The 287,500-nt window shown below is 38.4% G+C and overlaps 18 protein-coding genes, 2 non-coding genes and 1 pseudogene across 36 annotated transcripts in view; 6 read left to right on the top strand and 15 right to left on the bottom strand.

Moving 5' to 3' along the window:
• LOC127629588 (metabotropic glutamate receptor 5-like) overlaps positions 1-13,490 on the bottom strand; it is a 79,065-nt gene extending 65,575 nt beyond the window's left edge. The window contains 1 exon segment of the mRNA XM_052106695.1: positions 12,836-13,490. Coding sequence (XP_051962655.1) covers positions 12,836-13,460 — 625 coding nt within the window. The 5' untranslated portion in view covers positions 13,461-13,490.
• A 13,709-nt stretch (positions 13,491-27,199) lies between these two features.
• LOC127629593 (tyrosinase-like) lies at positions 27,200-38,092 on the top strand. Its single transcript, XM_052106705.1, has 5 exons — positions 27,200-28,030; positions 35,233-35,449; positions 36,603-36,750; positions 36,967-37,148; positions 37,854-38,092. The coding sequence occupies exons 1-5, from the start codon at positions 27,200-27,202 to the stop codon at positions 38,090-38,092; spliced, it is 1,617 nt and encodes a 538-aa protein (XP_051962665.1).
• A 4,155-nt stretch (positions 38,093-42,247) lies between these two features.
• LOC127629612 (NADPH oxidase 4) lies at positions 42,248-72,774 on the bottom strand. Its single transcript, XM_052106734.1, has 18 exons — positions 72,460-72,774; positions 72,235-72,330; positions 68,720-68,830; positions 68,491-68,590; positions 66,498-66,580; positions 65,284-65,311; positions 63,927-63,999; positions 63,039-63,119; positions 62,480-62,657; positions 60,994-61,161; positions 59,715-59,777; positions 57,491-57,551; positions 55,260-55,338; positions 53,728-53,847; positions 43,700-43,808; positions 43,354-43,422; positions 43,134-43,234; positions 42,248-43,017 (listed from the first exon to the last, which is right to left on the bottom strand). Exons 1-18 carry the CDS (start codon positions 72,514-72,516, stop codon positions 42,897-42,899), a joined length of 1,698 nt encoding a protein of 565 aa, XP_051962694.1. The 5' UTR covers positions 72,517-72,774; the 3' UTR covers positions 42,248-42,896.
• Positions 72,775-75,892: 3,118 nt separating this feature from the next.
• LOC127629591 (NLR family CARD domain-containing protein 3-like) lies at positions 75,893-89,909 on the bottom strand. Of its 2 annotated transcripts, XM_052106702.1 has the most exons (7): positions 89,796-89,909; positions 89,542-89,646; positions 84,450-84,572; positions 82,010-82,153; positions 81,569-81,899; positions 80,252-80,498; positions 75,893-78,958 (listed from the first exon to the last, which is right to left on the bottom strand). In XM_052106702.1, exons 2-7 carry the CDS (start codon positions 89,580-89,582, stop codon positions 77,379-77,381), a joined length of 2,466 nt encoding a protein of 821 aa, XP_051962662.1. In that variant the 5' UTR covers positions 89,583-89,646; positions 89,796-89,909; the 3' UTR covers positions 75,893-77,378. The 2 variants fall into 2 exon arrangements, with proteins under 2 accessions (XP_051962662.1, XP_051962663.1); XM_052106703.1 differs by lacking the exon at positions 89,796-89,909 and having other exon boundaries at positions 89,542-89,781.
• A 21,539-nt stretch (positions 89,910-111,448) lies between these two features.
• On the bottom strand, positions 111,449-111,577 carry LOC127630304 (small Cajal body-specific RNA 14). Its single transcript, XR_007968846.1, has one exon. It is a non-coding gene; the product is annotated as a small Cajal body-specific RNA 14 (non-coding RNA).
• Positions 111,578-115,011: 3,434 nt separating this feature from the next.
• numa1 (nuclear mitotic apparatus protein 1) lies at positions 115,012-130,428 on the bottom strand. Its single transcript, XM_052106690.1, is given in 24 exon segments — positions 115,012-115,256; positions 115,784-116,023; positions 116,423-116,509; positions 116,726-117,067; positions 117,306-117,442; positions 117,602-117,809; positions 118,072-118,351; positions 118,444-118,607; positions 118,796-119,005; positions 119,166-124,301; positions 124,473-124,586; positions 124,729-124,869; positions 124,957-125,074; positions 125,175-125,286; positions 125,395-125,457; positions 125,460-125,530; positions 126,284-126,431; positions 126,611-126,701; positions 127,520-127,588; positions 127,861-127,946; positions 128,417-128,496; positions 129,890-129,975; positions 130,065-130,114; positions 130,406-130,428. Coding segments are annotated over 23 exon segments (8,049 nt in total). The 5' UTR covers positions 130,107-130,114; positions 130,406-130,428; the 3' UTR covers positions 115,012-115,232.
• Positions 128,221-128,316, bottom strand: LOC127630305 (small Cajal body-specific RNA 14). Its single transcript, XR_007968847.1, has one exon. It is a non-coding gene; the product is annotated as a small Cajal body-specific RNA 14 (non-coding RNA).
• A 419-nt stretch (positions 130,429-130,847) lies between the features above and the next one.
• lrrc51 (leucine rich repeat containing 51) lies at positions 130,848-136,858 on the top strand. Its single transcript, XM_052106732.1, has 4 exons — positions 130,848-131,145; positions 132,079-132,284; positions 132,436-132,584; positions 136,714-136,858. The coding sequence occupies exons 1-4, from the start codon at positions 131,094-131,096 to the stop codon at positions 136,856-136,858; spliced, it is 552 nt and encodes a 183-aa protein (XP_051962692.1). The 5' UTR covers positions 130,848-131,093.
• A 3,936-nt stretch (positions 136,859-140,794) lies between these two features.
• Positions 140,795-145,849, bottom strand: LOC127629609 (ragulator complex protein LAMTOR1-like; annotated as a pseudogene).
• Positions 145,850-149,181: 3,332 nt separating this feature from the next.
• On the bottom strand, positions 149,182-150,728 carry LOC127629462 (gastrula zinc finger protein XlCGF26.1-like). The gene has a single exon (XM_052106566.1). It carries the CDS (start codon positions 150,726-150,728, stop codon positions 149,286-149,288), a length of 1,443 nt encoding a protein of 480 aa, XP_051962526.1. The 3' UTR covers positions 149,182-149,285.
• Positions 150,729-157,962: 7,234 nt separating this feature from the next.
• LOC127629598 (gastrula zinc finger protein XlCGF7.1-like) lies at positions 157,963-192,052 on the bottom strand. 8 transcript variants are annotated; one of them, XM_052106718.1, is made up of 3 exons: positions 191,868-191,923; positions 160,668-160,903; positions 157,963-160,398 (listed from the first exon to the last, which is right to left on the bottom strand). In XM_052106718.1, exons 2-3 carry the CDS (start codon positions 160,759-160,761, stop codon positions 159,491-159,493), a joined length of 1,002 nt encoding a protein of 333 aa, XP_051962678.1. In that variant the 5' UTR covers positions 160,762-160,903; positions 191,868-191,923; the 3' UTR covers positions 157,963-159,490. The 8 variants fall into 8 exon arrangements, with proteins under 8 accessions (XP_051962678.1, XP_051962675.1, XP_051962677.1 ...); XM_052106715.1 differs by lacking the exon at positions 191,868-191,923 and adding an exon at positions 191,598-191,735; XM_052106717.1 differs by lacking the exon at positions 191,868-191,923 and adding an exon at positions 165,137-165,196.
• On the bottom strand, positions 170,723-175,772 carry LOC127629602 (gastrula zinc finger protein XlCGF8.2DB-like). Its single transcript, XM_052106723.1, has 3 exons — positions 175,434-175,772; positions 172,105-172,315; positions 170,723-171,804 (listed from the first exon to the last, which is right to left on the bottom strand). Exons 2-3 carry the CDS (start codon positions 172,196-172,198, stop codon positions 170,723-170,725), a joined length of 1,176 nt encoding a protein of 391 aa, XP_051962683.1. The 5' UTR covers positions 172,199-172,315; positions 175,434-175,772.
• LOC127629604 (gastrula zinc finger protein XlCGF8.2DB-like) lies at positions 176,964-182,177 on the bottom strand. The gene is made up of 4 exons (XM_052106725.1): positions 182,123-182,177; positions 180,080-180,397; positions 178,752-178,994; positions 176,964-178,474 (listed from the first exon to the last, which is right to left on the bottom strand). Exons 3-4 carry the CDS (start codon positions 178,843-178,845, stop codon positions 177,480-177,482), a joined length of 1,089 nt encoding a protein of 362 aa, XP_051962685.1. The 5' UTR covers positions 178,846-178,994; positions 180,080-180,397; positions 182,123-182,177; the 3' UTR covers positions 176,964-177,479.
• Positions 192,053-195,085: 3,033 nt separating the features above from the next.
• LOC127629607 (oocyte zinc finger protein XlCOF15-like) lies at positions 195,086-203,735 on the bottom strand. Its single transcript, XM_052106731.1, has 3 exons — positions 203,674-203,735; positions 199,010-199,094; positions 195,086-198,745 (listed from the first exon to the last, which is right to left on the bottom strand). The coding sequence occupies exons 2-3, from the start codon at positions 199,092-199,094 to the stop codon at positions 198,252-198,254; spliced, it is 579 nt and encodes a 192-aa protein (XP_051962691.1). The 5' UTR covers positions 203,674-203,735; the 3' UTR covers positions 195,086-198,251.
• A 3,391-nt stretch (positions 203,736-207,126) lies between these two features.
• Positions 207,127-208,090, bottom strand: LOC127629461 (oocyte zinc finger protein XlCOF19-like). Its single transcript, XM_052106564.1, has one exon. It carries the CDS (start codon positions 208,088-208,090, stop codon positions 207,158-207,160), a length of 933 nt encoding a protein of 310 aa, XP_051962524.1. The 3' UTR covers positions 207,127-207,157.
• Positions 208,091-214,183: 6,093 nt separating this feature from the next.
• On the bottom strand, positions 214,184-218,957 carry LOC127629603 (gastrula zinc finger protein XlCGF52.1-like). The gene is made up of 3 exons (XM_052106724.1): positions 218,853-218,957; positions 216,789-217,031; positions 214,184-216,518 (listed from the first exon to the last, which is right to left on the bottom strand). The coding sequence occupies exons 2-3, from the start codon at positions 216,880-216,882 to the stop codon at positions 215,512-215,514; spliced, it is 1,101 nt and encodes a 366-aa protein (XP_051962684.1). The 5' UTR covers positions 216,883-217,031; positions 218,853-218,957; the 3' UTR covers positions 214,184-215,511.
• An 805-nt stretch (positions 218,958-219,762) lies between these two features.
• On the bottom strand, positions 219,763-224,745 carry LOC127629600 (gastrula zinc finger protein XlCGF8.2DB-like). 2 transcript variants are annotated; one of them, XM_052106722.1, is made up of 3 exons: positions 224,709-224,745; positions 222,554-222,882; positions 219,763-222,455 (listed from the first exon to the last, which is right to left on the bottom strand). In XM_052106722.1, the coding sequence occupies exon 3, from the start codon at positions 222,448-222,450 to the stop codon at positions 221,368-221,370; it is 1,083 nt and encodes a 360-aa protein (XP_051962682.1). In that variant the 5' UTR covers positions 222,451-222,455; positions 222,554-222,882; positions 224,709-224,745; the 3' UTR covers positions 219,763-221,367. The 2 variants fall into 2 exon arrangements, with proteins under 2 accessions (XP_051962682.1, XP_051962681.1); XM_052106721.1 differs by having other exon boundaries at positions 219,765-222,455; positions 222,609-222,882.
• A 4,413-nt stretch (positions 224,746-229,158) lies between these two features.
• Positions 229,159-238,511, top strand: LOC127629606 (gastrula zinc finger protein XlCGF7.1-like). The gene is made up of 3 exons (XM_052106730.1): positions 229,159-229,299; positions 236,314-236,562; positions 236,665-238,511. Exons 2-3 carry the CDS (start codon positions 236,478-236,480, stop codon positions 237,519-237,521), a joined length of 942 nt encoding a protein of 313 aa, XP_051962690.1. The 5' UTR covers positions 229,159-229,299; positions 236,314-236,477; the 3' UTR covers positions 237,522-238,511.
• Positions 238,512-240,762: 2,251 nt separating this feature from the next.
• Positions 240,763-247,347, top strand: LOC127629594 (gastrula zinc finger protein XlCGF57.1-like). Its single transcript, XM_052106706.1, has 2 exons — positions 240,763-240,975; positions 245,183-247,347. Exons 1-2 carry the CDS (start codon positions 240,888-240,890, stop codon positions 246,553-246,555), a joined length of 1,461 nt encoding a protein of 486 aa, XP_051962666.1. The 5' UTR covers positions 240,763-240,887; the 3' UTR covers positions 246,556-247,347.
• Positions 247,348-251,433: 4,086 nt separating this feature from the next.
• Positions 251,434-257,673, top strand: LOC127629460 (gastrula zinc finger protein XlCGF7.1-like). The gene is made up of 2 exons (XM_052106563.1): positions 251,434-251,762; positions 257,163-257,673. Exons 1-2 carry the CDS (start codon positions 251,434-251,436, stop codon positions 257,671-257,673), a joined length of 840 nt encoding a protein of 279 aa, XP_051962523.1.
• Positions 257,674-264,499: 6,826 nt separating this feature from the next.
• The window catches only part of LOC127629587 (zinc finger protein 721-like), a 108,098-nt gene continuing 85,097 nt past the window's right edge, over positions 264,500-287,500 (top strand). For 6 of the 8 annotated variants that reach the window (XR_007968780.1, XR_007968781.1, XR_007968783.1 and 3 more), the window contains exons 1-6: positions 264,500-264,607; positions 265,433-265,668; positions 267,450-268,223; positions 269,335-270,108; positions 277,765-278,538; positions 282,272-282,984. Coding sequence is in view for 3 of the 8 variants with exons in the window: in XM_052106694.1 (XP_051962654.1) it covers positions 265,563-265,668; positions 267,450-268,223; positions 269,335-270,108; positions 277,765-278,538; positions 282,272-282,981 (3,138 nt within the window). In the remaining 5 variants the exon portion in view is untranslated. Of the gene's footprint in view, positions 264,608-265,432; positions 265,669-267,449; positions 268,224-269,334; positions 270,109-277,764; positions 278,539-282,271; positions 282,985-287,333; positions 287,481-287,500 lie in introns of those variants that run through there. The other 2 variants (XM_052106692.1, XM_052106693.1) reach the window with 2 other exon arrangements.

Here is a 287,500-nt window from a genome sequence, read left to right as displayed (position 1 = left end):
AGCTTCCCTGAGTCTTTTTTCTACCATTCCCTCAGTGAAATCTGCTGGTGGTGAAATATTTACCATTGATAATGCTTTTAAAGAATTCTATCTTGATATTTATAGTTCCACATCTTCGTCTACTGATGAAGATATTAGACACTTTGTGGAACCATTAGAGCTTCCTAACTGACGACTGAGCAAAAAAACTGAGATAACATTGGAGGAGCTTGGTGAGGTAATTAAGACCTTCCCTACAGGCAAGGCTCCGGGGCCAGATGGCTTTGCCGCTGAATGTTTTAGATCTTATGCTACAAAACTTGTAGTTTATATGGAATCATTAAAGAATGGAAAGCTTCCGCCAACCATGACACAAGCCAAGATCAGTCAAGAGTTAACGTCCAATTTCCCTGATCCCTGATATTTTCAAGAATTCTGGCTAACTGATTAAACAAAGTTATGACATCTCTTATACATATAGATCAGGTGGGATTTATTCGGATATACTTCTGATAGCATTAGGCGTTTCATCAATATCATGTGGTCAGTGGAATGATCAGACTCCGGTCGCTGCAATCTCACTTGATGCCGATAATTGGGATGATCTTTTTAAGATTTTGGAAATTAACAGGTTCGGGAATATTTTTATTGGACGAAAGTTACTTTATAGACACCCGGTAGCAGTGGTACAAACAAATGGATTAATTTCAGATTATTTTACTCTGTATAGGGGCACCTGGCAGGGTTGCCCTCTTTCTCCATTATTGTTCTGTCTCGAAAGGAAGATGATTTTCGTGGGAGGTATGGCGCACAAGCTTTTGCTTTATGCAGATGATATTTTATTATTCATCTCCGACCCTGTTAGATCTATGCCTTGCCTCCACAGAATTATTAATTATTTTTCTAAGTTTATAGGATACTCAGTAAATTGGTCTGAACCGAAGCTTTGGCTCTGACAGTGTACTGCCCAGTAATGACTTTTCAGCCTGGCGCATTCCAGTGGCCCAAACAGGGCATTAAGTATTAAGTAGTTGGGCATTTTATTCCCAGAAAATGTGTCTGATTTAGTTAGAGTTAATGTTGACCCCTTAATAAAAAGGTTTGAGCGATGTGGGCAGGTGGGCTTCATTACGTTTATCTATTATTGGGAAGGTTAATGTTATTAAAATGAATTGTATTCCAAAATGTAACTACCTGCTACAATCTCTCCATGTAGATGTCCCCCTCTCTAATTTCAAGCAATTTGATAGCATAGTGAAGTCCTACATTTGGAAAGCATCCCAGATTACATTTCAATAAGTTACATAGGCCGATTGACAAAGGTGGGCTAGGCCTACCCAAGATTTTGTTTTATTATTATGCATTACTACACTCATTGACCTGTATGAGAGTGGAGTGTTGAGATCTTTTGAAAATTTGGTTCAACATTTTGAGATTCCCAGATCTCAGTTTTATAGGTACTTACTATTTTTGGGAGTAGCATACACCCCCTAGAGCGGCAGATGCTCTGGGAGAGGTGATTACTGCTTTTGGAAAAGGTCATGAGGTATCCGTGTATTACTACCTGCTAATTCAGAGTCTGTGGGATGGAGCTTTAAATTCTATCAAGAGATTATGGGAGAAAGATTTAAACTTGGTTTTGGAGGAGGGAGTGTGGGCTAAGATTCTTAAAAATGTCAAGTCTGCATCTAGAGATGCAAGGGTGCACCTTATGCAATTCAAGATTTGACATAGATTTTATTGGTCCCCCTCTTGATTGTATAGGCTGTGTCTTAAAGACACACCCACCTGCTAACAATGCCAATTGGAGGATGAAGACACAGCCCAAGGTTTTTGGTGGTGTGTTGAGATCCAGGAATTCTGGTTGAAGGTTCAGAGTTTTGTGTGAGACTCGCTGGGCACTCGAGTTTCATTTTGCCCCAGACTCTGTGTTTTGGGCGATGGGGCGGTCACCGATGTGGGGAATAGACTCATAGAGAGTTGGGTTCTGACCAGTGTGATGATCGCCAGGCAGATTATCTTGGGGGTTGGAGGTCGGCTGGGGCGCCCCCATTTCGGGAGTGGTGCACAGAGATGGGGAGGGTGGTGGCTTTTGCGGAGGTGTCATTTGGAAGACGGGGTAACTTGGATTTGTTTGTTGGGAAACGGAGCAAATATTTTGCGTTTTTGGAGGGCTCTCGGGGGGTGGCTGGTTCATTGTTATATATATACACACTCACCTAAAGGATTATTAGGAACACCATACTAATACTGTGTTTGACCCCCTTTCGCCTTCAGAACTGCCTTAATTCTACGTGGCATTGATTCAACAAAGGTGCTTTAGAAATGTTGGCCCATATTGATAGGATAGCATCTTGCAGTTGATGGAGATTTGTGGGATGTACATCCAGGGCACGAAGCTCCCGTTCCACCACATCCCAAAGATGCTCTATTGGGTTGAGATCTGGTGACTGTGGTGGCCATTTTAGTACAGTGAACTCATTGTCATGTTCAAGAAACCAATTTGAAATGATTCGAGCTTTGTGACATGGTGCATTATCCTGCTGGAAGTAGCCATCAGAGGATGGGTACATGGTGGCCATAAAGGGATGGACATGGTCAGAAACAATGCTCAGGTAGGCCGTGGCATTTAAGCGATGCCCAATTGGCACTAAGGGGCCTAAAGTGTGCCAAGAAAACATCCCCCACACCATTACACCACCACCACCAGCCTGCACAGTGGTAACAAGGCATGATGGATCCATGTTCTCATTCTGTTTACGCCAAATTCTGACTCTACCATCTGAATGTCCCAACAGAAATCGAGACTCATCAGACCAGGCAACATTTTTCCAGTCTTCAACTGTCCAATTTTGGTGAGCTCTTGCAAATTGTAGCCTCTTTTTCCTATTTGTAGTGGAGATGAGTGGTACCCGGTGGGGTCTTCTGCTGTTGTAGCCCATCCGCCTCAAGGTTGTGCGTGTTGTGGCTTCACAAATGCTTTGCTGCATACCTCGGTTGTAACAAGTGGTTATTTCAGGCAAAGTTGCTCTTCTATCAGCTTGAATCAGTCGGCCCATTCTCCTCTGACCTCTAGCATCAACAAGGCATTTTCAGCCCACAGGACTGCCGCATACTGGATGTTTTTCCTTTTCACACCATTCTTTGTAAACCCTAGAAATGGTTGTGCGTGAAAATCCCAGTAACTGAGCAGATTGTGAAATACTCAGACCGGCCCGTCTGGCACCAACAACCATGCCACGCTCAAAATTGCTTAAATCACCTTTCTTTCCCATTCTGACATTCAGTTTGGAGTTCAGGAGATTGTCTTGACCAGGACCACACCCCTAAATGCATTGAAGCAACTGCCATGTGATTGGTTGATTAGATAATTGCATTAATGAGAAATTGAACAGGTGTTCCTAATAATCCTTTAGGTGAGTGTATATATATATATATATTGTGTATATACTCATGTGTGAGCACAGGGATGTTTGTTGGGTGTCAGCCTGGGGTTGGGGATTTGGAGGGGGAGTCGAGGTTGTGGGTTTTAATGTTGATTCTATGTATATATGTTTTGCTTTTCATTATTTATCGTAAGAATCAATAAAAAAAAGCAATTGAGAAACAGCCCATATCTCATAGACTAGTTCAGACTACAACTAAATCCAAAACAACATCTTACACATAACAGACTGTGGATTCCAGCTCTCACCTCTCTGTTTATTAAACAGGAAGTGTATGCTGCAAGGAAAGCAAAATCTACACACAAGCCACAATTACACTAGAAAGGTTTTTACTGTAAAACTTGAATGAATCCGCCCTCTGTTTGCAAAAACTAAAATCTATGGTTTAAATCACATGGGAAGAGGTCTATGACACCTTACAGATGAATTTGAATGTCTCCACTCCTTCGTATAAAACTCACACACAAACAAACACTGAAAAAAAAACAGCCCAGAGGCACAATCTCTAACATAAGACTACTGTATCTTTAGAACAAAAACATATCCAGGTCACATTTCACCCAAATTCAAAAAGGAAAATCAAAAGATATTATATTTTACATAAAGAAAATGAAGCCTATTTATAGGACCATACAAGTTTTTTCACTTTGACATTATTTAAAAAAAGATTAAGCACATTTCCCCCAAAACCATTAGAAGGTAATATATCTGGATGTTTACTTTTGCTCAATTTATATATACAATGGCAAGAAAAAGTATGTAAACCATTTGAAATTAGCTGGTTTTCTGCATAATAAAATCACAAGACATACAAACACAATGTGCTTAAGCTAACAACACACAAACAAAAGCATTTGTGCCTTTTAAATGGTAAATGGTAAATGGTCTGCACTTATATAGCGCCTTTTTAACCTTAACGGTATTCAAAGCGCATTCACCCATTCATACACACATTCATTCACCGAACTTAATGAAACCAGCCCTGTGAAAATAGACCAAAGCCACTAAAAGTTATAAGCTCACAAATTTTGAAAAAGATTTAAATTTCCATCACTAGGTGGCGCCGGACCCAAACTTCTCAGGCACTTTCAAGGCATGGTCCTGATGACACATAAAAAGTTTCGTAAAGATACGCCAATGCGTTAATAAAATACAGAATTTTGCATCACAATTTTGAATCTAAAGAGACCCTTTTTTATCATTTTTGGCCAACGCGTTCAAGACCTATAAGCCAAATTAGCCATTTTTTGCTATCTCCTGACCAGTAGGGGGAAGTGTGGCGAAACACTGCAGGTGACCTCAAGGCATGATGGCGATGACATATACCAAGTTGTCACAATCCGTCAAAGTGTTGCAGATATGGCTGGGATAAACGATTATTTTTTAAACGATTAATCTAGCGATTTATTTTTTCGATGCATCGATTAATCTAACGTTTCATTTTTTCCCAGTCCGATTCGATTTCGATTCGATTAATCGACTTGTGACAACACCGGTAATACCGGTTTCATCGGGGGTGGGGGTGTATAAAATGTAAAAAAAAAAACATTTGCCGGGAGTTTGATTGACTGGCGATCTGATCAATCAATCATAATACGCCATTTTTGTCCGACAAAGTAGTCAGGAGAGAGAAGATTAACGTCGGTGGATTTGAATTTGAATAATGGATTGTAGGCTACTGTACTGACATCTTTCCGCGGTTAAAACAACAGTCCTTCTGATGTTGGCTACATTCATGTTTAGCCTATTTGATGCTATAAATGAACCAAGGAAAAGATGATCGGTTCACGAGCAGCTTTAACTGAGGCAATCTGTCACGACACATTAAAGAGCCACAAAATAGTAGCCTAGGCCTATTTATGGTTTAATTTTCTTTGAATGACCAAATTTGAAAGTTGAGACTTTATTAAATGTTACCTGCTTGGTCCTGTCTGTCAGCGCGTTGTCAGTGTCACGACATTCATAGCTATAAGCGCATTATTAATAGCTATAATAATAATAAACTTTAGGTGTCGACAACGTATTATATATAGCCTACTCCAACATCGAGTGCAAAGTGGGGAGTTGAAAAAAAACTTACGGTGCTCGGTCATCTGCGGCTGCTCCCGGGTGGCGCCTCTTCAGATGCTGGTGCATTGCCGTGGTGCTAGAATGGAAGGCCATCTCCATTTTGCAAAGACGACATATCACGGAATTGTTTCCTTTTAAATTAAAGAATTCCCATACTTTAGAGGAACGAGTGCATGCCGCCTTGCACTTCGGCGGCGCCATCTTTGTTTTGGGTCCGGCGAATCGACGCGCATATTTTGCGTCGACGTATTTTTTGCGTCGACGTCATCGATGACCCTAGTTCAAAACCTATAAGCCAAATTAGCCATTTTTTGCTATCTCCTGACCAGTTGGGGGAAGTGTGGCGAAACACTGCAGGTGACCTCAAGGTATGATGGCGATGACATATACCAAGTTTTGTCACAATCCGTCAAACTGTTGCAGAAATACAGCTTGAAGTCCATTTTGGCGTGCTCACCGTCAACTTCGTGAAGCCATATCTCAGAAACGATTTCAAACATCAAAAAAGCCTTCCGCTTTAAAATAATTTTGGTTGAAATTGGGCACAAATTGTAGGAGAAATGAAGAAACGTGTTTCCTAAAAATTCTATATGGTGGAAAATCTTGTCGGGTAGAAATCAAAGCCATTGCATCAGCATTCAACTCGGCGTGAGCTCAGGAATCTGGACTTTTTCTAGAGGACTTACAGTTCAAAAGTTATTAGTGTAAACACGAGTGAAAATTTGACCTGTTGGTGGCGCAAAAGAGTTTGAGTTACAGACTCCAGATTTGATGTGTTACCAGTTCAGACTGTCCTCTAGCTGTGTGCATAATTTCATAACTTTCCTGTGAGCGGTTCTATGGGCTGCCATAGACTCCCATGGCAGAAAAAAATTTATAAGAACACTAACGATTACCATAGGGGTCTTCGCCCTTTCAGGACTTGACTCCTAATAATGTCATTTGTCAAAGGCATTCTGTGCATCGTTAAGGTAGTTGTGTTCCTGCATCATCAATGCGCTGGCTGATAGAAGAGACGCGTACAAAACTTGCATAAAAAACTCGCTTTTATTCATGTTTGTCTCTCTCCGTCCACTCACGCAGCTCTTACTTTACAATTCAAATGAAAAGGACAAGAGAGACTGAAAGAAGGTAGAGAGGTTGCCATGGACAACATATTGTTTTTTCATTAACAATTATTCAAAATATTCTCATTCACCCTAAAATCTGAGAAACAAAGAGACGCAGCTCGTCTACAGGAGATGCAATATCAAGTGCGTAAGCAAGTGTTTGCAGGTGTGTGTGTGGATCAGATTTTATCATTAGGTCCCCATAAACAGGGTTTGAGTTGAGCAAGAAATACCAAAAAGTATCGCCCTTGTAAAACCACCATCCCCCTTACCATCCCCTTTAGATCAATTGTGTCATGTATTACTCAGAACTAATCATGAAAGTAAAATATTTTATTTTCTGCATTTGATAAATAAATTATTTTAAATAAGGCCGATTAGCCGGTCAGAATTAGATTTTGGCTTGTGTGGGTTGTATTAGACAGAAGACCTGACAGAGGGTTAGGTTTAGGGGTAGGGTTAGAGTTAGGGTATATAATCTATAGTTCACACAGTATAAAAATCAGTTAAGTTTTACACCGTATACCATCTTAATTAAGTCTGGGACAAATTCCATGTCCACAGCTTTGGGGATCAGGCAGTAAAAGTGCTTACACCCAGAACCACCAGCATCTGACTCACACACACACACACACACACACACACACACACACATACATCCAAAATCCTCTCGAGGCTTCGAGATCAGACATGGAGTGGGGGTGTTTCTAGAGTCGTAGAATAGAGTGGGATGAAAGGAGATCGAGTGGAGTGGGCGGCGTGTGTGCATGTGTGTGTGTGTGTGTGTGTGTGTGAGTGTGTTTGATCTCAGAGGATAAGAAACATGTTAAGGTGTAAGAACTGAGACATAAGGCTGGAGTGTTAACAGGGCTATTATCGTACACCAAAAACAAAAATGAAAGGGCGAAAAAGGCGAAAACTCTGGATTTGAAAACATCTTCGTGACATCAAATGCAATTAGTGAAATTAAACGAAAAAAAAAAAAAAATTAGACTCCAATAACATAAAACAAAAATAAATACTCATTTTCATAATTATCGAACTATATGGCAATGCCGTCATCCTGCAGATGGCAATAAAGCATGTGGCACAGGTAAATTCGATGTTGGTGAAACTGATGAAAAGTGTCAAATCTATTTCAGTAAAAGTAAGTATAGTATATCAATTAGGGCTGTCAATCGATTAAAAGTTTTGGTATGCCGATAAATTCTTCTAATTAATCGCATGCATAAATATTCGCTGAGAGCCCCTCAAATATAAATTATTAAATATATAATAGTTAAAAAAAAATTATTCCGTATTATGGTCCGGCGACATGATTAATTGCGTAGAAGAAATGTACGCGTTATTTTTTATATAATTAAATCGCACTGAAGTAACGTGTTAAATCGACAGCCCTAATATCAATATATAAAACTTACATTTAAATGAGTCCATTAAATGAGCAAAAAACTGAAACAATATATTGCAGAAAATAAACCTTTTAGATGCCTTTAGAAAAAAAAGATTATATTCACAATATAAATGTTTTCATTTTTGCTCTTTACACACACACTCACACACACACACACACACACACACACACACACACACACACTGCAGACATCTTAACACACAATTCCCATCTGATACTAAGAGAGACCACACTGACAGAATTTATATGAAGCTTATGAAACAGACACCATGCACATCACACCTCTGAGCTGTCATGTGTGCGTATGTGTGTGCTTCATCACAACTGAATCTCCAGAACCACGGCAAAACAAATTATATTTGACCCGAGTTGTGAATCTGCATTTTGAATAAAATGTGATGAGAGAGAAAGACTGGGTGTCACGAATGATACGAAGACATTAAATGGACAAAACATCTTTCTATTGCGTTCACTGGCTACACACAAATACAAACATACAAGGGGGAATTCACTAATTTGCACGTGCTGCACCTGATTAATTAAAGCCAAAACTTTTTTACCATAAGTGCCCCTCCAGCACCATTAGTAAGGCTTAAGTATATATATATATAGAGTTTATATATAAATATAATTTATGATGTTTATCAACAACAACGTGCATCTGGACATATTGCTAGGTTATAACATTATTTTCCATCATTTGATAATTATTTGATTAATTCAATTTGATGTGATCGATCTGGTAATCAGTTTTAATCCAATTCTGAAGTAATCAGTTACTGTAATCGAATTACTTTTATTTTTAAAAGAAGTGTAATGCATTACATTTTAAATCATTGTAATCTGATTACAGTTCCTGACTTCCATATAATTTTATGACTTTTAAAAACATTATAGGGTTATACATATTTCTAATATATTATTTATGTCGAATGCATTAATTATTGCCCCATAATGAGTCATCGTGAAGGAGAAGTGTACGAGTTCTGTGTAATTGCAATGACTGGTGGAAATAGGAGAAGGTAGACGGGGGTGTGGATCCAAGTGCGGCTTTATTATTGTCTTGATAAAATAAACAAACACAGGAACAAATAAAAGGTCCACGGTGGGAAAAACTAAACTCAAAGACAAACTAAAACTGGTTAAAGGAAACGTCTACGAAGAACAGGAACACCTAGAACAGACACGAAGGGAGAGAACAGGGAAACCACGAACAAACTCGGAGAGAGCGCACAAACGTTGGGCGAACACATGAAACGTCAACGATCGACAGGGGAAGGGGAAAACAGCGGGGTTTAAATGGACAGACACGGTGATAAAATGACGAACAGGTGCGGACAATAAAGCTGTGACAGCACCGGGAAAGACGGGAAGTGAAGTTTACACACGGACAGTGAGACTCAGGGCGGACAACAGGGAAAACGTGACATAGAACGGGATCGGTGGCGGGTGAAACGGAAAACACGGAGCAGACAACAAGGAACCGTGACTAGTGAGACAGAGAACACAGGGCAGACAACAGGGGATCGTAACAGTAATGATGAACAAGAAAGAAATATAGACATATTTAGAAAGTAACTTAAAAGTATAGTAATTAGTAATGTGATTACTTTTAAACAAAGTAATTAGTAAAGTAATATGATTACAATTTTAGATAAAAAATTTGTAGTTTGTAGTGGATTACTATTTTTAAGTAACTTACCCAACACTGATTACCCAGCAGGCAATTTTTGTGAATGAAGCGCAATCTATAATAAGCCTAATTTACATAGAAAGAAGGCATGATTGTGCGGAAAGGAATGACAATGTCTTCATTTAAATACTCGAGACGCAGCGCAATTTCATTCGTTTAAAATTCGTTTATTCGTTAATGCGAGTGGTTAGTGAACAAGACGCTGAAATACCACGTGCAAAAGTGCCGAAACTGTTTAGTGAATTCGCTCCACAATGTGATCACACTGCAATCCGATTCACAAACGAATGACTGTTATGAGCAGGTCAGAATGACTTAAGGCCATTGCACACTGAGTCCGAAATTTTCGTATGCGTTTTTTCGTGTTCATCAGCCTAAAAATTCGTCACGCACAGAAACCTTGCACACTGAGTCCGATGCGTATTTATTAAACCTTTGCGGAAAAAAACCCAAAAAATACAAAATGGATTCGTCAAGCAGTGAGGATGATTTTGTTGCCCTCTCTCTTCTTTAAAAGAGAAAAAGAAAGAGGAAATATTGGGTCCATCCAATCCTGAGATTGCGCCGAGAGGAAGGAGAGTTTCAGCTCCTTATCAAGGAGTTGCGAAATTATCCCGAGCGATTCAAAATTTACCTCAGAATCAGAATGTCTGTGGAAAAGTTTGATGCTTTGCTAGCGATACTGGAGCCACACATTAAAAAGAAGACTACAAATTTCCGTGAGCCAATCGATCCTGAACAGAGACTGGCAGTATGTCTAAGGTAGCTATCACACACACACACACACACACACACACACACACACACAGCCGGCGGAAGCGCTGGGCAGACAGATCAGCTGTATACAGGTTATATTTTGTACCCTAATAATACAATAGTAATCGAATTGGCTGCTCAATCACACCTAAATCGATCCGAAATTTCGATCTGATTGAAAGGGGAGGTTTATTCCTTTTCTATTCCGATCGAGAGAACATACACTTGATCGAATTGAAAACCGAAACTGAAAGGTCTGCGCATATTCAGTGTTTTTGTAATCCGCATTTTGTTTTTCATACAGTACTTTGTGCTGCGAGACGAAGTGTATCAACTTGTCAGACGCCATTCTGGATTTTGCCGGTCACTTGTACGGTGGCTCCGATTTGTCAAAAACCTCTCAAAATGCTGGCTGTGGATGCGAAAACGCAGAAAATCGAACCCGATCCGAATTTTTTTATTACGGACGAAAGTTTCGGAGGCAGTGTGCAAGCGTGATTGAAATAACGTGAGGTCGAATTTTTTTTTTAACGTGCGAAAATTTCGGATGCGAATTTCGGACTCAGTGTGCAATGGCCTTTAGACTTCAGAGTTATTGGTTTGAATACTCACTAAATTCATTAGAGCGGTTACTGAATTAAAAACGGACTTACTGACTGGACGGTTAAATAACAGCATGTAGTTGAAGTGTGCAATGTTGCTCACGTTGAAATACATAAATCTATCGCGGCTTTATATGCAGAGACAACTGTAAGTAAACCCTTCGAAGGTGGATTTACATGAAAAGTGTAAACACTGTGACTCTGTGGTGCTAGCATAACATACCTGTTTTTGTTTGAGAATCACATGGACACAACAACTCTTACTCAACCAATGGGACCGGACTATCTGCTTGTTTGACCAATGGCAGACGGGGATGTGGTTCAGGAAATGTGTTTACAAAAATACAATTATTTTTACAATTCTGTTTGGTGACACTAGCAGCACGGAAATTAAACACTTAAACTTTAAAAGGAACACATTCATACCTGCTGCAAAAGCAGAACTTGAGCCTGATCTCAACAGAATTATGTGACTGGGGCAATATTTTAGCAAAATAATATTACATAGGCCTAGTTCCTTACCCGAGCGTGACTGCTGTGTGCATTTTTCCATTACTCTTTTTGATCTGTAACTAATAGCACTTAATAAACATGCATTATGTTTCCAGGAGTGTTGGTTATTCATGTTTAGAGATGTTACAGACATTAAATCAGAAATTAGCATAATTAATTCTGATTCAAAGTAATGACCAGCATCATCCAATCACTGCCAACCATGATGAAATTAAATGATACATTATAAATTCTGAATCTATGTGCTGATTATCATTGTCCCATGTCTGCTAAACATATTGAGTGTCCAAACTGCAGCCTGAAACAGAACTTTTGGTTGGATTTTAGGAGTGAATGCACTTAGCTTCATAGAGAGCTAGAGGATGCTCCCTTGCTCCCTATTTAGTGAATGACTTAACCTCCAGTGTGCTGTCTGTCTGCACTGGTCTCAGAACAGTTTGAAATGCTCCTTATTTTCATCCTAACTCCATATAAAGCCTCTTAAAGCAAACTGTTTTAGCTGGATACACAGTAAATATAGGATTTTTAAGGGGAATAATGTATTTATCGCGTTTCGCGATAAATCACTCAAATGTAAAAAAATGGCATATCAGATGAAACTAGAGACTCTAATCTTTTGACTCAAATAGGTTTAAATTTAAAAACGTAATTAGGTTTCTTAATAGATGTAGTTTTGTTGGCATTCTCCCAAAGACAAACTCCGCTGTGGTCGGCGCCATGTTGTTTTGTCACATGACAAACCCTTAACCCTTTACTGACAGCAAAGAGTCTCCTGAACTGAGATCAATCAGTTTAAATGCATTTAAATTATGCGTTGCGTACAGCGAAGCCAAAATACAAGGTCAATGCATCCCTAAATCTAAACCTAACCAATAGAGTCAAAGCAAATGTGAGATGAAAAACAAAACCATGTAATTTAAAGGTGCTTCTATGACACTGTCAGCTCATGTGTCGACTTGTGTGTTCTTCAGGACTCATACCCCGGTCCTTTACATCACAAGTGTAACGCTCTATCAGTTGAGCTACCACGCAATTGGATGGCACTTGAACAAGCTTGTAAATGTAATTGGTCATGTACTGCAAACGTTCAAACAACTCATGCGCTTTAGTAAATGTATTTAGATGTCATAAGATCGCATTGTGTGAGGAACAGTGCAAAAAGTAAGTGTTTATGAACTGACAATCTTCCCTTTTATTTGTGATGTGTGTGAAAGTGAATAAAAGTCATTGTTTCTATGAGAAGATGTACTCACCCTCTGTGTGGATGGCAGATACGTAGGTCCAGTTGTACCACTTTACTATGTCCACCATCGCTCTGGCCTGCTGGGCATCTGATGGCACAACCCTCATGAAGTATTTAAAAAGTGATTTATCACTGAGGTCCATGCTGGTGGCTGAATACGCGATCTGAGGAATATTAAACAGCTGCAGCAAATTCTGCACTTGAATTGCCACTGAGCTCGAGCCTGGACCAATCAGCCCCACGATTGGCTTCTTCCCTTTCATGGGCGTGGCTCCTGGGTCCGCACACTTGGTCCCACCCCCACCTCCAGCCTCCTCGCTCTCATCGGCAGTGACGAGCGAGTCCCGTATGAATTCGATGCTCTGCTCCAGAGCAACTGCAGAATGCCAGCAGGAGTCTCGAATCTCACAACCGAGCGTGACGTTGGGAAGGATTTTTGGGTCTGCGTTGATTCGGTCCAGAGTGTGCATCATGGCCTCGACACGCTGGATGCCATACTGCTCCCGAACGGCCCCGCATTTCCGCTCATGCACTTTGTCGGCCGGAGGCTGGTGGTGCACTGAAAAGAGGGCGCCGATGATGACGTCACCAGGGATGTGGGCCACGACGCGCCGCTCGTTGGATTGGGCCGCCATCGCCAGGGATGTCAGTCGTAATAGCAGCACAGCAAGACTGAGAGGGTACAAGGTGGTCATTCTGGAGTAACGAAGAGCACAAGGAGCTTTCTCTTTGTCTTGCTTTTCTCCTTTCCCGACACTCACGTCAACTCACATTTGTTCCAAAGTTACATTCAAGTGACAGTGATTATAAGACGAAGTTCCAGCACCAGTTGCTTCCACCTGATAAAGTCAATGATGCTCAACATCTGCAGTTCTTCTAGCTCCTTTTCCAAACTTGTCGTACCTGATAACACAAATGGGAATTTCTGGAATCCTACAGCTTTGAACTGTTCTTTCATTTGTCCGAGAGCTTCTGCGATGACCCTGAGCAGGTTGCTGGGTCGTTGCCGTGGCAACCTCAGGCTGGGGACAGCATGAGATGAGAGGCCTCATAACCTTGAATGAGAGAGAAGATGGACACCGTAATATTATTATATACACACAAACACGTAAAATCTGGGAAATGTTGAGCCCTAAATCTGCCATTCATACGAGACGAATGAGCACTGTTGGACGATTCTAATAAAACCTGTCATGAAGATGTTCTGGTCCTATTTTACTCTAAAATCTAAAGAAACAAATGAGTTTATATTGTGACATTATTTTTATAACAGCTATGCACATTTTACCCTCAAATTTGGTGTATTACTGATCTTCCAAAGATGTGTTATGGCTTCTGTGAGGAACGGATACAAATTTAAAAGTACAGTTCAGCCAAAAATGAAAATTCTCTCATCATTTACTCATCCTCATGCCATCCCAGATGTGCATGACTTTCTGTCTTCTGCTGAACACATGTAAAGCGTGTTTAGAAGATAATCCCAGCAACTGTAGTCAAAATGCAGTTCATGATGATATTTAGTTGTTAAAGAATATGTTGGTTTCATACATTTTGACTACTAAAATGTATTGATTAGTTATGAGTAACAGGAAATATATTCAAATTACTAGTAATTCTCACATTAGATGTTAATATAAATTACATATTATGCAATATTTAGATCAAATTTCCCAGAGATGTTGATAAAAAATATGTCTTCACATGTATCACACTGGTTCTGCTGTAGTTAATGTATATTTTGAAATGTCAAAGAATTTCTACATTTTATTATTTAAAAAAAACAAAATGCATATTAATTAATAACTTTTATATTTGTCAGTTAACACGCCAACAATCTCAATATTTTTAAATATATAAACAATTAAGAACTTAATAATGACATATGATATAGTTTTAGATGAAAACCATCAGGTCATAAATTATTTATAAGCTTGAATTCCACCGGGTCAAAACTGACCCGCGAATGCAAAAGGTGTATGCAGATTCTGAACGCAATAGGAGGGTTCTTATACACATACGCTTAGCACTGTGTTGGCTCGCCACATGGCGTAAAATGGAAAATCTGCGATCTGTAGCGAGCCCAGCTGAAAATGACAGCATTGATGTCCTTTATGAGTGTGCACTAGGTCAGAAAGTGCCATTGATGTGACAATGTTGTTACAAGGCTGTCAACAGAGGTTCAAGATTGAACGAAGGATGTTTCAACACCCCTAACACAAACAAACCCACACAAACCAGTTATATCACCTGTCAGACTCATCCATTGCAGGTGCAGACCAAAGATGAGGCGACAATTACAAAAGGACTCTCTCTGTCTATCTCTGAACATTTACAGGATGAATAGACTAACATCGAGTGGTTTTTAAGGAGCAACTCATTTGTTTGTTTTTTAGAGCGATATCATCAGTATAAATAAACACCAGTCCCTTATTTAGCTGAATCTAAGGGACAGTTTTAAATGCCAAACTGCAGATTGGAGCCCGGATCCTTGTTTAAATGTGTTCTGTGGGGTCCATTAGAGAGACGGCACTCTGTCATGATGAAGCTGTTTCGCATTCGAATGAAAGATAGGGACAAGAGCAATGGATGGAGGGGAAAATAACTAATGCATCATGGTGACCCATGCATAATAGAAACAGTATGGGGGGAAACAAAAACCTTGCCAATTTCAAGCAAACATGGAAAGCACGTTGAAAATCAAGCTGGTATTTAAGGAGCACTTCACTGAAATTAATCTAAATATCAGCCTGAAAGGGCAGAGAGAGCACCACTCAAACCCTCGAAGATAAACGGGACGACCTTGTTGATTAACGGCAGCGCGAGCTGGAGATTTGCGCTGTCCGCGGTCCTGAAACTCATCTGACACTGCATTGGCCGAAGAACTCCATGTGCTACAATGCATCTAATAAATTAGCTATTTGACCCCCTCAATCTAATGCAAAGCGATTTTCCGACAGTCATTGCAAATGCAAGGCATAAAACACAAGCAACATTTCTAATAACTCATGTGCCATTGCATATTATTGCAATGCACTACATATTGTGCATTTGCAAATTATCATATAACATGCTCAATACGTTACATGGCATTGCACATTTTTCAATGCAATACGTACATAAAATCCTCAATAAGCCATATTGGTGCGCATGCAAACGAGATGCTCGCGCACTCGAAGTCTTGTTTGTAGTGGTCGATAAGCTGCAGCGCGAGCTAAGAACTCTCGATCAGTCCCTCATTCCAGAACATCACAAACTCAAGCGGAGAGAGTGTGCTACCCTTTTCCATTCACAGGATTTCTGTGGTGATGTGCGGGTGATGGTCCTTACCTGCCCGGTCCCCGCGCCACAATTCACTAAGGTCACGGATGGCGCGTGCCTCCCACAGGTGTAGTCTCGGAGATTTTGGGGTCGGTCTAGCTCGGTAAACGGTGGGACAGCTGCTGACACCGGAGAGCAACGGATCTAGTGTCGTCTCGTTGTCTTCTCACGCACTACACTGCTGATGCGTGATCGTGCACACACACATCCCGGCGCCAGTCCGCGACTCACTCCCCCTCCCACCCGAGAACCCCGAGACTGGCTGCATCCAACCCGCCGTGGCATCTCCAAGCGTGCGCCTCTCCTCTAAATGTAAAACACATTACTAGTGATGATTTTACTGATTATTATCTTATTGCATTTTATAAGTGCGATTTAAATGAGAAAGTGACTGACCGGTCATGCGCGCGCATTTAGAGTTTTTGGACGCTGTTCTGTTGTTGTGAATGAATCGATCAAGTTTGAGCGCCATACAGCGCAGGTTACGGCCCGCGTGGGGTGCCCGTTAGAGAGTACGTGATTTAAGGACAAAAGTACCAATTTTCAATACAAACCCCTGCTGTACCCCACCTAGAGAGCTACAACCTACATAAACTATCCAGGAGAAGACCACCACCTTGTGGCACTTTTAATCGGAACTGAAATTAAACTAATCCAAGTTAAGATCAATCGACAGCATTTGTGGCATAATGTTGATCATCACCAAAATAGTTTCGATCTGTACCTCCTTTTAAAAAAAAGAAGCAAAAATCGTGGTTACAGCGAGGTACTTACGCAGTGGCGTAGCCAAGGGGTGGTAGACCCATGCAGGCCCACCAAGAATTTTAGAGATTATTCTTGGACTTGGACAAAAAATGCATAAATTCTGATTTCAGAAAGTGTGAAATAAGCGATTGCACCGCTTCTCTATTGTTAAGGAAAATTTGGTAAATTACAAAAAAAAAACCACACACAAAAGTTATTTCCTGGCTACTCCTTTGTTTACAATGGATGTGAATGGGGCCAATTTTTTGAGATTTTAAAGGAATATTCCAGTTTCAATACAAGTTAATCTAGCATTTATGACAATATTGATTACCACAAAAATTATTTTGACTCATCCCTCCTTCTCTTAAAAAAACCCAAACTCAAATCTGGGTTACAGTGTAGGCACTTACAATGGAAGTGAATGGGGGCCAATCGGTAAATGTTACAATACTCACGGTTTCAAACATATAGCCACAATTCATAAACAATATACACGTTAATATGATTTTAGTGTGATTTAATCACTTACTAACCTTTCCTCTGTAAAGTTATATCCAATATTACAACTGCGTTGCCATGACAATGTAATGTCAACAAACCCTAAAACCCAATAGGCCAATAACAAAAAATTACGATTTAAACAACTTTAAAGTTCAAATAATACATGAGTTTTAACAGGATAATTAATGCAAGTGCTTTTGTAAAATTATAAGCTTCACATTTCTGTCTTTAAACCCTCCAACAGTTGGCCCCATTCACTTCCATTGTAAGTGCCTCACTGAAACTTCCATTTTTGCATTTTTTTAAAGAAAAGGAGGGACGAATCGAAATAAAAAAAATTATTTGGTAGTCAACATTATGTAACAAATGTTGTTGATTGAGTTTAACTTGGATTGATCCCGAAATGCTCCTTTAAAAGGCTTATAATGTTTATAATTGGCAGAACAGATGCTTATAATTTTATAAAAAGCCATTTTTCTTTTAGTCCTTGTGTATTATTTGAGCTGTAAATCGTCGTTTTAATGGTCGTTTTAGGGTTAACAGCGTTAATCTTCATGGCAACGAAGTTGTAAAATTGGATATAACTTTACACAGAAAAGGTAAGTAAGTGATTTTATCACAATAAAATCATGTTAACATGCATATTGTTTATGTCTTGTGGCTATACTTTTGAAACTGTAATTATTTTTAACGTTTATGGATTGGCCCCCATTGACTTCCATTGTAAGTGCCTCACTGGAACCTCAATGTTTCTTTTTTAAAAGGAGGGATGAGTCAAAATTATTTTATGTATAACCAACATGAGCTTAACCTTTATCGAACTCGGAATTTTCCTTCAAATTTTCCTGCTGTCAAAATGGTTGGATAATATGTGTTTCTGATTTGTTTAATTAATTCAGTTTGCAAAACTTTGCAAAACTATTGCTGTTTTTGTTAGACCAATAAAAATGAGTATACTGACCGGAAACATCTGTAACCAATAAAATAAAGTGCAACTATATATATATATATCAAAATACAATCTATTTTAACTATATAAACTTATTTAGTATATTTATACAAAGTATAAATAAATACTAAACTGTAAAAATAAAAATCTATATTTAGTTAGCCTATCTCTGGAAGAAAACAACTTCGGAAGGAGTGCACAGAGCCAAATGAAGGCTTTAATATCTTTGGCAATTTCACCATGAAGCTAACAAAGACAACAATACATACATGTAAACGTGTTGTCTGGGTTGCGTATGTAGCTATACTATGACATATAGATACTATATATCGGCTATATCAAAAGAAAAGGTTTTGCAATGTTCTTTCACCCACCTCACTGACAAAGTTTCTTTTCTGGTGATATTTCAGGCCAGCATGACGTTTTTGAAGCATTCCGTCAGGATTAATCCACATTTTACCATTGCAAGCGGAGTCAGTCACGTAACACCGCCCTCGCGAAGCGCGCCAAAATGGTACTTCATTTTCCCGCTCTTTTTCACGTCACAGGTTAAAACACCAAACGACGCAAGTACCGCGACTCGCTCAACGATATATCGTGTTTAAACACTTCTAGCCGTATGGTGAATCATATATGCGGTCACGGGTGGATATAGCGTTAGCCGATTTACAGGATTGGGATTTTTAGCCAAGGTAGCTTTGGGCTTCGCTGGGATTAAGTGCCCGCCAACTGCCCGCGGGATTAACGGCCATTAAAAGGGTGAAGCCAGTCCAGCAGCTTCATGTGATGTTTACCAGAGCACTGAAAGCCTTTCTCATTAATCTATATCTTTGGCTTTCACATACACACTCAAAAGACATTATGTATAACCTCAGTTTCTTACATATTAAAGATACACACACATTTATCCCTCAACCAGTGGAAAATACCATATTAGACAAGCATACATTTTGGTGCTCATCTAGCCCATGAAAAAACTTGACAAAAGACTTTAGTCAAAGACTTTCCTATGGACAAAAATATCATGAATTTTGAATATTGGAATTGCATCCAAAACACAACATATGCGACAAGCAGTGCTGGTTTTTAAGCAAAACACAAAATCCCTAATTCAGCCAAGACAGAAATATGCTACTTTATCACATATATTCTATAATCTCACATTTATACCCAGCATTTTTCCAAAACACATATTCATGTCTGACTACAGAGGGGTTAGAGCCCTGTATGAGATGGATTAAAGCAGAAAATCTGGCCCCATATTCGAATACGTAAACATCTAAAAGCAATAAACAATATGCAAAACATTAAGCCCATGCTAAACCCAACCAGCTTTCAAATACCCACCAAAAACAAACAGTGAAGCCATGTGACGTAAAGAGGGGTTAAGGAAGTGCAATTTAAGATGGATAACAACGATTGGGATACATTTAGACAAGGGACATCTATATAATCAAAGTAGATGTTCAAGTGTAATATTGAATTGTGTACTTAGGACAAAGGTATGTCAGGTTGGGACAAAAAGTGAAATGTTTGTATGATACCTTTGATATTTTTGCTGTTAAATGAATTGATTGGTTACAGTGAGGCACTTACAATGGAAGTGAATGGGGCCTATTTTTGGAGGGTATAAAGGCAAAAATGTGAAGTTTAGAATATTAAAAAAGCGCTTACATTAAGTCTTCTGTTTAAACTTGTGTATTATTTGAGCTGTGAGGTAGAAGTAACTACTGTGTTATTTTATAGTCTATATACAGTATACGTTTCAGCTGCATTTTCAAATGTTTCCGTAACCATAACCAAGACATATTAATGCATATTTTAACTTTATGGCTGAAAAAAGTATGCAACAGTACACCAATAGAGCGCAACAGTGCACGCCCAATTTTTCCGCCATTTTGGTTCGAATGTGTTTTTCCCATTTATTTATTTCATAGGTATTTCTTCTAATCTTTCATGAAAACGTTTTGTAAACCATGAAACAAACCAACCAGCTCTGATGTGAATCACATTAAAAACTCAGATTTGAAGCATAAAAGTATATTGACAAAAAGACAAAAGGACTAGACTGTGTATTTAACGTCTTCAACGAGGGAACGAACTACAATCCCATGAAGGATTGCTAATTATTATCAAATTATAAAATGATGGAAATATAAATCAACAACTTTGATTGTTTATAATTTAATATACACAAATACTGTATATAAGTGGTTTGAGAGTGTAGGCACACATTCACAGTGCATCATGAGAGTGGGCGGAGCTGCAGAGCTCTTCTGTGATTGGTCTATTTCTCGTCAGGATTATGGGTTGTGTAGTTATTCACTGGGAATTCTGTTATTGAACATGTTTTGCTTTGTTGTTTAATGAAGAAAACATTACTTGAACTGATGGCTTCAACAGATGCATATACTATTGATTAACCACCTCTCAGCTCAACGTTAGGTCTGTCTTTAAAGATTTAAAAGTTATCAATGATAACTTTTAAAAAGTAAAAAAAAAAAAAATCACAGATTTCTATGAAGTAAATGTATTTTACCGCTGGAACCCAACTGTTGCACTCTACTAACAAGGATGTAACCTCATATTCTAGATTGGGAGGGACCAAATTAAAAAATTTAAGAGTCACACAATCTTTGATAAAAAAATTAAAGAAAGAAAAATGAAAGAACAAAAGAAAAAAGAAAGAAAGGAAGGAAGAAAAAGAAGGATAGACAGAAAAAGAAAGAAAGGAAAGAAACAAAAAGAAAAATAAATAAATAAAATAAGAAATATATACAGAAAAAGAAATAAAGAATGAAAAAGAAAGGAAAGAAAGAAACAAAAAGTGAAGAAATAAATAAAATAAAAAAAAGAAAAGAAAAGGAAAAAGAAAGAAAGAAAGAAAAGAAAGGAACAAAAAGGGAAGAAATAAAATAAGAAAGACAGAAGACAAGAAAAATAAATAAATAAAATAAGAAATATATACAGAAAAAGAAAGAAAGAATTAAATAAAAAGTGAAGAAATAAAGAAAAGAAAAAAGAAGAAAATAAATAAAATAAGAAAGTGACAGAAAGAGTAAATAAGAATAAAGAAAAGAAAAAAGAAGAAAATAAATAAAATAAGAAAGGTAGACAGAAAAAGAAAGAAAGAAGGAAAAAGAAAGAAATAAGGAAAGAAATAAAGAAAATAAGAAAGACAGAAAAGAAAGAAAGAATGAAATAAAAGGTGAAGAAATAAATAAAATAAAAAGAAAGAAAGAAAGAAAAAGAAAAGAGAAAGAAATAAAGAAAGAAGAAAAGAAAGAAAATTAGAAAGGTAGACAGAAAAAGAAAGGAAAGAAACAAAAAGTGAAGAAATAAATAAAATAAAAAAGAAAGAAAGAAACTAAAAAGAATGAAAGAAAAAAGGAAAGACAGAAGAAAAGAAAGAAAAAAGGAAAGAAATAAAGAAAATAAGAAAGACAGAAGAAAAGAAATAAGGAAACAAGAAAGGAAAAACAAAAAGGGAATAAATAAATTTAAAAAAGAAAGAAAATAGCAAAAAAAAGTATTAAAAATACAAAAACATTTAAAATATAAAGAAAAAAGGAAATAAAGGGAAAAAGAAAGAAAGAAAGAATGAAAGAAAGATGAAGTAGTGTGCACGTGCTGAGAGAGATTATCTTTCAACAAATACACACGACGAAACCCATAAAAATGATTATAAATCAACATATTCGATGACGTTTTAAAATAACATTGACATAACCTCTGTTGCCATAGAAACACTGATGATATGTGAAACGCTGTTACCAATTAATGATGGCGATAAGGGACACAGTGATCTCACTCCCACTATTTCTCGCCTGGCTCTGCCTGCAACACTTTTATTTCATTTTAATTATGTCATTTCTTCCTCTTAAATAGTGGTGGCGGGCGCTAGTTAATATCAGGTCTGGGGCAAGCTGTCACATGTGTTAAACATGTTTTCATTCTATGTGAATTTCCCTAAAAAGCCTCTTTAGGCTATTTTCACGACAGGAGGTCTGTAGTAAGCTCTGGTGACCTTCTGTGTTTATTCTCTATGAGTTAGGGCTGTAGATGGAAGAGAAAGAGAGGGAGGAAATCATTCAAAGGAAATGAATGAAAGTTAACTCTATTCAGTGAGTATCTTGGCTTTTGTCCAGATAGCTAAAGTTAATCTCACACTGCCCTCTGTAGGATACTTAATGTATGAATTAAACTCAAATTTTGGTGTTATTCTTCGACCACTTGTTATTTGAGTGTATCTTTTTTCATGGGTGGAACACAAAAGGAGATATCAGGCAGATTGACAGCCTCAGTCACCATTCACTTTCAATGCAGGGAATAAAGATGCAATGAAAGTGAATGGTGACTGAGGCTAACATACACTGAAAAGGTTACTTGTGATCTACACAACAAAATTCAATTTCTCCTCTAAACTTTTTTCTTTGCTTTTAATCAATACAACTCTCTAAAATGTGCTTTGCATACAAACATTTGACATTAAGTGTGAATTTAAATTTTTGAGCAAGATAAGAAAAGGGGGGAGACTTACTAGTGTTTAATGATGTTATTTTGGGATGAAGAACTGATTCTGTTACACTGGGCTACCATTGTGCTGAAGAGTACATCTTTGCTTGTGATGAGGATGGGTACACAAATGCTAAGCTGTGTGATGCTTTGCTTAGCATTTAGCATGCTAATGTGTGCTATTGCTAGCTAAAAGATACCTAACTAGCATAACTTTAAAACATGAATCAGTAACATGATACAAACATAATAATACAATAAAATAAAAATATATATATATATTTTCTCCCCAATTTGGAATGCCCAATTCTCAATGTGTTCCATGTCCTCGTGGTGGTGTAGTGACTCTCAGTTGCCTCCGTGTCTGAGATCATCAATCCATGCATCTTATCACGTGATTTGTTGTGCACGTTACCGCGGAGACCTAGCGCGTGTGGAGGTTTCACGCTATTCTCTGCGGCATCCACGCACAACTCACCCCACCGAGATCATAACTACTAAATATTCATTCATTTTCAGGATTTTAACCCTTTAAATGCCCGTTTGTTTATATAATGGAGTGGTGGTGGCGTAGTGGACTAAAGCACATAACTGGTAATCAGAAGGTCGCTGGTTCGATCCCCACAGCCACCATCATTGTGTCCTTGAGTAAGGCACTTAACTCCAGGTTGCTCCGGGGGGATTGTCCCTGTAATAAGTGCACTGTAAGTCACTTTGGATAAAAGTGTCTGCCAAATGCATAAATGTAAATGTAAATAATGCCACTGTTTTTTAAACACACACATACACACAAATTTCTCAATACACACATACAAAACACACTCTGACATTCACACCAACACACTCACACAATTTTAACTGCATCATTTATTCAACTGGCCTGCAGCGCTCTATAATACAGCAAACAGAAAATAGGAAAAAAGTATGTATTTGCTCCATAGGCTAAACATGAGAAAAATGGCGCCATCTGGTGGAAAATATAAAACATTCAAATTTGAAGCCAGGGGTCCAGAATAAAGGCATAATATCATAGAATTCATGATTTTATGATTTAATGGCACTGGGATCAAATATTGCAGTTTTAATGGGGACATTTTTGTCCTGAAGTGTAACTATTTTGTGTACACAGTGTATTATAGATGTGTTTTTGGAACTGAGGTTGAAATATCAAAATTCCCCCAAAAATAAGGCCTTAAAACATCCACGTCGCAAATAAGCCCCACCTAGTGGTTACATGGTAGAAACATTAATATGACTATAAATGTCTATAAAATAGCACTTAAATAGACCAATCATATATCAAATGAAAGCTCTCATTCTCCAAAATGGGACTGTACAGTTTATTTTGTTTCACTAATAACACAGTTTAAAAGACTTTCAAAAGAATCACAAAGTGAAATATGATATTTGTAAGGCATCAAATACAAACATCTCATTTATGCCCCAATAACTGCAGCTATAAGCCCCAAATAGCTACAAACTTTATATATGATTTTACCTTAGGCAGTTCTCTAATAAAATGAGCCATTGTTTACTTGGCTGTGAGCTTGCTTGTGTGAATAATCCAGTGTAATGTCTTAAATGTCCAGAACAAAATGTGCATACTGGACAAATCATCAGAAATATATGTTATTGACTATTAATAATAGAATGTTTTACATCATCGTAAAGGGGAGGAGCTCGGCTTTCTAATGACACCTAGATTGAGCCACCTAGTCAATGAACCAGCACATCTTTTAAGGCTAAAATGCATTATAGCGCCATCTACATTTCAGATTGGCATTTTGTGATGGATGGAGGAAGACACACAGGAAGAAGTCATTTTTCCAGCTCTTGATGCCATATAGTGGAATAAAATAAGACTATTTGGAGGGAGATGGGGTGAACAGAACCAGAATTACATGCTTACAAAGTTAAGGACAACAACAAATTATATGCAAATAAATATGAATATTATTATTTTGAATATTTATAAATAATATTATTCTGTAAACAATTAGACCAATTTTTGGCGGTCCACAGTATGTGTAAATGGTGAGCTTTTAAATTTGAGTGTGAAAAAATATGTTGATGTAACTTACTTGACACTTAAGTCACGCTTAAAATGTATTTATGTCTTTACAAAAAAGGGGGCCTGGGTAGCTCAGCGATTATTGACGCTGACTAGCACCCCTGGAGTCATGAGTTCAAATCCAGGGCGTGCTGAGTGACTCCAGCCAGGTCTCCTTAGCAACCAAATCGGCCTGGTTGCTAGGGAGGGTAGAGTCACATGGGGTAACCTCCTCGTGGTCCCTATAATGCGGTTCTCGCTCTCGGTGGGGCGTGTGGCGAGTTGTGCATGGATGCCGCGGAGAATAGCGTGAAGCCTCCACATGCTACGTCTCCACGGTAACGCACTCGACAAGCCACGTGATAAGATGCGCGGATTGACGGTCTCAGACGTGGAGGAAACTGAGATTCGTCCTCCGCCACCCGGATTGAGGCGAGTCATCTAACCATTAACTGTCATCATATGGAAAAAAGATACAATTAAAGTGAATAGTGACTGAGACTGTCAGTCCCTAACATTCTACCAAGCATCTTCTTGTCATGTGGGTTTGGAATGATATGACTGAGTAACCAATGACTGAATTTTCATTTTTGGTTGCTTGAAAAATGTGCATGTGCCATATTATTTTTAAATAAATGCCATTTGCTTTGATTTTATGATTTTACAATGATCATAATTTTTTTAAGTGAAATGCACAAAATATTTGATTTTGTAATAAACCCTGGTGTAGAGAGTGAGAGAGACCCCACAGCTGTAGTAATCCTGTGACGCCCATTCAAGTGCTGTGGAATGGATTTTCGGGACCTTGTGCCCACTATGCCAACATGTGATGAGCTTATGATTCCCAAACAGCACATGACACCCACATATGACACACATATAAGCCAATAGGGCATATCACTCAAAGTACCAAAGTAATATCATAGTAGTACCATGTAAATGGTGATTATTCAGTCCATCTGATACCATCATCTTACCATGAGATCTTTTACAAAATAGAAATCTTGAATTCTATGAATCTCAATCTGCATTTATATAAAAGTACTGAATGGACGTGATCATTTTAAGGTTTTGCCTTGAAGAAAATGAGAATAAATAAACAAATAAATAATAGCCCACTTTTCAATGTTTTGGTGTCAATACATATCTTAAAAAAAATGCAGAATTCGTGCAAAGCATTACAGAGCGATGTTTCATCTGTCAGTTCAAAGGTCAACGTTACTAACTCTGTTGACTTGGCTGATTTGTGTTGGTTAAAATGATCAATTGGAAGAAAATAGTTTCTTTCTGCTTTCTCTCCAAACTGTAAATGAAATTATCTCACGCTTCACTCAAGCGCATGCATTCAACAGAGTCTCGAGACAGAACTCGAGCGGGATTCAGCGATAAGATCCCAAGCATGTGATACAACTGAGTGTGTCTGTTTGTGTGTGTGAGTGTGTGTGTGTCTGTGTTATTGTGTGTGTGTGTGAGATTGTGTGAGAGTGTTTGTGTGTGAGTGTATGTGTGTGAGTGTCTGTGTTATTGTGTGTGTGTCTGTGTGTGTGTGTGTGTGAGTGTCTGTGTTATTGTGTGTGTGTGTGTGTGTGTGTGTGTGTGTGTGTGTGTGTGTGTGTGTCTGTGCCTGTGTGATGTGTGTGTGTGTCTGTGCCTGTGTGATTGTGTGTGTGTGTGTGTGAGTGTGTCAGTGTGTGTGTCTGTGTGTGTGTGTCTGTGTGAGTGAGTGTGTGTGTGTGTGTGTGATTATGTGTGTGTGCGTGCGTGTGTGGGGGGGTGCGTGTGTATGAGTGAGTGTGTGTGCGTGTGTGTGTGTGTGAGTGAGTGCGTGTGTGTGTGAGCGTGTATTTATCACTTTGTGGGGACCAAATGTCCCCATAAGGATAGTAAAACCCGAAATTTTTGACCTTGGGACATTTTTTCGGTCCCCATGAGGAAAACAGCTTATAAATCATACTAAATTATGTTTTTGGAAAATGTAAAAATGCAGAAAGTTTTCTGTGAGGGTTAGGTTTAGGGGTAGGGTTAGGTTTAGGGGATAGAATATAAAGTTTGTACAGTATAAAAACCATTATGTCTATGGAAAGTCCCCATAAAACATGGAAACACTACATGTGTGTGTGAGTGCGTGTGTATGAGTGAGTGTGTGTGTCTGTGTGTGCGTAAGTGTGTAAGTGTGTGTGTAAGGGATGGAGAAAGGGTAGGTCGCAGTTCGTAAAGAGAGAGAGGGAGTGCTGGATAAAGTTGTCCCAACTCTTCATAAAGTGAAGAGTTCCCAAATCTTTAGATAGCTCATCATGAGGCCGCTGTCTGTCTCTCTGCTCTTTTTCGTCATTCAGTTTTTGAGTCTGTCTCTCCAGCAGTTTCCTCGGCCATGCACCACTCCAGAGGTCCTGCAGAGCAAGCAGTGCTGTCCGGTGTGGCCTCGTGACGGATCGGTGTGCGGGGTGAGCTCGGGTCGAGGCTTCTGCCAGGATGTCACGGTGTCCGACCTTCCCCACGGGCCGCAGTACCCCCACACCGGCGCGGACGACCGGGAACGGTGGCCTCTGGTGTTTTACAACCGAACCTGCCAGTGCGCCGGTAACTACATGGGCTTCCACTGTGGCGAGTGCAAGTTCGGTTACTTCGGAGACAACTGCGGGGAACGGCGAGAATCCGTGCGCAGGAACATCTTCCAGCTGTCGGTAACAGAGAGGCAGCGGTTCATCTCGTACCTGAACCTCGCCAAGACCAGCATCAGCCCCGACTACGTCATCTCGACGGGCACGTACGCGCAGATGAACAACGGCACGAGCCCCATGTTCGCGGACATCAGCGTGTACGACCTGTTCGTGTGGATGCACTACTACGTGTCCCGTAACGCGCTGCTCGGGGGTCCCGGTAACGTGTGGGTTGACATCGACTTTGCGCACAAATCGGCGGCTTTTCTGCCCTGGCATCGCGTGTACCTGCTGTTCTGGGAGCATGAGATCCGCAAACTGACCGGAGACTTTAACTTCGCCATCCCGTACTGGGACTGGCGTGACGCGCAGGACTGTCAGGTGTGCACTGATGATCTGATGGGCGCGCGCAGCCCCCTGAACATGCGTCTCATCAGCCCATCCTCGGTCTTCTCCTCGTGGAAGGTAAATAACTTGGATTTCAAGTAGCTATGTCTTGTGGAACAAACTTTAAACAAATATCCCGGGTCCAATACAAGTTAAGCTCAATCAAACGTAATTGTACATAATGTTTATTACCTAAAAAATAAAATTGCGCTTATGTATAAAAGCAGTTACAGTGAGGCACTTACAATGGAAGTCTATGGGGCCAGTCCATTAAGACTCAAATATATACTGTTTCAAATATCTAACCACAAGATGTAAACATTATACATGTTAGCACGATTTTATTGTGATAAAATGGCTTACAAACCTTCATTGTGTAAAGTTATATTTAATAATTAAATTATTATATTTAATTACAACAAAGTTGTAATATTGTATTTAACTTTACTAAGCATATAGCACACTAAAATAATGTTAACACGTATAATGTTTACATCTTGTAGCTATACTTTTAAAACAGTGTGTATGCTAATGTTTACTGGACTTCAAATGACATTAAGTGATTAATGAAAACTATTTATGCATTATTTTTGAAAATGTATCAAGTCCCTAAAACATTTGCACACTACTCTATATACAGTGAGGAAAATAAGTATTTGAACACCCTGCTATTTTGCAAGTTCTCCCACTTAGAAATCATGGAGGGGTCTGAAATTGTCATCGTAGGTGCATGTCCACTGTGAGAGACATAATCTAAAAAAAAAAATCCAGAAATCACAATGTATGATTTTTTAACTATTTATTTGTATGATACAGCTGCAAATAAGTATTTGAACACCTGAGAAAATCAATGTTAATATTTGGTACAGTAGCCTTTGTTTGCAATTACAGAGGTCAAACGTTTCCTGTAGTTTTTCACCAGGTTTGCACACACTGCAGGAGGGATTTTGGCCCACTCCTCCACACAGATCTTCTCTAGATCAGTCAGGTTTCTGGGCTGTCGCTGAGAAACACGGAGTTTGAGCTCCCTCCAAAGATTCTCTATTGGGTTTAGGTCTGGAGACTGGCTAGGCCACGCCAGAACCTTGATATGCTTCTTACAGAGCCACTCCTTGGTTATCCTGGCTGTGTGCTTCGGGTCATTGTCATGTTGGAAGACCCAGCCTCGACCCATCTTCAATGCTCTAACTGAGGGAAGGAGGTTGTTCCCCAAAATCTCGCAATACATGGCCCCGGTCATCCTCTCCTTAATACAGTGCAGTCGCCCTGTCCCATGTGCAGAAAAACACCCCCAAAGCATGATGCTACCACCCCCATGCTTCACAGTAGGGATGGTGTTCTTGGGATGGTACTCATCATTCTTCTTCCTCCAAACACGGTTAGTGGAATTATGACCGAAAAGTTCTATTTTGGTCTCATCTGACCACATGACTTTCTCCCATGACTCCTCTGGATCATCCAAATGGTCATTGGCAAACTTAAGACGGGCCTTGACATGTGCTGGTTTAAGCAGGGGAACCTTCCGTGCCATGCATGATTTCAAACCATGGCGTCTTAGTGTATTACCAACAGTAACCTTGGAAGCGGTGGTCCCAGCTCTTTTCAGTTCATTGACCAGCTCCTCCCCTGTAGTTCTGGGCTGATTTCTCACCTTTCTTAGGATCATTGAGACCCCACGAGGTGAGATCTTGCATGGAGCCCCAGTCCGAGGGAGATTGACAGTCATGTTTAGCTTCTTCCATTTTCTAATGTTTGCTCCAACAGTGGACCTTTTTTCACCAAGCTGCTTGGCAATTTCCCCGTAGCCCTTTCCAGCCTTGTGGAGGTGTACAATTTTGTCTCTAGTGTCTTTGGACAGCTCTTTGGTCTTGGCCATGTTAGTAGTTGGATTCTTACTGATTGTATGGGGTGGACAGGTGTCTTTATGCAGCTAACGGCCTCAAACAGGTGCATCTAATTTAGGATAATAAATGGAGTGGAGGTGGACATTTTAAAGGCAGACTAACAGGTCTTTGAGGGTCAGAATTCTAGCTGATAGACAGGTGTTCAAATACTTATTTGCAGCTGTATCATACAAATAAATAGTTAAAAAATCATACATTGTGATTTCTGGATTTTTTTTTTTAGATTATGTCTCTCACAGTGGACATGCACCTACGATGACAATTTCAGACCCCTCCATGATTTCCAAGTGGGAGAACTTGCAAAATAGCAGGGTGTTCAAATACTTATTTTCCTCACTGTATATATACCTTGGTGGCCAAAAGTTTGGACTAATATACAGATTCTGCTCTTATGGAAAGAAATTGGTGGCCTTCAACTGATCACAACGTATAGTCGGGACATTAATAACGTGAAAAATTACTATTACAATTTGAAAACAATGTTCAGAACTTCTTAAAGTACTTCAAAGAGTTCTCTTCCTCCACGTGCAGCAATGACGGCTTTGCAGATCCTTGCCATTCTAGCTGTCAGTTTGTCCTGAGGTGACCTTTCACCCCACACTTCCTGTAGCACTTACTGTAGAAGTGACTATCTTGTCTGGCACTTACATTTACATTTATGCATTTGGCAGATGCTTTTATCCAAAGCGACTTACAGAGCCCTTATTACAGGGACAATCCACCCCGGAGCAACCTGGAGTTAAGTGCCTTGCTCAAGGACACAATGGTGGTGGCTGTGGGGATCGAACCAGCAACCTTCTGATGACCACTTCTCATGCACCTTATGGCTCTTAAACACTACACGACTTTCAAAGATGTCGTATCGTGGTACTGTTCATATTCCACATCTGTCTGTCTTGTCATTGAAGTCGTAGCGTTTTCAAATTACACGACGAATCCGCAATAGGGGTGAACATACTATAAGACTTTTCACTCTTGACGAATCCCCGACAACTCTGCCTGGACTCCAAATTACGTTTCACAACAGATTACACACGAGAAGCGATACGAGATATGAAAACAAATCCATGATCATATGTTATGCATTTCAGAATTTGATGTGTATGATTTTAATCGCCTCAAGGCATCAGATATTTTATTGGTTACAAATGAAAAAGTACCTGCTAATGTAAAATCGACCTATTTGCTTACCTGACTGTCCAAGAGAATAGGCAATTTCTCTCCAACTCTTCTCTTTCTCCACCCGGTCGTGGGACAGTTCAGATGAAACATCAAATAGGTGCTGGTGCTCGTGCCAATGTTCCTCTAATTTTTCCTCCATTTCTTCGGTCCAACGAGACTTTCTTGATACCGTAGCCATGCCATGAAGGACTCCTCCCACTGAAACTTCCCGTGCCCCGTTTCTTGCTCTCTCATTGGCTGTAGGTCAACGCTGCAGTTGTATTCAGTCAAAACACATTTCACATTGCGTGATTTTGAATCGCAGACAGGTCCAGATATTTAACATTCTAGATATCTCGCTGACATCGGTGACACGTCGGCGATTCTCTCAAATCGTGTCTTTGATAATTCATACATTGCGATCGTCGCTCACGGTAGGGAGCTCTGTTTTGCCCTCAATTTCAGGCTTTTATCGGCAATCTCCACAAAACTGTAGGCGAGTGAAAATTGGGCCTAAAATCGTGTAGTGTAAACTCGGCATTACAGTCTAGCTGATCCCACAAAATCTCAATGGGGTTTAGATCCGTAACACTCTTTTCCAATTATCTGTTGTCCAATGTCTGTGTTTCTTTGCCCACTTTAACCTTTTCTCTTTGTTTTTCCGTTTCAAAAGTGGCTTTTTCTTTACAATTCTTCCCATAAGGCCTGAATGATCCAAGATGGCGGCGCGGTAGCACGCAGCGGCCACTCCGGATCCAAAATGGTGCTATTTTTGTCACTTAGCCCGACTTATACGGCACATGGACATTGGAGCAACCGGTGTTCGTGTCTACCACTGCCAGACACTGTTAAAATATAAGATTCATGCAACAACCAAGCTGCATGATGATCTGCAGGAGTTGATACGCGTACTCGGCTTGCTACGGAGAACAGGCCTCCAGTTCTCGGCATCGCCTGATGACGGTGCCCGGGGGATTGGACGTTGTAAGCGATGTGCGAGGAAGCGAAAGTGCGGCAAGGGGGCGGGGGGTCCATGCTAGGCTAAAAACAAACCCTAGCCGGCCGACACTCCCATCTATCCTGCTCTCAAATGTTTGCTCCACAAAGCCCTGCAGAGGATAGTGAGGACAGCTGAGAAGATCATCGGGGTCTCTCTCCATCAAAGACATTTACAAAAAACACTGCATCTGCAAAGCAACAAGCATACACCCCTCACACAAACTCTTCACCCTCCTCCCGTCTGGCAAGAGGTACCGAAGCATTCGGGCCCTCACGGCCAGACTGTGTAACAGCTTCTTCCCCCAAGCCATCAGACTCCTCAATACTCAGAGACTGGACTGACACACACACACAAACACACACACACACACAAACACACGTGTCCTGAGTTGCACTTTAATTATTGTAGCTTTATAACTGGCTGCTACCTCAATAACTGCTATGTGCATAGAACACTATCTCATAGTATGTTTACATTTGGCATTTTTAGAAACTGTCATCTACTGTGTACTGGTTGGCGCTGCACTGTCTCTCACTGTGCCTATTGTCCTGTTAATTTTTAGTAATTTATTGTACTGCCCCGTATGTTTTGCACACGTTTGCACGTGCACTTTATATAGGTATGTTATTTAGTCTGTGTAGTCTCATGTGGTTCTGTGTTTGCACTATGTTGTTTTATGTAGCACCATGGTCCTGGAGGAACGTTGTCTCTTTTCACCGTGTATGTACTAACTGTATATGGTTGAATGACAATAAAAACCACTTGACTTGATTTGACTTGACCCCCGAGTCTTCTCTTTACTGTTGTACATGAAACTGTGTTGAGCGGGTAGAATTCAATGAAGCTGTCAGCGGAGGACATGTGAGGCATCGATTTCTCAAACTAGAGACTCTGATGTACTTCTCCTCTTGTTTAGTTGCACATCTGGTCTTCCACATCTCTTTCTGTCCTTGTTAGAGCCAGATGTCCTTTGTCTTTGAAGACTGTAGTGTACTGTAGTGTAAGCCTTCATTCCTCAAAGCAATGATTGTCTGATGAGTTTCTAGCGAAAGCTGATTCTTTTTTGACATTTATGTCCTAATATTGACCTTAAGACATGCCAGTCTATTGCATACTGTGGCAACTCAAAAACAAACACAAAGACAATGTTAAGCTTCGTTAAATGAACCAAATAGCTTTCAGAAGTGTTTGATATAATGGCAAGTGATTTTCTAGTACCACATTAGCATGATTACTCAAGGATAAGGTGTTGGAGTGATGGCTGCTGGACATGGGGCCTGTCTAGATTTGATCAAAAATGACATTTTTCAAATGGTGATGGAGATGTTTTTTACATTAGCAATGTCCTGACTGTATTTTGTGATCAGTTTAATGCCACTTTAGTGAATTAAAGTGCCAATTTTCTTCAGAAACAGCTAAATCTGTGCATTATTCCAAATTTCTGGCCCCCAGTGTAAATATATGTATATCTTTAAAATGTAACTACAAATTTCCACCAACTTCTTTAAATGGTAAATGGTCTGCACTTATATAGTGCCTTTTCTTAACCTTAGAGGTTCAAAACAAATTGTGAACATATTATAAATTGAAAATAAATGGGAAGCATTTTGTTAAAATGAGTGAGTATGTTCTTTTAAAACTTAGTAAACAAAATGTGTAAGTATTTTTTATTTTGACATTAAACTAATTTGATACTTTTGCAAAGTTACGCGTATTTAAGTAAATCTAATGCAGAATCGATACATAAATAATACAAATCCTAAATCCTCTCTCTACATTTCAATGTTTGGTGACTTTTGAAAGTTTCTCTCAATTAAAAGAGCTCATTAGCAGTCTTGTTTTGGGCATGTGACTGGGATTTGGTCTAGAGTATTTCATTAGCTTAATCCAGGATCACACATCTAGTGCACTGAGCTCATAGCCGGGGGAAGTAGGGGTGCTGAGGGTGCTGAGGGTACCCCCTGTTGGCGTTCCAACCCACCCTGCGAAGTGCTGTCAAGAGTACCAAATCTTTACCAAAATGTGAGGAGAAAAAATAATACTGAAAGAAATTAACAGTGCACTAACAATGTTTTCAAATACTCGCCGCATGAGCTGATCACCAATCACCTGTCTAAAATGATTAACACCACCATATCTTCTAAAACGATAATGCAAGCTAATGCTATATAGCCTTTAAATGCTATTTCAGGAGCGCAGGTTTTCACAAGGACAGTTTTCATAGCCTATATTATATATTTTATTATCATTAATCTAAATCTGTTCGTTGAAATGTTTCAGTGAATTTGTATACATTTTTTTACATTTATTTATAACTGGTTAAAGTTTTTTATATTTAACGGACACATTTTTTTTTATAGTGGTTTAAGAGCTCTATTGGTATTATAGTGCAAGTTTGAGTTTACAGTATGTCTCCAACACAGCCCCGCCCCGACCTCCCTTAAGCAGTTCTGATGTCACACATTCCTTTAAGAATGGAGCAGTGACTTGACACACCCATGCACTCATAAAGCTGTGATTGTTTGATGTAGCCTTGAGCAAATAACACTACTGACCTGAAGTGAGATCTCGGTCTCCTAAACCCCCATTAACTTCAGCACTGACATGCATCTCTGAGCCACAAGGCATGCTTTTGATTTCGTAAACCCCTCTCTGAAAGGCATTTTGAGACACTAGTGTCTTGGATTTGGCTTCTTTTTTCTTTTAATTTGACATGCCCAATTCCTAATGCGCTCTAAGTCCTAGTGGTGGCGTAGTGACTCGCCTCAATCCGTGTGGCGGAGGATGAATTTCAAGTTGCCTCCGCGTCTGAGACCGTCAATCTGCACATCTTATCACGTGGCTTGTTGAGAGCATTACCGTGGAGACGTAGTGTGTGTCGAGGCTTCACGCTATTCTCCGCGGCATCCACGCACAACTTACCACTTGCCCCCACTGAGAGCGAGAACCACGAGGAGGTTACCCCATGTGACTCTACCCATCCTAGCACACGGGCCAATTTGATTGCTTATGAGACCTGGCTGGAGTCACTCATCACGCCCTGGATTCGAACTCAAGAACCTCAACTCAAGGTGTGGTAGTCAACATCAATAATCGCTGAGCTTCCCAGACCCCCCTTGGATTTGGGTTTTAACACAATCCGTGCATTGGGCTATGTATCGATGCGTTTTCCAACCATACTGTATGTACTGATGAATTCTCACACACCTGTGCAGGTGATCTGTTCACAGCCCGATGACTACAACAATCGTGAGGTGCTGTGTGACGGATCGCCAGAGGGGCCGTTATTGCGAAACCCCGGTAACCATGACCACAACCGCCTCCAACGGCTACCCACCTCCACAGACATGGAGTCAGTGCTGAGCCTAACACAGTATGAGACAGGGTCGATGGACCAACGGGCCAACCTGAGCTTCCGGAATGCTCTGGAAGGTAACCCAACATAGCGTTTACATTGGTTAGGTTTGAAACAGCTCAAATATGTAAGAATGTTCATTTCGTAAGAATTATTGTATGAATGCAGTACCATCATTTCAGATTACTGGTTGACCAATATGGGTTTTTCAATGGCTGATTAATATTACATTGACATTTATATATGTATCATACAATTATTATATCAGAAAAAACTATATCTTTGGCTATAAAGAATTGTTCACCCAAGAATTAAAATTATGTGATTGTGACACTCTTTAACCCTGTTTTTAAAGATTTTCTGGTCTTCTGTAATTAAAGGCTTATGACATTATATACCTCAGGGTCTAAATCAAACTGCATTTGTTTTGTTCCCAATCATGTCACCTGTAACTGAGTAAAATCTTGTGTTGAAACAACAAAGCAATAAAAAGTTATACCATAGTAATTAGTTTCATTCTGTGCCATTTGAGTCATCATTGAGTCTGTGCCATGTACTTGGTGCCATCTCCTGGTGGCCATATGCAATTAGAGTGATGGATCACATGACTCTGCACAAATATGGAGGACTATCACCACTGGTTGGAGCAATCTGAACAGAAATTAGTTTTAGCGTTCCATGACACCACGGCATTTCCGATGACGTCACCTGATCCAGGAAAGCTAACGTGTTTGTTGCCAGCTAGCCAGATGCTGTGTGCACATTGTATGGGTTATCTAATGATCTCTGCATCCAATTACTTTGTGTGTGGGCTCATTTTAAAGATAATCACCAAGCAATGGTGTGTGAATTTTTATGTTGATGTTATTGTTGTTTTTTCTTCCTGAAGTTATAAGTGAAAACGCAGCATATAAGCCTTACCTTACCGTCAAAGACACATTCTTAGCTATTACGCGCTAAAAAATAGGCTGGTTGTATTCTACTCTTTAAAGGCTTTCCAACAACATATGACACATGGTTATTTGATGAGTTGGCTGTTTTTACCTATTACAATAACATGAAAAATCTCCTTTTGTGTTACGTCATACCAGTTTGTAATGACAATGACTGGATATAATGACTTCATTTTTATTTTTTTTGGCAAATTATTCAGCAACACTTTCAAAGAAGCCCATATATATAATGCATTGTAAAGTTATTACAAAGTCACCTGTGTGTTTGTGGTTGCAGGTTTTGCGGATCCAGAGACGGGATTGGCGTTAATGGGTCAAAGCAGGATGCACAACTCCTTACATGTCTTTATGAACGGATCCATGTCTTCAGTGCAGGGATCCGCCAACGACCCCATTTTCCTACTACATCACACATTTATCGACAGGTAGGTAATTCATCCACATTTCTTTTCACATCATTAAGGTAGAAACACTTGAAGAAGGCGCACATCTCTTATTGTTATTAACATCTTTTGCAGTTTTTTCCTTGCCAAGTGAACTGACTTGACTTTAGGGACTCAATGTTGAAGTCATGTTTGTTGTAAGAGATGAGTTATCATTTCTTGATTGCGTTGTGTCTCAGTTGTATTTGTTTGTTTCAGTATTTTTGAGCAGTGGCTGAGGAGACATCAGCCTCCCCGGACACATTACCCAACAGCCAATGCTCCAATCGGACACAACGACGGATATTTTATGGTCCCCTTCCTCCCTCTGTACAGAAACGGAGATTATTTTCTGTCCTCCAAAGCTCTGGGATATGAATATGTATATTTACTAGATCCGAGTGAGTTGTTTTATTTGACATTTTTAATATAGTGTTTATTTATGTTTTATTAGTTTATAGTTTTAGTATGCCACTTTATGTCTGACCGTGAAATTGTTCAGGGCCATTTAGTATTTTCAAGCAGGGTTCGAAAGTGTACAATTTTCAAAATATTCAAATTATGTTAATTTATGCTCATTTTCTTCTCTTTTGGAAAATGTCATGAAAGTGTATTTAAGTTTAGCTTTTTTTCCTATGCCGTTTCACAAATATAGCCAAAAGACGTAAACAACATGCATGGTAACATGGGGCGTTTTCCAAACTGCATTTTTGCACCCTTCAAGGCACTTTAAGAAAGGGACGCCACTCGAAGGGTCGTTCCAAACAAAAGTAAGAAAGTTAATTTTGTTATAAAGGGCACTGTGAAAAGACTTTTAGTGATGGCTACATTCAAACCGTAAAGTCATGCTCCCTTCAGAGTGCCCAGATCAAGAGCTCTGTCCTTCTTAGTGAGTAGGGTATAGTGATGATCACTTTCCATTGGAATTCACCCATGATTTTAGTGTTATAAAACTGCTTGCAGGGTTTACGGCTGTTAGGTGTCATGACAGCAAAGCCACAAATGCGGTCTCTTGAGCTTAACCCGTTTTGACCACAGAACCTTTCTTTAACATAAATCTCTCATCTTGATCTGTGTGATCTCATCGTGCACGTTCTCTCTCTCAGGTCAGCGGTTTGTGCAGGAGTTTTTGACTCCCTATCTAGAGCATGTGCAGCAGATCTGGCATTGGCTGTTGGGAGCAGGAATTCTGGGAGCGCTCGTGGCAGGAATTATTGCAACAATTATCACAGTGGCCTGTCGTAAAAGCCAGAGGAGGCAAAAGGTGTCAGCATATGGAGAGAGACAACCACTACTGAACAGCAGTGAAGAAGAAGGCTCAGCTTCATATCAAACAACACTTTGAACCAAACACACACACATATCTCACACACACACCCACCCCCAACAGACACACACACACACACACACACACACCCAACAGACAGACACACACACACACACCCCCAACAGACACACGCACACACACACCCAACAGACACACCCCCAACAGACACACACACACACACACACACACCCCACACACACACCACACATCTCACACACATCGACATTGTCATGACAATTAAAGGTACAGTTCAACCAAAAATGAAAATCCTCTCATCATTTACTCACTCTCATGCCATCCCAGAGGTGTATGACTTTCTTTAATCTGCTGAACACAAATTAAGCTTTTTAGAATATTTCAGTTCTGCAGGTGATGGTGACCAGAACTTTGAAGCTCCAAAAAGCACATAAAGGCAGCATTAAAGTATCCATTCAACTCCAGTGGTTTGATGTCTTCTGAATCCATCCATCCATCGTCAACCGCTTATCCTGTGTACAGGGTCGCGGGGGGCTGGAGCCTATCCCAGCTAACATTGGGCGAAAGGCGGGAGACACCCTGGACAGGTCGCCAGTCCATCGCAGGGCCACACATAGACAGACATACACTCACACTCACCTCATGTCTTCTGAATGATAAGAGAATTTTCATTTTTGGGTAAACAATTCCTTTAAGCAACCCTCCTGTAAAACAGTTATGAAACTAATATATTTAATTAAATACAGTTTTTATTTTTTTACATTACAGCAGAGAACATGTAGGGATATATATATATATATATATATATACACACACACACACACACCCGCATACAAACAGTACTGGGCAAGTATTTTAGGCACTTTGCATAGTGAGAATGTCTTCAAAAATAATGAAACAAAGTCCAGTAAACATAAAAAAAAGTTTTTCTTGTTTGTTGGCAGACATCTGTTGCAGCAGGGCTCCCTGTTCTTCTATTCTAATCTTTTCTTATTTGCAAAATTAATGTTTGGGAGTCTAACTTTTATATTTCCTATTGACACACTAAAGCTGAAGATATAAATAATCATATTAAGACAAATGCTTTTGTGAAACATCTTATGCGCCAAAGACTTTTGCACAGTACTGTATATATATATATATATAAATAATTTCATTTAATGGACTGAAGTATCCCAAAATCAAATATTTAATTAAATTCAGTACAATGAATACGTTGTTTATAGCAAATGTATTGTACTATTCAAATATTTTTATTTTTTTGTATTACACCAGTAAACATTGGAAGACATTTTTGTTTTTACAAAACTTTAAATTTTTACAAAAGTGTCACAAAAATAATGGCACAATGTAAAACATCTTCATATATCTTCTGTAATACATTTATTTTATAATATATATTCTTATATATGGATCCTGATATATATATATATATATATATATGTATATATATATATATACATATACACTCACCTAAAGGATTATTAGGAACACCTGTTCAATTTCTCATTAATGCAATTATCTAATCAACCAATCACATGGCAGTTGCTTCAATGCATTTAGGGGTGTGGTCCTGGTCAAGACAATCTCCTGAACTCCAAACTGAACGTCAGAATGGGAAAGAAAGGTGATTTAAGCAATTTTGAGTGTGGCATGGTTGTTGGTGCCAGGCGGGCGGTCTGAGTATTTCACAATCTGCTCAGTTACTGGGATTTTCACGCACAACCATTTCTAGGGTTTACAAAGAATGGTGTGAAAAGGGAAAAACATCCAGTATCGCGGCAGTCCTGTGGGCGAAAATGCCTTGTTGATGCTAGAGGTCAGAGGAGAATGGGCCGACTGATTCAAGCTGATAGAAGAGCAACTTTGCCTGAAATAACCACTCGTTACAACCGAGGTATGCAGCAAAGCATTTGTGAAGCCACAACACGCACAACCTTGAGGCAGGATGGGCTACAACAGCAGAAGACCCCACCGGGTACCACTCATCTCCACTACAAATAGGAAAAAGAGGCTACAATTTGCAAGAGCTCACCAAAATTGGACAGTTGAAGACTGGAAAAATGTTGCCTGGTCTGATGAGTCTCGATTTCTGTTGAGACATTCAGATGGTAGAGTCAGAATTTGGCGTAAACAGAATGAGAACATGGATCCATCATGCCTTGTTACCACTGTGCAGGCTGGTGGTGGTGGTGTAATGGTGTGGGGGATGTTTTCTTGGCACACTTTAGGCCCCTTAGTGCCAATTGGGCATCGTTTAAATGCCACGGCCTACCTGAGCATTGTTTCTGACCATGTCCATCCCTTTATGGCCACCATGTACCCATCCTCTGATGGCTACTTCCAGCAGGATAATGCACCATGTCACAAAGCTCGAATCATTTCAAATTGGTTTCTTGAACATGACAATGAGTTCACTGTACTAAAATGGCCCCCACAGTCACCAGATCTCAGCCCAATAGAGCATCTTTGGGATGTGGTGGAGCAGGAGCCGTGCCCTGGATGTGCATCCCACAAATCTCCATCAACTGCAAGATGCTATCCTATCAATATGGGCCAACATTTCTAAAGAATGCTTTCAGCACCTTGTTGAATCAATGCCACGTAGAATTAAGGCAGTTCTGAAGGCGAAAGGGGGTCAAACACAGTATTAGTATGGTGTTCCTAATAATCCTTTAGGTGTGTGTATATATTATATATATACACACACATTTTATGTTGCAGCCTTATGATATAATGCTTTAAATTATTTTTCGTATCAATCTACACTCCATACCCCATCATGACAAAGAAAAAAAATTATTATTGATACATTTTGCACATTGACATAAGTATTCAGGTGCATCCCATTTCTCTGGATCATCTTTGAGATGTTTCTGCACTTTGATTGGAGTCCACCGGTGGCAAATTCAATTTGATTGGTCATGATTTGGAAAGGCACACCTGTACAGCATAAGATGTATAGCTGTGAATGCATATCAGAGCAAAAACCAAAACCATGAGGTCACAGGAACGGCCAGCAGAGCTCAGAGACAGGATTGTGTCGATGTACAAATTTGGGGAAGGCTACAAAAAAATGTCGGCTTCATTGAGGGAAGTTTGGAGCAACCAGTCCTCTTCCTAGAGCTGGCCGCCCGGCCAAACTGAGCGATCATGGGAGAAGAGCCTTGGTAAGAGAGGTGAACAAGAACCAGATGATCACTCTGGTTGAGCTCCAGAGATCATGTGTGGAGATGGGAGAAACTTGCAGAAGGGCGACCATCACTGCAACACTCCACCCGATCTGAGCTTTATGGCAGAGTGGCCAGGCGGAAACCTCTCCTCAGTGCAAGACACACAAAAAAAAGCAACACCTAAAGGATTCTCAGACTGTGAGAAACAAGATTCTCTGGTCTGATGAAACGAAGATTGAACTGTTTGGCCTCAATTCCAAGCGTCATGTCTGGAGGAAACCAGGCCCTGCTCATCTCCAAAACAATAACATCCCAACAGTGAAGAAAAATACAGAGATATGCTTAATGAATACCTGATCCAGAGCACTCAGGACCTCAGACTGGGTGGAAGGTTCACCTTCCAACAGCACCTTCCTTACAGACAATGTAAGGGTGGCTTCGGGACAACTCTGTGAATGTTCTTGAGTGGCCCAGCCAGAGCCCGGAATCGAACCCAATCGAACATCTCTGGAGAGATCTAAAAATGTCTGTGCACCGACGCTCCCCATCCAACCTGACAGAGCTTGAGAGGATCTGCAGAGAAGAATGGCAGAAAATCCCCAAATCCAGCAGTGCAAAACTTGTCGCATCACTCCCAAAAAGACTTGAGGCTGCGATTCCTGCCAAAAGGTGCCTCAACTAGGGTCTGAATACTTACGTCAATATTGTATGTGATATTTCAGTTCTTTATTTGTAATAAACTGCAAAGTTATCAAAAATCAGGTTTTTGCTTTGACATTATGGGGTATGGAGTGTAGATACAATTTTATCTTTTAAAAGGCTTTAAATCACACAAATTAAGGGGTCTGAATACTTTCTGAATGCACTGTATATATGTATAGTATACAATATGTGTGTATGCATTATATATATATATATAGAGAGAGAGAGAGAGAGAGAGAGAGAGAGAGAAAACACAACACACACATATACTGCTTGTGTATATATATATATATATATATATATATATATATATATAACAAACTAATATTTAAAATTGTGTTTATAGACTTTGATTAAGTATGAAAATAACTATAGATCCAATGAAATCTTTGCCAGTTGAAATACAATAACAGTGCAGTACATTTTGGACATTCGCAAATACTTTGTTCATAATAAAATACGTCCAAAGTAAACAGAAACCATTATTGTGCTACTTCACAAAATACAAAAGAAATAAATATTGGAAATAAATGTGAAACTTGTAACAATGCTTTAAATATGGTTGATGTACCCTTTATGTGTTGGGTGGATTTGTGTGTTACATATGAAAAAAACTCAATGGAATAGCCAATGAAACAGGTTAGGAACAACATGAGGGTGAGTAAATGATGACTGCGGGTGAACTATCCCTGTCAGAGAGGATGACAGGTTATGAATAATTAAGTGTTATTAAGGTCTTTTCAAGTATTTGGTTTATATAGACAAACTCTCAGAGGCACAAATGTTCCCTGAATAAGACGGTGCAAGATTTCCTCTCTTGTTACACAGTTTACCAGCTTTCTGCCCCCTTTTTTCAGGATTTATTTTAAGATGTTGCCATCCATAAAATTCAGACGTTTATCTCTGGTTCTACAGTGTAACTGTCCTTTCATTTCTTCAGCCCTCTTCTAGCATTATTCATTTGCAATACCTCAGCTGAACGATTCCTTGTTGTACTCGAAGGCAGTTCCTGAGTGTGAGTTTGAATTGCACAGAGTGTGTAATGATTTAGAAATTCCTTTAGGTCCACAGCAGAACACTCCCACTCTTGCACTGCAGGACACACACACACACACACACACACACACACACACACACACACACACGAGTATTACAATCATTCCATTCAAACAACCAGCCAATAACGGCAATGTATCCCCCACACTCACATCCGATTGGCTCTCCCGATCTCCTGGAAAAGGAGTTTCCACTTCGGTCGACCGATCTGAAGCCTGGAGCTCAAGAAACGGTAACGTTCCTCACTGATGTTCTTCAAAAGACAAGAAATACTTTCAGATAAAAAAATTAAGTGATGAATGCACTGAAGTTTGTTAATGTTTGTTCCAATCCCTAAACTTAAGTATAAGGAACACTACTTTAAAAAGTCACCTGTAATCCCTGAGTGTTACTGAAGTAGAGCTGAACATTCAAGTAGTCTGGACGATTGTCCTGCCACAGCTACAGAGAGATTAAGAGTGGGATATTCATTATTAAATGTAAATATTTGGGCTTGTAAAAGGATTAGAGTAACAGATGGCATTATGCAGTAATATGTCTGCTGGGTTAAATCAGCCAGTAGGTGGCGATACAGACTTGAGTAACATCCATACACACTGCAACGCAAACCTAACCATTTTAATTATTCAGTAGAGGTGTGTGTGTGTGTGTGTGTGTGTGTGTGTGTGTGTGTGTGTGTGTGTGTGTGTGTGTGTGTGTGTGTGTGTGTGTATTTTACCTTCTCATGAAGGCTGCACAGTAGATCAGCAAACCAATAGAAGGACTGAAGTTCTCTGCACACCCAAACAAAATACAGCCTCCTCAACTTATACTGGCGCCAGTTTTCGCTGTAACACACACACACAAATCTATGCACATTAAAGAGAGCTGATTGTGTTTAAGACTCAGGGAATTGTATTTATCACTTACACCTATATGAAGTCTGTGTTCTGAAAAGCAATTCTTGCATACTGCATTCTGTGCAGCACAAATAAATACTGCCAGCTATTAAATAACAGTATATACTAAATACTGTATATGTCTACTATTAAACTACAGATTATTCTGTATACTTCCTTAAATTAATCTACAGTATATACTAAATACTGTCTACTATTAATCTACAGTATATACTAAATACTGTCATACTACTAAACTACAGTATATACTAAATACTGTCTACTATTACTGTAAATGATAGTATATACTGCATACTACTAAACTACAGTATATACTAAATAATGTGTACTATTAATCTACAGTATATACTAAATACTGTCTACTATTACTGTAAATGATAGTATATACTGCATACTACTAAACTACAGTATATACTAAATACTCTCTACTATTACTGTAAATGATAGTATATACTGTATACTACTAAACTACAGTATATACTAAATACTCTCTACTATTACTGTAAATGATAGTATATACTGCATACTACTAAACTACAGTATATACTAAATAATGTGTACTATTAATCTACAGTATATACTAAATACTGTCTACTACTAAACTACAGTATATACTAAATACTGTCTACTATTACTGTAAATGATAGTATATACTGCATACTACTAAACTACAGTATATACTAAATAATGTGTACTATTAATCTACAGTATATACTAAATACTGTCTACTATTACTGTAAATGATAGTATATACTGCATACTACTAAACTACAGTATATACTAAATACTCTCTACTATTACTGTAAATGATAGTATATACTGTATACTACTAAACTACAGTATATACTAAATACTCTCTACTATTACTGTAAATGATAGTATATACTGCATACTACTAAACTACAGTATATACTAAATAATGTGTACTATTAATCTACAGTATATACTAAATACTGTCTACTACTAAACTACAGTATATACTAAATACTGTCTACTATTACTGTAAATGATAGTATATACTGCATACTACTAAACTACAGTATATACTAAATAATGTGTACTATTAATCTACAGTATATACTAAATACTGTCTACTATTACTGTAAATGATAGTATATACTGCATACTACTAAACTACAGTATATACTAAATACTCTCTACTATTACTGTAAATGATAGTATATACTGTATACTACTAAACTACAGTATATACTAAATACTCTCTACTATTACTGTAAATGATAGTATATACTGCATACTACTAAACTACAGTATATACTAAATAATGTGTACTATTAATCTACAGTATATACTAAATACTGTATACTACTAAACTACAGTATATACTAAATAATGTGTACTATTAATCTACAGTATATACTAAATACTGTCTACTATTACTGTAAATGATAGTATATACTGCATACTACTAAACTACAGTATATACTAAATACTCTCTACTATTACTGTAAATGATAGTATATACTGTATACTACTAAACTACAGTATATACTAAATACTCTCTACTATTACTGTAAATGATAGTATATACTGCATACTACTAAACTACAGTATATACTAAATAATGTGTACTATTAATCTACAGTATATACTAAATACTGTCTACTACTAAACTACAGTATATACTAAATACTGTCTACTATTACTGTAAATGATAGTATATACTGCATACTACTAAACTACAGTATATACTAAATACTGTATACTATTAATCTACAGTATATACTAAATACTGTATACTATAACTGCAGTATATACTAAATACTGTTACTACTAATCTACAGTATATACTAAATACTGTCTACTATTACTGTAATATAGATATGCTACTATAACTACAGTATATACTAAATACTGTATACTACTAAACTACAGTATATACTAAATAATGTGTACTATTAATCTACAGTATATACTAAATACTGTCTACTATTACTGTAAATGATAGTATATACTGCATACTACTAAACTACAGTATATACTAAATACTCTCTACTATTACTGTAAATGATAGTATATACTGTATACTACTAAACTACAGTATATACTAAATACTCTCTACTATTACTGTAAATGATAGTATATACTGCATACTACTAAACTACAGTATATACTAAATAATGTGTACTATTAATCTACAGTATATACTAAATACTGTCTACTACTAAACTACAGTATATACTAAATACTGTCTACTATTACTGTAAATGATAGTATATACTGCATACTACTAAACTACAGTATATACTAAATAATGTGTACTATTAATCTACAGTATATACTAAATACTGTCTACTATTACTGTAAATGATAGTATATACTGCATACTACTAAACTACAGTATATACTAAATACTCTCTACTATTACTGTAAATGATAGTATATACTGTATACTACTAAACTACAGTATATACTAAATACTCTCTACTATTACTGTAAATGATAGTATATACTGCATACTACTAAACTACAGTATATACTAAATAATGTGTACTATTAATCTACAGTATATACTAAATACTGTCTACTACTAAACTACAGTATATACTAAATACTGTCTACTATTACTGTAAATGATAGTATATACTGCATACTACTAAACTACAGTATATACTAAATAATGTGTACTATTAATCTACAGTATATACTAAATACTGTCTACTATTACTGTAAATGATAGTATATACTGCATACTACTAAACTACAGTATATACTAAATACTCTCTACTATTACTGTAAATGATAGTATATACTGTATACTACTAAACTACAGTATATACTAAATACTCTCTACTATTACTGTAAATGATAGTATATACTGCATACTACTAAACTACAGTATATACTAAATAATGTGTACTATTAATCTACAGTATATACTAAATACTGTCTACTACTAAACTACAGTATATACTAAATACTGTCTACTATTACTGTAATGATAGTATATACTGCATACTACTAAACTACAGTATATACTAAATAATGTGTACTATTAATCTACAGTATATACTAAATACTGCTACTACTACTAAACTACAGTATATACTAAATACTGTCTACTATTACTGTAAATGATAGTATATACTGCATACTACTAAACTACAGTATATACTAAATACTCTCTACTATTACTGTAAATGATAGTATATACTGTATACTACTAAACTACAGTATATACTAAATACTGTCTACTATTAATCTACAGTATATACTAAATACTGCTACTACTAACTACAGTATATACTAATGTACTATACAGTATATATACTGCTACTAAACTACAGTATATACTAAATACTGTTACTACTAATGTATAGTATATACTGCATACTACTAAACTACAGTATATACTAAATACTCTCTACTATTACTGTAAATGATAGTATATACTGTATACTACTAAACTACAGTATATACTAAATACTCTCTACTATTACTGTAAATGATAGTATATACTGCATACTACTAAACTACAGTATATACTAAATAATGTGTACTATTAATCTACAGTATATACTAAATACTGTCTACTACTAAACTACAGTATATACTAAATACTTCTACTATTAATGATAGTATATACTGTATACAGTATATACTAAATACTCTACTATTATTAAATGATAGTATATACTGCATACAACTAAAATACAGTATATACTAAATAATGTGTACTATTAATCTACAGTATATACTAAATACTGTCTACTACTAAACTACAGTATATACTAAATACTGTCTACAATTAATCTAGAGTATATATATGAAATACTTCTACTATTACTGTAAATGATAGTATATACACTGCATACTACTAAACTACAGTATATACTAAATACTGTATACTATTAATCTACAGTATATACTAAATACTGTATACTACTAAACTACAGTATATACTAAATACTGTCTATTAATCTACAGAATATACTAAATACTGTATACTACTAAACTATAGTATATACTAAATACTGTCTATTAATCTACAGTATATACTAAATACTGTATACTACTAAACTACAGTATATACTAAATACTGTCTATTAATCTACAGAATATACTAAATACTGTATACTACTCAACTACAGTATATACTAAATACTGTCTACAATTAATCTACAGTATATATGAAATACTCTCTACTATTACTGTAAATGATAGTATATACTGCATACTACTAAACTACAGTATATACTAAATAATGTGTACTATTAATCTACAGTATATACTAAATACTGTATACTACTAAACTACAGTATATACTAAATACTGTCTACTATTAATCTACAGAATATACTAAATACTGTATACTACTAAACTACAGTATATACTAAATACTGTCTACTATTAATCTACAGTATATATTAAATACTCTACTATTACTGTAAATGATAGTATATACTGCATACTACTAAACTACAGTATATACTAAATACTGTCTACTATTAATCTACAGTATATACTAAATACTGTCTACAATTAATCTACAGTATATATGAAATACTCTCTACTATTACTGTAAATGATAGTATATACTGCATACTACTAAACTACAGTATATACTAAATAATGTGTACTATTAATCTACAGTATATACTAAATACTGTCTACTACTAAACTACAGTATATACTAAATACTGTCTACTATTAATCTACAGTATATATTAAATACTCTACTATTACTGTAAATGATAGTATATACTGCATACTACTAAACTACAGTATATACTAAATAATGTGTACTATTAATCTACAGTATATACTAAATACTGTCTACTACTAAACTACAGTATATACTAAATACTCTCTACTATTACTGTAAATGATAGTATATACTGTATACTACAGTATATACTAAATACTCTCTACTATTACTGTAAATGATAGTATATACTGCATACAACTAAAATACAGTATATACTAAATAATGTGTACTATTAATCTACAGTATATACTAAATACTGTCTACTACTAAACTACAGTATATACTAAATACTGTCTACTATTACTGTAAATGATAGTATATACTGCATACTACTAAACTACAGTATATACTAAATAATGTGTACTATTAATCTACAGTATATACTAAATACTGTCTACTATTACTGTAAATGATAGTATATACTGCATACTACTAAACTACAGTATATACTAAATACTCTCTACTATTACTGTAAATGATAGTATATACTGTATACTACTAAACTACAGTATATACTAAATACTCTCTACTATTACTGTAAATGATAGTATATACTGCATACTACTAAACTACAGTATATACTAAATAATGTGTACTATTAATCTACAGTATATACTAAATACTGTCTACTACTAAACTACAGTATATACTAAATACTGTCTACTATTACTGTAAATGATAGTATATACTGCATACTACTAAACTACAGTATATACTAAATAATGTGTACTATTAATCTACAGTATATACTAAATACTGTCTACTATTACTGTAAATGATAGTATATACTGCATACTACTAAACTACAGTATATACTAAATACTCTCTACTATTACTGTAAATGATAGTATATACTGTATACTACTAAACTACAGTATATACTAAATACTCTCTACTATTACTGTAAATGATAGTATATACTGCATACTACTAAACTACAGTATATACTAAATAATGTGTACTATTAATCTACAGTATATACTAAATACTGTCTACTACTAAACTACAGTATATACTAAATACTGTCTACTATTACTGTAAATGATAGTATATACTGCATACTACTAAACTACAGTATATACTAAATAATGTGTACTATTAATCTACAGTATATACTAAATACTGTCTACTATTACTGTAAATGATAGTATATACTGCATACTACTAAACTACAGTATATACTAAATACTCTCTACTATTACTGTAAATGATAGTATATACTGTATACTACTAAACTACAGTATATACTAAATACTCTCTACTATTACTGTAAATGATAGTATATACTGCATACTACTAAACTACAGTATATACTAAATAATGTGTACTATTAATCTACAGTATATACTAAATACTGCATACTACTAAACTACAGTATATACTAAATAATGTGTACTATTAATCTACAGTATATACTAAATACTGTCTACTATTACTGTAAATGATAGTATATACTGCATACTACTAAACTACAGTATATACTAAATACTCTCTACTATTACTGTAAATGATAGTATATACTGTATACTACTAAACTACAGTATATACTAAATACTCTCTACTATTACTGTAAATGATAGTATATACTGCATACTACTAAACTACAGTATATACTAAATAATGTGTACTATTAATCTACAGTATATACTAAATACTGTCTACTACTAAACTACAGTATATACTAAATACTGTCTACTATTACTGTAAATGATAGTATATACTGCATACTACTAAACTACAGTATATACTAAATAATGTGTACTATTAATCTACAGTATATACTAAATACTGTCTACTATTACTGTAAATGATAGTATATACTGCATACTACTAAACTACAGTATATACTAAATACTCTCTACTATTACTGTAAATGATAGTATATACTGTATACTACTAAACTACAGTATATACTAAATACTCTCTACTATTACTGTAAATGATAGTATATACTGCATACTACTAAACTACAGTATATACTAAATAATGTGTACTATTAATCTACAGTATATACTAAATACTGTCTACTACTAAACTACAGTATATACTAAATACTGTCTACTATTACTGTAAATGATAGTATATACTGCATACTACTAAACTACAGTATATACTAAATAATGTGTACTATTAATCTACAGTATATACTAAATACTGTCTACTATTACTGTAAATGATAGTATATACTGCATACTACTAAACTACAGTATATACTAAATACTCTCTACTATTACTGTAAATGATAGTATATACTGTATACTACTAAACTACAGTATATACTAAATACTCTCTACTATTACTGTAAATGATAGTATATACTGCATACTACTAAACTACAGTATATACTAAATAATGTGTACTATTAATCTACAGTATATACTAAATACTGTCTACTACTAAACTACAGTATATACTAAATACTCTCTACTATTACTGTAAATGATAGTATATACTGTATACTACAGTATATACTAAATACTCTCTACTATTACTGTAAATGATAGTATATACTGCATACAACTAAAATACAGTATATACTAAATAATGTGTACTATTAATCTACAGTATATACTAAATACTGTCTACTACTAAACTACAGTATATACTAAATACTGTCTACAATTAATCTAGAGTATATATATGAAATACTCTCTACTATTACTGTAAATGATAGTATATACACTGCATACTACTAAACTACAGTATATACTAAATACTGTATACTATTAATCTACAGTATATACTAAATACTGTATACTACTAAACTACAGTATATACTAAATACTGTCTATTAATCTACAGAATATACTAAATACTGTATACTACTAAACTATAGTATATACTAAATACTGTCTATTAATCTACAGTATATACTAAATACTGTATACTACTAAACTACAGTATATACTAAATACTGTCTATTAATCTACAGAATATACTAAATACTGTATACTACTCAACTACAGTATATACTAAATACTGTCTACAATTAATCTACAGTATATATGAAATACTCTCTACTATTACTGTAAATGATAGTATATACTGCATACTACTAAACTACAGTATATACTAAATAATGTGTACTATTAATCTACAGTATATACTAAATACTGTATACTACTAAACTACAGTATATACTAAATACTGTCTACTATTAATCTACAGAATATACTAAATACTGTATACTACTAAACTACAGTATATACTAAATACTGTCTACTATTAATCTACAGTATATATTAAATACTCTACTATTACTGTAAATGATAGTATATACTGCATACTACTAAACTACAGTATATACTAAATACTGTCTACTATTAATCTACAGTATATACTAAATACTGTCTACAATTAATCTACAGTATATATGAAATACTCTCTACTATTACTGTAAATGATAGTATATACTGCATACTACTAAACTACAGTATATACTAAATAATGTGTACTATTAATCTACAGTATATACTAAATACTGTCTACTACTAAACTACAGTATATACTAAATACTGTCTACTATTAATCTACAGTATATATTAAATACTCTACTATTACTGTAAATGATAGTATATACTGCATACTACTAAACTACAGTATATACTAAATACTGTATCCTACTAATCTACAGTATATACTAAATACTGTATACTACTAAACTACAGTATATACTACATACGGTCTACTATTAATCTACAGTATATATTAAATACTCTACTATTACTGTAAATGATAGTATATACTGCATACTACTAAACTACAGTATATACTAAATACTGTCTACTATTACTGTAAATGATAGTATATACTGCATACTATTCATCTACAGTATATACTAAATACTGTCTACTATTACTGTAAATGATAGTATATACTGCATACTATTAATCTACAGTATATACTAAATACTGTCTACTATTAATCTACAGCATATACTAAATACTGTCTACTATTACTGTAAATGATAGTATATACTGCATACTACTAAACTACAGTATATACTAAATACTGTATACTACTAATCTACAGTATATACTAAATACTGTCTACAATTAATCTACAGAATATACTAAATACTCTCTACTATTACTGTAAATGATAGTATATACTGCATACTACTAAACTACAGTATATACTAAATACTGTATACTACTAAACTACAGTATATACTAAATACTGTCTACTATTAATCTACAGTATATATTAAATACTCTACTATTACTGTAAATGATAGTATATACTGCATACTACTAAACTACAGTATATACTAAATACTGTATACTACTAATCTACAGTATATACTAAATACTGTCTACTACTAAACTACAGTATATACTAAATACTGTATACTACTAATCTACAGTATATACTAAATACTGTATACTACTAAACTACAGTATATACTAAATACTGTCTACTATTAATCTACAGTATATATTAAATACTCTACTATTACTGTAAATGATAGTATATACTGCATACTACTAAACTACAGTATATACTAAATACTGTATACTACTAAACTACAGTATATACTAAATACTGTCTACTATTAATCTACAGTATATATTAAATACTCTACTATTACTGTAAATGATAGTATATACTGCATACTACTAAACTACAGTATATACTAAATACTGTATACTACTAATCTACAGTATATACTAAATACTGTATACTACTAAACTACAGTATATACTAAATACTGTCTACTATTAATCTACAGTATATATTAAATACTCTACTATTACTGTAAATGATAGTATATACTGCATACTACTAAACTACAGTATATACTAAATACTGTCTACTATTAATCTACAGTATATACTAAATACTGTCTACTACTAAACTACAGTATATACTAAATACTGTATACTACTAATCTACAGTATATACTAAATACTGTCTACTACTAAACTACAGTATATACTGAATACTGTCTACTACTAATCTACAGTATATACTAAATACTGTCTACTACTAATCTACAGAATATACTAAATACTGTCTACTATTACTGTAAATGATAGTATATACTGCATATGCCATTCCGAGCATACCTGAAGTCTATTATAGTTAATGGGACTGACCGGTTAGTTGATCACTCACAAGAGAGCTTGCAGAACACAAGCAAATGGCGTGACTCCAATCCCTCCCGCCACACACAGGCTGACCTCATAATTAAACACGTCCTCTGACGGACTGCCAAACGGACCATCCACATGCACTCTGGGGCGAGACAAGAAAGAAGTGAGAACCAATTAGATGAGACACTGTGTGTGTTCAGAATTGCACACTTATTGCATTGCAAACTGTTTATTTTGTAAAAAAAAAAAACATCAACTATTAATTAAAAATATATACATAAATATATATACAGAATGTACATTTTTGGGTGAACTATCCCTTTAAGAAGTATTTATGTGAAATGGTATGCAGTTTGCAATGATAAAATGTTTTGAAGAGTACTATGCTCCATTTTTGTCACATGACCTCACCACGTTGCATTTTTGATTCAGTGGCATACAGTTATCATCTCAGAAAAAAATATAATTTTTCCATTTAATTCCAATTTTGTGTAAAAAATAAATAAATAGAGCTGTCAGAAAAAAAACGCTTTTCATGGTGCGTTCAAAGCGGCGCTGACGCCCTGATATGAATCACGAAAGCAGCTTCATGACTGCTGTAACAGTGCAGACAGGGCTGTACTGGTAATCTGGCATACAGGGCATTTTCCCGGTAGGCCGACGCACTTTGGGGGCCGATCATGAGCGGACTGGCCGTCGGGAGAACCGAGCGGGCCGGCCGCGAAATGTGCCGAATGGGCCGCGGTAAACTAAAATGAACCGCCGCGTTATGCAGAACGGATCACAAAACGGCACCGCGATATGCAGAAAAGGACAGCGAACCCCCAACCCCCATCAAAACAACTTTTGGGCCAGTTGCCGTGTCAAATCCCGGGCCGATTTCTCTTCCCAGTCCAGCCCTGAGTGCAGATACCCACAGTCTATCTGTGAGGATCCTGTTACATTGTCAATCATGTTTATAGTGGTGACAGGATACGGACACTCATTTTCTGTGTTGTTTTCATGTTCGGAGTGTGATGTCTGGGTCCTGACTCAGCCTAGTTTGGTTTATGTTCTGGGTCGGGATTCAGACACTCATGCTCCATGTCTCATCTTTGAGAGTGCATGGCTTCGGTTTACTGACACATTGTATCAGAAAACACAACTAGCTGCAAAAGCCACTTAAGGCGGTCAAATGTTCCACCCAAACAGATGCAAACTCGTATAGGAAACAAGCAAAAACACACTTGCGCAGAAAATAGCCACTCATGTACAGTAGATACACACATGCACACAGGATGAGGATGTGCCGTCATTTCCCACTGTAAAGACGAACATAAAAGAGCAGCTGCAAAACTGTGAGGAAAGGATGTTTTAAATCTGATTGGACACAGAATGATGTAAAAGACACCTGACACCCCAACCACATGTGCACATTTGAAAAAAACTGTTGTTATTACACGGTCAGAAGGTCGTGACATTTCACCTTAGTATATTGTGTGCCGTATACTGGGGGATCACAGCCTAAAAAAGCGCTGACATTTTTTTTTCTTCACAAACACACAGCAGACTTACATGGGATATCTCCTCTGTGGCATCATGGGAAGGATTTCAGAGCTGTTTGCCTGTTGAAGAAGCAGCTGAGAAAATCTTGCTGATACAGAACAGAGAAGAAAAAAAAAACATACTAGAAACAGCTAGATATTGTGGTTTGTTCAAATCCATAATCCTGAGTATGAGCAACAGTACTAGCGAAGCATGAAAAGTCTCTAAAGAAAAAAAAAGAAGACAGTGTGTGTGTGTGTGTGTGAGTGTGTCTCTGTGTGTGTGTCTGTCTGTGTGTATGTCTCTCTGTGTGTGTCTCAATGTGTGTGTGTGTGTCTCACTGTGTGTGTGTGTCTCACTGTGTGTGTGTGTCTCTCTGTGTGTGTGTGTGTGTGTGTGTGTGTGTGTCTGTCTCTTTGTGTGTCTGTGTGTGTGTGTGTGTGTGTGTGTGTGTCTGTCTCGGTGTGTGTCTCTGTGTGTGTGTGTGTCTGTGTGTCTCGGTGTGTGTGTGTGTGTCTATGTGTCTCTCTGTGTGTGTGTGTGTGTGTGTCTCTGCGTGTGTGTCTCTCTGTGTGTGTGTGTGTGTCTCTCTGTGTGTGTGTGTGTCTCTGTGTGTGTGTGTGTCTGTTTGTGTGTGTGTGTGTGTGTTTGTGTGTCTCTGTGTGTGTGTGTCTGTGTGTGTATGTCTCTGCGTGTGTCTCTGCGTGTGTGTCTCTCTGTGTGTGTGTGTGTGTCTCTCTCTGTGTGTGTGTGTATGTGTGTGTGTGTCTCTTTGTGTGTGTGTCTGTGTGTGTGTGTGTGTGTGTGTGTGTCTGTCTCGGTGTGTGTCTCTGTGTGTGTGTGTGTCTGTGTGTGTGTGTGTCTGTTTGTGTGTGTGTGTGTGTTTGTGTGTCTCTGTGTGTGTGTGTCTCTGCGTGTGTCTCTGCGTGTGTGTCTCTCTGTGTGTGTGTGTCTGTCTGTGTGTGTGTGTCTGTCTGTCTGTGTGTGTCTCTCTGTGTGTGTGTGTCTCTCTGTGTGTGTGTGTCTCTCTGTGTGTGTGTGTCTCTCTGTGTGTGTGTGTCTGTGTCTCTCTGTGTGTGTGTCTGTGTGTGTGTGTCTCTCTGTGTGTGTGTCTGTGTGTCTATGTGTCTCTCTGTGTGTCTCTCTCTGTGTGTGTGTGTGTCTCACTGTGTGTGTCTCAATGTGTGTGTGTGTCTCACTGTGTGTGTGTGTGTCTCTCTCTGTGTGTCTGTGTGTGTGTCTCTCTCTGTGTGTGTGTGTGTGTGTGTGTCTGTCTCTGTGTGTCTGTGTGTGTCTGTCTCTTTGTGTGTCTCTGTGTGTGTGTGTCTATGTGTCTCTCTGTGTGTGTGTGTCTCTCTGTGTGTGTCTCTCTGTGTGTGTGTGTGTCTCTCTGTCTGTGTGTGTGTGTGTCTCTCTGTGTGTGTGTGTGTGTCTCTCTGTTTGTGTGTGTGTGTGTTTGTGTGTCTCTGTGTGTGTATGTCTCTGCGTGTGTCTCTGCGTGTGTGTGTCTGTCTGTTTGTGTGTGTCTATGTGTCTCTCTCTGTGTGTGTGTGTGTGTCTCTCTGTGTGTGTGTGAGTCTCTGTGTGTGTGTGTGTCTCTCTCTGTGTGTGTGTGTCTCTTTGTGTGTGTGTGTGTGTCTCTCTCTGTGTGAGCGTGTATTTCTCACTTTGTGGGTACCAAATGTCCCCATAAGGATAGTAAAACCCGAAATTTTTGACCTTGTGGGGACATTTTGTCGGTCCCCATGAGGAAAACAGCTTATAAATCATACTAAATTATGTTTTTTGAAAATGTAAAAATGCAGAATGTTTTCTGTGAGGGTTAGGTTTAGGGGTAGGGTTAGGTTTAGGGGATAGAATATAAAGTTTGTACAGTATAAAAACCATTATGTCTATGGAAAGTCCCCATAAAACATGGAAACACAACATGTGTGTGTGTGTGTGTGTGTGTGTGTGTGTGTGTGTGTGTGTGTGTGTGTGTGTGTGTGTGTGTGTGTTGGATGAGTATTTATTTTGTAAAGTGTGTTTTCTTTCCAGGAACAGATCATGCCTGTAAAGCATGACATCATGGAAAGTGTCTCACAGGACTCATACAAGACTGAACTGAGCCAACAAAAATGTGTGTGTCAGCAGGACAGCCTTGGAAGTATGCAAACAGTGTACACATTTTAACACAAGCCTTTGAATTTAAATCTGGAACAAAGTATTTAATTTACTGTGAGTGTGTGTGCGTGTGCGTGTGCGTGTGTGCGTGTGCTCACATGTCCAGTCTCCAAGAACTCTGAGATGAATACCAAATGTTTCATTCTTCTCTGTTGGACACTGCGGAATAAAAGTTTAAAACAATATACAATGTAAGGAAACAACAAACTGTAGATGCTTAAAGGGACGGTTTACCCAAAAATGAAAATTCAGTCAATGTTTATTCACCCCTGTGTTGTTATAGCCCTATATGACTTACTTTCTTTTTCTTAACACAAAGGGAGAAATTGTGAAAACAAATGTTGTGCTCAGTGATGTCATACAATGGCAGTTTATGGTGACCACCTCTTCAAGCTTTAGAAGAATTTGGCTGGTCATGTGATTCTAACATGGCTGCCCCCATGTGCGGTCCCACTCCATGTAGATTAAAACAGCTTTTAAAAGGTTACCGATATGACTCGACTCTTCATTTTAATGTGACAGTATCAAATGTTCATATCACAGTAGTTTCAGAAGATTTTATCACGGTATTGAATTACTTTACAAAAATGGGTAAACAATCTTTATTGTTGTTCTCTTCATAGCAAGTTTAAAAACGTTCTTCAATACCAAACTGGCCTTTTAAATGAACAGATAACAAAGAACTTTGAACAAAACTAATTGAACATTTAATTACACCAAAAAAAAAAAATGTTATGCCGCATATATGCAGTGTGGTGAATCTTTATTTGTTGGAAAAAAACTACTGTGCGATCAGAAAAATCTAAACACTTTGGCTAAAAGGTTATCTGAACTCCTTCACTTGGGGCAATACCTCCTTCCCTACCTGGAGTGCGCACTCTAGGAAACCGATGGAGTGTGTACTCCAGGTAGGGGAGGAGGTATTGCCCCAAGTGAAGGAGTTCAAGTACCTCGGGGTCTTGTTCATGAGTGAGGGGACAATGGAGCGGGAGGTTGGCCGAAGAATCGGGGCAGGTATTGCACTCGCTCTATCGCACCGTTGTCACGAAAAGAGAGCTGAGCCGGAAGGCAAAGCTCTCGATCTACCGGTCAATTTTTGTTCCTACCCTCACCTATGGTCATGAAGGCTGGGTCATGACCGAAAGAACTAGGTCATGAGTACAAGCGGCCGAAATGGGCTTCCTCAGAAGGGTGGCGGGCTTCTCCCTTAGAGATAGGGTGAGGAGCTCAGTCATCCGTGAGGAGCTCGGAGTAGAGCCGCTGCTCCTTTGCATCGAAAGGAGCCAGTTGAAGTTGTTTGGGCATCTGGTAAGGATGCCCCCCGGGCGCCTCCCTAGGGAGGTGTTTCAGGCACGTCCAGCTGGGAGGAGGCCTCGGGAAAGACCCAGGATTAGGTGGAGAGATTACATCTCCACACTGGCCTGGGAATGCCTCGGGGTCCCCCAGTCAGAGCTGGTTAATGTGGCTCGGGATAGGGAAGTTTGGGGCCCCCTGCTGGAGCTGCTGCCCCCGCGACCCGACTTCGGATAAGCGATTGAAGATGGATGGATGCTCTTCATCAGACAGCCGTATATAACTAAAATATTCCCAAATGGATTAAATTGAAAATTGAATCATGATGTATCGCAATATATCGAATCGTGACATGTGTATTGCAATACTTAGGTGTCAGGCGATACCCAGCCCAAATAAATATAAACATAACAATAATAATAACTGAAATGATTATGAACCCTTATTTTCAGAAAGTAAAGCACAATTATCATACATTTTTAGTTTGACGTAACGATTGCAACACTTGTAATTGCAGGTTAGTTAGGACAAATCTAAAAATGAACACAGAATTATTGCCTTTCGCTTCACCACATTTTGTCTGGTTAGGACACATTGTAGGCTAACCCAGAAAAGAAGTGAAACTTTTGTCAGATTTTGCTAACTGTTCTAAAACTAAAGCGAAGTAAAACACACACACAGCACGGATTGTGAGAGGATTAGGTGCAGTCATGCATTTCACATAAACAGACCCCTGGGGGCAGATGTACTATGAGCACATGCGGCGTCTGTGTAAAAAAAAAAGAGTTCCAATAAAAAGGACTTGGCAAGAAATGCAAACTTTGTAAGTCTAAATGTGTTTTGCGGTGGAGAGGTCTTTTGTTAAAATTCAAAATCAAAACATTTCTCTGGGCAGTTCTGAAATGACTTTGTAAAAGAGTGCAAGTTGATACTACAACGACATTCATCACATTACATCAGCAAAATTCCTTCAACCCTGTGTGTTATGCTAAACAAATGACAGCACATGTTCAAAAAACACATACACACCGTGGTGAGAGTGAAGGGATGGTTTTCGAATGAGGACACACTTGGGCAGTTCAGCAGGATGTACTAGAGGAGAACAACACACAAACAATAAATACACAAAAATCCCACAAATCCACATTAACACTCCAAAAAACATTCCAGTTGCATCTTCATTTGTAAAATTAATTCAGGGGGCATATTCATCTCTTTTGTAGCATTTCATTTTTTCCCCTCAAGGTGAGTCAAGGTGTCTTGCATCATGAATGGTCATAATAAAATTTTTCGAAATCATTTTACACATGTGCTGTCAGTCGATTCAAATTTTCAGCCACGATTAATCGCATCATTTTTTGTAGTTAATCGCGATTAATCGCATATTTTAAAAGTGATGACATTTGAAACTATATAGATACTTCTTTTCTTGTCAAAATGTATTTATTTCCATCTTAGGGAAAAAACTAAACAATATGTAGCAATATAATGATTTAATAACATTTTCCAAACAAAGCCTTCCACAGTATAAAGATAGAAAGTTAAGGTTGGGTGTGCATCTGTGGTTATTAAAACATGCCTTACATAGAAATCAGGCTATTTCGCTACTGTTCCTTTAAGACTTAAATATGTAGATGAGCTCTGTTCTAACTGGCTAAGCTCTTTGCACTTTGCTGAAAACTGAATAGTAAATGTGGTCGGTCATATGCTTATAAGTTCATGGTTGTGATGTCATAATTATGATGATTTCTGATTTAGTCATTTTTGCAGTTTTGAGTTGTGAATGTTGCAGTAAGTCTCCATAATACATCTAAGTTTTTAATAAAAGAGAAGCAGCTATATGTAGCTGTTCCCCAGCTGTGGTGTCTATGGTAATGATGTGAAGGTGAAACCAAAGTCCCTTTCAAGGCAAGTCAGTCCACTCAGCAGCCATCATGAGAACGCTCCCGGGCAGCATTTTTTTTTTATAGATACAATCGGTATAAAAGTACAGCTCTCATCTGCTTGAACTGGGAAAAAACGAAATCTCCAAAACGGTTGGTCAAGATTATGATTAAATAATATTTTAAATCAGCAGCTAAATCTGACAATGTTGGTATCATAAATTGTGCTTCTTCATCTTAGATCACACTACAAAATTATATTTTTCAAGGTCCAGCTAATGCCCATGTGCATTCTCGAGATGGCTCTTTTACCTGTAAGGCGGAACTTCCTTTTCTACACCCGTCATATTGGGTGTTCCAATTTCTCCCATTCATTTTAATACAAGGGCTCTGTCTCAGGCTAAATAGTCTCTGGTGGAGCTCACCTGTCCAGGGCGGGGCTTAAAGCTGCTCTTCAGCATGCGCACTTCTATGACATCACATGGATGGCTAATGACTGAAACTATGGTAACAGGAGCTGCGCTGCTTCTGATGTAACGATACAACCGCTCTGCACAGTACAGACAGAGAGGGGCAGAGACCCACAGCCACGTCTAAAAAAATAAAATACACAATCAAAGATACAGATGTCATGTTATAATCATGTACATACAAGACATACAAAAGCATGCACAGAATAAACAAACAAATGAATGATCGACCAATCAACAAATAGAATAAAAGGCTAGAACACTACGAATGAAGAACAAACAAATTAATGTTAGACAATGACAGAACGAACGATAGAAAGATTGCTAGATAGTATGCTAGATAGCTAGATAGAACACTAGAACGAATGCTAGATAGATAGATAGATAGAACACTAGAACGAATGCTAGATAGAACACTAGAAGGAATGCTAGATAGAACACTAGAACGAATGCTAGATAGATAGATAGAACACTAGAAGGAATGCTAGATAGAACACTAGAACGAATGCTAGATAGATAGAACACTAGAACGAACGCTAGATAGATAGAACACTAGAACGAACGCTAGATAGATATAACACTAGAACGAACGCTAGATAGATAGAACACTAGAACGAATGCTAGATAGAACACTAGAACGAACGCTAGATAGATAGAACACTAGAACGAACGCTAGATAGATAGAACACTAGAACGAACGCTAGATAGATAGAACACTAGAACGAACGCTAGATAGATAGAACGAACGCTAGATAGATCACTAGAACGAATGCTAGATAGATAGATAGAACACTAGAACGAATGCTAGATAGATAGAACACTAGAACGAATGCTAGATATATAGAACACTAGAACGAATGCTAGATAGATAGAACACTAGAACGAACGCTAGATAGAACACTAGAACGAACGCTAGATAGATCACTAGAACGAATGCTAGATAGATAGATAGATCACTAGAACGAATGCTAGATAGATAGAACACTAGAACGAATGCTAGAACGAATGCTAGATAGATAGAACACTAAAACGAATGCTAGAACGAATGCTAGATAGATAGAACACTAGAACGAATGCTAGAACGAATGCTAGATAGATAGAACACTAGAACGAATGCTAGAACGAATGCTAGATAGATAGAACACTAAAACGAATGCTAGAACGAATGCTAGATAGAACACTAGAACAAATGCTAGATAGAACACTAGAACAAAAGCTAGATAGAACACTAGAACAAATGCTAGATAGAACACTAGAACAAATGCTAGATAGAACACTAGAACAAATGCTAGATAGAACACTAGAACAAATGCTAGATAGAACACTAGAACGAATGCTAGATAGATAGACAGATAGATAGACAGACAGACCTTATGAACGATAGATAGTATGTGCAAAGATCTAATGATCGAACAGATGAACGAAAGACAGGAAGACCAACCTGAGGGAAATGAGGTTGAAATCGGGCCTCTTCTTGGCAAACTGTCAGCGGTCCTCCTAAATTCTCCACCCCCTTCTCTCCAGCTGCTCTGTGATTGGTCAAAGTGTCTGAACTGATATTTGTGTACATACAGCCAGGTGGGTGGGCCTCCACGTTCGACTGATATTTTAAAGCTCCCCTATTGGATAGAGAGGTGTCAATCGTACTGAATCAAGCATACAGATTTATTTATTTTTATATCGCTGCATCCCAATTCTCATACTACGTATTTCAAGTATTTACTTTGTGGTGATTGGAACATACTTTTGAGAACGTAGCAAGAGAGTACAACCACATAACAAAAATCGCATCTTGATTCTACAGACCCCCATTCTTGCAAACTGTTTACATTAGCATCTGGCTAAATGGGGTAGGCTACATTAAAAGTATTTTCATTTACATTTGGGGCCGCAAGTAGCTCCGAAATTATACACTCCAACTTTAAACAACATATCATGCCAACTCAGAAATGTTTTTTCACGCAATATTGAGTGTGTGTATGGGTTTGTGATGTACTCACCCTAACACATGGACCATCAGAATAATGTAGAACACAATGAAGAGGTTGTGAGTGTACCAGAATATCTCATAACTGGAGACTCTACAGAAAAACACAAACACAATTTAAGCACCTGCTACTCACAAAAAGACTGTGAGGCTGTCGGGTGTGTTTTCTGTCTCTTAAATGAGATGCTCTTGAAGAGAACTCACTAAAAGAGCCACTAAAACACCCAATTACAACACACAAACACAAAGGACGGCCTAGCCCAGATTAGTCAGTGTCTCTGTAATTAAAGTGAAGTGTGTTTGTCTATGTGTTTGTGTAATTCAGCCTAGGGGGTGAGGCCAGGGTCAGAATAAGGTCAAATAGCAGTTAAAGAACTAGTTCACCCAAAAAGGTGAAGATGTATCAGGTGTGATGTCAGTGATAATAAACACTTATTTATTTTTGCACGTCTCAGTTGACACTACAGCCATAAAATCCAAATAAAATCACATTTTGCACTCCAGTATATCGATACTTAAACTATATATAAGGCTGGGCATAGAAATGCATCAATTCTACAAACTCTTCAGACATGTGTGCAGCTTTGTCGGTGTGGAGGACCTGTTTTTAGATAAACAAAATGAGCTTTTTGCATGATTACCATGATTGTAAAACTGCATTGCAAAATTAAAAGTTAAAACCCTGTGACACTTTCACAGTGCTGTCAGCTTATTCTAGGAGCATGCCATCATCGTCACTATTTACTTTCACTGTACTGTAAAGAGCAGCATGATCTTTCTGCTAATTATCTTCTTTTTGAAAGAAAGAATGTCATACGGGTTTGGAATAACATGAGGGCAACAGGATGACAGAATTTTAACTTTTGGGTAAACTAATAATTTAAAGACCAGCGTGACTTACCTAATACTGTAAGATGATGCTGTAAACATCAGAAACAACACCAAAACCAACAGGACACCAGTAACTCCAGGAACTAAGAGAATTAGCCAAAATCATGAGTCCTCAACATGACATCAGAGACACATCTACCAATCAATCAGTCTGTCTGTCTGTATCATTATATAGTTCTATCTATCTATCTATCCATCTATCATTATATCAATCTATCTGCTGTCTGTCTGTCTGTGTATCTATCTACTGTCTGTCTATCTATCTGCTGTCTGTCTGTCTGTCTGTCTGTGTGTGTATCTATCTACTGTCTGTCTATCTATCTATCTGCTGTCTGTCTGTCTGTCTGTGTATCTATCTATCTATCTATCTATCTATCGGTCTGTCTGTCTATCATTATATCAATCTATCTGCTGTCTGTCTATGTATCTATATATCTATCGATCTATCTGCTGTCTGTCTGTCTATATCCTATCAATCTATTTGTCTGTCTGTGTATCTATCTATCTGTCTGTCTGTCTATCTATCTGCTGTCTGTCTGTCTGTGTATCTATCTATCTACTGTCTGTCTATCTATCTATCTATCTATCAGTCTGTCTGTCTATCATTATATCAATCTATCTGCTGTCTGTCTATGTATCTATTTATCTATCGATCTATCTGCTGTCTGTCTGTCTGTCTATCTATCTGTCTATCATTATATCTATCTATCTGCTGTCTGTCTGTGTATCATTCTATCTATCTGTCTGTCGATCTATCTGCTGTCTGTCTGTCTGTCTATCATTATATCAATCTTTCTGCTGTCTGTCTATCTATATATCCTATCAATCTATTTGTCTGTCTGTGTATCTATCTATCTGTCTGTCTATCATTATATCTATCTATCTGCTGTCTGTCTGTCTGTGTATCATTCTATCTATCTATCTTTATAAATATCAATCTGCTGTCTGTGTATCATTCTATCTATCTTTCATTATATCAATCTATCTGCTGTCTGACTATGTATAATTCTATCTATCTATTTGTCTGTCTGTGTATCTATCTATCTGTCTATCATTATATCAATCTATCTGCTGTCTGTCTGTCTATGTATCATTCTATCCATCTATCTATCTGTCTGTCTATCTTTATAAATATCTATCTGCTGTCTGTCTATGTATCAGTCTATCTATCTGTCTGTCTATCTATTTGTCTGTCTGTGTAGCCATCTATCTATCTGTCTGTCTATCATTATATCTATCTATCTATCTATCTATCTGCTGTCTGTCTGTCTGTGTATCATTCTATCTATCTGTCTATCTATCTAGTCATTATGACTGTGTAGAGCTGATGTGGAAATGATGGAGAAAGAATTAGTAATGTGAAGCACCTGTGCTTACGATGAGAATTCTGGGATCCTGAGGACACAAAACATCATACCGTTTCAGATAAAACACACTGCACATTTAATGAAACCAGATAAATGTATCTTATAATTTAGAAATACATTGTGTATTTTCTTTCCCCTCTCTAAACATGTTTTTAGGTAGCCACATATTATAGAAATCTTGATTTTTGAGCATATTGTGTTTGTGAGCGAGTTTTGTGTAACTTCAGAAAACAATAGCAGTCTATGGGGAAAATTTTACTTTTAAGTAAATTTTGCTTTAAAGTGACTATTGTGTGACTTTAGCAAGCTGTCACATTCAAAATGCATTTTTCCAACTAGAGCTACAGTTCAGAGAGTCAGCTACTATTGTGTGCAGTTTTTACTATTTTTAATTAAAAAAATAGGTGTTGTTAAATTGCTGTAAACAAACTTTTCAGTTTTGCTACACTGGATCTCTGATGGTCCAGAATTCAAGTAAATATTTAAAGGGACAGTTCAACCATAAATGAAAATTCACTCATTGTTTACTCACCCCTGTGTTGTTATAACCCTATATGACTTTGTGACAACAGAACACAACACAGCTGCAAACAAAACAAAGATCAGTACTTACTAAACATGTCTGAAGAGTTTACAGTTGAAGAATTGATGCATTTCTATGCCCAGCCTTTTTTTGTTGTTGAAAAAACTCCAGTTCCCGGTGGACGGAGTTACCCGTGCAATGCCAAAAATAGAAAACAAGCGATCAATAGATTGTACCGTCAGGTTAGGACTCGGTGTGACTCCTCTATGTTTCTTTGAGTACTCCGTTCAAAAACATAAGGCTGGGCATAGAAATGCATCAATTCTACAAACTCTTCAGACATGTTTAGCTAGTTCTGTTCTCTGTTTTGTGTGCAGCTTTGTTGTGTTCTGTTGTCACTATCGCCGCGGAGGACCTCTTTTTAGATAAACAAAATGAGCTTTTGCTTTAACGCCACAATGTCGCGACGGGCACTCCTTTGTGTTAATAAAAAGAAAAAGTCATATAGGGTTATAATAACACAGGGGTGAACAATGACAGGATTTACATTTTTGGGTAAACTAATCCTTTAAGATTAAAGACCCCAGTCATAATTTGTATGGAGCTAATGGTATTTTATAAACTAGTAGCATGTAAACAGTTAAATCCAGAAATGCTTGATATAAGATGTGTGCTGCCATGCGTGTGTTACCTGTCCTCTGTACTGAGCGACATTAAGTGCAGGGAAATCCTCTGAATATCTAACAGAGAAACTGAACATGTTCATGAGGTGAGCTCACATGGACCACTGCAGGAATAAACATTAACAAACAAAGACATGACATAAACAAACACGTAATATAACAAACATACACACTAACACATGTATTCATGTTCTGTGACTGCATACTTCAAGCATGTGTGGAAGATAATTCTCTATTCAACAATTTTGTTACTTTGTATGCGTGTGTGTGTGTGTGTGTGTGTGTGTGTGTGTGTGCGTTGTTGCATGTGGGTGTGTTCTAGCTTTTGTTGCACAGTTGTTGTGGTAACGGGATGCCTCAGAGCTCTGTAATTAGAACAAGACCACAATGCCATGAGACAGGAAATGCGAGGGGGCTTGCAGGCGGAGGTCTCAGACAACAAGGTAAAACTAGCCGGGAGTCCCTCCGGATATTCCTCTGTTCCTACCACACACACACACCTGGCAGTCGGCAAAGCCCAGCTGGTACCTTGATACTGCAACACTAGACAGAGTTATTTAGCCACGAGAAACTCAGAAACTCTGACTACATACTGTACACACACACACACACACACACACACACACACACACACACACACACACACACACACTTGAGTTCTTTCAGTGAGGCTAGTGACTCTTCCTAAATTATCTGTCGTCTCCCCCCTGAATTGGGTAGAATCAGCTGTCTGTTTGCTTTGAAGTAGACTCCGACAACATTTCCACAAACCGTTCACTGACTATCTCATGCATACTGCACTGAAAAATGGCAATAGCTTTCTTAAATCTGATTAACTGTGTATATGCCATATCTGAAAGTCAGGGTGCACAGGTTTTTTGGTTTTATTTTACTGAGAGCTTCAGAGAAAGAACTAGTCTCTGGATTTTGAAAGAGTTTTGTTTGAGACACTTAGAAGCAAGTAGCAGGTAATAGTGTTATTTCTCATCTGATTATCCCGCTTTGTTTACAGAGGTGTATCCCATTTCATATTGACCTAAACGTCGAGTGAAACCCAGACTTTCAATATTAAACAAATACAAATTATTACATGTTTAAAACTATGATAATCTAAACAAATAGTCAAATAAACATAAATGTTTCAATATTTATTGCGTGAAAAATGATCTCTGGGTCACTGACAAATAAGGAGGTGATAAAAATGTGAAATATTTTTAAAAAAATCTAGTTTAATACACGTATCAAGTTTGTAGACATGTTATCTTTAACTTCATGCTGTTTTTACTCATTTTTGAAAAACAAAACCTTTATAGCATTTACTACCAAAAAAAAATTATAATATATACAGTATATATATATTTAATGAATTTATATATTGAATTTGATGAATTGAATTTGCATGAATTTTTACCACCAAATTAGCTTTTTCATAAACATGTCTAAATATTGATATTTAATGATATGACAATATAATGATTTGTCTTGGGGTCTATAGACATTTACATTTATGCTTTTATCCAAAGCGACTTACAGTGCACTTATTACAGGGACAACCCGGAGCAACCTGGAGTTATGTGCCTTGCTCAAGGATACAATGGTGGTGGCTGTGGGGATTGAACCAGCAACCTTCTGATTACAAGTTATGTGCTTTAGCCCACTACACCACCACCACTCCACAAAGAGATCTTCTCTGTTTCAATTGTTAGTGTACTTGTTGACCAAGTGGGCAAAAGTGTCAGTTATGAGCATGCTTGAGTTGAAGTATGAAACAAGTGAAGTCAAAGAATAATCAATATGAATAAAAAAAATGTATTTATTTAAAAAAATGTGTTTTAATTCTATTAAACACAATACCGAATTTGAGACGTGAATGAAATGATACTAGGCTGTGAATTTGACATGTCAGTCAGATGGTCTCTTCCTAAGTGGGCGGTTCTTGGCCAGACCAATCTGCGGTGTCAAAAGACTATGTTCTCTGTTAATGTAAGTGTTTCTGATCACAGATCAGTTCCTCACCTGAGAAGACACATATAGTGATTCCACAGGTCACGTGAAACATCTTACTCTTATCCAGCAAACGCCGAACTCGTCTACCCGTCACCTGAGAGAAAAAGAGACTGGTATTCAAAACAACATTTATTCCTATAAACTCTCATTTATCAAGGCAGTAAAACCCTTTTGAATCTTTGAACGAGAGAGATGGAAAAATGTTTCAATCTCTGTGTCTCACCCGCTGGGATCCTCTGATGAAGGTTAGTAGAGATCTGCACATTGGCAGAAGCACCAAACTACAGTTGAAGTTTAACACAGATGCAGACGCTCGACTGATGCAAAGACCCAGCTGAAGAAACACACACAGGGAAAACCCAATATAGCATACAACACCATCAACATCAGATGTTATTCAGTCGAACAGAAAATCACCAAACACTAACAGAGTTCTTCAGTATCAGTACTAGTCATTTCTTGAGTTACAGCTGTCGGGGTCCCCACTCCAATGAATCTCCATAACTTCTCCAGTTGTTTCTGATGTTTAAGGATACATTTATATTTTTTTGTTAATTTATAGAGATTGAATTGAGTTATGGCATAACCAGATACATTTATAGGGTAGATCAGGGCTAGTTGTCACACTGTTTTACTATAGATGCACCGATATGTCAGATCGATGCCGATATTTATCAGCCAATTACCGACCAAATTAAAACCATTGGCACATCGGTTATAAGCATGAAAACACTGATATGAATAATGGATGGGTTTTTATAACTAATTAGTAACACATGTTGTAAAAACTGTCAATTCAAATGAACAAATTCATTTATTCAATAAAAATTGTAATAGGGAAGATTCCTGAGAAATGCAAGCTTGCAGTACCACCTGTTTACTCCAGAGGGCAGTAATGGGAACTCCAGATGTGTGGCAATACGCAGTTAATACAGTGAAGAAAACAGCCAGACAACACAACACAAACATGCGTTACGTTCTTGCGTTCAAAACACTTGGAGCGCAAATTCGAACTAAGAGATCTCAAGATGTGTTCTAAGTATTAAACTATATTTAACTTGACACAGTGACCTAAAAACTTTATGTTTATGATGCAACGCACCCGATACGATACACAAGCATGTCTGATGCAGGTGTTCATTGACGGGTCCTTAAACAAGCCCTCATAATATATATATATATTTAAAGATAACCATGTATAATTATTTCATCATTATATATTGAATTATTGAGGAGCTTTCTCAGCAAATATTTGTATACGCGATTAATTAATCGGGACATCATGTAATTAATTCGATTAAACAATTTAATCGATTGACAGCCCAGATATCATTATCAGTGATATCCATTAATGATGCATGACTGATTGAATTAAGTTTGAAGTTGCAATTTGGCTTTGCACGATTAGAAAACTTTAAAAGGCTGCGTTTCTGCATTCAGTACTGTGTGAGCAAGTGGCACCCTCTAGCGGTCTGGATGGTATTATCTTTTGGCCATTATCCCACTATAATTTCAAAGGGGTTTTGTTCCTTTGGTTAAAACTTTTTAGCTTTCATTATGTGGCTGACATTTCCATGGAATTACCCAACATATGCATAGGATGAATTTGTAATGTTCTATTTCTGTTGTGTTAAACTGCAAAAACAGCAGTGCTAAAACATTTAAGAAATACAAAATAACTTATTTTCATTTCAATCATCATTTACATTTATGCATTTGGCAGACGCTTTTATCCAAAGCGACTTAAAGAGCCCTTATTACAGGGACAATCCCCCCGGAGCAACTTGGAGTTAAGTGCCTTGCTCAAGGACACAATGGTGGTGGCTGTTGGGATAAAACCAGCAACCTTCTGATTACCAGTTATGTGCTTTAGCCCACTACGCCACCACCAATCCACCACATCATGTTATCATAATTAGTTATTTTTGTATCTTCCATGTTCAATGGAAATTATTTATTATTAGAACAGTAAAAAAAAAAAAAAGGTTTTGTTCATCTTTATACATTTTAAAGCATAATTTCAAAGTAAAATCTGATGACAAATTAAGGTAAGTGGCAAACAAAATCGGTATCGACCTACAGTTTTTGTTAAAGTCGATATCGGTCAAAAATGTTCATATCGGTGCACCCTTTCTGTTCATGAGTCAGTTGTTGGTTAAAAACAACAAAAAATGAACATTTAATTATATGTTATTCAAGTCTCTCTCGGTAACATGCGTTCATATACAGACGCTGTTTACAGAAATGCCAGTTGTCTTAAAGAGACAGTACCGGTTTTATAGCACATGTTCAACAAATCAATCCAAATACTTGTAAATAGTACATATTATGCAATTAAACAATAAAGATGTAACAAAATATAATATTTGCAATATAATATCTTATTTATTGATTGAATACATGGATTTGTTCAGCTCAAATGAGACCAAAATTATGTAAAACTAATAAAATATTGTTAGTAAAATGTATATTTTCGTAATGTACCTAGTTAGAAGGTCCACTGTATAATTAACAGCATTAGCTGGGAGATCATTTCTTATTAGTAAGCGAAAGGGACATTATAACTTAAATATATGCATATGAATCGATATCGAATTGAAATAGGCATCGAAAGCTTATTAATCAGAATTTAATCAAATAGGGAAATATATACCGAGCACTATTGAACACACATTGATTGACCTTTTGTGACAACTTACCCCAACTTGCCCATTAAACCAGTGGCGTAGGTTTCATGTGAACATTGGAGGTAACGTGTCCCCTCATCACCCCCAATCACAACCACAAAACAAAATCTACGCCTGAATTAAAAGCTTTTAGGCTAAATTTTTTAAAGTATGAAACAAACAAACAAAGAAGGAAAAAGTACTGTTGAAAAATATCAAAATATTGTTTTGGCCAACAAATATTACAATACATTTTCTTTAATAAACGTATGATATTTAAGACACACGTCACTACAGATAATGGTTTTAAAGATGGTATTAATGTCTATGGCTTTCCATGATATTTCAAAGTATTCCCAAACTAGTTTTAAAAACGTCACACCTCTTGTGCTCACCTCTCTTTCATTGTGCTATTTGATCCTGTGCAGAGGTTTGGCATGCTGTTACACGTCCGTACAGCTCCATACAGACACACAACATATTACTGTATGTAAATGCTCTATTTACTGCCAGTTATTAAGTAAGGAGATCTCTGTCCCTCTCTCTTTTAACAAACACAAGCGGTCTGTTTTCAGAAAGTATGTGACCCTGTGTAGCATCTTTCCAGGACATTACACAATGGCTTGTGACAACAATTACCCTTATTCACACTAGTGTGTTGTGTTTTAACACTACTAACAACAATGACAAGAAACGGTTTAAATCTTCACTACACACTAGCAAGGCCGTAGCCAGGAAATTACTTTTGGGGGTGGGCCTCAATAAAAATGTATGGGGCAAGTTTTTGCCTAAATATATTTTACCAAATTTTCCTTAACAACAGAGAAGCAGCGCAATCAAACAGTTCTTTATTTGCATTTTTTTTTACCATTTTATAAATGTACATTTGAAGTCAAAGAGTAATCTCTAATATTATGGGTTGCCCAGTCCCACCCCGGCCCACCCATAGCTACGCCACTGCACACAATAAACCTTCCAAACTGCACCCACTCTCTAATCTTTACACATAAACAAACTTAAACTATATAAACTTTTCTTGTGTTCATGTGGTGTTCGTGTGGTTTTGACTTACCCCCAGCATCTTGTGTAGATAATAATATTGTACTCCACTGCAGTACAACATGAATGTTCTCCAGAAGAGCCAGATATTCACTCCAACCCAAACCATCTGTCCAAAACATACACACAAAGTTCAGTCATAATTATCTCACCGGCTGCCAAACATAAACATCTCAGTGGACATTTCCACTATATAGATCGTGTCAACTGTATCTTAACTGGAAGTCCATCATCTCACCATGACGAAGTGTTTGGCTCCTTCATTGGCGCTCCAGCTCCTCAAAGCTACAGCCATGACGGATTGTGCACCGGTTCTCTCGCTCACACTCGCTCTTTACATGCGAATGTGACTCGCACGTTTCCACTGACCGCAAATCACCGTCAAACATCACCGGTGGAACGGCAGTCCTTCACGATGCTGCTCAAATGCAACAGAGGAAGACTCATTCATATTCATGAGGAAAGCCATTCCTGATTGGACGAATTTGTCATATTAATCAGAAAAGCGCTACCTGATTGGTCGGAGACACTATAACCCCACCCCTAAAGCTAACTCCAGCCAACCAGGTAGCGCTTTCCTCATAAATATGAATTAATCTTCGGAACTCCGCTGCTTTATTTGCAATAAGTAAAAAAAAACTAATTACAAAGCTTTAAATACTATAAATGAGAGAGAATAAATAATACTAGTATATATTATTATTAATGTATCATACTTGTACGCAAGTTGTTCAAACGGATATACAGAAATAGTATTTAATAAACAAATAAATAAATGTATGAATGCATACAAAAATAAAAAATTAAATTGAAAAATTATAAAAGACACAGAAAACTAATACTTTCTTACAAGTTCCTTTGCAGTGTACAATAAAAATAAAAATATTAGGCTAATACTTAGAGTCCTGTCTTAAAATATAATGAAATTAAAATAAAGAAATAAATGTAATGGGCCTTTAATTGTTTTTATACCCTGTAAATAGCCATTCAATGGACAATGTATTGTAATGTATTGTATTCAGGTTTAAGAAATATAGTTACATATAACAATAATAATAAAAAAAAATAAATGCAAATTTTATTTTGTATTTCAAACAGCATTTAGCTTCCCCCCCATTACATTTACAAACCGAATAAAAAAGGCTATTGAACGGTTACAATTTTGACTGAATTTTAACCCTAAAAAGAGTAAGAACATAACGACACCACGGATATTAATATTAGGGTCAAATTAATACATTTCCAAGTTTTTTAGGAGTAGAAGCTTTTTTTCTTCGTCTTCAGATTTACTGCTTGTAGAAATATGAAAATAACACTGAAACGATCATTTGCTTTGAGGTCAGCTGCCTTCTCAAAAAATATTATAATAATGATAATAAAATGAAAAGAAAAAAAAAAAATATAGAGATAGATAGATAGAGAGAGAGAGAGAGAGAGAGAGAGAGAGAGAGAGATGTGGTCAAATAAATAATAATAATAATTTATATATTGCTGTTATTTATATATTACTAATAATTATATACTGTCCAAGTTATTGGACAAAATGTATTTTGCCTTTATTCTATTTTATTTATTCTATATGATGCTTTGGCAACATCGTTTTTGAAACTTTCATGCCAATAAAGCCCATTGAATTGAATTGAGAGAGCACGAGAGAGCATCAAGGGCCAAAGGCCACATTTTTATAATAATATACACTTACCTAAAGGATTATTAGGAACACCTGTTCAATTTCTCATTAATGCAATTATCTAATCAACCAATCACATGGCAGTTGCTTCAATGCATTTAGGGGTGTGGTCCTGGTCAAGACAATCTCCTGAACTCCAAACTGAATGTCAGAATGGGAAAGAAAGGTGATTTAAGCAATTTTGAGTGTGGCATGGTTGTTGGTGCCAGACGGGCGGTCTGAGTATTTCACAATCTGCTCAGTTACTGGGATTTTCACGCACAACCATTTCTAGGGTTTACAAAGAATGGTGTGAAAATGGAAAAACATCCAGTATGCGGCAGTCCTGTGGGCTGAAAATGCCTTGTTGATGCTAGAGGTCAGAGGAGAATGGGCCGACTGATTCAAGCTGATAGAAGAGCAACTTTGCCTGAAATAACCACTCGTTACAACCGAGGTATGCAGCAAAGCATTTGTGAAGCCACAACACGCACAACCTTGAGGCGGATGGGCTACAACAGCAGAAGACCCCACCGGGTACCCTTCATCTCCACTGCAAATAGGAAAAAGAGGCTACAATTTGCAAGAGCTCACCAAAATTGGACAGTTGAAGACTGGAAAAATGTTGCCTGGTCTGATGAGTCTCGATTTCTGTTGAGACATTCAGATGGTAGAGTCAGAATTTGGCGTAAACAGAATGAGAACATGGATCCATCATGCCTTGTTACCACTGTGCAGGCTGGTGGTGGTGGTGTAATGGTGTGGGGGATGTTTTCTTGGCACACTTTAGGCCCCTTAGTGCCAATTGGGAATCGTTTAAATGCCACGGCCTACCTGAGCATTGTTTCTGACCATGTCCAACCCTTTATGGCCACCATGGGTTCCATCCTCTGATGGCTACTTCCAGCAGGATAATGCACCATGTCACAAAGCTCGAATCATTTCAAATTGGTTTCTTGAACATGACAATGAGTTCACTGTACTAAAATGGCCCCCACAGTCACCAGATCTCAACCCAATAGAGCATCTTTGGGATGTGGTGGAACGGGAGCGTCGTGCCCTGGATGTGCATCCCACAAATCTCCATCAACTGCAAGATGCTATCCTATCAATATGGGCCAACATTTCTAAAGAATGCTTTCAGCACCTTGTTGAATCAATGCCACGTAGAATTAAGGCAGTTCTGAAGGTGAAAGGGGGTCAAACACAGTATTAGTATGGTGTTCCTAATAATCCTTTAGGTGAGTGTATATAGATGTTTTATTTGGCCCTGGACTCTTAAAAAACAAACCAACAAAAAAGGTAAAGGTAAAAAAAAAATATAATAATAATAATAATATATATATATATATATATATATATATATATATATATATATAAAGGGAAAGACACATTTTGGTGAACTAACAATATCAGGCAGGTTTTGGAAGTGTGAAAGAGAGCCTAGTTCAAGCCTGGGTCAACAGCGCCATCTAAAGCAGAGAATTAAAAGTTTTGCATTATTATTTTTTTTATCTTTTATTTTACACTGTATATACGCAGCCAGGCTGTAAATACATTTGCTAAACAAACGTACCGTTACCTGTCCTGCCAATAAAGCACAATAAATAAAAAAACTGATACAACAATCACCCCACCCCCACACATACCTCCCTCCGTATCACCCGCTTCTCTCGGTCTCAATAATCTCCTACTAATAAAACATCCGTCGCATTCCTCAACTCCCCGTGCAGCTGCATCCGGAGCGAACCAGCTCTTCATGACTCTTAAAGGAATATTCCAGATTTAATACAAGTCAAGCTCAATCGACAGCATTTGTGAAAATTCATTTTTACTTGTCCCTACTTTTCTTAAAAAAGAAGAACAAGAAGAAAATAGAACTTTACAGCTAAAATAATACACACATTTTAACAGATTAATTTTAAAGTACAATATTATAAATAAATAAAATAAAGTTTATTATTCAAGTACTTTGAATATTATAAGCGTCACATTTCTGCCTTTAAAACCCTCAAAAATGGGCCCCAATCACGTCCATTGTACATTGTAACCTAACCTAAACAAAAAAAACAAGGAACGGTTGGAAATAATTTTTTGTGGTAATCAACATTATGCCACAAATGCTGTCGATTGGGCTTAAAAAGCTCACTTGTGTTGAACCCGGAATATTCCTTTAGAATCAGAATGAGCTTTATTGACAATTATTTGCGAACACATACAAGGAATTTGTCTTGGTGACAGAAGCTTCCAGTGCACAAACAATACAACAACAAGACAGAGATAATAAAATAATAGAATAAATCTAATAAGCGAATAGAAATATGAGTACGTATATAAATACTAGGGCTGTCAATCAAATTAATTATATGGTGTCCCGATTAATTAATCGCGATTAATCGCATATACAAATATTTGCTTAGAAAGCCCCTCATATAACAATAATTCAATATATAATGAAATAATTATACGTAGTTATCTTTAAATATTAAAAAATTATATATATATATATATAATACAAGATATTCAGATAATTAAAATGCATTACATTCTTGTGCAGAAGAGTTCATCATTGATAAGATACAAAAAGCGGCTTTAGAATACAATGTATTGTTTACTACCATATTATTGATCATAAGTCAATCATTGACATACAGTTCACAGCAATCAATTACACAAGTGAATTTGTCAGTCAGTTCGAGATTTATTATGAGGGCTTGTTTAAGGACCCGTCAATCTACACCTGTTTTAGGTCACTGTGTCAAGTTAAATAAGCACATAACTGGTAATCAGAAGGTTGCTGGTTCGAGCCCCACAGCCACCACCATTGTGTCCTTGAGCAAGGCACTTAACTCCAGGTTGCTCCTTTGGATTGTCCCTGTAATAAGGGCTCTGTAAATCGCTTTGGATAAAAGCGTCTGCCAAATGCATAAATGTAAATATAATCTAAATGTTATGATAGCCAACCGCTGCACAAAATGAGCGTGAAATAAATGTTTACTCCAAATAACACTTAAACGGTTGTTGTTCTCCTTCTGGATCGCTCATTTTGGTTAGTTTTACATTGCGTCTCTAGACCAGAAAAACATAACAGGCAATACGAATCATCATGGCGGTGCCCAGTGGTTGCTCAGGAAAACTGTGGATACATGCGGCTCGATCTGAAAGAAGCTTTCTCCACAGCAACATAATTTCCCTGTGACACTTGTGTAAATAACAAACATGGCAGCAGAGTAAGACTTCACTATTTTATTCCTCGTTTCATCTCTTTATTTCCAGATATTCCAGAGTTGTTGCTGTGTTTGTTTCCTTAACTTACTATCGCAACGTAAAAATGGAAAAGATGACCGAAGTTTAATTTCTGAGGGAACTACCCCATTTCATTGTTTGTTTAGTTTATTGTTTCACAGTCCCACAGTGTCAAATGTATCCACTACGCCTATACGCAAGGTGCAGCTCAAGAGATTGAACACTTTGCCGCCTTTTTCTTCTCATCTGTCATTTTTACCGTCTTCCAGCTCCACCAGACACAATTCCAGGTTCCTGCACCTTTCAGGATGGATGTTTTCCTTGATCTTTTTGTAGATGTATTTGACCACTTCCTCTGTCCTTTTGGGTTTTGGATGGCAGTGATGGAGCAGGTAACCATGTAGATGTTCCTCAGTTCCTGGCGTCATTAATCCGACCAGGAACCGCAGAAAAATGTCCAGGTGACCATTCTGGGAGCTCAGTGCACGGTTGATTGTTGGACGGTACAGCTCGATCAGGGGACGATCCTTGCCTAACATCTTGGTTAACGGATTTTTTTCAAACACATTTTTCCCGTGTTTCCTGAACGCCACATATACATACATCGCCGCCATGAACTCCTGGATGGTATAGTGCACAAACTTGAAGAGCCACGTCCGCTGGTCTTCACTCGTACGTTTGACCTCTGTGGTTATTTCATCTCGAGAGTGCAAATCTTCATATTTCAGACCCACGCCATGCAAATCCTCCACGCTGAATGTGTCCCGTCCCTCTTGAAGCATCCGAAATGCCATCTTCGCCATCTTCTCCACAAACATCTTATCTTCATCCTTCCATTCATGTGCCTCTACACTTGATCCTCGGTACCTCTCAAACGATCTGCTCATCTGGATGAGGACGTACTGCAGATAGAAATTTGTGATGCCTGGTGGGTGTTTGCCAAATTCTGGGTCGCGGAGCGATCGTTCGAAGATGTACGCCACCATCCAACAGAAGAGAGGAAGGTGGCAGATGATTTTAAGAGCTCTGGAACGCGTCATGTGGTTTAAAACATTCCTACCAAGTTGGGGCTCGCTGGTTCTCTTGGTGAAGTAGATCTCCTTCTGTTCATCCGTAAATCCTCTCAACTCTACAAACCTGTCAATAAACTGCGAGGGAATTTTGTGGGCGGCAGTTCTGTGACTGGTGATCCAAACTCGAGCTTGAGGAAGGATTGAGCCCTTGATCAAGCTAGTAATCAGGGTGTCTACAGATGCTTTAGTCTGGACGCTTGTAATGTTTTCATTGTTTTGGAAGTCTAGCGGATAATGACAAAGATCTAGAGCATCAATGATGAAGAGACTCAAGCAATCGGCCTTCTCTATGAATCTGATGTCTTTGGCCTCTACGAAAAAGTTGGCAACCATCTCTAGAAAAGTCTTGTCGCCCTTTTTCCCAAGGTGTAGCTCCTTACCTGGGAGTGGGAATAAAAGCTGAAAGTCCTGATTGGTGTTCCCCTCCATCCAATCGATAATAAACTTATTCACAGCAACCGTTAGTCCAGAAGCAGGAACGCCGGACATCATGACAGTACGGATTGTTTTCTCCTCATTGGGGAGGGGCCGAAAGATGTCAGCGGCCCTGATCCCAGTTTCTTGGACCGTACATGGTACCTTTCTGAACTCATGTTCAGTGTTGACAAGGTCCGTGTTGCCTCTGATGACTGTTAGAGGTTCAGTGTAGACGTCGCTGATGTACCGCTGCTGACCCGGCCAACAACAGCCTTCATAAAGAGTGTAATATTGCCTCTCATGGGTCAGTCTCAGTTCATACCTTAACAAGGCTAGAGGAATAGAAAAACAGAAAATGAGACTCAAGACAAGGAATTAATTGCTTTTACAAGTTTACTTTACACCACATTCTGTACCAAGCTCTATTTACTAATATACGAACATGAAAAGAAATAGTTCACCCAAAAATTTTTATTAAACAACATCATTATATCATAAACAGTTGTGATACTCTCAGGGCAGTTAAATTATGAAGTGGGAACCAGCATACACACTTCAGGATAATTTATTTGTTCTGCTTTCACACAAAAACTCAACATAAAGTCCTTATTCCAATATTTCACATAAACGTAAACACACTCCGCCATCCACAGCATTTTCAGCATGTTCTCCACCTTTCACTGTTAACACAACACAGCTGACAGAGATAATTTTCCTCAGTTGTCAATCCTTAACATTATCTCACTCTCCTGGCCTCACTCTCCACAGACATTGTACGGCCTCACCCATCTATCCACAACAGTGTTGTGTAAGTTACTTAATATAGTAATCCACTACAAATTACTAATTATTTCTCCAAAAGTCTGATAAAAAATTCTGAAAAAGCAATCAAATTACTAATTACTTTAATGTTACTTTCTAAAACACTTCAAAAGAGAAAATCCAGTATACAGGATAATATAACAAAATACCAGATACAATACAGTTTTATATAATTTGCAATGACTCATTAGGTTTATAGGTAGACTAACGTTATTGTTGCACTTTGTTAAACTCACAAATTAAGCTAACGGATTAAAGTAGTTATATGCAACATTACGATGGGCCAACTGTTTATGTAATTATTTGCTTAAGTGCAGCGCAACAGTAGGCCTAAAATGTGTTTACAACTAATAATAATAACAACAACATGTTTTAAATTACTCAATAGGGTATACAATGTGATTTAGGCAAACAGGAAATGGACAGTGATACTATATTAGTGGAAAACACACCAATAAATAAACTGCAAATATTGTAATTTATTTTTCAGTAGGTATTGATCCGAATTACACTAAATTACAAAAGCAACCGATTCCTAAATCAAATTTATTTCTGGACTGTTAACCTGGGCAGTAATCATTACAAATTATAATTTTTTTGTTTTGCTAAATTCAATTTTGTGAATCTTAAAATAATAATCAAAATGTTTGACAGTATGGAATACAACTATTAATATAAAACTGAAATTAATATTAGCAATATTGCTCCTTAATAATGAGATACTTTGGTATTTTTGTGACTGTTATCATACCGTTAAAATCTCATTTCGTTACACCCCTAGTTGTATGTAAATGCATCTGTACCTCTTTTACAGGTCTTCCTTAGAGTATTGGACAGATCGACTTTATGGATGTTTGCGAGTGATCGTATAGTGACATATAGAGTTTCTCCCATTCCACAGAGCTCAATCAATTTATCAGCAAGATCCAGAGCATCAGAAATTTCAGCAATCGTTGAATAGTCATGCTTGAATCTACCGTGGCTGCACAGACTACGCTTAAAATAAGTAAACTCTCCTTGTTTGAGTGGAGTAAGACTCTTCACCATAGCCTGCATAAGAAAAATACAGACACACAAACATGAACAAAAGAGACCTTAGACCTGACTTAGGATGGGCATATTTGTCATTTTGTCTGCTCAAGTACTCCGATAAATCAGAGTGCTCAGAGGCCTATAATAAAATGCATTATTATATCTCTAGTAGAGCTGTCAATTGAGAACACATTATTATCTAATGAAAAACATGATATGATGATTAATCGAATTAATCTAAATATACACATAAATAATTGCTTTAAAAAGCACCTTTAAATAACAATAATTCCACATATAATGATTAAATAATTATAAAAATATATTTATTTATGACTTAAGTCAAATAATTACAATGCATTACATTATTGTGGCAGACAAGAAAATCATTGATAAGACAAAACAAAAAGTGGCATTAGAAGGCAATATATTGTTTATTTTCACATTATTGAACATAAGCCTACCATTGGCCTATAGTCCACAGCAGTCCAATTTGCAATTTAATTCTTCAAACTATCAGAGATAGATTTAATATAAGGGCTTTTCTAAAGATGCGTCAATGTACTTGGGTCAGATGGATGCTTTAGGAGCATAATAATGCATTTTTAGGCTGCTTTGTCAGGTTTCATGTAGTTTGAAACTTAGAAATAAACGTCTCGAGATCCCAGCATTCGTAAATATGCTCCGTCTGGCTGTGTTACATTTACATTTATGCATTTGGCAGACGCTTTTATCCAAAGTGACTTACGGTGCACTTATTACAGGGACAATCCCCCCGGAGCAACCTGGAGTTAAGTGCCTTGCTCAAGGACACAATGGTGGTGGCTGTGGGGGTCGAACCACCAACCTTTTGCTTTACAGTTATGTGCTTTAGTCCACCACACCACCACCACTCCATCTTGCGTGTTTGAACGCAAGAACGTGTTCTCATCTTGTGCTGTCACTAGTGCCAAGCAAGCCTGAGTGTGGTTTGTTGTCTATCCAGCTGGAATGTTACTTACTGCCCCCTGCTGAAAACAGGTGATCCTTCGCAGCAATTAAAGCTTGAAGTAAGGATGATGTACTGTATATATTTTACGGATACTCACCGTGAATACATGACGCAGGGTGAGGGAGCGATGCGGGTGTTGAAACTGCAAACCGACACCCTCTGGAGGAGGAGGGGGAGGCTCCAATTCTGAGAAGCCCAAATCTACAACAATTTCATCCAAATCATCCATCTCTCTTTGACTGCTCTTCTCCTGCACATCTGCTTTATTCTGCACCTCTTGCATGTCTCCCTCATTAACCTCCTCTATTTCACGCTCATGTAACTCTGTTTGTCTGTCATTGTTCTCATCCTCCGTTTCCCTCTCTCTTCTTATTATGTCAGTTCTCACATCACACTGGTGCTCAGATGGCTCCAGCATTGTAGGCTCTCTATCAATGGTGAAGGATGTGAAATGTGAAAGAGAACACCATGACACCATCCAAGTAAAAACGGGTGCTTTTCAATACTCTAACCGATTCAAATCTGGCACAATATGTACCTTTGTTGGCGCGCAAGCGCCTCCACTCTGTGTATGCTGGTATGTTGGTTCAGAAACACTCCCTCTTTGTGTACACTAGACTGATTTGTGTGTGTACGCTCAGTAATCGCTGTCTCTGGTGATTCTGAGCGATACAGTCTGACCCTATTAACACACATAAACACATTAAATAAATGCACAAACTACACAAAATTCATTTCATGAAATAAGTACATGTCCACTAACAAAAATCTGGTATTAAATGTTTGCAAATAAAGAATTAAACACATTTTTCATGTCTGCAAAGCTACTCATATTAATCCTATGTAAAATATTATTAGAAAGTGTATTAACACCAAAACCATTATTAAACCCGGTAATTTATCTGCTTCAATTTATTTTTTGTATTTCGATTCTCAAATTACACCACTTATTTACATCAGTAGTGAATATTCATTTTAAATTACAAAATTAAAACACAGTGTCATCATTTTAGTTTAAAAGTTGGCAGGTTCTACTCATTTAACCCTTTAAGCTCCCATGAAAAACAAAAATGGTCACAATATTAATAACTACAGCCCTCACCAATGCAAAATAGGTATCGTTTGAAAGCTTAGAAGCTGTACTTTACAATGCCTGTAGACATTATGACCAAAACTGAACAAGTGCTTTGAAATTTGAAGTGTTCTGTTTTAATTATTTATATGAAACTAAAAAACTAATTTGCACTGTACATATTATTGCAATCAGTAAAAACATCAAACTCATCAAATAGCCATGTGTCATATGTTGTTGGAAAGCTCTTAAAGAGTAGAATACAACCAGCCTATTTTCTGTTTTACTCGCAGACATAAAATATAGTGAGTAACAGCCAAGTATTTGTCTTTGACAATTATGTTGGTGTTGCTTATGTGTCACGTTTTTGCTTATAACTTCACAAAAAATAAACGGAACATAAAATATCACATACCATTTCTTATCTTACTAAAGGGCCCACAAGCAATGAAATCAGATAGGAATTCCATAGGATAAGCACAGGATATACTATGCAAACCTTTAGTCATTGTTGTGTTTGCATGTGTGATTAGTTCTTATGCTCAATTATTATTTTTGTAATGCTATAACATTTGATTGCTTTGTCGTATCAACACAAAACCTCTCTCAGATGCAGTTGACATGATTGGGAACATATCAAAATCAGTTTTTTGGAACCACCTTATTTACACCCTGAGATATAGTGTGTCAGAAAAATTGTAAACTTTTGGCTGCATTTTTTTTTAGCCAGTTTCTTAGGCTGAGAGTCTCAGAATTTATCAATTTTTATTTTTGAGAAGTTTTCTCAATTATACAAAACACGTGACTCTTGTTTGTTTTGTCCAAGTGTGCCGCACAAGCCCTCAAAAGTGAAGCCAAAACGTCTCGATCGCCCCCCGGTGACTGGTCCTAGTATAGGTCATAAACCCCGCCTCCCCATGTTATTCAACGGGACGTGAGACCAACTAAACAATTAAATTACACTTCACATATCTTTTTTCCAAAGACAGTTTCTGTCATTTACTGTAGTTTCTATCACGTTGATGTAATTTCAAGTGTTTGTTTTCAAAATAAGTTTGTTTTAGTTAGTTATTTGATGCTATAAAAACAGTGCTGTGACATCATGATTGATAGCTGTGATTGACAGGTTCTCTGAGCGAAGTAGTCACTGAAGCACCAACTGACTTATTTTCGGGATCTTCGGAGGACTGAGGAGATTGGAGCTTTAAATTTAATATCTAAATTTCAATAATTAATTATTTCACAACGTCATAAGTCAAAAGTGCAGGGGCGTGTGCATGCGATTGATTCAGCGAGAGTGAGGGCGGAGCCTTGATTTCGTGGCTTTACTTCCTGCTCACTACTGTGCAGGTCTGGTCCCAAGATCGCAACTGCGCAGACTCAAGTCCCAAGATGTCAGCGCCATATCGGGACACTGGCGGCTTCAGTTCTCAACAATGGAAAAGAGCGAAGGGGCGTCGTCCATCTTTTTTTACAGTCTATGGTTTTGTCAAGTAATAAGCCTTTAATTTGGGGTATGACACTGAAATAGGAAATCTTTAAAAACACCTTCAGAGTTTATGGGTTAAAAAATAATAATGGGGGGGTCATGCTTGACAAGATTCATCAAGCATAACATATCCACCCTGTCACATAAAATAGTCAGAAAAATACTGTTTTCCTATTTTCCATCTATTTATAAAAAATTCTAATAAAACATTGTTAACTCTTGAATGCTAATAATAGGAGGCAAAAACCTTGATAAGGAGAGTCACAAGTTAACATATTCTTAGGAATATAGCTGGGCACTAAAATAACATTTTGCATAATAGAATATTAAAAATCACATAGAAATGTACTTTTCAAAACAGTAAAGGCACCGGTTTCATTTACTCTAAAATGCTTGTGTTTGTGTGAATCAGCATACCCTGTTGGTGCTTCCAGACTGACTTTGGGCATTTGTTCTGGAGGCTCATCAGAGTCATCTGAATCTTCGTGATCTTCACTCATCATGGAGCCATAACTGCTGGGGGGCCGGTCTGTCATGATCCTTAAAACAGCAAAACATCAACATGAACATATATAATGACAGCACCTGAAACATATATTCCCATGACATTAAAACTTCCCTTTTTTGGCGGGCATTAATCAAGTTTCACAAGTAGCCATGAATTCTAACGACAAATTCTAATGAGAGTTTCGAGCAATAAAAAGATATATATTTACCATATTAACCTCTTACTAACATCATATTATCATCCGACCTCTTTTTGTGCATGACCTTATAAACCTTTGGTTTACAAATACAAACTTGGGCTCGTTTGAAAGTAGACACTTTAAAAAAATGTATCATTGTAGTATAAGATATTAGAGCTATTCAAATATTTTCAATAGTGACCGCAAATATTATTTATAAAATACTCTTTTTCTTTATATATATATATATATATATATATATATATATATATATATATATATATATATATGCCAATCTGATGAAGGTCTGACACAAGTTTGAGGTCGATATGACTAAAACTTTTTGATCCATAATGATTTATTGTAATGTACTTGCAAAAAAAGGCCACTTGGAGGCTCCAATAGACCACAATAGTAACTACATAAACCAATTACCAAAGTGGTTCAAAACACATCATTTGTTTATATTTCAATGTAAAAAAAAATACCACTCAAACCAAAGTATACATGAAGATATAATTTTTTATTATTATTGGGAATATATTATAATGCATTCCATAAATATGTATGCATTTTATAAACAACGTGAAAAGAACATTGCAATTACAAATGTTGCAATGGAAATAAACCTTTAATTACAATAAAGATGCTTCTGTTAATTTTTTCCCAATACAAATGCAAACTGACAAAAAGCTTTTGCTCTGCCGTTCACCCAGGGTCTTTAGCCACTGCCTCAAGCCAGGGAGCCTCGTTCTCCCCGGCTTCGATCACTGTCAGTGAAGGCTGGAGCACACTGGGAGCGCGTGTGCTTCGGGGTCTAACTCACGGTGAGCGAAGCGGGGAGTGTGTCTCGTCTTGGCTTGAATGACATGCAAGAGCCCCCTGGAAAGCAGTTGAACAGGGGAATTGATGGAAGAAAAACAAACACAGTCGGGAGGAGCGGTTCCTCCAGGCCCTCGGTGATGGTGACTGAAGCCAAGGAGGGTGGCTCATCTCGGCTTTAATGACATGTCTGAGAATGCTGGATGTGCAGTTGAACAGGGGGTTTTAAGAAATGCAGTCGGGAGCATTTATCTTTGTTGATAAATGCAGTAACACACTATGAATGCACACCATGCGTAAAAGCGCAAACACAAACAAACACAGTCCACGGTTTTCCACTCCGAACCTTTGTGAAACAGCATCAGGGATATATACAACCCTTGTGTGGTTGTTTTCATGTTTTCATTAGCTACACGGCCAAAAATGATTTAGCTTTTCATTAGCCAGCTTTATCCAGAGACAAACACGGATGACGCAAATCTTTACGTCACTAGTGTCGTAAATATATAAAAATGAAAAAAATATTCAGATTAAAATGCATTACATTCTTGTGGCAGAAGAGTTCATCATTGATAAGATACAAAAAGCGGCTTTAGAATACAATGTATTGTTTACTACCATATTATTGATCATAACACAATCATTGACACACAGTTCACAGCAATGTGAATTTGTCAATCAGTTGGAGATTAATTATGAGGGCTTGTTTAAGGACCCGTCAATGTACACCTGCATCAGACATTTTTTATTAATTTTTTTATAAACAAGCCAAAGGTATACATAGTACACAATACTACAGATATATTTTACAATAATGCCAAGACATTATATTCATTACATAGTGCAATGGTTTTCAATGCTTTGGAGTTGTTGGAAGTACAAAGAGTATTTAAATAATATTTCAAGTCTTCACAAAAAAGTGCAAATAGGGGCTTTATAGACATACATTTACACTTGTGTATAAAAAACTTGGCAAGAAAAATAAACAAATTAATCAGAAAATATTAACTTAAGTTATCAAAACTGTGAAAACCAAATAAAACGTCTTTATAACGCAAAGAAAAACTAGTTAAAATAGAGGTACGTACAAACAACATTTCCTCCAAAATACTACAGCGTGGACACATTCCCAAAAAAGGTGAGGGGTACATTCATCTACAGCATTACAGAAGGAGCAAAGTGGATCTATTTCAGGAAGCACGTTTCTTAAATAAAGATTGACTGGGTAAAAACGGTGTAACAGTTTAAAGGACACCTCCTTAACCTCGTTGGTAATATTTGTGAGGTAAAGACCATACGACCTGCGTCAGACATGCTTGTGTCACGTCTCGGGTGTGTTGCGTCATAAAAGCAAAATGTTTAGGTCACTAAACATATCTTGAGATCACTTAGTTCGCATTTGCGCTCCTTCAAGTGTTTTGAACGCAAAGAACGTAACGCACGTTTGTGTTGTGTGTCCGCTGAAGTGTTGTTAATGTTTTGTTCACTGTAATAAACTGTGTGTTCTCTCACACAGCTGAAGTTTCACTTACTGCCCTCTGGAGTAAACAGGTGGTACTACATGCTTGTATTTCTCAGGAAAGCATTGCGATTAATTGCGTAAATTTTTTACGTACATTTTGTAAATTAATCGCACGTTATTAACGTGTTAAATCGACAGCCCTAATAAAATATATATATATATATATATATATATATATATATATATATATATATATATATATATACATATATATATATGTGGCAGGGCGGGCGGGCCAGGTCGTGATCCTACACACCCGGTCCCGTATTAGGCTAATTAAGCCTCCGATGGATAAAGGTCGACTGCAGAGGAGAGATGCGTTAGCGGACATGTCAGATCGTGTGTGACGTGTGTGTGTGTGTGTGTGTTTTGTCTTTTACGTTTATCATCAAACTATTATTTATATTGAAAAGCCTGTTCTCGCCTCCTCCTTTCAATTGATCCCTTTATACCTTGGAGGCTTAATTAGCCTAATACGGGACTGGGTGTGTAGGATCACGACCCGGCACCGCCATCCGCCCTGCCAATACAATATATTATTATTATTATTATTATTTATTTAACAGGGACAATACACTAGGCATTGTTACACACAGACAACTGATGCCGTGTACATAGGACATATAGCATAAAGCTAATTTGCATCCCTCGTACCTGGTTAGGCTTTTACATAAAATCTAAAAACAAAAACACATACACTTATGTATATACAGATGACTAGGTGTGTATATGTTGTACCTAAACATTTCAAACAATGGCATATTGACATACCCAAGTACATATGTAACTTTATACAAAGTCACAAAACATAAAATATAAATTATCCTAAATACAGAAAGAAAACGTAAACTTAACCATCCTGAATAAACCTAAGGTACTCAATGTTCACATCGCTGAAAAGATTTCAGCCATTGTTTCAGCTTTGTAGCGAAAACGGAGTTCTGTTTGTACCTTCAAATCTACAGGCATAGTGTTCCATAGATGTGAACCTTTCACTGAAAATGGATGAGCCCAGAGTGATTTTTCCAGCCCTTTTCCTCACTCTGGAAGTGTACAGTTCTTGAAGGGACTCTCCTTTGTAGTCTTCTGATGTCCGATTTCGTAGCTGAACCAAACCAGACAGTTATTGAAGTGCAGAGGACAGACTCAATGACTGCCGAGTGGAACTGTATAAGCAGCCGTTCCCACTGGAGCTTTTCTCCTAGTATTGTGTACTTATTTTTAATTTAATCATCTTTGTGCACAGAAATGTTATGTTTTTTTGTATTGTGGCTAATTCCATGACTGCCGTCTTTTATTTTAAACGTTGTGAAAAAGCAACTAAAATAAATGGATGGCTACCACAATTAATTTAATCACAAAGAGTGGCCATTAATTGGTTCTCTGTGCACTTGTCGATGACAGGTGCATGATATGACATTTGTGTTGGCACGCCTGGAATTGTCATGATGCAGATGTGTATGCGGCATTAGATCTGTGCAGGTATGCTGTTAAGACCAATCCATAACAGTGCGAGTAATGCTTCACGTACAATACATTGGCCTTCAAGGATGTATACAAATCATTAACACAGGCTAATGATTGGGGTCATGTGACACTACTTTTTTGCACGAATGCCAATTTTCTCGACAAAAAGTGTCTCCAAACTAGTGCCATTTGATGCATCGACATCGAGTTTATGCGCTAGAGTTAAACGGAAATATATTATGTTGGCACTTGTGAAATTTTAGCGATAATTCAAGTTTCTATCTACTAGATCGGTAAATTTTTGATGCGCTACACCAAGTGCATAGATCTGGCTTGAACATTGGAGGGGATGCAGCGTGAAGCAGTTGCATGTTTCCATTGTTCATGGTATAAATAATGTGGGGGTAGTACTCGCTTGTCTTGATTTCGGGGGGAACGCACCTGCGCTACACATTTAGTCGCAAAAAAAAACCTTGGATGGAAACATAGCTATAGAAGCAAGCCACACCAATATACCCTTTATTTTTGCAGCTAATTCTGCACAATTGTGCAGTAAATTTGCTCTACTTGAATCATTAAAATCAATGGAATTGGTGCTTTTAGCCAATTCTTATTAATAATAATAATAATAATAATAATAATAATAATAATAATAAATCCCCAGAAAAAATGGCCAGTGGACCAGTGTTTCGCCCTTCATGAGTTTGCATTCCTGTAATTTGCTGTGGCATTGCAATAATTAATTGGCAAGAACCAAATCAACAAATTTGTGGTTTCTCCATTAGTACCCAATAAGAGCTCTTACCACCTGTGAGCACATTACACTGCATACCAACAGTGCCAAGGTATTTTTTATTTGTAAAAAGTGTAACGTGGCAGAACAAAGGATGGGAAACACTGTTCTAATATGTGGTTTGAATGACAGCAACTGGTTTGGCAGGATTTACTAGGAAGAACAGGCCTGTAGCACCAGAATTAAGTGAGAAAACCTGCATATTCTTCACACACTTACCTGTCCACTTCAGAATCACCGTCTCCCCCAAAATTACTCATGATGAAGCTCCTATGATCCTCATAGACTGCTTAGAAATTGTTCAGAACAATTACAGGTCAGTTCCTGCCTCAGAAATAACACAAATGTCGATTATAATCAGCATTCACAACAACAGTCCAGTGAGGAAATTATTCTTCGCCATATTCTGCATATTCGCAATATTCTGCATATTTCAATATCTCAGAATGAAACTAAAGTGACAGAAAACATACCCACAATATTAACAATAGTGTCAAGCGTTAAATTGACATTATCCAACGTCTTAAAACGAGTTTTTAAACTAGTCCCGTCAGATCGCGATCCAGTCACTTGTATGCTGCCTTGATGATTCCGGTGTAGTGAGTGACGTCAATCTACTTTCATTTTCGCGCGAACTGACGTGACGTGACACGAACCGATATTTTATCTTTTATTATTAATACCATAAACGGTTAACATGACAGATCATTGCACGAATCAAATAACAGAAAGAAAAAAAAAGCTTAAGCTAGAAAAAACAATTACATTTAATTATTTGTGCCCAACATATATGTAATATACGAATCATAATCTACTTTAGAAAAAAAACTAATTTGTATCTAATAAACAATTTGTATTTATGTACACTGGCGCCCAAAAGTTTGGACTAATATACAGATTTTGCTCTTATGGAAAGAAATTGGTACTTTTATTCACCAAAGTGGCCTTCAACTGATCACAATATATAGTCAAGACATTAATAACATCACAAATTACTATTACAATTTAAAAACTAGGTTCAGATCTTCTTAAACTACTTCAAATCGTGTTCTCATCAAAACAAAAAATCCTCCCCGTGCAGCAATGATGGCTTTGCAGATCCTTGCCATTCTAGCGGTCAGTTTGTCCAGATACTCAGGTGACCTTTCACCCCACACTTCCTATAGCACTTACCATAGATGTGTCTGTAAGGTGAGTGAGAAGTGCCCGACAAGACAGTCTATCTGATCCCACAAAAGCTCAATGGGGTTAAGATCCATAACACTATTTTCCAATTATCTGTTGTCCGATGTCTGTGTTTCTTTGCCCACTTTAAGCTTTACTTTTTGTTTTCTGGTATTATTCAAAAAGCTAGGATACTCATTGAAACAACAAGGGTGGTGCTTGAACTGAATTTTGTTAACCCAACAAAACAAGCAAATACAAGGATTTTTTCATCTCCCTTCTAAATAAATGCAGTTTTTTTTTTATTTTGGGATGATTTGGCAGGAATAACGAACTCCCAATAAAACCGATGCATTAATGCAAAAATCTCCTTTATTACAAATCACCTTTATTTAAAAATATTATTTTAAAAACATTTATTTTTGGAAAATAGAAAAGGATTACTATAAATAGAAAAATATAATACATTTTTTGTGGTGGAATCCCAATTGTGAGGTCCCAAATTAATTTGTAATGTCATCTGTAGAGAGAGAGAGAAAGAGAAAGAGAAAGAGAGAGAGAGAGAGAGAGAGAGAGAGCAGAGAGAGGTCAGAAAGTATCTTCAATCCATTAAAATGAATTAAAACTCAAACTTTGAGTGTGATTACAGAAATTGCACTATATAAAGAAAGTGAAATGCTCTAGACATTCTTCTAGATCTAGTGCGGTTGAGTAACAATCATTTGCAGGTGAGATGATCAGAGATGCCGTGAGAACTGACCCCACATCAGTGTGAATCCACCACCAGACATATACAGAAATCAAAGCCACAGTTTAAACCAGTGAACTCAACCCAGAGAGGAGAGTTAAATCAGCCCATTTACAGGTGGGACACCTCCAGAGAAACAGAACTGCCCCATAAACCAGCAGATACATACAGTTTAAAACTTCAGCGTTGATGGTCGTCACAGTGGGTCAACTTTTCTCCCTAAACACACACAGCAAATACTTTACTAACGCCATCAGTCGATTACAATATTTAAATCACCATTAGTCACATTTAGTTCCTTCTTAGAAAAGAAAGCGATAAGTAACAATGTTTTATTAACATTTTCCAAACAAAGCCTTCTACAGTATAAAGACAGAAATGCACTAAAATTGCAAAACTTTGCTGGCAGCCATATCACCCTGCAGCTCTTGCCTAGTTGCCCACTAAAGCTAAGCAGGGTTGAGCCTGGCCAGTACCTGGATGGGAGACCTCCTGGGGAAAACCAAGGTTGCTGCTGGAAGTGGTATTAGGGAGGCCAGCAGGGGGTGCTCACCCTACGGTCTGTGTGGGTCCTAATGCCCCAGTATAGTGATGGGGACACCATACTGTAAAAAGGCACCGTCCTTCGGATGAGATGTTAAACCGAGGTCCTGACTCTCTGTGGTCGTTAAAAATCCCAGGACACTTCTCATAAAGAGTAGGGGTGGAACCCCCGGTGTCCTGGCCAAATTCCCCCCATTGGCCCCTATCTATCATGGCCTTGTATTAATCTCCATCCCTGAATTGGCTACATCACTCTACTCTCTCCTCCCCACCAATAGCTGGTGGGCGTTCTGGCGCACAATGGCTGCCGTTGAATCATCCATATGCTATGTAAAGCGCTTTGAGTGCCTAGATACATATATTATATTATATTATTATTATGCGCTACATAAATGTAAGGAATTATTATTATAAAACACTTAATGTTACTTAAAAGTCTAAGTGGGAGTTTTACCAATTATCAATATCTAGTCCCATTAAGTTTTGTTTTAATTGCAATGGGCATTAAATCACTTAAACCCTCATCCTCCACAATATTAACAGTGGCTATCTACTTTGCAACAGCAATCTTGAAGTCGCAAGATTTCACAAGATTTGTTGCTTTGAACTCCGCTTGAAAACCGCTTCCAGATAACATCTCACTTTGGTTTTAGCGCTGAGAATGCACACGTAATGATGCTTCATACCAATTGTCTCGAACAAGACACGAGGAAAATGCATCACTTAATCACTGTTGTGCGTGCGTGTTTGTGGTCAGTGTAAAAATGCAAAGGCACATTTTTCTGACAGCAAAAACAGAGCTTTTTGAAAACACTCTCCCAAGTGGATACATCTGAAAAAGCTGTTTTTGCATTGCAGTGTGGATGGGGATGTAGTAGATAACGATGACGTATTTGTTTTGGGTTAGGTTGAATGGATGAATAACGATGAATAAACTGCAGCGTTTCCCACACTCTATGATTAACTACATTTCCATTCAAGGATTTTTTGTGGAAAAAGTTAGCGCATCAAAATAAAGCTGATGGAAATGCAAATTATTGGTAAAATTTCACAAGTGTCAACATAATATTTCTAGTGCATAAACTCTACGTCGATACTTCACATGTCGCGAAAAACTGGTTTGGAAACACTTTGTCGAGATAATGGGCATTAACGCCAAAATGTGGTGTCACATGACTTTACCCCAATCGTTAGCCGAATTAGCGATAAACACACATTTCTGTATGGAAACGGCTTCAGGGCAGATGTCTTTTGCGATAAACCAAAACCTATGCAACAAAGTATTTTTTTAGGCATGACGTCATCAAGCACACCATTTTTATAAATAAAAGACCAGTTGAAAAGGCAGAAGACGTCAAATTTTGCAAAAAACGTTAACACATTTTCACTTTGTCGTTAACAAAATAGCGCGAAAAGTGGATGGAAACTAGGCTATTGAAATCTGCTGATCATGAGAACCCAGACACATACCTTTATGGTATAGGAGGATTTAGGAGACTTGTTGCAGTGCGACTTTCTCGGAGTTGAGTCCAGAACTGGAGATTTGGGGGTGCCATTATGCAGATTTTTGAGACCTCGCTGCAGTCTTCGGTCACCACGAGTGCTGGTCTTTGGAGTATTTAGAACAGTGAACATAACAGATGTCCTTCGCTCAGACTAGAGATTAAAAAGGAGAGAGAAATATATTTATGACATACACATTTACTTAAGCTAAAAGTTTAATGTTCTTTAGATAATGTTTGAAGCCCTTTTGATTTTGAGCAAATCCCAAGATTTGGGATCCGATTTAGCCAACTCCAGGAGACATCCATCCATCCATCCTCAACCGCTTATCCGAAGTTGGGTCGCGGGGGCAGCAACTCCAGCAGGGGGCCCCAAACTTCCCTATCCCGAGCCACATTAACCAGCTCTGACTGGGGGACCCCGAGGCGTTCCCAGGCCAGTGTGGAGATGTAATCTCTCCACCTAGTTCTGGGTCTTCCCCGAGGCCTCCTCCCAGCTGGACGTGCCTGAAACACCTCCCTAGGGAGGTGCCCCGGGGGCATCCTTACCAGATACCCAAACAACTTCAACTGGCTCCTTTCGACGCAAAGGAGCAGCGGCTCTACTCCAATCTACTCACGGATGACTGAGCTCCTCACCCTATCTCTAAGGGAGAAGCCCGCCACCCTTCTGAGGAAGCCCATTTCGGCCGCTTGTACTCGCGACCTTGTTCTTTCAGTCATGACCCAGCCTTCATGACCATAGGTGAGGGTACGAACAAAAATTGACCTGTAGATCGAGAGCTTTGCCTTCCGGCTCAGCTCTCTTTTCGTGACAATGTTGCAATAGAGCGAGTGCAATACCGCCCCCGCCCCCGTTGCCCAAATTCTCCGGCCAACTTCCCGCTCCATTGTCCCCTCACTCATGAATAACACCCGAGGTACTTGAACTCCTTTACTTGGGGCAATACCTCCTTCCTTATCCAGAGTACTCCTGGAGACACTGTATGGTTATTTCGATTTCATTGGTACGTAACAAATTTGCACAAAAATAGTATCTTACCGGAGAGTTTGGAAGTCTGTTTTGAGTGTTGGTGTGTCTGCCTTTAGATGTCATTGACCGAGAGAAGCAGCTTCCCAACTTCTTCCACTGTGGAAACGACATAACCAAGCAGCTACTGAAAAATCTCAACGAAAAAGTCAAAATCGAATCAAGTGAATCAAATAACCATCGGAGAATGGAATCAATAGGGGGTTAGTATCCCATTCTTGTTTTCTCGTACCTCAGGTGTGTCAGGGCCTTGCAGCTGTGATTGAGGGCGTTTGGAAGCAAAAGGGCTGTTTGCATTTTCTGATGCACGTATGTTTGAGGTATTTTTTATGCTGGATCGGAACCGACCACGTAACATGCCGGAGCGCTGGGGCTGGGAAAGACCCTGGCTTGAACATGCTTCAGGCGCCAAATAGCAATTTTGGGAGGTCAAAGATTCCAAGCACTGATCCGGAATCTTGGATGCACGTTGAATAGTCTCATCCGGGTCACCCATCCGAAGGACTTCATCCGTTATTGTGAACGAGGGACGTCCCAGACGGGGCTAGAGTAGGCACAGGTGAAGAGTTTCATTACAGTTTTAGGCAAACAAGGTAAAAAGCAAGATAGGAAACAATGGGTAGAGAGAAGGGAGAACTGGACTTGACATGATACAGGCCTGACTCGAACCTGCATCCCTACAAGACCATGTAGGCATGGTTTGTGCACTTTACTAGGTGATGGATCACTTCACAAAGAGCAGCAGAAAGAAAACAGATAAATGAATATGCCAGCTAACTTTTCCAAACATACCGTGGACTCCAGTGGGTAACTGCTCTTCATGTGAGGCAGACAAGCTTTGTTTCGAGCCTGGAGTTCAGCAATGCGCATCCAGTCGTGGTCATCATGCTCGAGCACATTCTCCGCACCACTACAGTACATACTGGTGGCTACACAACACAAACATACAATTCATTCTACACCACTGCACAATGCCACAATTGTTTTAAACAAAGTCGTAGAGTGTAACAGAGGTCTAGTGATGTTCTGCAGATGATCCTGCTTAATGTTCTCTACATACAAAATGTCTTCTATAAAACAGAAGGCCAGTTGGACGGGGCCAACGATGTGCACAGCACTATCACAACATCCAGGCTGACCTTGAAGTTTGTCTGTTTTAGGTAAAGTTGTGGCAGTTTTTTCCTTGGAGACGTTCATGGAGACGGGCCTTGAGCGGTGGGTAACTAGTTTGTGATGAGGCTGGGCAGAAGTTGAAGTGAATGACTCCTTTACTTCACATCGTCTCATCTAAAAGAAACTAAGCATTAAATTAATCATATCGTGCAAAAAAAAAAAAAAATATATATATATATATTTTTGATTTTATATGGATTTCAAACCACCTGAAAATGTGGTTTGGATCTGGCTTGTAAACACTGAACATGACAAACTCACAATCCAGACTACAAAACCCAAGATGAATTTAAGTCAGATTTTCTGCCGACGAAGGAGTCATAAAAGAAGCCAACATACTGTTATTATAACTTTGTTTAGGATTTTTTGTAATCGTTTCAGTCAATGGAAGTCTATGGGATTTTTCAAATTTGATCACGAATTGGAAAAATCCCATATAAAATCCACTGAAAATTTTCAAATGAACCAACAGAAGGCTCATTAAACTCCAATGTAAAATGTAAACAAGAGCACAAAAGGCCTTTTATCTGCTTTAAATTGGTCTCTATCTCACAGTAGATTTAGCTAGCTAGCGGTTTGTCTTACAGTAATGCATGTATAACCATCAAACATCAAAAGTTTGATGGTTAAGGGGGGGCCTGGGTAGCTCAGCGAGTACTGACACCGACTTCCACCCCTGGGAGTCGCGAGCTCAAATCCAGGGCGTGCTGAGTGACTCCAACCAGGTCTCATAAGCAACCAAATTGGCCCGGTTGCTAGGGAGGGTAGAGTCACATGGGGTAACCTCCTCGTGGTAGCCACATGAGGTAGGCAAATTGAGCAAATCATTTACTTATTTGCTCATTTATTGTTGTCCATCATTTTAAAATGTCCCATAACCTATTTGGCAATATTTCGGTTTTTAAACCAGACGCAAAAGGCGAGCCCATGTATATCACACAGGCAATTTGCAAACTTAGCGTAATAGTTGTGCCGGTGAAGGAGTCGCAACCCTATATGTACATTCGCGTGCCCACCACCATGCTGATGCTGCTAAGCTAGTACCAAGAGAAGCTGTGGTCGGCAAAGATCGACGTCAGCCATCTATCATTGGAGCTTTTGCAAAAAGTCGCAAAAGCAGATGGTCTCCTATCATACAGTTGAGAAGGCAAGTTTTAGAGAACTACCCCAAACCTTTGACAAACAGTATGAGCTGCCGGGTGCAAGTACTTCAACACTGCCATCCCCGATCTGTACAATGAAACGAAGGAACTAAATATTTGAATGCGGCTGACATTGTCGCTTTGACCACAGACCCCCTACATGTCTGTGACAGTCCATTATATTTCGGAGGATTGGAAACTGGAGGCAAAATGTCTCGAGAACCACACTGCAGAGGAATGGATGGTTATATCATTTTAATCATATAATAATAACAACAGCAACTTTTTATTGCAGTGTTATTAGTATTATCATTAAAATTTTATGTTAATGTGCTATGCAAAGAAAACAAAATGCAGACGAATGACAATGCATTTTTACAACTGTATTAGAAGAATGTGTGTCTTTTATAACAAGCACTCTTGACCTAATTTGTGAATATAGGTCTAACACCTTGCAATTTAATTATGATGTGGGATGTAGTTTTGTAATCTGTTTTTAAATCATTTTCAATGTTTCATTTTTATAATCCTCAGATGCGTGTGTCGGTGTCGCAAGGTGTCGGTTATATGCGGTGATGTCATGTGAAAATATGACAGGGCAAATTAATTGTAATATTAATTTGATGATGATGATAATAATAATAATAATAGTAATACATTAAATGGAAAAACGAGCCAAATATCGTCTTGATATCGTTAAAGTCGTCAGCTATTGGCGATATCTTGGACTATCGTCGATCCCTGAGATCATCGTCTATCGGCACAACTCTATTTTACATACAAACCGGTTTGTCTTGACAAACTTTACCAAAATATTTTGCTCTAATGTCTCCAAACAAATAAAGCTGATGTAGACACCCGTCAGTATGTGTAGGTCTCATGTTTCAAACACTCCGAAACTACTTTAGTCTAGCTAAAACTAGCTTGTTGGTACTCAACATTATGCCACAAATGCTGTAGATTAAACTGAACTGGTACTGAACTCGGAATATACATTCAACTAACCTCAGTCTTCAATCTTTTCACTTTAGCTGAAAGCTTCTTCTCATTGGTCTTCACCTGGTCTGATTTCACACACGCCACTGTCAGCTCTGTCCTCAGATCCTTGACTTCTCTCTTGCTGACCTCAAGGGACTGCTCAAGAGACTTGTTCTTCTCCTGAGCCTCCACCAGCTTCAGTTTTCGAATGTTCTCTTGACTTAATTTTTCCGACACCTTCTTCAGCTTCTCCAAAAGTTCATTACTTTTCCGCTCCCATGTTTGGGAAACCGTTTTAAGAGCAAGGATGGAGTCACTTTGTTTCTCCACCTTTAACTCCAGATCAGCAATCAGCTTCTGGAATCTCAATTCTTGCTCTTTCATCTCATCTTGAAGAGAACTTATTTTAGATTTTCTTCCAGAGGCAATAGTGGAGAACTCCAGGATTTTGGCCTGAAGCTCACTCACCTTTAATTCAAACTCTTCACGCCTGGATCTCTCGAGATCCTGAGCCTTTTCTCTCAGGGTTTCTTGATGGCAAAGCTCCTGCTGAAGCGAGATAAGCTTGGACTCCTTCTGTGAAGCTGTAGTGGTGACCTCAACCAACTGGTTCTGAAGAGAAGCCAAGTTTTCTTTCAGCACATTGTGTTCTGCCTCCAAAACAGATAACTCCTTTTGTTTCAGCCGTTCATTATTATTGTAACGGCAGATCTGCTCTTTAAGAGATGTTACCTCAACTAACAGATCCATTTTTTCCTTCCGTTTTACTGATGCAGTCACAGAAGCAGAGTGAAGCTCTTGCTGAAGTTTCTTAACAGTGCTCTCGTGCTCTTTGCGATTGGACTGGATGAATTCATTTCTTTCAATGTTTTGCTCCTTCACAAGCTTCAGCTCGGTGTCTAGGAAGAGGTTCTCATCCCTCAGATTTCTGACTTCCTCCGACAGTTCCTCAATTTTGGTCATTGCCTGACTAACTTTGTCCTCTTCCTCCGTTTTCTCCTGTCTGAGGGTACTAATTTGCCCCTGAAGGTCTCCGATGGTCTGCAGATTCTCATCAATTTCCTGCTGCTTTGTATAGGCCTTTTTTTTCAGGGATTCATTCGCTATCACTTTCTGATGGTCTTCCAGCTTCTCATATTTCTGAAGGGTGGTCTGGGAACGCTGCAAGTCAAGCATGAGTGCCTTCAGGGCATCCTGTTGAGACGCCCTCTCAGTTTCCAAGCCCTGGATCTCAGCACGCACACATTTAACTATATTGTCGAAAAAGGCAATCTTCCCCTCTAGCTCCCCTCTCTGTTGGCAGAGGTCCGCAGAGAATTTGATCTTTGCGGTCAACTGAACTTCCACCTGTTGCAGCTGAGAAATGCCACTTTCCAGAGCAGCTATCTGTGCCTCTTTCTCCATACGGATACAGCTGATGGATTGTTCCAGATCAGACACGACCATCTGAAGTCGTGTGGTTTCCTTTTCAAAAGAGCCTTTCTCCTCACCCAGCAATGCCTCAATCTCTGCCTTCTCTTTCTGAAGGTGGGAAATGGCGTCTTGAAGCTGAGCAAGTGTAAGAGTCAGCCGAAAAAATACAAAGTTTCAAAGTAATAAAAATTTGTGCAGAAACTGTTTTTTTTAGCTTTAAAAAAAGGGTAAGAGTCATTTACAATCCAATAAAAAAATTGGCAATTTCACAAACAGATGCAGGCAATTTCACAGACTCAAAAGTGTCAATTGTGTCAGGAGCCAGTACAAACTTGCCACTTCCTTCTCAAGCTTTTTTGCCAGCTGAACAAAGGTGTTCGGCACCCGATGGGACCAGAGACAGAGGAATTTGAATGACTTAATAGTAGAAGTCGAGTTACAGTGGGTTTTGCCAATATGATAACCAAGGTGAGAAAACAGTCCTATTAAATATTAATCGCCTGATCCTTTTCAAAATCCATAAACAATTTTCCGATTGCCGGTAGTTAAAAAAACCCAAAAAAAACAGAAGCTATCTGCGCCGATAAATCTGTAAAACTGATATATCGGTCGACCGCTACTTAGCGAATCAGGATTAGAGAGAATGGAAAGAGAAAACAGTATCTCACCTGAGCAACAAGAGTACCATTCTCATCTGTCAATACATCAATCTTTTTCCCTTTTTGGGAGTAGTCGATTTGCAAGTCTTGGCAATGCTTCAGAACCTCTTGAACTCTGGAGAAAGTTTAGCCATATGTCAGAAATCATCATTAGAAACCGGTTGAACCCATAGACTGAGGTTCAGCGTCTCTCCAAGCTTCACATAGACCATTTATACACCCTCTGGCAATTTACCATTTCTCAGGAAAATAGTATATTGCACTTTGTGGCACTTCATTAACATTCAATACACCCACAGAGTGCAAACACTCCCACCCATGCCCACCTGCGTTTTGTTCGTGCACAAAAATTGCGCTTCGAATTAGCGCTCTCGCAAAAATTGGATAAATGCTGCACACGGTCGCAGCACTTAGCGCTGCACTTTGCAAACTAACAAAAAGAGCCTTCCGAGTGTATTCCAACTGAATTCATAGTATACCGTTTATTAAACTGGGTGACAAGATGCGAGACAAGTGTCTTGTGTTCTTCACATTGCAATAGCTGAATAGAAAAAGCCAAGAATCCACAACACAATACAACGAATGGTTGTAGCGAAACCTCATCACATAATTAATCACTTCCACAGTTGTATGAATTAAAAAACCTAATTTGAAAATGCCCCATCTAAATGTCCTTAATGCACCTCACCTTTCATTCTTCACCTGGAGCTGCAGAACTTCGGCTTTATGGTCATTCTTTAACTCTCCCTGATCCTGCAGCAGACACTCCACCCTGTGCTGCAGCTGGGAGATCAGACTCTCTGTGTGCGAGAGAGACATTAAACCAAACTGAACTATACAGCTCAGATCACCAATAACCCGATTTATTCCAGAAGCATGAAAAATTAAATATAACGTAAGATAGCATGGGTGGGAGCATGGGTATATGACCTTTCTGCAAGATGGTGTCGACTTGATGGGCCAGTTTCCTCTCCATTTTGTCCCATACTTCTTTCGCAAGAGCTATATTTCTTCCAAGATTCTTCAATGGAAACTGCGGCATACTTGTCGTGTCCTGCACTGGAGAGCTGGAGAGTGTGGATGTAAGGGTGTCAACAAGTGTCCAGCATACATGGGAACTATGGAATTCATTTTGTGCCATTGGGATTTGAACCTGAATTTTAGGACTTGAATTTGAACATGTTTCAGACCTGAAATTCAAATGTACAGGGCATGAATTCAGATCAAATTGTTTAATGCACCGATTCAGGTTTTATATTCAGATAAATTAAACGAAGACTTCTGGGGTACTCAGAAAGAGCAATCGAGCCTGTATGCAATCAAAGCTCACAGTTAGAAAAGGATGCCCGTTGTGAAAGTGCCAACGTGGGATCATGGCTGAACGAGAGACACCACCTCTCTCTAGGGTAAGTTACTTGTTCTGCTCTGATGCAAATCCAGAAGTAATTAGTGTGATGGGTAAACAGGCTGTTTGATGCATTAAATTAATGTTTATCAGATAAATGTTTGCCACAGATTCCAAAAGGCAGATAGCTAAAACGTGCTGTGTTTTGCGAGCCAATGGCCTTCTGTAATGTCAAGTTTGCTAGATAGTAAACTCTCATTTTTCGATTTTAGATGGTATGTTGGAAGTGCCTCGAGTGTAGATGTCCAAATCTTGGCAACTGTGAAGCTAAAGTTAACTTAACATTAGTCAGGTCTGGATTGGTAGGTCGGTCAGCAAAAACACAGACTAAGTGTTTTTTCACCAGAACGTTTGTTGCACGATTTTGATGACACCCATAACTCTTTTGGCATAAAGTACCACCTTGTGGCGTCACGTTATGCACCTGCCAAATGCATAAATGTAAATAAAGTATACTAAATCTGTGTACGCTACTAGTGAAAGGGAGTTAGGCGTTAGATATCTAATATTTCCACACATCTAGACCTTACTTCTCCTTACTTGGCAATCTAGTGTTAACTTAAATGGTAGCGGTTTGGCTCGTGAAACGGCGGCAGAGATTAATGTATCCCATGTTTGCATCAGGGCAGAACAAGTAACTTACACAAGAGGGAGGTGGTGGCTCTCATTCAGCCATGATCCCACATTGGCACCATTTCACAGCAGACCCTTCCTTTTCTAAATGTGAACTGAACTACATTGTGATTGGTCAAGGAGTTTGAGTTTTCGTAGACCTGCTGGACAGAGCACGATACGTTCAAAAGATAGAGCGCATGCTATTTGCATTGCTTGTCCAGAGGCTTTTTATTATAATTTTGTCCAAAATTATTTACCATTTTAATGTAAATGTGACCTTAATCATGAAATCTGATTTACTTGGAAGTTAATAATAGTTCACAATGCCCTACTTCCTATTTCCATGGCCCGTTTTTCCATATTGGAGTTCTAACCTGAAATGGGTAGATCGCATTTAACTACTTAATGAAAAAGTCAGGAACAAAAAAGTAGATTAGCCGATGTGTCAGCAGGAATTTTATATTATAGATCCACATTGGGTCTCTGCTGGCTTTTGATTGTTTGCACAATCATTTTGTTTGTAGACATCATTCAAACGTAGAGTACAATCAAAACATAGGCTAATGATGCTTTTAAGCCAAACATGACTTGACCTGAACAACAATATGTAATATTACTAAATGTTAAAGGAGACCTATTATGCCCCTTTTTACAAGATGTAATACAAGTCTCAGGTGTCCCCAGATTGTGTCTGAAGTTTCAGCTCAAACTACCCCACAGATAATTTATTATACCATGTTGTAAATGCCTCTATTTGGGTGGAATCAAAAACACGCTGTTTTGTGTGTGTGTCTCTTTAAATGCAAATGAGCTGTAGCTCCCCGCCCCGACATAGCTCTGGTCTCTGTGAATACAATGCAAACTTTAGCTGCATTAGCCGTGGAATCAGCTAACAAGCACATTCGGAAATGCGCTTTGCAAACATTCACAAAATATAAAAAGTACGATACTTACATCTTCAGGATATGAAGATGGAACACGATCTGTTGATACTGATCCATGCTTGAGAATCAAATTTTTTGAAAATCCTGCTTTATATTGACACTCAAAGCAGTCCGGTGTTAAATGATTTGCACAAACATACACGCATATCGTTTTAGTTTTGGGGCATAAAACATGTCCACTGCGTCTTCAGTGGCTCTGATGCCAGGAGTACGTGAAGACTCTTGAACACATGAACACTTATGTCGCTTACAAAGCCGAGACATTAGCAGAGACATTATTCTTCTCACTGTATCTGCTGTAAACAATGGCGGTCTGTGTGTCGATCACTCAGGGGAGGATCTATGATAATAGGGTGGAGTCCGTCACCAGTTGTGGGTGTGGCCTTCTCTAACGTGACGTCACTTTAGAGCAGAAATGAAAATGGTTCAGTTTGACACACTGTTTTTGATGAATAGAAATAAGAAAGAGGAGTGGGTGGACTTAACATTGTAGGGTGGGTGTGTAAACACACTGCCGACTCACATTTATGTACAAACACCATGTAAAAGTGAATTTTGCATAATAGGTCCCCTTTAAATCAGCAATGTTATTAATTAAATTACTAAAATGTATCCGATTACTCTTAATCATCAGAATATTTGTCAGATTACTCTTACAAAAAATAGGGACAGCGCTACTAAATAAGATTGTGCCTTAATTTTTGTACAGTGCATATAGTCCATACTTCCATTTGTGTTATTTCTTAGTTTTAGGGGGCTTTCACACTTGGTTCGATTGCCTGTTCCGAACCTGAGTTCGATTGCTCCCCCCTCCGGACCGCGTTCACATTATATATTTGTATCCGAACCGCGGTACGCTTGCGTCATCAAGCTGCAGCTGGTGCGTAATCGTGTTGCTTGATAACCGCGAAATGAAAAAGCGTCAAATTTCAATGAATAGACTTGCTCGGTTTACATTTGTTCTTTTTTTTAGCCTTTGGTTTTGTTTTCAACATCAAGATACAGAAACACACTTGCGTCTGTCTGCCGCAAAAATACTGAAATCGTTCAAAAGACAGCGGGCTGTCCGCCGAAGACAATTTTTGCGAAGGCAAGCAGAAATCATCTCTCTGCTTGCAGTGCGTGTGCGTCAATCCCGCTTTTCGTCAAGGTAAGTGTATACACACACACGCACGCACACACACACACGCACGCACACACACACGCGCACGCACACACGAAAGTAAACCCTTTCAGCTCATTTTGAAAGTGACGCGTGTGAGACTGACGACCACATTATACGTCATCGATAGCGGTTTGGTTCGATTGCGTTCATATCAGCAGCGAACCGTACTGGAGTTCACATGAACCGTACCCCAGACCACCTTTTTAAGCGGACTCGAGTACGGTTCGCGGGTGCGCACCCGAGTTCGGAAGACAGTGTTCACATCATCCAAACGAACCGAACTCTGACGTAATTCGAACCGGGGTGCGCACCAAAAGTGCTAGTGTGAAAGCCCCCTTAATGACATTTAAATTATTCTACAATGAGGTTAAAGTATGATTAGAATGAGCTACCAAGTTTAATATGAATATTAGGAATAAAAAGTGACTGTCACATGGTCAAATAGCCAGAAGTCATTAAAAGTACCCACATCCGATGGTAGTCAAAAACGCATGTGAGGTGTCTGAAGCTTCTAGGTCAGTAGAGAAGCACTTTAGGGCTAAAATGATTACTTGACGCCATCAACAACTTCGACAGTAAAACAAATGTAATAGTCATTCTTCAACTAGAGTGCATGATAGAGTCAGACGCAATCCAAACAGCTTAAGGTGATGTAGATGCAAAGTATGAAGGAATTATAAGTAAAAACAGAAGCAGGGTCGTCGTGAAATAAAGCGAAGCTGGCGTTCCTTTAGAGCCAGCATCTAAAAAGTAAACATCACATCTACAGCATTTCTTTAATGCATCCTTTCAGTTCAAATAATAAGGAAGTGGGCGATGTAAATAAGCAACAACTCAGAAACTGGCTTCTTTCGGCAGTCAGAAACTATCAGTTTGCCACAGTTTCAGATGGTAATGTGACGGCTCACAGATGAGCCAAAACATTATGACCGCTCACAGGTGAAGCAAATAACGTTGATCATCTCTTAACAAGGCCACATGTCAATATCTGGGTCGATTAGATGGTAAGCGAACAATCAGTTCTCGTAGTCAACGTGTTGAATGCTGGAGAAAAGGGCTGGAGTAAAGACCGGAGTGACTTTAGCCTCTTTTCCACCATCGGGCCAAACTCTTCTTGTTGCAAAACAATTCTAGTGCTGAAAACAGACTTCTAATGTACACAAGAAATATGTCAGTCATTACCTTGGTAACACAAGGTAGTTTACTTTGCCCAAATAGTGCACTCGGACAGCTACATAGAAACAAATAGTAACCTTGGCAACTGACACTTGCCCAGGTTGAAAAGCTACTTTAATCATTCCTCTCCGTACTCGGAACCATTCGGCCCGATAGTGGAAGACAGACTTTTGACAAGGGCCAAATTGTTATGGCCAGACGACTGAGTCAGAGCATCAGAGCAAACTACGAGGCTTGTGGGGTGCTCCCGGTCAGCATAGGCGAGTACCTACTGACATTGGCCGGAGGAGGGACAAACCAGCGACAGGAAGTGGGGCGCTCGAGGCTTATCAATGCGCGAAGGGTAACGCGGCCTATCCTTGTCTTGCTTTATTGTGTAGGCTTAACCCTAACCCTGCTTAATGAAAATGACCCCATAGTACCACCTAGCGTCCAACTAGCGGTAATACCGGTGTTCGTTGGTTTTATGTGGAGTTTCTTCTGTGACCAACCAACCAATCAATACTTGGTCGACCAAGACTCTTCTCATCGACTAACGTTTGGTCGACTATCAGGGGGCAGCCCTAATTTGTTCTCTGTAATTCAGAGGTATTTTTAAAAGATGCTTTAGCCCTCTTTATTTATTTTTATAACAAGTAAGCACATTTAATACAACCTCTTAACTCGAGGCACAAGTTAAACTGTTGGTTAAGAATTAATGATTAATCATTCCAATAATCGATCTAATAATCGTTTGATTAGTCAATTAAAATAATGGTTAGTTGAGGCCCTACACCCTTTACCTGTCAATCAACCACTGCGCAAAAACTACGTTTAAACTGCCGGTTAAAAAATAAACAAATAAAATGCATTCATATTAATCTCAACATGTAGCGACACGGATGAGCACACACACCTGAAGCTCCGTTAAGACATGCACTCCACTAAAATAACTGATCGTCATGTTTGCACTTACAATTAAATGCAAGTATAATTGGGAGGAACAATGCATCATTTTTCATGCTTGGTCTTTAAATGACTTTTTGTGGTGTTTTTCAATCATTCACCAACACAGTGATTGAGGCATTAAATCTGAAACCCTCCCTGAACACATGTGGTTACAGGAGACACATTCTAAACGGTAAATTATCTTGCCTGACCACATGTGATCCGCTCACCAGAGACGCCGGTGTAAACAGGGTCTACAAGACCTACCCAAGTGAGCTGAAAGCCAGAGAGAAGCACCTTTGAGACCGGCCGAAGATTGGAGACTCATCATGAGTACAGTCTGGCGAGCAGCAACCGCTCTCAGAGCTGGAGGTGGAGAAATGTATGACAGCTACAGAGCAAGAGAAAAATGGTTAATAGACCAGCAAAGAATTAATTCATTACATTCTTTAAACATAATTCAGTTCACTCTTGGAAATACAGTCAATTATATGAAGTTCTTAATTGCACAATGAATAGACTTTGGTTAACAAATGTCGTAATGTTGCAACTTACACTCTTTGCTCAGAAACGTATCTAGTCCTTCTTCTATAAGCAGTCCATCAGTGTCAGCTTTTACAAAATTAAACATGGATACCATCATCATCTGATGTGGAGAAAGAGAGAGAAACCTCAGATCAGATGATCTGCTACATTAAAACAAAGTCAGCCAGTAGTAAATGCTCACCTTTGTCTTTGTGTCCAAATCAGGTACCAAGGCGTCATTTTTAAAACCCAAGTAGCACAGAACAAGCACTACCTGAGGAAACACACGGCACTTCAAATACACAACACCTTACTTGCACACCATTGAATTAGCACAGTAAAACAAAAATCTTAAAATGACCAAAGGATAGCCATAAGTTTAAAATGCATGTGCCTTCATAGACCTGCATTTGGACATACACTCACCTAAAGGATTATTAGGAACACCTGTTCAATTTCTCATTAATGCAATTATCTAATCAACCAATCACATGGCAGTTGCTTCAATGCATTTAGGGGTGTGGTCCTGGTCAAGACAATCTCCTGAACTCCAAACTGAATGTCAGAATGGGAAAGAAAGGTGATTTAAGCAATTTTGAGCGTGGCATGGTTGTTGGTGCCAGACGGGCCGGTCTGAGTATTTCACAATCTGCTCAGTTACTGGGATTTTCACGCACAACCATTTCTAGGGTTTACAAAGAATGGTGTGAAAAGGAAAAACATCCAGTATGCGGCAGTCCTGTGGGCTGAAAATGCCTTGTTGATGCTAGAGGTCAGAGGAGAATGGGCCGACTGATTCAAGCTGATAGAAGAGCAACTTTGACAGAAATAACCACTCGTTACAACCGAGGTATGCAGCAAAGCATTTGTGAAGCCACAACACACACAACCTTGAGGCGGATGGGCTACAACAGCAGAAGACCCCACCGGTACCACTCATCTCCACTACAAATAGGAAAAAGAGGCTACAATTTGCAAGAGCTCACCAAAATTGGACAGTTGAAGACTGGAAAAATGTTGCCTGGTCTGATGAGTCTCGATTTCTGTTGAGACATTCAGATGGTAGAGTCAGAATTTGGCGTAAACAGAATGAGAACATGGCTCCATCATGCCTTGTTACCACTGTGCAGGCTGGTGGTGGTGGTGTAATGGTGTGGGGGATGTTTTCTTGGCACACTTTAGGCCCCTTAGTGCCAATTGGGCATCGTTTAAATGCCACGGCCTACCTGAGCATTGTTTCTGACCATGTCCAACCCTTTATGGCCACCATGTACCCATCCTCTGATGGCTACTTCCAGCAGGATAATGCACCATGTCACAAAGCTCGAATCATTTCAAATTGGTTTCTTGAACATGACAATGAGTTCACTGTACTAAAATGGCCCCCACAGTCACCAGATCTCAACCCAATAGAGCATCTTTGGGATGTGGTGGAACGGGAGCTTCATGCCCTGGATGTGCATCCCACAAATCTCCATCAACTGCAAGATGCTATCCTATCAATATGGGCCAACATTTCTAAAGAATGCTTTCAGCACCTTGTTGAACCAATGCCACGTAGAATTAAGGCAGTTCTGAAGGCGAAAGGGGGTCAAACACAGTATTAGTATGGTGTTCCTAATAATCCTAATAATGGTAGGATTTATGGTAGCATTTAGTATGGTGGTCAACAGGGCGGAGAAACAATTTTAAATTGTATTCAGTTGAATTATATTCAAATTTTACAAAAAGACATTATTTCAGGTAGAGGGGAAATCTAAAAGATGTGATTTTTTTAAAAACATCATCTTGTACATCCACAAGAGGGCGCAAAAACATACATATTAGTTTAGATGGGTGTCTTTGACCATTGCAATGTGTCTCTTTTGGGGTTTTTTCAGTGTCTTGTGCAGTAATTATGCATTTTTAGACGGTGTGTTAATTTAAAAAGGATATTTTACCCAAAAATGAAGATTCGCTCACATTTACTCAACCTCACAACCATCCCTGATGTGAATGACTTTCTTCAGCATAACACAAAGATGTTAAGAACATTTCAGCTCTGTAGGTCCATACTGTTACGTCAGAGTACGTATCCTTGTCAGTGTTGTGAGTGTTTGTCTTTTGTTTTGTTTCTGATCTCCCATAGGTTAAGTGGCGGCACCTGTGGGTAATCAGCGCTCCTGTGTAGCTCCAAATGCTGATTCGCTCATGCCGGCGTGTGCTCGGTATAAAGAGCTGACCAGTTTTGCAGTGTGAGAGAGACCGGAGGTTTTTCCCTCCGTCTCTCTTCTGAAGAGATCCTTTCTCCTGGTCCAGTCCTGTGTTTTAGATCTCCCTATGTTGTGTTTGTGTCCTAAGAAAACCGTACTACTGTGTAGGGAAAAGAACAGTGCAATGTTGTTTGGACTGTTATAGTTTTTCTTTTTGTTTACTCCGTGAGTGCAGGGTGAGTTATTTTCTTTAAGTTTTCGCTGTATTGTTTAGTTATCATTTTTCAGTTCAGGAAGCTGTAGAGAGGTAGGCGCCATTTAATTTGACTTTTTTTTCTCCTGTTTATACTTAGAGAGGAAGTTAGGATTAGTACTGTCTTTTGTTTACATCATTAATTTTGGTGTTTAGGTTATTTAGCGGTTAAAATAGTTAGACTTGTTTTGTTTGTTATTTTGGCATTAGCCTCCTCTTGAAGTACATTACTTCCTTTGTAAAGTCTTGAGTTTCTTGGTCATTTACATGTTCTCTTAATAAATTCTTTTTTTTTGGAAAATGGTTCTCGTGTTGGATCAGTACTGGGACGGGAGACAGGGGCTCTGAAGACGACTGTTTATATTTAAATATTTCTGTTCGTTCTCCTCTACCCTAGACAGGGGAGGTCGTAACAATACAATGCAAGTGAATTGTGAACTGCACTTTGAATGTCCAAAAAGCACATAAAGGCAGCACACAAGTAATCCATATGACTCCAGTGGTTAAATTAATGTCTTCTAAAGCGATACAATCACTTAGGGTGAGAAACAGATCAGTATTAAGTCGTTTTCACTATAATAGTTTACATTTACGCATTTGGCAGACGCTTTTATCCAAAGTGACTTACAGTGCACTTATTACAGGGACAATCCCCCCGGAGCAACCTGGAGTTAAGTGCCTTGCTCAAGGACTCAATGATGGTGGCTGTGGGGATCGAACCAGCAACATTTTGATTACCAGTTATGTTAAACTGGAGAGTTTACCAGGACTCTGTTCCCTCTACCTCTCGCGTGATGCAAGGGTTGTCACACGAGAGGTGGAAATATTCTTCTAAAAATCTGTGTGTTGAGCAGAAGATAGTAAGTCACATACCTCTGGGATAGTATGAGGGTGAGTAAATGATGCAAATTTTCCTTTTTAGGTGAACTATCCCTTTAAAAGTAAATTCAACCTTTAAAATGAGCCTTAAGACACCTGCGTTCTGTTTTATTAATTGCACTGCGTCTGTTTTAGCTAGGGTTGCCAACCGACCCAAATAATATGGAATCATCGAGAAGGATACAGCTGCAGGCCGAGACCCAAAAAGGGGTGGGAGCCCCAAACCTGACCCTTTCTCTAACCTTAACAGTGTGTAAGTGACGCCCCGTTTTGAGTTGGTGCAACCCTCTTTTGGAGTAACCCTGCCTTCTTTTGGAGATCTCTGGCTTGCAGCTATATGGACTTTGAATCATCTTGTATTTGAAAAAGCTTTATGTAATTTTCTTACATTTCCCCATGTAATAAACACCATTTACTGCCAAAACAACCAAACTTCATTCAAAGGAGAAATACACCCAACATAAAAATCCATTATAATGCATGATTATTTAAAACCGTACTAAGACTTGTATTGAGACAGTAGCCCTGGAAGGCCAAATTATTCTTTAGTGATATTTATTATTTTTAACATATTAGTCATACGGACTACAAACTGATGAGTCCAATTTTAAAATGGAAAGCCGGTTGGTTGAGCTTTAAAATCGGAAAAGGCTTCAGATTAATTTTGTGGATGAAAATGCTTATCTCCATTGATTTTGTTCATTTGGCAAAAAAGTATTTTATTAAAAGTGAAGATTGGTAGAAATTTGGTTCTTCCTGGTGGCTGTATTAACACCGTTTTCATTTGAATCTTATTCAGGGGTGTTCACACCTGTCCGTGCCGTTTATTGTTCTCTCTGTAAACAAGCTGTAGGTGGACCTTTATAACAGTCCGTTGCACAGCATCTCACACTGGAGCTCCACTGAGAAAAAGTCCCGTATTTAAAGGGGCACTCAGTCGTTTTTTTTCCTCAAAAGATGTTTTACTTCTAAAAGAAATGAATAGTCATTTTGAAACAAATTAATACAATCATGAGACTTCACATGAGATGAAGTCTCAAGTCTGGAGTCGTCTTCTCGTGTGAATGCATCAATCGGTTTCAAAATTACTTTCTATTCTTAAAATGTATTTGTATTCTACACGGAGAGGTCTCCTCATTGGGACGCCATGTTAAGATCACATGACCAGCCAGATACTACTCTTAATCCCTGTAACTGCCCTGTTGTTAGACACTTTCAATCAGGGATTCAATTCATTCTGGTTTACTGTGACTGTGGCATCAGTAACGGAGGACAAATGTGTTTGAATGATGCTGCATCAAGGACACTAGGTAGAAGTCCGGTATAAGACGACATGGTAAAATAAAATACTGAACGCACCTTTAAAGCTGGAATGTCCCATATTTGGCTGTTATACAATCATTGTCAGCAAAAAAAAATAAAAATGAAATGCATTTTAAAAATCACCCAAATAAAATACCAAAAATCTTAAAAAAAATTGAAATATCAGCTTTGATCAGCCTCTATTTTTGGATAAAATAGGTGATAAACAACCACAAACCTTGGCAAGTTGAAGCTCCAGCTCAGTTCCCACACTCATTTTTTGATAGAGGAGAGAAGCTTGTCGTCTGTTAAATTTAAAATCATCTACACATGGAGAAGAAAAAATGTAAAGTTGTTTAGTATGGTCTCAAATCGTAATCTTCTCTAAATATTTGTGTGAAACCATCGCACAGGAAGCCCGACCACTCGACAGGCCCTGTCGGCAGGAACCAGCATCACTCTGTGTGGTGTCCAGGACTGCAGCACTGCTCAGCTCAACAGTCATGTTGGAACAAACCACACTTTCAAAGTCTCTCACCAACTCAAGTTTGACATGGTGTTCTGACCTGGGATCGAACCGGCAACCTTCAAGTTAGGAGCTCAACTCCTTAACCACTGGACCATCAGACAAACACACAGAAACACACTGGAACTTACCCTCCAAAATGCTAAAGATCCTTTTCATCATCTTTAAAAATGGTGAAAGCAGCAAGTCATTAGAGAACTCTTTCCCCTGCCTAAAAATAAAAATGACAAACTTAGGGAGACATTTGTACCATTACAGTCAGCATTGTTTTAGTTGTAGAAAATCTGCACCAGCATTTCAGTTTCCTTTTTGTTCTCGTTTGCACCTAATCTGTGATATCTTGAATAATTAATTGCCATTTAACTTCATGCATACTAAATATTTTGGGAATATTGTTTAACAAATTTATATAATAAATTTATATAATAAATAATATATTTATATTTTTTATTATTTTTATAAATTTGTTAAACAATATTCCAAAAATAAATAAATACATATATATATATATATATATATATATATATATATTTATGTATGTATTTTTGGAATATTGTTTAACAAATGTATAAAAAATATATATTTATTTATATTATTTATAATTTTATTTTTATAAATTTCTTAATATTCCAAAAATAAATACAAATAATATAATATAATATATATATATATATTTTTTTTTTTTTTTTTTTTGGGGTATATTGTTAAACAAATGTATAAAAAGAATATATATATTTATTTTTTTAAATAATTTGTTAAATAATATTTCAAAAAATAAATAAATAAATTTATTTTTAACAAACGTATATTTATGTTTAACAAATGTATTTAAAAAATAAATAAATACACACATACATATATTATTATTATTATTTGTTAAACAATATTCAAAAAAAATAATAATAATAATAATAATAATAATATATAAATATAAATATAAATATATATATATATTTATATTTTTATTTTTCTTTAAATACATTTGTTAAACAATAAATTTTTTTATTAAAAAATATATATATACAATTTTGGTCCCTGAACAATTAGTCTTTTGCCAGTGGTGGCTCAGCGGTTAAGGCTCTGGGTTACTGACCGAAAGGTCGGGGTTCAAGCCCCAGCACTGCCAAGATACCACTGTTGGGCCCTTGACCCTATCTGCTCCAGAGGTGCTGTTTCATGGCTGACCCTGCGCTCTGACCCCAGCTTATTTGGTTTAAAACAACTGCATTTCATTGGCTCTGTACCTGTACTCTGCACAATGACAATAAAGTTGAATCTTGAATCTAATCTGTCATTAACTCAATCACAACTCACACTTTGTAGGCAAACTTCAGGAGTTGATGCCCTTCCGTCATTTGGTTGATTTTCCTAATGGACTCCTCTGGGCACACACTGTTGATCTATCAGAAGGATGAAAGTCACTTTTAACTCATTACTGAGGTGAAACATTAATTACAAGATGAAACCTGACTTACCCACGACAACAGTGCAGCCTCCTTCACCTCATGCAACTTCATACTGGACAATCAAAACTGATAACAATAACACAGAGGGTGGGAGCATATTGAGTGTTTGTGTATACAGAGTATATGACAAGAGTATAGCACACATTTATCTTAAGATGTATGTGTGTGTGTGTGTGTGTGTGTGTGTGTGTGTGTGTGTGTGTGTGTAATATATAGCTTTGCTTACCTCAGTGATATTGCTATAAATATCCACGACAGAAATAATTCCCCTGGTAAAGTGCCATTAAACGTTGACACAATTTTTCAATGATGCGCGATTTTTTAATATTATTATTATCTGATGAATTTAGGGTTAGAAGACAAAATCAAGCAAACGCTCACCTTCACCTGGCGTATCAGAAACGCTCGTTAGAAGTATATATATGATGACGTAATACGCTCTCCTCCTCTATCATTGGCTATCGTAAGTGAAGTAGCCAATGAAAACACGCCACTTCTCCGAGCGGTCTTTTAAGGCAACGCATCCACAAGAGGTCGCAGTGTTAGTAATTAGCCACATGCATTAAATTCATAGCTTGAAATGTAAACTAATAAATAAAAGTCTAACACATATTTATTGAACACAGAATCCCATAACTTGTGCTTTAAAATTTAACAAACAAGATGGTATTTTCTTTATAATCTAATTATATGTTTTTGTAATATAATCTTTCAAAAGGTTTGAAACCTTTAAACGGAAATCAATTGAAAATGTTCCCCTTTTGAAACAGAAAAAAGGTATTTTCTCACTTACAGGATAATTTTTTTATTTTATTTTAAATTTTAAATTACAAGTCAAAATCATTTAAAATAGTCAAATTAGGAATCAGTTTGTGGGGTAGTTCGCTACTAGAAATACATTTCTGTACATCAATATATTTTGATCTCCTAGTTTCACATCTACAGAAATGATTCAATTCATTCTGGTTTACTGTGACTAGTGAATTTCTACAATGGCATCAGTAACGGAGAACATATGTGTTTGAATGATGCTGCATCAAGGACACTAGGTAGAAGTCCGGTATAAGACGACATGGTAAAATAAAATACTGAACGCACCTTTAAAGCTGGAACGTCCCATATTTGGCTGTTAGCAAGTTAGCAACCCTAGTTTTAGCACAAGAATGCAATTCATATTCAGTGCTTATCACACATAAAACATTTGAATGCTCATTTAAGCATTTAAATGTGCATTTTTATCTAAAATTGACAAATATTTACTATTTTAATTTGACAGCCTTATCATCTGGTAAATTTTATTTGTACACATCATTATTTTACAATATCATAAATGTTTTATTTTTAGCATCTGACAACATGAACAAACCATTCAGTGTCATAAAAGGTCAAATATTATTATTTAAAAATGTATTATTTACTTTATACCCCAATGAAAAATATAGTTAATTATAAGTGGTGTATACAATCATTACCTAGTACAGAAATGTAATACAATTAGATCATCCATATACCTTTTAATCACAGTTTTCTTTTGGAAATGTTCAGCTTTAATTTTCCAGATAAAATGAAATAGCACGGCGACGATAGGCCTGAGCTGCATATCAATACCAAAATAAAAAGTTACATCTGAATGGTGCACAGAGAGGACCTCACTTTCTTGTCACTCGCTGCTAAACCAGAAGGCATTGTGAAATGATTAAATTTTTTTCTTTTAAACCAAGAACTGCATCACAGGCCAGTTGACTAATCATCAAGGTTTTTATCTACAACTTGTGATTTACAAGCAACGGTGTTCAAGAACTGCCAGAACCACAAAAAGTCAACTTTTAATACTATTGTTCATGATGCATTTCATGTTTTTGAAAGTATTGCCAAAAGTGATGTAATTTCTGCACTGCTAGCAGCATGTTTAATTTGTTCTTATTAAGCAATGGCTGAGAAAGCGGCAAAAGGTTTGGTGTATAAAAATCTTTATTTTGATTAAACAAAGAATACATGTAGATATAATATACAGTATATGTACAAACAAATAAATGAAACAAACAGTCATTAAGCCCCCTACATCCCATAATTAAAAATAAAACACCATTTAGATTAAATAGAATCAAATCAAAAAGTAAAGAGCAATGGTTGGTTTTAAAACAGAAAAAGAAAAAGGCAGGTTTTCGGGTGAAATCCTCAGTTCAGACCTTAATCCTGAACTTCATCTGTGGAGAGAGAAAGAGGTATCAGACAAGATTCTTCAATCGATTAAGAACATTAATTTCACTCACATGCACATAGAGTAAAATTACACTCGAAATGTTAAACTCTGTGAGGTGAGGCACTCTAGAGTACGGTCGAACCATGTGAGGTGAGATGATCAGAGATGAGATTGAAAACTGAACCCACATCAGTGTGATTCCACCACCAGACATATACAGAACTCACAAGCCCATATTAAGGTGAGAGACATTCAGTGAAGCATAACTGCCCCATAAACCAGCAGATACATACAGTTTAAAACTTCAGCATAGATGGTCTTCTCAATTGGTCACTGTGCTACCTAAACAAACATACAGCAAATACTTCTTACACCCCTGAAATTTCTTACCCTTAATCCCTAAACATAAATATTTGCAAGTGGAATTAAATGAATAAAACCTACTTTCCTAAGCGTTTTATGTATTTACCATATGCTAGTGTCTGGATATTATGCTCAAGTGAGGCCTGAGTTCATCAGTTCATTTTGTACCTTTTTGGCATTGGAGGATTTGGGAGACTTGTTGCGGGGCGACTTTCTTCGTGTTGAGTCCAGAGGTGACCTTCCATCAGCTGCGCTCAAGGCAGAGCGAAGAGCGCGGCTGGCCATGGCAGGAGATTTGCGGGCGCTGTTGCGCAGCTTGTTGAGGCCTCGCTGCAGTCTGCTGTCACCACGAGTGCTGGTCTTTGGTGTATTTAAAACAGAAAACATGATAGATTGCCTTCGGTCAGCCTAGTGATGAAAAGAGAGAAAGAATGTTGTTATATGACATTCATGCATTTACCTAGTTCTCATCTGCTGTTACTAATGTTAGGGTTAGATTTAGGGGTAGGTTTATAGGTAGATGTAGAGTTTCTGTGGAGCTCCAAATAAGACTCTCGCAAGACTTTCTGCAGCTGATTGTTTACCTTCTAGACACAACCCTCTAAATGGGGATACACCACATACTTACATTAACTATAAAATAACCCTAAAGAATCTTGGATTTTTCTGTTAATTTAGAACATTTATTTTGTAAACAATTTAACTTAAATATGAAGCACATGCCCTTTTGAGGATATCTCAAAAATAAGTGTGTCAGATTCACTTTACTACTGGGGTCATTGTGAAGTAATTTTGTTAATTTCTTACCGGAGTTTTTGGTGGTTTGTTTTGACTGTTGGTGTGTCTGCCTTTGGGTGTCATTGGCCGAGGGAAGCAGCTTGCCAACTTTTTCGCCTGTGGAAACAACATCATGTAACTACTAGCAGCTTCCAAAAATCTCAGATTTATGCAACTCTGAGTTAAGATTTTTCCCCAAATACTCTGGCAAAAACCTGCTAAAATCAATCAAATAAACATTTATGTTTCTATAAGTGAATTTACATCTTATATACAGATTTCCGACAAGGAAACAATAGGGGGTGTAGTTTCCCATTCTTGTTCCCTTCATACCTCAGGTGTGTCGGGGTCTTGCAGCTGGGATACAGGGCGTTTAGGGGCTAGTGGGCTACGTTTTTCTGATGAATGCAATTTCGAGGTTGTTTTTGTGACCTGAGAGGCCCGGTAAGCAGCGGTGCTGGATCGGATCTGACCCGGTAACATGGTGGAGCGCTGGGGCTGAGACTGTGCAAGGACCTGGCTTGAACTTGCTCCTGGCGCCAGAGAGAAGCGTCTGGAGTTCAAAGATTCCCTGAGCTGACTCGGAATCATGGATGCGCGGCGAATAGTCTCATCCGGGTCACCCATCCGCAGGTCATCGTCGGTTACTGTGAACGAGGGAAGTCCCAGACTGGGCTAGAGAGGCAGAAGAGTGGAGAGTTTGATTCCAGTTTCATGCAAACAAGGTTAAAAGTTAAATAGGAAACGGTGGGTAGAGAGAAGGGAGAATTGGACTAGTCATGACACAGGCCTGACTAGAACCTGCATCCCTACAAGACCACAATTACTAGACAATAGTTCACTTTAAAAAGAGCAGCAGAAACAGAGATGTGTACTCTGAACTGTACATATGCAGTATATATTCATTGCATACCCGGGACTCAAGTGGGTAGCTGCTCTTCAGGTGAGGCAGACAGGCTTTGTTACGTGTCTGTAGTTCAGCAATGCGGATCCAGTCATCAGGAGCATGCTCTGGTTCATTCTCTGCACCAATGCAGAAGGCACTGGTGGCTGCCCAAAACAGAAGTTTAGTTAAAATATTACATTATGCAGCACTGCTCAGTGTCACAAACTCAAACTGAGTAACTCAAGGCAAGGACATCTAAAACTATTTGCTCTGATTCCAAAATTTCTTCTTGTAAAATACAGCAGATAGGTAGAAAAACTCACCTCTTGGTGGCACAACATTGTGCACAGAACTTCTGCGATATCCAGGCAGACTATCAAGTTTGTCTGCTTTTGATAACACTGCTCTGCCACTTTCCTCAGAGAGGTCCATGGTCACAGGCCGTGAGTGGTGATTTCCCAGGTTCGGCTGAGATCGGGCAGAGTGTAGACTAGAAAACGACACCTCCCCATCAACATTTCCTGAAGACTGCTAACCAAAAAATAAAAAAGCACTTCACTACCTCTGCTACCCAGTACTACAGTAAAAAGACATGTTCAAGGAGCCGTGGTTTACTCCAAGGTCTGTTTCAATTTCAGCTTTCTTGTTCAGATATGCTTGGCACGTACAATTCCTAGTACAGCATGCCTAAAGACCCAGATCTCCCACACAAATGATCAATTAACACCTAATTTATTACCAATTAAGGTGCAAAAGGTCAGTAGAAAGTTGTGCGCATTACAGTATATCCCACCTTAGCCATGTTGACAACCTGTGTTGTGCGTCGCCTGCGGGCAGAGGCTGTGAGCTTCTTTGCAGAATCCACCGCGAGATCTCCAAAAGAAGTGATGCTAGTCTCCAGTCTTCGTTCAATAGCATCGTTTCGGTCACCTTTCCGTTTTTTGCCTTGTTGACTCATAGGTGTGAAGTAGAGAGTCTCAAGGGATTCTGCACCCAAGGCTCGACGTTTAGCAGCCAAACGCTCAGAGCTACGGACCAGTGGAGTACTAGACTCACCTGGCACTGCTGAATGACTGCCAAAGTGGGGGAAAAATAAAAGGACAAAGCATGAGTAACATTTAAAAAAACTCTGCAATGTACCTTTAGATTAGGCTTGTTGAGTTACCTGCCAGCATTGAGCGAATCGTTCAGGTCAAACTCCAAGCTGTCGGTGCTGGTGTCATGCCATGTCTCTGGGACTCTGGCACACATAGTAACTCTATCTCTCACCTCCCCAATGTCATCAGTCATTCTCTTGTGCTCTTGCAGTTGCCTGTCAGCAAAGTCCACCTGAAACAAACACACACACACACACACACACACACACACACACACACACACACACACACACACACACACACACACACACACACACACACACACACACACACACACAATCAAGTAACTTGTCAAAAAAGACTCAAAATCAGATTCAGTCTTATTTCCATATTTTTTTTAACATTAAGCTGTAGACTAACTTGAGCCTCCAATCTTTTCACTTTGGCCACAAGGTTTTTCTCTTTAGTCTTTGCCTGGTCTAATTCCATGCGAGCCAATGTCAGCTCCATCTCCAGAGCTTTGACTTCCCTCTTGACGGACTCCTGGGACTGCTCAAGAGTTTTGTTAATTTCCTGGGCCTCCAACAGCAACTGCTTTTTCCCAATGTAATGACTCCTTGCATTCTCCACCTGAGGAAGAACCATATGTCAGCCAACAAGTCTACTTAATCTCAGTATGAATGAACTATTTAACATCAGCTTGATGTTACAAAGCATTTCAATTTAGCAATAAGGGGTTCTAGAGGAAAAAAAATGAAACAAATATGTAAAGAATAAATTCAATTCGGACCTGTGTTTTGTAGTGTTCTACTGCTTCTGACTTCCTCTTTAGTTGTTCCAGGAGTTCCTTATTTTGCTCCTCCCACTGTCGAGCAGTGTTTTCAAGAGAAAGGATGGAGCCACTTTGACCCTCTACCTTCAACTCCAGCTCAGCTCTAATCCTCTGGGATGCATCGCACTCCCTTTGCAAAGACTGGCTAAGAGAACATAGGTGGTCTCTTTCCTTCCTCAATATCTCCATATTATGCTGGTACCCATCCAGCTTATGTTTGTCAGCTTGAAGCTCAACAATTGTTTTCATCATGTCCTCCTTTGCCTGATGTGTCTCAATTATATCATTCTCCTTCTGTTGGCACAGCAGTTCCATCTGCCTGAGCTTCTGATCCAAAGACTGTAAGAGATGGTCTTTGTCTGTGACATCTTGATTGACAGTCTCGAGTTGACTCTGAAGGATTGCAACCTTCTTCTCCAGCTCCCTGTGGAGATCATCTTCAGACTGTTTGGACCTTAATTGTTGATCCTTCATCTCATTTTGAAGATAACTTATTTGAGCTTCCCTCTCAGAGGCAAGAGTGGAGAACTCTAGGATTTTAGCCTGAAGTTCACTCACGTTTTTCTCAACTTCCTGAGCCTTTTCTCCAAGATTCTCATGTTGGCAATGCTCATTTTGAAGCAAAATAAGCTCTGATTCCTTCTTTGAAGTAGTAGATGTAACCTTCTCCAATTGGCTGTTAAGGGCAGCCAGGTTTTCCTTTAATATGTTGTGTTTAACCTCTAAAACAGACATTTCCTGTTGTTTCTGCACCTGATTTTCCTGGTAGTAACATATTTCCTCTTTGAGAGAGGTTACCTCAGTTGACAGATTGTCCCTTTCCTTAATCAATATCTCCAAGTTCTGCTGGTATTCCTCTAGATGTTGTGTCTTAACAAGTAGCTCGACAATCCTCTTCTCCAGGTCTTCATTTGCCTGATTTGTCTTAAGGACATCTTTCTCCTTTTCTTGGCAAAGCAGTTCCATCTGCCTAAGCTTCTGTTCTAAAGACTGCAAGAAACTGTCTTTGTCTGCAGTGTCACAACTGGCATTTTCTAGTTGTCCCTGTAGGGCTCCATCCTTCTCCGCCAGCTCTCTGCAAAGATCAACTTCAGATTGTTTCAACTTAAATTGCTGATCCTTCAAGTCATCTCGAAGAGAACTTATTTGAGCTTCCTTCACAGAGGCAAGAGTGGAATCCTCTAGGATTTTGGCTTGAAGTTCACTGAACTTTCTCTCAAACTCTTCCCGCATGACAGTCTCAGTCTCCTGAGCCTTTTCTCTTAGGTTCTCTTGTTGGCAAAGCTCCTGCTGAAGCAAGAGGAACTTAGATTCCTTCTGAAAAGCTGTAGCTGTCACCTCCTCCAGTTGGCTCTGAAGAGCAGCCAAGTTTTCCTTGAATGTATTTAGTTCATCCTTTAACACAGACACTTCCTGTTGTTTCTGTTGTTCATTCAGAAGGGAACAGCTGATCTGCTCTTTAAGAGATGATACTTCAGCTGACAGGTGTTCTCTTTCCATCGCCAAATTCTGCTGGCTTTCATCCAGATGTTGTTTCTCAACAAGAAGATCAACAATCTTTGTCTCCAGGTTCTCCTTTGTCTGTAGTGTCTCACAGATTTCTTTATCCTTTTGTTGGCATAGCAGTTCCATCTGCCTGAGCTTCTGATCCAAAGACTGTATGAGATGGTCTTTGTCTGTGACGTCTTGACTGACAGTCTCTAGTTGTCCCTGCTGGACTGCAACCTTCTTCTCCAGCTCCCTGCGGAGATCATCTTCAGACTGTTTGGACCTCAATTGCTGATCCTTTATCTCACATCGAAGAGAAGTCACACAAGCTTCCCTCTCAGAGGCAAGAGTGGAAACTTCTAGGATTTTGGCCTGAAGTTCACTCACCTTTCTCTCAAACTCTTCCCGCATGACAGTCTCAAGCTCCTGAGCCTTTTCTCTTAGTGTCTCTTTTTGGCAAAGCTCCTGCTGAACCAAGAGGAGCTCAGATTCTTTCTGCAAAGCTTTAGTTGTGAACTCCACCAACTGGTTCTGAAGAGATGCCAAGTTTTCCTTCAGTGCGTTGTGTTCATCTTTTAACAAGGAAAAGTCCTGTTTTTTCTGTTGATCATTTTCAAGGGAGCGGCAGATTTCTTCTTTAAGAGATGACACTTCAGCTGACAGGTGTTCTCTTTCTTTCTCCAAACTCAACTGGCTATCATCCAGACGTTGTTTCTCAACAAGAAGCTCAACAATCTTTGTCTCCAAGTTCTCCTTTGTCTGAAGTGTCTCACTGACATCTTTATCCTTTTGTTGGCATAGCAGTTCCATCTGCCCGAGCTTCTGATCCAAAGACTGTAAGAGATGGTCTTTTTCTGTGACGTCTTGACTGACAGTCTCTAGTTGTCCCTGCAGGACTGCAACCTTCTTCTCCAGCTCCCTGCGGAGATCATCTTCAGACTGTTTGGACCTCAATTGCTGATCCTTTATCTCACATCGAAGAGAAGTCACACAAGCTTCCCTCTCAGAGGCAAGAGTGGAAACTTCTAGGATTTTGGCCTGAAGTTCACTCACCTTTCTCTCAAACTCTTCCCGCATGACAGTCTCAAGCTCCTGAGCCTTTTCTCTTAGTGTCTCTTTTTGGCAAAGCTCCTGCTGAACCAAGAGGAGCTCAGATTCTTTCTGCAAAGCTTTAGTTGTGAACTCCACCAACTGGTTCTGAAGAGATGCCAAGTTTTCCTTCAGTGCGTTGTGTTCATCTTTTAACAAGGAAAAGTCCTGTTTTTTCTGTTGATCATTTTCAAGGGAGCGGGAGATTTCTTCTTTAAGAGATGACACTTCAGCTGACAGGTGTTCTCTTTCCATCGCTAAATTCTGCTGGCTTTCATCCAGATGTTGTTTCTCAACAAGAAGCTCAACAATCTTTGTCTCCAAGTTCTCCTTTTTCTGAATTGTCTCACAGATATCTTTATCCTTTTGTTGGCATAGCAGTTCCATCTGCCCGAGCTTCTGATCCAAAGACTGTAAGAGATGGTCTTTGTCTGTGACGTCTTGACTGACAGTCTCTAGTTGTCCCTGCAGGACTGCAACCTTCTTCTCCAGCTCCCTGCGGAGATCATCTTCAGACTGTTTGGACCTCAATTGCTGATCCTTTATCTCACATCGAAGAGAAGTCACACAAGCTTCCCTCTCAGAGGCAAGAGTGGAAACTTCTAGGATTTTGGCCTGAAGTTCACTCACCTTTCTCTCAAACTCTTCCCGCATGACAGTCTCAAGCTCCTGAGCCTTTTCTCTTAGTGTCTCTTTTTGGCAAAGCTCCTGCTGAACCAAGAGGAGCTCAGATTCTTTCTGCAAAGCTTTAGTTGTGAACTCCACCAACTGGTTCTGAAGAGATGCCAAGTTTTCTTTCAATGCGTTGTGTTCATCTTTTAACAAGGAAAAGTCCTGTTTTTTCTGTTGATCATTTTCAAGGGAGCGGGAGATTTCTTCTTTAAGAGATGACACTTCAGCTGACAGGTGTTCTCTTTCCATCGCTAAATTCTGCTGGCTTTCATCCAGATGTTGTTTCTCAACAAGAAGCTCAACAATCTTTGTCTCTAAGTTCTCCTTTGTCTGAAGTGTCTCACAGATATCTTTATCCTTTTGTTGGCATAGCAGTTCCATCTGCCCGAGCTTCTGATCCAAAGACTGTAAGAGATAGTCTTTGTCTGTGACGTCTTGACTGACAGTCTCTAGTTGTCCCTGCAGGACTGCAACCTTCTTCTCCAGCTCCCTGCGGAGATCATCTTCAGACTGTTTGGACCTCAATTGCTGATCCTTTATCTCACATCGAAGAGAAGTCACACAAGCTTCCCTCTCAGAGGCAAGAGTGGAAACTTCTAGGATTTTGGCCTGAAGTTCACTCACCTTTCTCTCAAACTCCTCACACCTGGCTGTCTCAAACTCTTTAGACTTTTCTCTTAGGGTTTCTTGAAGGCAAAGCTCCTGCTGAAGTGAAATGAGCTCCGATTCCTTCTGTGAAGTTGTATTTGTCGCCTCAGTCAACTGGTTAAGAAGAGAAGTCAAGTTTTCCTTCAGCACATTGTGTTCTGTCTCTAAAACAGATAACATCTGTTGTTCCTGCTTTTCATTTTTAATGTAATGGCAGATTTGCTCTTTAAGAGATGTTACCTCAGCTGAGAGAACCAAAATTTCCTCCTGTTTTTCGGATGCAGTCGAAGAAGCAGAGAGAAGCTCTTGCTGAAGTTTCTCAATAGTGTCCTCGTGCTCCATGCAATTGGATTTGATCCTTTCATTTATTTCAATATTTTGCTCCTTCACAAGCTTCAGCTCAGTGTCTAGAGAGACAAACTCATTCCTCAGATTTGTGATTTCCTCATCCTTTAGGGATATTTGTTCTGACAGTTCCAAAATTTTAGTTTCAACGCTTTCAATTTTGGTCAATGCCTGACTAACTTTGTTTTCTTCCTCTTTTTTCTCCTGTCTAAGGATACTTATTTGCCCCTGAAGGTCTCTAATGGTCTGCAGATGCTCATCAATTTCCTGTCGCAATGTACATGCCTCATTTGTCAGGGAAGCATTCTCTTCTACCACTTTCTGATGCTCTTCCAACTTATTTTCATAGTCCTGAAGGGTTGTCTGGGCATTCTGCAAGTCAACCATGAGGGAATTTAGGGCAACCTGCTGTGTTTCTCTCTCTATTTCGAAACCTTGGATCTCAGCATGTAGAGCATTAACAATATTGTCTAAAGAGGCTACCTTTCCCTCCAGCTCCCCCCTCTGCTGGCGAAGTTCTGCAGAGATATTAATCTCTGCTGTCAACTGGACTTCCACCTGTTGTAGCCGAGAAACATCACTCTCCAGAGCTGATATCTGTGAAGTGAGCATTTCCTTCTGAGCCGTTAAGGCCTCCTGCAGAGCCTCTCTCTCCATGCGGATACTGCTGACAGATTTCTCCAGATCAAACACCACTGTCTGAAGTCTTTTGGTTTCCTCTTCAAATGAGCATCTTTCCTGGGCTAGCAAGGCTTCAACCTCTGCCTTCTCCTTTTCAAGGCAGGAAATAGTGTCCTGAAGTTGACCAAGTTTAAGAGACAGCTCTAACAATTCCTGTTTAAGTTTTTCCCACTGGAAAAATAAAATGGGTAAATGTTAGTCAAAACCAATCCATTCTGGAAAGCTGATTTAACTTAAAAGGTTAAAAGCCATTTTTGTTAATTCCACAAACAGATGCAGGCTATTTCACAGACTCTGAAAAGGCTAACTTGTTATTTAAGACTATAGAACAGGATATCTCACCTCCATGATGGGGCCCATAACTTCTCCTCTCTCTTGAGACTGAGCTTTTTCAAGTTCATCTTCAAGAACGGAGATCTTGCCCTGCAAGATCTGAACTTGCTCATTTAGGTAGACCTGCATAGGGGCAAGAAAATTTAATAAAAAACAAAACAATACTAGTCATAATGAGTACAAAGAAAAGACTCAAAATAAGAGCAATAATAATAAGGACTATTTTTCTAAACTAGTATCTAAAAAAAGTATCTAAACTATCTACCCTGTGTGTGACGGCTTCGTTTAATTCTCTCTCAATAAACTCTCTTCTTTTCATCCACTCAGCCTGTGACTTTTCGTGTGTCAGTGTCAGCTTAGCAACCTCTTCTTCAGCTCTTGCTAGTTGGCAAAATGTGTTTCGCACCTAATGGGACCAGAGACAGGTGAGAAAGGAATCGGACTAGTTTCAAGCAGATTAAAGGACAAAAGAAAGAGAAAAATGTTATCTCACTTGGGCAGCAAGAGTTCCATTTTCCTCAGCAAGTTCATCAATCTTTTTCTCTTTCTGCGAGTTGTCGGTTTTTAAGTCTTGGCATTGCTTAAGAACCTCATGTACTCTTTGGAGGAGACTATAAAAGGAAGCATTATATATGTATCAAAATGTATTATATCAGAACCCAAATTAAGAGCCTTTATTGACACTTGCTCAACATTAATCTTGCGCCTCACCTCTCATTCTTCTCCTGGAGCTCAATAAGTGCAGCTTTGTGATCTTTCTCTAATTCTCCCTGTTCCCTCAGCAGACGGTCCACCCTGTGCTGCAACTGGGAAATCAGGCCCTCTGTGTACGAAAAAAGCTAAGTTAAAACCAAAGAACCTCACTTACTCCACAAGGCGTAAGAAAATAAACTGCAATATCAGAGGTAATGGACGTGTGTATCTGAAATACCTTTCTCTGAGATGATGCTGATCTGATTTGCTAGTTCTTTTTCTAGCTCATCTCTCACGTCGCCTCGTGTGCCAATTCCTTCCGGAGCCTTTTTAACTGAAAATGTGGTGTGCTCATCAGGTCTTGTAATGGAGAGCTGAAAATCATGGATATACAGGAGTGTTGTGGTATTCTAGGTGCAACACTACATGTTTTCAGTGTCAAGCAATATTTTTAGCCTCATTGAAAGTGAAATGTTGCAGGTGACAAATCAAGAGCATATTTGATGTTTAATGTACCCGATGGAGCACGACATCGGACCAATGACTTCACTGTGAGTGGAGCTACCCAGTACTAAGCATTGAAAACAGAAACCAAACAATTGACACAATGACTTTGTGTACGACACTGTCGATGGCTGCATTTGGTTAGGACAAGCTGTAAAGCAACTTCTGGCACATTTTTTGCAGGTACCGTGCATTTAAATTCTGCGTGACAAAACAGAACTCCAAAAATAAAAAACATTTTAAAAAATACTTTCCGAAGACTTCTGCGGTCCACCACTGGTCAAACAAACAGATATGTATTGCCTTGAAAGTATGCCATTGCTTGGTCTATGGTGCTCTGCCAGCCTGGTTTGGATGTTTAAAAAACCAGAACCATATTTTGATAGAACCAATGAGCCACAATGTTTAAATATTGAGGAAAACAAACTATGATTGGCTACACTTACTGCCTTTTCATTAAGCATAACCTTGCTTGTGTAAGAGATTACAGTATTCTGCCCTAAAGCATCCCTGACAAACTATACACAGATACAGCATTCTGAACCAGCTTATTCATTTTACATTTAGGATTATTTTAAATCAATCAGCATTCTTCTTCTTTACGATGGGATTGGAACACCTACCCGTCTGAGCTGGAGGCCACTGTGCAAAGCTCTTGAAATTGAACTCTAGGAGGACGATGGAACCGGCCAAAAATCGGAGACTCCTCATCAGTACAGAATGACGAGCAGCCACTGCTCTCAGTGCTGGATGTGGAGGAGTTCATGACAGCTACAGAGAAAGATAGCAAATAGACAAGCAAGGTTAAATTCGTTCAATTTGCCAATGTTGCTGTGTTGGTCCGCTGAAACCAATAAGAATCATAAATTGAATATAAAGATGTCAATGGCAGAGAGATAAAGGGATTAAGAGACAGTATAGTTAAAATATCTGGTAATGTGGGTACTTACAGTTTTGGGTTAGAAACTGATCTAGGCCTATGTCTAATGATAGGCCATCTGCATCATCTTTTACTAAATTAAACATGGACACAATCACAGACTGACATAGAAAAAGAGAGAGACAGTGACATTAGACAAATCAACTTTTGTTTCAGTACATTTACATTTATGCATTTGGCAGACGCTTTTATCCAAAGCGACTTAAAGTGCACTTATTACAGGGACAATCCCCCCGGAGCAACCTGGAGTTAAGTGCCTTGCTCAAGGACACAATGGTGGTGGCTGTGGGGATCGAACCAGTGACCTTCTGATTACCAGTTTACCAGTTATGTGCATTAGACCACTACACCACCACCACTCCGACGTAGCATTAGATATGGAGCTTTGCATAGCATCTAGTAAGTGAGAGACTTTGACCCTAATTCCATCTGGTATTACAATGCATCTCTGTGATCCGATCACATGTGGTCAGGTGAAACACGTTGCTGTTTACACCTGGTCACTTAAACGTGTCTTCTGTGACCACTTATGATCGGATTTGGAGGGGAGGGTCTCTGTTTCATGAGGACATACATCAATCTCTGTCAGTGTTACTGCATGATCTGATGATATCAGACACAATAAAGACTATCCGTGAAGCTCTCGTGATTGTGTATGTATCCATTTTTGTTTAATTTTCCAATCGGACGGTTATTTCCTTTTAAAGCTGCTCGTAAACCGCTAAGTTTAAACTCTTGTTTTAGCGCAGCGGTTGATTGACATGTGATGGGCGGAGCTTCACTGCTGCCAGGATGGATTAGCGTTTACACCTCAAATGTGATGTGGCCAAATGTGTTTGGAGCACACTCGTATGTGATCAGAAACGCATCTTAATACCAGGTGTATATGGGTTTTACAGTTCATTAGTAAAAGACTCACCTGTGCATTTGAGCTCAAAGGTTGAAGGTTGTCCTTTTTAAAACTGCAGTAACAAAGCAGAAGTGCCACCTGTGTGCACATATTAAGCATATATAAATAGTGGTACACAACATTTCATCTGTACACTGTTAAAAATATAGCTCAACATCGGTAAAATGTAATTAATAATTCATGCAGATCAATATAAACAAGTTGTGATATTGAAAAGGTGAACCATTCATTTAAATGTGCAAACAAAAACATTTGCACCGGAACTAGTAACTAGTTATTGGGAAATCTCAGCTGTTATAAGCTAGTTATTTAGAGAGAGAGAGAAGTCAAACATATAAGCAAACACATACCTTGGCAAGCTGAAGCTCCAGATCTACTTTTTGCTCGATTTTCTGTAAGATGAGGGAGCTCTGTGTTGTGTTGAGGTGAAAGTCATCTACAGAGGAGACATTTACATTTATGAATTTGGCAGACGCTTTTATCCAAAGCGACTTACAGTGCCCTTATTACAGGAGCAACCTGGAGTTGAGTGCCTTACTCAAGGACACAATGGTGGTGGGCGTGGGGATCGAACCAGCGACCTTCTGATTACCAGTTATGTGGTTTAGACCACTACACCACCACCATCTCAATAGAGATGTTATATGCAAGGCAAGCAGTAGTTTGTGGTCTCAAATTAAAATCTCCCCAATAATTTTTCTAAATGTATATGTGTGTGGAACCATTGCACAGGGAGCCTGAAAACTCAACAGGCCCTGTGGGCAGGAACAGTCTCACTCTGTGTGCGGTGTCCAGGACTACAGCACTTCTCAGCTCAGAAGTCATAATAGGATGAACCACAGTTCAAGTAACAAACCTTGAAAAACTGTTATAGTGTCACTGTTATAGTGAGGCTTTGAAACTCACTTTGCAATATGTTGAAGATGATTTCCACTTTGTTATAGAGGGATAAAGTCTTCAATTCCTCATCAGGCTCTTTCCCCTGTCTGGAATGATATTTGTGAAAAGTAAGAGAAGTTAGTGTTAGTTGTTTATGCATTTCATTAGCACCTAGTGCTGGGCGATATATTTCATATTCACAATAAATTTGCAATGATTTTTGCTGACAAAGTTAAAGGGATAGTTCAACCAAAAATACAATTTCTCTCATAATTTACTCACCCTCATGCAATCCCAGATGTGTATGACTTTCTTTTTTTAACTGAACACAAATGAAGATTTTTAGACAAATATCTCAGCTTAGTAGGTCCACACAATGCAAGTGAATGGGGTCCAAAAATTTTAAGTACCCAAAAGTACATAAAGGCAGCATAAAAGTAATCCATACGGCTCTAGTGGTTAAATTAATGTCTTCTAAAGCTATCCAAACAGTTTTGGGTGAGAACTGATCAAAATATAACTATAAATATATTTTTATGTATATCTTGCCATCGCAGTCTCTAGGTATGTTCATAAATTCAAGCTTGAATGCACTTCTTAGTGCTTGACACATGCGCAGAGCGCTAAGAAGTGTAATTGAGCTTGAAATTATGATCGCCAATGAGACTGCTGAAGTCAAGATAACTGATATTAGTGAAAAAGTAGTTACATTTTAGTCTCTTCTCATCCAAAACCAATTAGATCACTTCTGAAGTCATTGATTAAACCACTGAAGTCTTTTGGATTACTTTTATGCTGCCTTTATGGGCTTTTTGGAGGTTAGAAGTTCTGCCCACCATTCACGTGCATTGTATGGACCTACTGAGCTGAGATATTCTTCTAGTATGTGTTCAGCAGAAGAAAGAAAGTCAAACACATCTGGGATGGCATGAGGGTGAGTAAATGATGAGAGAATTTTTTATTTTTGAGTGAACTACCCCTTTAAGTAACATTGTGAATATTGCTATAATCCCAGTTCACTTTATTTGACCATTAGGTTTCCTAAAGGTCATGTCATTAGACTAGTTTCATGACTATATAGATGAACATATAGGAACATATATATATTTTAATGAGTTAACTTAAACTTCAGTGTGTGTTTAGGTGGAACTTGGTCATTTTTATTAATTTCTGTAAATCAGTTCAAACTGTCTGTTTTAATGAATCAATTAGAAATGCTGATCATCACTCAAAAATGCTCAAGGAATTTCCATGTGACAAATACATAAAACTATGTAACATTTGATAAATAATAGGATTAGATAGAACTGTTTTGTTATACTTTGTTTTACTTGCATTATCAATCTATTTGGTCAATATTATGGATCCTCTGATTAAAAAATAAACCCATTTTAAATATATGAGATATAAATTAAATGTCATTAAAATGCTAAAAAGTGTAGATATATTTTAAAGCCCCAAAAGTCGCCATCCAAGAGCATCAAAATAATCAAAACTCACAGTTTGCAGCTAATCCTCAGGAGTTGATGCCCATCCTTGATCAGGTTAAACTGCCCCACAGGCTCCTCTGGACATACGCCGTTGATCTGTTAAAAGGACACCGGTCAGTCTAAGCTTCTCTTACAACATTACAGAGACAAAACAATAAATATTAAACATGACAGAGCTGACTTACCCATATCAAAAGCGCCCCCGCCTTGGCACTACTCAACTTCATGCCGGACACTAACAAAAAATTGAGAGAAGAAACAAATATGGCTTCTTTAGTAAACCCGTTTTATATTGCATGAATAAACGCACCTAAAACAGTATATGCGTTTTGTAAAACAAAAATATACATTAAAAGTATGTCTCTTTTGCTTTGTTTACTCTGCAACTCTCAACTGCCCATTAACTCAACCTTGCCAACGTTTTAACAATATGACGCCGTTGCATAATTAATGCCCTTATCAAATAGCCTATAAAAATTAATACATGTATTAAGAAGAATATATTAATATAGCGAGATGTTTTTACCGTGATTTCTCCGTGATCACTCGCCGAAACGTTTCCAAATTCAAACTTGCAAAGCTGACTGTAGCTATACGCCCATTGGCCCATCCCGTCATGACGTCATGTTATTTACTCTCTCCTTATTGGCTTTCTCAAACTACAGTAGCCAATGGAAACACGTCTTTTCCCGCAACGCCCTTCTAGCAAATAATTCAAAAGTCTCAACGGCGGTTTGACATTTTAAAGACACATATTTCGTATTCATAGATTTTGATATAAAAAAAGTGACATTAATCATAATAATACTGAATGATTAACCAGACAAAGAAAGTTAATTTCAGACAGCTAAAGGGAAATCAGTAGAACAACTAATAAACGAATAAATGACATTGCCCAGAATGCAGTGCTTTGCTCTTGGTCTCCATGGTAACTTTGTTGGGGTTCGTCCATGCTGTTGTTATTATAGGATAATGGTGGTGACGAGTTTATAGAGTTATTCAGTTATTATTTGCCATTGTGTGTAAACCAAACACTAAGACTTGTTTGCTTTATGTACATAAACTTTACTTTAATATCAGCTAATGATTGTAATTATTTTAGGCTGTTTGCATGCTGTATCTCGTAAATTACAGTCTTAATATATAACATTTGACCACATCGACTGTTGGAGCAAATAGCAGTTTTTGACTTTGTTTTCTCTGGGAGTTGGAAAATGATTGGATCTCCAGTGGACTTCTCATTTAAGCATCTCAGTGCAGTTTCAGGTCTGTAAGCAGCATCTAACACGCTCAAATGGTTCAGCCAAAAATAAATATTCTGTCATTACTTACCCTCGTGTTGTTTAAAACCCGAAAGTGAATGGTGACTATGGTGACACTAATATTATTGCATTGACTATTTTTTGGAGTTATACAGAATATTCATCAAGAAATCATTTAGGGCGGGAATTGGTTGTACCAACCAAGATTTGTTAAGGTTGTGACAAGGTTTATGGGGGGACAGAGGAGGGATAAACATGATAAGCTGTAATATTATTGGTTAATATTATTTTCCCTGCCCACACAGTCTTGGCTAGATCAGCAGAATAGAAAAAGTTTATTGTCTTTAGAACAATAAAAACCAAGGTTATTTATTGTACATAGGAAAGTAAATAGGGTCCATTTTGATTTTATGTTGTCTTTAAAGGAATATTCCGGGTTCAATACAAGTTAAGCTCATTTGACTGCAATTTTGGCTAAATCAAAAGCAAAGCAAAAATCACGGTTTGAGGCACTTACAATGGAAGTGAATGGGGCCAATCCATAAATGCTAAAATACACAATGTTTCAAAAGTATAGCCACAAAAAGCAAAAATTGTTTACATAATTTTAGTGTGATAAAATCGCTTATATATACAATTTATATACAGTTAAATACAATTATAAAACTTTGTTGTCATGGCAACAAACCCTATAATCTTGGTATTTGATATAACTTTAGACAAAAAAGGTTAGCGGGTGATTTTATCACATTAAAATTATATTTACACATAAAATGTGTAGGGATTAAGGATTTAGTGGTACGAAAACATGCCATATTACAAAGTTTCACTAGCATCAGAATAGTAGTATTCAAAACATGCACAAGTATATAATTAAGTGCTTTGTTCTTCCTCTAAAGGACAATTCTCACGTTCTCTCTCCATCACACTTTTATAGACACGCTCTCTGATGAGCCCAATCCAGGCGCTCGTCCATTGAAGCGTAACTCAGAGCAGAAGTTCCACAGCAGAGCTCTCAGACTCAACAACAACAACATCACAGACTTAATAGGACTCATGGACACCATCTCTGGTCTTCTCGTTGAGCCGACTCGTCTGGCCTGGCTCGACCTCTCCTTCAATGACATTCCACACATCGACCCAGTACGCACTTTACCACCTGTGTCTGGTGGGATACAGCAAATCATGCTGATAACATATCATAAACTTTTTAATAGCATTGCATTTTCATTCCTGTTATATGCATTTTAAACGATGTCTGCGATCTATGACCTTCTCTCTCCGTTTCCTTCAGGTTCTCACTCAGCTTCGAGATCTACGCTTGTTGTACCTGCATGGAAACGGTATTTGTAAGTTATCGGAAGTGGCTGAACTTGCGATGTTGCCGTGTTTACACACCATCACACTGCACGGCAACCCCCTGGAGACCGAGCATGATTACAGGTATGGCTGAAGGTCAAAGGGTAGTAAGAGGTCAGAGAGGCACAGGCCTTTCAGGGGTTATGGATCAGATGGAATAGTACATCCAAAAATAAAATGTTGTCATCATTTACTCAACTATTCATGTGGTTCCAAACTTGTATGACTTTATTTATTTCTGTGGAATTCAAAATGAGACATTTTAAAGCATATAACAGTTATAATTACCTGTCAAGCTCCAATATTGTGACCAAAAAAGCACCATAAAAGTGTCAGTAAAGCAGTGGAGCCAAATTATAGCTTTGTTTTCAGTGGAATCAACCTACAAATGGCTTACCTGTAAAAGTCTGCATATTAAGTCATTATAGAGTCAACAATAGAGTCATTCACTATTAATCTCCTCTGCTGTTGCTCTTAAAGTAATATTCCAGGTTCAGTACAAGTTAAGCTCAATCAACAGCATTTGTTGCATAATATTTATTACCACAAAAAAACTATTTTGATTAGTCCCTCCTTTTCTGTAAAAAAAAAGCAAAAACCTGGGTTACAGTGAGGCACTTTCAATGGACGTGAATAGGGCCAGTCCGTAAACGTTAAAATACTCATTGTTTCAAAAGTATAGCAACAAGATGTAAATTTGACTTCCAAAAATATATTCCATTATATATTCATAATAATATGCATGTTAACACGATAACATGATAAAATCACTTTTTACACGGCGGCCTGGAATACTCGATTCGTTATTGGTCAATAGCGCCATCTAGCGGTCTGTTATTTCTCTGTAACAACCGCAGATCCACGTCTCAGACCACTCATTTGGAGTCTGTGAGCCATCTCTCCTTCACCTAGCACTCTGCGATACCTACAAGGTAGCTAATAAAATCATTTAAACTCAAATCAATATTTCATGTGCATTTATTTATTTATTTGGCAAGTAGTCTTGTAATAAGATGCATAGTGAACAGTTAAATGTTCATTAATAACTAAATAAACACCAACAGAACTCTGACGCAAACCGGAGATTGATTTCAGCTGTTCAGGTATTTATTTCCTCCCACATAATTACACAATTTCAATGCAACTCTGTTTCATGTCCATTTATTTGTTAATTTGGGAAGTAGTCTTGTAGTAGGTTGAATAATGAGGAGTCAGATAGTCATTTTCACACAAACAGAACTCAGAGATTGATTTCAGCAGCTTCTTTATGGTATATTTTTGGAGTTTGACAGCCTGTATGCTTTCATTGCATGGAAATAATCCGTGTGAACATGTTTTTTGTTCCATAGAAGAAAATCACATTGGTTTGGAAAGACAAGAGTGTGAGCAAATAATGACAAATTGTCATTTTTGGATGAACGAACCCTTTAAAGCCTCACAGTACACTGTGAAAAACTTTGCATCAAATGTAATGAACATGGCCTGCCATATCAGACCTCTGTGATTTTCCACTGTGTCTTTCAGTACTGGTTGCGTTCCTGACACAACAGGTGCCGAAACTGCACTCAGGATCCTGTTACAAACCTCTGCTCTCCTGTGCATAGCAACAGTCATCACATATAGTTCCGAAACACAGTCACTTTGAGTGCATGCACAGAGTATTAACCGACCAATAAGGGTGATTCATAATGAATGTTACAAGAAAATGAGGCACATAAATTTCAAAGTTTAATGCATTTTTTATGTTACTGTTATTCACAGTGCATTCAATGTCTACATTTATAAGTGGTACATGTTTCCTGGGAAGCAAACACATAACCTTTGCTTGGTAAAAATCCATTGTGTTATCCCATAGACATTGAATATTTAGACAAAAACTGGGCTGTTGATTAAACATGTTAATTCAGTGTGATTAATTATATTATAAAATTAAATGAATGCAATTAATCATGTCTCCAGACCATACTTTGGAATGTTTTTTTACCATCGAAGCAATTTAAGTTTGAAATACCACGTGTTTTCAGCAGGGGGCAGTTAGCAAAACTCCAGCTGTATGGAGAACATACCGAACTCGGGCTTGACACTAGCCACAGCACAAGCTGGACGTAGTGCAATTTTGAATGCAGGGACAAATTCAATTGCAAAAGTAATTGCTGTGGACTTTAGGCCAATGTTAGGCTTGTGTTTAATAATATGGAAATAAACAATATATTATCTTTTTAAGCCACTTTTTATGTTGTCCTTTCAATGATTTGACACCACCACACCTGCCTGCATTTATGTATAAATTTGTTTAAAATGGTTTGATCTTCATCTAAGTTACAATAATGAAGAAACACAATCTGTTTTTAAACTAATGACGTCAACAATAGCTATTTAGAGTCAGGAGTTGGTAAACCTGGCATCCAATTAATGCAGCGAGATTGGATGTATAGGTTAGAGCTACTTTGAGTTTGCTATTCACAAGAAGTTTCTGCTGACGTTGAGCATGCCTTGCAAATAAGAGATCTCAGAAGACCTATCAACAATTGTTGCTTTGCATAAAGCTGGAAAGGATTACGGATTTATCTCATAGAGCTTAGATATTCATCGGCCCACAGTTAGACACACTGTCTATAAATGGAGATGATTTAATACTGTGGCTATTCTCACTAGAAGTGGCCATCCAGCCAAGAGGACTCAAAGGGCACAAATGCTTAATGAGGTGAAAAAGAACCGTAGAGTGACCGCTAAAGACTTGAAGGAATCAGTGGAACTGGTAAACATCTCTGTTCATGAGTCAACTATATGGGAAACATTAAACAGACATGGTGTCTATGGCAGGACACCACGAATGAAGAAGCTGCTTTCCAACAAAATCATTGCTGTGTGCCTGAAGTTTGCCAAAGACCACCTTGACACTCCACAGCGCTATTGGGAAAATGTTTTGTGGACTGATGAAACTAAGGTTGAATTGTTTGGGAAGAACATGCACCACTATGTATGGCGTAAAAAGGGTACTGCATACCAACATGAAAACATCATCCCAACGGTGAAGTACAGTGGAGGGAGCATCAAGATTTGGGGCTGCTTTGCTGCTTCGGGGCCTGGACAACTTGCCTGATATAGGTAAAAATTAATTCCCAAGTTTATGAAGATATCCTACAGGATAATGTCAGATATGGTGGGCGCCAACTGAAGCTCAGTAGAAGTTGGGTGATGCAGCAGGACAATGACCCTAAACATCAAAGTAAATCCACTAAAGAATGGCTTCAAAAAAGAAAATCCACCTTTTGGAGTGTCCCAGTCAGAGCCCAGAACTTACCCAATAGAGATGCTGTCAGACTTCCCAAGAATATGGCTGAACTGAAGCAGAATGGTCCAAAATTCCTTCTGAACATCATGCAGGTCTAATCAGCAGCTACCAGAAACGTTTGGTTGAGGTTATTGCTGCCAAAAGTGGATCGACCAGTTATTAAATACAAGGGTTCACTTAATTTTTCCACAACATTGTGAGTGTTTCATGGGATGTGTTCAATAAAGACATGAAAGATTATAATTTGTAGTGTGTTGTTAGCTTAAGCACATTGTGTTTGTCTGTACTTAAAACTTTGCTGAAGATGAGATCACATTTTATGACCAATTAATGCAGAAAACCTGCCAAATTCAAAGGGCTCACATACTTTTTCTTACCACTGTATATGCGATTAATTAGATTAATTAATCGGTTATAATGTAATTAGATTTATTGAAATTCATCAATTGAGAGTAATATTCATTATTTAAATTTCCATGAAGTTTTTATTAATTTCCATGACTTTTGAAAACACAATTTTAAAATTCATGATATTTCCACGTTTTCCTTGACCAGCCCCGATTATGTATAAATAATCAAGATAAAGATTTAACACTACTTTCAGTGTTTTTCTGTTACAGAATTTTTCTAAAACTCCTGTGAATTTGAAATGTCTGTGGTTAAATTGTCAATGATCTCCCAAAGTGCCGCTATGGACATTTTCAAGCTTTTATTACATTTTAAATGAAAAAAAATTCCAATTGCATAATCTCAAAACATCATCAAATATATCAATGCATTAAGTGTGAAATTGCTCAGACTTGCTTTGTAAAGATGAATTGCTTCAACTAATTAACCTTGTTAGATATGAATCATTTATGCTTAATTTATTGGATGTATTGCTTTTTTCCTAAGTTGCTTTTCTATGTCTACTGTTAGGGCACATGTGATCGCCGCTCTTCCTCATCTGAAGACAATGGATTTCAGCGCTGTTACCAAACAGGAACGGGAGTTGGCTTCAATTTGGCAAAAAGGAAGAAACCAACGCAAATCAACAAGTCACAGCAAAGTGAACAGAAAGTGAACAGAGTCTTCCCTATCTGACTCCACAAGGGGCGTTCACACTGACAGTGCTTTGCAACATGTTGAAGCGACTACCAATGGGAGTGCAGATATTTATTCAGCACCTTATACAGTAGGAATGATTAATCGATGTCAGTGTGAACGAGGCATTTCTAATTAGTTTAGTAAACAATGAATGTGCTGTACACTTTATAGTTGCACTTAAAGAACTAGTTTACCTAAAAATGATTATTTAATCAACAACTTCACATCATTCCGACAAAATAATATTTTAAAGCCATGCAATAGCTTTGTGCGAGGACCGGACTTAAACTGATATAACTAAATCAATAATAATCATTCCAACTAATTTACAGAAGTACTGCAAGTCATATACATATTTGTAAATTTGCAATAAATGAAAACCCTCAAAATGTATAATTTTTGGGGCAATTTTCCTTTAAATGCTAATCTAAAATCCCCATTCAAATCTTACATTTGGGTAATAACACAGTAGAATGTTTAATGCAGTTATTCTAGTCAGTTACAGTTTTTTTCTGTTGCTTAAGATGTTTCGCCAAGTTGTGGCTTCATTAGTTGCTGATGAAGCCACTCGGATGAGGGGTTAAACATCTTAAGCAATAGCGAAACGGTCTCTAGACAAGAAACTACAAATAAATCAACACTTTGTCATTGTTAAAGTCTTTAATGCATCATTTCATTCAACAAAACAGTATTAACAAATTATTGAGATTACATGTTTTTGGTACTAGCCTAAGAAAATCTTGATTTCTGTAAATCAGGTAGTTTTCCACATGTAGGTAACAAACAAACAAACTCAAATAATACTATTAGCACACTGCAAAAGAAAACAAAGTGAGTATTGAGTATTGCAGTGCATTTAATCCCTTTACAAAACCTTAAAGAAAGAGAAAAGTGCCTTTACATGATCTGTGGAGGCAATGTTTATACCACACTGTTTGTGAGCTTGCATAAATACATAAAAACAAAAATAAATAGTTACACAAACATTTTCTGTGGCATCTTAAACTCCGTCAGCAAAGAATGCTAGTCGTTTGATTTCATTGCCAGCACAAAAGCAAAGCAATTAATTTTTTTACTATTTTAAGACATAATATTTGCTCGATATTTTCAATCGTTTTATTTTGTTAAAAGTGGAACAGGCAGGGTAAAAGTGTTCCGGTTTGCTTACCTAAATACAAGCTACTGATCGCGAAGCCTTAAGACTAAGGCATTATGCAGCCAGGGGGCGCTGTAGAGCGGTTTACTTCCCACTATACGCATTGTATTAATCGTTCATCTCGATTCATTTTACACTCTGTACATTAAAGGCATTGACACAAAGAACATCATTTACAAACTAACATCTCCCAGCAAGACAATTCCAACCCACAACCCCTTCCAGAATCACTCTAATTTGAAAGTATGTTAATTCATTAAGCAGGCCACATTGCGCCGGCCCTTTAAGAAACTCTTAACCATGTACATAGTGTTCGATATGACTGCATGTCTGATTTGAACAAGGGTTATTGGAAAGTGAACCCTTTTTCTCCCATTACAGGAATAAAAAATGCAAATGATGATGGAATTCTCTATTTTTGGGTGAACTGTCCCTTTAAAACGCAATATCAGAGCTCCTCTAGATGATAGGGTTTTATATCCTGAATCACATGACCGTCAATAGCAGCAGATAAGTTAGAATAATGTTTTGGCAGGGCTTGTCGCCTGCCCAGTGCCATTTGCACTTCACCTCGCCAAAGTATGTGGAACAAATGTACGTTTTGCAAGAGTGCTGATTTTGCAAACGCTAAAGAAAAAATCTTTAAATTGTAGGAGATCCCATGCAATGCTTTCAGCTCTGAATCACTAGACTATTGAGTAGCTGTTGGTTAGTGATAGTCTCAAATCTAAACCAGTCTCCCAGTCTAGATTCAATTTGGCAATTTAATAAGTCAATCTAGAATTGAGCAAATTGTGCACAGAAAACAGAGTTATTTCACTCTTGGTTGGAGGCTGAAAAGCAGGTAGAATTTGAAATCAGAGGGTAAATTTGACAATATGTGCGTTTAACTCTGGTTAGACACAAGTATTATTTTGGTATTTTGCCCGTATTAATCCAGACCCCAATCTAGCACCACAGTGCGTACAATTTCAGAACTGAATCTGGAATGATGAACTCTAACAAAGTGATTCCAGAAATTCGTTTTTGCGTTTTTTCTGGTAAAAAATAAAACATTAAAACCTAAAATCTAAAAGCAAGATCAATTTACTTGAGGCACAATGATTGAAGACAATAAGACTTGAATTAAGTTTTGCTCTAACTCCATGGCATTTTTTTTATTATTTAATGTTTTAAGCATAAATCTCAATTTTGTTAGATTTATGCTTCAAACATATGCAAAAACAATTAGCTATTGGAGTAAGAAAAATAAACGGTTACAGTGAGGCTTTTATACTGGAAGTGAATGGGGCCAGTTCATAAACATTAAAATAAGATTTGTTTCCAAAGTATAGCTTCAAGATATAAACATCATAATTTTTGTATCATAAAATCATTTGCCATCCTTATCTATTTAAAGTAATATCGTTGTAATGGCAACAAAGTTGTAATATTAGTGTGACGAGGAGGAGGGAGTGGCCGGTCCGTGATGGTGCATGGCCGGCGCTGAATCAGATGATCAGCGGGAGAGTGAGATAAAGGGGGGCCAGAGACGCCAGTCCGGGAGAGCGAGATAAAGGGGGGCCAGAGATGCCAGTTCCGGAGAGCGAGATAAAGGGGGGCCAGAGACGCCAGTTCCGGAGAGCGAGATAAAGGGGGGCCAGAGACGCCAGTTCGGGAGAGAGAAATAAAGGGGGGCCAGAGACGCCAGTTCGGGAGAGCGAGATAAAGGGGGGCCAGAGACGCCAGTTCAGGAGAGCGAGATAAAGGGGGGCCAGAGATGCCAGTTCGGGAGAGAGAAGCACATGGCCACGCTGCATGTGTGTTTGTTTATGTCTGTTTTATGTTGAGTTTGACTTTAAACTTTACGTTGACTGAGCTGGTTCCGTCTCCTCCTCCTTGCCCATCCTTTAACTGTTACAATTAGATATGACTTTACACAGATATGATTAGCAAGCCATTTTGACATGTTCATGTTAACATGTATAATGTTTATATCTTGTTGCTACACTTTTGAAAAAACAAAACATATTTTATTGTTTATGAACTGGCCCCATTCACTTCCATTGTAAGTTTCTCACTGTAACTGCAAAATGCTGCTAATTGAGCTTAACTTGTATTGATCCCAGAATATTCCTTTAAGAAAATTATTTTTCGCAGTGTAACTGAATGACACGGGGGACAGTGCTGAACCAAAACCTTCCCAACAGCCTCTGTGTTGACACACTACAATACTATCCAACAAAAAGTGTGCACATTTTAGATAGTGGGATTTTTACTTTAGTATAGGTTGTGTTCAGCACATTGTGGAACCAAATGCATATAAAATTGTTTGACAACCTCTGACCAATCAGGACATTCCAAGGACAACAGCGGTAGAAACAAATCACCAAATGAATTGTGGCAGCTTGGCGCCACCGTTGAGTTTTATATGTTTGTGTTATTTGTTGTGAGAGTGTTTGGTTGATGCCTCAACAAACCTGAAGGACTACCACCGAACATGGCCAATCAGCTCATATCAATGATCAATCGCAATTCATCCTAGCATGAGTAGAAGCTCAGATGCTATGTTAAACGCTTTAACCCTTTTCCTCTGTGCGCTGGGTACCTGAGGGTGTAAGGGGTGACCTCTCTAACAGATTTACACAAAGAGCTATGGTCTGGATTATTTATATTGATCTGCAGCACATTCAGAGAACAAATCCATCAGTATGAGAATTTCTATTAAATTAAGGAACGGAGATGTTTGAAGGAAGAATGGAGTAGAACCGGGCTATACTAGAGAGAAAATAGAGATGGGAACATGGGGGGGAAAGGGGTCTGTCTTTTAAATCATGGTATAGCAAACTGCACCACCAACTCTTCTTTTGCGTCTACTTTTATTTGTGAAATGGCGCTGTAGGCATATGCAGCGATCTTCGAGACCTGTGGAGATAGAAAACACAGTCAGACTACTGAAAAGAGCATGTAGGCCATATCAGTTAGTACAATCCATTATAAAAACACTATGATCATCCAAACAAGTGAAATAAAATACACCTTTTCAATATTTATCGTGTGAAAATTACGACTGTCCCACAGTTGTGGCGTCGTTCACCACACCAAACTATTTTTCCCTTAATAAAGCTTTTTTTCTACTAATCAAGTTAACAAAAAGTGTAAAACAATTTAAAGTCAGTAAAGAGCATGCTTTGAAATATGAGACAAGTGATGTTTGAAGAAAATAAAGAAAATATCACTTTTCATTGGCCATCAATTGCAATCAAGCTGTAATTTGAGCAATTTATGCAAAAAGTGTGAAAATATAATTTTATTGTGTGTGATTAGGAAACATAAAATGTTAGCTATGAAATTAGCTTTAGCAAGACAAAGGAGTTGGCAATTTTATACAAAAAAAGAAATGTTAGTTTAATTTCTTAACTTCATTTCCACCATGAAATTCTATATTTACTGAATCTTCCCAAGTAAACATAATGGAGTTATTTCAATGGGGTAAAAAGTTTACTTTAATCCATATTTGTTAGGAAAACATTAATGTTTATTGGTTGGTTAACTGAAACTGTACGTTACTGTATGAAACTGTAGTGACGGGGACACTATACTGTAAAAAAAAAAAGCACTGTCTATCAGATGAGACGTTAAAGCGAGGTCCTGACTCTGTGGTCATTAAAAATCCCAGGACACATCTCGTAAAGAGTAGGGGTGTAACCCCCGGTGTCCTGGCCAAATTCCCCCCATTGGCCCCTATCTATCATGGCCTCCTAATAATCTCCATCCCTGAATTGGCTACATCACTCTACTCTCTCCTCTCCACCAATAGCTGGTGTGTGGTGGGTGTTCTGGCGCACTATGTCTGCCGTTGCATCATCCAGGTGGATGCTGCACACTGGTGGTGGTTGAGGAGATTCCCCCTATACTATGTAAAGTGCTTTAAGTGCCTAGAAAAGCGTTATATAAATGTAAGGAATTATTATTATTACTGAATATTCCCTTATTCCCCATATTACTCAAAAAATCCATGTAACCAAGTAAACTTAATTGAGAGGGCTAAAAGTGTCCGAACACACATTTATTCTATCTATTTATCTAGGAAAGAGATGGATAGAAATGGATGGACAGGTGCATAATGAAACAGGGTCTGACCTGTTGTACATCTGCATAGGGCACCAGGTCAGCGGCGAGCACCTGGTGAGGTTGGCTGGTCAGTGACGGAAGAGGAACCGGCTTCTTCTGAGAGACTGTTCTACTCAATACATCCAGCTTCGTACTGTAACACAAACACACATGATTCTGCTCAATACAGCTAGCTTTGTGCTGTACAACACTGAACTATCCCTTTAAGTACCATAACACACACATGTACTGTCTGGCTTTGTCCATGTATTCATGTTGTTCCATGCCTTGAGAATCTACAGCAGACACATCGATTATGTTCCTAACAGGAAAAATAGAAAAGACCAGTTTTAGTCTAAAAGCAAGCTTAATCACAGACAATTGTGTAATAAATGAGGCCAGCAGGCAAAAAAGTGCAGAGAAAGATCTTGTGTCATACAAGGCTGTCCGCTGCAGTATGCCCGTGAGGAGGGCCTGCTCGTCTCGTGCGGTTGGACGGCAGGTTGTCTGCGTTTCGCTCCTTGCCATAGGGCAGTTTTCTGTCTAGGTTTGGGTCAGGAATCAGTGGCTTCCCTGCATCTTGGTCCTGCACAGAAGGATCAAGTAGAGTCAAGTTAGAAACATTATTGTTGCACCATTGTGTCCCATTTACTTCTCAGCAAAAAACAAACACTCATGCTCTCATACGGAGTTTATAATACACAGGATTCTTCTTCATTGGTTTGTACCATTTTAAAGAGGTTACACTTAAAAAGGGCAATTTCAGGCCGCAGGGTCCAAAAATTCTAAGACCGCTTGTGAAAATGTCTATTTTTGCATCACGTCTCTCTCTTTTTTTAATGACAGCACACATTTGATCTGATATGAGCAAAACCTGATCTGACCTGATCATGTTATTCCAGCAATATCTGAGAAAGTTCCAAAGAGCATCATGTGCTTTAATGGAAGCCAAGACACATGATAATCTGTACAAACAACTTAACATGGTCAAAGTCATTTAATTAGTGACCAAAAAAATCTTACATTTTGTATCTTCATTTTACAGCATGACTTTTGTTTGTTTTAATTTCCTCTACATTTTAAAACCTTGTTTAATTCCAGTTTAAATGAGACAGAATCCCAGATTTTTAATGTGGTCTCAGACTTTGACCCCATTGTATATTAATTATAGAAAGTTACATGACATTTTTAACAGATTTTATTAGGGATGCACTGATGTATCGGCTGCCGATATTTATCGGCCAACTATTGATCAAATTAAAACCATCCGCATATCGGTTATAAGCATGTAAATGCAGAAATGAACAATCGATGGTTGATTTATGACATGATATCCAATAATGCTGTATGATTGATTGAAGATTAAAAATTGCAACATGGCTTTGTGCAATTACTACAACTTAAAAGGCCTCGTTTCTGCTCTCAGCACTTCAGTTGGTGCTGTGAGAGCAAGCGGCGCCCTCTAGTGGTCTGGACGACTTTTTCCGTTGTCCATTATACTACGATAATACAGAATGATATATAAAAAAATGTGGGGTGGTTGTTTCTTCAGTTTAAACTTTTTATTTTTCCATGATGGAGAGAGAAAAACTATCCATGGAAATTTCATCCACGTGTTCGTTTAGTTACAATGTCTTGATTATATAGTATAATAGTGGCCACACTGACATCTCGTGGGGCTTTGCTGTGCTTAATTCTTTATCATTCACAATATTCATCCATATTTCTTTTCTACACTTCAATGCATATTTTTTATGTTTTTATTAGAAAATCAAGTGTTCTAAATTGAAGTGACAGCATGCAAAAAAAAAAACAATTATAATATGGGAGCATGCCACATGCATCATGTCTCCAACTTCATACCTTATAAAAAAAATTATAATAATAATCTGGTAAAATGAGATGATGATGATGATGATAGATAGACAGATAGATAGATAGACAGATATTAATCTTGCATCTTTCATCTGGTAAATATAAAGGCTATAAAAAGCTTAATTGTGTAAATACATACAGTAAATATAGAACACTGTAACATATCCAAATCGCCGTCATATCAAAATAAGAGTCCCCGGTGAATTTTTTGCTTGTTTATAGTTAAATGTCCCCGGTAATGCACCACATCTTTTTTTTTTTATAGTAAGGAAAGACAAAAAGAAAAAATAATAATTTTTTTAACATTCTATATATCGATTGTAACAAATCATCAGCAGATTAATCCCTTTTCTGTCTTTTCCCACCACCTTAGTTATTGCTATTGTGAAAACCCACTATTGGTCGACCACAGTACATACATTTCAAATGTGAGTAACTGGACTTCAAAAACAAATGTGCAAAAATGTTTTAGAAGTACAACATAACCTTTTTTTTTTTTTTTTTTTAATCAATCATGTTATCATAGTAATTTTTTCTTCTTACCTTCTATGTCTCTTTCATTGTGGTTCTCTTAAAATGTTGGCCTTACATGTGTTCAAAAGATCCAATCCATGTTCAATTGAAATTATTTACTGTAAATACAGTGAAAATGTTTTTGTACCTCTTTAAAGCATAATTCCAGAGTAAAACAAAATGTCGGTATCGGCCAAAATGTTCAAATTGGTGCATACCTTGATTTTATTAATTGACAGTGTTGGGTAAGTTACTCTAAAATTAATTACTAACCACTAATTAAATCTTCTACAGTGTAATTACATTACTGTACTTATTACTCTGTCTGAAAAATAATTGCATTACATATTACTTTCTAAAATCCTTATCAACATCGACTAGATTAGAAATACACGGATAGACATTACATAAGACATTACATTTAGATTTTAAATTCACTATTGCTTTATATAGAATTGTTTTATAGTCTATATAAAGTATTTAACAATTACATCAGAAGTAACTGTAATTAATATACTGAAATATTAAGAATAATCCCTTTACTTTTTAATTACTTAGTAATGCATTACACCAAACACTGTTCATTGAAATTACTTTCCAAGGCCTGAAAAATCACCATTTTAATATTCCCTTTAATGTCCAGGTTTACTGTACACACTTTCCTCATACATGTGATATCACATGCCACATCTGATCTACAAACGAACAAGTGTAAACACAAAGTCCAACACTGATCTTCAGCACACAACACACTCCAATCCCCATCTATATTTATAATGGCATAATGGTTAAAGCAGTTGTGATTCTACTGTTTTAAAGACGAAACGGGTTATAAAAGCTAGTTTTGAAGCACACACACAATATGGGCCTGTTCCTGAAGCGAGAATACACACACACACACACACACACACACACACACACACACACACACACACACACACACACACACACACACACACACACACACACACACACACACACACACACACACACACACACACTCACACACACACTCACACTCACACTCACACTCACACTCACGTGTCATCAGATGTGTGAATGTGAGTCGTTTGTAATTCTGACAAAACTCAGCTGTACTGTATGACTGAATTTGATGCATTTTGATAAAAATCTTTCTACCTCCTCCGTCGTGTCGCTCTCGCTGCTGTAACAGCACCCCATAATATCCGTCCAGAAGGTTAAGTCTACTCTTTGTGAGGTTTTCAGTCTCAAAAGTGGAGTTTTTGGTTTTGTTTGTCTGTTGACTGAAAATCTTCGCTGCAAACGCACTAACCGTCACATGACAGAGCTCCTACCCACGTGACAGCTTTCCTTCACGTCATTTCCTCCAGTGACTTTTTTTTATTTTCTTACGACTGAAAAGGCTAAATTTTACATGCAAGAAGAAAATCCACATGAGATTATAATTTTTTTTTCTCTTGTAAGACATCTGATATTAGGGCAAAATCTTTAGTATTTTAAAATATTTATTTTGTTATCTAAAAATCCTTACATTTAGATAAATTTGCTTTATCTTGTTTTAGAAGCAACACTGCATATAACATATTTAGGCCTTTTTCAGAGAATGTTATTATTATTTTTTAACATTTCTAACATGTGTTTTACTGTACTGGCAGATTTGTCTGTTTTCAGATTGTCAAAACAAGAATGAAGAAGTAATTTCGATTACGTCGCTGACCTTGAGTAATGTAATGGAATACGTTACAAATTACATTTTACAGAATGTATTCTGTAATCTGTAGTGGAATACATTTTAAAAGTATCCCTCCCAACCTCTATGGTGGATTACATGTAATCTGTAGTACGTAATCAGATTACAAAATCAAGTACTTGTAATTGCATTCAATCACATATTAAAATACTCATAATCAGAACACAATTACTTTTAAGGACTACATGATTACATACTAATCAGGCAAAGCCAGTCAATTGTTTTTAGGATTTAGTTTTTTATCCCAATTTGGAATGCCCAATTTCCACTTCTTAATAGGTCCTCTTGGTGGCATGGTTACTCACCTCAATCTTGGTGGTGGAGGACAAGTCTCAGTTGCCTCCGCTTCTGAGACCGTTAATCTGCACATTTTTTCACTTGGCTTGCTGTGCATGACACCGCGGAGACTCACAGCATGTGGAGGCTCATGCTACTCTCCGTGATCCACGCACAATTTACCACGCGTCCCATTATTCCCAAAAGGCTCGTTTGGAATTTGTGGAACTTGTTTGAAACATCTGCATATGAAACGCCTGTTCAATTGCTTTTGATGTGACGCGACTCTCGCGTAGGGTGTGAGTGTTAACTGTTGTGCTTGGGATGAACAGTTTAATATATTCGGATGCAAAGTGTTGGATGTGCATTGTGTCTAAACCCTTACATTTAGCTTTATAATGTTGTTGAGCTGGTTCATTACTAAATTAGTTCTAATGCAAAAACATTTTTACTAACATTTCAGTGGACCTCAGGGAAGATAATGCAACTATATGAAAAGAGCATTTCATGACCCCTTTAATGGATCAGATTTGATACAAAAAAAAAAAAAAACTTGCAACATGTTTGCTAATGGTACTAAAAACAGTTTAATAAAACACAAAATAGAAATAAAAATCCAATAGCAATGAACAATGTTGATGGGGCACTTGTAATAATTATTTGTATCAGCCCTCATTCCCAAATCAGTTCAAATAAAATCAGAAGGTATCCCTATATTTGCAAATTGCATATTTGCCTAAAATTGCATGTAGCATGTAAACAGTGGGCATGTCATTAATTATAAGAAAGGGATTTTATTGAACCGTGTGGCATCGCATCACAGCAGTACATCACTCTTGCTGTTACACACTGCCATCAAGTGGGCTATCACCTTAATTCTGCTCATAATGGTTTGATTGTACACATGAGTAAACCTCTTTACCGTGTTGGAACTGTACTTCAAGTAAAACGTTTATTTTCCTTTCCTTTCAGACTTAATGATTTAATAAGGCATGCATGGCGAGTTTGCTGGATACCAGACATAATTAAAACAGGAAGAAAACATTGACCATATTTTTTACTTAATTCATGGAGGTCCAGACTTTAAACCTCTTCAAGCATTTTACTTGCCCTGGTCAAAGTTTACCATATAGTTCTTAATTTAACACTGTCTTTGCGACATTTCACTGTCGCAAAGTCGAAAATATTTATAATCTTTCATGTCTTTATTGAACACATCCCATTAAACATTAACAGTGCTGTGGAAAAAATAAGGAAATCCTTGGATTTAATAACTGGTCGATCCACTTTTGACAGCAATAATCTCAACCAAACGTTTCCGGTAGCTGCTGATTAGAACTGCACAACGTTCAGAAGGAATTTTGGACCATTCATCCTTAAAGAACTGCTTCAGCCCAGCGACATCCTCAGGATATCTGGTGTGAACGGCTCTCTTGAGGTCATTCCACAGCATCTCTATTGGGTTAAGGTCTGGGCTCTGACTGGGACACTGGGACATTGTCCTGCTACATCACCCAACTTCTACTGAGCTTTAGCTGGTGCACAGCCCTCCTGACAATATCCTGTAGGATATCTTGATAAACTTGGGAATTAATTTTTCCCTCGATGATGGCAAGCAGACCAGGACCCGAAGAAGCAAAGCAGCCCCAAATCACGATGCTCCCTCCACTGTACTTCACCGTTGGGATGATGTTTTCATTTTGGTATGTGGTGTAGTTTACACCATACTAAGTGCTGTGTTCTACCCAAACACTTCAACCTTAGTTTCATCAGTCCACAAAACATTTTCCCAGTAGCATTTTGGAGTGTCACAGTGGTTTTTGGAAATCTTCAGTTGCGCAGCAATGTTTTTGTTGGAAAGCATCGGCTTCCTTTGTGGTGTCCTGCCATGAACACCATGCCTGTTTAATGTTTTCCATGTAGTTGACTCATGAACAGAGATGTTTACCAGTTCCAATGATTCCTTCAAGTCTTTAGCGGTCACTCTAGGGATCTTTTTCACCTCATTAAGCATTTGTGCCCTTTGAGTCATCTTGGCTGGATGGCCACTTCTAGTGAGAATAGCCACAGTATTAAATCATCTCCATTTATAGACAATTTGTCTAACTGTGGACAGATGAATATCTAAGCTCTTCGAACAAACTTTGTAACCCCTTTCCAGCTTTATGCAAAGCAACCATGCTTGATCATAGGTCTTCTGATCTCTTATTGCATCTAATCTCGTTTCATTAATTGGATGCTAGGCTTGCCAATTCCTGACTCTAATTAGTTTTTGTTGACGTCATTAGCCTAGGGGTTCACATACTTTTTCAAATCTACACTGTGAATATTTGAATGATGTTTTCAAAATGTAAAAGACGAATACAATAATTTGTGTGTTATTAGTTGAAAAAGATTGTTTTTTTTTTCCATTATTGTAACTTAGATGAAGATCAAACTAGACTTTAAGACAAATGTAAACAAGGGTCTACATACCTTGATGAACTTGTTTTTAATGTTACAATAATTGAATTAATACTTAAATCAACCAATTGCATTTGCCTTTATTTATTTATGAAATGTGTATTTATTTTAGAAATGAAGGCATTTTCTCTCAATACTAATACTAGCACTTACTAATACGTGTACCCGCAGGATGACTCACATAACCCAGCTACGAGCCAATGGCATAGATTTGACACAGAAGTATAAATTGGCCTTAAGGCTTCTCGAGTGACAGCAAATATTGGATTTGAAATTAGTTCTATCAGAGAAACTCTTTCAACACTGAGGGCAAATGTGAGGCTTTTCTCCAGTGTGAATTTTCATGTGTCTATTAAGATTTGATTTATATCTGAAATTCTTTCCACATTGAAGGCATGTATAAGGTATCTCTCCACTGTGAATTCTCAAGTGCTTCTGAAGATTACTTTTACATGCAAAATTCTTTCCACATTGAAGGCATATGTAAGGCTTCTCACCAGTGTGAATCCTCAAGTGCTTCTTAAGATTACTTTTACATGCAAAACTCGTTCCACACTGATGGCATATGTAAGGTTTCTCCCCAGTGTGAATTCTCTGGTGCCTTTTCAATTGGTTGGCTGTAGTGAAGCTCCTCTCACACTCAGAGCATTTATTATCTCTGACACCAGCGTGTATTTTCTGATGATCTTTCAAATGTTCCAGTTGTAAAAAACCATTTCCACAAACAGAACACACATGAGGCCTCTCATTTGTATGAATTTTCAGGTGTGTTTTTAGAAGTGACGTTCTCATAGAATGTTTACCGCACTGATCGCAGTTAAACGGCTTTTCACTTGAGTGAAGGCGAATATGGGAATTGAGATTAATTTTATCAGAGAAACTCTTTCCACACTGAGGGCAAGTGTGAGGCTTCTTACCCGTGTGAATTATCGTGTGTCTATTAAGGTTTGATTTATATCTGTAACTCTTTCCACATTGAAGGCATGTGTAAGGTATCTCTACAGTGTGAATTCTCATGTGCTTCCTAAGATTATTTTTACATGGAAAACTCTTTCCACACTGATGACATGTGCAAGGTTTCTCTCCAGTGTGTATTCTCTGGTGCCTTTTCAATTCATTGGCTGTATTGAAGCTCTTCTCACACTCAGAGCATATATGATCTCTAACACTGGTGTGTAGTTTCTGATGATCTTTCAAATGTTCCAGTTGTAAAAAATTATTTCCACAAGAACACATGTAAGTCTTCTCATTTGTATGAATTTTCAGGTGTGTTTTTAGAAGTGACGATGTCGTAAAATGTTTACCGCCCTGATCGCAGTTAAATGGCTTTTCACTTGAATGATGTCGAATATGATATTTGAGATACCTTTTATCAGTGAAACTCTTTCCACACTGATGGCATGTGAAAGGTTTCTCTCCGGAGTGAATTCTTAAATGCTTCTTTAGATTGTCTTTACGTGTGAAACTCTTTCCACACTGCTGACATGTGTGAGGTTTCTCTCCAGTGTGAATTTTTAAATGCACCTGAAGGCGGTCTTTACGTTTGAACGTTTTTCCACATTGAGGGCAGGTGAAAGATATTTCAGCTTCTGTATTTTGAGTTCTCTCTTGTGAGGAATTAATTTCCGTCTGTGAGCAGCTAAAATCATTTTCTTCTATTTTGAAGTCATGATGTTTCTCCTCCAGTTCATTCAGTTCTTGACTCTCCTCTTTCACTTCAATGAGATCTAAAATAAACATATTAAATTATCAAATACCAGTTCATGAGGGACAAATGTAAAAAATATATGCTAACCCTATTTAATAGCAGAATGTTAAGTATCAGGTGATGATCTTAGATGGTTGATTCAGTCATTCTCAATCATGAAGACAACTGCAATAAAATATTATGATCTGTTGCTCTATTGTCTGTTATATTACAGTTCCTATGAAGAGGTCCCATGAAGGTTTGTTACATGAATGTTACTCAGCAGTAAATAATAAAAAATCAAGAAAGGACACAAACCTCTTTGTTCCTCAGTATCTTCATGTTTTATTCTGCATGATTCTGGATAATTCATGTATTCTCTCTCTTGTTTAACAAACTCCATGTTTTCAACTGTTACACCTGGAGTTCTTCCTGCTGGTCTGAAGAACTTCTCTTGTAGGATGATGGGAATATTCACAGTATTTATTGGTTAATTGTTGTGGGAGTGGCTTCAATGAAGGTGTGAACTGTGACGGAGCCCCAAAGGACCAGATCTGCCAAAATAAAAATTAAACTTTTAGAATTTTGTTAATTTTCTAAAATGAATTCCCATAGTTTTAATATATATATATATACTTTTTACATTAATTTTTCAGGGTTCCCTGAGCATTTTGACATCTGACACAGAGCACTTTGCTGACAGCACCTTTAAATATTTACAGCATCTGTCCCCTTTTGATTACGGTTCACTCGACATTGCAGTAAACACTTTGGGGAATTCCTTCTACAATGGCCTAATTGAAGCCCTTGTATAATAATGCCATTCCTATGATTGACCCTAATTGAAGACCCTTTAAAGCTGCGTACACACTGCCAGCGACTTTGTCGCTGCAGGTCGCCAGTGGCTGGCAGTGAAGTCGCTAGTGGGCGTTCCCACTACTGGTTGCCTTGTAACGTTTATAAATGACATTCACGGATGTCATTCCATTGCTGTTGACAGCGAATCTCTTTTCTTGCCACTAAAAACAAACATTTTGGAGGGAAAAGACTAAATATAAATGGAATCGGTACATAAAATGCTTTATATCAAAGATGAATGAGAAACAAGGCGTGCTGTTTGCCAGAGCGGCTGTTTATCTGTGGCGAAAACGCAAACGCCGGTCTGTCTGGGTCCACAAAATCCCCGCGATCTCAGATACACCTTTCCACGCAGTATTTTTCTTAAAAATGTCCTTGTACATGGGAAGAGACATATCATAGAGCACTGAAAAATTGCTAACAGAAAGAATTAGCCTTTCATCCATCTTTCCGTTACTGCAGGAGCTGAGAGAGAGAGAGAGAGAGAGAGAGAGAAGGATCACGTGAGCTCTCCTGTCTTCTCTCGCATTGGCTGTCGCTTCCGTTAGTCACTCTTCATTTGAATAAAGTTGAACTTGTCTCAACTTTGTCGCGTTGCTTAACATGCCCACATCTAGTCGCCAACGGTCGCGACAGCTCGTGTCGCCGGAAGTCGCTGTGCTCTCATTAAAAATGAATGGGATGGAGTCGCTGTCACGCGCGATGTCGCTAGCAGTGTGTACGCACCATAAGGTGTGCAGATGGCCTATATAAGCAGGCGCTCAATCACAATTTCCTTCAAGACCGACATCATCTCGTCTTGACTACGACTACATCTCGTCTTGAAAAGTCCTCTCTTTGTCATCGCCATGCACCCTTCAGCAGACAGGACTTCCCTGCAGATGCAAAACGCATGACGATTAATCGCTTGACACTCCGTGCCTAAAGCGAAAGACTCTACCGCCCCCTGCAGTGTTCCGACAAAGATTCTCACAGGCAATGTTTCTTTGCTACAGACGCTCGTCTCGGAGAGACTCCACCTAGCTTCCTGCACCGTTCCAGCAGGAGCTGTATCCTTTCATATACATATATAAAATCCGTCCACGTGACATAAAAAATTATAAAAAGTGCCACGTCTGTGTACCCGTCTTTTTCAAGATATCGTTCCGTAAGTGTGAGCGGCATGCAGAACATGTGTCCGCTTGAGTGTCACCCTCGTTCCGCCTCCCGTGCCCTCCCATCCGCCTCCTCTATGTTAAGTTTTAAGGGAGTGGTAGAGATGGAAGTATCCGATAAGTATCTTGTGCCGGAGCAAGCCCCACGAGCCCCTTGTCTTCCTACGCAGTGCCCTCGCCAGTGTATTATGCATGTGACGAACTCCGGCCCTCTGTTGGAGAACACGGTCTCGTCACATTCGGAAGGTTCTGATGCTGGAGATGATGCCATGTCCCTCGCAGCTTCAGACATGGGCGAGTGGTCCACGGAGGATGTTGCCGGCCCTTCCCCCAGCGACGTGCATAGGTCACTGAATGAGATCTCCTTCGTGTCCTGACATGGGTGGTTAAGGAGATCGGTCTGAAGTGGTCCCTCCAGAGGAGTTAAGTCTCGCCTGGACAAGTGGTTCCTGCAGACCGGCCCTCGACAGCAGACTGCGGCCCAGAAAACGGCACCATTTTTTTCCAGATGTCTACGCAGACCTCACGAAGACCTGGCCTGCGCCCTACTCATTTCGTGTCCAGATTGGAGAAGCAGCAGTGCTCACGAAGAGGCGGATGCAGCCCATGGAAGTCCTACCCTGCCCACCCTTCCAAGCCATGTCGACTGATGTCCAAACTGGCTGGAATAGCTTATATGGTGGGCCAGGCTGGCTCAGTACTCCACAGCATGGCGGTGCTTTAAGTCTTCCAGACCAAGCATCTCAAGGATATAAATGAGCAAGGCCCGAATCCTGAAGTGTTTAAAGAGCTCTGCACAGCCACAAAAGAGCACTGCATACACAAATCACAGCACAGGCCATCGGAAAAGTGATGAGAATTTTTGGTGGTTCTTGACCTTTGGTGGTTTGTCTGGTTAACACTCATGGAGACGTGTGACATGGAAAAGCCGCTCTCCTTGACACCTTGGTGTCGCCTGACGGCCTCTTCAGCAATACCGTGGAAGGCTTTTCTGAGCACTACATCACAGCACAAAAGCAGTCCCAAATGATGAAGCACTTACTGCCAAAAAGAGGCACTTCTTCTCAGCCACCCCACTACCGCTCTGCTTCGAGCCAGTGCATGGCGAAGCACCCAACTCCCACCACCACTGCGCCATCGTGAGATCACTTAAACTGCGCCCAAGCGAAAGCCTCGCCAGCTTCAGTGTATACCCCGTGCCAAAGGAATTTGGCTATTACTAGCGCCATCAGAGGCTCTGCTATGCGAGCACAGAGACTTGATACTTCACCATTTGAACAACCTAGGTCTCAATGTCAACTGGGCGAAAAGCACACTTTCTCCCAACCAACAAATCACCTTTTTGGGGACCTTACGAGTGAGCACATTCGGACCATTCATCAGTGTCTGTCTCTGTTCAATCTGGGGAAAGCATTTCCACTTTAGTCATTTCAGAGAATGCTGGGATTTCTGATGGCAGCATGTCCCGGACCACCTGAACTGATGCCATATGAATCATATTTATACTTTAACTTAATAATTTTTACAAATAAGATTTAATGTTGGGGATTCAAATCTGTGTCAAATATGCAAGTCTGTGAAAGCTGAACACTTGTTTTTTCAATGTAATTTGGTGTATTCATTCTGGAAGGATGCATTTAGCTGGATGCAACAAAAAATACTTGCAAGACTGATAATATTATGGGAAATTGTTCAATTTGGTTTATTAAGGATAAAAATGTATCTTGTGTTGTTAATAATTTATTGCTTTTGTTGAAATTTTACATACACAAATGTAAATTTGTCAAAATTCCTCCCCGAGGAATTGTCGATGTATTGACACATTGAGTGGGATGAAAAGTCCCAAAGCAAAATATTTGTATTCTTGTTGAAGGATTTAGTTTTTTTAATGTAACAATATGCTACTTCCCAACTTTATTTTAAATTTTTTGTTTATTTTACTTATTTTTTTTGTAATTTATTGTTTGGCATAAACCCTGGTTGCCCCGGCCTTTCTGTGTGGAGTTTGCATGTTCTCCCCGTGTCTGCGTGGGTTCTCTCCGGGTACTCCGGCTTCCTCCCACCATCCAAAAGACATGCAGGCTAGGTTAATTGGTGTCTCCAAAACAATTGCCCTAGGTGTGGATGTGGAGGTGAGTGTGAGTGTATGTCTGTCTATGTGTGGCCCTGCGATAGACTGGCGACCTGTCCAGGGTGTCCCCCGCCTTTCGCCCAATGTTAGCTGGGATAGGCTCCAGCCCCCCGCAACCCTGTACACAGGATAAGCGGTTGACGATGGATGGATGGATGGGATTGTTTGGCATGTTGTGGAGAATGTGATGTGTATATTGAACTGTTATCTCAGTCTTTGTTTGTAAATTCTTTCAGGTATGACTGCCTTTCTGTTAATGTTCATACAAGAATAAAACATTTTAAAAAAAAAACATTGGAATATTAGGGCATAGCAATATGGCAGCGCAGTGACTTCACTGATATGACGTCATGAGGTGTCCAGTTATATCAGTGGCCTTTCCCCTTTTAGATGCAGACATCGCCTGTCAATCAACTCGAGACTACGCATGCGCATTAGCTATACAAGCCGGGAAAATTGCGTTTTTTTGCGTAATCTGAGGTGAAGAACCACAATTGATTAAGTCAGTGTTCTCGGATTTTACTGCTTATTTATAATATATGATTTGATCGTAATTTTGACCCACCGTTTTGGAGATTCCGGTCTTTCCCCATTCAAGTAGATAGGAGCTGTACTTGTATGCCGCTCGTTCCCAAAACGGCCGTCGAGTGGACGACCACAAACTCGTGCCGTTTAGTTCGTAAAAGAATCAGTATTATTTAGTGAATCCTTTCATTCTCGTTCACTTCCATTGTTTCGGTGGTGAACGACTCCTTGATTTTTATCATCGAATCATTCGTCTTGAGCGATTCACGAAAACAAAGAACCGGAGTGACACAAAGGGTGAATTCCAATCGAAAGTAATCATCCCTATACCCTACTCACTATGAAGGGAAGAGCTCTAGATGTGGGCACTCTGAAGGGAGCATGTCATTGCTGTATGAATGTACCCTTTGCTAACAGTCTTGTGGAAGCTTCTTCGTGGGGGGAAAAAAATATAATGTTCTTACTTTCGTATGGAGTGGCGCCCTCTACCAGCAGTTCCTTTAAGGGTCAGAGTTGAGGACCGATGTCATGATAAATTGAGTCCGCCCGATAAATCGTGTCCCAATAGCGGTAACCGTTTGTTATGCCTGAGCAAAACACCGTGTTACAACACGTCATTGAAATCTAGGCTAACTGATAAACACATATTTAATTTCACAATCTATAACTTCAATTATATACCATATGTGTAAATCAAATGTTGATTTACAAAGTTATATCGATTCTGAAGAATAATGCTTATTTCAGTGATTTACAAAACCTGGGCATAAGGGTATTAAACAAAGTAACATGTAATTTACTAGAGGTTCTGACAAAATGTTCTTTGCTTCAATCTATGCAAAAGTGCAATAAAGTTGTAAATCAAATATATACATTTAAAAAGTCCACAAGAGGGTGAAACGAATACATTATAAACCAAACAGCAACTTGTTAGTGTTGCAAAATAAATAAATTATAATAATTCTGTTAAAGTGCATAAAATATAAATGAAACAATTTAGCCTGTTTCTCACATGTAGGCAAATAAAAGCAATAAAATAATGTTTTTTTTACACACACACACATATATATATATACAAACAATTTAAATTAAAACATTGAGACCTTCAGTGTTTCTCTTGTAAAAATTGCTTCAAGCTTATAAATTAATTATTCAAAAGCCAGAAATTAAATAGCGAACAGAGTAAACAGTGTTTTACGTTTTTCAGCAACAACTTTTAAAATAAACATTTAAAAAGTTATAATATAAAAGTAGTTTACTGCTAAATGAAACTAAATTACTGTATTTAAAAAAACTTAAAATACTTAACACTCTTTACTGTGTGATTATTGGATATACATGAATACTGATTTGATGCAGTCAGAATGTAGGGGCGTAGATTCTGGGGGGATGGGGGTGGGGGGTTTGGTTACCCCCCAATAATCAAAACAAGCATATAAACCCTCCCCCCATTATGAATACCTTGATTAATGGAACATATAAATGCTGCATGGAATTTATTTTTCAGGGGGGACTCGATTTCTCATGACACCAGACCTAACGTTCACATCGCTTCCAGTTCAGGCCCTCTCTATGTGCCTTCAGGAGGTACCAAAGATGAGCATAACCGATGTCAGATATGGCTCCATGTAATCCTCCATTCATGTACCTGCATAACCTCTGATGATGCCTTTATATATTTATTTCCAAAGGCGATGTTTCATAAGCCATGCTAAATACATGATTTGATTGTCTGTTTGCTATACACTGCTACGAAAGAGAGAATGCTCTTGACAAGAGCCGAGAGTAAAATGTCTTTATTATTTTGCCAAGATGAAACAAGATGCCGTTTTGGTGCAAAGAAAGTTGAAGCAGCATTTTCCCGGCATCTTTCTTCTCTCTGCTGGTTGTGTAAAGATTGTGGAGGACTGTCCTGTCAGCGCCTGACCTCTCATTCATCACATCAAAAGATGGCAAAATGCGATAAACGGTAAAACTATATAGAACATTTAACATTTATGTATTTGGCAGACGCTTTTGTCCAAAGCGACTTACAGTGCACTTATTACAGGGACAATCCCCCCGGAGCAACCCGGAGTTACGTGCCTTACTCAAGGGCCCAACAGTGGCATCTTGGTGGTGCTGGGGCTTGAAAATTTAATTAATGATAATAATATGTCGACATTTATTGCCAGCCTGTAATATAAAGCAGCATAATGTTGTATTTTTGTATAGTTAAAATAGCTGGAATTGGCTTATACCAGAAGTGGTCCACATTCAAGGTTGATAATGGCGGCACCCTCGTTTCGATGAAAAATAAGGTGGATAAAAGTAGTTTGAGTCTGCTCATTAAATGTCTTATCATTGCCGTCTGACATTTTGTCTGATAAAGAATTCATCTTTTAATGTTAGTCTTGCATGTTTGGGCTATTTTAAACAGAATAACAAAAAAATTAACAATAATACTTAAAAAAAATCCAAAAGCAATGAACAATGTTGATGGGGCACTTGTAATAATGATCTGTATCAGCCCTCTTTCCTAAATCAGTTCAATCAGAAGGGACCCCTATATTTGCTTAAATGTAAAATGCACGTTACATGTTCAACAGTGGGCATGTCATTAATTATAAGAAAGGGATTTTATTGAACTGTCACATCACAAAACAGCAGTACATAACACTTGCTGTTACACAATGGGCTATCACCTTAATGCAATAGATAAATCAATTGTGGCAAATAATACACAATCATGTATTATGCAGTGTTGCCAACTTTGACTTCCTGGTTGGAGTGAGATTTCAATGGCACGGGCTGAATAAATCACACATGCATTATTTGTATTACTAGGTGTACCATCTTAAATTTGAAACACCAAACACAACCTAATCAAACCCCCACCCCCACAACATAATGTTGCCACCATCATGCTTCACAGAAGGTATGGTATATGTTCTGGATGTTGTGCTGTGTTTAGTTTTCTCCAAATATAGGGCTTGGAGTTCAGTCCAAACGGTTACATTTTTGTCGCATCGGACCATAAAACCTTTTGCCACATGGCATCAGAATCCTCCAACGAGACTTACCGTACGTTCACACCAGAGGCGGCGAGAGCGTCAAATCGACCGGAAGTCATTCATTTTCAATGACAGCCAGCGTCTCTCGGCGGCACGGCGAGTCTTGGGCGGCGTGGGCGTCAGATGGAAGTTCAAGTGCAGTCAACATTATGGTAATGAGCTGTGACGCGGTTCGGCGGCAACCTCTTGGAATATAGAAGTGCTCCGCTCTAGCGAAGTCGAGAACACAACCGTGTAAACTTTGGTTCCCACCAAACATTCGTTCCGAAGATAAAATGTAGAAACAAATTATTGCCGTGACGGGTTTCCCTGTAATATATGACCAAGACCACAGTTATTATTACAAATGTATTTTATTTTGATAACAAACAACTATAATTTTAATTAGGCCTACTTTCTGCCATCGATCGATTTCTTATTTTCACATTTTAAAGAGTTCATGAGGATATACGCTACTTGTGATCGGTTGGCAAAAAGTAAATGGTCGACATGTCTGGATGTTTAAATTGCGGCCCCTTTAAATATAGTTCACAAAACAAAGCATTCTGAACAAACGTTGCCCCTTATTTCAACTACGTCAGAGCGTCCACGAGCGTCCTTGAGCGTCGAAGGCAGGGCAGCCAGAGCGAATTTTGACGCTCTCGCCGCTTCTGGTGTGAACGTACAGTTAGCGTGGCACTGTTTCAGAAGAGGCTTCTGTCTTGCCACCCTGCCATACAGGTGACAGAAACAAAAAAACATCCAGTGAGTGGCAGTTATGTGGATGGAAACACCTTGTTGATGAGAGAGGGCAACGGAGAATGGCTAGACTGGTTTGAGCTGACAGAAAGTGCTACTGTAACTCAGATAACCCCTCTGTACAATTGTAGTGAGCAGAATAGCATCTCAGAATGCACAACACATCAAACCTTTAGGCAAATGTGCAACAACAGCAGAAGACCACATCGGGCACTTTATTAAGACCACAGTGGTCCTAATAAAGTGCTCAGTGAGTGTACTAGCACTCGCAGGACGACGCAGAAACACCAACGCAGATCTATAAATGCAAGCCACGAGCCTACGGTGTAGGTTTGACGCAGAACTATAAATGCGCCTTAAGGCTTCCCATTTGTATGAATTTTCAGGTGTCTTTTTAGAAGTGACATTGACGTAAAATGTTTACCGCACTGATCGCAGTTAAATGGTCTTTCACCAGAGTGAAGGCGAATATGATATTTGAGATTTCTTTTTTCAGAGAAACGCTTTCCGCACTGACGACACGTGAAAGGTTTCTCTCCAGTGTGACTTCTCATGTGTCTTTTAAGATTACTTTTACATGCAAAACTCTTTACACACTCATGGCACTTGTAAGGTTTCTCTCCAGTGTGAATTCTCTCATGCATTTTCAATTGGCTGGCTGTAGTGAAGCTCTTCTCACAATGAGAGCATATATGATCTCTGACACCAGCGTGTATTTTCTGGTGACATTTTAAATGTTGCAGTCGTAAAAAACTCATTCCACAAGAAGAACACACATAAGGCTTCTCGTTTGTATGAATTTTCAAATGTGTTTTTAGATATGAGATCGTCGCAAAATGTTTACCGCACTGATCGCAGTTAAACGGCTTTTCACCGGAGTGACAGCCAATATGATATTTGAGATACCGTTTATCAGAGAAACTCTTTCCACACTGATGACATGTTTGAGGTTTTTCCCCCATGTGAATTCTCATGTGTCTATTAAGAGGTGATTTCCATGCAAAACTCTTTCCACACTGCTGACAGGTGTGAGGTTTCTCTCCAGTGTGAATTCTTAAATGCATCTTAAGGGTGTTTTTACTTTTGAAAGTCTTTCCACACTGAGGGCAGGTGATAGAGTTTTCAGCTTCTGTATTTTGAGTTGTCTCTAGTGAGAAATGAATTTCAGTCTGTGAGCAGCTAAAATCGTTTTCTTCTGTTTTGAAATGATGATTCTCCTCCAGTTCATTCAGTTCTTGACTCTCCGCTTTCACTTCAATCAGATCTAAAATAAACACATTCATGTTTAATTAACAATTCATGAGGGTCAAATGTGAAAATAAAAGTGAATCCTGATTTATTAGCAGTAGGTGAAGTATCTGATGATCTTAGCAGGTTAATTCAGTCATTCTCAATCATGAAGACAACTGCAATAAAATCTTATAATCTGTTGCTCTATTGTCTGTTATAACTACAGACACTAAATCTGGTGAAGTTTTGTTACATGAATGTTCCTCAGCAGTCAATAATGAAGGATCAAGAATGGACACCAACCTATTTCTTCCTCAGTATCTTCATGTTTTATGTTGTATGGCTCTAGATAACTCATGTCTTCTCTCTCTTCTTTAACAAACTCCATCTTCACCATATTATATCACACAGATTTCAGTTCTTCCTGCTGGTGTGAAGAACTTCTCTTGTAGGATGATTGGTAAATCATGAATGAATGATTGTTGTGGGAGTGGCTTCAATGAAGGTGTGAACTTTGATGGAGCACTAAAGGATCAGATCTGCCAAAATAAAAAAATTAAACAAAGAATTTTGTTAAATTTCTAAATTTTATTCCAACAGTTTTTTTTATCCCCCTTTCTCCCAATTTGGAATGCCCAATTCCCACTACTAAGTAGGTCATCATGGTGGCACGGTTACTCACCTCAATCCAGGTGGAGGAGGACAAGTCTCAGTTGCCTCCGCTTCTGAGACAGTAAATCCACGCATTTTATCACGTGGCTTGCTGTGCATGACACCACGGAGACTCACAGCACTGGAGGCTCATGCTACACTCTGTGATCCATGCACAACTTACTACGCGCCCCATTGAAAGTGAGAACCCCTAATCGCAACCACAAGGAGGTTATCCCATGTGACTGTACCCTCCCTAGCAAACGGGCCAATTTGGTTGCTTAGGAGACCTGGCTGGAGTCACTCAGCACGCCCTGGATTTGAACTCACGACTCCAGGGGTGTGGATCAGTAGATCAGTGTACTATTGACTCGAGAACTGCTGTCCTCGGATCAGTGTACTATTGACTCGAGAACTGCTGTCCTCGGATCAGTGTACGGTTGACTTGAGAACTGCTGTCCTCGGATCAGTGTACTATTGACTCGAGAACTGCTGTCCTCGGATCAGTGTACTGTTGACTCGAGAACTGCTGTCCTCAGATCAGTGTACTGTTGACTCGAGAACTGCTGTCCTTGGATCAGTGTACTGTTGACTCAAGAACTGCTGCGAATGACTCAATGTACTGTTGACTCGAGAACTGCTGTCCTTGGATCAGTGTACTGTTGACTCGAGAACTGCTGTCCTCGGATCAGTGTACTGTTGACTCAAGAACTGCTGCGAATGACTCAATGTACTGTTGACTCGAGAACTGCTGTCCTCGGATCAGTGTACGGTTGACTCGAGAACTACTGTCCTCGGATCAGTGTACTGTTGACTCGAGAACTGCTGTCCTCGGATCAGTGTACGGTTGACTCGAGAACTGCTGTCCTCGGATCAGTGTACGGTTGACTCGAGAACTGCTGTCCTCGGATCAGTGTACTGTTGACTCGAGGACTGCTGCGAATGACTCAATGTACTGTTGACTCGAGAGCTGTAGACTGGATCATCTTCATATATTGATAAAACGGTAATGCAATCAAGTCATAAACATATTTCCAGTATGTTTTATTTGTTACACTCTCTGTTGCTCAGCAAAATACACCTGAAACATACATTTCGGCCCTTAAGCACACACATGCTCAATGTCAGCAGCTCATTGGTTCTCAGCATGTTGGACACCTCCGAAAGAGGCGATTCTCAGTTCAGAGTACTGTTTTCTCGAGAACTGTTATGATTGACTCATTGTACTGTTGCCTGGAGAACTGTTACAAGCGACTCATTGTACTATTGACTCAAGACTGTTGAGACCAAAGCGTTCAGTCCGATTTGTGAACTAGTTGGAGTGGTTAATTGCAAAAGAGTTGGCAAAAGCAGATATCACCAGTTCTAGGATCATATCACTCCCAGTTATAGGCACACATGAGAGACAGGTTAAGATAGAGTAATTGTTGACTCGAAACTCGGACTGTTTCAAACGATTCAGTCCGATTTGGTGAACAAGTTCAACTCGTTCACTAAAAAGAACCAGTTCAAAAGAACGAGTCGTTCATGAACTGGACATCACTAACACTAGAGGCTGCCTGTAATGTAACATGCTAGCATTGTTTGCTTGTCCTCCTTGATGTAAAATCTCTGAAACTTACAAGTGACTCTTCATGCTTACCAGGACTATACATAACAATGTGTAGCATTATACTCTGTTTAAATATAATTGTCTAGGTTTCATGATATTAACTGCTAATACCATAATAATAAATCCGGCTGGTTCACATTGATGACGTCATATGTAAATGATATGCGGCCATGAACCGTGAGATGTCACGTCTCTCAACACAAATACACATTATTCACAGAAGCAACGCCTTTGATTTTAGGTGAGAATGACAACTAAGCTGTGAAGGATAAACGTACAGACTATTCAATCATTGTACAGTTGTTTGAAGTGTTTTTGGATCGTTCCGCTGACGAAATATTGAATATCTTTCTTCTTTTTTTTTAATTCAGTGACAAAAAAATCTAGACAAGAGTTGTGGAAAATTACATGTGAACTAGTAGCTTTTTGATAGCTTTATTCAGTGCATGTCATTGAAGATACAGTATATAATACACTCACCTAAAGGATTATTAGGAACACCTGTTCAATTTCTCATTAATGCAATTATCTAAACAACCAATCACATGGCAGTTGCTTCAATGCATTTAGGGGTGTGGTCCTGGTCAAGACAATCTCCTGAACTCCAAACTGAATGTCAGAATGGGAGAGAAAGGTGATTTAAGCAATTTTGAGCGTGGCATGGTTGTTGGTGCCAGACGGGCCGGTCTGAGTATTTCACAATCTGCTCTGTTACTGGGATTTTCACGCACAACCATTTCTAGGGTTTACAAAGAATGGTGTGAAAAGGGAAAAACATCCAGTATGCGGCAGTCCTGTGGGCGAAAATGCCTTGTTGATGCTAGAGGTCAGTGGAGAATGGGCCGACTGATTCAAGCTGATAGAAGAGCAACTTTGCCTGAAATAACCACTCGTTACAACCGAGGTATGCAGCAAAGCATTTGTGAAGCCACAACACGCACAACCTTGAGGCGGATGGGCTACAACAGCAGAAGACCCCACCGGGTACCACTCATCTCCACTACAAATAGGAAAAAGAGGCTACAATTTGCAAGAGCTCACCAAAATTGGACAGTTGAAGACTGGAAAAATGTTGCCTGGTCTGATGAGTCTCGATTTCTGTTGAGACATTCAGATGGTAGAGTCAGAATTTGGCGTAAACAGAATGAGAACATGGATCCATCATGCCTTGTTACCACTGTGCAGGCTGGTGGTGGTGGTGTAATGGTGTGGGGGATGTTTTCTTGGCACACTTTAGGCCCCTTAGTGCCAATTGGGCATCGTTTAAATGCCACGGCCTACCTGAGCATTGTTTCTGACCATGTCCATCCCTTTATGGCCACCATGTACCAATCCTCTGATGGCTACTTCCAGCAGGATAATGCACCATGTCACAAAGCTCGAATCATTTCAAATTGGTTTCTTGAACATGACAATGAGTTCACTGTACTAAAATGGCCCCCACAGTCACCAGATCTCAACCCAATAGAGCATCTTTGGGATGTGGTGGAACGGGAGCTTCGTGCCCTGGATGTGCATCCCACAAATCTCCATCAACTGCAAGATGCTATCCTATCAATATGGGCCAACATTTCTAAAGAATGCTTTCAGCACCTTGTTGAATCAATGCCACGTAGAATTAAGGCAGTTCTGAAGGCGAAAGGGGGTCAAACACAGTATTAGTATGGTGTTCCTAATAATCCTTTAGGTGAGTGTAGACTATTTAGCAGAGACGAGCCACAAAATGAACAGGAGAAATTGGAATGCCAAATGGTCAACAGATGTAGAAAGGAAGTCCCGCCTTAAAAGGTAAAACAGCCAATCAACATTTAAACACAGACATCGCCTGTCAATCAACACGAGAGCGCGCATGCGCATTAGCTATACTAGCCGGGTATTTTTATTTATTTTTTTTCCAGCGTAAGCGGAGGTAAAGAAGCACAATTTATTATAAAAGTGTTATCAGATTTGACTGCTTATTTGAAATATTTTTCAGTTACTGATACAATTCAGATTTCAGTCTTTCCCCATTCAAGTATTTTGGAGCTGCGCTTGTATGCCGCTTGTTTACATAGCTAAAAATAGCTGCCCGAGAGCGTTCCAAAGATGCCGCCGAGTGGACTGACTTGCTCAAAAGACTGTATCATATCTTAAGCAAAACACATAAAAGCGGTTTTATATGCGAGTAATATCACAGTCACACAAAGCAAGAGTGTTAGCAGTAGGTAACATTATGTCTCGAAAAAGTAAATAATATTAAATCACTCACGTTTCAGTCAGATTAGCTAAAGCATCAAACTCAACTCGATCTCTGCACAGCTCACATACTCCGATTTGAACTCGTCCTGTTTAGTTCGTAAAAGAATCAGTATAATTTTCATTCTCGTTCACTTCCATTGTTGCGGTGGTGAACGACTCCTTGTTTTTAAACGAATCATTTGAGTCTTGAGTGACTCACAGAAACAAAGAAACGGAGTGACACCAAAAAGGCGAATTCAATCGAAAGTGATGATTCCTATACCCTACTCACTATGAAGGGCAGAGCTCTTGATGTGGGCACTCTGAAGGGAGCATGGCATTGCTGTATGAATGTACCCTATGCTAACAGTCGTGTGGAAGCTTCTTCGTTAAATAATAACAATTTCTTACTTTCATTTGAAAGACACTTCGAGTGGCGCCACCTTTCTACAGTTACATCAAGGGCGCAAACACCCAAAGAAAAAATATATAATAAAAGTATTTTGAGTCTGCATATTAATATTAACTATAAAATGTGGTAAACGTTTTGCAAGCTGCTTTGCTTATAAAACAGATATACATTATGTTAATGTAACTTATTCAAACAATTAGTTCTGATGGAAAAACATTTAATAAGAAATATCTTGAATTAAAATTCTCACTAGTGAATATTTCTATAGAGATATAAAAAAAATGTGTATGCAAATTGCCTCTTGCTATGCCTCACCTTAAAAACCCATCTAACCACAGAAATGTTGCAGTCTGTCATTTTGTCTGATAAATATTTTTTATTTTAATGTTAGTCTTGCATGTTTGGGTTATTTTAAACAGTGTTACACTTCGTTTGCTAACTTAGTTTGTTGCGCTGAAGCACTGGTTAGAAACCAAATATTCAGAAATGCTTCAATGTTGTTTAAACGTGTCATGCATTGGATTTTTATTTTATAATGTTCACTAAGGTCCACTTATAATGATAGTACGATTTTTTTTTTAAGCAAAAATAGTCATAATTTAGAAAATAAATGACCATTTTCTATCCTGTTTTTGGCCCTCTGATTAAAAAGCTAAAGTTTCGGGTCGTGTCCCCTTTAAAACTTAAATGCAACCCCCACACACTGCTATGATTGGGTAACATATTTGCATATGAAATAAGTGTCAACGACCCTCCTCCCCCCCTTACCTGTATGGACTTGTTTTGAAAATCTTCTGCAGTATAGCTGCTAAAGAAAATGTACCTTGTTTTAAAGGAGTTTTAGATATTTATATCGGGAAAACAAGCCAAAACTAAAACATACAACATACTTTGTTGCAGTGTATAATGAGGCGAAGACTACCTCCCTCACCTTTCTGTTCACTTAAAAATAAAAATAAAAACTCTCTTATTAATAAAGCTGCGTATTGCCAATTTTCTTCACGATAAGAAATGCAGCGACATATATTATGATTCAATAAGTCACGAGTCATCACGTTATAATCTAGCTGCAGCAAGCATGCTCGAGGGACGGGTGTCCCCGCAACTGAGTGTGCATCAGCCGGATGCAGTTTCAACCTCTCCCCCTTAGATCGGGACATTCGCGCAACTCATAGAAGAGGCACTGACCGCACAGAGAAATGCCAGTTTCGGAGTTTGTAGTTATTTACATGATCTGCTTCCTTATTATTTGACCTTTAATAAAGCTATAGCGCATTAAATAGGACTGCATTTAAAATGTAATGCCGGGATGTTTCCTTTAAAGAGCTCCAGCCCTTATACTTTGTGACATCACCTGAAGCTGTGAAAGTTTAGTGCATCTGGACCGTGAGCTGTGTAATTCTTCCTCTCCTCAGTCAGGTGCGAGCTGCAGTGCAGATTGCAGATACAGTCATCATTAGTGTTTCATCTGATTTCATGTTGCATTAAATGACATCAAACAACTATTCGGCAATGAACATTTTTGTAGATAATTTTTTTCCTCCACAATTTGGCATGCCCAATTCCCAATGCACTCGAAGTCGTCGTGGTGGCATAGTGACTCGCCTCAATCTGGCTGGTGGAGGACGAATCTCAGTTGCCTCCGTGTCAGAGACGTCAATCCACTTATCTTATCACGTGGCTTGAGCGTGTTACCGCGGAGACATAGCGCGTGTGGAGAGCTTCACACTATTCTCCGCAGCATCAACACACAACTCGCCACGCACCCCACTGAGAATGAGAACCACATTATAGCGACCACGAGGAGGTTACCCCATGTGACTCTACCCTCCCTAGCAACATGGAAAATTTGGTTGCTTAGGAGATCTGGTTGGAGTCACTCGGCACACCCTGGATTCAAACTCGCGACTCCCAGGGGTGGTTGTCAGCGTCAATACTCGCTGAGGTACCCAGAGTTCTGAAACATACAGTATGTTTTTATAATACTATGACCTCTTATATGTCAAAATATCATATGACACATTTAAGGTATATTTCACCCAAAAATGAAAATTCTCTCATCATTTACTCTCATACAATCAGGGGTATTACTTCCTATTTTTCTGACGATTTTTAGAAGAATATTTCTGCTCTGTAGTCCTCACAATCCAAGTGAATGGGTGCTAACATTTTGAAGCTCCAAAAAGCACAAAGTAATCCATAAGTAATATCTCTGCTCTGTAGATCCATCCAATGCACGTGAATGGTGACCAGAACTTTTAAACTCCAAAAATCATGTATAATAAATATGTAACTAAATCTCAACATGTACAGTGGCCATAGAAAACCTTCATACCCCTTTGGAATAGTAAAGTTTTTATTTATTTTTGTATAAAACTTTTTTTTCCTGATTTATTTACAAATACAATATTCAAGTAACAATTAAAAAAAAAAAATGCAACAGTTCCAAAAATGTATAAAAGCAAAACTAGAAGCACATGGTTTGAAATGTGATCATATCTCTGGATTGAATACTTAGTAGAACTACCTTTTGATTTAAATGACCGCCATCAGTCTGTTTGAAAATGTCTCTACTAACTTCGTGCAACTAGATTGGCCCAAAAAATTTGCCCATTCTTCCTTGCAGAATTGTTTGAGTTCAGTCAAATTGCGGAGTGAGCGACAGACCAGATCAGGACTCTAGAGGACTTTGACCTTCCTATCCTTAAGCCACACATTGTTTTTTTGTAGAGTGTTTAGGGTTATTGTCGTAATGAAAGGTGAACCACCTGCCCATCTTCAATTGTCAAACAGAAGGCCACAGATTTTCCTCAAGGATTTACATGGCAGCATCCATTTTCCCTTCAATCCTGTTGACCAATTGGCCTGTCCTAGCTGAAGAGAAACCCTCCCACAACATGGACTTAGTGTGAAACTTTTTCAGAACAGGTTTCTTTCTTGCCGCTCTGCCATTTAGGCCAGCTTTGTGTAATGCTTGGGAGATTGTTGTCACATGCACAGAACGATCAATGTCAGCCATAATGGCTTATAAATCCTTAAAAGTTGCCTTTGGCCTCTTACTAGCTTCCCTGATCAATATCCTCATGGCACAGACATCCAGTTTGTAGGGACGGCCCGATCTAGGCAAGGTTTTGTTGGCGCCATGTGCTTTCCACTTCTTAATTCTCTGAACGGTTTTTGAAGGGATAGTTAGCCTTTGAAATATTTTTGTACTCCACTCCCAACAAGTTCCTTTCCACAATTTTATCCCAGAGCACTTTTGAAAACATCTTTCCAACCATGGTGAATACTTGAATTTTTTACCATGCACTGCTATTAACGTAATCCTCATGGAACAACTGATTTTATTCTGAATCAAAACCACTACAATTAATGTCAGGTGGGAGGTATGTGATCTGAAAGGTGACTGGTTGAAACCTAAGCAAGTTTGTGATGGTTACTTTTAGGGGGCTGATTGGAGTCAGATGTTCCTGAGTCTTTCATCTGAAGTCCAAGTCAAGTCCGAGTCTTTTATAGGATACACACACATTGGTTCAGCTATCCTTATGAAGACTCTCCATAGACAATGATTTTTATACTGTATGAACTATAGATTCTATCCCCTAACAAAAATGTTATGCATTTTTACATTTTACAAAAAACTATTTAGTATGCAAATTTATATATATATAAAAAAAAAATAATAATTCACATGTACATAAGTATTCGCAGCCTTTGCTCAATACTTTGTTGAGGCTGTAATTGGTGCCAAAAGGAAGCACCTTTGGTACCAATTACAGCCTCAAGTCTTTGTGTATGATGCTACAAGCTTCGCACACCTATTTTTGGGCAGTTTCTCCCATTCTTCTTTGCAGGACCTCTCAAGCTCCATCAGGTTGGATGGGTAGCGTCGGTGCACAGCCATTTTCAGATCTCTCCAGAGATGTTCAATCGGGTTCAAGTCTGGGCTCTGGCTGGGCCACTCAAGGACATTCACAGAGTTGTCCCGTAGCCACTCCTTTGTTGTCTTGGCTGTGTACTTAGGGTCATTGTCCTGTTGGAAGATGAACCTTCGCCCCAGTCTGTGGTCCAGAGCGCTCTGGAGCAGGTTTTCATCAAGGATGTCTCTGTACATTGCTGCATTCATCTTTCTCTCGATCCTGACTTCTCTCCCAGTTCCTGCCGCTGAAAAACATCCCCACAGCATGATGCTGCCACCACCATGCTTCACTGTAGGGATGGTATTGTCCAGGTGATGAGCGGTGCCTGGTTTCCCCCAGACATGACGCTTTCCATTCAGGCCAAAGAGTTCAATCTTTGTTTCATCAGAACAGAGAATTTTGCTTCTCATGGTCTGACAGTCCTTCAGGTGCCTTTTGGCAAACAACCAGGCGGGCTGTCATGTGCCTTTTACTGAGGAGTGTCTTTCATCTGGCCACTCTACCATACAGGCCTGATTGGTGGAGTGCTGCAGAGATGTTTGTTCTTCTGGAAGGTTTTCCTCCCTCCACAGAGAAATGCTGGAGCTCTGTCAGAGTGACCATTGGGTTCTTGGTCACCTCCCTGACTAAGGCTCCTCCCCCTACTGCTCAATTTGGCCGGGCGGCCAGCTCTAGGAAGAGTCCTGGTGCTCCAAACTTCTTCCATTTACGGATGATGGAGTCCACTGTGCTCATTGGGACCTTCAATGCTGCAGAAATTGTTCTGTGCCAGATCTGTGCTTTGATACAATCCGGTCTCAGGAGGTCCACAGACAATTCCTTGGACTTCATGGCTTGGTTTGTGCTCTGACATGCACTATTAACTGTGGGACCTTATATAGACAGGTGTGTGCCTTTCCAAATCATGTCCAATCAACTGAAATTACCACAGGTGGACTCCAATCAAGTTGTAGAAACATTTCAAGGATGATCAGTGGAAACAGGATGCACCTGAGCTCAATTTTGAGTGTCATGGCAAATGCTGTGAAAACTTATGTACATGTGATTTTTTTTTTTTCTTTTTAGTAAATTTGCAAAGATTTCAAACAAACTTCTTTCACGTTGTCATTATGGGGAATTGTTTGTAGAATTGAGGAAAATTATGACTTTAATAAATTTTGGAATAAGGCTGTAACATAACAAAATGTGGAAAAAGTGAAGCACTGTGAATACTTTCCGGATGCACTGTACATACAATTCTATAATAAGGGTCCGATCGATCATGACACATGGGTAAATGTGAAGCGGATGTAATAAAACCATACAAATAAAACACAAATTCTTCTTTAAAGATATTAATTAGTTAAGGTTAAAAGACCAATTTTTAAGATATTAAAGAGTCCTTGTGTTAATTTGAGTCAAGTCTGAAATAGAGTCTGAAGTCTATTAAAATGAGTGCCCATTTCTGGTTGGAGTTATGCATACTAACGGACAATAATTTTTATTGTGGAAAGGAAATTTGAAGCGGTACGAGAAACTCTGAAGCTTATCAGCTTCCATATAAAATCTATGAGGGCTTCACTCCACTGTGAATTCTCATGTGTCTTTTAAGATTTGATTTATATCTGTAACTTATTCCACACTGAGGGCACGTGCAAGGCTTCTCTTCACTGTGAGATCCCATGTGTCTATTAAGACCTGATTTACATCTGTAACTCCTTCCACATTGAAGGCACGTATAAGGCCTCTCTCCAGTGTGAATTCTCATGTGTCTATTAAGATTCGATTTATATCTGAAACTGGTTCCACATTGAGGACACGTGCAAGGCTTCTCTCCACTGTGAATTCTCATGTGCGTCTTCAGATTACTTATACATGCAAACAGCTTTTCACACTCATGGCACTTGTAAGGTTTCTCTCCAGTGTGAATTCTGAGGTGAATTTTCAATTGGTTGGCTGTAGTGAAGCTCTTCTCACACTCGGAGCATATATGATCTCTGACACCAGCGTGTCTTTTCTGATGATTTTTCAAATTTTGGAGTTGTACAAAACTATTTCCACAAGAAGAACACACATAAGGCTTCTGGTTTGTATGAATCTTCAAATGTGTTTTTAGATATGAGATCGTCGCAAAATGTTTACCGCACTGATCGCAGTTAAACGGCTTTTCACCGGAGTGACAGCCAATATGATATTTGAGATACCGTTTTTCAATGAAACTCTTTCCACACTGAGGGCAGGTATGAGGCTTCTCTCCAGTGTGAATTATCATGTGCGTCTTAAGATGTGATTTCATTTTGAAACTCTTTTCACATTGAGGGCAGGTATGAGGCTTCTCTTCAGTGTGAATCATCATGTGCTTCTTAACATCTGATTTAGATTTGAATCCCTTTCCACACTGCTGGCATGTGAAGGGTTTCTCTCCAGTGTGAATTCTTAAATGCATCTTAAGGGCATCTTTACGTGTGAACGTTTTTCCACACTGAGGGCAGGTGAAAGATATTTCAGCTTCTGTTTTTTGAGTTCTCTCTTGTGAGAAATTAATTTCAGTCTGTGAGCAGCTAAAATCGTTTTCTTCTGTTTTGAAGTCATGACGTTTATCCTCCACTTCATTCAGCTCTTGACTCTCCTCTTTCACTTCAATCAGATCTAAAATAAACACATTAAATTAAAAAAAATCAATATTATTGATTAAAATGATTATTATTGATATAACATGAGGGTCAAATGTGAAAATAAAAGTGAATCCAAATTTAATAGCAGTAGGTGAAGTATCTGATGATCTTAGCAGGTTAATTCAGTCATTCTCAATCATGAAGACAACTGCACTAAATCTTATAATCTGTTGCTCTATTGTCTGTTATAACTACAGACACTAAATCTGGTGAAGTTTTGTTACATTAATGTTCCTCAGCAGTCAATAATGAAGGATCAAGAATGGACACCAACCTATTTGTTCCTCAGTATCTTCATGTTTTATTCGGGATGATTCTGGATAACTCATGTCTTCTCTCTCTTCTTTAACAAACTCCATCTTCAACATATTATATTATATTCTCTTGTAGGATGATGGGAATACTCACAGAACTTACTGGTAAAATGTCATGGGAGTGGCTTCAATAAAAGGTGTGAACTGTGACAGAGCACCAAAGGACCAGATCTGCCAAAACACAAAATTCAACATTAAAGGAGACCTATTATGCCCCTTTTTACAAGATGTAATACAAGTCTCAGGTTTCCCCAGAATGCATCTGTGAAGTTTCAGCTCAAAATACCCCACGGATCACTTATTATACCATGTTGCAAATGCCTCTTTTTGGGCGGAATCAAAAACACGCTGTTTTCGTGTGTGTGTCTTTAAATGCAAATGAGCTGCTGCTACCCACCCCCCGACAAAGCTCTGGTCTCTGTGAATACAATCAGAGACAATGCTAACTTTAGCTGCATTAGCCGTGGAATCAGCTAACAAGCACATTCGGAAAGGTGATTTGCAAACATCCTGTTTTATATTGCACTCATTCACAAAGCAGTCCGTTGTAAAATGATTTGCACAATCATACACACATCCTTCAAAAACAAAACTTGTCCACTGCTGCTTAGGTGGCTCTGATGTCGGGAGTACACGAAGACTCTTATGTTCACTTTTACAGCCAACAACAGAACACTTATGACGCTTACAAAGCCGAGACATTATTCTTCTCACTGTATCTGCTGTAAACAATGGTGGACTGTGTGTCGATCACTCAAGGGAGGATCTATGATAATAGGGTGGAGTCTGTCACCAGTCGTGGGCATGGCCTGCTCTAACGTGACGTCACTTTAGAGCAGAAATGAAAACGGTTCATTTTGACACACTGTTTTTGATTAATAGAAATATAAGTAAGAGGAGTGGGTGGATTTTTAACATTGTAGGGTGGGTGTGTAAACACACTGCCGACTCACATTTATGTACAAACACCATGTAAAAGTGAATTTTGCATAATAGGTCTCCTTTAAGTATTTTGTTAATTTTCTACATTTTATTCCCCCAGTTATATTTTGTTTTACATTTATTTCTCAGGGTTCCCAGAGCACTTCGCTGACAGCACCTTTAAATATTGATCCGTTTCTCACCCACACCTATTATATCGCTTCAGAAGATATTGATTAAACCATTGGAGTTGTATGAATTACTTTAATGCTGCCTTTGTGCATTCTGGACCTTCAAAGTTCTGGTCACTGTTCACTTGCATTATATGGACCTACAGAGCAAAGATATCCTTATAAAAATCTTTCTTTGCAAGTTTGCAGCTGGTTTGCCAGAACTCTAGATTTTTTGTAAGGGAGGCTAATTTTCATTATACGAATTAAAATACGTCTAAAATACGAATTATTTTAAATTACCCTTCTTATTTACTGTGAATGGCATCAGAAATATAAAAATCCAACTAGTAAATGCATACGTTACCTAATTGTGCAGTCTAATAATATGAATGATCATTTGACTTTGTAGATTTTAGAAGGCATATTTTTCATTAAGTGGTGTTTACCCTGACTGAGATATTCAGTGAAGGAAAATAACCTTAATCATTATAACAGCAAACAGTTGACAAAATAAAGTTAATCAATAAAGCTTGTCATAACGATCTGATCTCTACACTGGTTGAATCTTTGCTTATTCAAAACTAAAATCAGCCCTAAAGGATGCAAAAATCTCTCAACACAAATAGACCTTATTCACAGGAGTGCAATCTTAGGCTTTGAGGGATAGACGTAATCCCTTCAATGGGTACAATTGTTTTAACGCTCCCATGGTATTCCGTCATTTAAAAAAACAGAGAGTGTAAATTGTTAAGGACATTAATATACTCGGTGATCTATACGAGAGTGGAGTGTTGAGATCCTTTGAAAATATGGTTTAACATTTTGGGATTCCGAGGTCTCAGTTCTTTAGGCATTTACAGCTGCACCACCTGCTCTGTACTATTTTTGGGAGTAGCATACAACCCCCTAAAGCGGCAGATACTCTAGGAGAGGTGATTACTGCTTTTGGAAAAGGTCGTGAGGCATCAGTGTATTAGTCTCTGCTAATTCAAAATCTGGGTGATGGAGCTTCGACTTCTCTCAAGAGATTATGGGAAAAAGATTTAATCTTTGTATTGGGAGTGTGGGCTAGGATTACAAAAAAGCCAAGTCTACATCCAGAGATGCAAGGGTGCACCTTACGCAATTTTAGATTTTGCATCGATTCTATTGGACCCCCACTAGATTGTGTAGGCTTGGTCTTAAGGACACAACCCACGGTTTTGTGGTGGCGTGTTAAGATCCAAGAATTTTGGTTGAGAGTTCAGAGTTTTATGTGTGATGTATTGGCCACTTAAATTTCGTTTTGCCCCGGACTCTGTATTTTAGGCGATTGGGTGGTCATTAATATGGGGGATAAATACATAAAGAATTGGGTAATGGCAGTTATGATCGGCAGATGGGTTATTCTTAAAAGGACAGAAGTCGGCTGGAGTGCCCTCATTTCAAGAGTGCTGCACGGAGATGGGCAGGTTAGCAGGTTTTGGGGGTGTGGGGGGTTCAGAGAGATGGGTTTAATTTAATAGAATTTGAATCCAAATGATCTGTTAGGTTTATTTAATTTGTGGAATGGAATCAATAAAATAATAATAAAACAATATGATGGGCACAAAAAGTAACCATTAAATTAAAAGTCATTTAGAAAAGTCACTTTCTATAAGTAAGCTGCATTTTAACCTCTTAACAACGGCCGTTTCAAATATGACACACTTGCATGTAATGCTTATGTAATGTTTACATTGATTGCTTAATGCATATTTAAACAGTGAAATTGAAAACTAATATTGGAATCCAGTATATCTCTTGAAAGATCTGGGTCTCAATATTTAATATTGTGAAGACGTTTTGACGATCGCAAAAATATTTTTTGTCAAGAGTGAAAATCAAAACACATGAAAATGAAACCGGAAGTTCTGACATTTGTTGTCTTCCAGCCAAACTTCGGAAAGCTTATCAATGCAAGAGTCTAATAAATACATCCATTAGAGATTTTAGTCCAAAAATGTACAAAAATAAAGCAATACTGATCAATCTGTCTTTGTTCAGGTTTTATTTATTCCACACAAGTTATCGTTCATGTCCGTTGTTTGCTAAATCTTGCAAAAAATTATATTTGGTTGGGTCTTACGAACAAATGACAGTCAACACAAGCTAGCGTGTTGTTTCGTATATCAGTCGTAGGTCTCGAAAAAAGTAAGTAATATAAAATCACTTACGTTTCAGTCCAAAATTGGTCGGATTAGCCAAAGCATCAAACGCAACTCGATCTCTGCACAACGCACATACTCAGATTTAAACTCGTGCTGTTTAGTTCGTAAAAGAATCAGTATAATTTAACGAATCTCGTTCATTTACATTGTTTCGGTGGTGAACGTCTCCTTGTCATTTGAGTCTTGAGTGACTCACAAAAACAAACAAACGGAGTGACACAAATAGCTATATTCCACTGTCTTGTTGAAGCACCTTCGTTAAATAAATAAAGAACATTTCTTTCTTTCGTTTAAAACGATAATTCGAGTCGAGTGGCCGCGTCTCCTTCCCGCATGCAGTCCTCTTCAAAGGCGCAAAAATGCCGTTTGGGAAACGCCCATAAGTGTCCTCTTGTCCAATCAGAATCGAGGACTGGAACTGACCGTTTTATGAAAATAATATATTAGTTTGCATCGGTACATCAAGATTAGTAGACAAATAAAGATTGTAGACAAACTTTGTGGTTGGCTTGAAAGAGCCTGTTCTGAAAGTTTAAAAAAGGTTAATTAACTTGCAAGTTACAGACAGATAGAAAAGAAAGACTGACAGACAGACAAACAAACAGACAGATATCATGTTTTAGTACTTAGCTAGGCATTGCTAACATTTTTAGCATGTTGCTTGCATGTTTTAGCACTTTGCTAGGTGTAGCATGCATGTATTTGCACTTAGCTGGTCATTGCTTGCATGTTTAATAATAACTAGACATTGCTAACATGTTTTAGCACTTAGCTAGGTTTTGCTAGCATGTTACTTGCATGTTTATCAGGGCAATACTCAAAAGGCTGCTTGCTGGCCTGAGTCAAATAATGAGCCAACAATGAAGTCTCTATGTTATATCTGATGCAGAGATATCATCTAAGATCATTTTAATGGAAGTCAATGTGTTTTGGTTGCTAGGGTGCACTAAATGGTTGCAGACAGACATAGATATGTTGAATTTATATGTTTATATGAATTATTGTATTAATATACTATCTTATTTAAGAATATCAAGTTTTATTATTATCTTGATTGCTCAAAGTAATGTACATGTAATATAAATGTACGTATATTATGAAGTTGTTTCTGTGACAGCTCCATCACTCTCTCCAACACTAGGTGATATGTCAGCATCCAAATTCACTCACTCATTTTCATTCACTCCTTGCTGTTATAGAGCACTGGCAGCCATTCACTTTATAGGAAACAGCGAATGATAAATAAATTAAATAATATAAAATCACTTATGTTCCATCCAAAACTGGCCAGAATAGTTAAAGCATCGATACTGCTCACATACTGTATCTGAACACCTTTTACATTATTTTTATTATTCTCAGGTTAGGTAAAGACAGTCAAATCTGGCCTAAATTATAAGCATTAAAAAAAATTAATACAACTGGGATGTTCTTGCTCACAATCTCAAAACATAAAAAAAAAAATCAAAGCCTCAGTAGGCAAATTTCTTGTAATCAGTAAAATTCTATTTATTAGTTACAATTTATTTTCTAGCAGTCAAAACATTCAAGGTAAATACAAAGTAAAAATTTAAAAAGTTTTTCAATAAAAAGGCATTATCATCAGCAAGACTTCAAGCATCAGAGATACTGTTCCAATGAACAGCATCTGACGTGATATTCATTGCATCGGTTTTTATAGACAACCTGTCTATAAACTATTATTACTCAGAATGGTGCCAAAAACAAAAATATCCAGTGAGGGGCAGTTCTGTGGACGGAAACACCTTGTTGATTAAAGAGGTCAACGGAGAATGGAGAGACTGGTTCGAGCTGACAGAAAGGCTACGGTAACTCAGATAACCGCTCTGTACAATTGTAGTGAGCAGAATAGCATCTCAGAATGCACAAATGTCGAACCTTGAGGCCAACGAGCTACAACAGCAGAAGACCATGTTGGGCAATTTATTAAGACCACAGTGGTCCTTATTAAGTGCTCAGTGAGTGTAATAGCACTTTGCTTTGTACTTGCAGGACGACGATAAATGTTTGACGCAGAACTATAAATCCTCCTTAAGTCTTCTCATTTGTATGAATTTTCAGGTGTCTTTTTAGAAGTGACATTGTTGTAAAATGTTTACCGCACTGATCGCAGTTAAATGGTCTTTCACCAGAGTGAAGGTGAATATGGGATTTGAGAGATGTTTTATCAGAGAAACTCTTTCCACACTGAGGGCACGTGTAAGGATTCTCTCCAGTGTGAATTATCATGTGTCCATTCATTTGCGATTGAAATCTAAATTTCTTTCCACACTGCTGACATGTGAAAGGTTTCTCTCCAGTGTGAATTCTCAAGTGATTGTTAATATTACTTATATATGCAAACTTCTTTCCACACTCGTGGCACTTGTAAGGTTTCTCTCCAGTGTGAATTCGGAGGTGCACTTTCAATTGGCTGGCTGTAGTGAAGCTCCTCTCACACTCAGAGCATATATGATCTCTAACACCAGCGTGAATTTTCTGATGATCTTTCAAATGTTCCAGTCGTAAAAAACTATTTCCACAAACAGAACACACATGAGGCCTCTCATTTGTATGAATTTTCAGGTGTGTTTTTAGAAGTGACATTGTCGTAAAATATTTACCGCACTGATCGCAGTTAAATGGCTTTTCACTTGAGTGAAGGCGAATATGATATTTGAGATACGTTTTATCAATGAAACTCTTTCCACACTGCTGACATGTGAAGGGTTTCTCTCCGGAGTGAATTCTTAAGTGCTTCTTTAGATTGTCTTTACGCGCAAAACTCTTTCCACACTGAGGGCAAGTGAAGGGTTTCTCTCCAGTGTGAATGCTTAAATGCTTCTTAAGGTTGTATTTTCGTTTGAAAGTCTTTCCACAACGAGGGCAGGTGAAAGAGTTTTCAGCTTCTGTATTTTGAGTTCTCTCTTGTGAGGAATTAATTTCCGTCTGTGAGCAGCTAAAATCGTTTTCTTCCGTATTGAAGTCATGATGTTTCTCCTCCAGTTCATTCAGTTCTTGACTCTCCTCTTTCACTTCAATCAGATCTAAAATAAACACATTAAATTATAAAAAATCAATTCATGAGGGTCAAATGTGAAAATAAAAGCGAATCCTGATTTATTAGCAGGTGGTGAAGTATCTGATGATCTTAGCAGGTTAATTCAGTCATTCTCAATCATGAAGACAACTGCAATAACATCTTATAATCTGTTATTTCACAGTTCCTCGGATTTTCTAACTACAGTCTATAATTCTGGTGAAGTTTTGTTACATTAATATTCCTCAGCAGTCAATAATGAAGGATCAAGAATGGACACCAACCTATTTGTTCCTCAGTATCTTCGTGTTTTATTCGGGATGATTCTGGATAACTCATGTCTTCTCTCTCTTCTTTAACAAACTCCATCTTTTCCATATTATATCACACAGATTTCAGTTCTTCCTGCTGGTCTGAAGAACTTCTCTTGTAGGATGATGGGAATATTCACAGTATTTATTGGTGAATTGTTGTGGGAGTGGCTTCAATGAAGGTGTGAACTGTGACAGAGCACCAAAGGACCAGATCTGCCAAAAACAAAATGTAAAGTATTTTTGTTAATTTTCTACATTTTATTTCAACGGTTTTAATAATATATTTTTTTAAATGTTCAGGGTCCCCTTAGCATTTTGCCATGGAGTTGTATGAATTACTTTAATGCTGCCTTTGTGCTTTCTGGACCTTCAAAGATCTGACCACCATTCACTTGCATTGTGTGGACCTACAGATGTCGGGTCGTTTGTACTTCACAAACAATATACCAACATAAAGCAAAAATATACAAATTGGTCTATACTTTACATTTCTAATCCTTTTAGGTCACACACTTGACCAGTATAACATTTCAACTTTAATTTTAAGATTTTGCTTTATAGATTGTACATTTGTTCATTTATAACAAACTAAACATCTTGGGAATCAATCAATACGGTCACTTTAGAGTCATTTTCAGTGTGCATCTTTGAAATGGTTTCTCTGTGACAAAGCAGTAGTGCACCTTACACTAATCACTTAAGATGTGTTTTTCCAGAACAACCTGGCAATTTGCATCTTGTTGCTTTTTTGCATCATAATTTGGCATGTGTTCCACCATATCAGTTCAGACTTCAAGAATTGGCCGGAGTTCCATTGCTCCTCTCTCTCATGGACTGGCTGTGTTGGAACTGCTTGGCCTCCCTCGTTTTAAGCATGTGGCTTCCCAAGACACACGAGCGCTTTGGACACATTCATTTTGAATTCAAGGAGATTCAGGAGTTCCTTGCTTTCATTGTCTCTGTGATACTCAAGCCAGCTGTTCACCCACCCAAAAACAAACAAACAGAAAAAAAAAGAGCCAACTGGATTGAGGAAGAAGAGAAATTAAGAGAAAAAAATATTTCAGTTTTGCAAATCAATAACTTGATCTACAAAAACCAAGTAAAAATAAAATAATATGTTACTAATTTCTATAAGAAATTATAGGGGACAAAGAGAGGGAAACCAAAAAAAAGGGTGGCACCTACACGCCATAATGGCGATCGTGCAAAATTAACAAAACGTTTTAAAAAGAGCGGGAAAGGCCAACACGGAGAGGCAGTGGAAGAGAGAGAGGAAAATAAAAATGAACGCTTACTCGTCGGTTCTCCGATACGCCGTAGCTTGGTCCTCGGCCACTCCTCCACCCTCTAATGGATGACAGCTACGCCTCCCCGGATGGATCGGAGGCAGACCTCCAGCCCCTGGCGGACGGAATGCCCTGCCACTTTTTGGTGGACAGTACGGGTCTCCCCCACCCCTGGCAGCGGTAACTGGGTGGCCGGGCTCCTCCGTCGGATGGCCACGACTGCTCAGTTGAGGTGGATGTAGTGGCGAGGACTCTACTATGGCGCATCCCTCCTCCTTCCCAGATTTTGGTACCAGTGAAAAGGGATTAATGGAAGGAGGCAAGAACCTGCTTGACAATTTAAATAATAGTTTAAATAAAACTGAAACAAAAAGACAAACACACAAAGGTGTCGGACAGCTGTCTGTAAATCTCGCTCTTTCTCGCACTGCAGCTTCCAGTCGGCCTTTATCCCTCTGTGAGGCTTGATTAGCCTGCCACATATATTTATTTGGCAATCATTAAATTCCTGAACTTCAATTTCCCCAAGAGGGAAATTCTTTTGACTTCTCTTATTAATAATATTCATTGGAGGTATTGTATATCTAATAAAATCAAAGCACTTTATTTGAAAAAAAAAAAAAAAAACTGCACAAAATCTACCCATGTAATGGACTTCTATCCAAGTCACTGTGATGTGAATGATAGATGCACTTTTTTGTAAAAGAGAGAGTGAAAGTCTCAGTCACCTGTTTTATCGGTGAAAGATTTAATAATTTTTTGGAGTGAATGGAGTAATTAATGTTTTTCTAAGTAAAATTAAGTTATAATTTTATCATTTGCTATTATGAAAACAAAAACAAGGAGTTGGAGTCTACTGCTAATATTACGTTCATAAACAAAAATATATATATTTTTTTAAACTAACTAGGATTGAAGAAATTTTTGCTGGAAACTGGAAGTCTTTGAGGGTAATTAATATTATAAAATGTATACATGTTTGTATATGCTATGGTAAGATCTTTCTTATCTCACGATTTATATTTCACTGTTTTTTGTCTTTGCATCTTATGTCTCAGTGAGTGTTTTTATGCCCATGTACAGAATGTTCAAACTGTACAACGTTTACATTGTGTATGTGTGCACTTTTATATACAATAATAAAAAAAGCAATAATTTTGTTTTGTTTTTTAAAAAGTTTAACTATTTAGCAGAGACGGGCCACTTAAATGATCAGGACAAAATGGAACGCCCAACGGTTAACAAATGTAGAAAGGAAGTCCCACCTTACAAGTAAAGCAGCCAATCAGCTATTAGCTACAGACATCGCCTGTCAATCAACTCAAGAACGCGCATGCGCTTTAGCTATACAAGCCGGGGAAATTGCGTTTTCTTTAAAGCGTAATCCGAGGTAAAGAAGCGCAATTCGTGACACCACTGTTGTCAGATTTTACTGCTTATTTGAAATAGGTTATATAATCGGGATCTTGACCAACCTTTTTGGATATTTCTGTCTTTCCCCATTCAAGTACATTGGAGCTGCAGTTGTATGCCGTTTGTTTACATAGAAAAATAGCTGCCCAAGGGCATTCCCAAAATGCCTCCGAGAGGACTGACTTGATCAAAAGACTGCATCATATCTTAAGCAAAAAACATACAAGCAGTTAACACAAGCAAGAGAGTTGTTTCGTATATCAGCCATATGTACCAGCAGGTCTCGAAAAAGTAAATACAAAATCACTCACGTTTCAGTCCATAACTCACATACTCTGATTTGAACTCGTGCTGTTTAGTTAGTAAACGAATCAGTAAAATTTAATTAATATTTTAATTCTCGTTCAATTCCATTTATCGATGGTGAACGATTCCTTGTTTTTAACTAATCATTTTGAGTCTTGGTGTCACAAAGGGCGAAAACCTAATCGAAAATGATCATCCCTATACCCTACTCACTATGAAGGACATAGCTTTTGATGTGGGCACTCTGAAGGGAGCATGGCATTGCTGTCAGAGTGTACCCTTTGTTAACTATCTTGTGGAAGCTCCTTCGTGAAATAAATAATATTTTCTTACTTCCGTTTGGAACGATACCTCGAGTCAAGTGGCGTCTCCATCCCGCATGCAGTCCTCTTCAAAGGCGCAAAAATGCGGTTTGGGAAAACGCCCATAAAATCGTCCTCTCGTCCAATCAGAATCAAGGACTGGACTCGGCTAGCTGTGTCTCGTTTCGAAGGCTGCGCGCTAGGTAGGACGCGTCCTTTCAAGGTTGCTGTATACCAAGCATCCTCCATTTAACAAGCCTCTTTTAAACGAGATGGTCTTCGTAGGACAAACGGAAACAGAACGTACCATGGTTGCTATGACAGCACGCTACTCTTTAACAAGCGCGAGTGCTTTAAGTGGCAAGGGAGCAAGTCCCATTGGAAGGGAATGTGTGAGGTACATTTTAGGAGAGTTATAATGATGTAGAGAAAAAATGTAGAGAGACTGATAGACAGACAGATAGCATGTTTTTCTCCCCAATTTGGAATGTCCAATTCCCAGTGTGCTCTAAGGCTTGGTTGTGACATAGTGACTCACCTCAATCCAGGTGGCGGAAGACAAATCGCAGTTGCCTCCGTGTCTGAGACTGTCAACCCGGATTATATTGTTGAGTGTATTACCATGGAGACATAGCTTGTGTGGAGGCTTAACGGCATCCACCGTGGCATTCATGCACAACACACCACGTGCCCCATCGAGAGCGAGAACCACATAGAGACCACAAGCCTTGTGATTGTACACTCCCTAGCAACTGGACCAATTTGTTTGCATAGGAGACCTGGCTGGAGTCACTCAGCACACCCTGGATTCAAACTTGCAAACTCCAGGGGTGGTAGTCAGCATATACCATAACATGTTTTAATACTTTGCTAGGCATTGCTAACACGTTTTAGCATGTTGCTAGTGTGTTTTAAAACTTTGTTAGGCGTTGCTAGCATGTTTTAGTATAAAGCTAGGTTTGCTAGCATATTTTAGCATGTTACTAGCATGTTTACCAGGGTGATACTCAAATAATTTTAATGAAGGTTCATGTGTTTTGGTTGCTAGTGTGCACTAATTGGTTGCAGATAGATAGATAGAAAAGAAAGACTGATAGATAGATTTGTTGAATTTATATAAGATAAATATAAGAATTTATAGAAGATTGATGGTATTAATATACTATCTTATTTAAGAATATCAAGTTTTATTATTATCTTGATTGCTCAAAGTAATGTACATGTAATATAAATGTACGTATATTATGAAGTTGTTCCTGTGACAGCTCCATCACTCTCTCCAACACTAGGTGATATGTCAGCATCCAAATTCACTCACTCATTTTCATTCACTCCTTGCTGTTATAGAGCACTGGCAGCCATTCACTTTATAGGAAACAGCAAATGATAAACAAATTAAATAATATAAAATCACTTATGTTCTGTCCAAAACTGGCCAGAATAGCTAAAGCATCGATACTGCTCACATACTGTATCTTAACACCTTTTACATTATTTTTTATTATTCTCAGGTTAGGTAAAGTCAGTCGAATCTGGCCTAAATTATAAGCATTTAAAAAAAAAAAAAAAACACAACTGGAAAAAAAACTGCTTTGTGGTATGTTCTTGCTCACAATCTCATAACATAAAAAAAATCAAAGCCTCGGTGGGCAAATTTCTTGTAATCAATAAAATTCAATTTAATAGTTGCAATTTATTTTCTAGCAGTCAAAAAGTTCAAGGTAAATACAAAATAAAAACATTGATTGAAAAACTTTTTAGATTTTTATACTTCTGCAAGTCTTCTAGCACCAGAGATACTGTTCGAACAGTATCTGATGTGAAAATCATAGCATCAGTCTTTTATAGACGACCCGTCTATCTGTAAAATGCCCAGTTGGTGATGTTATTTGTAACTTCAAGTCCGCCTCCAAAAGTCTCTTTAAATAGTCTTCGCTTTGCTTCTGTCGACGGCGATGAGTTTTCCTCCGCTTCTGTCCATGACACACCGCCTGCCCTCCATCCATGATAATATATCTCTTGTTTACTTCTATATATAATATATATTACATGTATATAAAGTTGGTCTAACTTAATCATGTTTTTCTTATATAATACTTGTACAGTCAAACAGTCTCATATTTATCTTCTTGACCTGCCATCTCCTGCAGCTGGGTTATAAATCCAACTCTGCCAACCATTTTCTCTCTCTGCTGTTACCGTGCGTTCAGACCAGAGGAGGCGAGAGCATACAAATTCGCTCTGGCTGCCCTGCCAACAACGCTATCGAAGATTCGTGGACGCTCTGACGTAGTTGAAATAGGCGGCAACGTTTGTTCGGATGCTTGGTTTTGTGAACTATATTTAAAGGGGCCGCAAAATACCCAAACCTGTCGTCCGGTATCTTTTTGCCGACCTATCACAAGTAGCGTATATCCTCATGAAATCGTTTAAATGTGAAAGTAAGAAATCGATCGATGGCATAAAGTAATTTAAATGATGGTTGTTTGTTACCAAAATAAACAAAATAAAATACATTTGTAATAATAACTGTGGTCCTGGTTGTTTAGTGCAATGGGCCAAATCAGCATTACTGCTTAAAAACAAGTGTTTTAGAGGGAAAATGTTTCCTATGAATAGTGTTGCACTTATTATCAAATTCACGTCTCTATGGATCATCGAGAGGTTGTTGCATTTGCTGTTGCTCTGTTTTAACCTGTGGAGAAGACATCAGAGAATGCTCTGAGTTCATGAGATTCTCCAAGGCCCTCCATTTTGTCTTTGGAACTATTGTTTGGTGGGAACAAAAATTTTCACTGTTGTATTCTCTAGACTTCGCTAGAGTGGAGCACTTCTATATTCCAATAGGTTCCTGCCGAACCGCGTCAAAGCTCATTATCATAATGTTGCCCATACTTGAACTTTCTTTTGATACCCACAATGCCCAAGACATGCTGGCCACGGACATGCCACTTCTCGCCCCAGAGAGATGCTGGCTGCCATAGAAAATGAATGACTTCTGGTCGATTTGACGCTCTCAACGCCTCTGGTCTGAACGCACCATTAGCCCTCCTCCTCTCCTCTGGCCGACATTTTGTCTGTACAACACGTTCATGCATGCCCTTTGTACAGAAACATGTTCATTCTGGTCTTAACTGTACAGTTGAAGTCAGTTGTTTACATACACTTCTCCACTTTGGAGAAATTTCCAAATGCCTGAAGGTACCATGTTCATCTGTACACACAATAGTATGCAAGTATAAACACCATGGGACCACACAGCCATCATACCGCTCAGGAAGGTGACACATTCTGTCTCCTAAAGATGAATGTAGTTTGTTGCAAAAAGTACAAATCAATCCCAGAACAACAGCAAAGGACCTTGTGAAGATGCTGGAGGAAACAGGTAGACAAGTATCTATATCGACATAACCTGAAAGTCTGCTCATCAAGGAAGATGCCACTGCTCTAAAACCACCATAAAAAAAATCCAGACTACAGTTTGCAAGTGCACATGGGTACAAAGATCTTACTTTTTGGAGAAATGTCATCTGGTCTAATGAAAGAAAAAATGTATCTGTTTGGCCATAATAACCATCGTGATGCTTGGAGGAATGAGGGTTAGGCTTGGTGGGCCTGGGTACCTCAGTGAGTATTGATGAAGACTTCCACCCCTGGAGCCGCGAGTTCGAATGCAGGGCGTGCTGAGTGACTCCAGCCAGGTCTCCCAAGCAACCAAAGTGGCCCGGTTGCTTGGGAGGGTAGAGTCACATGGGGTAATATCCTCGTGGTCGCTATAATGTGTGGTTCTTGCTCTAGGTGGGGCACGTGGTGAGTTGGCGTTGATGCCGCAGAGAATAGCATAAAGCCTCCACACATGCTACGTCTCCGTGGTAACGTGCTCAACAAGCCACGTGATAAGATGTGCGGATTGATGGTCTCAGACGCAACAGATTCATCCTCCGCAACCCAGATTGAGGCGAGTCACTACGCCACCACAAGAATTTAGAGTGCATTGGGAGTTGCCCCCCCCCCCAATGAGGGTGAGGCTTGCAAGTCGAAGAACACCATCCCAACCGTGAAGCATGGGGCAACAGCATTATGTTGTTGGGCTGCTTGGCTGCAGGAGGGACTGGTGCACTCCATAAAATAGATGTCATCATGAGGAAGGATTATGGGATTTGAGAGATGTTTCTGGCTTCTCTCCAGTGTGAATTCTCAGTGTCTATTAATTTATGATTGAAATCTGAAGATCTTTCCACACTGCTGACATGTGAATTCTCAAGTGCTTCTTAAGATTACTTGTAAATGCGAAACTCTTTCCACACTCATGGCACTTGTAAGGTTTCTCTCCAGTGTGAATTCTGATGTGCATTTTCAATTGGCTGGCTGTAGTGAACCTCTTCTCACAATGAGAGCATACATGATCTCTAACACCAGCGTGTATTTTCTGATGATCTTTCAAATGTTCCAGTCGTATAAAACTATTAGCACAAACAGAACACACATGAGGCCTCACATTTGTATGAATTTTCAGGTGTGTTTTTAGAAGAGACATTGTTGAAAAATGTTTACCGCACTGATCGCAGTTAAATGGCTTTTCACTTGAGTGAAGGCGAATATGATATTTGAGATACGTTTTATCAAAGAAACTCTTTCCACACTGAGGGCATGTGAAGGGTTTCTCTCCGGAGTGAATTCTTAAGTGCTTCTTAAGGGTGATTTTATTTTTGAAACTCTTTCCACACTGAGGGCAGATGTGAGGTTTCTCTCCCGTGTGAATTATCACATGTCTATTAAGATCTGATTTGGATTTGAAACTCTTTCCACACTGCTGACAGGTATGAGGTTTCTCTCCAGTGTGAATTCTTAAATGCTTCTTTAGATTGTCTTTACGTGTGAAATTCTTTCCACACTGATGGCATGTGAAGGGTTTCTCTCCGGTGTGAATTTTTACATGCTTCTGAAGGGTAATTTTACTTTTGAAACTCTTTTCACACTGAGGGCAGGTGTAAGGTTTTTCTCCAGTGTGAATTATCACGTGTCTGTTAAGATCAGATTTAGATTTGAAACACTTTCCACACTGTTGACATGTGAAAGGTTTCTCTCCAGTGTGAATCCTTAAATGCATCTTAAGGGTGTCTTTACGTTTGAAAGTCTTTCCACACTCAGAGCAGATGAAACAGGTTTCAGCTTCTGTATTTTGAGTTGTCTCTAGTGAGAAATGAATTTCCGTCTGTGAGCAGCTAAAATCGATTTCTTCTATTTTGAAGTCATGATGTTTCTCCTCCTCTTCATTCAGTTCTTGACTCTCCTCTTTCACTTCAATCAGATCTAAAATAAACACATTCATGTTTAATTAACAATTCATGAGGGTCAAATGTGAAAATAAAAGTGAATCCTGATTTATTAGCAGTAGGTGAAGTATCTGATGATCTTAGCAGGTTAATTCAGTCATTCTCAATCATGAAGACAACTGCACTAAATCTTATAATCTGTTGCTCTATTGTCTGTTATAACTACAGACACTAAATCTGGTGAAGTTTTGTTACATGAATGTTCCTCAGCAGTCAATAATGAAGAATCAAGAATGGACACCAACCTATTTGTTCCTCAGTATCTTCATGTTTTATGTCGTATGGCTCTAGATAACTCATGTCTTCTTTCTCTTCTTTAACAAACTCCATCTTCACCATATTATATCACACAGATTTCAGTTCTTCCTGCTGGTCTGACAGGAATATTCACAGTATTTATTGGTTAATTGTTGTGGGAGTGGCTTCAATGAAGGTGTGAAGTGTGACGGAGCACCAAAGGACCAGATCTGCCAAAATAAAAAAGTATTTTGTTAATTTTCTACATTTTATTCCAACAGTTTTAATATTTTTTTTTTTTAAATGTCAATGTTCCCTGAGAATTTCGCCATACAACCCGGAGCACTTCGCTGAAATGTTTTTCCGTTTCACACCCACACCTATTATATCGCTTCAGAAAACATGGATTCAACCACTGAAGTTGTATGAATTACTTTAATTCTGCCTTTATGTGCTCTCTGGACCTACAAAGATCCGACCACCATTCACTTGCATTGTGTGGACCTACAGAGCGGAGATATTCTTCTAAAAATCTTTCTCTGTGTGCAAGTCTGCAGCTGGTTTGCCAGAAATCTACATTTTATGTCATTACAGAGTCTAAAATATTAATAGTTTTAAATGACCCTTCTTGTTTACTGTGAATGGCATCAGAAATATAAAAATCCAACTAGTAAATGCATACATTATCTAATTGTGCAGCCTAATAATATGAATGATCATTTGACTTGATCTACATTTGACTGTAGATTTTAGCCCTTTCAAACCTTAATTATGTTCCAAGTTTAAAGAATGTTTATGTTCCAAGAAAAATATAGAAATCCATTTTCCCAATTCATCAGGCATCCATAAATGAGACCAAATAATAGTAATAAAAATGTCAACACTCATTAATTGTAATTTAATTTTTGTCCATTTCAATGGATGTCGGGTCTAAACAGTTGTACTTCACAAACAATATACCAACATCAAATAAAAGCAAAAATATACAAACTGTTGGTCTATACTTCAAGTTTCTTTTTAGGTCACAAACTTGACCAGTATAACATTTCAACTTTCATTTTTCTTTATAGATTGTGCATTTGTTTAATTATAACAAACAAAACATCTTGAGAATCAATCAATACGGTCACTTTAGAGTCATTTTCAGTGTGCATCTTTGAAATGGTTTCTCTGTAGCACAAAGCAATAGTGCACCTTACACTAATCACTTAAGACGTGTTTTTCCAGAACAACCTGGCAATTTGCATCTTGTTGTTTCTTTTTTTGCATCCTAATTTGGCATGTGTTCCACCATATCAGTTTGGACTTCTAGAATTGGCCGGCGTTCCATTGCTCCTCTCTTTTGTCCAACTACATCATGTGGAGTTGGACTGGGTGTGTTTGAACTGCTTGGCCTCCCTAATTTTTTTGAAGCATGTGGCTTCCCAACACACATGAGCGCTTTGGCCACATTCATTCTGAATTCAAGGAGGTCCATGATTTTCTGAGTTCCCTTGCTTTCAATGTCTCTGTGATACTCAAACCAGCTGTTCAATAACAACATCAAAAGGTATGAGTAATCATGCGCAGTGGCCATTTGCGGGACCTGATATAAATTCTTTAAAGGCGGATTAGTTGATCAAGCTCTCTTGTTGTATTTCTTCACAACCTCTGGATGCTTGACCTTCATAAACTGCCACTCTTTCTGCTCTCAACTTCATCTTCATCTCCAACACCAAACCACTTCACTAGAGCAACCTTTCCATTCCTTCTCCTAACTACATCATGGTTCCCCCGCCCTTTCTTTTTTTATGATTAAGATTTTTATTAAAACACAGAAAAACAAAACATAAATACACAAAATCAAATTTTAACACCCACTACCACCCCTCCTCCTCTTCCTCCCCATTCCCAACCAGAAACTCAACAAACACCCCTGTGGTCATACATGAACACATACAAAAGAAAACAAAAACCAAAAAACTAATAAAGAAAATAAATAAATAAATACATATATACATATAAAAAAAAATAATCACACAGATTGAGAATTACTCTCCACTATTCCACCCAAGAACCCTAAGTATCCACCCCATTTCCCAACAAACATATCCAAATTCCCTAATCTTCTATAAAGCCTTCTTTTAAGGCCACCACTCTCCCCATCTCAGAGCACCACTCCTGAAATGGGGGTGCTCTAACCAACATCCAACCCCTCAAAATCACCTGCCTGGTGACAATTATTCCCCACATTGATGACCGCCCATCTCCCAGAATAGAGTCTGGGGCAAAAGGAAACCCTTGGATCTTAACGCACCCCCAAATAATATGGGTTGTGTCTCCATTCTCCGATCGGCATCGCCAGCAGGTGGGTGTGACTTTAAGACCAAGCCTATACAATCTAGAGGGGGTCCAATAGAATCGCTGTAAACTCTTGAATTGCATAAGGCGAACCCTTGCATCTCTAGATGCAGGCTTGACGTTTTTTAGAATGTTAGCCCACACTCCTTCCTCCAATACCAAGTTTAAATCTTTGTCCCATAATGTCTTGATAGAAGTTATAGCTCCGTCCCCCAGACTCTGAATTAACGGGAAGTAATACACTGATGCCTCATGACCTCCAATAGCAGTAATCACCACTCCCAGAGTATCTGCCGCTTTAGGGGGTGTATGCTACTCCCAAAAACAATACAGAGCAGGTGGTGCAGCTGTAAATACCTATAGAACTGAGATCTGGGAATCCCAAAATCTTAAACCAAATTTTCAAATGATCTCAACACTCCACTCTAATAAAGGTCACGGAGTGTAGTAACATCCCTCACAATCCACTCTGACCAGCAGAAAGGAGACTTATCAATACATAATTTTGGGTTCTGCTAAATGCTTGAGGCAACGTTAAAATAAATGGACATTTTTGTATTTGTCCATACCGAGTGCAAATGTCTGATAACGGGTGTAGCTTAACTTTTCCGGTTAGTTTGATAGAAAGGCTTTGCAATTGCGAAATATGGGCAAGAACTTCCTGTTCAACACAAAACCAGGGAAGGGCTCCCTCAGGTGGAAGCGACCAATGAGCCAAATGTCTGCATAATAATAAAACAACATTTTGGTTGGGCCTAGCCCACCTTTGTCAATCGGGAACTGGAATGTAATCGGGGACATTTACCATTGCAAATGAAGGACTTCGCTACGCTATCAAACTGCTTGAAATAAGAGAAGGGGACATTTGCAGGGAGAGATTGTAGCAAGTAGATAAATTCTGGAATACAATTAATTTTAATAACATTAACCTTCCCTATCATAGATAGATGTAATGAAGCCCACCAGTGCACATCGCTCGAAAACCTTTTTATTAAGGTTTCTGCTAAATATATTTAGCAGAGATGAGCTACTTAAACGAAAAGGAGAAATTGGAACACCCAATGGTCAACAGATGTAGAAGGGAAGTCCCGCCTTACAGGTAAAACAGCCAATCAACTTTTAGATACAGACATCGCTTGTCAATCAACTGGAGACCGCGCATGCGCATTAGCTACACAAGACGGGAAAATGCGTTAAAAACAAACAACAACAACAAAAAAGCGTAATCTGAGGTAAAGCACAACAATTCGTGACAAAAATGTTGTCAGATTTTACGGTTTATTTGAAATATGTTATTTGATCGTAATCTTAACCAACCGTTTCAGAGATTTCGGTCTTTCCCCATTCAAGTAGATTGGAGCAGCATTTGTATGCCGCTTGTTGACATAGAAAAATAGATGCCCAAGAGCGTTCCCAAGATGCCGCCGAGTGGACTGACTTGATCAAAAGACTGTATCATATCTTAAGCAAAAAACATAAAAGCGGTTTGATATGTAAGAAATATCTCAGTCATCACAAGCATGAGACTTGTTTCGTATATCAGCCATATGTACCAGCAGGTCTCGAAAAAGTAAGTAATACAAAATCACTCACGTTTCAGTCAGATTAGCTAAAGCATCAAACTCAACTCGATCTCTGCACAGCTCACATACTCCGATTTGAACTCGTCCTGTTTAGTTCGTAGAAGAATCAGTATAATTTAATGAATCTTTTCATTCTCTTTCACTTCCATTGTTTCGGTGGTGAACGACTCCTTGATTTTAAACGAATCATTTGAGTCTTGAGTGACTCACAAAAACAAAGAAACGGAGTGACACAAACGGCGAATCCAATCGAAAGTGATCATCCCTATACCCTACTCACTATGAAGGGCAGAGCTCTTGATGTGGGCACTCTGAAGGGAGCATGGCATTGCTGTATTAAATGTACGCTTTGTTAACTGTCGTGTGGAAGCTTCTTCGTTAAATAATAATAATAATTGTCTTACTTTCGTTTGAAAGACACTTCGAGTGGCGTCTGCTCGCAGGGCGTAAAACTATCATTTGGACAACACCCAAAGAAAGCGGCCGGAACTTGTTTTATATGAAAATATATATAATAAAAGTCTTTTGAGTCTTCACATTAATATTAAATATAAAATGTGACCTGCATGGTACACGTATATTTTAATGTTAGTCTTGCATGTTTGGGTTATTTTAAACAATTGGTTTGCTAACTTGGTCAGTACACTCTGAAGCACTGGTTAGAAACCAAAGATTTGGAAATGTTTCAGTGTTGTTTAAGGGATATTTCACCCAAAAAGGAAAATTCTGCCAACATTTACTCTTTCAATCAAGTGTATGACTTTATTTTTAGAAGAATATTTCTGTTCTGTAGTCCTCACAATACAAGTGAATGGGTTCTAACATTGTGAAGCTTCAAAAAGCACATAAAGGCATTATAAATGCAATCCATAATTAATATCTCTGCTCTGTAGATCCATCCAATGCACATGAATGGTGACCGGATCTTTAAAACTCCAAAAACCATGTATAATAAATATGTAACGATCTTAACATGTACAGTGCCCATAGAAAACCGTCATACCCCTAAGGAATGGTCAATTTATTTGTATTATTTTTTTCTGACCACCATTCACTTGCATTGTGTGGACCTACAGAGCGGAGATATTCTTCTAAAAATCTTTCTTTGTTGTGCAAGTCTGCAGCTGGTTTGCCAGAACTCTAGATTTGTTTGTCATTAAAGAGTCTAAAATAATAATTATTTTAAATGACCCTTCTTATTTACGGTGTATGGCATCATATTACAGGGACAATCCCCCCGGAGCAACCTGGAGTTAAGTGCCTTGCTCAAGGACACAATGGTGGTGACTGTGGGGATCGAACCAGCAACCTTCTGATTACCAGTTATGTGGTTTAGCCCACTACACCGCCACCACCAATGTTTGTTTAAACAAACATTAACAGTTTTTTTTAACTATATATGTTTCATTAAGTGGTGTTTACACTGACTGAGGTATTCAGTGAAGGAAAATAACCTTTATAACAGCAATATAACATTAAAAATTAAAAACAGCAAATATTAGTGATGAAAAAATAGTTTAAAATAAAACCTTCTGAATTAAGTAGTTTGGAGACCATCAAAAGTTCATTTTCAAACCAATTCTTGAAAAATAAAGACTTTTTTTTATATAAAATGTATTATTTATTTTTAGAAAATATAAAATACCGGTGAGGGGAGTTTGAAAAATAATGACCATGCAATTAACATTTGTTTATGGAAATTAGCAATATTATAGTTATAGGTCAATAAGAAGGGCTGACCACCTAACATGGATAAGGGCGACCGGAGACGGCAGTGCAGGAGAGAGAGAGAGAGAGAGAGAGAGTTATGGCAGCTGCCCGACCCTGTGTGCCCATGTGTGTCCTTTTGGTTCAGTTCGTGATTAAAATATTATTTATACTATCAAGCCGGTTCTCGCCTCCTCCTTTACATTGAACTGTGTTACACTGGTGCCGCAACCCGGGAAGGAGGAGGGATGTGCCATAGTAGAGTCTTCACCTCTACCATCCACCCCAACAGAGCAGCCGCAGCCATCCGCCGGGGGACGGAGGAGCACAGCTGCCTGAGAGCGGAGGAAAAGCTGACCGCGAGGGGCTCCTAACCGACCGCCTGGAGCAGTCAGGGCCACTGCCAGGGGCAGAGGAGATCCCTACCAGCCACTGAAACATGGCGGTCCAACCTCGATCGGGGAGGGGCTCCTGGCATACCTCCAAATTTGTGGCTAAATTGCTTAAGGAAAACAAAGTCAAGGCATTGGAGTGGCCATCACAATGTGCAAAAATTCCAGCTACTTTTTGTAAGAAGCTTGTGGAAGGCTACCAAAAACATTTGACCCAATTTAAAAGCAATGCTACTAAATACTAACAAAGTGTATGTAAACTTCTGACCCACTGGAAATGTGATGAAAGAAATAAAAGCTTTATTTCAGCTCATTCTCAATTATTCTGACATTTAACATTCTTAAAATATAGTAGTAGATATGAACCCATGGTTTATACGGTATGTTGTATCCACACAGTTACCAAGGTTTTACTATAGATTAACAATGGTCAATCTTGTGGTTAGGCTACTATAGTTTTTTTTAAAAACACACAAAATTATGATTTTTATCACCATAGTTTTTGTTTTGCTGTATTAGTACAATGGTTTTACTACAAATATCAAGATTAAAATATGGTTATTTTAGGGAAACCATGGCAAATTTATTGCAAATGAATGTGAAATGAATTCAGAAAAACCAAAATCCTCTAATGGAGAACAGAACTGTCAATAATATGATGGGCACAAAAATTAACCATTAAATTAATCAAAAGGCATTTAGAAATGTTGCAAACACTTTCTACAAGTAAGCTCCATTTTAAACAAGCCCTCCGTTTTAGCTGTTCTGCAAGTCAAACGACAATCCTCAATCTTGATTTAAAATATACACATTTGTGAAAGAAAATAACGGAGTTATGACCATTTAGTGATATATAACAGTAGCGCTTTTATTATGAAGGAGAGACTACTTCCGCTGAAGCCTGCGAGTGATTGGGGGCTGCCAATAAGCCCCTCCCACTTCTGGCAATTACTTCCTGATGCCGGTCCGACGTAGAAAGGAAGTCCCGCCTTACAGTTAAAAGATCCAATCACCTATAAGATACAAATATCACATGTCAATCAACTCCGGATTGACGTGATATTTGTTTGCGGTTTTTTTTTGTGTGTGTAATCCGAAGAAGCAGAATGTATTATTCAAAAGTTGTCAGATTTTAATGCTTATTTGAAATATGTTATGATCGTAATCTTGACCAACCGTTTCGGAGATTTCTGTCTTTCCCCATTCAAGTAGATTGGAGCTGCACTTGAATGCCGCTTGTTTACAATAGCGGCTCCCAAGATGCCGCCGAGTGGACTCACTTGCTCAAGCTCATATTATCTTAAGCAAAACATATACAAGCGGTTTTATATGCAAGACAAATCACAGTCTTTTTGTCTGATAAAGAATTTATATTTTACTGTTGGTCTTGCATGTTTAGGTTATAATAAACATAATTGGTTTGCTAAGTTGGTCCGTTTGTTACACACTGAAGCACTGGTTAGAAACCAAAGATTTGGAAATGTTTTACTGTTGTTTGAGGGATATTTTACCCCAAAAATTTAATTCTCAAATTTTCTCTCATTCAATCAAGTGTTTGACTTTATTTTTTAGAATAATATTTCTGCTCTCTAGTCCTCACAATGCAAGTGAATGGGTACTAACATTTTGAAGATCCAAAAAGCACATGAAGGCATTATAAATGTAATCCATAATTAATATCTCTGTTCTGTAGGTAGATCCATCCAATGCACGTGAATGGTGACCGGATCTTTAAAACTCCAAAAACAAAACTAATTAAATCTTAACATGTACAGTGTCCATAGAAAACCTTCCTACCTCTTTGGAATAATACATTTTGTTTTGTCTTCCAGCCTGAAAACAGAACCTATTAAAAATGTTTCTCCTGATTTATTTACAAATATTGTCTTACAATATTCAAATAACACACACAAAAAAAGAACAAATTAACAGTTGCAAAATGTATAAAAGAAAAACTAGAAGAACAGGGTTTGAAATGTGATCATGCCACTGGATTTAATTCTTCGTAGAACTAACTTTTGATCTAATGACAGCCATCAGTCTGTTTGGAAATGTCTCTACTAACTTCGTGCAACTAGATTGGGGAATATTTGCCCATTCTTCCTTGCAGAATTGTTTGAGTTCAGTCAAATTGCGGAGTGAGCGGCGATGGACTGCCCTCTTCAAATACATCCACAGGCTCGAGAACTTTGACCTGCCAATCCTTAAGCCACGCATCGTTTTTTTTTTTTTTTTTTGGTGGAGTGTTTAGGGTTATTGTAATGCTGAAAGGTGAACCACCTGCCCATCTTCAATTGTTGAACAGAGGGCCACAGATTTTCCTCAAGGATTTACATGGCAGCGTCCATAAATCCTTCAGTCCCGTTGACCAATTGGCCTGTCCTAGCTGAAGAGAAACACTCCCACATCATGGACTTAGTGTGGAACTTTTTCAGAAGAGGTTTCTTTCTTGCCACCCTGCCATACAAGCCAGCTTTATGTAATGCTTGGGATATTGTTGTCACATGGACAGAATGATCAATCTCAGCCATAAGGGCTTCTAAATCCTTAAAAGTTGCCTTTGGTCCTGATAAATATCCTCATGAGACCCCGATCTAGGCAATGTTTTGGTGGCTCCACTTAATGCTCTGAATGGTACAAGGTGAATAATTTTTACCCTCCCTTTTCTCCTCAATTACCAATGCTTTTTAAGTCCTTATGGTGGCATTGCCACTTGCCTCAATCTGGGACGAACCTCAGTTGCCTACATGTCTGAGACAGTCAATCCGCGCATCTTATCATGTGGGTTGGTGAGCGCATTACCGCGGAGACATAGCACACATGGAGGTGTGTCACGCTATTCTCGGTGTCATCACACCACGCACAGCTCACCATGTACCCCTTTATAGCAACCATGATGAGGTTACCACATGTGACTCTACCATCCCTAGCAACTGGGCAAATATGGTTGCTTAGGAGGCCTGGCTGGAGTCACTCAGCATACCCTGGATTCGAACTCATGACTCCAGGGGTGGTAGTCAGCGTCAATACTCGCCGAGCTACCCAGGACCCCGATCAGCCACGACATTAAAACCACATGCCTAATATTGTGTAGGTTCCCCTAAAGCTGCCAAAACAGCACCAACCCACATCTCAGAATAGCATTCGGAGAGGATCTTTTCACCACAATTGTACAGAGCGGTTATCTCTGTACAATCTCGGTTTCTCCACAGACTTTGTAAGTTCGAACCAATTTGGCCTTCTCTGTTGACCTCTCTCATCAACAAGGTGTTTCTGGAGTGATGGTGGCGGTGTAGTGGGCTAAAGCACATAACTGGTAATCAGAAGGTTGCTGGTTCAATCCCCACAGCCACCACCATTGTGTCCTTGAGTAAGACACTTAACTCCAGGTTGCTCCAGGGGGATTGTCCCTGTAATAAGGGCACTGTAAGTCGCTTTGGATAAAAGCGTCTTCCAAATGCATAAATGTAAAGGTTTCTGTCCACAGAACCATTTTGTTTTTGGTACCATTCAGAGTAAATTCTAGAGACTGTTAAGTGAAAATCAACAGGAGATCAGCAGTTACAGAAATACTCAAACCAGCCCATCTACTTTTACAGATCAGGAGCTTCAGTTAATGTATACAAGTATCAGAATGGAGAAAAAATTTGATCTCTGTGATTTGGACCGTGGCATGATTGTTGGTGCCAGATGGGCTGGTTTGAGTATTTCTGTAACTGCTGATCTCCTGTGATTTTCACTCACAACAGTCTCTAGAATTTACTCTGAATGATGCCAAAAACAAGAACATCCAGTGAGCGGCAGTTCTGCAGATGGAAACACATCGTTGATGAGGTCAACAGAGAATGACCAGAAAGAACGAAAGTCATTATATATATATATATATATATATCACACACACTTGCTCTATATACACACACACACACAAAGAGAGAGAGACAGACAAAGAGAGGTGACACATATACTATGAAATCAATGATAAAATGAAGCGCTAGGTTTACATTGACGCATCCTCTGTCTAGCGATCATGTAGCTACAATGCCCAATGTTTGCGACAGCACAATATTAGCTAGCTTTGTGTTAATTAATGTGAATAACCTTTGAGAATGTGATCTTCTTGAAGTTTCTTCTTCTGAGGGCTCAACCAAATATGAGTGAGCACAAATGGCACGACGGGTGCCGTCATGTTTCATGGGACTCTTAAACATTTTGGGGTTTACAAAGAAATACATCACCGAATTCTATGATAAGGGTCCGATCGATCATGACACGTGTAAATGTGAAGTGGATATAATAAAACCATACAAATAAAACAAATTCTTCCTTTAAGATATTAATAGTTAAGGTTAAAAGACTAGTTTTTGAGATATTCACAAGTCCTTTGTGTGAAGTCTGAAGTGGAGTCTGAGGACTAATAAAATGCGACTAAAGTCCAAGTCTCTAACTAGAGTCCCCATTTCCGGTTGGAGTTATGCATTCCAATGGACAAGGATCTGTTTTTATGGTGAAAAGGAAATGCGAAGCGGTACGAGAAACTCGGAAGCTTATCAGCTACCATTTAAAAGCTATGAGGACTTCACTCCACTGTGAATTCTCATGTGTCTATTAAGATTTGATTTATATCTGTAACTTATTCCACACTGAAAGCATGTGAAAGGTTTCTCTCCACTGTGAAATCTCATGTGCTTCTTAAGATTACTTGTACATGCAAACTTCTTTTCACACTGAGGGCAGGTGTAAGGTTTCTCTCCAGTGTGAATTATCACATGTCTGTTAAGATCTGATTTAGATTTGAAACCCTTTCCACACTGTTGACATGTGTGAGGTTTCTCTCCAGTGTGAATTCTTAAATGCATCTTAAGGGTGTCTTTACGTGTGTAAGTTTTTCCACACTCAGAGCAGATGAAACAGGTTTCAGGTTCTGTATTTCGAGTTCTCCCTTTTGAGAAATTCATTTCCGTCTGTGAGCAGCTAAAATCGATTTCTTCTATTTTGAAGTCATGATGTTTCTCCTCCTCTTCATTCAGATCTGGACTCTCCTCTTTCACTTCAATCAGATCTAAAATAAACACATTCATGTTTCATTAACTATTCAAGAGGGACAAATGTGAAAAGAGAATCCAGATTTAAGAGCAGAAGGTGAAGTATCTGATGATCTTAGCAGGTTAATTCAGTCATTCTCAATCAGGAAGACAACTGCAATAACATCTTATAATCTGTTGCTCTATTGTCTGTTATAACTACAGACACTAAATCTGGAGACGTTTTGTTACATCAATGTTCCTCAGCAGTCAATAAGGTAGAATCAAGAATGGACACCAACCTATTTCTTCCTCAGTATCTTCATGTTTTATTCGGGAGGATTCTGGATAACATATGTCATCTCCCTCTTCTTTAACAAACTCCATCTTCAACAAAGTAGATCACACAGATGTCAGTTCTTCCTGCTGATCTGAAGAACTTATTGTAGGATGACGGGAATATTCACAGTATTTATTGGTTAACTGTTGTGGGAGTGGCTTCAATGAAGGTGTGAACTGTGACGGAGCAACAAAGGACCAGATCTGCCAAAATTCAAAAATTCAACATTAAGTATTTTGTTCATTTTTTAAATTGTATTCCCAGTTATTTTTGGTTTTACATTTATTTCTCAGGGTTTCCGGAGCATTTTGCCATCTGACCCGGAGCACTTCGCTGACAGCACCTTTAAATATTGATCCGTTTCTCACCCACACCTATTATATCGCTTCAGAAGATATCGATTAAACCATTGCAGTTGTATGAATTACTTTAATTCCTCTGGCCTTTGACCAGAACTTTGAAGGTCCAGAAAGCACACTGTTCACTTGCATTATATGGACCTACAGAGCAGAGATATTCTTCTAAAAATCTTTGTGTTCAAGTTTGCAGCTGGATTTTCAAAACTGTAAGGGAGGCTAATTGTCATTACAGAGTCTAAAATATCTTCTTATTTACTGTGTATGGCATCAGAAATATTAAAATCCAACTAGTAAATGCATACATTATCCAATTGTGCAGCCTAATAATATGAATGATCATTTGACTTTGTGTGGATTTTAGAAGGCAGTGGTTTTACTGCATAAAACAGATTAAATTATTGTGTTTAAAACAGTTTAAAAAAATAAATGTCCCTTTTCCAGGTTGCAAAGTGCATTATTAATTTATCAGCATTGTACTCAACATGGAAAACAGAGGTCAGGCTCATTTCAGTAAAAGCTTGCAGATAGGAGCTTGTTTTTGTGAACCATTAGAACTCCCTAAACTGAAGATTGAGCAAAAAAACAATATCTTGATTCTGAGATAAACTAGGAGGAGTTTGGCGAGGTAATTAAGGTCTTGCCTATAGGCAAGGCTGGGCCAGATGGATTTGCCTCTGAATTTTATTTTTTGATCTTATGCAACAGAACTGGCTCCATTTTTGTTAGAAGTTTATATGGAATCATTGAAGAATGGAAAGCTTCTGCCAACCATGACACAAGCCCGGATCAGTCTGATTCTTAAAAAGGACAAAGATCCAAGTGAGTGTAAGAGTTACCGTTCAATATCCCTGATCCAGCTAGATGTAAAAATACAGTCAAAAATTATGGTTAACCGATTAAGTAAAGTTATGACATCTCTTATATAGATTAGGTGGGGTTTATTCAGGGCCGCAGCTCTTTGATAACATTAGGCGTTTCATCAATATTACGTGGTCAGTGGCGAATGGTCAGACTCTGGTCGCTGCCATCTCACTTGATGCCGAAAAGGTGTTTGATATGGTAGAACGGGTTTATTTTAAGATTTTGGAAATATATGCATTCGGGAAAACTTTTATTGGATGGATTAAGTTACATGAAATACTTATCTATAGACAAATCTCCAGGTTCAGATGATCTAACAAGCAATTTCTATAGGCATTTTTGGGAGTTTCTTAAAGACCTATTTTTCCATATGCTGTATGAAGCAAGGGATCATAACTCCTCCCCAAACCAGGAAAAGATCAAATTAAGAGAATCTTAGACCCATAACTCTGATTAATAATGACTCTAAAATCTTAACTCATATTTATGTCAACAGGTTACAAAACAGTATTACACAAATGATCTCAGATACACGGTCATGTTTTTTTAAAAGGTCAGTCAATTCATAGCAATATATGACTCGTGCTTGATTTACTGGTTTATCATTATTTAATTGAAGATGAAGGTTTTATTTAAATTTTTTAAATGTTTAAAAGCTTTTGGCACGATTGTAATTTATGTTTCATACTCTAGAGTTGTTTGGATTAGGAGAAAACTTCTAAATTTAAACTACTTTACAAGGGCAATAATAGCACAGCCTTATTACCCCATGGTACGCCTCCAAGATTTTCAATTGAGAAAGGAATTAAACAAGGGTGTCCCATCTCTCCTTTACTATTTATTATAATTTCCAAAATAGATTTTCTAGGGCATCTGGTTTAAAATTAAACCTTAAAAAAATGCTAATTACTTCCAATTCATACCTCCTCTCTGTTGAAAATTCATAATATCCCTGTTAAGTAAACCATTAAATACCTAGGCATGCACAATACAAAGGATAAAAACACACTAAACTTCAACATTGACATTTATCTAAATTATTCTAAATCTAATTTGAGGTCTCAAAGAGATCTTGATTATTGACCGTATTTTCTTACAAAAACGGAATGTATTTCAAGATTTATCAACCCAACTTCCTCAATGTCACTGCCCAAAAAATGCAATAAAAGCTAAAAACCAGGCAAACTTTAATTATATTTGGAAAGGAAACACACACTACATTAGGAAAGGAATTATGTTGGAAGAGCTTGAAGGAGGTCTGAAAGCCATTGATAGAGTGTCTTTAATATTACTATCAAAATGAATTGGCTAAGATTGTTTGAGAAAAATGAAAACAGCCTTTGGTTGCATATCCCTAGCAATATTTGTATGAAACTAGGGGGCATCAACCATCTTCTTAGATGGGATTATAACCTAAAAAAACACTCTGTAATCAGAGTTTCATCAACAGGTATTACTATATTGGAAGATGATTTAGAAGCATAATTTTTGCCCTCATAACATCCCTTTGTGGAATTGTGGATGTGGGGCATTTAGAAACTAATCTTTGTTTTATAACATTTGGTTTTGAGAAAGGAATATTGTCTGTGATGCACCTTTTGGAAAATACAGGAATCATTAAGCCTTCTGAGATTTTATTTTCAAAATTTAAGATAAATGACCGAAAACAGTATGATACAGTTAAAGCAATCCCACAATCTATAATTCAAATGTCTTATAGTTTGTCAAAATAATGTAAATCCTCATCTTCCTAAACTCTTGGTGAATGGACTAGCTCTCACTAACCTGAAATTGCCAAACATCACAATCAGGAAAGCTTTTGTTAATGAATTATACCCATTTTCTTCTTTAAATGTTTTTTTTTATAAATCCAATATTTTTCTAACGATCGCTAAAAAATATTTTAAATTCCGAATCGCACCAATAGCAAAGGAAGTCCACTTTAAAACTCTTAAATGGAATATATCCTTCTGGAGAAATTTTAAGACACAGATTTGGTCTAGATCATAAAAATTGCTCATTTTGTGATGAACAAATCAAAACGATAGAACACTTATTTTATAAATGTAAATTTGCTAATGCCTTCTGAGAAGATTTACATTACTGGTTATTTCCTAAATTTGACAACTTTTCTGAATTAACAAAAGAAAATGTGAAATTGGCATATTTAAGAAAGAGGGAACACACAACTTAACATAATTCTTCTTGGGAAATTATTTTTACATAAAGAGTACATTCCTTAAAACAGTGCCAAATGTTTATACATAAAGGAGCTGTTATTATTTCTTATCACTTAAGTCAAAGAAGAAAAAGGTTGCCTTGGAAATATGTAAGTTAATAGAAGAACTTAAACTTGCAGGGAACCCCTAGACCCCTTTATTTATTTTATGTACTTACGTTTCTCATCCTTTGCATGTGTCTCATGTGATTTGTTTTTTTGTGCTTGTCTGTTGTCTGGATAAGATTACTATTAGTGTACCAGGCCGTTTGCAATGTACCTTTCTTATTGATCAAAACTTCCTGCTGCCAGTCGGAAGTAGAAAGGAATATCCCGCCTTACAGGTAAAAGAGCCAATCACATCGCCTGTCAATCAACTCCAAAACAGGCATGCGCATTAGGTATACAAGACGGGAAAATTGGCCTTTTTTCTCCCTTTTTTTTTTTTTGCGTAATCCGTGCTAAAGCACACTTTATGATACCGGTGTTGTCAGATTTGACTGATTATTTTAAATCTGTATTTTGATCGTAATCTAAACCAACCGTTGTGGAGATTTCGGTTTTTCCCCATTCAAGTAGATTGGAGCTGCACTTGTATGCTTGTTTACATAGAAAAATAGCTGCCCGAGAGCGTTTCCAAGATGCCGCCGAGTGGATTGACTTGCAAAAAAAACCTCATAGCTTTAGCTTAAGCTAAACATAAAGCGGTTTTAGATTTAAGAAATGTCACAGTCACACAAGCAAGAGTGTCGTTTCGTATATCAGCCGTAGATACCAACTGGTCTCGAAAAAGTTAATAATATAAAATGGCTTACGTTTCAGTCCAACATTGGTCAGATTAGCTAAAGCAACAAACACAACTCGCTCTCTGCACAACTCACATACTCTGATTTGAACTCGTGCTGTTTAGTTAATAAAATAACCAGTATAATTTAATGAATCTTTTCATTCTCTTTCACTTCCATTGTTTTGGTGGTGTACGACTCCTTGTTTTGTAACGAATCATTGGAGACTTGAGTGACTCATGAAAAACAAAGAAACGGAGTGACACAAAGGGCGACCCTACTCACTGAGCTCTTGTTGTGGGCACTCGGAACGGAGCATGACATTGCTGTATGAATGTACCCTTTGCTAACTGCCTTGTTGAAGCTCCTTCGTGAAATTAATCAATGAATAATATTTTCTTACTTTCGTTTGGAACGATATTTCGAGTCGAGAGGCGCCGCTTCTCCTTCCCGCATGGAGTCCTCTTCACAGGCAAAAATGCTGTTTAGCAAACGCCCATAAAATCGTCCTCTTGTCCAATCAGAATCGAGGACCGGAACTCGCTGTTTTATAAACGTAGACAAAGTAGTTTGCATCTGCACGTTAAGATTAACTAGACAAATCAAGTTTGTTGACAAACTTTGAGGTTGGCTTGAAAGAGCCTGTTGTGAAAGTAAAAAAATAGATTAAAAAGCATAATTAGTTTGTTAGTTACAGACAGACAGATCGATGAAAGTCATGTTTTAGTATTTAGCTAGGAACTGCTAACACGTGTTAACATGTTAAAAGCCTGTTCCTAGCATGTTTATCGGGGTGATCCTCAAAATACTCCTTGCTAGCTTGAGTCAAATGAGCCAACCTGGAATTCTCTACAATGCTCTGGTGCAGAGACATGTGTTTTGCTACTTGGTTGCTAGGGTGACCCCATCTGGTTGCTAGGCAGTTACCAGGATGATACTCAAAAGGCTCCTTGCTAGCTTGAGTCAAATGAGCCAACCTGGAATTCTCTACAATGCTCTGGTGCAGAGACATGTGTTTTGCTACTTGGTTGCTAGGGTGACCCCATCTGGTTGCTAGGCAGTTACCAGGATGATACTCAAAAGGCTCCTTGCTAGCTTGAGTCAAATGAGCCAACCTGGAATTCTCTACAATGCTCTGGCGCAGAGACATGTGTTTTGCTACTTGGTTGCTAGGGTGACCCCATCTGGTTGCTAGGCAGTTACCAGGATGATACTCAAAAGGCTCCTTGCTAGCTTGAGTCAAATGAGCCAACCTGGAATTCTCTACAATGCTCTGGCGCAGAGACATGTGTCTTGCTTTCCAACCATGGGTCATTCTTGAATTCTCTACCATGCACTGCTATAAACGTAATCCTCATGGAACAACTGATTTTATTCTGAAGTAATCAAAACCACTACAATTATTGAACATGTTTATATGCACATTCTTACTTTGATTATGCTTAAGCAGACAATGCATGTGGTCATGTAAATGCAATAAACCACATTCCTTTATTGGTGCGAAGACCATAAATGGCTTATGAATAACCCGATCGACACAGGCCGATTTTTGCCCATTACGTCGTTTTCGAGTGCCATTCAAACACATTACCTGGTGTTCGTACCAGCTCATTTAGAGTGTGCACGTGTTTAGCACATGCCTCTTCCTGGTTTGATGTGAAGAGTAGAGAATAACACTATTATTTCAAATGTAAACGTGGATTTCTTGCCTTGTCAGGTTTCTGAAATAAGCTGATTTTAGAGAGTAATCAGCGTATTGGTGTGCATGTAAACAGGTGGGGTGGGGACCAATTAGACATATACGTGATCTGAAATGTGACTGGTTGCACCCAAGTGTGCCGCACAAGCCCTCAAAAGTGAAGCCAAAACGTCTCGATCGCCCCCCGGTGACTGGTCCTAGTATAGGTCATAAACCCCACCTCCCCATGTTATTCAATGGGACGTGAGACCAACTAAGCAATTAAATTACACTTCACATATCTTTTTTCCAAAGACAGTTTCTGTCATTTACTGTAGTTTCTATCACGTTGATGTAATTTCAAGTGTTTGTTTTCAAAATAAGTTTGTTTTTAGTTCGTTATTTGATGCTATAAAAACGGTGCTGTGACATCATGATTGACAGCTGTGATTGACAGGTTCTCTGAGTGAAGTAGTCACTGAAGCACCAACTGACTTTTTTTTCGGGATCTTCGGAGAACTGAGGAGACTGGAGCTTTAAATTTAATATAAAAATTTCTATAATTAATTATTTCACACCGTCAAAAGTCAAAAGTGCAGGGGCGTGTGCTTGCGATTGATTCAGCGAGAGTGAGGGCGGGGCCTTGATTTCACGGCTTTACTTCCTGCTCACTACTGCGCAGTTCTGGTCCCGAAATCGCAACTGCGCAGACTCAAGTCCCAAGATGTCAGCACCATATCGGGACACTGGCGGCTTCAGTTCTCACCAATGGAAAAGAGCGAAGGGGCATCGTCCATCTTTTTTTACAGTCTATGGTTGCAGCATGTTACTCTTAAGGGGCGGATCCCTTTTCCAAACCAGATATTTTACCATTTAGTTTTATATAATTGTTCAGATTTGTTTTATATGTTATTCTAACTTTGACGGTTATAATGCGTAAATACAGCTGGAAAAGGTTTGATTGTATTTATTTACACTTTCAGGATGTAATGTGACAAAAGATAAGGATTTGACAAGGAACATTGACTTTCTATAGGCACTGTAGGCCTAAATACAGTACCTTGATATTAGATTATATTGAGGCATTTTCTCAATATACTAATACACTCACAGAGCACTTTATTAGGAACACCTTATTCATGCAATGATCTAATCAGCCAATCGTGTGGCGGCAGTGTAATGTATAAAATCACGCAGATATGGGTCAGGAGCTTCAGTTAAAGGTGGAGTGTGTCATTTCTGTGCTACTAGTGGCACCAAATGGAATTACAAACTAAAGTATGTTTTCAAACAACATTTGCTAACACCCCTCAGACTCATCACACCCTTTCGCACTCTCTGCACAGCCAAACAAACACACCCCTCCCTTCAGTGCTCCTTCAGAAGCTCCACCACCAATTTCATGCACACGTATTGTCAAGGCAATGACACTAACAACTGGGCTAGCTGACCAAAAGTCAAATATGGCAGTATCCGGTGCATCTGCTGCCTAAGGGCAAGTTAGCTTCAATAAGTGGAAGCGATTTGTATCGCTATGAAAATTCAGGTGGCATATCCTGTGCACAAACCGCCCCCTGTTGCTGGTTGGCTTGAATAGTGTTGTGTGGATCAGTCTGATCCACTTTGTTTATCTTCCAATATACACAGCCAGGGCAGTCTACAAACAACAGATGTTTTTCAGCGCACACATTGAATGGACAGCAGGCAGACCATGAAGAGATATTCACAGAATTTGACAAAATGTGTATTGGATTAACATAACACACTCAACCATAAGAATGGGGAAAAATGTGATCGCGACCGTGGCATGACTGTTGGTGCCAGATGGGCTGGTTTGAGTATTTCTGCAACTGCTGATCTCCTGGGATTTTCACAGGCAATTGTCTCTAGCGTTACTCAGAATGGTGCCAAAAATATCCAGTGAGGGGCAGTTCTGTGGACGGAAACACCTTGTTGATTAAAGAGGTCAATGGAGAATGGCCAGACTGGTTCGAGCTGACAGAAAGGGTACGGTAACTCAGATAACCGCTCTGTACAATTGTAGTGAGCAGAATAGCATCTCAGAATGCACAAATGTCAAACCTTGAGGCCAACGGGCACTTTATTAAGACCATAATGGTCCCAATAATGTGCTCAGTGAGTGTAATAGCACTTTGCTGTGTACTTGCAGGACGACGATAAATGTTTGACGCAGAACTATAAATCCGCCTCAAGTCTTCTCATTTGTATGAATTTTCAGGTGTCTTTTTAGAAGTGACATTGTTGTAAAATGTTTACCGCACTGATCGCAGTTAAATGGTCTTTCACCAGAGTGATAGCGAATATGGGATTTGAGAGATGTTTTATCAGAGAAACTCTTTCCACACTGAGGGCAAGTGTAAGGCTTCTCTCCAGTGTGAATTCTCGTGTGTCTATTAAGTTGTGATTGAAATCTGTAACTCTTTCCACACTGCTGACATAAGAAAGGTTTCTCTCCAGTGTGAATTCTCAAGTGCTTCTTAAGATTACTTGTACATGCAAAACTCTTTCCACACTCATGGCACTTGTAAGGTTTCACTCCAGTGTGAATTCGGAGGTGCATTTTCAATTGGCTGGCTGTAGTGAAGCTCTTCTCACACTCAGAGCATATATGATCTCTGACACCAGCGTGTCTTTTCTGATGATCTTTCAAATGTTCCAGTCGTAAAAAACCATTTCCACAAACAGAACACACATGAGGCCTCTCATTTGTATGAATTTTCAGGTGTGTTTTTAGAAGAGACATTGTTGAAAAATGTTTACTGCACTGATCGCAGTTAAATGGCTTTTCACTTGAGTGAAGACGAATATGATATTTGAGATACGTTTTATCAATGAAACTCTTTCCACACTGCTGACATGTGAGAGGTTTCTCTCCAGTGTGAATGCTTAAATGCTTCTTAAGGTTGTATTTACGTTTGAAAGTCTTTCCACACTGAGGGCAAGTGATAGAGGTTTCAGCTTCTGTATTTTGAGTTCTCTCTTGTGAGAAATTAATTTCAGTCTGTGAGCAGCTAAAATCGTTTTCTTCTGTTTTGAAGTCATGATGACGTTTCTCCTCCAGTTCATTCAGCTCTTGACTCTCCTCTTTCACTTCAATCAGATCTAAAATAAACACATTCATGTTTAATTAACAATTCACGAGGGTCAAATGTGAAAATAAAAGTGAATCCTGATTTAATAGCAGGTGGTGAAGTATCTGATGATCTTAGCAGGTTAATTCAGTCATTCTCAATCATGAAGACAACTGCAATAACATCTTATAATCTGTTATTTCACAGTTCCTCTGATTTTCTAACTACAGACACTAAATCTGGTGATGTTTTGTTACATTAATATTCCTCAGGAGTAAATAATGAAGGATCAAGAATGGACACCAACCAATTTGTTGCTCAGTATCTTCATGTTTTATGTCGTATGGCTCTAGATAACTCATGTCTTCTCTCTCTTCTTTAACAAACTCCATCTTTTCCATATTATATCTCACAGATTTCAGTTGTTACACCTGGAGATCTTCCTGCTGGTCTGAAGAACTTCTCTTGTAGGATGATGGGAATATTCACAGAATTTATTGGTGAATTGTTGTGGGAGTGGCTTCAATGAAAGTGTGAATTGTAACAGAGCCCCAAAGGACCAGATCTGCCAAAAAAAAATTAATTAACTTTAAATATTTTTTTCATTATCTCAATGTTATCCTCACAATTTTAATATTTTTAATCTTATCTGTATTTTATATTCTTACATTAATTTAAATGTAACACTGACTACCAACCCTGGAGTCAAGAGTTTGAATCCAGGGTGTGCTGAGTGACTCCAGCTAGGTCTCCTAAGCAACCAGTGGGTTGCTTGGGGCAGTGGTGGCTCAGTGGTTGAGGCTCAGGGTTACTGACCAGAAGGTCGGGGGTTCAAGCCCCAGCACCACCAAGATGCCACTGTTGGGCCCTTGAGCAAGGCACTTAACTCCAGGTTGCTCCGGGGGGGATTGTCCCTGTAATAAGTGCTTTGGATAAAAGCGTCTGCCAAATGCATAAATGTAAATGTAACCAAATTGGCCTGGTTGCTAGGGAGGGTAGAGTCACAAGCGTAAACCTCCTCGTGGTCGCTATAATTGTGATTCTCGCTCTCAGTGGGGCACGTGGCGTGTTGTGTGTGGAAGCCTCCCCATGCGCTATGTCTCCGCAGTAACTGGCTCAACAAGTCACGTGATAAAATGCTCGGATTGACATCTCAGAACTGAGATTAACTGAGATTCATCCTCCGCCACCTGGACTGAGGAAAGTCACTATGCCACGAGGACTTAAGAGCGCTTTGGGAATTTGGTATTCTAAATTGGGGAGAAAAAAATTATATACTTAGAATGAAAGTCCCCTTAATAATGTATGGTAAAGTGGCAGCACTAAACTGCAGTGGAAAAGAAAGCTCAGAAAAATCAAGCGAGCAGAGTCCAACCGTAACGTGCAGTGGAACTTGGGTGGGATTATAGGCTGATCGTCATAGTTGCGCCGCCGTGACATCATCTTAAACGCTACTAGCTCATTGTGCTGCATTAAGCAGTTGTTGCATGGTGATTTTACACAAGTGTAGCAGTTAAATTGGCCTGGTTGTTTTAGAAGCTTTCCAGTAGCTGGTCAACTAAATAAAGTGAAGCTTTCAAGCAGAGTATAGAGTTAACATAACGTGGCCGTGTCCAGGGCACTCTCCTTCCCATTGCTCGCCGGTCTTTTGCCATAGATGGCGTCCATTTGGTCGAACCACTTGCACTTTCTGCAATTAATCAAGATGGACTTCAAAGACTTTGGTCATTAATCTTACAGTTCAAACACAATCGATGTTTAATCACTGACCCTTAACACTTAGTTTAATAATTTTAAACCATGATTTTACCTATACATAATTAATATTTACATTACATTCATAATGTTAGCCAGAGGGGAACTGGCCCCCACAGTGAGTCTGGTTTCTCCCAAGGTTATTTTTCTCCATTAATCTACATCTTATGGAGTTTTGTGTTCCTTGCCACAGTCAGCCTACAGCTTGCTCACTGGGGTTATTAATACAATTATCATTTAATTATTTTTAAACACTATTAAAAATCGTATTTTATCTAAATTACACAATGATGATTAATCGACTTTATAAACATTACAGTTTTATCGTCTGTTATTGCTGATATTCTGTAAAGCTGCTTTGAAACTATGTGTGTTGTGAAAGGCGCTATACAAATAAAATTGACTTGACTTGACTTTCTTCTGTTTGAACAACTCCGGCTGTTGTGGTCCTTGATGGTTCTGTAGTCACTTTTAAGTTGGTAGGTCCTGTGGAACCCATGTGCGGCCAACAGCTGAGACAATTCCAGAAAGATTTTCGCGACGTTTCCTTCGTCGCTAACGAGAGGAACGTATGCACCTTGTTTATTGACCATGGCGTGATTTTGCGCATAGCCATTTCTTTTTAAAATTCGAAAGTCACGTGAACAAATGATACTGCTATCGCTGTTGCTAACTTTAAAACTAGCAGGTTGATGTCCCGTGTCACAAATCCACTGACGCTGGTAGTGACGATTCTCTCTGACCAATCAGTGATCTGCAGGGTTTTGACATCACATTTAGTATCGGCTAACTTGAAAACTCGACCGAGGTGATACTAAAAAAGTACCAGGTACTCTCCACAGTGGAAAACCCCAAAATGCGAGCAGAGTCGATTCGAGTTGTACCATGCAGTGGAAAAGCCCCATAAGTCTCCAGTGGTTAAATCCATGTCTTCAGAAGCGATATTAAAAATGTGGGTGAGAATCAGATATATTTTTAAAGGTCCCTTTAATTGGTATTAACAAGCAAACAGCAGTATACTACCATATGAAATGATCACCATTTGATATCTTTTTAAAAATCTGTTATCACTTCTGAATAAGTTGATTAAGTTAAGCATTTGAAAAACAATATTAGCAAACAAAAGACTAAAACACCTAAAAACATCAAACACAACACGTCTCAATATTAGGCTTTCATTGAGTGGCTGACTGAAGTATTTAGTGAAGGAAAATAACCTTAATCACTATAAAATTAAACAACAGTGATGAATCATGGAATCAATTCCATGCGTCGTTGCGTAGTTAAATGTGTCAGCGCTCAATTCATAACCCAACGCAAGCACGCACTCCATTCTCTGCGTTGCCGCAAGGGGCGCTACAGCGGATTGTCTGTTTTCAGTCAACAACTGTCAAGGCGGAGCAGCTATTGGAAGGGAGTCTTGCCGAACAAACATATTTACTACCCCTCATCCCCTCTCCATTCGAATAAAACAACAATTGAAAATGCTTGGCAAGAAATTGCAGCTTCCCTAAATTCTGATAAAGACACTGCATAGAGAAAATGGAAACAATGATGGACCGATTTGTCTGAGCCATGAAGAAATGGAAAGGCGTCAGAAGCGGAGATGCTGCAACTAGTTATAAATACCTAGTCATTTTGGATATGTTGGGATGGCTTTTTGACTTCATAAAACGGAGTCAAATTTCTGTGATTCGGTTTCATGGTGCCTAAAAAAAACTCTACTGCCCCCTTGTGGTGTGAGGTTTGTAACCGCAAGAGCAACGCAAAATCACATTTTAAGTATGTACAATGGGACCAAGCGTAGGTAAAGCGCTCACGTAAATGCGTTAAGTATGTTTCAGCCTCAGTCTATCCCTCACAACCTCGTTTAATTCTCATTAAAAATCTAAGTTGACGTTGCTGTGATTAAGGTCCATGGGTTGTACAGTTGTTTTAAGTGTTTTTGGATTGTTCCACTGATGAAACATTAAATAATATCTTATTTTTTATTATTCAGTAAACAAAAAACTACAGATAACATGAGTTGTGGGAAATTATAAGTGATCTATTAGAGACGGAATAGGAGAAATTGGAAACGTCCAACGGTCAAAAGATGTAGAAAGATCTCCCGCCTTACAGATAAAACAGCCAATCAACTTTTAGAAACAGGCATCGCCTGTCAATCAACTCGAAAGCACGCATGCGCATTAGCTATACAAGCAGGGTAAATTTGGTTTTTTTTTACGCTATCTGAGGTAAATAATCACAATTTATGATACCAGTGTTGTCATATTTGACTGATTATTTGATATTAATCTTGACCAACCGTTTTGGAGATTTCTGTCTTTCCCCATTCAAGTAGATTGGAGCTGCACTTGTATGCCTCTTGTTTACATAGAAAAATAGCTGCCCGGGAGCGTTCCCAAGATGCCGCCGAGTGGACTGACTTGCTCAAAAGACTGTATCATATCTTAAGCAAAAAAACATACAAACGGTTTATATGCAAGAAATGTCACAGTCACACAAGCAATTGTGTGGTTTCGTATATCAGCCGTAGGTACTAATCATTTGAGTCTTGAGTGACAAAAACAAAGAAACGGAGCGACTCAAAAAGGGCGAGTTCCAATCGAAAGTGATCATCCCTATACCCTACTCACTATGGAGGGCATAGCGCTTGATGTTGGCACTCTGACGGGAGCATGGTATTGCTGTATGAATGTACCCCTTGCTAACTGTCTTGTTGAAGCTCCTTCGTGAAATAAATCAATAATATTTTCTTACTTTCGTTTGGAAAGATACTTCGAATCAGTCGAGCATACAGTCCTCTTCAAAGGCGCAAAAATGCTGTTTGAAAAACGCCCATTAAAGCGTCCTCTCATCCAATCAGAATCAAGGACTAGAACTCGCTGTTTTATAACAAACAATAAACGTATTTGGAGTCTTGCACATTAAGATTCAATATAAAATTTGAGCTTCATAGTACATGATGTTAATGTAACATATTGAAGCAAAACCAGCACAAATCACAACTCAAATGAGACTGCATAGATATGGTATGACACAAATAACTTTACTACAGCAGTCTTTTAGTCTCTAAAAATCACATGCAAAAAAAAAAAAAAACTTCTAATCATATTTCAAACCACCTTACAATTGTGGTTTGGATTAGGCTCGGATTTTATGTGTTTTTGTCCTGTTCAGACAACAAAAATCTACACCGATTTGAGTCAGATCGTAAAAATAATAATAATCAAAAAAAATATTTTCTGCCTTTGTGAACATAGATGAAAATTTTCGAAACTGTGTGACGCAACGGAAGCTTTGTTTGCTAAAATCACTTGACAGGTCAGTTTGACGTGCTCCGAAGCATTGGTTAGCAACAACAGATTCAGAAAGGTTTCAGTAGTGGTAAATGGATAGTTCACCGGTGGATACATCGAATTTACTGACTCATTTAATTCACTCCTTGCTGTTATAGAGCACTCGTTGCCAAGTGAACGATTTCAGATTAGAAACAGATTTAGGAATTTTTATACTATAAATTCTCCTCCCTGCCCACTAGGTGGCAATATGCATGAAGAATGTGAATCGACAAATAAAATACAAATTAAAGAATTGAAAGTTAATTAATTGTCGATTTAATTGTCATTTAACTTAACATGAGATCAAATGAAACTAATGATGGCATGTGAGAGCAGCACAAACCGTCCAGATACACTCAAAACTTCTCAAACAGCTCAATGTGATGTAGATAGCAAAATATTAAAATAAAAAAAAAATAGAAAATAAGTAAACACAGAAGCAGTGTTGTCTTGAAATGGCGACACATTGGAGCAAAACTTGCATGTCAGAGCATTAAAAGGAAACACTCCAGCGCTATATCATTAATGCATCCTTTATTTGTATTTATTTATTTATATCCTCTATTCTCCCAATTTGGAATGCCCAATTCCCACTACTAAGTAGGTCCTCGTGGTGGCACGGTTACTCACCTCAATCTGGGAGGTGAGCGGAGGTGCCTCTGCTTCTGAGATCTTCAATCCGCGCATCTTATCACGTGACTCGCTGTGCATGACACCACGGAGACTCCCAGCATGTGGAGGCTCCTGGTACTCTCCACGATCCACGCACAGCTTACCACACGTACCATTGAGAGCAAGAACCACTAATTGCGACCACAAGGAGGTTACCCCCATGTGACTCTACCCTCCCTAGCAACCGGCCCAATTTGGTTGCTTAGGAGACCTGGCTGGAGTCACTCAGCTCACCCTGGATTCTAACTCGCGACACCAGGGGTGGTAGTCAGTGTCAATACTCGCTGAGGTACCCAGGCCCCCCCAATGCATCCTTTATTAAAGTTCAAATAATTAGTGCATGGGAATACAGAGCAACATAAATAACTTTATTTCCATTAAAGGATTAGTTAACTTAAAAATGAAAATTCAGTCATTGTTTACTCACACCTGTGTTGTTATAACCCTATATGACTTTCTTTCTTTTTGAAAAAATTTTGTGCTCAGTGATGTCATAATATGGCCGTTTTTGGTGACCACCTCTTTAAGCTTCAAAAGAATGCAGAAGTATAATTCAGAACTCTAACAAATGATTCCATGAGACTCGTGATTGTATTAAAAGCATACGATAAGGTTTGGTGAGAAACAAACCAAAATCAAATGTATTATTTAAAGTGAAACTTTTCAATGACCATTGATCTCCTGTGTGCGTTCATGAGCCCGAAAGCAACAGTTCATGCAGCGACATTGGGGCATTCAAGTGAAAAATTGTTCATCTTAAAACAGGTCCACCACAGTAATAGTGACAGAACACAACACAGCTGCACACAGAGAAAATAACTTACTAAACATGTCTGAAGAGTTTGTAGTTGAAGAGGGGTTTACAAGTTTACATACACTTTGATAGTATTTGGTAGCATTGCCTTTAAATTGTTTAACTTGGGTCAAACATTTTGGGTAGCCTTCCACAATCTTCTCAAAAGAAGTTGCTGGAATTTTGGCGCATTCCTCCAGACAGAACTGGTGTAACTGAGTCAGGTTTGTAGGCCTCCTTGCTCGCAGAGGCTTTTTCAGTTCTGCCCACAAATTTTCAATCGGATTGAGGTCAAGGCTTTGTGATGGCCACTCCAATACCTTGACCTTGTCGTCATTAAGCCATATTGCCACAACTTTGGAGGTATGCTTGGGGTCATTGTCCATTTGGAAGACCCATTTTCGACCGAGCTTTAACTTCCTGGCTGATGTCTTTTGATGTTGCTTCAATATATCCACATAATTTTCCTTCCTCATGATGCCATTTATTTTGTGAAGTGCACCAGTCCCTCCTGCAGCAAAGCACCCCCACAACATGATGCTGCCAACCCCCATGCTTCACGGTTGGGATGGTGTTCTTCGGCTTGCAAGCCTCACCCTTTTTCCTCCAAACATAACAATGGTCATTATGGACAAACAGTTAAATTTTTGTTTCATTAGACCAGAGGACATTCCTCCAAAAAGTAAGATCTTTGTCCCCATGTGCACTTGCAAATGGCTGCGTGGTCCCATTGTGTTTATACTTGCACACTATTGTTTGTACAGATAAACGTGGTACCTTAGGGTGTTGGAAATTGCTCCCAAGGATGAACCAGAATTATTTTAGCTTATTGCGTTTCGCGGCTGCCTGGTTCTTACGATGGCCAGTCCACCCTAGATCAGCCCCAAAGAGCATTGGCCCATTCACACTATGGGCAAGTGTAAGGCTTCTCTCTAGTGTGAATTTTAATGTGTCTATTAAGTTGTGATTGAAATCTGTAACTCTTTCCACACTGCCGACATGTGAAAGGTTTCTCTCCATTGTGAATTTTCAAGTGCTTCTTAAGATTACTTTTACGTGCAAAATTCTTTCCACATTGAAGGCACTTGTAAGGCTTCACTCCAGTGTGAATCCTCAAGTGCTTCTGAAGATTACTTTTGCATGCAAATCTTTTTTCACACTCATGGCACTTGTAAGGTTTCTCTCCAGTGTGAATTCTCTGGTGCCTTTTCAATTGGCTGGCTGTAGTGAAGCTCCTCTCACACTCAGAGCATATATGATCTCTGACACCAGCGTGTCTTTTCTGATGATCTTTCAAAGTTTCCATTCGTGAAAAACTATTTCCACAAAAAGAACACACATGAGGCCTCACATTTGTGTGAATTTTCAGGTGTGTTTTTAGAAGAGATGATCTTGAAAAATGTTTACCGCACTGATCACAGTTAAATGGCTTTTCAGTTGAGTGACAGCCAATATGATAATTCAGATATGTTTTACCAATGAAACTCTTTCCACATTGAGGACAGGTGTAAGGTTTCTCTCCGGTGTGAATTTTCAAGTGTTGTTTAAAATTTGATTTAAACGTGAAATTCTTTCCACACTGCTGACATGTGTGAGGTTTCTCCCCGGTGTGAATTCTTAAATGCATCTGAAGGTGATCTTTACGTGTGAATGTCTTTTCACAATGATGGCAGGTGTGAGGTTTCTCACCAGTGTGAATTTTTGAATGCTTCTTAAGGTTAACTTTACCTTTGAAAGTCTTTCCACACTGAGGGCAGGTGAAAGAGTTTTCAGCTTCTGTATTTTGTGTTCTCACTTGTGAGAAATTAATTTCAGTCTGTGAGCAGCTAAAATCGTTTTCTTCCGTTTTGAAATGATGATGTTTCTCCTCCAGTTCATTCAGCTCTTGACTCTCCTCTTTCACTTCAATCAGATCTAAAATAAACACATTAAATTATAAAAAATCAATTCACGAGGGTCAAATGTGAAAATAAAAAGTGAATCCTGATTTAATAGCAGTAGGTGAAGTATCTGATGATCTTAGCAGGTTAATTCAGTCATTCTCAATCATGAAGACAACTGCACTAAATCTTATAATCTGTTGCTCTATTGTCTGTTATAACTACAGACACTAAATCTGGAGAAGTTTTGTTACATGAATGTTCCTCAGCAGTCAATAATGAAGAATCAAGAATGGACACCAACCTATTTCTTCCTCAGTATCTTCATGCTTTATGTTGTATGGCTCTAAATAACTCATGTCTTCTTTCTCTTCTTTAACAAACTCCATCTTCACCATATTATATCACACAGATTTCAGTTCTTCCTGCTGGTCTGAAGAACTTCTCTTGTAGGATGATGGGAATATTCACAGTATTTATTGGTGAATTGTTGTGGGAGTGGCTTCAATGAAGTTGTGAACTGTGACAGAGCACCAAAGGACCAGATCTGCCAAAATAAATAAATACATTTTAAATATTTTGTTCATTATCTCAATTTTATTCTCACAATTTTTATATTTTTTAACATTTATTTCTGTATTTTATATTCTTACATGTATTTAAGAACATACTTAAAAGCCCCAACATTAACATATGGATAAAGAAATGCTTATTTGTGAAGAAACTACAAATAAAGACTGTCTGTTTAATTTCATTCATACATTAAACTGTTTGCCTCTGTTATTTTAAGCTGTTGTTCCCTGTTGTCGCCTAATTCATTATGATGTCTAAGGTCTTCTGTAAATTGTCACATTAAGCACATTTAAAAGAATAGTTCACCCCAAAATAAAACTTCTCTCATCATTTACTCAACCTCATGCATTCCCAGATGTGTACGACTTTCTTTCTTCTGCTGAACAAAAACGAAGACTTTAAGTAGAACATTTCAGCTCAATAGGTCCATATAATGCAAGTGAATGGTGACCACAATTTTGAAGGTCCAAAAAAAAAGCATATAAAGGCAGCATAATAGTAATCCATACGACTCCAGTGGTGTAATCCATGTCTTCTGATGCAATGTTTGGTTGAGAAATTATTATAAAATCTCCACTTTCACAATCTTCTTCTTTTGCTTTAAGCGACTCGCATTCTTCGTGCATATCGCCACCTACTGGGTGGGAAAGTGAATTTATAGAAAGAGAAAAAAAAGGACTTAAAGGTGCTGCAAGCGATTTTAGCCGGTCAGGTCTGGTGGAAGATCAAGACGTTGATTTAGCCATGCCCCCTCTTTTCAAACCCTGCACTCAAAAGTCAAGCACACACACACATACACACTAAAGAATGTTGTATTGGACAGGGTTCCCTGATAATTTCGCTGTCAGACTTGGAGCACTTTGCGGTAGCCGGACACCATACCGGCACTTACACAAGCATTTTAAAGGCTGCCCTTTGAACGCACAACAAGTCTTCTGATTGGCTAAACATGCAATCTGAATGCATGTTTGATGTACGATGATGTACGATGATTTATAGTAAAAAAAATACTTAAATATGGATCTTTTTCACAACAAATGCGATCGTTTTGCTTTAGAAGACTTTAATTTAACCAGTGTCGTATGAATTTAAGTCATATGGATGATGTTTATGCTGACTGTCTGTGCTTTTTGGAACTTCAAAATGTCTGATCACCATCCACTTGCATTATAAGGACCTACTGAGCTGAGACATTCTTCTTTTTTCCTTCAAATGTGTTCTGCTGATGAAAGAAAGTCATAAACACATCTGGAATGGCATGAGTAAACGATGAAAGAATTGTAATATTTGGGTGAATTATCCCTTTAAGCAAAAAATATACAAGCTTTTTTTATAGGTTATAAATATCACAATCTCACAAGTGTGTTGTTCTATATATCAGCCATAGATACCAGGCTGCAGGTTTTTAAAAAGTAAATAAATTAAATCACTTTGTCACATAAGCATTGAACACAACTCGCTCTCTGCACAGCTCACATATTCTGAGTTTTGTTCGTAAAATAATCAGTATTATTTAATGAATCTTTACATTCTCGTTCACTTCAGTTGTTTCGGTGGTGAACGACTCTTTGTTTTTAACGAAACATTTGAATCTTGAGTGAGTTATAAAAACAAAGATACGGAGTGACACAAAAAGGGCGAGTACCAATCGAAAATTATCATCCATATACCCTACTCACTATGAAGGGCAGAGCTCCTGATGTGGGCACTCTGAAGGGAGCAAAGTATTGCTGTATACATGTACGCTTTGCTAACAGTCTTGTTGAAGCTCCTTCGTGGAAAAAAACATTCTTACCTTCATTTGGATGGAGAGACAGTTCGAGTGGCGTCACCGCCCCGCAGTTACTTCAAGGGCGCGAAAATATCGTTTGGAAAACACCCAAAGAAAGCGTCCTCGCCGAGGACCGGAACTAACTTTTTTTTTTTCCAGAAGACAATATATATTATAAAAGTCGTTTGAGTCCCAGACTACAAATGTTTTTAATGTACCCTATTTAAGCAAGAACTAGCACATATTACAGTTTGACGGAGTTTTGATTTTTTGATATTACAAACCACAGCAGTCTTGTAGTCTCTATAAAATAATTAATTAAAAAATTATATATATATATATAATTTTTTTAATTATTTATTTTAATAGAGTACACACACACATATACATATATATATATATATATATATATATATATATATAATCAATTTCAATATATATATATATATATATATATAATACAAAAATATAATATAATAACACAAGTTTTCTGAACTAATAGTGGCCTCCTCTTAATTCCCTTTGATGAACAAATACAAACTTCAATGCTACAATTAATTTGACCACATTTTATACCCACATACTTGTAAGAATTGGACTTGAGGATGACTTCTCTCACTAGGATGCATCAATATAAAAATATTAGCTGATACCAAACACATGACATGACACAATGAAAAATAAATACAAGATAAAAAATAGAAAGAAAAATTATAACATTATTACTCATTTGGGAGAACGTTATTTTTCCACTACTGCTTTTACACTTAACAGAACTCAAATTGTACATATTATGATACAACATTACAAATTCAAATGACACTACAAAAATTCTAAATGAAGTAACGTTTACGCTTATAACAAGAAAAAACGACTTATTTAAAAGGAATTAAAGCAAAAACAAGTTTATTTCCCCCTTGTTTTAAGGATAAACCTCACTAAACCTTGTTAGATTTCTTTGGAAACAAGACTTAATATCATACTGCTTTTCAAGTATTTTTTTCTATATATATTTTAAAAAACAATTAGATATTTTTACCAGAAAATAAGACAAAAACACTGACGTCATTTTTATTTATTATTTTACTGTGTATACATATGTTGGGCAATTCCACACAGATGTCAGCCATAACATGGAAATAAAAAATTAAAGCAAAGAAAACAAATCCCCCTTTAAAATAGTTCATTTAGCTCTATATTTTACTGTATTGAAATGGTAAAAAGGATTTTTGATGAAATAGCACTATTTATCCACCTCACCTGAGGGTTGCACCATTTCTAAAATAACATTGTCAACCAGTCATAGTTCATAATTACAAAAGAGGGATTTATAGGACCTGGGGCGTGACCAAGAGTATAGTAAGGGGTGGCATCCAGTCATTTTAGCTAATGCGGGGTGTGGATGGTTGCGGGGTTGTCAGCGGAGGAGTTCCATATGACTGGGGGGATGGCGGAGGAGGAACGTTGTGTCCTTCGGACAGTTAGGCTGTTGCGCACCGTCTCCAGGACGCGAGCGGGTATGAGTTGGGGTGTCAAAAGCTCATTTTTAGGGTGGTGGCTGCCACCCCGTGCCACCCTTCTGGCCCCGCCCCTCTATAGGAGGTAATGTCTGAGAAATATATACACTCACTTTGTCAAAACAATGGTTCTTTTTTTAAATTATATGTCAAGTCGAAATCAATTTATTAACTTATTGTCATGAGGGTCTGTAGATGGTATACATGCAGCATTTTGTGCAAATCAGACAGTTTGAAAATGTAGGTTTTCCAGAATTTTCTACACCTTCCTAATTACCACAATAATTGCTGCTTGCAGCTATATTTTGGCTTATTATTATAATTTTTTTTACATTACAATGAAAAAAAATTATAACCTATATACAACACAATAAATGCACGTAATTAATTATTAATATACCATTGGTTTTCCATATCAGTGTTTTCATGCTTATGACCGATATGCCAATGGTTCTCCATCCATACATTTTCTATAGCCGCTTGTCCTATCTAGGGTCACGGGTAGTGCTAGAGCCTATCCCAGCTGTCTTGGGCCAAAGGCAGGGAAACACCCTGGAGAGGTGGCCAGTCCATCACAGGGCAACACACAAACATACACGTTCACACTCGCACCTATGGGCAATTTACAGTTTCCAATTAGATTGACTTGCATGTTATTGGACTGTGGGTGAAACCGGAGCACCCGGAGGAAACCCACGTGAACACAGGCAGAACATGCAAACTCCACACATAAAGGCCCCGGGGCTCGAACTGGGGACCTTCTTGCTGTGAGGCGACAGTGCTACCCACATAAAAATGTCTCCTGTTGCTCAACTGGTAGAGCATGGCACTAGCAGCACCAAGATCATGGGTTCAACTCCAAAGGATCACACAATCTAATACAATTTATACCTTGAATGCACTTTAAGTTCTTTGAATAAAATATATATAATTGGACGATAAATATTGGCGTCCGATACATCGGTGCATCCCTAGTGACTTGTGACTAGGTTTTTGCAAAATGGGTGCAAAGACTCTTTAGATTATTCAGATGAAACCGAATGCTGGTATGGTTTCTCTCTATTATGCACTCTCTGATGTATTTTCAAGTTTTCTGGCCAACTGAAGCACTTGTCACAATGTGGGCACTTGTAAGGTTTTTCTCCAGTATGAATTCTCCGGTGCTTATTTAATTGGCTGGCTGAAGTAAAGGCCTTACCACACTCAGAGCACACGTGATCTTTTACACCTGCGTGTCTTTTCTGGTGATCTTTCAAATTGTCCAGACGTGAAAAAAACTTTCCACAATCAGAGCACCGGTGTGGCTTCTCATTTGTGTGAACTTGCAGGTGTGTTGTCAGACGCGACGTTGTCGTAAAACGTTTACCGCACTGATCGCACTTAAATGGCTTTTCACCAGAGTGACTGCGCATGTGATATTTGAGATTCGTTTTTTCTAAGAAACTTTTTTCACACAGAGAACATGTGTGAGGCTTCTCTCCGCTGTGAATTTTCATGTGCTTTCTAAGATTTTTTTGACATACAAACCCCTGTCCGCACTGAGGGCACGTGTAAGGCTTCTCTCCGGTGTGAATTCTCATGTGAATCTTAAGGTTTTCTTTTTTTGAGATGCACTTTCCACACTCAGAGCAGATAAAACCCTTCTCTGTGAATTCTTTGTGAATAGTCATGTGTGTCTTAAGGCCTTCTTTACGTGCAAAACTCTTCCCACACTGAGGGCACGTGTAAGGCTTCTCACCAGTGTGAACTCTCATGTGAATTTTAAGGTTTTCTTTTTGTGTGATGCTCTTTCCACACAGAGGGCACGTGTAAGGTGTCTGTCCAGTGTGAACTCTCTTGTGTCTATTAAGATGTGCTTTACATGTGTAACTCTTTCCACATTGAATGCACATGTAAGGCCTATCTCTAATGTGAATTGTTAAATGCATCTCAAGGTTGTCTTGACTTGTAAAAGTCTCTCCACACTCAACGCAGATGAGAGAGTTTCCAGCTTCGGTGTCATATGAGAAATCCAAAGTCTCTGAGCAGCTAAAATCGCTGTCTCCGATTATGTAATGTTTCTCCTCCACTTCATTGAGTTCGTGATGACCCTCTTGCTCTTCCATCAGGTCTGAAATGAACATACGAAACAATCGAAAATCAATTCAATGGGGACCAATATGGAAACAAATCTTACTCCTTATTTAACATCAGAATATTAAGTTTTACATCAAGTTTGTGTTCCTCTGCAGTCAATAGTGAAGAATCAAGAATTGACCCCAACCTCTGTGTTCCTCAGTATCTTCATATTTCCTTCTGTACGATTCTGTATCACTCATGTCCTCACATTCCTCTTTGACTAACTCCATCTTTTCCATAGTATATCACTCAGATTTCAGTTGTTACACCTGGAGTTCGTCCTGCTGTTCTGAAGCACTTCTTCTCTTGTAGGATGATGGGAATATTCACAGTATTTATTGGTGAATTGTTGTGGGAGTGGCCTCTATTACGGTGTAAATTGTGATCGCTGTAAGGTACCAATCCTCTGAAGACCTGATCTGCCGAAAATACAAAAAGACATGGCTAATATATACTTACTGGGCGAACAGGCTTTACATAGTTCGCCTACAAATGATGACAAAATGCAAAATGTTCGTGCACATCTCTGAAATTCTTGAGCCAAGAGAATTCGGCTGGTCAAAGAGCGTTGATGACTGGTAACATCAGGACCGATATTACAGTCCTATCAGAAGGGCAACTGTTCCCTTTTGATTGCAATTTCTCCTCTTCTGATTGCTTTTATTTGTTAATTAAAGTGACAGTAAGCTGACTAATTTCAATGAAGTGTCTCAATAATCTCCCCATTTTACCAAAACTTCAGAGGAGAAAAAATAGCGACATCTGGGAGGCGAATTAGCAATAAACACACATTTCTGTATGGAAACGGCTTCAGGGCAGATTTCTTTTGCGCTAAACCAAAACCTATGCGACAAAGTGTTTTTTTTAGGCATGACGTCATCACGCACACCATTTTTAGCGATAAAAGGCCATTTGAATGGAAACGGGAATGGAAATGTCGCAATTCCCCCCCCCACCATTTTCCCTTTGTCGATAACAAAATAGCACGAAAGGTGGATGGAAACTAGGCTAGTGTGATTGTAGCTAAGCTTCGTCCATCATGCAGGTATACACCGGCTTAAGACCATAACTGCACGTTGATGAACGGTCTCCTTAATTTTATTTTCACCCATAAAAAAGTGTTAGTTACGTGACAGTTGTGGGCCCTTCATTTCAAGTCATGGAAATGTTATATATGAGAGAATCAAATATCCGCTGCTCCTTTTGCCATGATGAATCAGATCGATCGCCAATTATTGCTTTGTTCTGTGATGTGTTTGAAGTGTATCTATAGCCAACATCTGGCAAGTGTCATTTTGACAAACTTGTAAATTGTCAAGAATTTAAAAAAAAAGTAAATATAAAAAAAATCAAGATACATTTTTTTGGCCATATCACCCAGCCCTAATATAGGCTATAAAATGCTCTATTTGCTAAACACCATGCTTAATTATATAGCATTTTAACAGAGCCTGAAGTTATATATTTATATATTAAAATGAAGCAGTTTTGTTTTATTTTTTTTAAATAATTGTATATCCACAGTTTAGTGTTTTTTCGTGTTACAAAAAAATGGTCTAGCCTCTGGCGCCCCCTAGACTCAAACTCGCAACGTCTCGAAACATTGTGACGTAACGAAGCTTTGTTGGCTAAAATCAAGTGACTTGGCCAGTTTCATTCCCTGCAAAGCGCTGATTCGAATCAAAAGATGAATAAATGTTTCAGGGTTTCGAACGCGCCCATAACCGCTATAATGAGAGCAAAACACAACTGCAAGAGACCACCTTCTGACGCATATGTACATAACGCATCGTCTCTTTCTTCAGTTGTACGCGAACGGGTTTAAAGGGGCCGACTTGCAATGTTGAGTGAAAGTGAAAAAATTAAGTCTCCAATTCAGAACTAGACATACGTTATTGGTGTATTCTAATATTTACTACAATATTCATAACAATTGTATGAACGTGCAAGGAATTAATACAACAACATACGAGATATATTATTCAAACAACAAGAATGGTGAAGCCCTAATCAACAAAACAGAACCGAGCCTCACGGTCACTAAAAGACTTCAATAGTAACGCTGTTCTGTATGTAATAATAAAAGCAGTAGTGGCTCCATCGAAAACATTGATTTCTTAGTGTCGTTTCCCTTCATGAACGCGCCTAACAGACAGCTAATGCAAACTCTAAAAAAAAAACACTTGTTTATTATTGCAATCAAATCATAAATGGTATGAACATTTATTGAGCAGCACTCACTCACCTCTCTCCAGCCGTGGAGTGTGAAATAAAGGAAAGAGGACGGAACTGGAGTGTACATTTCTCTTAAAGGGACAGTGTTTTTTTTTGGAGTTATCTACTTTCAGTATGATCAGGAGAGGTCTGGCTTTTTAAAAAAGTATTATTATTATTTTTTATTATTAATAAAATAGAATTAATGCTTGGAAATGACACATGAACGCGCCTTCAATTCGTAATGCATCTTTGAGAGAAAGACACTATTTTTATACTGGAGTTTGCGATTTGGGAGGAGCCATAAACATTCAACATGGCGGAGGGTAGTGCGGTTTCTGAAGTGAATGAAAGGTTTTATTAATGTTTCCAAACGCAGCTATCTTTTTTGCTGCATATTGTAATTTTAATTATTATTATTATTTTTATTTAATTTTTACATAGCGAAATAGCATATATTAAACCAGAATTCCTACATCATCAACAGACCGAGTAACATATTTATTTTGGTGTCAAAATAAGAGCCCACTTAAAAATAAGCGGTCTGCACAGACATTAATGTGTCCTTCAAGTGCAGTCAGAAATTTCATAATCACGAGTTCCCAGCCCATACAAAGTCATATTAACAAGAGTTAATTCTCATAAATCTAGATGACTTCTGTGCATTTTCACATTGAGAATAACTGGGTTCATCCAAAAGCTGAACAATTTAGCTTTCAGATGGTTTACATGGAGTTAGGATGAAAATAAGGTGCACTGTTCTGAGACCACAGCAGACAGACAGCACACTGCAGGTTAAGTCATTCACTAAATAGGGAGCAAGGGAGCATCCTATAGCTCTCTATGCAGTCAAGTGCGTTCACGCCTAAAATGTCACCAATAGTTTAGTTTGAGGTTGCTGATGATGTTTGGACCACTCGACATGGTTTGCAGACATGGGACAATGGTAATCAGTACATAGATTCAGAATTTATAATGTATCATTTATTTTAACATGGATTGGATGATGCTGGCTATTACGTTGAATCATAATTAATTATGCTAATTTCTGATGGGATGTCTGAAACGTCTCAAAAACATGAATAACTGACACTCCTGGAAACATAATAAATAATTTGATTAAAAAAATTTGTCACAACTTAGTCCCACTGTCAGCATATGTGGACATAACTTTTTAGGAAAACCATTTGCTAACTGCTCTCAATAAAGCTCATTTGGTATCTTAGGTGGGCGGGGTTTTGGATAGAGTGGGCGCGGCTAATTCAACGGCTCAGACTCGTTGATATAGAACGCCTGAAATAGTTTACGGCACCTTTAAATGACGTAATTTATTTGATAATGTCTGGCAACACAGCGAAGCCCCCAACAATTTACTCATAAATACAGAGAATATTCGCGTCATCGTACGATAGAGGAAGTGTTGTCACACAAGCAGGAATAACATTTGAAATCTATGGTAAAATGGAGTTTGTTGAAGAGGAAAGTGATGCTGAAGCATATACAATGAAACAAAGAGGTTGGTGTCCATTCTCCTATTCTCTTTCAGTGCAAAACAATAATCAAAACAACAAATCAACCCCCCATTATTGAAACCATGATCAATGGAAACATGTAAATGCTCCATGATGCATTTACCCCAATGTTCAAGACAAATTTATGCCCTTGGTAATTATATAGAAAAACCAAAACTATGGTAAAACATATCATAATCGTACTACCAAAAATATCAGTAGAACCATGGTTCTAATCATACTGCATTTTTACAATTGTTTTTAATCCATAAATAACAATTTTGTTTTATTCATTAAAATGATTTAGCAACATTAGTTAAAGTAACACATCATGTACATAATCATGAACAATACTTTCACAGCACGTATTTATCTTGGGTAAAGTTAATGTCAACATATATTTCATTTTTAAAAATAAAAGTTTTTTATGTTAACAAAAACATGTGTTTGGTTTACGAACAAACATGAACTAACAATGACATTTTTTAAATAAATTTTTTATAAATGAACATTATGAATAAACACCGTTAAAAATGGCCTTGATTCTTGATGCATTGATTTACTTGCGTTAAAGGTGCTGTGATGAAATTGTTTTTTCATGGAAAGGTATGCACAAAATTGTTCCTACTCCTTGAAAGTTATTTATGAAATGAGTCTCTCACCTGTCTCTGTGACTGCTTTAGGCTCCGTAAACAGCTAATAAAAATGTGTTCACGGACAATGACGCTTTTGTCAATCAATCGCTTTGCGCATTCTCATAGTATTGTAGTTGCAGCGAATTATTGAGGCTTAATGCCATTTTTAAGCCATGTTGTTCATAACAGTTGTCTGAAGAGGGCGCTAGTTTGCTGCTGTTGTTTTTAACAACCATTTCTGCATGAGGGTTGTCTCAAAGCTCATTTGGTATCTTTGGAGTGCAGGTTGAACGGCTGAAATCGCTGAGTAGAACTTTATTGTAAAGTGTTACTGTTCAAGGATATTTTAATCAAATCAAACTATTGTGTTGTCCTTTCATTCAGTGTACAAAAGGTAATTAATTAATACACATTGTTCTCAATTTCACATTGTAGGTGTGAAAACATTATTTGTAGTAGTTTTTCACTTCTTCAAAAGCCCTGTTCCTCAGATTCGTCTAATGTGATTGAAGCACTACGCTTTAGCTGTGTGCAAAGTTATTAAAATGGGGGTGGGGTTGGTTTGGGGTAGAGACGGTCCGATACTGTATATTGGTCTGTGGCAGGGCGGAGGGCGATACTACACACCCGGCCCCTAATCAGGCTAATCAAGCCTCCAAGAGGGATAAGGGCCGACCGGAGACGGCAGTGAGACTGAGAGAGAGATTTACGGGCAGCTGCCCAACACCTGTGTGTGTGTGTGTGTGTGTGTGTGTGTGTGTGTGTGTGTGTGTGTGTGTGTGTGTTTGGTTTGGAAAGGGACTAAAAGAGTGATGTGGTGTCTTAACTAGCTCGACTCTTACAGTGTGGATGAAAAGATGTCCGTTTTCTACGATGCAGTATGTTTGCAAAAGCTTGTATGTGTTGTAGTTTTGCTTGATTTAGGTGCATTAAATGTATAGTTTTCCTAAAATGAAATCCTGTCATCATTTACTCACACTCATGTCATTCCAAAGCTGTAAGAATTTCTTCTGTGGAACATAAAAAGGGAATATTTTAATGAATGGCCTGTCAACTGATTTCAGGACAATGGCAGTACATACCGTAGTAACTAGGAATGCCATAAAATATCAATACACTGATTATTGATCGGCACATTATTTTCTCGATACGCTTTTTAGGCATCAATGTATTAACATGAGCGATCAGTTGGCCTTCCATTTAATGTAGTCTGGCGTAATAGCTTTGGGAGACCACAAGTGGGTGATATAACATTCACTGTGCTTAATACCAATGTTACATATTAATGTGTGAAAAAGGCATCAATCCTAAACCAAGTAGTGACTCACTTTGATGCTTAATAATGTACCAAAAGGTGTCATAAAAATAGTCATTACACAAGGTTTCTGAAGGCATACAAGCACTTTGTGTTGAACAGACTGTAATTTAAAGTTGTTATGCACTTTCAAATCAAAGATAGTCTTTCAATAGCACTGAAATCCAATATGGCGCCAACAGCGAGAACATCAGACATCACTTGTTCTTGTATGTCTCGTTACCAAACATCATGTCAGTGAATAACGAATGATGTAACAAGTACAACATGACAACAGAGCAGTCCAGTTTAGAAAACAAAGACTTTCAAAAGGGGTAAATGGACAGATCCAAGTGTACAAATTAGGTAAAGAAGGTTATATATTGTATTATCTTAAATATTTCAAACAGGGAGATTCAAGGATTTACAGAAATTCACATGGTAATGTATTAAAAAAATTACCTTGTTCTATTTTTAAATGACGTAGCTGTAATGTTTCAAAAATGACGACTAGCCCACAGTTGTGGTGTAAATTTTGCCCATAATAAAGTACTTTCAAAAAGTTAAACCAATGTTAAAAATGTCAGATTTATATTAATGTACCAACAATTTTATAAGAATATGTATTATTATAATTAATAATAAGCCTATTTTTATGATTATTATCCACCGTGAGATACATGTAGATAAGTACATATGCGACAAAAATATTTGTTTAGCTATCTCCAAAAAATTATTATGAACAAAGCTTCTTGAGCAGACGTCGATGTCAAGTGGTATTTGTTACTTTATTCAGCGCTGAACAGGATGGACAAATCACAATTGTTTGTGATGGCTCTTTAAGGCATGTTAAAAACAGGAGATTATATTTCCATTCAGAATATTCAGAACAATATCATAACAATCAGGTAAAATAATACATTCAGTTCAGCGGTCTAAAATGTAAGATCTAGGAAAATATCAGTATGTGTTTAGGCTTTAATCTCTTCATACGCCGGTACAATAGGTGGCGCTGTGCATCTTTTCAGTTGGTTCGGAACCCGCTAATAAACCATCTGAAGAAATCGAGGCGTTCGCTTCGTATGACGTTGTGGCAGTGCGGGGGATTTTTTTGAGACTGTAAACAACTATAAATGCTGAAAAGAGTCTAGAAGAGGAGAGTAAGAACACATACTACAACAGGTAAAAATAAGCTTTAAACATACATCTAATAGAGGCTCAATTGAATTCAATAAAGACCGTTTGTATTGAACGGATGTGTGTTGTTTACATACGCTCAGACTCGACTCTCGGTTATTTATTTACTGTCGCTAAATGTAGTTGATTACATATTATAAGCCCTGTTATGATCGTGTATTTGCTTGAGATGTGGTTAACTCAACGAGCAGGGTTACCACAATGTAGTAAAATCTTCAGGGACATTTTTAAAGTAAAGAAAAGAGCGCAAGCTTCTGGTTCCGAATAGAAAAATCCCATTAATTTCTTCCATAGACAAATACATTTTCAACTCTAACTTATCAACATTTAACCCTTGTGCGAACTAAGGTTAAATGTACTGATACTGGTATCGGTGCATCCCTAGAAGAGACATCAGTGAACGAGAAATACGAGTCATTGTATGGAGGTGAACGAGAATGATTGGTTTTAAATAGCTTAGTTAAAAAATACTGAATCGTTCACTAATGAAACATAACTTCTCTGAATGATGCTAACAAGTCGTTTTCCTTGCACTCTCAGACTACTTATATATTTGTGTGTATTGGAATATTTAGCAATAAACGTAAACAATAATGTTCCTATACTTATAATCAACAACCTAAAATCATTAGTTTTATAGACTTCCAGAGTTTTATTTTTGATTACGGCATTCATAATGCTTCAAGGGATTGTAGTTGTACTTTAGTCTATTTGTTGGATTTTCAAATATGTTTTTGCCTTAAAACAATGTAATGTTGCAATTCACCTCGGAGTTGGCTAGTTTGGCTCATGCTTTACATCTCTTTTTATTTATGGATAAAATTAATGGGAAAAATACTTCCGAAACCCAGACAGCTGAAAAAGTGGGCGGGCTATTGAGCTCTATATCTCATCAGCTAGATTTTGCTCTTGTGCAGAGTAAATCTCACTAGCGAGCCATAGTGATTTCTGATTTGTGTACAAATTGTTCTTGTGATCCAATGAATTTATCAACAGTTCACACATCGTTCATCATTCATGCGCAAATTGGTAAGAATCAAAATCATTTTAAAAAGCAATTTCTTGCAATCCCAAATTGGAAATGGCATTGAATGTCATTGCTCAAAAAGGGTGTGAACCCTGATGGAGACTCTCCGCCTTTAACTAGGGATGGTCATTTTGCCTACTCAAGTACTCTAATTATTCGAGTACTTGTCGAGTACTCAAGGGGCAATTACATGTTCATAACGCTATATATAATAACATGTCTGACAAATGTCTATGGCTGCTGCATTGTGCCTTATTGTTCCAGTGTATCGTCTATTTATTATTATAGGCTGTTATAAAATGGTTACAAAATGTACAAAAGATTCAAAATATAATGCAGCATATTTTATCATTATGTGAATGTGCCCAACGCATGTCTGTCTGTTCTTTCTTCAGGTTACTGTAATCTTAGTAAGCGTGCACGTTTTTTTTTTTAGTGACTGTCTGAACCGTCTATTTTCAAATAACAGGAGACGCCATAACCATTCGCCTGCTGTATGTGCGTTGCTTCAGCGCGTTGAGCCCACTTTCATACGCGCCTGGTGTGTGTGTATGTATGTGTGTGTGTGTGTGTGTGTGTGTGTGTCAATGTTTGTTCTTGTGAGGAAAGCCGCAATGCTCTGTATTGTTGTTGCTGTGATTCATGAAGCGTTCCATTTAACTCGGAGTGTCTGAATTTCCACCTTTCAACTGGGAAAAGTGCAACGGAATGACACTTTATATTGGACATCTAACTTGGAAACTTGTGCAGAAATCTTCATCTCCCATTTTGTCGAGATGCAGGTGTGTGTTACTACATGCAGGGCAGGGAGGTTTACAATCAGTGACAAACATTTACTTTTATTAAATAATATCCATTAACGAGTCAAAGTTGCAAAGTGTTTAGCAAATGGTTTATAGAGACAGGTGTTCAAAATACGGTTAATTACTCTCTTTTGATTATCGTAACGATAGCTTTGCAGCGTTGTATCAATTTGGTGGCTATGAGATGTCTCTGACAATCAATTTACCCCTCAATACCACAATGTAATCTCAAAATTACAAATAAATGGTCTGCACTTATATAGCAGCTTTTTAACCTTAGCGGTATTCAAAGCGCTTTACACTGTGTCTCATTCATGCAAGAGCTGCCATGCAAGGTGCTAGCCTGCCATTGGAAGCAACTTGGGGTTCAGTGTCTTGCCCAAGGACACTTTGGCATGTGGAGTCATGTGGGCCAGGAATCGAACCACCAACCCTGCGATTGGTGGACAACACGCTCTTATCACCTGAGCCACAGCCGCCAAAAATAAGCTTCTGGTAATTGTCACTGGATTTGGAATTGAGTGAAAAGTCACATCATGCAAGATCATTATCAATCATCCTTTTCATGATCGATCATTGCTGCCATGTCTGAGTACTTGAGTACTCGTGCCCTTCCCTACCTTTAAAGTCCCCATGAATTACCTCAAAAAGCACAGCTTTCTTTGGCCTCTTGACGTATTTCCTACTGAAACATGAAGTTAAAGTGAACATGAAGTGCTGCTGCTAGAGAGTGAGACTGGTACAGAAATTGAGGAGCTATATCAATATCCGACCGCTTTTCCACTGATTTGAGAACTGAACGATGATCATACTGACCATGTTACTACATAACCAGACCACAAACAAATTTAGCAGATTGCAGTCTTTGTATAATAAGAAAAGATTGAAATAAGCTTGTTCACTCGAGAACTTGTGCTGGTTTTGCTTTTGCGAAGTTTAATCGTGTGCCATTGAGAACAAGCTTAACTCATGCGCTCATGAATATGCAATGGAGAGCTATGGCGGAAGTCAAGTATATCCTTCAAAAATAAATGTTAGAGCATTTCGAGTTGTTTCCACTGAAACCTATCAGATGCCTTCAGAAGACTTGGATATGATGCACAAGCCGCATGGACTTTTTATGAAGATTTCAGGACTTTAAGTTTTCAGAAACCAGCAAACGGGACATTCTGCAAAATTTCACAGAAGAAAATCTATTGAAGAAAGTCATTCAGGGTTGGACTGAAGGTGAGTAAATTATGACAATAATTTTTTTTTTTGATTTACTGTTCTTTTAACAGTGTTTATTTAATTAGCCCACGATCAATCAAGTTTCATGTTAAAAAAACTAAAACGAAAAACTAAAACCCAGACACAAGCCCTGCTAAATGACAAGTTAGAAGTTAAAACTTAAAATGTTAGAATGGTTTTGCAGACAATTGGCTATTTGTTGTTTTTTTTGGGGAACAAAATCTATTCCAACATTTGTTCTGTGTTTATTCTTTTATGAAATACTTTGTATTTTATTTGGTGTTTCTTTGCCCTCCATATATTAGTGAAAGGGCTTCAAACCAAGATATCGCCCCAAACTCAAAAAAGAATATATGTGTTTTTGTCCATGCAATGTTAGTCTATGGGGTCCAAAACATTCAAGATCCATAAAGGACATAAAGGCAGAATAAAAGTAATCCATACAACTTGAGTGGTTTAATCCATGGTGAGAAACGAACCACAATTAAAGTCCTTATTCAATATAAATCTTGACATCTGCAGTCTCTTTCATTGTTGTTTTTTTTTTATACAGCTTTTTTGTTTTAGTCCAAGTTTGAGTCTTTTGACATAAATGTCCTTTAAAATTAATTTCGACATTTCATATTCATTCATTTTAGTCAGTTTTACTCTTACTAAAATGGCATATAATTTTAGTTAACAAATATCTTTTAGTTGATGATAATGTGCAAAACAGACCAAACTTTAATCAAATAATCAAACATTTAGAAAAATTAGGATATTTCTTTGCGTGTATAATGTTTTTTGCCAAAATGTTGATTATAAACACGTCAAATACTGTATAATGGTAACATTATATATTGGTGTATAATGATAACGGGATTGTCACATGTCAACCGTCTGCTGCATCAAATAATCAATTCAACAATGTCTTCCAATTAGGGGGGGCATTTCAAGTAGTTTTGTAGTTAAGTACGCTAACATATAAATTGCGTACACGCCGTCCACATGATGTAAAAGAAAACGGGACTCATCAGACCAGGTGACCTCCTTCCACTGATCCAAGATCCAGTTCCGGCGCTTGCGTGCCCATTGTAGGCGCCTTTGAAGGTGATTTATATTAAATAAGGTCTGTTCGACACCTTATGCTATCTTATCACTTCAAAAAACATAGATTAAACCACTGAAATCATATGGATTACCTTTATGCTGCCTTTTTCTATTTCCTTTTGGAGCTTTAAATTTTGTTTTTCTACATTTCTGGTTTCATTAAAATTTATTTTATTTTTTTATACTCAATTATATTCATAAATGTGAGAATAAAATGAGAATATACTGTATAAATATTTTTGAAATTGATTACTTTTATATTTATTTTGGCAGAACATTTGGGCATCCATTACAGTGATCTCGATTCACTCTTTCAGTAAAGCCACTCCTGCAACAATTCCCATCATCCTACGAGAGAAGAAGTGCTTCAGACCAGCAGGAAGAACTCCAGGTGGAACAACTGAAATCTGAATGATATACTATAGAAAAATGGAGTTTGTTAAAGTGGAAAGTGAGGACACGAGTGATCCAGGGTGATTCTAAATGAAACATGATAATACTGAGGAACAAATAGGTTGGTGCCATTTTTTTCATTATTGACTGCTGAGGAACACATATGTAACAAAGCTTCATGCAGTTTACCAGATTTGGTGGCTGAAGTTAGAAAATGATAGGAGCTGTGAAAAAAAAAAAACATGGTTTAACAAATAGCCAAGTAATTATAACCTCCAGGTTTGAAAATTACATTTTGCAATCTAGGATCTCAAAGAAATGACATCTGCTAATTTCTGCTTTTGATGTATATTTAGTTTCACATCACCTTTTGAGCAAATTCAATTTGGTAATTTGTTTATTTTAGACATAAAGGAAGTGAAAGAGAAAAGTCAAGAACTGAATGAAGTGGAGGAGAAACATCAGGAACAGAAATCTTCAAACTTCATACAAGAAGAGGAATCTTTCTCACAAAGAACAGAAGTCAAAAACTTTCCCACCTGCTTTCAGTGTGGAGAGACCTTCAGATTTAAATGCAAACTTGAGTGAAACCTTTCACATGCCCTCAGTGTAGAACGAGTTTCAGACTAAAAAGTCCTGAAGAATCACATTAAAATTCACACTGGAGAAAAGCCTTACACGTGCCCTTAGTGTGGAACAGGGCTGGACTGGGAAGAGAAATCGGACCGAGATTATACATGGCATCTGGTCCAAAACCTGTGTTTGCTGTCCTTTTCTGCATATCGTGGCACCGTTTTGTGGTCCGTTCCGCATAACGCTTATTTTAGCTTATTGCGGCCCATTCGGCAGTTTCGCGGCTGACCCACCGGCCCGCTCTGTTCTCCCGATGGCCAGGAAAATGCCCGGTATGCCAGATTACAGTCCAGCCCTGGTGTGGAACAAGTTTCAGACTAAAAGAACACCTCAAGAGTTGCATTAAAATTAATGTGTCATCATGTGGAAACATTTTCACACATGCTTACAGTCATAATACTCATCTCTGCCATCACTCTGGTAAAAGGCCATTTAACTGTGATCAATATGGGTGATCACTAAATAACTTTGTTGCCCTCAGTTCATTTTGTGGAAAGAGTTTCACTCAGTCAGTTCATTCGAAAACAAAGAAACCGTACCACTTGCACTCCAAGTGAGGTAAGTGTCACCCAATTATTGAGTCTTTTCACTCCTATTCAAAACATTGACGGAGTGAGCAAAGTTTATCTTCTGGTTCAACGGTTTCAATTAAATGGTAGGAGATTAAAGCCACCAGGATACATGGACTGAATATGGAAAACGTCAGTCTGTTCAAAAGTAATCTATATCCATTACTTTTAAAAACTTAAAAAATTATAGCCGTCAAAAGTCATTGAGAAATGAAGACTTGCTTGCAGTAAGATAAAGAGACTAAAAGAGTGTTTGTGTTTGTAAGAGTTGTTGACTAACCAAATTTTACCATTGTAGATAAAATTGTAATTTTTGTCAGACCAGTATCCCTGCTGTGTAATTTGCATTAATCAAGCTGGAATGTGTTTGAGTTCATGTTTGAATGTGTAGTGCTTATGTACATGAAATTACAAGAAATAAACAAAGAACCAAAATCTTTTGTGCGGATCCTTTTCTATTTATATTGAAATGGTATTTCTTTAGGCGCAGAATTAAGACTCACCTTTCAAGGATACTTTGATGAGGGATGGGACAGTATATCAAAGGGGAAAAAAAAATATATATAGAATATATATAGAAAATGTTTCTGTCCATGTGATCATAAATGAAATAATCTCAAATAATGAAGTCAAAATCAAGTGGTGGTGGCGTAGTGGGCTAAAGCACATAACTGGTAATCAGAAGGTCGCTGGTTCGAGCCCCACAGCCACCACCATTGTGTCCTTGAGCAAGACACTTAACTCCAGGTTGCTCCGGGGGGATTGTCCCTTTAAGTGCACTGTAAGTCGCTTTGGATAAAAGAATCTGCCAAATGCATAAATGTAAATATACAATTATCGCTTATTCATTCCTATGAGCACAATGAGGAGAAATATATGATGGATTTTAACTACGAAAACATGACAAAGATGTGTAGTTTTTTTGCACTTCAAAAATAACCAAACCCCCCTTCTTCCCGAGCTTCGGCACCAGTGTAAAAGGAATTTAGACGGGCAAGGAGGCGGCGAGAAACGGCTTGACAATATAAATCATATTTTAATGATAAACATGACGGACATGACCGTAAACGATCTCTCTTTCCCGCACCATCCTCTGCAGTCGGCCTTTATCCCTCTCGGAGGCTTGATTAGCCTAATACGGGACCGGGTGTGTAGGATCACGACCCGGCCCTGCCCTCCACCCTGCCACAACATTATTCGTATAAAAACACGTATTTGGTCACTTGTTTACTTTACTTTTTTTTTTTTTTGGCAGATCCTTTGGGACTCTCAGTGATGGCTATTCACACCTTCAGTTAAGCCATTACCACAACAATTCGTGAATAAACTCTGTTAATTTTCCCATCATCCTACAAGAGAAGTGTTTCAGACCAGCAGGAAAAGCTCATGGTGTAGCTGCTGAAATCTATGTAATATAAAATGGATATTGTTAAAGAGGAGTGTGAGGACGTAGGTTATCCAGAGTCATGCCAATTAAAACATGAAGATACTGAGGAAAAAACAGGTTGGTGTCCATTTTTATTCTTCATTATTGACTGCTTTTTAGTATCACAATTTCATGTTTGTCCATCTTGAATTGACTTTGGTCATTTATTGTTTACTTTAGATATCATGGAAGTGAAAGAGGAAAGTCAAGAACTCAATGAAGTGGAGGAGAAACATCAGGATCAGACATCTTCAAACTTCATACCTGGAGAAGTTTCTTACATTTGCACACAAACGGTGTACTTTGTTGTGAAAAAGCCTTCTCAAGCCAAAAAACCTTTCCCCTGCCTTCAGTGTGGAAAGAGGTTCAGATATAAAGGTAACCTCGAGGATCACCTAAGAATACACACTGGAGAGAAGCCTTTCACGTGCACTCATTGTGGAAGGAGTTTCAAAATAAAAAAACAATTGACGTGTCACCTGAGAATTCACACTGGAGAGAAGCCTTACACGTGCCCGCTGTGTGGAAAAAGTTTCACACGTTCACAGGCCCTCAAAAATCATCTCCACTGTCATTCTGGAGAAAGGCCGTTTCAATGTGATCACTGTGGTAAAACATTTATGTTGCCGTCGAATCTTAAAATACACCTTCGAGTTCATACTGACAAAAGGCCTTACTTGTGTTCATTTTGTGGAAGGAGTTTTCAATGGCTGCAGAGTATGAAAGATCATCAGAAAAGACATACTGGTGTAAAAGATCATGTTTGCTTGGAGTGTGGGAAGGCCTTTGTCAACTCCAGCCAATTGAAAAAGCACCAGAGAACTCATACCGGAGAGAAACCGTACAAGTGCTCCTATTGTGACAAGAGTTTCCCTCAATCAATGACTCTGAAAGTACACGAGAGAGCACATACCGGAGAGAAACCGTACCACTGCCTTCTATGTGGGAGAAGTTTCACCTCGACAAGGAGTCTTCGCAATCATAAAAATTGTCCCAGTGAGCAAAATGCATCAGGTTCAGCACTTTCAAGTAAATAGTATGAGATTGTAGCCAACAGGATAGACCAAATATGGAGTTTCTAGCAAAAGTGTTCTATCATCTTAGAGGTTAATTCTGTAAAATTGCCACTAGTTGTGCAATTAAGCACTTTTACTGTTGTAGCATTTGGCAAACATTGACAACATCGGTCTATAATATCTCCATCTGTATCTTTAACAACTTAATTTTATTAATCATAACTGTTGAATGTTATTTAAAAAAAGAAAAGACTCGCTAGTCATGAGATTTACACGAGTTACACTTTTTTTTGTGTGTTTGGAACTGTAATTAGTCAACTCTTATAGTGTGCATTAAAATGTGTATTGAAAACTGTCTTTTTGTCATGCAAGTATTCCTGCTGTATAATTAGTTTGCATTAATCCAGCGGTTCTCAATTTTGCTTTGGGTCACGCCCCCCTCCTTTCTATGTTTATATAAATAAAACATTTTAACTGGTTTATGTGCTTATTGAACATGCATTAATAGGAGCGATGTCTGTATATGTAATAGCTCGCCAAAAAAATACAATTTACCATAATTTACTCACCCTCCTGGTGGTGATGTTGGAACAACAAATTGTGGTGTTATTGCCATTTATACTTTGTTTAGAATCTGTTGTTGTCATCTAACTTTAAAGCTTATGAAAGGACCCAAAAGGAGCATAAAGGTAGTCCATGCGGCTAGTGCATCATATTCACAAGTCTTCAATCCACAAAGTAATTTTTCTTGGGAAATCTTGACGTCCAATTTGCGTTCATGCGAGAAATTAAGTTGTTTACAGCGCTGAAACAACATAGTGAGCGAGCTTCTTTCATAGGGCTTATGAATGTACTGTGTTCTGTACAATTACATTAACATCCTGATTAGATTTAGTATCCCCAAAGAAACATTTCCTAAAAGTTGATGTCCACATGAATGGACAGTGAGACCAAGTTGTGAAATTTTAAATCATATCAAGCAATAGAAAATCAAATCGTTTATGATGTTTCCAGGAGTGTTGGTTATTTGTGTTTTTGATACACAGACATTGCATCAAAAATTAGCATAATTATTCCTGATTCAAAGTATTTACCAGCATTGTCCAATCACTGACAACCATGTTAAAATAAAATTATACATAAATCCTGAAAGTACTGATTATCATTGTTCCATGTCTGTCAAACATGTTGAGTGATCCAAACATCATCTGCAGCTTGAAACTGAACTTATGATCAGATTTTAGGAGAGAATGCACTTGACTGCATAGAGAGCTATAGGATGCTCCCTTGCTCCCTATTTAGTGTATGACTTAACCTCAAGTGTGCTGTCTGTCTGCACTGGTCTCAGAACAGTTTGGAAAGAACCTTATTTTAATCCTAACTCCATATAAAGCCTCTTAAAGCAACGTTTACCAGTTATTAGATGCATCCATTAATTAGCAATGTGAAAATGCACAGTGAATATAGGATATAATAAATGAAAGGCATACAGTCCACGTATGTGGTCATTGTGTTTAACCGCACGCCGTTTCACGTTAAATCGCTCAAATGTAAAAAATGGCATATTGTGTGAAACTAGAGACTTTAATCTTTAGACTCAGACAGGTTTAAATGTAAAAACTTTATTAGGTTTCTTACCAGATGTAGTTTTGTTGCCGTTTCAACCAAAGACTTGTGCCGTTGCGCATAACGAAGTAAAAATGCAATGTCCACGCATGTGGACGTAAAAAAAGAGAGACTTTCTGGTTTACCAAATCTTATGTATCCAACCACATGTACACCCAATTTTAGCAACAATAACATTACAATGATAGTTATATAATTAATTATATAAATGTTTAAACCAGTGGGTTTCCGTTGAAAAATAAAGATAGTTTATTCACTCATTTAACCATCATTGAAGTCTACTCGAGCTCAAAGCTGATTGGTCCATGCTTTCTGCACGTAATTTCTAGTGTTTACTTTGACACTTCCTGTGTAGATGGTGTTACTGATGCCCAATTCCCAATGTGATTTTAAGTCCTCGTGGTCGCGTAGTGATTCGCCTCAATCCAGTTGGCGGAGGACGAGTCCAAGCCGCCTTCGCATCTGAGACCGTCAACCCACGCATCTTATCTTGTGGCTTGTTGAGTGTGTTGCCACGGAGACATAGCGTGTGTGGAGGCTTCACGCCTCCACTGCGGCATCCACGCCCATCTCACCACGTGCTCCACCGAGAACGAACCACATTATAGTGACCACGATGAGGTTACCCCATGTGACTCTACCCTGCCTAGCAACCAGGGCTATATGGTTGCTTAGGAGACCTGGCTGGAGTCACTCAGTATTTTTCATATATTTGATTGTCCGCAAGGGGATAAATAAGGGTTGGAATGCACAAAACAACTTTTATGCCAATTTTCAATTGGGCTGAGTTGGTATACATCGGGGCTAGTCGGTTCCAATCTGCAGATTTTGAGGAAGCCAGGGTTGTATAAAATCACGTAGTGTACGATGGGTGCAGACACAGATTTCTTACCCTCCAACTATGATTTCTATATTGTCCAAGGATATCAAAACTCTATCAATGTCTACAAAGGAAATCTTGTATGCTCCACAGCTCAAATCTGAAGTCATACGTCGAGCAACTAATGAAAATGGAGTGCACGGGGTCATGAAGCTCAAGAAATGGAAATGTCGAAACAAGCAATCAAGTGGAGTGTAACTTTTGACATCACTCACCTCACATTGCAGTGTCTAGAGACCATACTAGCTGGGTATTCACCCTCAAGATACTTGGCCTGTATCTTTTAACATCTAAAGCAGCAGCTAGTTCCTGTATCCATGTTTGTTTACACCAGTCATGCAGCTCCTTGTAGTGGGGTGCATGTTTCTCCAAAAATGTGTGATTAACACAGATCAACTTGAAAGTAAATTAGTGTGCGTGTGTTCCTTAGTCATTTGATGTGTAATGCCTAGTTTTTGTCTATTATGATTTCGATTTCGGAAGTCGGTAAGTGTATGATCCCAAGCATTTTGAAATCTGATTATGGTGGATGTAGCTTAAAAGCTCGGAGTTACAATTGATATATTTCGTCCTGGTTTAGGGATTTTGGAAATAACAATAACATTGTGTTGGCTTTGTCGTGTCAACATAATAAGCTACAATAGTATAAGATTAAATAGCAGGATTTGTATAAAAAAAAAATGGTGACTTTAGTTGTTTATTTTGGCAGATCATTTGGGACTCACAACGATGACGATTCACAGCATCACTGAAGCCACTACCACAACAATTCACCAATAATATAGAGAATAGACCTATTACATCATCCTACAAGAGTGCTTCAGACCAGCAGGAAGAACTCCAGGTGCAACAACTAAAATCAGTGTCACATAATATGATAAATGATGGAGTTTGTGAAAGAGGAGAGTGAAGACATGAGTTATTCAGAACCATACAACATACAACACGAAGATACTGAGGAACAAATTGGTTAGTGTTCATTTTTAATTCTGAGGAACATTCAGCCATTCAGGCAACATTTTTGTAAATCATTTTGTGGTTCATCGCACATATCATGGCAGTTCTTATGGAGAAATGTCCTCTGTGTGGTGCTAAAAGTGTTCTACGTATTCTTACATGTCAAGATTGTATCATGCATAAGACAATTATATGCAGATGAGGTTATGCATACTAAAAACAGGTGTTGTACACTCCTTATATGGTTATTTCAGGGAAGAGATGGGGTTGGGAAGAGAGCATGTGCATGTATGCACAATCTTCCGCTATCTTATTTATAATGGGAACTTTATGCAGGTTCTGGCAAAATTATTTGGCAATGATGAGGAATGCTCATGCATGTTGCCTATAGGTAAGTGCCACTTTCACAAACTGTCACGTCCGTTTATGTAGTTTTTTCCCTGCAATAATGTGAAAACGAGACAGAATACAAATTTAATATGACATATTAATTCTCTGGATTGTGCATTTGAGTTTTTGCATTTGTGCATTTTCATGCTTTTTACTGATATGCTGATGGTTCTTATCATAATAAAAATATATGTAGATTTCCAATAATTTCAATATTCAAATGTTATTTAATTAAATAGTTTAACTGTTATTATTTGTTAATACTGCAAAACACAGAAGACCGCAAATAGCATGTTTTTTTTTACATTTTTAATTCTTTCAGATGCATTTTATTTTGATGCATGTAGTGTCTCTTAAAATGGCATAGATGTTATGGACACTGCTAATATGGTTAATGTCTCTTTAAGAACAATTTCGGTGAGGTGCGGTGTGGTCCAAGGTTCAGGCAATGGTATATGAAGTATCCCATGTCTTATGGTTGGAGTTTGCATCAGTTCATCATCTGAAGTCCATCATAACAGACTGAAGTGATGTTTGGCTGCCACCGGCTGCTATTAGTCATCATCACACAGTGACACGTAGCAGTGGAGTCCAACATGAAGCAGGAATGGAGCTGGATCCAGCCGGTTCTGGTGACCTCAGGATAGGAGTCCTGAGGTTGAGACAGGGAAACAAATCAAATAATATTAGCATAGATGCCATTAAATTTATTGAGTTATAGATCATGATCAAGGTTTCTGGTTCCGGCAGACCTAACTAAAGCAGCCTAATTGTGAGTTGATGGATAAATTAGGTGTATGTCTGGCTAAATAGATGAGTCTTTAGTCTAGACTTAAACTGAGTGAGTGTGTCTGCATCCCGAACAGTGTTAGGGAGACTATTCCATAGTTTAGGAGCCAAATATGAAAAGGATCTACCTGCTTTTGTGGATTTTGATATTCTAGGAACTATTAACAGGCCATAATTTTGCGATTGTAATGAACATGATGGAATATAGCGTGGTAGAAGGTCACTTAAGTACTGCAGAGCTAGACCATTCAAAGCTTTGTATGTAGTTAACAGAATTTTTAAATTAATACGGAATTTAACAGGTAGCCAATGTAACGATGATAAAATGGGCTAATATGATCATATTTCTTGGTTCTCGTCAGCACTCTGGCTGCTGCATTTTGAACCAATTGAAGTTTATTTATTGATCTTGCTGGACATCCTCCCAGTAATGCATTACAATAATCTAGTCTTGAGGTCACGAACGCATTAATTAGTTTTTCGGCATCAGCAACAGAGAGCATGTGCTGTAATTTAGCAATATTTCTTAGGTGGAAGAATGCTGTTCTACAAACATTGGTCATTTGATTTTCAAAGGACAGATTGGTATAAAATATAACACCTAAGTTCTTCACTGTTGAAGATGATTTAACAGTTCATCCATCGAGAGTCAAATTATATTTTAGCGGCTTATTTTGAGAGTTTTTGGTCCAATAATAATTAGTACCTCTGTTTTATCAGAATTGAGTAGAAAGAAATTTCTGGCCATCCAATATTTGATTTCATTGATACACTCTGCTAATTTGGAGAATTGTGAAATCTCATCAGGTTTTAATGAAATATAAAGTTGGGTATCATCGGCATAAGAGAGGAAACTTATTCCACAATTCCTGATAATATCTCCCAGGGGAAGCATATATATGGAGAAAAGCAGAGGCCCTAAAACTGATCCCTGTGGCACTCCATACTTTGTTTGGTTTGACAATTCCTCATTTACATAGACAAAGTGGTAGCGGTCTGCTAAATAGCACATAAACCATGCTGAAGCAGCTCCACAAATGCCAACATAATTCTCTAACCTATTCAAGAGAATGTTGTGATCTATTGTGTCGAAGGCAGCACTAAGATATAAAAGGTGGACCGGAACATCTCCCAGAACATCTTGTAGCACAGAGTCTGATTGGTCCGACCAACACTGGATCATTCTGAGGGTGGGTGCTTCCTGTTTCAGTTTCTGCCTGTAAGCGGGCAGAAGCAGAACGGAAGTGTGGTCTGATTTGCCAAATGGTGGGCAGGGGAGGGATTTGTAGCCATCCCGGAAAGTAGAATAGCAATGGTCCAAAACCCGGTCCCCCCGTATGTTGAAGCTGGTATGTTGGTGGTATTTTGGTGCGATTGTTTTCAAATTGGCTTTGATGAAGTCCCCGGTTACAATGAATGCGGCCTCAGGGTGCACGGTTTCCTGCTCACTTATACAACCATACAGTTCCCTGAGTGCCCGGTCTGTGTTGGCTTGTAGGGGGATGTACACGGCAGTGATAATGACCGCTGTGAATTCACTCGGTAGGCAGAATGGTCGACACAGAAGCATGAGATATTCCAGATCAGGAGAGTAGAAAGACTTGTGTCTTGTACGTACCTCTGATCACACCAGGATTTGTTGATCATAAAACATACACCACCACATCTGCTTTTACCTGAGAGGTCTTTCGCTCTGTCCGCTCAGTGCACGGAGAACCCCGCGGGTTCGATGGCTGGGTCTGGAATCTCCGCAGACGTCCAAGTGTCTGTAAGGCAGATAACGCAGCAATCCCTTGTCTCTCGTTGGAAAGAGATCCGCGCTCTCAGCTCGCAGAGCTTGTTGTCCAGAGACTGAAAATTTGCCAGTAGTATACTGGGTAGCGGGGGTCGATTTGCACGACATCTTACTCTGATGTGAACGCCGGCTCTTTTTCAACTTTTCCTTCTGCATTTTTCGCGACCAGGCTGCCCAGACAAAGGGCTCCACTGGCGTGTTTGTAAACAGCGTGTCGGCATTGAGGAATTTGAAGTCTGGTTTTCAGACTAGCTACAAGAACTCCAGGTGTAACAACTGAAATCTGTGTGAGGTACTTGGATAAAGGATGGAGTTTGTTAAAGAGCAGAGAGAGGACACGAGTGATCCAGAGCCATACAACATAAAACATAAAGATACTGAGGAACAAAGAGGTTGGTGTCCATTTTGCATCCTTCATTATTGACTGGTGAGGATCATTCAGCGGGCGTGTTCTGTGGTGACATTTTTGCAAAATTATATTAAATGCGTTCCTTACACATTTTGCGGTAGTTCCGAGCTGAAATATCCACTGTGTGGTGCTAAAAGCGAGTTAAATGTTCTACCTAACAGATTAAGTTTTTAAGGTTAAAGCTCTATTGAGTGGTAAATCAACACAACTGACCTCCCTACTCTAATAGTGTCATAAAAAGAAAATTTAAGATGAAAAATGCAATTACTGACGGAACCGTGTCATTTTGTGGTGCTTCTATGACACTTTCGGCTCACATGTCAACTCACACCATCTGCAGGATGCGCACACCAGTCCTTTGAATCGCAAGTGCAATGCTCTATCAGATGAACTTGCCATAAATATGTGCACACCGTCTGTACACCCTTGACTGTACGTATATACTCTTTTACAGGTGTGTGTGTGATTTGCCGACTCCAACTGGCCAAGTAATGAACTCAACAGACTGATTATAATTTCCTCTTTTCATTTAATACACCACATTTAGTATAAAAATTGTGGTGTTTTTGTGAAGTGTTAGCGATTAATCAAATAACGAAAATGGTTAAATGAACATAACCATACGACTACATCACATACTAAATGCATATAGATCTTAAACTTGTATAGAAGTTGTCTACCAGGTTTTCGAATTACTGTCTTGTGAACATGACATTTTACAATCTAGGATCATATAGAAATAGAAATTGACATCTGTTACTTTCTGCTATTCATGTTTATTTTGTTACCTTTCACATTTGTGCTCGTTTAATTTGGGAATTTAATGTTTGTTTTAGACATCATGGAAGTGAAAGAGGAAAGTCAAGAACTGGAGGAGAAGAAATCTTCAAACTTCATACAAGAAGAAGAAGAAGAAGAAGAAGAAGAAGAAGGATCTTCTTGTTGCTCACAGACTGAGAGGAAATTCTCTCAAGAGTCAACTCAAAGAACAGAAGCCAAAAACTCTTTCACCTGCCTTCAGTGTGGAAAGAGTTTCACACTTAAAAAAAACCTTACGAAACACATGAGAATTCACACGGGAGAGAAGTTTGCCTGCCATCAGTGTGGAAAGAGTTTTGCACGTAAAGAATACTTTAATATTCACATACGAATTCACACTGGAGAGAAGCCGTTCACCTGCCATCAGTGTGGAAATAGTTTCAGAGCAAAAGAACAGCTGAACAGTCACATGAAAATTCACACTGGAGAAAAGCCTTACAAGTGTCCTCAGTGTGGAAAGAGTTTTACACGTAAAGGAACACTCAATACTCACATGAGAACTCACACTGGAGAGAAGTTCATCTGCAATACATGTGGAAAGAGTTTTACACGTCAAGCAAATCTTGATAGTCACTTGAGAATTCACACTGGAGAAAAGCCGTTCATATGCTCTCAGTGTGGAAAGAGTTTCAGAGCAAAAGAACTGCTGAAAAGTCACATGGAAATTCACACTGGAGAGAAGCCTTACATGTGCCCTCAGTGTGGAAAGAGTTTTTCACGTAAATCAAATCTGAATTGTCACATGAGGTTTCACACAGGAGTGAAGACATTTAAATGCACTCAATGTGGAACGAGTTTCAGACTAAATGAACACCTCAAGTGTCACATGAGGATTCACACTGGAGAGAAGTCTTACACGTGTCATCTGTGTGGAAAAAGTTTCACACGTGCATACAGTCTCACAAGTCATCTCCGCAGTCACTCTGGTGAAAAGCCATTTAACTGTGATCGCTGCGGTAAAAAATTTATAATGCATTCATGGCTAACAGCACACCTTAAAGTTCATACAAATGAAAAGCCACACTTGTGTTCGTTTTGTGGTAAGAGTTTTTTAAAGCTGAGCTATTGGAAAGATCATCAGAAAATACATACCGGTGAGAGAGATCATGTGTGCTTTGTGTGTGGAAAGGGCTTCATTGCAGCCAACCAATTGAAACCACACATGAGAATTCACACTGGAGAGAAACCTTACAAGTGCTCACATTGTGACCAGAGTTTTGCTTATTCGGTGCAACGGAAAGCACATGAGAGAGTTCATACTGGAGAAAAACCGTACAAGTGCTCTCATTGTGACAAGAGATTCACTATGTCACGACACCTGAAATCACATGTGAAAGTGCATACCAGAGAGAAACCTTCCCACATGGCCTCCAATGTTTCAACCGATTAAGGAGTCTTTAAAACTGTAAAAGTGAACAACACTTTCCAGTAAATAGCATGAAATTAAAGATATCATTCAGCTGAAAATCATTTACCCTTTCGTCATTCCCGATTACTTTCTTTCTGCGGAACACAAGAAGAGAATTAAATGAACGTCTTGTTTGCTGAATTACAATGACAGTACGTAGAGACTCACTTAAACTTTGTGTCGCCAGAAACAATGACTTGACATTATCAACATAGCTGTCATTGGATTTCAGTGCTGTTTATAGACTTTATTAATGATCTTATTTGACTTAAAATAAGTTCATGGTTCAAAGTGATTGAATGCCCTTAGATTATATAATCTAAGAAATTGCAGTAAGTGTTTTCACTGATTTAGTTCAGAAAATGAATGTGTTGCTGTTGAGTTTTGTAGGATCTTTTACTTTTTTGTTGGGAATTTGCAATGACTTTATTCAGTCTATTAGAACTCCCTCTGTATCTATAACAACTTGATTTGTTTAATTATATCCATTAAAAGGCATTTAGAAATTAACAGACTTGCTTGCACTGCATTTAAGAGACTAAAAGAGTGACTTTGTGTTTGGAAATTGAGCTTGTCCACAGCTCTAACAGTGTGGATGAACATATGGATGTGGATAAATGTCATTTTTGTCATACCATTATTTCTGCTGTGTAATTAGTTTGCATAAATCAGTCAATCTCTGATGTGTGTGAGTTCTTGCTTGAATGTAATTCATTACTGTCATTAAAATTTCTCAAAAGGCCACATGTGCTGATTGTACATGAATTATGAGAAACAAATAAGGAGCAAAATCTTGTGTTGTGCAGATCTTTTTCAATGTATAATTAACTGGATATTCATTGAAAGCACTAGAAATGGCAGACTCCCTGATCAGTGCCCTAAACTACTGAATATTTGATATTTTAATGAATATCACTGTCTGTCTTCCCAATACAATGGCAGTGGATAGTGCGACACTTTAAAGCAAAAAAAAAAAAGGATCCAAATTAGTCCATGTGGCTTGTTCATGCATCATATTAAAAATCTTCCAAAGGAGTCTGTTATTGAGAGACAATATAAGCACTTTAAAAATGTATCCTGCACTCTTTATTTAAAATCCTAGGCCACATATAAATATTAAGTTGTATTTCCTTTATTGTGTTATTATCTTAGAGAAAAATTATCATTAACTTCCAAATGTTTTAAATATAGCTTAACCAAATGCTCTCTATTTCTAAGCAAACAATTATGTTGGCTTATTTTACAGAGATTTCAGACCTTTCCTGATTATTCTGAAATGTTTGTTGCATTAATGTCAATAGCCTGACAGTCAGATGCACAGGTAGCTGTCTAATCCTGCTGGATATCATTGCCTATCAGTGCTTTCAGTCATCCAGCTATGTGGTCATCAGCCAAGAGCCACCCATCACATGTGTTTCTCCCAATTAATTCCAGAGCATCTCCTAGTTTTGGGGCAGTGGTCAGGGATATCTCCTTGCCACTCCCCGCAGCTGGACACCAGATCCTTTCCAATGCTTGTCATTTTTGCATTCCCATCAAGACATTCCTTCTTTACAGGTAATAAAATGCAGCCAGGGCTTGAACACCCCCCTCCCACTATGAGCAGTCCTACCCTACTTCCAAGGACTCTTCTCTGTTAGTAAAGACAAGCTATCAGACTATGCCTACAACCTCTCCAAAGCCTATCCTTAAACCAATCCCCCAAAAGATTAAATAGGACAGCTACATGAGAGGCGAGGACTTTGTCAGCTACCCCTCCAATACCTAGCTTGGCATGGTTTTTTCCCCCTGCTCAATCCCTCTCCAGAAACCCCCAGACAAGGACAGAGTGGGTCAGAGGTCAATAATTCCTCCCACCGCTTTCCCTCTCCCACATAATACCTCACTACATATCACAAATGTTCCCTATTCCTAGTTTCTCACTTCTGCACGCCCCACTTTTCATCCTTTCTTCTTAACCATAACCAGAAGCTCCCTTTCTCAGCCTCCTCTTCCATTGCCTTCAGAGACTTCTTCAACGTGGATCCAATTATACCAATGTCTTTCAATAGATGCTGCATTGACGTTCCAATGAAGCCTCGAAACCTGATATCCACAGGGTAAGTTGTAGCCCTCCATCCATTTTCCCTGCACTTTGCAGCCAGATAAGAATATTTTAGCTTCTTTCTTTCTGGGGCTGCCTCCAGTTCTTATTCCCAAGGGACAGTTAGCTCAATCATTTTGACTCTTCTAGCTGACGCTGACCATAACACTACATCCGGCCTCAAGGAGGTAATGCTGACCTCTGAAGGAAATTTCAGCTGCAGGCCAAGGTCAACCACCATTGATCAATCGCTTCCAGGTGCCAGGATTGATCTAGCTTCCCTCTGTGCAGTGCTTGTGCGGCACCTCCCGACTTATTGACAAACTCAATAAAATTCTTCTGAGGAGCATGATTACCTTTGTTTATTCTACACATCTCTAGGATCTTAGCCAGCTTTTGCTGAATTTGATTATGTGCAGATTTGCTCTTGGGGCCTTACATAGGGGGCAGCTTTCCTCTTTGTCATACCTCAGAGACAAATTCCCAGGGATTGGAAGAATATCATAGGTGGATCTTATTAGAAAACATAGCCTGGCCTGTCCATAGGTCAGCCCATCCCAAAACTCTATCAGATGTACCCTCCCACCCTGCTGAAAGAATAGCATTGCTTGTCACCGCTTATGTTGTGTTTTGGGTACTGGTTCACCAGCATGGATTGCTGGTGTCCCCACCAGGCTTTTAAACTAGCTTAACCAGCTTCATCAGAAAGACCATGCTGGTCAACAAGCTTCTCCAACAAGGTTTAGCTGGTGAAAAGCATGGCTATGCTGGTCCATCAGCTAGACCAGCACCTAACCAGAATAACCATCATATATCTGTATGGGAATTACATGCTGGTAAAGCTAGTCTTTTAAGCAGGGCATACCGTCCATCACACTGGGTGTAGCATTTCAGATGCTACATCTGAAAGACAATGTAGCAAGCCCAGGCACTTCCTGATTTAACTGTTGGCCTTTGTGTCCATCCTTGCCTTTGCCTCTGCAGTGATCTCACACCTTTTTAGTGGCCACATTATGTGATGGTACAACGTAAATTGGCAACACCAGACCTTGTATTTGCCTTGGGGATGACAATAGTATAACTTATCCATGCCCTCTTCCAGCTGCTTCAGAACCAACCCTGCCATATGTTTATCTGAAAGATCTGCTGTGTATTCTCCCCCTAAACATTGAATAGGCTGCTTTGCCAGCACCAGGATTCTTTCCTCATCCACATCAAACGCTATCTGGTTGCTCCTAACTCTCTTTAAAAATTGAAAGGCTACGTGATTTTAATCTTGGCACATGTCAATAGCTCTTCTAGCCTTTTCATGAGTTTGTATGTACATGCAGCAGTCTGGATGATGCTTGTGCCATCGTCCATATAGCTGTCCAGTGCTGGCAATCTCACCCCAGACTGTGCACAGATTTCTCAGACTAGCACCAATTAGGATGGTCCCAAATGCAGCTGTGAACAGAATGGGAGAGGTTGAACGTCCTATTGAAATTCCTTTTTTCAGTTGCTGCCAACCAGTTGTGCCATGACATATGTTCAGGTCCCCATAGTAACTGTCTTCCAAGTTCCTAATACACTCTGGTAGATGGAAAAACTCCAGTGTATAGCTGACGAGGTGGTGTGAACCAATCCATAGGCATTTGCCAGGTCCAGCCAAAAATACCAGGGCCACCACTTTTAATGGAGCTGTCTTTGTTTCACATGAATAATTCCCTGATTTCACCTAATCAATTTTGGTGATTTAAGATCTGTAAATTGCTATATTAAGCACATTTCATTGGTCAAAAAAACTAAAACCCAGTGACGAACTCAAGTTAGAAGATAACTCTAAAAATTAATTCAAGCAGACACACAAATGGCTCTTTTTAATTTTATCCCAAAACACTAAATAGCAACAAAAACTACCACAGCACTTTCCATCTGTTTCTCACTATGCACTGAAAAAAATCCTAATCTGTATGATCATTGTGTGTGGTTGATTCTGAAGCAATTTTATCTCATTTTTAATGTTTTTTAAAATGTTGCAAATTCTGACGGGGACTGGGTAGCTCAGCAATTATTGACGCTGACTACCACCTCTGGAGTCGCAAGATTGAATCCAGGCCATGCTGAGTGACTCCAGCTAGGTCTCCTAAGCAACCAAATTGGCCTGGTTGCTAGGGAGAGTAGAGTCACATGGGATAAACTCCTTGTGGTCACGACTAGGGGTTCTCACTCTCAATGGGGTGCGTGGATCACGGAGAGTAGCATGAGCCTCAACATGCTGTGAGTCTCTGCGGTGTTGTGCACAGCGAGCCACTTGATAAAATGCGCAGATTGCAGTCTCAGAAGCGGAGGCAACTGGAACTTGTCCTCTGCCACCCGGATTGAGGTGAGTAACCGCGCTACCACGAGGACCTAGAGAGCAATGGGGATTGGGCATTCCATATTTTGGAGAAAATGGGAGAAAATCCCCCAAAAAATAACAATTATGGATAACTATACTTAAAAATTCAAATGTATTGAACTTAATAAACCATTGATATTTTTGAGTTTACTGAACTTATTGTATATAGTTCATGGAATTGATAGTCCAACGTGAATTGTTAAAATGGTACAACTTAATCACCTAAAGTTGAGTAAACTTTAAAAATGCCTAACCTTACTTTAAGTTTGGTCAACTTTTTATTTTTTACAGTAAATAGAAACTTCACATCTGTTATTTTCTGCTTATAATGTTTATTTTGTTTCATTTCACATTTGTGCTCGTTTAATTTGGGAATTTAATGTTTATTTTATACATCATGGAACTGAAAGAGGAAAGTCAAGAACTGAATGAAGTGGAGGAGAAATGTCAGGAACAGAAATCTTCTAACTTCATACAAGAAGAAGAAGAATCTTCTTGTTGCTCACAGACTGAGAAGAAATTCTCTCAAGAGTCAACTCAAAGAACAGAAACCAAAAACTCTTTCACCTGCCTTCAATGTGGAAAGAGTTTCACACTTAAAAAATATCTTAAGAAACACATGAGAATTCACACTGGAGAGAAACCGTTCATATGCTCTCAGTGTGGAAAGAGTTTCAGAGCAAAAGAACTGCTGAAAAGTCACATGGAAATTCACACTGGAGAAAAGCCTTACATGTGCCCACAGTGTGGAAAGAGTTTTACAGGAACACTTAATACTCACACGAGAACTTATACTGGAGAGAAGACTTTTGAATGAGAAATTTCATACCAGAGAGAAACCTTCCCACATGCCCTCCAAAGTTTCAACCGATTAAGGTGTCTGTAAAACTGTAAGAGTGAACAGAACCAATGAATTGACATCAACATAGATGTCATTGGATTTCAGTGCTGTTTATAGACTTTATTAATGATCTTATTTGACTTAAGAGATGAATAAAGTGATTGAATGCCCTCAGATGACTTGGTATATGATGCACAAGCTTCTCACAAAAGAAATCATCATCTAAGAAGTTGCGTTAAGAGTTTTCACTGTTTTAGTTCAGCAAATGAATGTGTTGCTGTTGAGTTTTGTAGGACATTTTACTTTTATTTTGGGTATTAGCAATGGCTTACATTACTTATATAAATTTTCTATATCATTTGGGAAACATTAATCAGTCTATAATATATGCATATGTATCTTTAACAACTTGATTGTATTAATTATAGCCATTAAAATACATTGAGAAATGAAAAGTCTTGCTTGCAATGAGACTATGAGGGTTTGGAAATATATATTGGTGGCGAAATGTTTTGAAAAATTGATAGATTTTGCTGCTTTGGAAGGAAATTTGTACTTTAATTCACCAAAGTGGCATTCAACTGATCACAAAGTATAGTCAGGACATTACTGATGTAAAAAACAGCACCATCACCAAGTCATTTTTGATCAAATCTAGTCAGGTCCCATTTCCAGTAGCCATCACTCCAACACCTTATCCTTTGAGTAATCACGCTAAATTGGTAATTTGGGACTAGAAAAATCATTGGCCATTATATCAAATACAGTTGAAAGCTATTTGGTTCATTAAAATAAGCTTACCAGATGTGCAATTAAACAAGAGGATAAGTACATCAGAGTCTCTAATTTGAGAAATAGACGCCTCACATGTCCTCCGCTGACAGCTTCATTGAATTCTACCTGCTAAACACCAGTTTCATGTACAACAGTAAAGAGAAGACTCTGGAGGCCTTATGGGAAGAATTGCAAAGAAAAAGCCACTTGACACAGAAAACAAAAAGAAAAGTTTAAAGTGGGCAAAGAAACACAGACATTGGACAACAGATAATTGGAAAAGAGTGTTACGGATCTAAAACCCATTGAGCTTTTGTGGGATCAGATAGACTGTAAGGAGCGTGAGAAGTGCCCGACAAGACACACACAGACAAGTGTGGGGTGAAAGGTCACCTGAGTATCTGGGCAAACTGACCGCTAGAATGAGAAGGATCTGCAAAGCCGTCATTGCTGCAGATGGAGGATTCTTTGAAGAGAACTCTCTGAAGTAGTTTAACATTTTTTTTTGTTTAAATTGTAATTGACATTTTTTACACTATTAATGTCCTGACTATTCATTGAGATTTGTTGAATGCCACTTTGGTGAATAAAAGTACCAATTTCTGTTCATAAGAGCAAAATCTGTACATTATTCCAAACTTTTGGCCACCAGTGTAGCTAGTCAACAACTCTGTGTGCATGAAAATATATTTATAAAAACATTTTGTTGCACCTGGTTGATGCAACGGCAGCCATAGTGCACCAGTACACTTGGTGGAGAGGAGAGAGTAGAGCGATACAGCCAATTAATGGATGGGGATTATTAGGAGGCCATAATTGATGAGGGCCAATGTGGGGAATTTGGCCAGGACACCAGGGTTACACCCCTACACTTTACGAGAAGTGCCCTGGGATTTGTCCCCATCACTACACTGGGGCAGTGATACCCACAGAGCTGCAGGTTGAAGAAAAAAAACAACCTGCACACATAGATTTTCCCCGCTTCCATGTTGTTGAAAACACATTTTCTGGCATTCTTAACTTTACCAGCAGCTCTGTTCTGCAGTTGGATACTACTGGGGTGTGAGTGCTCAGCGCTGCCTCTCCAGGGAGGAGACTATATTTTGCTTCTTTCAAGATTAAGATTCAACTTTATTGTCATTGTGCATGAGTACAGGTATAGAGCCAACAAAATGCAGTTGTTTTCACATATCCCAACTAAGCTGGGGTCAGCCATGAAACAGCACCTCTGGAGCAGATAGGGTCAAGGGCCTTGCTCAAGGGCCCAACAGTGGTATCTTGGCAGTGGTGGGGCTTGAACCCCTGACCTTTCAGTCAGTAACCCAGAGCCTTAACCACTGAGCCACCACTGCCCTCTGTTGCACTTCCCAAGCCCAATGTGGCACTTCTTGGTTTTAAAACACTTCTAAAGCAAAAGGCGTATTAACACAGTTATGTATTTATTTATGTATTGAACAATACATAAGCTATTGTATTGATAGCATCATATTGTACTATATGATACAATATTTTTTACATACTACACTGCATGTCTTTCAATACAAAGGCAGTGTATAATGCTGCACCATAAGAGTAAGAGAGGAAAGAGAGTCGCATTTCCCTTGTTGTATTATTGGTCTTAGAGATAAAGTATAATTACATCCTTCATTTTGTAAATAGAGCATAACCGATTTGCTCTCTATTTCTAACCATAAGCAATTATGTTCACTTAATTTACAGTGAATCATTTTAGAACTCTCCTGATTACCCTGAAACTGAAATGCTAGGGCCATCACTTTGTAATGGTGCTGCTGAAAAGCTCATTTGTTTCATTTGAATAATTCCCAGTTTTCACCTAATTTATTATGGCGATGAAGATCTGTTAATTGCCACATTAAGCACATTTCGTTGGTATCATGAATAGTCTGAAGCAAACGTCTGTACTGTAATTATCGCCTATTGAAATCCATTTAAAAATCTATTACCAACCCTGTATAACAAAAACAAGATTAAGTATTTAACTAAAAAGAATATTCATGTTTACACTTAAACAACACACCACTCACTTACTTATTTAATATTAACATAATAAATACAAATGCTATCAGTGCAATTTTTATTAAATCTTTGTCATCATATAGAGACTGCAAGTACTTTTAATTTGTAGAGGGATCTGTGAACTGACATAAGTGTCTTAACAGCATTTATTTACACTATACCTATTAAATGTTTGAAATCGCCATGATATTTGAAAGTTTTTTTAAAAGAAAATGGTAATTTGCTTCTCCATGGGTGTTTTAAATTGATCAAGAATTACAGTAAAGCTATTTATAATGCTACAAGTGTCTATTTCTATTGAATTAAATGCTGTATTGTCCACACATTCTGTTAATCCAAGAATCCTCCACTTGCAGCAATAACACCATTTTACATTTACATTTATGCATTTGGCAGATGCTTTTATCCAAAGCGACTTACAGTGCACTTATTACAGGGACAATCCCCCCGGAGCAACCTGGAGTTAAGTGCCTTACTCAAGGACACAATGGTCGTGGCTGTGGGGATCGAACCAGCGACCTTCTGATTACCAGTTATGTGCTTTAGCCCACTGCACCACCACCACTTTTTAGTTTGTCAGTTTATTAAAATATGCAGATGAAATGTCATCCCGTTTTCTGTAGCCCTTCTCAAAGATGTCATTGGTTTGTAGGACACTTTTCATGGACGTTATGATCAGACTCTTCAAACAGCAGCTCAACACCTCACATTTTAATTAATTCATTTATATTACATTTAAAGTTGTTGTTTTTTTTTGCTCTGTTTACCATTTTGACCGTTTCTGAAGTGGCTTTTTCTTTGAAAGTCTGCTTAAAATGCCAACATCTCAGAGTCTTCTTTTCACTTGCATGTACTGGTCAGTTTCTTAAACGAGACTCTGAAGGACTTGTCAGCAGGACAACTTGAAACCACATACTGCCCGGATTTCAAGTGCATGGCTGTGTAAGTAGAGAGTACGGGTGCTAGATTGGCCTGCATGTAGCCCTGACAATCTCCAGTTGAGAATGTGTGTTATTAAGCACACCATACGGCAACGAAGACCCCGTACAATTGTGCAGCTAAAGCCTGCATAATGGATGAATGGGGGAAATTCCAATTTTTAAACTTAACAAACTTGTGTCTTAAGTGCCCAAATGCTTAATAAGTGTTATTGGAAGAAATGGGGATGTTTCACAGTGGTAAACACTCGACTGTCCCAATTTTTTTTGAGCATGTTGATTTGAAATTACTGTTCATTTTCACACACACACACACACACAAAAATAACCAAAAAAAAAATATTAAATTCACTGGGTAAACCATCATGTGTGGTTGTAGTGCTTTCAATATAGCAACGGGTGAATATAAATTAGAAATCTCTCATTTTTGTTTTTATTAGCATTTTTCATATGGTCCCAGATTTTTCGGAATTGGGGTTGTAAATGCATTCCTATTGTTGCATTCCCCTCCAGACTAGGGGTTGGATAGGGGTAACAAGATGTGGAAGTTCCCATTTCCTGTCTCAGAACTCAATGAACAGTCAAGTTTCACAGTCCTGTTTATTCCTACATTCCTGTCTGTATTTATTTATTCTTACATTCTCTTTTAACAAAATATATCAACATGAGATTTGAAATATATGAAATATATCCTTCAATACATATAAATTCAGTTACTTGTTTTTAATGTTGCAGATTGTTTGGGCCTCAATATCTCACAGCGATCATGATTCACACCTTCAGTGAAGCCACGCCCACAACGATTGGCCAATAAATACTGTGAATATTTCAATCAGCTTACAAGAGAAGAAGTTCTTCAGACCAGCAGGAAGAACTCGAGGTGAAACGACTGATATATGTGTGATGTACTTGTGAGGAAGGAGAAAGAAGACGAGTTATCCAGAGCCGTCCCAAATAAATATAGAGGGTCATAAAGATACTGAGGAACAAATAGGTTGGTGTCCATTTTTGGTTTTCTATTATTCACTGCTGAGGAGAATTATTGTAACAAAACTTCATGCAGTTCACCATATTTGGAAGTTAGAAAGTCACAAGAGCTTTGACAATAACATTGTATGTATCTAAATGAAAAAAACATTGTGAAGCAGTTGTGGAACAGATTTGATGATATTAATATGAGCATGACAGATTTAAACTTTTACTGTATTAATTATTTACTTTCATTTTAGGCCTGATGGATTTGAAAGAGAAAAGTCAAGAGGAGGGACATCAGAAACCTAAGTTCACAACTGGAGGAGAACATATCAGTTGTTCATGGACTAAAAATAATTTGTCACAAAAGGGAACTCAAAGAACAAGAGCAAAAACTCCCGTCACGTGCCATGAGTGTGGAAAGTGTATTGCAGATAAATCAGACTTTAAAAGACACCTGGCAATTCATACTGGAGAGAAGCCGTTCACCTGCAATGAGTGTGGAAAGAGTTTCTCGACTAACTCACACCTTAATAGACACATGAGAATTCACACCGGAGAGAGACCTTACACATGTCAACAGTGTGGGAAAAGTTTCACAAAGAAAGAAATTCTCAATGACCATCTGCTCCGACACTCAGGGGTGAAGCCTTTTAACTGCGATCAGTGTGGTAAAAAGTTTACGACTGCATTTTGTCTAAAAAATCACATGTACGCTCATACAAATGAGAAACCACACTTGTGTTCTTTGTGTGGAAAGAGTTTTACACGACCAAGCTATCTTAAAGACCACCAGAGAATTCATACGGCTGTAAGAGATCATGTGTGCTTTGTGTGCAGGAAGGGCTTCAGCTCAACCAAACTCTTGAAACAGCACCTGTTGATTCATACTGGAGAAAAACCTCACAAGTGCTCATATTGTGAAAAAAGCTTTACTCTATCGGGACAATTTAAATCACACATGAGAGTGCATACTGGAGAGAAACCGTACCACTGCACCACATGTGGGAAAAGTTTCAGCCAGTTAAGATCCCTAAAGCTTCATGTGAGAAACTGTCCAAAGATGTCCAAATGAGCAACGTTTATCTTTAGATTCAATGCTTTTAAGTAAGATATCTTCTGAGAGATTAATTTGCTAAATTTACCTCAAGTAATCGTGTGTGTGCTTTTCATCTAGGTGAGGTTTGAAGAACAATGTGCTATTGTGACATACTAAGAGATGTTTTTGTTTAATGTTGGGGAATAGTGGGATTGTAGTGATTACATTAAAGGTATATTTCACCCAAAAATGAATATTCTCTCATCATTTACTCACCCTCAAGCCATCCCAGATGTGTATGACTTTCTTCAGCAGAACAAAAGCGAATGTAGAAACCTATTTCAGCTCTGTATGGCCATACAATGCCATACAAAGTGAATGGTGACCAGAACTTTCAGTCTACAATAGTAAAAGTAACACAAAGCTGTTTTAAAAATCAGAAAAATTTAGCCTTTTAAAAATATTCTGTATTTCTACAATAAACACCTTTGTTGACTTAATCAACACAGAATAAAGTTTTTTTTATCAGTGTTAATGACCTGAAATAAATAAATGGGCCATCACTTATAAAAGAGCTGCTGAAAGGCCCATTTCATTCACAAATAGTTCCCTGTTTTCACCTAATTCGTTACGGTGTAGATTATCATATGTAAATGGTCTGCACTTATATAGCACCTTTTTAACCTTAACGGAATTCAAAGCACTTTACACCCATTCATTTACATGTATGCATTTGTAAAGAAGAAATTAACAACATCATCTTAATATCACTAAGGACAATTAGTTTGTTTTATAGTTTGTCAATGTGGAATTTAACCATATTATCCAGAAAGTGTGAGAATACTTATTTTGTATACTAAGGATTGTCCTGAAAAAAGAGAGAGGATTTGGTTTTCACTACAAATACCATTACGGATGTAGCAATGTTTTGGGCCACATTCCATTAGGATTTAATGGTTTGTATTGATTTCCTTTACATACACTGACAGCCAAAAGTTTGGAATAATGTACAGATTTTGCACTTATGGAAAGAAATTGGTTCTTTTATTCACCAAAGTGGCATTCAACTGATCACACTGTGAAAAATTACTATTACAATTTGAAAAAACTTCAAATGTTATCATAAAAAAATAAATTCTCCATGTGCAGCAATGACGGCTTTGCAGATCCTTCTCCTTCTAGCTGTCAGTTTGTCCAGAGCCATATAGAGAGAGAGTTGCGACAACTCCATTGACTCCAATGGAACGTTTTTTTTTTACAGCAATGGCGGCTCGTGGAGCCTCTCAATAGTTCCCGGAAGTAGCAGCAAACACATGCCGCGCCGTAGAGATGCAGCAGAACAAACCGCTTATGACGCACTTTTAAAAGGTGAGACGTTTAAAGAATAATATTATCTTATTCTGTATATTATCAGTACATCTAAATAAAAATAACTTGTAAATTAAAACCTTATAGTTGAGTATTACTCATTAAATTAGGAGATAAGGGATGTTATCGGATAACTACCAGATTAGGCAAGGATTGGAGCTGGATAAAGTATTATATTTTAAAATGTAATTTACTCCTGTGATGCCAAGCTGGATTTTCAGCCTCATTACTTTTGAACGGCAGTTTATATACGAGTATGCTTAAGTTGTTTTAAAGCTGAATATATTGTGTATATGAATAAGTATTGTAAGAATTATACATTATATATATAATATTTATAATACATAAATAATTATATTACTATATATAGAATTGTAAGAATTGTAAACAATAAGCTTCATTTCACTAAATTTTACATTTACGTAACTGCTGCTAATAGTTAATAGTTCATTGACCCATTGTGCGGTGCGAGCTGGAAATCACCTGTCACCAGCCTGTCTCTGTACTATCCGAAAAGTCATAAATATGACATTATTTACCATGAGATTAGTGAAAACAATGAACATGAGGTAACATAAAAAGGCAACAGAAACCCTAGCCTGAAATAAGTTGAGGCAAATAACGGTAGCTGAACACTAATCCTCAAATATTAGCTGATTTGATCTTTAAAAAAACAACATCGCTGTAACAACATACTCATGCTACATACATATGTCGGTGCGTTACATAAATATATAAAATAAATGCATTTATTGACTACTAATTACCAGAAATCGCAGTTCTGTCACTCTACTCTAACAGTTTGAAATGCCCGCCAAAGCACTTCCTGGAACTATCTGAAGTCTACGTGAATCACATGACGATCAAGCATTTAGAACTTCCGTTGTCGCAACTCTCCTTTATATGGCTCTGAGTTTGTCCAGATACTCAGGTGACATTTCACCCCAAACTTCCTGTAACACTTGCCATAGGAGGATGGACCTCCTACAAGATGGCGGCGCGGTAGCACGCAGCGGCCACTCCGGATCCACAATGGTGCTATTTTTGTTAAAAAAGCCCGACTTTTGCAACACATGGACATCGGAGCAACCGGTGTTCGTGTCTACCATCGCCAGACACTACTGAAATATAAGACTCATGCAAAAACCAAGCTGCATGATGACCTGCAGGAGGCGCTACGCGTACTCGGCTTGCTGCGGAGACCAGGCCTCCAGCCCTCGGCGTCGCCTGATGCCGGTGGCCGGGGAGAGGACGTCGTAAGCGGTGTGCGAAAGCGGAAGCGCGAAAGAGGGCGGGGGTCCATGCTAGGCTAAAACAAACCCTAGCCGGCCGGCTCTCCCGTCTATCCTGCTCTCAAATGTTTGCTCCTGGACAATAAACTGGACTATATCCGACTCCAGCAGGCTACGCAGCGTGAGTTTAGAGACTGCTGCGTCTTTGTTTTCACGGAGACGTGGCTCAGCGACAGAGTTCGGATGCCGCCATTCAGCTAGACGGGCTCGCCTCGTTTCGTGCCGACAGAAATACAGCTCTCTCGCGGTAAGACTCGCTGTGGTGGCTTGTGTGTTTACATCAACACGGAATGGTGCAAGAACTCTATGCTAGTCTCTAGTTACTGTTCATCGCTGTTGGAGCTTGTGACTGTTAGATGCAGACCTTTTTATCTACCACGGAATTCACCACTGTTTGCATAACTGGAGTTTACATTCCCCAGCGCTAACGCTAAGGAAGCTCTGTGAACTGTATGGGGCTATGAGCTGAACTGCAGAACGCTCACCCCGACGGACTGTTTATTGTCGCCGGAGATTTCAACCATGCAAATCTCAAGACAGTGCTCCCTAAATTCCATCAGTATGTGGACTTTGCAACGAGAGGGCTAACGGCTTGATCTTGTTTACACAAACATCCCAGGCGTGCACGGGCGGAGCCCCGCCCCCACCTCGGCTACTCAGACCACATCTCTGTTATGTTAATTCCAGCATACAGACCGCTAGTCAGACGCACAAAACCGCTTCAGAAGCAGGTGAAAACCTGGCCAGCAGGAGCCATCTCTGCTCTTCAGGACTGTTTTGAGTGTACTGACTGGCACATGTTCAGGGAGGCTGCAACATATGGCGATTCTACCAACTTGGAGGAATACACAGCATCAGTGACCAGCTACATCAGCAAGTGCATTGATGATGTCACTTTCTCCAAGACCATCACCACACGCTCCAACCAGAAGCCGTGGATGACTGCGGAGGTGTGCACGCTGCTGAGGTCCCGAGACTCCGCCTTCAGAGCAGGCGATAAGGCAGCCCTAAGAACAGCTAGGGCCAAACTGTCACGGGCAATCAGAGAGGCACAGCGCGCACACGCCCAGAGAATCCACAGTCACTTCCAGGACAGCGGTGACATGCGGCGCATGTGGCAGGGCATCCAGGCCATCACCAACTACAGGACAACATCAGTTGCCTGTGACAAAGATGCCTCCCTTCCAGATGTGCTGAACGACTTCTACGCTCGGTTTGAAGTGTAGAACGACGTGATGGCGAGGAAGTCCACCCCTCCTCCCAACGACCAGGTGCTCTGTCTTACCTGGGCAGATGTGAGGAAAACTCTACGTAGAGTCAACCCACGGAAGGCTGCTGGACCAGACAACATTCCTGGCAGAGTGCTCAGAGGATGTGCAGACCAGCTAGCAGATGTTCTTACCGACATCTTCAACATCTCTCTGAGCAGCGTCGTTGTTCCAACGTGCGTCAAGGCCACCACCATCATCCCCATGCCAAAGAAGTCTTCAGTGTCCTGCCTCAACGACTACCGTCCTGTCGCACTTACACCCATCATCATGAAGTGCTTCGAGAGGCTCGTCATGAGGCAGATTAAGACCCAGCTGTCCCCCTCACTAGACCCACTGCAGTTTGCGTATCGTTCAAACTGTTCAACGGACGATGCCATCACCACAACCCTCCATCTGGCCCTCACCCACCTAGACAATAAGGACTCATACATTCGAATGCTGTTCATAGATTTCAGCTCAGCATTCAACACAATCATTCCCCAGCACCTGATTGGAAAGCTGAACCTGCTGGGCCTGGACACCTCCCTCTGCAACTGGATCCTGGACTTCCTGACTGGGAGACCTCAGTCAGTCCGGATCGGGAACAGCATCTCCACCACCACCACACTGAGCACTGGGGCCCCCAGGGCTGTGTGCTCAGTCCACTGCTGTTCACTCTGCTGACTCACGACTGTGCAGCAATGCACAGCTCGAATCACATCATCAAGTTCGCCGATGACACGACCGTGGTGGGTCTCATCAGCAAGAACAACGAGTCAGCATACAGAGAGGAGGTGCAGCGGCTGACGAACTGGTGTAGAGCCAACAACCTGTCCCTGAATGTCGACAAAACAAAAGAGATGGTTGTTGACTTTAGGAGAGCACAAGGTGAACACACTCCGCTGAACATCGTCGGCTCCTCTGTGGAGATCGTCAAAAGCACCAAATTCCTTGGTGTTCACTTGGCGGAGAACCTCACCTGGTCCCTCAACACCTATCACCAAGAAAGCCCAGCAGCGTCTCTACTTTCTTTGAAGGCTGAGGAAAGCACATCTCCCAACCCCCATCCTCACTACATTCTATAGAGGGACTATTGAGAGCATCCTGAGCAGCTGCATCACTGCCTGGTTTGGGACTTGCACCGTTTTGGACCGCAAAGCCCTGCAGAGGATAGTGAGGTCAGCTGAGAAGATCACTGGGGTCTCTCTTCCCTCCATCAAAGACATTTACAAAAACACTGTATCCATAAAGCAACCAGCATTGTGGACTGACCCCACACACCCCTCACACAAACTCTTTACCCTCCTCCCGCCTGGCAAGAGGTACCGAAGCATTCGGGCCCTCACGGCCAGACTGTGTAACAGCTTCTTCCCCAAGCCATCAGACTCCTCAATACTCAGAGACTGGTTTGACACACACGTGTCCTGAGTTGCACTTTAATTACTGTCACTTTATAACTGTCTGCTACCTCAATAACTGCTATGTGCATAGAACATTATCTCATAGTATGTTATGTTTACATTTTTAGAAACTGTCATCTTTTTGCACTACTGAGTACTGGTCGGTGCTGCACTGTCTATTGTCCTGTTCATTGTCAGTAATTTGTTGTACTGTCCTGTACTTTTTGCACATGTTTGCACGTGCACTTTATATAGGTAGGCCTATATGTAGGTTTTTTTTATATAGGTATTTTATTTCGTTGTGTTGTCTCATGTGGTCCTGTGTTGGTCCTTTGTTGTTTTTATGTAGCACCATGGTCCTGGAGGAACGTTGTCTCGTTTTGCTGTGTACTGTACTAACTGTATATGGTTGAAACGACAATAAAAACCACTTGACTTGACTTGACATAGATGTGTCTGTCTTGTCTGGCACTTTTCACTCAACTACAGTCTAGCTGATCCCACAAAAGCTCAATGGGGTTCAGATCCATAACACTCTTTTCCAATTATCTGTTGTCCAAGGTCTGTGTTTCTTTGCACACTCAAACATTTTCTTTTTGATTTCTGCTTCAAAAGTGGCTTTTCCTTTTAACTTCTTCCCATAAGTCCTCCTGAGTCTTCTCTTTACTGTTGTACATGAAACTGGTGTTGAGCGGGTAGAATTCAATGAAGCTGTCAGCGGAGGACATGTGAGGCATCTATTTCTTATACTAGAAACTATTAAACTTAGATTTAAAATAAAGAGAGATTTATATTGTGATGCATGTTCATTGACTGGTGGGCATTCTCAAAGTCCCTCTAGCAAATCAGTCCACTGTTGGCTAACTTTGAAACACTCTGTAAACAATTTCCATTCATGACAGTGTCAGTTCCTATCTATTTGAATGGGAAAAGGCCTAAATCACCTAAACGGTTCGTCAAGATTACGATCAAAGCACATATTTACAATCAGCAGTAAAATCTGACAACACTGGTATCATAAATTGTGCTTCTTTACCTCAGATAACGCAACAGAAAAATATATTTTCTCGGCTTGTATAGCTAAAGCGCACGCGCGTTGTCGAGTTGATTGACAAGCGATGTCTGAATCTAAAAGGTGTTTGGCTCTTTTACATGTAGGGCGGGACTTCCTTTCTACGTCCGTTGACTGTTTGGCGTTCCAATTTCTGCCATTAATTTTAAAAGTGGCCCATCTCTGCTTAATAGTTATAAGTACACAAATTAAACAGACTAGTGAGAGTGTGAAAAAACGTATATTTTAAGAGTCATGTTTCTCTAGAACTCACAGAATCTAACGTGTGAATGATCGTTGCTAATGTTGCTAATTTACTCACTGACAGTCGTTTGGTGTCTGAACCTTTTCTCAACGCACAGTAGGATGGGCCTATCGCAGTGATCTGCTGTCTGTTACTTTTATCAACGCAGAGTAGGATGGTCCTATGGCAGTCAATTGTGGTGCCCCCTGGAGGAAGGACAAGCTCATTGATTTTACGACAGTGGAAAGTGTGTTTGCGGCACCATCATGGCCACTAATGGCTTGCGTTGTGAGAGCGCAACCATCCAAAGCGTTTTACATCCAAAAAAAGAGTCCAGAAGAGAAAAGAGAGAATAAATACAACAGGTAAATAAACACTTTGAACTAACATCTAATAGTACATTTATTCAGAATGACGCTTAACGGAGCTGGACAAAAGGCTGTTTGTGTTATTTACTCTCTGTTGTTTACATTCACGTCAATCCATTCATCAGTTATTTTATATATATATATATATATATATATATATATATATATATATATATATATATATATATATATTCTGTTCAATTATTGTTTATTTAGGATGCCTCTATCTCTCTCAATTAAATTTAAAATGGCTTTATTTGCATGACTGTGAATAATACAATATTTCCAAAGCAGGGGGTGTATGTAAAAAAATAATAAAACATTAAACAATAATTTAACGAAAGTTAAACATAACAAATAATAAAATTCCTTAACGACAGAAGATCACAGTGTTGACATAAAACTGAAGATCACAAACATGTTTACACACAGTATACACATACAGGATATTCACACACATACATGTACTGAAGATCAGTGTGGTGAACAGTTGGGTGACACACTGAGGTAATATATATAAAACATATTCAGCCACTGTCTCTTAAAACCTATCTTACAGCCAGTGCTGCTGTGTGATTTTATTTTTTTTTTCTTCTGTCGTGGTTGTAAAATTGTTTATGCTGTTTGAAAATGTATCCATATAAATGTCCCTTGTTTCTTTACATTTTGGGCATTGAAGGAGAAAGTGCACCTCTTGACCTCACCTGTGAGCACATACTCTTTTTTTTTTTTTTTTTTTTTTTCTTCTCTCTCATTCTCTCTATATAGTACTTTTAATTATTTTATGTCCGATTTCATTTCTGTATTTCATTAATTTTCAAGCAACTCCTTATGTCACACCTTCATTGAAGCCACTCCCACAACAATTCACCCATAAATACTGTGAATATTCCCATCATCCTACAAGAGAAGTTCTTCAGACCGGAAGAACTCCAGGTGTAACAACTGAAATATGACGTATATTATGAAAAAGATGGAGTTTGTTAAAGAGGATGGTGAGGACTTGAGAGATGAAGAATCAAGCAGAATGAAACATGAAGATACTGAGGAACAAAGAGGTTGGTTTCAATTCTTGACTGTTGAGGAACATTAATGTAACAGCTTCAGTTTTATATGTACTGATAAACATAGAGATTCACACAAAATAACTTATCACATCAAAGATCCCTTAGATATTTGATGTCTGCTGCTATTCACATGTACAGTTGAAGTCAGAAGTTTACATACACCTTAGCCAAATTTAAACTCTGTTTTTTCCCCAATTCCTGACATTTATTTGTAGAAAGCATTTTCTGTCTTAGGTCAGTTAGGATCACTACTTTATATTAAGAATGTGAAATGTAAGCATGAGAGAATAATTTCTTTCAGCTTTTATTTCTTTCATCACATTCCCAATGGGTCAGAAATGTATACAATTTGTTAATATTTGGTAGCATTGCCTTTTAAATAGTTTAATTGGGTCAAACGTTTTGGGTATCCTTCCACAAGCTTCTCACAATAATTTGCTGGAATTTTGGCCCATTCCTCCAGACAGAACTGGTGTAACTGAGACAGATTTGTTGACCACCTTGCTCGCAGACTCTTTTTCAGTTTTGCCCACACATTTTCTATCGGATTGAGGTCAGGAGTCTGTGATGGCCACTCCAATACCTTGACTTTGTTGTCATTAAGCCATTTTGCCCCAACTTTGGAGGTATGCTTGGGGTCCATTGGGAAGACCCATTTGCAATGAGCTTTAACTTCGTGGCTGATGTCTTGAGATGTTGCTTCAATATATCCACATAATTTTCCTTCCTCATGATGCCACTTATTTTGTGAAGTGCACCAGTCCCTCCTGCAGCAAAGCACCCCCACAACATGATGCTGCCACCCCCATGCTTCACTGTTGGGATGGTGTTCTTCGGCTTGCAAGCCTCACCCTTTTTCCTCCAAACATAACGATGGTCATTATGGCCAAACAGTTAAATGTATGTTTCATTAGACCAGAGGACATTTCTCCAAAAAGTAAGATCTTTGTCCCCATGTGCACTTGCAAACTGTAGTCTGGATTTTATGGCAGTTTTGGAGGAGTGGCTTTTTCCTTGCTGTGTGGTCTTCCAGGTTATGTCGATATAGGACTCATTTTACTGTGGATATAGATACTCGTCTACCTGTTTCCTCCAGCATCTTCAAAAGGTCCTTTGCTGTTTTTCTAGGATTGATTTGCACTTCTCGCTTGAAACTAAGCTCATCTCTTGGAGACAGAATGAGTCTCCTTCCTGAGCAGTATGGTGTCTGCACGGCCCCATGGTGTTTATATTTGCATACTTTTGTTTGTACAGATGAACGTGGTATCTTCAGGCATTTGGAAATTGCTCCCAAAGATGAACGACACTTGTGGAGATCATCAATTTTTTTTCTGATGTTTTGTCTGATTTCTTTTGATTTTCCCATGATATCAAGTAAAGAGGCACTGAGTTTGAATGTAGGCCTTAAAATACATCCACAGGAACACCTCCAATTCAGCACACCTCCTATCAGAAGCTAATTTGATAATTGTCTAAAGGCATGACATCATTTTCTGGAATTTTCCAAGCTGTTTAAAGGCACAGTTATCCTAGTGTATATAAACTTCTGACCCACTGGAATTGTGATATAGTCAATTAAAAGTTAAACGTTCTGTCTGTAAACAAATGTTGGGAAAATTACTCATGTCATGCACAAAGTAGATGTCCTAAACGACTTGCCAAAACTATAGTTTGCCAATATTAAATTTGTGTGGAGTTTTAATGACTTCAACCTAAGTGTATGTAAACTTCTGACTTCAACTCTATTTGCTATTATTTAATGTTCATTTTAGGCCTGATGGGAGAAGTGAAAGGGGGAAATCAAGAGCTGAATGAAGTGGAGGAGAAACATCAGTATGAAGAAACATCCAACAGTTGCTCACAGACTAAAAACAATTCCTTTAAAAAAAGAACTCCGAGAACAGCAGCCGAAAACTCATTGACCTGCCCTCAGTGTGGAAAGATTTTCAAACGTAGAGAACACTTTAATAATCACATGAGAATTCACACTGGAGAGAAGCCGTTCACCTGCCCTCATTGTGCAAAATGTTTCGCACAAAAAATAACCCTTAATGTTCATATAAGAATTCACACTGGAGAGAAGCCACACACATGCACTCAGTGTGGAAAGAGTTTCTCAGGTAAAGGAGAACTTAATAGTCACATGAGGATTCACTCTGCAGAGAAGCCTTTCACTTGTGCTCAGTGTGGAAAGAGTTTCAAATGGGCCAACGATCTCAATGTTCATCTGCGCTCTCACTCTGGGATAAAGCCATACTACTGTGATCAGTGTGGTAAAACTTTTACTTCAGCATCAAATCTAAAAAAACATGTGATTATCCATACAAATGAGAAGCCTTACATGTGTTCCCTTTGTGGAAAGAGTTTTTCATGGCTGATCAGCTTGAAACGGCACCAGAAAATACACTCCAGTGTAAGAGATCACGTGTGCCTTGAGTGTGGTAAGACTTTTTTTTCAGCCACACGCTTAAAACGGCACAAGAGTGAACACATGAATGATCCAGAACCATCCAGAATGAAACATGAAGATACTGAGGAACAAAGAGGTTGGTGTCCATTGTTGATTCTTCATTATTTACTGCAGAGGAACATTAATTTAATAAAATGTTAACTCAAATGTTTTAGCCTGTTTTTATGATTTATGTATTTAAATTTCATAACTAGATTCCATCCAAAATTAAATAAATACATTTTTTATTTTATTTGGTTAAAGAATAATTAATACAATTTGATGGAATTTTATTATGATATTAAAATGTGTAAATCTTAAAATAGGTTTTTGGAGTGTTGACGTCATTTATTTATTTTTGTAGAAATGCTCTAAATATTTTTCCAAATTTTTTGAAACCAACATGGACTCAAGGATTACATATCTACAAACTTGACACATGTTCTTTAAACAAGATTTTTTTTTAAAGATTTCTAAATGTTATCACGTAGCACAACCTTTTTTGTTGAAGACTCATGTATGTGCTCTGACATGGAATAAAAAAAAAAATATATATATATATTTAATCAGAGGAACCATCGTTTCAACCTAACAGTCACTGTAGTCAAGTAGATTCAAAATGTTTAATGCATGAAATAAGAAATCTAGTTACAAAAAATTAAGGCATGTTTTTCAATAAATTAAAACAAGTTTTAATTTTTTTTTTATTTATATGCACCAATACAAGAATAAAGTAGGCCGCCTAATAAAAAGCTTTACATACAACTATTTATTTGTTTTACAAAAAAAGCGAATTATGTTATTAATTATTATGAATTATTATTTTTGCACCCAATCAAGTTTATTATTGTTCTATAATACTAAATTATAATTTTTATTTTGAGGATTAGATTGTTTTTAGATAGTAGAAATATATTTCTGTCATATTTAAATTAATCTAATGACAAGCCTGTGATGAAACGTAGTGAACAAATAAAAAGTGGATTTAAAATCATCACAATAATCATTATATTGCATAATTTTATATTGGCAGCAAAATCATCATTATAATATATTGAATATTCAATATATCGCTCAGCCCAATACTGATAGATGATGTAGAAATTCACACAGAATTCAAATGTATAATTGATGTCTGTTGCTTTCTGCTAATCATTTTTATTTCCATCACATTTTGCCCTCTTTATTATTTAAATTTTTTATTTTAGGCCTGATGGAAGAAGTAAAAGAGGAAAATCAAGAGCTGAATGAAGTGGAGGAGAAACATCAGTATGAAGAAACATCCAACAGTTGCTCACAGACTAAAAACAATTCCTTTAAAAAAAGAACTCGAAGAACAGCAACCGAAACCTCATTGACCTGCCCTCAGTGTGGAAAGATTTTCAAACGTAGAGAACACTTTAATAATCACATGAGAATTCACACTGGAGAGAAGCCGTTCACCTGCCCTCATTGTGCAAAACGTTTCGCACAAAAAATAACCCTTAATGTTCATGTAAGAATTCACACTGGAGAGAAGCCACACACATGCACTCAGTGTGGAAAGAGTTTCTCAGGTAAAGGAGAACTTAGTAGTCACATGAGGATTCACTCTGCTGAGAAGCCTTTCACATGCGCTCAGTGTGGAAAGAGTTTCAAATGGGCCAACGATCTCAATGTTCATCTGCGCTCTCACTCTGGGATAAAGCCATTTTACTGTGATCAGTGTGGTAAAACTTTTACTACAGCATCAAATCTCAAAAAACATGTGATTATCCATACAAATGAGAAGCCGTACTTGTGTTCCCTTTGTGGAAAGAGTTTTTCATGGCTGATCAGCTTGAAACGGCACCAGAAAATACACTCCAGTGTAAGAGATCACGTGTGCCTTGAGTGTGGTAAGACTTTTCTTTCAGCCACACGCTTAAAACGGCACAAGAGTGAACACATGAATGATCCAGAACCATCCAGAATGAAACATGAAGATACTGAGGAACAAAGAGGTTTGTGTCCATTTTTGATTCTTTATTATTTACTTCTGAGGAACATTGATGTAACAGAACTTCAGCTTTATAAGTACTGATTTTAGGGCTGGGCGATATAGCTACTAAATTTATATTATTATTTCCTAAAAAAATTGGATGGAATTTTATTATGAAACTGAAATGAATTCATCTCAAAAATTATTATTTTAAGAATTAAAATACATTTAGCACCAAGACATTTTTAGTCATTAATCAATTATAATTTTTTTTAAAGAAAATTCAATGTGTTTTTAAAATAATTTTGAAACCGATATGGACACAAAGATGAGTTTTCTATGAACATGACACATGTGCTCTAAACTAGATTTTTTAAAGATTTCAAATTTTTATCACATCAGACAACCTTATTTGTCAATGATGCATGTATTTGCTCTGACATGGAATAAAACATTTTTATATATAGATATTTTTTTTCTGAAGAACCATAATTTCAACCTAACAGTCAATCTAGTCAAGTAGATTTTAAATATTTAATGCATGAAATAAAGTAGTTACAAATAATTAATGCATGTTTTTCAATAAATTAACAAAAATGTGTTCAAAATAATTTTAATTTACAGTAGAAGTCAGAAGTTTACATACACTTAGGTTGAAGTCATAAAAACAATTCTTTTAACCACTCCACAGATTTCATATTAACAAACTATAGTTTTGGCAAGTCGTTTAGGACATCTACTTTGTGCATGACATGAGTAATTTTCCCAACATTTGAATACAGACAGATTGTTTCATTTTTAATTGACTATATCACAATTCCAGTGGGTCAGAAGTTTATATACACTAGGATAACTGTGCCTTTAAACAGCTTGGAAAATTCCAGAAAATGATGTCAAGCCTTTAGACAATTATCAAATTAGCTTCTGATAGGAGGTGTGCTGAATTGGAGGTGTTCCTGTGGATGTATTTTAAGGCCTACATTCAAACTCAGTGCCTCTTTACTTGATATCATGGGAAAATCAAAAGAAATCAGACAAAACATCAGAAAAAAAATTGCTGATCTCCACAAGTCTGGTTCATCTTTGGGAGCGATTTCCAAATGCCTGAAGGTACCATGTTCATCTGTACACACAATAGTATGCAAGTATAAACAATAAGTGACCACGCAGCCATCGTACTGCTCAGGAAGGAGATCAATTCTGTCTCCTAGAGATGAACGTAGTTTGGTGCGAAAAGTGCAAATCAATCCCAGAACAACAGCAAAGGACCCTGTGAAGGTGCTGGAGGAAACAGGTAGACGAGGATCTATATCCACAGTAAAATGAGTCCTATATTGACATAATCTTAATTGCGGCTCGGCAAGGAAGAATTCACTGCTACAATACTGCCATAAAAAGCAAAACTACAGTTTGCAAGTGCTCACAGGGACAGAGATCTTACTTTTTGTCCTCTGGTCTGATGAAACAAACCCTTAACTGTTTGGCCATAATGGCCATCATTATGTTTGGAGGTAAAAGGATGAGGCTTCAAGCCGAAGAACACCATCTCAACCGTGAAGCATGGGGGGTGGCAGCATCATGTTGTGGGGGTGCTTTGCTGCAGGAGGGACTGGTGCACTTCACAAAATAAATGGCATCATGAGGAAGGAAAACTATGTGGATATATTGAAGCAACATCTCAAGACATCAGCTAGGAAGTTAAAGCTTGGTCGCAAACACTGATTTATTATTTTTGAGGATTACATTTAAAACAAAAGTAGAATTATATTTTATTTATCGTATTTAAATTAATCTTATGACTTAACCATGACGAAACGTAGTGACCAAATAAAAAGTGCAAATAAAAATCATCACAATAATCATTATATTGCATAATTTTATATTGGCAGCAAAATCATCATTATAATATATTGAATATTCAATATATCGCTCAGCCCAATACTGATAGAAATTCACATAGAATTAACTTTTATCATATCAAATAAAAAAATCTAATGTAAATATCTAGTTGATGTCTGTTGCTTTCTGCTAATCATTTTTATTTCCATCACATTTTGCCCTTTTTATTATTTAAAATGTTAATTTTAGGCCTGATGGGAGAAGTAAAAGAGGAAAATCAAGAGCTGAATGAAGTGGAGGAGAAACATCAGTATGAAGAAACATCCAACAGTTGCTCACAGACTAAAAACAATTCCTTTAAAAAAAGAACTCGAAGAACAGCAGCCGAAAACTCATTGACCTGCCCTCAGTGTGGAAAGATTTTCAAACGTAGAGAACACTTTAATAATCACATGAGAATTCACACTGGAGAGAAGCCGTTCACCTGCCCTCATTGTGCAAAACGTTTACGCACAAAAAATAACCCTTAATGTTCATATAAGAATTCACACTGGAGAGAAGCCACACACATGCACTCAGTGTGGAAAGAGTTTCTTGAGCAAAGGAGAACTTAAAAGTCACGTGAGGATACACTCTGCAGAGAGGCCTTTCGCATGCGCTCAGTGTGGAAAGAGTTTCAAATGGGCCAGCATTCTCAATGATCATTTGCGCTCTCACTCTGGGATAAAGCCATTTTACTGTGATCAGTGTGGTAAAACTTTTACTACAGCATCAGATCTAAAAAAACACGGGGTTATTCACTCAAATGAGAAGCCTTACATGTGTTCTTTTTGTGGAAAGAGTTTTTCACGACTTACCAGCTTGAAACGGCACCAGAAAATACACTCCAGTGTAAGAGATCATGTGTGCCTTGAGTGTGGTAAGACTTTTCTTTCAGCCACACGCTTAAAACGGCACAAGAGTGAACACATGAATGATCCAGAACTATCCAGAATGAAACTTGAAGATACTGAGGAACAAAGAGGTTGGTGTCCATTGTTGATTCTTCATTATTGACTGCTGAGGAACATTGATGTAACAAAACGTTAGCTTTATAAGTGCAGATAAATCACAGTAATTAACACAGGATTGGCCTTTATCACATCAAAGATCACATACAAATTAGGGCTGTCAAAGGGCTGAAAAATACTTAAATATTACCAAAATTCAACTTGTTTTACAACAGTAGGTGAAAGTCTTGTGTGCAGTTCCGAGCAACATAGCAGCCATGACAGTGACGAGACATATACCAATTACAGTAAACAACATATTTACACAACACAATTTACATATCAAATGTACACATTTACACAATAATAATATATAATGTACAGTAAACAATACACACAATATAGAATACACATACAATATGAGTACATAAAGAGTATATAATATATATAAATATATATACAGTTGTTGTATTGTGGAGAATATAATTATAACAGTCCAGTGTGAGATATAAGATTAATAAAGTGCAGTGCTGATTATTGATCGTGAGAGATCAAGTTTTCAAAAGTCTGATTGCTTGGGGGAAGAAGCTGGTGCGGGTCCTGATACTGTGATACTGCTTGCCTGATGGTATCAGTGAGAGCAGCCGTGACTCGGGTGGCTGGAGTCTCTGATGATCCTCCAAGCTTTTTCACACACCACCTGTTATATATGTCCTGGAGGGAGGGAAGCTCACTTCCAATGATGTGTCTGCCAGTTCGCACCACCCTTTGCAGGGCTTTGCGTTGTGGGTGGTGCTATTGCCGTACCAGGGGGTGGTGTAGCCAGTCAGGATGCTCTCTACAGTACTGGTGTAGAACCGTGCGAGGTTATTCCAAACTTCCTCAGCTGTCTCAGGAAGAAGAGGCGCTGGTGAGCCGCCTTCACAACGGCCTCAGTGTGGACGGACCATGTGAGTTCCTCAGTAATGTGGACACCGTTAATGGTGATGGGGCTGTGTTTACTGTCTTTCTTCCTGAAGTCCACTACAAGCTCCTTGGTTTTACTGACGTTGAGGGAGAGGTTGTGCTCCTGACACCAGCGTGTCAGAGTGTGCACCTCCTCTCTGTAGGCTGTTTCATCATTGTCAGTGATCATGTAACACTCTTGTTTTGGTCACATACTAAATCCCAAAGAAACCTCCATAGCTCCCCCTTGAGGTGGGGAGTAGAATTACAGCACAAGAAATGGAACATTCTTTCAGAACTGTTACAATCAGACCAACCACCGTCGTATCATCGGCAAACTTAATGATGGCATTAGAGCTATGTGTTGTCACACAGTCATGCGTGTACAGGGAATACAAGAGTGGGCTGAGAACACAGCCCTGCGGGGCTCCAGTGTTGAGGGTCGTTGATGAGATGTTGTTGCCCATTCTAACCACCTGGCTTGTGGGGGGGAAGTACACAGCTGTGATAATGACTGCTGTGAATTCCCTCGATAGCCAGAATGGTCGACAGATCAGGAGAGCATAAAGACTTGATAAAATGTACGTTCCTCTGATCACACCATGATTTGTTGATCATAAAACATACACCACCACCTCTGCTATTATCTGAGAGGTCTTTCGCTCTGTCCGCTCGGTGCACGGAGAACCCAGCGGGTTCGATGGCTGAGTCTGGAATCTCTGCAGACATCCAAGTTTCTGTATAGCAGGGGTCTATTGATATGAAAGGGTCAAGTGCTAACGAAATAGCTGTGTCTTTAGGAACTTTTTGAAAGAGGCTAGAGAAACAGCTACTCGGGTGGAATTCGGCAGGTCATTCCATCAGCAGGGTACAGTCGAAGTGAAAGTCTGGGAAAGTGATTTTGTATTTCTGTGAGATGGTACCACGAGGCGCTGTTCAACAACAGTAAATGCACTTCTGAAAGGCGCACGAGCCAGTGGTTTTTCTATAAGCAAGCATAAATGCCTTGAACTTAATGCGAGCAACCCTTGGCAGAAAGTGTAGAACAGTGAAGAGAGGCATGACTTGAACCCTATTGGGCTTGTTAAAGACCATTCGTAACTCCACATAATGGATCAATTCCAGAGGTTAGATTGTACATGATGGAAGGCCTGCCAGCAGAGCATTACAATAGTCCAGTAGTTCTTTCATCCAATCCAAAATGTCTTCAAGACAAGCTAAGATCTGTGTTTCTACTGTAGGATCATCAGGCTGGAGTTGTGTGTCATCAGCATAGCAATGAGAGAAAACTCCATGTGCATGAATGACAGATCACAGTGATGACATGTATGTAGAGAAGAGGAGAGGTCCAAGCACAGAACCCTTGAGGTACCCCAGTAGCTAGTTGGTGAGATCTGGACACCACTACCCTGAAAGACCTTCCTGTGAGGTAAAACTTGAACCAGCATTGTTTACTGTGTCAGTAGCTGCAGACAGTTCCAGGAGAATGGGAGCAGATGATCTGGATGCAGCCTTTGCCATTCTCGGAGCTTCAGTAACAGGTTTCCAAGGAGTGTCCGCTTTGAAGCCAAACTTGATGCTGTCTAGCAGGTTGTTCTGGGAGAGAAGAGACATTCGTGTTTTTGCTACGAATGAGGGTAGAGAGACCAGTCTGTAGTTTCCTAAGAGTGCAGGGTTTAGTGTTGGATTCTTAATTGGAGGGGTTTCCCAAGCTTGCTTAAATGTGTTGGTAAAGGTACCAGTAAGAAGAGATGTGTTAATGATGTGTGTGAGTGCAGGTAGGATTGAAGGAGAAATTGTTTGGAGGAGATTGGAGGGAATAGGATCCAGGGGACAGGTAGTAGGATGGCTGGAGAGGAGAAGGTTAGAGACTTCGGGGGCACAGGCAGGCCTGGTTGAGAGAGGACAGATGTTGAGCATAAAGTGTTAGTATCACTATCGACATCAAGTGAAGAGAAATTGAGAAGCAAGGATGAGACCATAGAGGACAGACAGGTGGGTGAGAGAGCGCAGAGATTACGCTGAAAAAAGATCTGTTGAGGAGAGTGTGTAGGACAAGTAGGTAATTGTAGGTTAAAGCTAAAGAAGAAGTGATCGCAAGTATGCAGTGGAGTAACAAGAACATGATCAGTGGTGCAGATGTGGACGTAGATGAGGTCCAATTGGTTACCCGATTTGTGAGTTGCTGCAGTTGTGAATCATTGTGATCAAAAGAGGCAAGCAAAGTGTGGAAGTCAGCAACCTGAGGTTTAACCAGAAGGATGTTAAAGTAACCTAGAAGTACTAGTGGTGTGCCATCCTCAGGAAAGGATGATAGCAGCACATCCAGGTCATCTAGGAAGTTTCCTGGCTGACCTGGGGGCGGTATATAAATAAAAATATTTTTACTGGGTGGGTGATGTATTTCATGTATTTCAAAGAAGTTATTGTCACACAGAGAAGCAGAGTACTATAATTCCATGTATTGGAGATGAGAATACCTGTTCCTCCTCCCCTCCCAGTGTAATGGGGTGTGTGGGAGAAAGTAAAGTTGGTGGATAGGGCACTGGGTGTGGCATTGTCCTCTGGTTGGAGCCAGGTCTCAGTTAGGTCCAGAATGTTGAGACCTGAATGACTAGCAATAGCAGTAATTAGGTCAGATTTGTTTACAGCAGACTGACAGTTCCAAAGACCAATAGAAAGAGAGGAGTTTAGAAGAGGAGGTGGAGATACTGCTCAAGTTGTTAGGGTTACAATGTCTTCTGAGTCTGAAGTTTGTGTGATGAGTGTGAGTGATGATAGGAATGTGATAGAAGCACATGGTGGAGTAGGAGAGAAAAGAGAGATGTAGAAAAGCTGTGAGGAAACAATACAAATAATAATAGCTATACTTAAGTGCCGTTTTGGTGTCCTTGCTCGGTGTCCTTGCTCGGTGGACTCGCACAGATAGACTCACTGGTGCTGGTCTTTACACAAGTAGGTCTTCACACAAGGAGGGCTTCACATGAGGAGGGCTACCCATCCACATCAAATATGTATGAGCCTGTAACATTGTTAAATGAAAGAGCTAAACACGTCTTCCAATCTATCAAAACAACTCTAAAAACAAGTGAAACAGTAAAAACATGCACTTACACATTCTACTTCAGACTCCCTCTGATAGATTGCTTCTCCTGAATTGAGGAGCAAACACGGTTTAACCTGTCACCCTCCTATCCAGCAAAACAACATGACTGGCTAACATGCCGCTAATCAAAACCAGGAGTCACGCAAGATGAAATCAGAACAAATGTGAATTCAGTAAACGGTAAACAAACAATTCCCCTTGCAACGAAATACAACTCTTAAAAACAAGTGAAACAGTAAAAACATGCACTCACACACACTACTGCAGACTCTTTTATAGATCGAAACTGTTTGCTTTATGTAAGTGTTAATGGTTAGAATAATAAAAAATGGCATAATTGAAAACACTGCTCGAGACACACCCGACAAGTCGATGTTCTTTTTAACTTGCATAGAATCAAAATATGCTGCGCTCCTGTGCGAGATGCTGAAAAAGATCTGGATGCAGCACAATGCTAAAATACATCCGTCTAGTGCATGTTTACATAGAAAAACAATCAATGGGAAAAGAGTGCAGATTGACACGAAACTGGTTCTGTGTGAACAGCCCCTTATGCTGTGAGATGCTAAGAGGACCAAAGACCTCTACCCAAGAAATTGTTAGCACTTGGCACACATCTAAAATTCTGTTTTTGCATTCAAATGTACAGTTTTGTTTTAAACTTGGCAAATATTTGTATTTCTAATTATAATTTGACAGACTGAATACAAAAAGATACTTGATGCCTGTTGCTTTCTGTTATTCACTTGTATTCCCTTCAAACTTAATAGATTTATTTTGTTTAAAATTTTTATTTTAGGCCTGATGAAAGACGTGAAAGTGGAAAATCAAGAGCTGAATGAAGCGGAGGAGAAACGTCACTCTAATGAAAAATCCAACAGTTGCTCACAGACTAAAAACAATTCCTTTAAAAAAAGAACTCGAAGAACAGCAACCGAAAACTCATTGACCTGCCCTCAGTGTGGAAAGATTTTCAAACGTAGAGAACACTTTAATAATCACATGAGAATTCACACTGGAGAGAAGCCGTTCACCTGCCCTCATTGTGCAAAAGGTTTTGCACAAAAAGAAAACCTTAATCGTCATGTAAGAATTCACACTGGAGAGAAACCTTTCACATGTACTCACTGTAGAAAATGTTTTTTGAGCAAAAGAGAACTTAAAAGTCACATGAGGATTCACTCTGCAGAGAGGCCTTTCACATGCGCTCAGTGTGGAAAGAGTTTCAAATGGGCCAACGTTCTCAATGATCATCTGCGCTCTCACTCTGGGATAAAGCCATACTACTGTGATCAGTGTGGTAAAACTTTTACAAATGCATCAAATCTAAAAAAACACGGGGTTATTCATACAAATGAGAAGCCTTACATGTGTTCTTCTTGTGGAAAGAGTTTTTCATGGCTGATCAGCTTGAAAAAGCACAAGAAAATACACTCCAGTGTAAGAGATCTTGTGTGCCTTGAGTGTGGTAAGACTTTTCTTTCAGCGACACGCTTAAAACGGCACAAGAGTGAACACATGAATGATCCAGAACCATCCAGAATGAAACTTGAAGATACTGAGGAACAAAGAGGTTGGTGTCCATTCTTGATTCTTCATTATTGATTGCTGAGGAACATTGATGTAACAAAACGTAAGCTTTATAAGTGCTGATAAATGACAGAAATTAACACAGGATTGGATTTTATCACATCAAAGATCACATACAAATTAGGGCTGAGAAACTATATTCGATTTTTTTCACTAAAATATTACCAAAATTGTATTTATATTACAATTTTAAAGAGACTATTACCAGACTTTTGAATCTACCTTGCCTCCCAAGTCCACAGGATGGCTTAACCATGGTGCAAAAAACAGGGGGTCAAGGGGGGTTTCAGACCCCCTATAAACCTAATTTGTGCATTCTTGCGGTGTCTTGTTTAAAGTTGTGATTAATTAAATACGTCTTTTAACATAATTAATAAAACTGGGGTAATGCATTTATTAAGTTTGATTTAAAATGTAATATCAATGTTTCTTTCTGTTCGGTGAGATTTTCTAAAAACTGCACTGATCCAATAGAAGCTGAACCCTCCTTCATTGTTCTCTTTCTCTGTTACACAGGACAGGTAAAATAGTGTTTTGCACTCTATTTATGGTGGGATTTTATCATCATCAAACCCCAAAAATGAAATATCACCCACGAATGCAGCTACAACGTGAAATGCAAACACCAACCGAGTGGCAAGCCTTCTGTGATCAGCTGCATCAATTGTGCAGCATGTTTTCGGATAAAGTCGTTAGAACGGATGTTTGTAGTTGACGGTTTATATGTAATTTGATTTGCTCACTTCTCTTACGATACAAATGTAACTATGTATTATGCTGCAGTTCCTAAAAAAATTACCAGCCAAATGATGAGTTGATTCGATGAGTCGAATATTTGAGAATGCGCAGAGTTTTTTTCAAAAGCGAAGGGAATACGCGTGCGAGCAGAGAGATTCATGCTCATGCAACCGATACATGAATGCACTCTTGCATTACATGCAAGTGCTCTCAACATTTAACAGTATTATAACACCATAGAGCTACAGTCTATTAAGCTGGACTATGTCTGTTAAGCTATTAATTTAAATTTAGCTTCCCCTGACATGTCCTGGCACCCCTTAGTTTGAAAACCGTGATCCTAGTGTGATTATTAAACCACAAAGACTGCAATTTAATTAACTAACGATATAGTCTGCATGTGTTGTGCACCTCAAGTTGCACATACTCTGAAAACACCTAATCAGGAGCATCATGTGCACTTATTTGTCATCAGCGTTTGTAGAAAATGACAGAGCAGAGCACTAATTCACTGTGAAGCTCGCAGCACATAAAGACTACAAATTTGCTCAATTAAATTGCAGATTTTTGCTGTTTATTAATCGCACTGGGTCACGTAACAACCTGCTTTTCAGGAGGTCTGTATCAAAAGGTTCTTTTAAAATGGGAAAAAATACAACAGAAATATATTACTGCTGAATATAGTAATGTAATATTCAATTTAATACTACTACTAGGGGTGGGCGATATCTCGATATTTAAAATATATCGAGATATTTTTTAAACACGATATGAATTTTGACATATCGTATATATCGATATATTGTTTATATTCAATTCTGATTTCGCCACTGCTAGTTTGCTTTCTCTGTGCTGTGCTCGCTCCCGCCTCCGCTCCCCCTCCCTTCGCGTGTTGTCTCATTCAACATGGTGTCGCCCGCAACCAGCCCGGAGGCAGAACTCGTCTAAAAAAAAAGGACAACTGGCTCCATTATATGGAGATACTTCGGTTTTAAGGCGTCGGATGAACAGCAGACAGATGTCTACTGCCGTGAATGCCGAAAGTTGGTGCCAACCAAAGCTTATAGCAAACTTGTTTTTTGGCTATTTGTTGATGGCTACAACAGAGTTAATGCAAAGATGAGCTTGAGTTGTTTTATTTTTGAATGAAAAGGCAATATGTATTATTTGTTTTAATTTACAGTTAAATCATTATTATTTATGTAATCAGGGATTTTTTTTTCTTAAATGTCGCAGAAGCACTTTGTTCTTATATATGCACTGCCTACCTTGAGTTGTTTCATTTTTGAATGAAAAGGCTATATGTATTTCTTCCTTTATTTTACAGTTAAATAATAAGAAGCACTTTGTTCTTACGTGAACTGCCTACCTCTTTGCACTTTAATAAAAAAGGACTGTGGTATTTGGCATATTTGTTTTTGCAGTAGTTTTGGGGGGTATTTTTCCTGTAAAGATATCGAGATATATATCGATATCGAGATATAGCAAAATATATCGAGATATATTTTTTGCTCCATATCGCCCAGCCCTAACTACTACTAATTATAAAAAAAATCAGTAATGATTGTATAGTTTTTACGCAATATCCCACATCTGGGATGTTCTGTTGTGCAGCATGTTATTTGACAAAAATATCTCCAATGTTGTATTTTGGATTGTGCTGTAAGGATCTGTATAAAAGCACTTCATTTGATAAAAATAATGCATTATATTTTTTAAAACAAATGGTTATATTTTAATTTGATTACATTTAGAATGATTGAATTTAGACACGATTTTTATGATAAAATCGAAATGTTTTTTAGTGGGGATACCCATATCTGCAGACAGTCCTGATTTTACTGGGCTTCTCCCGTTTTACATTTACATTTATGCATTTGGCAGACGCTTTTATCCAAAGCGACTTACAGAGCACTTATTACAGGGACAATCCCCCCGGAGCAACCTGGAGTTAAGTGCCTTGCTCAAGGACACAATGATGGTGGCTGTGGGGATCAAACCAGTGACCTTCTGATTACCAGTTATGTGCTTTAGACCACTACACCACCACCACACAGGTTTTCCACCCCTCCTCCCACTGTACTGCCGATATACAATTTCTCCCGATAAACTCATGATTTTCTGCATCCACACTTTGCTCATGTGAATGTATTAGACCTGTAGGTAGGGTTGCCACCCATCCTGTAAAATACAGGGTCGTCCCAAATTTAAATATGAAACGATTTGTCCAGTAAGCTGGTCAGATGGCGTCACGGCGAAATCGTTCCTGATCGTTAATTTAACACTGATATAAGTTAGACATTTTTCATAAGGTGGGTAAGGGTTCCTAAAAACTCCACACATTGTGCTGAAACATGCTAATACTGTGAAGGATGTGGTAAGGGACCATCTGAATACATTTTGACAAAAATGTACGTTTCGAATTATAATTTGACAGGCTTAATACAAATACTTGATGTCTTTTGCTTTGTTATTCACTTTTATTTATTTCAAATTTTTACTTCATTTGATTTTTTATTTATTTATTTACATTTCTTTGTATTATTGATCTTGAGTGTAGTATTATTGATCAGTACTGCCACTCCCTATACGCATATTACACAGTCTGCCGTTCCTCGCACATACAAACCAAAAATGTCCCTATTTTTCACAATCCAATGTTGGCAGGTATGGGAATACCACAGTCTTTTTCATTATTTACAGTTGTATGAATGATTGTAACATTCCCAGGTAGTAGTGGCATTTGTTGGATATATTTTCGATTGAACTTCTTTTAACCTTCAAACTCATTTTTTAAACCCTGCTAAGGGGGCATACAGACAGACTGCGTTTTATTTTAAATTTGACAAAAATGCACGTTTCAAATTATAATTTGACAGGCTTAATACAAATACTTGATATATTTTGCTTTGTTATTCACTTTTATTTATTTCAAATTTTTACTTCATTTGATTTTTTATTAAAAATTTTTATTTTAGGCATGCTGGAAGAAGTAAAAGAGGAAAATCAAGAGCTGAATGAAGTGGAGGAGAAACATCAGTATGAAGAAACATCCAACAGTTGCTCACAGACTAAAAACAATTCCTTTAAAAAAACTCGAAGAACAGCAACCGAAAACTCATTGACCTGCCCTCAGTGTGGAAAGATTTTCAAACGTAGAGAACACTTTAATAATCACATGAGAATTCACACTGGAGAGAAGCCGTTCACCTGCCCTCATTGTGCAAAACGTTTCGCACAAAAAGAAAACCTTAATGTTCATGTAAGAATTCACACTGGAGAGAAGCCACACACATGCACTCAGTGTGGAAAGAGTTTCTCAGGTAAAGGAGAACTTAATAGTCACATGAGGATTCACTCTGCTGAGAAGCCTTTCACATGCGCTCAGTGTGGAAAGAGTTTCAAATGGGCCAACGATCTCAATGTTCATCTGCGCTCTCACTCTGGGATAAAGCCATACTACTGTGATCAGTGTGGTAAAACTTTTACTTCAGCATCAAATCTAAAAAAACATGTGATTATCCATACAAATGAGAAGCCGTACTTGTGTTCCCTTTGTGGAAAGAGTTTTTCATGGCCGAACAGCTTGAAACGGCACCAGAGAATTCATACTGAAGAACACTTGATAAGAGCACTGGAGAGAAACCAGACCACTGCTCTCCATGTGGGAGGAGCTTCACCAAATTAAGGGGTATTTGCACTCATTAAAACACATTGTCCTTGTGACTGAGCAAAGATGCTCTTTATCAGGGTTAATGCTTTCAAGTAAATAGTGTGAGAACACAAATATGTTGTTATATACAGGTGAAACTCGAAAAATTAGAATATCGTGCAAAAGTTCATTAATTTCAGTAATTCAACTTAAAAGGTGAAACTAATATATTATATAGACTCATTACAAGCAAAGTAAGATATTTCAAGCCTTTATTTGATATAATTTTGATGATTATGGCTTACAGCTTATGAAAACCCCAAATTCAGAATCTCAGAAAATTAGAATATTACATGAAATCAATAAAAAAAAAAAGGATTTTAAATACAGAAATGTCGGCCCTCTGAAAAGTATAATCATGCATATGTACTCAGTACTTGGTTTGGGCCCCTTTTGCATTAATTACTGCCTCAATGCGGCGTGGCATGGATGCTATCAGCCTGTGGCACTGCTGAGGTGTTATGGAAGACCAAGATGCTTCAATAGCGGCCTTCAGCTCTTCTGCATTGTTTGGTCTCATGTCTCTCATCTTTCTCTTGGCAGTGCCCCATAGATTCTCTATGGGGTTCAGGTCAGGCGAGTTTGCTGGCCAATCAAGCACAGTAATATCATGGTCATTGAATCAGGTTTTGGTACTTTTGGCAGTGTGGGCAGGTGCCAAGTCCTGCTGGAAAATGAAGTCAGCATCTCCATAAAGCTTGTCTGCTGAAGGAAGCATGAAGTGCTCTAAAATGTCCCGGTAGAGCGGCTGCCTTGACTCTGGACTTAATAAAGCACAGTGGACCAACACCAGCCGATGACATGGCTCCCCAAACCAACACAGACTGTGGAAACTTCACACTGGACTTCAAGCATCTTGGATTGTGTGCCTCTCCATTCTTCCTCCAGACTCTGGGACCTTGGTTTCCAAATGAGATGCAAAATTTGCTCTCATCAGAAAAGAGGACTTTGGACCACTGAGCAACAGACCAGTTCTTTTTTCTTTAGCCCAGGTAAGACGTTTGACATTTGAAGCCCATGTCCAGGACCCGTCTGTGTGTGGTGGCTCTTGATGCAGTAACTCCAGCCTCAGTCCACTCCTTGTGAAGCTCCCCCACACATTTGAATGGCCTTTTCCTGACAATCCTCTCCAGGCTACGGTCATCCCTGCTGCTTGTGCACCTTTTTCTTCCACACTTTTCCCTTCCACTTAACTTTCTATTAATGTGCTTTGATACAGCACTTTGAGAACATCCAACTTCTTTTGCAATTACCTTTTGAGGCTTTCCCTCCTTGTGGAGGGTGTCAATGATGGTTTTCTGCACAACTGTCAGGTCAGCAGTCTTCCCCATGATTGTGAATTCAACTGAACCAGACTGAGAGACCATTTAAAGGCTCAGGAACCCTTTGCAGGTGTTTAGCTGATTAGAGTGTGACACTTTGAGCCTACAATACTGAACCTTTTCACAATATTCTAATTTTCTGAGATTCTGAATTTGGGGTTTTCATAAGCTGTAAGCCATAATCATCAAAATTATATCAAATAAAGGCTTGAAATATCTTACTTTGCTTGTAATGAGTCTATATAATATATTAGTTTCACTTTTTAAGTTGAATTACTGAAATTAATGAACTTTTGCACGATATTCTAATTTTTCGAGTTTCACCTGTATTACATATTATACATATAGAGGTGGTGAAGTTTGACTTGTTCGTGCAATGAAAATTTGAGGAATTCACATTACTAGTACACAAAACAAAGCCTGTAGGGATCATTTAAATGTTTTATTCGTAATTGTTGAAAAAAAATATATATATATATATATACAGTGAGGAAAATAAGTATTTGAACACCCTGCTATTTTGCAAGTTCTCCCACTTGGAAATCATGGAGGGGTCTGAAATTGTCATCGTAGGTGCATGTCCACTGTGAGAGACATAATCTAAAAAACTAAATCCAGAAATCACAATGTATGATTTTTTAACTATTTATTTGTATGATACAGCTGCAAATAAGTATTTGAACACCTGTCTATCAGCTAGAATTCTGACCCTCAAAGACCTGTTAGTCTGCCTTTAAAATGTCCACCTCCACTCCATTTATTATCCTAAATTAGATGCACCTGTTTGAGGCCGTTAGCTGCATAAAGACACCTGTCCACCCCATACAATCAGTAAGAATCCAACTACTAACATGGCCAAGACCAAAGAGCTGTCCAAAGACACTAGAGACAAAATTGTACACCTCCACAAGGCTGGAAAGGGCTACGGGGAAATTGCCAAGCAGCTTGGTGAAAAAAGGTCCACTGTTGGAGCAATCATTAGAAAATGGAAGAAGCTAAACATGACTGTCAATCTCCCTCGGACTGGGGCTCCGTGCAAGATCTCACCTCGTGGGGTCTCAGTGATCCTAAGGAAGGTGAGAAATCAGCCCAGAACTACAGGGGAGGAGCTGGTCAATGAACTGAAAAGAGCTGGGACCACCGTTTCCAAGGTTACTGTTGGTAATACACTAAGACATCATGGTTTGAAATCATGCATGGCACGGAAGGTTCCCCTGCTTAAACCAGCACATGTCAAGGCCCGTCTTAAGTTTGCCAATGACCATTTGGATGATCCAGAGGAGTCATGGGAGAAAGTCATGTGGTCAGATGAGACCAAAATAGAACTTTTTGGTCATAATTCCACTAACCGTGTTTGGAGGAAGAAGAATGATGAGTACCATCCCAAGAACACCATCCCTAATGTGAAGCATGGGGGTGGTAGCATCATGCTTTGGGGGTGTTTTTCTGCACATGGGACAGGGCTGACTGCACTGTATTAAGGAGAGGATGACCGGGGCCATGTATTGCGAGATTTTGGGGAACAACCTCCTTCCCTCAGTTAGAGCATTGAAGATGGGTCGAGGCTGGGTCTTCCAACATGACAATGACCGAAGCACACAGCCAGGATAACCAAGGAGTGGCTCTGTAAGAAGCATATCAAGGTTCTGGCATGGCCTAGCCAGTCTCCAGACCTAAACCCAATAGAGAATCTTTGGAGGGAGCTCAAACTCCGTGTTTCTCAGCGACAGCCCAGAAACCTGACTGATCTAGAGAAGATCTGTGTGGAGGAGTGGGCCAAAATCCCTCCTGCAGTGTGTGCAAACCTGGTGAAAAACTACAGGAAACGTTTAATTGCAAACAAAGGCTACTGTACCAAATATTAACATTGATTTTCTCAGGTGTTCAAATACTTATTTGCAGCTGTATCATACAAATAAATAGTTAAAAAATCATACATTGTGATTTCTGGATTTTTTTTTTGATTATGTCTCTCACAGTGGACATGCACCTACGATGACAATTTCAGACCCCTCCATGATTTCTAAGTGGGAGAACTTGCAAAATAGCAGGGTGTTCAAATACTTATTTTCCTCACTGTATATATATATATATATATATATATATAAGACTGAAATATTAGAAGCTGAACTTCTTGTGAAGTAAATATTACTGTGTAGTTACTGTGTAGAGTTAAATAACTGTGTAATGTGTCAAATAAAATAAGTGTGAAAATTTGGGGGTCAGCACCAGCTGACCCCCAACCCCTCAAAATAAGCTGCCTGGTGATCATCACACAGGTCAAAAACCAGTTCTCTATATGACTATCCCCCACATTGATGACCGCCCCATCGCCCAGAACACAAAGTTTGGGGCAAAACGAAACCGAGTGCCTGTCATACCAAAATTCTGAACCTTCAACCAGAATTTCTGGTTCTTGACACCCCACCAAAAAACATGGGCCATGCCTCCATCCTCCGAATGGCCAGCAGGTGACTGTGTCTTTATAACCAAGCCTATACAATCTAGAGGGGGTCCAATAAAATCGATTAAAAAAAATGTAATTGCATAAGACGCACCCTTGCATCTCTAGATGCAGACTTAATGTTTTTAAGAATCTTAGCCCACACTCCCTCCTCCGATACCAAGTTGAAATCTTTCTCCCAGACTCTCTTGAGAGAAGTAAAGGCTCCGTCCCCCAGACTCTGAATTAACAGGGAGTAATACACTGATGCCTCATGACCTTTTCCTTTTCCATGTAAGATTAAAATCTGTACATTATTCCAAACTTTTCACCACCTGTGTTTTTTATATATATATTTATATAAATAAATAAAATATTTAGCTTTGGACAATATTTTTAAGCCATGACGTATCAGCTATTTTTCATTTTTGTTTTGGGGCTAGTAAAAATTTTGGCAGGGCAAAATTTGAAGCACTTGCCTGACCGGGCCAGTATAAAAAATCCTTAGCGTTGAGCCCTGGGTAGTGAAATTCAAGTATTAATATTGAGTTGGTGGATTTCAGGTCATTAAATTCAGGTCTCAATATTCAGGTTGTTGAGAAATGAAGGTGGCAATATTCGAGGAAGACATCCGGAAGGAAGAGCAAACGAACATTGATGTTATCCATCTCTCTCTTGGACAATCGCAAAGAGATGGAAACAGCTCAAAAGTCATTTTAAACAACTGTGA

The sequence above is a fragment of the Xyrauchen texanus genome, chromosome 36, assembly GCF_025860055.1.
Source record: "Xyrauchen texanus isolate HMW12.3.18 chromosome 36, RBS_HiC_50CHRs, whole genome shotgun sequence".
Classification (NCBI taxonomy): domain Eukaryota; kingdom Metazoa; phylum Chordata; class Actinopteri; order Cypriniformes; family Catostomidae; genus Xyrauchen; species Xyrauchen texanus.
Note: the sequence above shows the minus strand (reverse complement) of the source record. Positions and strands in the feature narration are given on the sequence as shown.

Coding starts and splice junctions, on each gene's coding strand:
- LOC127629593 (XM_052106705.1), top strand. CDS start 27,200: ATGAGGCCGCTGTCTGTCTCTCTGCTCTTTTTCGTCATTCAGTTTTTG. Junction 28,031..35,232: donor CGGTCTTCTCCTCGTGGAAG/GTAAATAACTTG, acceptor ACACCTGTGCAG/GTGATCTGTTCACAGCCCGA. Junction 36,751..36,966: donor CATCACACATTTATCGACAG/GTAGGTAATTCA, acceptor TGTTTGTTTCAG/TATTTTTGAGCAGTGGCTGA.
- LOC127629612 (XM_052106734.1), bottom strand. CDS start 72,516: ATGGCTGTAGCTTTGAGGAGCTGGAGCGCCAATGAAGGAGCCAAACAC. Junction 68,831..72,234: donor ATCTACACAAGATGCTGGGG/GTAAGTCAAAAC, acceptor GTGTTTCTTCAG/CTGGGTCTTTGCATCAGTCG. Junction 53,848..55,259: donor CCACAGAGGAGATATCCCAT/GTAAGTCTGCTG, acceptor GTCTCGCCCCAG/AGTGCATGTGGATGGTCCGT.
- LOC127629591 (XM_052106702.1), bottom strand. CDS start 89,582: ATGAGTAATTTTGGGGGAGACGGTGATTCTGAAGTGGACAG. Junction 82,154..84,449: donor AGTCTGGAAGCACCAACAGG/GTATGCTGATTC, acceptor GTGTGTTAATAG/GGTCAGACTGTATCGCTCAG. Junction 80,499..81,568: donor CCCTGCGTCATGTATTCACG/GTGAGTATCCGT, acceptor TTTCTTATGCAG/GCTATGGTGAAGAGTCTTAC.
- lrrc51 (XM_052106732.1), top strand. CDS start 131,094: ATGATTGGATCTCCAGTGGACTTCTCATTTAAGCATCTCAGTGCAGTT. Junction 132,285..132,435: donor ACATTCCACACATCGACCCA/GTACGCACTTTA, acceptor CGTTTCCTTCAG/GTTCTCACTCAGCTTCGAGA. Junction 132,585..136,713: donor GAGACCGAGCATGATTACAG/GTATGGCTGAAG, acceptor GTCTACTGTTAG/GGCACATGTGATCGCCGCTC.
- LOC127629462 (XM_052106566.1), bottom strand. CDS start 150,728: ATGTTTATTTTAGATCTCATTGAAGTGAAAGAGGAGAGTCAAGAACTG.
- LOC127629602 (XM_052106723.1), bottom strand. CDS start 172,198: ATGTTGAAGATGGAGTTTGTTAAAGAAGAGAGAGAAGACATGAGTTAT. Junction 171,805..172,104: donor AGATACTGAGGAACAAATAG/GTTGGTGTCCAT, acceptor TGTTTATTTTAG/ATCTGATTGAAGTGAAAGAG.
- LOC127629604 (XM_052106725.1), bottom strand. CDS start 178,845: ATGGAAAAGATGGAGTTTGTTAAAGAAGAGAGAGAAGACATGAGTTAT. Junction 178,475..178,751: donor AGATACTGAGGAACAAATAG/GTTGGTGTCCAT, acceptor TGTTTATTTTAG/ATCTGATTGAAGTGAAAGAG.
- LOC127629598 (XM_052106710.1), bottom strand. CDS start 187,766: ATGGTGAAGATGGAGTTTGTTAAAGAAGAGAAAGAAGACATGAGTTAT. Junction 187,405..187,672: donor AGATACTGAGGAACAAATAG/GTTGGTGTCCAT, acceptor TGTTTATTTTAG/ATCTGATTGAAGTGAAAGAG.
- LOC127629607 (XM_052106731.1), bottom strand. CDS start 199,094: ATGGAGTTTGTTAAAGAAGAGGGAGATGACATATGTTATCCAGAATCC. Junction 198,746..199,009: donor AGATACTGAGGAAGAAATAG/GTTGGTGTCCAT, acceptor TGTTTATTTTAG/ATCTGATTGAAGTGAAAGAG.
- LOC127629461 (XM_052106564.1), bottom strand. CDS start 208,090: ATGAATGTGTTTATTTTAGATCTGATTGAAGTGAAAGAGGAGAGTCAA.
- LOC127629603 (XM_052106724.1), bottom strand. CDS start 216,882: ATGGTGAAGATGGAGTTTGTTAAAGAAGAGAAAGAAGACATGAGTTAT. Junction 216,519..216,788: donor AGATACTGAGGAAGAAATAG/GTTGGTGTCCAT, acceptor TGTTTATTTTAG/ATCTGATTGAAGTGAAAGAG.
- LOC127629600 (XM_052106721.1), bottom strand. CDS start 222,702: ATGGAAAAGATGGAGTTAGTCAAAGAGGAATGTGAGGACATGAGTGAT. Junction 222,456..222,608: donor AGATACTGAGGAACACAGAG/GTTGGGGTCAAT, acceptor TGTTCATTTCAG/ACCTGATGGAAGAGCAAGAG.
- LOC127629606 (XM_052106730.1), top strand. CDS start 236,478: ATGGATATTGTTAAAGAGGAGTGTGAGGACGTAGGTTATCCAGAGTCA. Junction 236,563..236,664: donor AGATACTGAGGAAAAAACAG/GTTGGTGTCCAT, acceptor TGTTTACTTTAG/ATATCATGGAAGTGAAAGAG.
- LOC127629594 (XM_052106706.1), top strand. CDS start 240,888: ATGATGGAGTTTGTGAAAGAGGAGAGTGAAGACATGAGTTATTCAGAA. Junction 240,976..245,182: donor AGATACTGAGGAACAAATTG/GTTAGTGTTCAT, acceptor TGTTTGTTTTAG/ACATCATGGAAGTGAAAGAG.
- LOC127629460 (XM_052106563.1), top strand. CDS start 251,434: ATGGAACTGAAAGAGGAAAGTCAAGAACTGAATGAAGTGGAGGAGAAA. Junction 251,763..257,162: donor GAAATTCACACTGGAGAAAA/GCCTTACATGTG, acceptor CACCGGAGAGAG/ACCTTACACATGTCAACAGT.